General features: G+C 42.3%; 1 protein-coding gene and 1 pseudogene across 3 annotated transcripts; one reads left to right on the top strand and one right to left on the bottom strand.

Moving 5' to 3' along the window:
* Positions 1 to 23,375: 23,375 nt before the first annotated feature.
* Positions 23,376 to 250,173, top strand: DAAM2 (dishevelled associated activator of morphogenesis 2). 3 transcript variants are annotated; one of them, XM_063124181.1, is made up of 26 exons: positions 23,376 to 23,508; positions 105,721 to 105,926; positions 135,899 to 135,988; positions 154,148 to 154,222; positions 157,606 to 157,700; positions 167,565 to 167,898; positions 175,941 to 176,051; positions 176,490 to 176,593; positions 177,466 to 177,532; positions 179,633 to 179,750; positions 182,012 to 182,150; positions 182,293 to 182,351; positions 183,051 to 183,223; positions 184,327 to 184,650; positions 191,528 to 191,635; positions 194,875 to 194,910; positions 196,111 to 196,217; positions 211,830 to 211,914; positions 213,509 to 213,615; positions 214,551 to 214,639; positions 216,222 to 216,390; positions 218,146 to 218,253; positions 221,866 to 221,926; positions 227,908 to 228,039; positions 238,742 to 238,912; positions 245,326 to 250,173. In XM_063124181.1, the coding sequence occupies exons 2-26, from the start codon at positions 105,753 to 105,755 to the stop codon at positions 245,542 to 245,544; spliced, it is 3,255 nt and encodes a 1,084-aa protein (XP_062980251.1). In that variant the 5' UTR covers positions 23,376 to 23,508; positions 105,721 to 105,752; the 3' UTR covers positions 245,545 to 250,173. The 3 variants fall into 3 exon arrangements, with proteins under 3 accessions (XP_062980251.1, XP_062980253.1, XP_062980252.1); XM_063124182.1 differs by lacking the exon at positions 23,376 to 23,508 and adding an exon at positions 39,073 to 39,178; XM_063124183.1 differs by lacking the exon at positions 194,875 to 194,910.
* On the bottom strand, positions 53,998 to 66,332 carry LOC134398153 (uncharacterized; annotated as a pseudogene).
* Positions 250,174 to 262,910: the final 12,737 nt, after the last annotated feature.

The following is a 262,910-nucleotide window of genomic DNA, read 5'->3' as shown; positions in this document are numbered from 1 at the left end:
TTTTCAATGTTTTAAAACTATTTATATCCTGCCTTTATTCCATGTGGGAACTTAAGAATAGTATCAAACATTAGCACTTTGCTAGTACTAATGATGTTGCAGTTACTGAAACCTATGGTGGCACAAATCTTGCCTCCTCTTCCTCTTCCTTTCTCCTCCACCCCAGGAGAAGGCTGCCACCTGCCTCCACCTCAGTCTGAAGAATTCTTCTGTGCTGTCTTAGGGTTGCCACCTCTTTTTTCCTGACAGGCTCCTGGAGAACAGAAGAGTGAGGCCTGGAGAAGAGAAGATTGAGGGGAGACATGATAGCACTCTTCAAATACTTAAAAGGTTGTCACACAGAGGAGGGCCACAATCTCTTCTCGATCCTCCCAGAGTGCAGGACACGGAATAATGGACTCAAGTTAAAGGAAGCAAGATTCCAGCTGGACATCAGGAAAAACTTCCTGACTGTTAGAGCAGTGTGACAATGGAATCAGTTACCTAGGGAGGTTGTGGGCCCTCCCACACTAGAGGCCTTCAAAAGGCAGCTGGACAATCATCTGTCAGGGATGCTTTAGGGTGGATTCCTGCATTGAGCAGGGGGTTGGACTCGATGGCCTTGTAGGCCCCTTCCAACTCTGCTATTCTATGATTCTATCTTTATTAGCTGCATGACAGGCAGGTACAATATGATCCTCTCCATGGTGGAAATACCTGAACCTATTGGATTTGGCCAGTGCAGATGGGTGATAATTTCATTTCCGTTTTGATAATTTACCAAAATTTGCAAATTTCTTCATATTCAGTATAGAAAGAACTTGAGATTTTAAAAATTCAATTGCGGGGGGAAAGCAAAATGGATAAATCTGTCTGTCCCCATCTCACCCTCCTTTGGTTATGCCTGCATGCTGGTACATAGGTTAGCTGGCATGGGAGGTACTTTCACAGGCTCAACCCGTCACTGATAACATCTGTCAAGAGAAACCAGGAAGAGAGTGCAAATTATGTGGTTTCTTCCATCATCAGTGTTACTGGATGCAGAAAAGCCTGGGAAAGAACCATATAATTTTCTCAAATCATCTGTGGCAGGGGACCAAGTGATGCAAAAGCTGCTCCTACATGGTTCCAAATGAATCTGGCCTATTCAATGCTGTCAGAAACTGAAACAAAAGTTCCTCTGAGAGGTATTTATCTTCATTTTGTTACAATATTTATTTCCCATTTCTGATGGTGACCAGCAGCTATCATAATACAGTACTTATAAACCAACGTAAACAACACAAACATAGAAACAACAGCAATAATCAATCTATAAGGAGGTATCACATTCTCAGAGAGTGCTCTAATGAAATATGAGTGTGAACAGTATTGTTTTTATTTGATGGTTTAAAGCACAAAAAGAAGTAAGCCAAATTTCCTGAGGCAGAGAGTTCCAACATCTGGGTGCCACCACCAAAAATCCTCCTAACAGCAGTACCTTGGTAATGGAACCTGGAGCAGGGCCCATTCTAAAGAACAAACTGTGCAGACAGGTTCATATGAGAGGAGGCAGTGCTTTAGATATCCTGATCCAAATCCATTTAGGGCTTTAAATGTCAAAGCAAGCACATTGCCTTGAGGCCAGAAATAAACAGGATTCAGTGAAGGTAAAATATTGAGTGTTGCATGATCAGAGATTGGGGCTCTCATCCACTGCCTAGCAGCTGCATTGTGCATCAATGGAATTTTCAGCATGGTTTTCATAGATCATAGAATCATAGAATAGTAGAGTTGGAAGGGGCCTATAAAGCCATCGAGTCCAACCCCCTGCTTAATGCAGGAATCTACCTTAAAGCATACCTGACAGATGGCTGTCCAGCTGCCTTTTGAATGTCTGTAGTGTGGAAGAGCCCATGACCTCCGTAGGTAATTGGTTCCATTGTCATACTGCTCTTACAGTCAGGAAGTTTTTCCTGATGTCCAGCCGGAATCTAGCTTCCTGTAAGTTGAGCCCATTATTCCGAGTCCTGCACTCTGGGAGGATCGAGAAGAGATCCTGGCCCTCCTCTGAGTGACAACCTTTCAAAGTATTTGAAGAGTGCTATCATGTCTCCCCTCAGCTTTCTCTTCTCCAGGCTAAACATGCCCAGTTCTTTTAGTCTCTCCTCATAGGTCTTTGTTTCCAGACCCCTGATCATCCTCGTTGCCCTCCTCTGAACCCTCTGCAGCTTGTCTGCATCCTTCTTGAAGTGTGGTGCCCAGAACTGGATGCCTTTTAAAGGCAGCTTAATGAAGAGCAAATTACAGTACTCTAATCTGGGTGCAACCAAGGCATGGGTAACTGTCAAGATCTGCCTTCTCCAGGAAAGGTACATTTCATAAGAGTATGTGTGTGGGCAGCCCAGAAAAGCAAGGAAGGTGACAGCCTATTTCTCAATGAGGGTCATTTATTTAACCTGCAAATGGGGATGTCTCACATTTTTAATATTTTTGTTCTGAATTGTAATGACTGAACACTAAGGTTCACCTGAAATGAAATGACCTGCGGGCAATCCAAAAGGTTTAGACTGCAGAGGCCTGGGTTCAACCCACCCACCAGCAGCTATACTCATAAGGCAAGTTACTCTGTCCTTTCTGCATTCCCAGCATTTAAATAGAGGCCTGGTTCACATGATCAGCAGGAGAAACCATGCACCGTAGCTTGTTCCCCCTGCCCCCACATGTGCTGCTCATGTGCCCACAATTTGTTTTTGTGAACCACCCAGGGAGCTTCGGCTATTGGGCGGTATAAAAATGGAATAAAAAAATAAAAAAATAAAATTAATAACCTGCATCATGTCATGGGTTGTTGTGTTGTCCAAACCCAGCACATTGCGTTGCAGGGGTGGCTTTAATTCCTGAAATTAACAACAGCAACAGCAACAACAACAACTCTTATCCATGTACATACTGGGTCTGTTGCTTTTTATTCCCATGTCTTTGTTTTTAGCCCATTCTGTTTCAAATATTCAAGGTGGGTAACCTTTGTTTTGTGTTGCTGCCATTTTCAGCAGTGATGGTTTATGACAGGATGTTAGAATTCCAGACCTTCTAAGCTATAGCTATTTTACTTCAGTTTGCTGCACTTGGGTTCTATTAACACTGTTGCCTGCCTACCTACCTACCTACCTATCTATCTATCTATCTATCTATCTATCTATCTATCTATCTATCTGAGAAACTGGTGGCCTCTTAATGAGTATGATACCATTTGCACTTTTATATGAAAATACATGAGCATTCAGAGTCAGTCAGTGCAGTGCCAACTTTGGTGTCCACTGTTTTTCAGAAAGCAGCATGATAGGACTTCCTAGCAGAGCCAGCCCTACTGTTAGGTAGAATGAGGTGGCTGCTTTGGGCAGCTGATGCCAAAGGTGATGGCTGCCCCTCACCATTCCCCCTGAATCCCCTACATTAGCCTGCTCTGTGACCCCTAATCTACCTTGCTGTCTTCAGGGACCCTGGAAGATGCTGTCCTATCACCAGTGTTGAAGTAAGAAGTGAGATTCAACTGTCAGTCCAGTCAGATTCCATAAGCAGGATTGAGGTGGGAGGAGAGGATGCTTTCAGGCAGCAAAATGTCTTAGGCCTGCCCAGCTTCCTACTGCAGCAGCAAGTGTGCTGGATTCCTGGAGAGGGAACAGAGTTTTCTCCTCTAGTGCAGTTGCTGTTGCCCTTGCTGGTGGGTGTCCATGCTGTCCTGCTGCAGCCACAGTGGCACCCAAAGCAGTGGTGGCAGCAGTGGAGGCCCAAGAACTTTTGGTGCCTGAGGTAAAGGACAAGATGGCACCCCCTCCCATTCCATGTACAACTGGACAGGTAGATGGATCTGTCTTCAACACTGATAATGGGACAGTATCCTCCACTGCCCCAAAGGCTGAAGACAAACTCAGGGGGTGACAAGCATGCCCAAAGACCCACACCTCTCCCCTCCAACACCTTGCTGCTGCCTCCCAGCATCAGCCAGCTGAGGTGCCTGCTTCACTCTGGCTAATGGGCAGCAGGCTATGGGGAAAGAGACTGCTTCTCTCTCTCTCTCTCTCTCTCTCTCTCTCTCTCTCTCTGCACCTCAGTTGTGGGTGTTTCCCTCTGGCAGGATTGTTGGGAAGTGGAACATGAGGGGCTAATAGTTCTTCCAAGAGAGCAGAGAAGAGGGAATGCTGCACCTCTTTAAGGGCCCAATCCTATACCTGTTTCGACAGAAAAAAATCCTACTGCCTGGAGAATGCTAGGAGTTACAAGATATATTTTTCTGTGGAAGTAAACATAGGATTGCTCCCTAAATGAGCTTAGTTGTGAGGTGAACCCTGCATTCATTGCTGACTAGGCTGAAGAATTTGAGAAACATGGCAGCTGTGTTCCTTCAAGGCACATTGTTGATTTCAAAGAGCCTGCAGTGCTGCTAAGAGGAAGGGGTTTAGGGGCAGATTCCAGTTTGGATTTTTCTCTCTTTCCCCCAGTAAAAAAGTTCCACTGAGGCTCCGGTATGAGGATTCCAAATTAATAACGCCGCAAAACTGTTCTATCAGGCCAGGGACAGTTGCTGTTCCATCTCACAGACAAGTTTGCAACCAGCCAGCCAAAGATAAGCATTTATGTTTGTAACTATATTTTAAATGTTTATTACTCTCTTTTTTATATATGATTTTTATTGTACTGAGAGCAGCCAAACACTCCGAGACCCTTCCTGTGATTAAGCATGGGTATTCCCAGACAAGACTTTCATCCTGCAATCACCCTGCTTCAGATGTAGAATTTTAAAGGGGGTCCAAATGACATCTTCCATTTATAACCCTATGTTTTCCCCACTGCTTTTTCCTTCTTCTTTTTTCATGGCCCAGTGGGGACTAGAACCCAGGTCTCCCGATTCCCAGTCCATCACTCTAATCACTCCTCAATGCAGGGTGGATTCCTGCATTGAGCAGGGGGTTGGACTCGATGGCCTTGTAGGCCCCTTCCAACTCTGCTATTCTATGATTCTATGAACCACAAGATCACACTGACTTCTTAGTGCAAACACTCAAATATCATCATGTAGTTATTCTGGCTCTCCCCTCTCCCCTTAATGCTTTTTTTTTTTTTGCCTGTGGGAAATCTGGGGAGGGCAACAAGTGGAAGGCATCATTGTCTGGACCTCCCATAAAATTCCACAAACGAGGCAGTGCAATTGCACAGTAAAAAACACACAAAAAACCCCTCATCTGGAAGCACCCATTAGCTACTTTGAGTTATGAATCGAAGAGTCAGAAAGCTTTGGAGAAGTGCGAGCCCGGTTGTGCATTAGGAGTTCAACACGAGGGGCTGATTCATTCGTTCCTACGTAAGCCTCGTGGGATGTTTGGAGCGGCACCGGGGTATCCCAGCAGCACAGGGTGTGGTGTGCTAAAGAGTTCCCCATTTGTCCAAAGCAACAGCCCCTCTATGAACAGCAGATGTGCACTGCCTGGGGGTGGGGGTGGGGGCACTAAATGCCTATTACTGGTTGGGAGGTGTCAAAGTATTTTCAAGAGGCAGAGCACAGAAAGCAGCAGTGTTTTTTTCATTCAGGCAGTCTGCAACACCCCTGTTTACTGTCTGCCTCTCCCAGAGGCACTGGCCGAGTTCGGACGACACGCTAATCAACTGGGGGGTGGGTCGGTGGGTAATAGGAACAAAACGGGAACCAACCGCTGATTAGCGTGTCGTCCAAACTCAGCCACTGTCTCCCCTTCCGAAGGGCTTTCCCCCAGAACACATGAGAGAAAAACTACATCTCCCAAGGAGCTGAAACCCAAGCCCTACCTAGGGAGTCTTTAGGCTGTTTGAGCCATAAATAAAATATCCCGTGGAGGCTTCCTGACGTCACTGGCTCTCGGAGAGGGGGGCTGGTCTGAAAGTGAAAACAGCAGCAGTGGCTCCGGTCTGAGGACGAGCAGCTCTCTCTCGTGTGCGGACTCTAGGACTGCAGCGGGACGGAGGGACGCCACGGACCAGGGCACTGCGTCTTCCTCGGCGTGGCTGATGCAGCGACTCTGGCTGAAGGGAAGGGAAGGAAAGGAAAAGAAAGGAAAAGGGGGGTAAGCACGGCTTTCTTTCTCCCCCCCCTTTTTTTCTTAAGCAATCCAAGCACCGTCTGGGAAATCAAGGGATTCAGGCTCGGAACTTTGGTGGGTCAGTTTCTCTGAGATGTTTACCGAAACTGACAACAAGAAGACCGCGGTGTTACTGTGTGTGGTTTATGCGCGCATGTATTTGAGAGCGTGGGTGGGTGAGTGGGAGGAATGTGTAAAACTGTAAGGCATAGAGGACGAGGCTAGAGCCACGTTTGAATAAGCATCCAGCCCTGGACACCCATCAGCCCAGAAGAAAAGAAGAGATCACAACGGGATGGCTTGTCTCTTCTCCACACCTTATGGACCATTAACGAACCCTGCAAGGTTTAATTGGAGATTGCAGCCGCATTCCTCGGTGTACAAGTAGCGGCTCAGCCAGATCCGAATTCTAAGGATTTTTCTTAGCTACGCACGGTTTGTTTTCTATCACTTCAGCTGACACCCCCCACAAAGTGCTTTGTGAAGTGAAAGGCAAGTTCCTTGTGGCTTAGCAGCACCATTGGGAAAGTTTCTTTTTTGTCCCATCATGTGTGTGCCAGGCTCCAGAAGGGGAGAGATGCTAAACCGGTTGATGGAGAAAGGGGTCTGTTGTTAGTTCTCTGAGAGGATTGAGAATTATGCTCTCAGGTACTATGAGTGGAGTTCTTGCAGGGCTTCTCTGAAGAAGGCAAGCCAGGAAGAATGAACAGGATTTTTCTTTTTGTGGTGTGTGTGTGTGTTGACACCCTTTGTAATAATAAATATAGGGATTAAGGATTTTCAACTCAGAAGGAAATTCTTAGCCCGCTAAAGTAATTTGCTTCACAGATAAATCACTTCAGTTCAATTCAATTTTATTTTATTTCCATAAGCCGTAACAGAAATGAATAATAATAATAATAATAATAATAATAATAATTCATAATACAATGTGATTAATAACACAGAGCCCATACCTTACAAATGATCACAATGGACATGAAACAACATTAGCTGTTTTACAATGATCATACTAGCAGAACACAGATGAATTAAGAGAGATGCGATAAGTACATGACAAAATAATGTCATTAACATGGGCTGTTAAGGAAGAAAATAGAATCCTGCTGTTTGTCACGTCTCCCTCACACAGCATGGCCACTTAGTCCACTGATAACCCTTTAAATTGGATTAAGCGTAGTTCATGTGACAAGTGAGATTAGAAATGGACCAATAGTATAGGTATTGTAGTCTTAATTTAATTCCTAAAAAAGGGGGATTTGATCATTACATTTTCATTGCAGCATAACTGAGTGAGAAACAAAACAATAGCAGGGCATGTGAGAATACCAATAACTGTTCTGAAAAGCAGGTCTATATAATGATGGAGTAGTTCTCTGTGTTTATCTCCTTTGTTTTGGCTCACATTCAGAGCCAGTCATCTCTTGCTCCCTCCTCTTTCAATTTCTCCCACTGGCGTGGGAAATAAAAAGCTTTTCTTGCATGCACTATGGGCTTGGATTGCATTAGCTTGCTACTTTAAAAACAGCTGTGTTAAGATATAAGAAAGTTTGGTCAATACATTTGTTCCAGCAAAGCCAATACATGAATTGGCATAAAAGATAACAGAGTTGGGAAAGGGATGGACTGGACAACAGGGGTGAATTGCAAGATCTTGGTCATACACAGTGCTTCACGCAGTAGCAACTCCAAAAGAGCTGGTTTCAGGACTGTTTCTGCTTTTCTAATGCTTCACATATTTTTTGGGTGGGGGAGTGTAGACTGCTGCTGCTAAGAGGGGAGAACAGGGTTGGATGGAAGTTGTGCAACCCTGTATCAAAGAACTGGTTTTTTGACTTTATAAGAACTTTATTATGCAGGTTATTGGTGGGAAGTACATGGTGGACTCTCCTAGGGTGACCATATGAAAAGGAGGACAGGGCTCCTGTATCTTTAACAGTTGTATTGAAAAGGGACTTTCAGCAGGTGTCATTTGTATATATGGGGAACCTGGTAAAATTCCCTTTTCATCACTACAGTTAAACCTGCAGGAGCTATACTAGAGTGACCAGATTTAAAAGAGGGCAGGGCACCTGCAGCTTTAACTGTTGTGACGAAGAGGAAATTTCACCAGGTTCTCCATATATACAAATGACACCTGCTGAAATTCCCTTTTCAATGCAACTGTTAACGATACAGGAGCCCTGTCCTCCTTTTCATAATGGTTACCCTAGAGACTCTCCTTCTGTTGTGATACAGGTGGAGTGTAGCGTAATGCCTATGCTGGCTAAAGAAACAAACTAAAGCTTTAATGGGCCGGTGTTCCAGGGCTGATCTAAGATGCCCTGCCTTGAAAGCCTGCATGTACCGAAGGGAAAGAAGTACTGCTGGAAAGGAATATGAATGTGGTGTATGAGTGTGATTGACCTTGTGCACTCTGGCCCAAAGGTTTTGCCTGGCACTGATATAAGTACATCTGGATTCACAAAAGAGTACCGCAGCAGTTATTATTCATTGCTTCTTTCTCAGTGAGGTTTATTTCCAGTAAGTAGGTAGTAGCTTTTCCTAAAAGCACCACTTCATAATGGACTAATTGAGCAAGGCTGGCTCATACCTCAAACTGGACTAACATTGTTAGCTCTCAACTATATTTTCCATAATAAAAAGCTGAAATGTGAGTAGATATTATTTAATTGTTGCATTTATTACTCACCTTTCAGCACTCCTAAAGTGTTTAGCATCACTACCGGGACTGGGGGAGGAACATTTTAATTGAACAGTGGTGTGGAAGCACATTAGTATCTTATTGAACAGTGAATTGGAGGGAGATAAGAGCTGAAGAACAGCAATTCAACTCTAGAAGGTGAGTTGGTACACTAAGGCTGGCCCAAAACATTTTGCTGCCTGAGATAAAAGAGAAGATGGTCCTGTCCCCCCATTCCACTCCATGTTCAGAAGTCATCTTGATGAGCAGTTGAATATTACTTCATCGCTGGCCACAGAATATTGTCCACCACATCTGAGGGGGCAGACAGAGAGGAGAGTGTGTGTTTGTGTGTGTAACTCAGGAGGAATGGCTGAGGAGCTGTCACTGCTGCTCCTGGCATTTGTTGCATGAGGCAATTGCCTCACTTTGCCTAACAGTAGAGTTGACCCCACAATTGATTATATTATATGTGTCTGGATTAGAATGTCTGGTAAGTAGGGAATGTTAGAACTGAGTGAGCGTGGTTTATGATGCAATAGGTAGGAGGGGGAAGAGGTGTATATAAGGAGTGTGTTGGGAGTTTGTGAGGGGAGTGGTTTTTTTAGAGCTTGTTTTCTGGTGCTTTTTATTTGTAAAGTAAGAAGAGTTTAGATTCTAGGGATTTAGGATTGGTGTAAAGAGAGGGAGATGGTTGGTGTGTGGAGAGTTTAGATTAGGCAGAATTGAAAGTATTATATTTTTATTTAAAGTCTTTAAATAACAATAAACTTATTATTATTTTTATTGTTAGCTACCAAATACCACATGTCAGCTTGGCACTATTTACCTGCCTTACAGTTATTAAACACCCACCCCATATTATACCCACAGTATACTCAGAGCAGATCCTGTATTAAACCTGATTCCCTCATAGCTAGGGGAAAGGTTTTATTTAACCCTCCCTCAGTTTTTCAAGTGGTGCTGCTTGGCCTGAGAAGGGTTCATGCGACGACGGGCCTAGTGTAAAGGTTGGTGACATCGCACCTGGCTGTTCCTGTTGCCTGCCTGGATGTAACAGGCACAGCAACACTACCCTTAATTGTACAAATGATGAGCCAAGAGCATATACAGTATTTCAAGGCCAAATTCTGAAGCTTTCACTCAAATTTAACTGCACTGATGGAATGCAGGGAGAATATCTGATGCAAGAATGAGCAGAAAACTGCTTTGTTGGTTCGCAGCTATATTTTAACGGTGGTGAGTTGGGGGAGGGAGGGGAAATCCAAGCTGAATTTGTGTTCTTTTACTACTTTGCCATGTCACGCCTTTGCAATGTTACCATTGGCCACCTCTGTTCCACTGGTTTTCAAAATGAGCACACTGGAAGGAGCTCATAGTGAACATAATGCACAGAAACATTGTTTCAGCTGTTGCTAACTTCACTGTGCTTGGTTGATTCACTGTTTGAATGAAAAATGGGCCACAGTTGGCAGAGTAGCTGTTTTGGCTGCAGCAGAAAGGTGTGCCCCTGCTGCGAGAGATTTTCACTACACACACTGTCTCCACAGTTCCAATTGCCTGGTCTAGTAAGTTATTAATATATGGACATTCAGGGATCCTACAAAGTGATATTTGATCTGACGGGGATCCCTATGGACTATTTTTGACTCTTGCATGACTGGGGCATGTCCATGTGAGTGTGTGTTTCTTGTGGCTTGGATGTGTGGTAAGCCAGCATCTGCTGCTACTATACCATACATGGACACCTGCTAATGTACTATACATGACAGCATTGGGCCTAATAGCTGCAGCGCGGGTGACACAAGACACACAAGGGAGTGTTGTACAAAATGCTACAAAATACGGGACCTCTTTTTCAGGCATACTTCCTTGCAATACTAGTTTAGTGCTATGGCACTTAGGGCTTACTTATTTACTTATAAAACTTTTATACTGCTTTTCTTGATAGTTCAAAGCAATTTACAATAGTACAACTAGCATCAAAGCCACAGTGCATGGGAATAGGTGTGCTTGAGAAGAGGAGCACCTGTGTACAAAGGGCTTTGTTTATCCATGCAGAAATAGGTTTATGGCACTCTTTTGTAACAATTAGTAGTGTCCCGTGGTTATATAGCATATTGATGGAGTTTTTCTACAGATGTAAGTAAATCAGGGGAGTTACAGATCTATCCAACTCATGTTAGTTTTGAAAAACCGGCTGTCCCTTGTGGCTAAGGGCAGAGCCAGCACCTGAACTTCTGAGCCCAGAACTAGAAAAAGACAGTGGAGAATCACAAGGTACTTGCTAACTTAAATAATAATAACAACAACAACAACAACAACAACAACAACAACAACAACAACAACCACCACCCCCCATGTAGAAGCTGCAATCCTGTATGGAGGGTCTTCTATAGTAGCCCTGTATGGAAGGTCTTCTATAATAAGCAAATTGTTATTGGATGTGAGTGTGTGCATGCACATATGCCCATGTGAGGAGAGTCTGAAAGAACTGGGCATATTTAGTCTGGAGAAGAGAAGATTGAGGGGAGACATGATAGCATTCTTCAGTACTTGAAAGGTTGTCACATAGAGGAGGGCCAGGATCTCTTCTCGATCTTCCCAGAGTGCAGGACACGGAATAATGGGCTGAAGTTACAGCAAGCGAACTTCCTGACAGTTAGAGCAGTACAACAGTGGGACCAGTTACCTAGGGAGGTTGTGGGCTCTCCCACATTAGAGGCCTTCAAGAGACAGCTGGTATGTTTTTAAGGTGGATTCCTGCACTGAGCAGGGGTTGGACTCGATGGCTTTATAGGCCCCTTCCAACTCTGCTGTTCTACAGGTGTGTGTGTGTGCATGTGAGATGGTGGTGATAAAAGTGTTCTTATTGCATGGCTGTAGGCTCAAGAACGTTTGAATTTTAGGTGATGAGCACACCTGTTCTCCCCCAATTCTATTTTTGTCCCTATTCTATTTTGGGACAAGTACATTTAAATAACTCCCTGGTGAGTAAAGGACAGGGTTGTATGACTCTGATATTTACATGCTCAGAATGGTTGTGTGTATTGGTTATAAACTTATGATCCCCTCCTGGATCAAAACTTCCCCACAGAAGCAACCACCAGTGCTTATTTCCCTGCTGACATTGATCTAAAATTGAAGATTTGGGTGGCATTTTTTACTGGCAGTGTAGTACTAGTTTGTTTTGTGGGACATTTTGTCCTTAAACAGCATGTACATCTTGGAGTTTTGAAATAGTTTCCTTGTGCGTCACTGGATCCATAAAGCCAGTTAAAACACTTAATACAGCATTTGTATTCTTGTATGCTGGTACCACACCTGCAGACCATTTTGACTGAATTGTTTCTGGAACATGAGTATATACCCATTGGAATTAGGGGTCAGATATTGGGGGAAAATATCTGACCCATGCCAGGGAACATTGAGTGTAGTTGTAGGTTTCTTTTTAATCTACTTTTTATCATTCAAGCAGTTAGTGAGATCCCATTGGATTTCAACAGCTTCACATAGAACATCTTCCAGATGTATCACGACTCAACTGGGCTGCTGACCATGATTACTGGATGACTTCCAGAAGCTCCCAGAGAGTTCCAGAAGAATGTAAAGTCATTTCAGGGCAGCTACATATTCAAATTGTTGTGAAACTGAAGGATACCATTTTCTGGCACAAGGAGTGAGAGGATGACTAGGAAAAGTTGTTCCCAAACAAGGTTTGTTCCCAAACCTTACATTAGTGTGGGTTCACAAACCTGGGTCAGTACTATGGAGGGGTGACCCACCAAGACTATAACAACCTGTTCCCAGACCCAGAAAAACAACAACTTCAAAGCCTCTAATTTTAATCAGTTCTTAAGACCATCGGAAATATGTGTTTTCCGATGGTCTTAGGCGACCCCTGTGAAACGGTCGTTCGACCCCCAAAGGGGTCATGACCCACAGGTTGAGAACTGCTGGCCCAGGGCTTCTTTCCTGCTGGAGCCACCGCTGCCCGCTTGCTCCCTCCCTTGGCTAGAGCTGCTCCCTCCTACAAGCTGCCCCGGCAGACCTCTTGCGATAGTTGCTGCACAAGGCGGGAGTAGCAGCCCTGTGGCGGAGAGGAAGGAGCATGTGGAGGACGGCGGGCAACAGAGCAGATGCCAAGAACAGTGGCCTGCCGGCTGGCTGGTTGGAAAGCAGGACTGCTTGTGCTGCTGCAAGGTATCACCAGGCTCCCTTCCCCCATCAGGAGTTGCAGATTGGGGCCATCTCCCCTCCCGACCCCCCTAAAATCTGGTCTACAACAGGATTGGGAGAGAAAAGAAAAGGGGGAGGGAGAGAGAATTGCAATTCCCCAGGTCCTACCTGGCTAAAGAGGGTTCAGCAGCACCTTTTTCAGAATGCTTGCTGAAACAATTCTTATCTGCCCTTGCTTATTTTAGGGTGTCCAACCCACCTTTTTCAAGAGTTCTTTTGGTATACATGTGTATCTTGTGTCACCATAAAAACAGAGCTGCAGCACAATTCTAAGTATGTCTACTCAGAAATAAGCCCCACTGAGATTAATAGAACTTACTCTGAGGTAAAAGACAGGAGAAAATGAATTGTAGAAATAGAATAGCAAGGTAACTGTGGGATATTTAACCATATTTAAAGACAATAAGTACAGTAAAATTAGTGCCCCTATACTTCAGTCCCAGCCAGGTTTTCCATAGGAAAACTCTGAACCAAGTGGCAAATAATTATTTTAAAATTTTAATTAAAATACATTATCTTTTCCTATAACAAAATGGTGCTTACTCCTAAGTAAGTGTGTTCCACTGAAGAAGGAAATCCTATTTGATTCCTATATTCATGCTAGTGTGACATGATAAGTTAAAGGCAAAATTTTATGCATGTTTAGACCGAAAAAAGTCCTTCAACTCCTAGAATCCCCTCTAAATGGGAAGCACCCGCCCCAGGCTTGCCGAGGGAGGGAGGGAAAAGAGAGCGAACGCCTCTGTTTGCAGCCAGCATGGCAGGGCACACCAATTGGATTTTGAATACAGTATTCAATTAATTGTTACTGTTTTGAATTTTATTGTTATTATCTTCCTTAGTGGGTCGTTGAAAACTGCTATTCTGAATAATGATTTTTATAGTGTAGGGTAGGGGGGCGCTGGGCATGAGTTTGTGGAACCAAGGGAGCAGTTACCTGAAAAAATTTGGGAACCACTGGTTTAGAGTTTCAGGGTTCATTCTGTCTACCTATCTAGCTTTTTCTAGGAGTTTAGGGTAATGTATGTGAGAACTTCCTCATTTCATCTTCACAACAATTCTATGTTGATTGAGGGAGAGTAACCGGCTAAAGGTCACCCAATAACTTTCATGGCTGTGCAGACATTTGAAACTAGGTCTTCCAAGTCCAAATCTCTCTTAATTATGTCACACTGGCTGAAGTTAGGTTACTCCTGGTTTCCAATGCTAGTGGTCTCTGACCTCATGAACTATAATCTTTATTCATTGAGCTTTGGAATATTTATAAATTTATGGTGCCATGTTCTTAAGAACATAAGAAGAGGTTTGCTGGATCACACCAAAGACTTACCTAGTCCAGGAGCTGTTTTCCACAGTGGCCAACCAGTGGCCTCTGGGAAGCTCACAAACAGGACATAATGGCTATAGCCTTCTCTCACTGTTGTTTTCCAGCAGTGCATGGCCATCATTATAAGTAGCCATTGATAGCCTTATCTCCATGACTTTGTCTAATCCCCCTTTGAAGCCATCTAAGGTATTGGCCATCACCACATCTTGTGCTATCAATTCCAAAAGTTAACTCTGCACTGTGTCAAGAATAGATATGAATTTCCTCATAGTTCACCAACTAAAGGTTCAGTCTGTTCTCTCCAGTTATAATAAAAGAAGCAGGAAACAGGAGCTCATATATACCCAAAACACATGTAGGTCACCTCTCCAACTTACTGAAGATTTACATTGATGTTTATAGCAGCAAAATTCCTCTTCCTTCAGTCTTGGAAAACTACAAATGTAAAATTAAGGTAATATATAGCCAATGAGCTGACAAAATGAAAATTGAAGAAAGGGCATAATGGCTGCTTTGCCAATGGAGCGTCATCACTGTACTGAATGCCACCACTGTATGGCATTATGAACTGCCCAGAATGACCTGATGATGCTGCCTCAGTGTGAGTCAGCATACATCAATAACAGCCCCCCTTGCCAGATGTAGCACAGTGGTACCAACAAACAGCTGCACAGTGAAGAATTCAGCAGGATGGGGTGAGACAGGGGCGAGGCTGGGAATGATTCATTTGTGCAGCTCCTTAACGGACACCAGCTATGTAAGTTCCATGGTGGCTGTTGCCTCCTGATTTTGGTGGGGCTGTGATTCCATTCTGGGTTTCAGTCAGAACCAGTCAGAATTCTAAGGGATCTATGCAAGGTGCTGAACCAAATTTAGGGATACGGTTTATCACCTTGAATAGCTCCTTTAGCGTTCAGGCTAGTTCTGACTAAAATCCAAAATGGAATCACTGCCCCCACTGATATCAGAGCCATCATTCTCCACTGGTAAGTGCACACATACACACTAGTGGAGGGCAGTTAGAAGGATGAGTCATACCTGAGGAGATTCCTCCTTGACTCCTGGAGAATCTTGGAGAATCTCCTCCCAGGGATCCTGTCTGGGCTGGTCTACTTCTTCTTCAGGCTTTGAGTCCAATTCAGGATCCATACCAAGGAGATGGGGCCTGATCCTGGCACCTTCCCTTCTGTGATGAACAGATAGAACAAATTGTTTTTAAAAGATTAAACAAAATATTCTTTTAAAAACTAGAAACTTATTTACCAGAATGATCATCTCCCCTAGTACCAATCTGTCCACTCTTTAAGATCTATTGGAGAGGCCTTTCTCCATGTCTCATCTGGTTGGGATAAAAGAGAGAGTCTTCTTGGTTGCAGCACCCAGATTATAAGACATGCTACCGATGAAATTCGTTTGGCCTTCTCTCACACTATTTTTTATAGACTGGTTAAAATTTTTGCGTTTCAGCCAGCATTTGTCTTGCCAGCAGATGATTTTTATGTGGTAGGCCCTCGTTTTATAACTTTTTTATTTTCTGAATCTGTTTTCAGTTTTATGCTGCTATTTAATCTCTTTTATGGGATTGTTTTGCTTTTAATGGTTGTAAGCCGCCCTGAGCAATGCAAATGTATTGGATGGACAGAGTCTAAGCTTTTTAAACAAACTTTTCAGATAATATGTTTAAATGATGATATGTAGGTGGCATGTTTTAGCTAATGTACAACAATTTATACCATCATGATATAGCCACAATAGCTAAAAAAGCACAATTCTCCATAGAGATAGAAAGGGGAAGAGTGAGAATTTGGAAGAACCCAAGCCACAGTTTCATCCCATGAAATAAACCATTTGCCTCTGAACAGAACAGCATGTGAAGAAACAACACACATTTTTATTAGTACCATGGGAGTACTGGATGAAGCAGAAGACCAGAAATGAATGTGTTATAAGGGCATCAACCAACACAAGGCCAAAGAAAAGTTGAATTTTCAGTACAAACATCCTTTTGATACTGTCTTGGATTAATTGTTGACAAGGGAAAAACAACCCAAGGTAAATTTTACCATGCTAGATTTGCATAAGAACATAAGAGTTCCACTAGATTTTACCAAAGAACAATTTAGTTCAGCATTTTCTCCCCAAGCATGGTCAGCCAGATGTGCTTAGGAAGCCCACAGGAAGGGTATGAAGACAATAGTCCATCCCTGTCATCAGACCCCAACACCTTGTATTCAGAAGGACACTGCCTCTAAATGTGTAGGTTCAATTTAGCTTTCAACACTGAAACCCATTGACAACCTATCTTCAATGAATCTATTTTGAATGCACACCTTCATATGGTGAAGTATTTTATATAAGAATGCAGTAGTGTAAGGCTTATTACTAGAGTTCTACTAGACCAATTTTGTTCATTTTTGTTTTAAACTGAAACTTGAGAGGTGTAGATATGAAGACAATTTTGGAATTTTGAAGAAGTTCAAAGCTCAGCTTTCATAACAATTCATTTCCTCCATGCCAAGCAGGCAGGGCAGCCCCTCCACCATCAGTATGTCATGATGGTGGATAAGGGGACAGAAGCTGTCAATCGGGGCATGTGAGGGATGGGGTGGGGCGGGGCCATGCTGTATGAGCCACATTTCCATTATTCATGAGCTGCTCTGTGGTGAGGGGAGTGAGGGGCAAAAAAGTGGGAAAGGAGCAGGACTACTACTGCATGTGGCAACATGGGCTTTACACTAGTAGTATTAATAAAGGACTGCAAACTATTGAAAACTAACTTTTGCCTTGTATTGGTAAATGCCATCTTTCATCACTTGAGTTTGCTTGCCAAATAACCATTTACTGTACAAAACTATCATGGTAAAATTACCACTGGGTAACCCCGCCACAATAAAAACTAATATGAAAATAGATCCTTAATTCTTGAAGCCCCTAAACATATATGGCCTCCTTGAGTTTAATAGTTGAAGGCATTCAATGAGCTTCTGATCCTGCCTTAGAAGATGAGGGATTTAACTGAAACACTGAATGTCTTACAGAGTTCTAGCAACTTTCTCCAAAATTTTCTCCAAAGCATTTCAGGAATTAAAAGTAAGGAACTATGGACAGTTTTCTTCCAGATGACAGGAATGTTCAAAGAGAGGCATGACAGGACTGCAAGGGTGTGTGTGTGTAAACACTGGATTAGTATCTGGGGGTCTATCATGTACTGGCATCAAGAAGGAATCTTTTGTGTACTTACTTACTTTCCATAGTTGCAAGCCTTAAAGCAATAATCCTGCCTGAAGGCAACATTGACTTTGAAGTTGACATTTGTTTTTGCTCAAGATCTTCCTTTTTTTCTTAACTGTGTCCCAAGATGACTTAAAGGCAGATGACATATATCTTAGCCACTGAAGTACCCCCAAGACTATTTGAATCAGGTACTAGTCAAATTTTGAGCCCCAGTATTTCCTATATTATTTTACTGTATTTTATTATGTTATTTTTATAGTAAATTCTCTGTCTCTCTCTGACTCTCTCCCATGTGTGTGTTTCTTCAGTTATGATGCCTGTATCTTCTGTCCCCCCCTCTCCCGTACAAAGGGCTCATCTACACCAAGCAGGATATTCCACTATGAAAGTGGTATATAAAAGGAAGGAGCCACACTACTGCTTTATAGCGGTATTGAAGTGCATTGACAACTGTTGGGGCCCATTGACACATACCATATACCGCTTTCATACTACTTTCATAGTGTTATATCCTGCTTGGTGTACATTTGTCATGGGCCTCAACAGTTGTCAGTGCACTTCAGTACCACTATAAAGCAGTAGTGTAGATCCTACAGTGCACTTTAATACCACTATAAAGCAGTAGTGTGGCTCCTGCCTTTTATATAGTGCTTTCATACCTCTTTCGTAGTGGAATATCCTGTTTGGTGTAGATGAGCCCAAAGTAGTTGGATGATGACTATCTTTATGGCCCATGGGTTTCTGACAGACTAAAATTTACACAAAGCCTAATGAGAAAGCTTTTAGCCTATTGATGCCAGTAGTCAGATATAGTTGCACAAGTAAGACTTGGGCTGAGAGCATGTCCCTGACAAATGTGTATAATAAATTAAATAGATACACAGTTATATTCTTTTTCTCTTCATGAACAATGTGAGGAAACCAAACTGGGGCACCTGAGCATAAGCAAAAGTCTGCATGAAACATAAGCAAACACACAAGGCTGAAATATTTAAGTTATGGATCAGCAATTGGAGGCCTTAGGGCCAAAGCTATCCCCCACTCCCCCCCCCGAGGAGAACCGATTGTGTCAATGGGACTTGCTGACAGTCCATTTTGTGCAGTAGGAGTAGAAGCAAACTAAACATGTTAGTGGCAGGCGTGTGTGTCAAAAGTAGGTCACTGTTGATTTCCTATATAGTTAGGGAGTAAATTTGGGGTGACCAGATGGAAAGGAGGACAGGGGCTCCTGTATCTTTAACAGTTGCATGGAAAAGGGAATTTCAGCAGGTGTCATTTGTATGCATGCAGCGCCTGGTGAAATTCCTTCTTCATCACAACAGTTAAAGCTGCAGGAGTGCTGCCCTCTTTTGTATTTTGTCACTCTAGTATAGCTCCTGCAGCTTTAACTGTTGTGATGAAGAGGGAATTTCACCAGGTGCTGCTGCATGCATACAAATGACACCTGCTGAAATTCCCTTTTCTATACAACAACCTTGCTGCTGCTGCTGCTTCAGCCATTTTCTTCTGGTGGAGCGCTAGGACCAGAAGTAATTCCTTCGCAGGAGAAAATTGCTGGGGGACAAGCAGTTGGGTATTAGAGTTAAGCACTCCCTTGCCTTACTCACGCATACTGTGCTTTAAATTGTTCACCACCACATTAAACAGGAAGTATGACCTACATTCTGACACCCAGGTCCTAATGCCATAACATCCAGTAATCTTTCCATAAAATGTTGAGTTCCAGGGATGTAGATATTCTTGCAGGTCAGCCATTCATGTATATTGATATATATATTTTTTAATGTTCAATGTTTTAATCTTTGTAAACTGCCCAGAGAGCTTTGGCTATGGGACAGTATATAAATGTAATAAATAAATAAATAAATAATTTACACTGAGATGACAGCAAATTTAAAGTGGTAGACAACCCATGCTAGGCTTATCCCCTCCTGGCATGATTCCCATTGCTGGATAACTGCCTGAAGAGGCATCATGGGATGACTGGTAGTAGCTGTTTTATTCAGGCATCATTTCATACGTGAATTATGTAATGTGTAAACTCATCTTTTCAGAAATTCCAGCTGCCACTGGGTAGTGCTCTCTAAATTATAACAGATGTGGAACTGCTTTCTTTCTCCCTGATTCAAAGCTGATGAATCATGGTAGACTATAAATACTTTGCTCAAATTCAGCCAATCCAAGTGCCATGTATTTCGATGGTTCCATAAACATGAACCTTAGAAGGCCATGTACAATTTATGACTCATTGGAATATTCACTCTGGCCTAATCTACACCAAGCAGGATATTGCAGTATGAAAGCGGTATGAAAGTGGTATATAAACGGCAGGAGCCACACCAAGCAGGATGTAGCAGTATGATAGTAGTCTATGGTATGTGTCAATGGGCCCCAACCATTGTCAGTGCACTTCAATACTGCTATAAAACAGTAGTGTGACCCCTGCCGCTTATATACCACTTTCATAGTGCAATATCCTGCTTGGTGTAGATTAGGCCTCAGTTTAGCCTTTCAGCTGGGCCTCAATGTGTCTCCTTGCACAAGCTCATCTCCTTACTTATAAGCCACTGATATTGGTTTGGGCCAGGGGTGCACAACCTCCAGGGGCCACATGTGATGCTGGCCTGCGGGGGCACACATATAGGTGCATGTGCACATGCACACATGCGCCTACACATGCCCCACCCACCTACCCACTCACGAATGACCCTGAGATTGTTCTTTTCCCACTAGTAGCAGTAGTGTGAAAGGAGTGATCTGTATCAAGATCACCAGAGGAGGGGGTGGAGAGAGGCTGGAGTGAAGGCCTCGTGGGACCGCATGCAGTTGTGCACCTCTGGTTTAGGTCCATTGAAACCAGGATGCAAAGTCAAAGATGCTCCTCTAAACACCTAAATAACTACTGGGCTTTTGAACATCCAGTTAAAAGGCTTGGAAGGACACTTTCCTGAACATCCCCTGTAGAAATGGAAGCAATGAGATGATAACAAAGAAAATGCACTTATCTGAACTTCCCAAAGGCGTTTGGTTCTAGTTCAGGCTGAGTTTTGCACCATGCTTCCCATCTGTTTTAGTTTATCTGAGCACCTTCCTCCATCTCAAGAAGTTGTCCGTAACTGTTTGTGTCAACTTCTCTGTGGCCAAACACAGAGTGTGCAGGCCCTATCCTTTAAAATCCTTGGAATTTACATAACCCCCAATTGTATCAATGTGAAATATGGCTCTGGTTACAATAACAAGGGTTTGGGGAATGCAGAGAGAGAGAAAGAGATTTTTAACTGCAAAAGCACAAAAGCAAAACAAAACAAAACTCCGCATACTGTTTTCATTTTCTACAGCCACGTGAGGACTGTCGTCTGGTTTGCAGCTATAAATAAACTACTGCTGTCACAAGAAGATGGAAAACATTTACAAAAGTCCTAGATGCAGGGTTGCACTGGGGCATCTAATTTACCTAGAGCAGTGTTCCCCAACCTGGTGCTTTCCAGTGGTTTGGCTACAACTCCAAGCAGCCCTCTGCTTGGGGATGCTAGAAGTTGCTGTCCAACATATCAGGAGGGTACTAGGCTGGGGAAGGCTCCCTAGAGCCTGTGGGGTTGGGCAAGCAGTTCCAAGCTCCTTTTGGGGGGGGGGGGTATTCCAGGGTTAGGTGGGGTCGAAGTTGGGGTAAAATACAAAAATAACCAGCCTATTGTAGGACAGAATGCCTCTTCTAAAGCTGCGAATAACTAAGTTTTAGAAGAGGCATTCCATCCTTTTAGAATTGGGGGGGGGGGGGTTCTACATAAAAAGCCAGGAGACACCAAACAATTGGTGGCTAAGGCCAGGAGGAGGCATAGCCAGCTGGGATCCCAGGAGGTCCAGATTTGGTCTGAGATCCTCCTTCCCCTCTGTTTTAGAATATGCATTTTCATTGCGATGATATGATGGTAAATCTTTCACTGCCCTGAATACTGCTCCTGAAGTTTTCCGAATGGCTTGCATGGCAGAAAAGAAGGGCTGCATTGACAAGGGGAGCTCAGATGCCTCTCAGCATATGTGGGCAGGGCCAGCCTTAGGGGTGTATTCCCCTTCAGGAACAGGAAACAGCTAAACCGAAGGCTGTGTTTTTGTTTCTTCTGTTTACCAGGTCATTTATTTCAGAAACAAAAACGAAAACAGGTGAGTTAGGAATAGGCTCCTATTCCTATTCAGTGCACTGACACCATATTACTTGAGCAATATGTCTGCTACCATTGATTGGGGAGATATATCCTACTGATGGTTGTGTGGATTACTATGGAGATGTACTGGCGTTTGGGAAACTGAATAGATAATATTGGAACCCAACAAAATATGCCATTCAAATCTAGAAATAAATGCGTGTTGATCACACACTCCCTTCATTTTATGATGTTCTGCCCAAATTATTGGGTGGTAAATTACAAGTGCTGTACACAAGGACAAATATCTAACAATAGGTTTCATGTCAGTAAAAGACCATGTGCATCAATCAGTTATTCTGCTGTTTATTTGTTAATTTATATATTCTAAATTGCATCTCACATAAGAGGACAGTTATTTAGTTAAAAACATAACAAACAATTTCTTTAATAAAGAATATTTTAAAATTCTAAATTAAAAAATAAATTTAAAATGTTAATACACAAGCACATGCACATTGTCTTTAGGTGGTGTCCTGAGCGTGTTATTGATAACAAGGGGAAAGCCATCACAATCCGAAGATGATAGAATTATATTCTATTGGGAGATTTTCACATAGAGTCCATTTACCAATCTAGGATACTAGATCTATGGAAAATCATATTCTCTGGATGTTGCAGTAAATGCTTTCAAAAACATGGTACTTATTTCAGCCTCTCTCAGTCTGGAGCCCCACAAATGTGTTGCACTACAGTTCCCATAATCCTCGGCCAGAATGGCCAATTCAACACATCTGGAGGGCACCAGGTTGGTGAAATCTGTCTTAAAAGGGAGGTTGAGCAGTAATGAAAAGCTGGTACTTTGTTTTATGAAAGCTTCATGAAAAGTTGATTAATTATGGAATGTGAAAATAAATGTCTAAGGGAACAAAGTTCTATCGACTTTCCCCATAGCATATACTAAAAAAACTCTAGATTCAAGGAGGAGGTCACCTTGGTATTTTCTTGCATGACAGTAGTTCAGTTGGGGAATGTCTCAGAGTAGAATGTTTGGGTTTCTTTTCAAAATAAAAATAGCTCACTAGCCGAAAATGATTTGTAGCAGTGATTCTGGGACATTCTGAAGTAAAAGATGTACACAGTCTAGCCAAAATTATAATACCAAAGAGATACAGTTTAGCAGGCCTGCATCAAACTTGTCTTAAGGCAGACTGTCAAGGACAGAACCATAAAGGTAATTGGTGCTAGGGTTTGGGAACTGTTCAACGGAATATTTGCAGAACTGGATCCGGACAAGTGTCAAGGCAAGACTAGGATGAAGCATAATACATTTTAGGGTGGCAGCCTCTTTGCCACCTGAGGTGGGAGGCAAAAGTCCACTCCTCTCCTGTATTGCTTCTCCTATGCTGTCTAGCTCACTTTTAAGTTCCTGCTGCCCCCTGCTCATCACTTCCTCTTTCATTTCATTTCTCTGTTGGCAAAGAAAGAGTGCACCATATTGCACCAGTAAGCAAGGTTCATGTAGGGGTGGCACCATCTTAGTCAAGATGACATTTTAGAGTGCAAGTGTTGGGAATATGTATCAGTGAAGTGAATTTTGCTGCCCCTCAAATGTGCTGCCTGAGGGAAGGGCTATGTACTTTTGTGTAATATGTCTGTTTATTTCCCCAACAGAACATTTCAAGTGCCATGAAAGCGTCATTCAGTCACTCCATGATGGGCTTTGCCTACCTTCACACCATGAAGATCTGAATGTAGACCTAAACAGAGGGAGTGAATAGAGGAAAAACAAGATCTGTTCCAATTACACAGGTACTGAACTCGATCTGTATATGGTGGTGGTGATGGTGGTGTGTGTTTACCTAGTTAACAATTCTTCTATTATGATACTATCTGTACTGGAGATTTCTTATCTCATTGCATATGGAAAAGCCCATCACTTTGGATTTACGACATCACCATTAGAGGCCTTCCTGGTTGTGCCACACCCTGCAGATGTTCATCTGGTGACAACCAGTTGAGGGTCTTTCCTTTGCTTTTGATGATTTGTGATGCCTGACATTTTGATTTTCTGTTTATTTGTTTTCTGATGGCTACCAGTTTTGTTTTAGGTATATTGCATCATTATAGTTTATATTATAGTCTGAATCATATACACCATCTGGATATGTTTTACATGACAGGTGGCATAGAACTACTTTTCAGGGGTGTGGATACACTCCAACATTGGGTTGCAGCTCCCACTTGTATATGAATAGAAAACTCAGCTGGTGGTGAGTGCTATGGGGATTATAGCCAAAAGTAAACCACTGATAGCTTCATCCCATGTACCTGTTTCCCTCGAATTATCCCCTACAGCACTAAGCTGTTGTTATTGTTGTTGTTGTTGTTGCTAGCTAAATCACACCCCGGGCAGCAGCGCTCCTAAGATCCTTTGCATACCAGGAAAAGGGTTTAAAGGGGGAAATGTAAAAAAAAAAATCATAAAAACTCAACGGGTGACCCAATCTGATTCAAATTTGGTATGCTTAAAGCTCTCCTTAATATCTATCATTGTGCCAATTTTGATGTCTTTATCTTTAAAACTTACTCAGATGTAAGCATTTGTTTAATTTGAAGTTTAAGAGTATCAAATCCTGCTCCTGCGCCCCCAGTGGCCAGTTGGAAAACAACAAATGATTCGCTCCAAAACTAGTAGCAAAATAGGTCAGGTCTTTTGGCTTTATAGCACAATTAAAGCAGGATGCATGGGAGTACTTCACAGTAAAAGCAGATTATAAACTGGAAAACTTCAGAGTCCTTTGCACGCAATTCACAGTGATTGCACAGTATAACGCTGGTGTGATAAAGCTCTGAGAAACAAGAGGGAGGTGTCAGCTTGCTCAGGGAAACCCCAAGCTTTGCAGAAGTACCAAAAAAAAAAAAAAAAGTTTAGCAAAAAAACCCAAAGAAACAACCTGAGCCAAAAGAGCCCAATGAGAGCAGAATGCCGAGGGTCTGGTGGGAGGGACAAAATGGATAATGGTTGAGAGAGGGAATGGGATATCCCAGAATTGAGCATGACTGGCTAGGCTCCCTGAACAGGAGCACTCTTGCAGATCTCACATCTATCCTTCTGTGGCATCCTTTTTTAAGCATGAGTGGTACCTGTTCCCAAACATGCTCCATTGACACCCAAAAGCTGTGTGTGCTCTCATGGAATTGCCATTCGTTTCAGGGGAGAATTTCCTGGATGACTGAGCCCAGCCCAAGGTCTGAGCCATTGCTCAGATCTGTGGGTATTATTTATTTATTTATTATTTATTTATTACATTTTTATACCACCCAATAGCCGAAGCTCTCTGGGCGGTTCACAAAAATTAAAACCACAATAAAACAACCAACAGGTTAAAAGCACAATTACAAAATACAGTAAAAAAGCACAACCAGAATAAAACCACGCAGCAGAAATTGATATAAGATTAAAATACAGAGTTAGAACAATAAAATTTAAATTTAAGTTAAAATTAAGTGTTAAAATACCGAGAGAATAAAAAGGTCTTCAGCTGGCGACTAAAGGAGTACAGTGTAGGCGCCAGGTGGTATACATTTAAATGCTCCAATGCAGGCTTAGAGGGGAGGCAGCCGTAGCACCTTCCACTTCAGACTTCCAACAGTCCTATTTCTCTCCCACTTTCGGTGGCCAACAGGAGTTTGGCCTTATAATGCAGTCAAGAGCTGGGCTGGGATGCACATGAGTTGCATCCTGTCTGAATGTCTCAGGGCACAATCCTATGCATGTTTAGAAAGAAAAAAGTCCTACAGCTCCCAGCATTCCCTAAGCAACCATGCTGGCTGGGGAATGCTGGCAGTTGTAGGACTTTTGCCTGTCTAAACATGCAAAGGATTGCACCGTCAGTTATTGCAAAGAGAGAGGCAACCACTTGCAGCAGAACATCTACCAAGACTTTCTAGCTTCAATCAAGAACATCTGTTTTCATGTTATATTTTCATACATCACATGAGCATTTTATTGCATGCTTGCTACTGCCCACTTACGGATGTTCCTGGATCCTGTAGACAATGTTGTCTGCCTCCTGCTCCTTCCACTCATTTTTCCGTCGCAAAATAGACCCCTTTTAATCTGACTTTTTTTTAATAAAACAGAATGTCCTGTCATTTCCTGCTGGGTGCAGGAAAAGCAGCACAATAAAAATGCCCCCTGAATGGGCCATGTGGTCATTGCTGCTTCCTCTTTCCCCATGTAAAGAAATTGTCATTATTGTGGGACAGCAGCAGAAGGCCATCGTGACCGTAGGGAAATGTGAAAATCCACCTGTCTGATTATGCTCCAGGTTTCTTTCATTTGAATTGAGGCACAATTCACAGTCCCAGCAATGTCAGCTGCCTGAGAATTTTGATTGAAGGGCAGGATACAAATTCTTCTAATAGATAATTTATAAATACTCATGTTTCCTAATCACATGTTTGCAATTAATATGATTGGTGTTGGGCAGGATGTTGATTAACCTTTCTAGTGCTTGCCTATTGTCCCTGCAAACCCCGCCTCCCTTGGGTTTTTTCCCAGCATCAGCTTCTTCCAGATTTAGAACTTGATGAGAAAAAAACAATAAACAGTAGGAAAAGAGGATATGAGAGGAGAAGCAGCAGAAGGGGAAGGGCTAAACACCTTACCTGCCTGCTGATTTTCACCTGCAAATCCCCCCTACTTCTGCATTTGGAGTACAAGGGAGACAGAGGAACCCCATATTTCACACACAATTCAGGGTTTTGCCCTCAGTGTTCCTTGATGTAAAAGCAAAGAGCCGTATTTCTTTTGACAACTCTCCAGGAATCTTAAATATAGAGGAATTCCTGTAAGCCAAGCCAAGTCTTCTTCCGGAAATTGTGTGCATCACACTAAGTAGGACATTTTCTCTACCATGGGAATGTAAGTAGTATCCAGGAAAACCAGGGTGGGATATACATAATTTCAGAGCCAAAACACAACAATGGACTGTAAATGGCAAACCATGAATCAAGGGGATGAGTGTGTAGCCTGTAATCAGTGCTATACACACACACACGATTTCTAGGAACAAGAAAAATTAAATCTCCCTAGTACTAGTAGAACATAGGGAGTAGAAATAATAGCAGAACATAGGAAGTTGCCTTACATTGAATCAGACCCTGGGTCCATCTAGCCCAGTCTTGTTGACACTGACTGGCAGCATCTCTCCAGGCTTTCAGGCAAGAGCTTTTCTTGTCCTACATGGAGATGCCTGGGATCAAACCTGGAACAGCTGCATGCAAAGCATGTGATCTACCACTGAGCTATGGTCCCTATTTCTATGGATTTGGGGCCTTATGTAAGGTAAACAAATTGGTAGTTATTTAATTTATCTTTGATAAATTAAATTGTTCCAGGTAGGAGGAGAAATGCTTGTGGGATTTTCTCCCTCAGGTGCCAAAATAACCAAGGGTTACCATATGAAAAGGAGGACAGGGCTCCTGTATCTTTAACAGTTGTATAGAAAGGGGAATTTCAGCAGATGTCTTTTGTATGCATGCAGCACCTGGTGAAATTCCTGCTTCATCACACCAGTCAAAGCTGCAGGAGCCCTGCCCTCTTTTGTAGAGTGACCAGATACAAAAGAGGGCAGGTTTCCTGCAGCTTTAACTTTTTTTTTTTTTATGAAGAGGGAATTTCACCAGATGCTGCAAATACAACTGTTAAAAATACAGGAGCCCTGTCCTCCTTCCCATATTATGGTCACCCTAAACTTGACCAGCCTCGGGTATTATGTACCTTGACTTGTGGGGTTGGGGCATTTGTTGCTCCACATCAGGTAGAAAACTCTCTTGGGGCCCCAAACTGATGTACAAAGTCTACAAATGGTATGGAGGGACAACATTTTCCTCATCCTCACCTGCTGTTATCTGAGATGGTTCCTTTAAGTCTTCTCCTCACTTCAGTTTCAGCTGTCGTCCTAAGAAACTAGGAGATTTGAGAATAACTCACTAAATGAAAACAGATACACTGGAAATGAATGAAAATGAAAATTGATTGGGAAAGAGGAAGCCACACTGAGCCAGGATTGGAAGTGGAATTGCTTGCTCAATCCAGATTTCAATAATAAGGAACATTCTGCTGTGCCGGTATTTTTCTTCTGTAATTTTCTATGGAACTGGAGGATCCTGGAAAACACAACATCCTCCGAATTTTTTATTTTATTTTTAAATCCTGATGGCTTTAATTAGAGAGCAATGGAAACAGAGAAAGCTATCAGGTGTGATCAAGGGTAAGCTAAGCATTCTACCAATAAGACATGTATGTACCTTTATCAACCCACTGTTTAGTGTTTTCCGCCGTTGTGGTGGTAGCTTGGGGTTTGAATGTGTTCCCTACTCTGCCCAGAAGCTGACTGGGTGGCCTTGGCAAACCATAACCTCAGAGCACTGTTATGTGAGGATAAAATGTGTCTAAATGTAAGCTGCTCTGAGTGATTGTTGGTAACACTGGTTATACACTGAATAATAAACCAAACTGTCACATCAATCAGAGTGTAGTAGCTAAGTTAAAATTCTGTAAGAGTCGTAATTTCTCAAACTGTCCAAGTCGCCATCTTTGAACTAATTCATGCCTAGATTGGACTTTTGCAGCCACAACACATATTGGGCATTATAACAGATTCCCCCCCCCCCATAGAAAATAATAGTTGGCTGAAAAGAAATCATTTGAAATGTAATTAAGACTGCTCTAATTATGCTGACTTTAAAAAATGAAACATCTTAAGTAACATGTTATGAACTTCCAGAGAATCTGATGGTTATATGCTACCTCCAGTATCAGAGGCACTATGCCTGTGTACACCAGTTGTTGGGGAACATGGGTGGGTGCTGTTGCACTTGTGACTGGCTTGTGGCTTTACCATCGACAGCAGCTTGGCCACCGTGTGAACAGAATGCTGGACTAGATGGACCTTTGTTCTGATCTAGCAGGGCTCTTCTTATATTTTTTTTTGCATTCTAAAAGGAGAGTTCTAGCTGTGTGTTCTCTCTACCACACATTCGTGGAGGACAAGGATATCAATGGCTACTAGTCCTGACAGTTACGTGCTACCTTCAGTAGCAGAGGCGCTCACGTCCTGCTTGTGGGTTTCCTGTTGGCAGGAATCATGGTGCTTTTATTATATCTGTGGGCCCCAGACAACCAGCACTTATAGGAAGGTATAAGGCTGCAAGCTTTAATTAATTTCGTAGGTTAATCAATTTAGCCCCATTGAACTTTGGGAGCCTTATATCTGAATAGACATGCATTGGAGTGCACTGTAAAGCTTTAGTTTATTAGCCAATTCTAATTGGTGGAACTGCAAGTTAAAGACACAAGCTGTTCTGGTTTTATTGAAACAAGACATGAAACAAAAATATTAAATACTACCTTTTCTTCCAGTAGTGAATAATGGTTTACTGATTTGAAATAAGAGTTACTGGGACATTTTTCTTCGAAAGTTTATTTTATTTTATTTTATTTTTAGGCTGCCTTTCCACCAAAAATGGTGCTCAAGGCAGCTAACCTACAGTAGAACAAGATTCAATTAAAACATATAAAAACAAATGCATTAAAAACAGAATTAGACACAACAATAAAAGAAATAAGCAGCACCCAACCCTTCAGCAGTAGACAGGCTAGGGTGACCATGTGGAAAGGAGGACAGGGCTCCCATATCTTTAACAGTAGTAGAGAAAAGGGAATTTCAGCCGGTATTATTTGTATGCATGCAGCACCTGATGAAATCCCCTCTTCATCACAACAGTTAAAGCTGCAGGAGCCTTGCCCCCTTTTGTATCTGGTCATTTTAGTATAGCTCCTGCAGCTTTAACTGTTGTGATGAAGAGGGGATTTCATCAGGTGCTGCATGCATACAAATGACACCTGCTGCAATTCCCCTTTCAATACTATTATTATTATTATTATTATTATTATTATTATTTATTTATATAGCACCATCAATGTACATGGTGCTGTACAGCTTACACAGTAAATAGCAAGACCTTGCCGCATAGGCTTACAATCTAATAAAGTTGTAGTAAACAATAAGGAGGGAAAGAGAATGCAAACAGGCACAGGGAAGTGTAAACAGGCACTGGGTAGGGTGAAACTAAACAGTATAGAGTCAGAACACAAACTCAATATTTAAAGATACAGAAGCCCTGTCCTCCTTTTCATATGGTCACCCTAATGCTCTTTGTAACCGGCCCCGGTCAACAGTCTGGTTACAGTATTCTGGATAACTAATGTTTCTGAACATTTTTCAAAGGCAGCCCCATATAGAGCCTATTACAGTAGTCCAAATGGGATATAACTAATAAAGCATATGTCACCATGGCCAGATCAGACATTTGCAGGAATGGGTTCACGTGATGCAGTAGCATTAGCTGCACAGGTGTGCTCCTGGTGGCCACCACTGAAACCTGGGCATCCATGTTCAGCACTGAGTCTAGGAGTATACCCAGACTGTGAGCCTGAGTTTTCAGGGGGAGTGTAACCACATCAAGCACAGGTTATGACACTATTCCCTGGTCTGCCTATTGACTAACCAGAAGCACCTCTGTCTTGGCTGGCTCAAGCTTCAATTTGTTCACTGTCATCCAGCCAATTACTGACATAAGACACTGATTTAGAACTGGAACATCTTCCTTGGATTTAGATGGAAAGGGGAGATAGAGTTGGTTATGTTATCAGCATAGTAAACTCCAGAACAACCTCTCCCAGTGATTTCATGTACACATTAAATAGAACAGGGAACAAGATGAAATTCTAAGGACTCTACAGGCCAACAGTCAAGGTGTCCAACAGGAGTCTCCCAGCACCACCTTCTGAAATTGCCCCTCCAAAAAATACCAGTGCCTCTAAGTCCCATCCCAGAGAGAGTCCTCCATGATCAATCCTCATTATAGGAAGCTGCTAGGAAAGATACAAGTTTTCCCATTGTGATCCAACCATCTGATAGTACTTCTATGGTATTTTTTAAAAACACTTTGGAGGTGAAATCATGCTCCTTCTGTATTTTGGAAGCAATCCACTGATGGCGTTTAAAGAACTGAAACAGTAATAGCTTTCATTGGGATTGTCTTGATTGGACCAGGCATAAGGTTCTCTACTTTGCAAATAAGAAACTCTGGACAGATTGCAACAAGTGTGTTGACTCCTTTTACTAAAGTTTAGTACATATTTAGTTGATGCACAATAAAGGAATAAAGACTATTAGACGAATGATTTTAGTTCCATCCCTTACCGACACAGCATGCTGCTATCCCAAGCAAAGTGGTTTTCAGTATATTCCAGCTGTTCCCCCACCCCACCCCTGAATGTATTATCTCTTAACATTATGGATTATGGCAAATCTCACCTTGTACCTTCGCCAGTCTCTTATCAGAATGTTAAAACTACATTCAGTATGGCAGTGTTCAGCAATCTTCAGTCGATTACCTTCTTTTAATCCAAATCTGCAATTTGTGGCTTCTTTTTTCTACTATATGTATATATGTCTTTCTCTGCTACCTGTATGCATATATTTTTTTACTCCTCTCTTTCCCTCTCCCTCCCAACAAATTCTTCCTTCTCTCTTTCTTAAAAAGGAAGAAGAAAGGTGCTGGAGCAACTGAGGGTGGGACTCACTAGTTCAGGATGTGAGTTGGCCTATGGTGTAGTGGTGGATAGAGTTTTAGACTTGGACCAGAGAAACGTGGGTAGAAATCCCTGCTCACCCATGATACTTGCACATGTCAACACCTCTTATCCTAACTTTTCTCACAAAATTGTAAGGATAAAAAGAGGTAAACTCATGTGCATTTCCCTCAGCTACTTGGAAGAAGGGTAAGACAGAAATGTAATAAATACACAGAAATTGTTTAGGGCCTAACTAACAGATTGCTACCAACTAATCTTGTGTGTTTGTCAGGGAAATTACCTCAAAGGGCTCATTACGTATACCCTGCCCACCATCTGAGGATGGAACTCTGAGGCAGGCGGGATTATCCAGAGTACGTGATGCAGTGAGCCTGGGCCAGAAAGCTGTCCTGAGCCTAATCTTTGGTTTACCTCTGGGTTTGCGCAGATCTCTGGAGACTGGGACTATAGCGTAGACTCTGGAACTACACAGCTCTCTCATGAAGGACTTCGTCATTCCTTAGTAAGATCAGATCCAGAATTCACTGGTGTTTGGTGGCTCCCTACTGAAATTCCAGTGCATGTTTCAACCGGAGAAAATGTCAAATCAGCTATTGCTTTAAATTAAATTTGTCAGCAATTCTAGTTTAATACTGCTCTTCCAGATGCGACAAGACTGTTTCTGGCAACCACATTATAGACCGATGAGGCATTTTGAGCCTATCCAGATGTCCATGTTTATGTACTTTCCATATAGTTCAGGGTTATCAATTGTCAAATCTGTTTCTTTTTTTTTCTTTTTTTTAAAATAGACTTTTAAAAAGATAATAGTATATGTTCAGCGCTTTATGAAATGTTTCTCATTCATCCTTCCAATGCCCCCTGGAAAGTAGGTCATTATTCGTCTCAATTTGTAAATGTGGCAACTGAAATAATGACTAAATGGAATCACCGAGTGATCCAATGACCACTGTCAGCCAGGAACCCAGGTGAAAAGCCAACATGCCGGGTCCCAACAATGTCTGTAGGGCATAATTCTAAAGTCTGATTTCTTTGACTTCAGGGAACACAAGAGTTTCCCCCTTGCTTTTTTGAAGCAAGGATTAAGATGGCAGATGTAAGAGACACTTGTGCTTTCTAATAACAATGTTGGTTCTTGCTCACAGTCCAGCCCCCATCCATACAATATGGTGTTTAAACTCTTTGTCAGAAGGAACAAGCAGCCTGGCACAGAAACTCCATATACAATAAGTACCTTTGTCTTCAGCTTAACAATACTCACATTCCTTTGTTTTGACAAGTGATCTAACCAAAGATTTAGATTACCAAAGGCTGATACAGACGCGTTTTGCAGAACACTTGATGCAGAAAACAATTTCCTTTTATGGCATAATCTCGCTTTTTTAAATGTTCTGCTCTTTGGTTTTTTTCACCCCTGTTCTTACAACCAGAGACATGATCAGGGGCCTTTGTGGGACCATATTAACTTCAATCTGAGCATGAATGTATACTTCTCTTTTTGAATAATGAAACCAGGCTTCCAAAGGATTTATTGCAACGTTTTAAAATGCAGTATTTGGGGATTGCTGGAGGAGAGAATCCCAATAAATCTACATAAGAGTCTATAAAATTTTGCTTACATGTATAGCACCATGCTAGAAAGTACTTTAAAACAACTAATCTTGCATTCTTTAATTCTCCTAATGCCTGGTGCTTCAAAGACATATATAAGTACTTAATTCCATGCACTGTGAATGGACCTGCAAGCTTGAGTACAGTTAAGCACCTTTGTAAATATTTCCAAATCAGACCATTAATAGCTGGGGCTTCTTCAAGCATCAGTAGACAAGTAAGTATCTAGAGGAAAGCTAGAGTAACGATATGGAAAGGAGGACAGGACTCCTGTATCTTTAACAGTTGTATGGAAAAAGGGATTTCAGCATGTGTCATTCATATGCATGCAGCACCTGGTGAAATTCCCTCTTGGTCACAACCGTTAAAGCTGCAGGAGCCCTGCCCTCTTTTGTATCTGGTCACTCCAGTGAGTTTTTTGTATTTTAAAATAGTTGATCATGGACAATGGGTGTGTGAAGTATCAGTATATTATAATATAACTTCTGTGATATGATTGGCTGCTATAATGGCCATCTATTCCTTGATGAAAGCCTGGGAGAAGAGATGAAAGAAGATAATGGTTGTTAGAAGGCAGAGGTGGGTCTATCTCTCAGCATAAGAGCAGCAGGCAGTAATAGCAGCAGGTCTATTCATTGTGGAATCAGACACAGAGATTTTGCAAAATAATAATAATAGAAATTATTTGTTTCCTGCTTCTCCCTCTGGATCGAGGCGGTTACAACACAAATAAAAACACCATAAAATACATAAAACTAATTCAAACATTTAAAACAAGTGCATCATTAAAAGCATTATTAAAAAAAATATCATGCAACATATTTTGAAACATTTCCCAGGGCATTTAGAGAAAGTTTTCCCCTACTCCCACTTTCTCTTACACGACATTTTAACTTGGTTTTCATGTAAGCAGGAAATGTTGGGTTACTTAATTAATTAAACCGCAATTTGCCACAGTACGTGTTGAATGTATTCAGTGGTCATTTTGCATATTCAGCCTCTGACTGGAGGTTGCCCCCATAGGTTAATCATGGGTTAAACAAGCTATATTGAACCTACAATGTATAGTTAGAATGGGGCCTTTGTCTTGCTATGCCACATGTGTGCATCATCTAAAACCAAATAAAGTTTGCTTTTGCTTCAGTACTATTGGATTATGCATATGCCACTTTATATGAATCCAATCAATTACTTCATTGATCTTTCAAGAAAAACGTGTGTGAGAAATTGAGTATGATTTCTTTAACCGGCTACCAGCCCTTATGTATAATATATCTCATAGTTCGGAGGGCTTTGCCACTTGGGAATATTCATGCAAGATTCACATACAAGTAATATACGTGCATCCCACGGTTCATGCTCTGTCATTATAGACATGTCTGGAAGCACAGAAATATGATGCTGGGTTACTGTGGTTGTTCAAAAGATCAGTAGTGTAGAAGAACCAAAGTTATATTGTGGTTGGGCAGCCTTGCCACTTGTTTTGCCAAGGTGCCTCTTTCCTGTGGTTTGTTGGGCATCATCTAGCCCAGTGGTTTTTACCCACCGATCCTCAGGCCAGTTCTAGTCTGCTGACTGTTTCCTTTTGGTCTGCAACAAGGGAGGCAACTCTTGCTTCTGAGTGGGAAGATCTGATCTTCCAAGTGCCAACAGTATGTGCTCTGTCTGCTGGGTAGCAAGGGGATGTTCCCTCCCCTTTCTTTCAGCTCTTTGCCTGGTGGGGTTGCAGAAAATGAGAAGAAAATTCTTCCTGCCTAATTAAGCTCAGCTTCCAGGGAGGAGGTTCCCATACATCTGCTGCTGAGTGCTTGTGAGGAAGGAGCATTGAGACCTCTCCCTTCCTGCACTGGTACAGACTGTAGTTGTGAACTGAAGAGCAGGGCAGCATGGAATTTCCCCATAGACCTCCCTTGGCGTCTTCTGGTTGTGTGTTGGAACCTTTTGGGTTGAATCGTTTTTATGGGATGGGGGGAGAAAAGTGGGGATTTTAATATTCTTTTGTTGACTGTGTTTTCAGAATTTATTTTATGGTTTTATTTTCAAAATGCTGTAACCTGATCCAGAGCTGGCTTTTATTGTGCAATTGGCCTGCCTTGTTCACAGAATTTTATCCAAGGGGTGGGGGGAGAGGAAGGGTCCGGACATTGCTGTCTTCCCTTTGTAACCTTCATGTCTTACCCTCTCCATGCTTCCCCATCATTTTTTTCTTTCTAACAAAATAAACCAAACTAAACTACAACAAGGAAGGGAAGGCAGAATAGCTTGAGTACTGCATCCAGTTCTGGGCTTCACACTTCAAGAAGGATGCAGACAAGCTGGATGGGGTTCAGAGGAGGGCAATACAGATGATCAGGGGTCTGGAAACAAAGCCCTATGAGGAGAGACTTAAAGAACTAGGCATGTTTAGCCTGGAGAAGAGAAGGCTGAGGGGAGACATGATAGCACTCTTCAAACACTTGAAAGGTTGTCACACAGAGGAAAGCCAGGATCTCTTCTCGATCCTCCCAAGTGCAGGACACAGGATAATGGACTCAAGTTAAAGGAAGCCAAATTCCGGCTGGTCATCAGGAAAAACTTCCTGACTGTTAGAGCAGCATGACTATGGAACCGGTTACCTAGGGAGGTCATGGGCTCTCCCACACTAGAGGACTTCAAAAGGCAGCTGGACAACCATCTGTCGGGGATGCTTTGAGATTCCTGCATTGAGCAGGAATCTACCTTAAAGGGCCCTTCCAGCTCTACTAATGTGTGATTCTCTGCCGTTTTTTTTTATCAGAGTGCTAGAAAACAGTGGTGCAGTGGAGCCAGGGCTCAGAGAGATGCAGCATCCATACTTTTTATTATCAGGGATGTTGATGTCATCTGCCACCCCCATCTCCCACAGACTTCCCTGTTCCCTCTGAGCTTAGCTGCAATTTTCACAATGGCTGGAGTGAAAATTAATTTCCCAGTACCACTCTATTGTTCCCTGTTGTAATGCAAAGTATTTTTTGGGGGGTGGCCTGGTATTGGTAATTAAGGGTGCAATCCTATGTCTGTTTAGACAGAAAAAACTCCCCAAACTCCCAGCATTCCTCAACCAATTAGGTTGGCTGCTGGGAAATGCTAGGAGTTCTAGGACTCCTTTCTGTCTAAACATTCATAGGGTTGTGCCTTAGGACCCATTAACTCTACAAAAAGACTTCTCCTCATGGAGACAAAATTGCTAGAACTGGTGTATTGACACAGATCGACACAGGGCTTCTCTAAATGCCCTGTTTAGCTCGTGGTGGCTGTAAGTTGGCGCTGCACTGTTTATATGACACACCCGCCAACTTGCAGCCACCACAGGCATTCCCCCGAGACTGCACGTTTTAAAAGTCACCAACTGAACAGTGACTTTTTCCTTTGCTCCAAGGCCACCACCTTCTTTCTTCCACCTGTTGGTGGCGACCTTGCTTTGGGTTGAGGCTGGGGGCAGATAAAGGCCCAGGGTAGGTCACAGAAAGTGTAGGAAGGCCAGGCACAGAGCAGGCTCGACAAGCTAAATGGCTGCTGGCACTGGAGCTTTTTTTGGCCAGAAAATCCACCTTCTCTCCTGCCATGGTGATTTGCCGTTCTCACCCCACAGCTGCAATGCCATGGGCTTTGAGGGAACGAGCAGCCAAAGGGTCGTCAAGACACTCACCTAGCTATCTGAATATTTAGTCTCTCCTTTGAAGTGCTCATCATGACAGTCCTCATAACTGTGGTTATGGGGATTTAGTTATGAAGACTGTCATGATGAGCACTTCAAAATTTACCACTATATCACTGCTAGGAGCCCTCTATCAGAAACCACCATAAGCCTTCAGGATAGGGTGATTAATAATAATAATAATAATAATAATAATAATAATAATAATAATAATAATAGGACAGAACAATTCATAATGACAAAACAATACCTTGCAGCCGACCAAACATAACAATCATAGACAAAAAAGAAAAACACACATACCTCATCCACATAGCAATACCGAATGACAAAATGTTGTTGAAAAGGAAGAGGAAAAGAGAGAAAAATATACACCACTGGCCATGGAAGTCAAAGAACTATGGCAACAAGAAAAGATCACTTTATTCCATTAGTAACATCAGTCACTGGTATCACATCAAAAAACTATACAGAAAACATTCAGAAACTGGGCCTACCAAATTACATCCACACCACCATCCAGAAAGCAGTCATAATTAAAACATGCTCAATTGTCAGGAAATTCCTGAATCTGTAAAAAACAGCATGACTTGGTAATGCCTGTCATGTCTGTCTAGAAAAGCCGTCATGAGTGAGAAAGAGACAATAATAATAATAATAATAATAATAATAATAATAATAATAATAATAATACATTTGAATACAAGAAGCTATCTTGTGCTGGCTTGGGAATGCTGTGAGTTATAGGACATTTTCTTTCTAAACATGCATAGGTTTGCACCCTGAATAATTTCTTTCTAGAAGGAACAAGGTGAGATATGGAGCTCAAGCAAGCACTCCTGTTTCCATTTCACATGTCTATGATGAGAAAATCCTGGCACTTTTACTCAGCCTAGACTACATCATGTACATCATGAACTGACTGTCAGAATTTTCCGACAGGATCAAATATCACAATTTCTGCTTACTCTCTTGGATCTTCCAAATGTAGCTTGGACAATGATATGTCAAATCATGATGTGTGCTCCAGGAAAAAAAACCTACAGAAGTTTTTGCCACATACATGGTGCAATGATCCAGATGTGCAAAGCAAAAGAGAGATTAAGTAAACTGGCTCTTAGGGAACAGGGGTGTCACTTTCATTTTGGGGGAGATCTCATGTGCCTTTAACAGCTAAATGGCAGGCAGAACTTAAATGGGTGAGTCTCACCCCTCAAACAGGCACCATGCCAGGGAGAGCTCTTGTTGTCTTTCTGCCTGTCCCGCAGCTGTTAAAGACACAGGAGAAAATAAGATTGGCAACTCAGGTAGGGCACCTTTATTGTGACTGGGACAGGGTTGTGTGCAAATGGGTTTTTCAAAATTCTCCATCCTATTAGTGGGCAGAGAAATAGGAGGGACTTCACTAACTTTCTCCAGGGAGAAGAGAAATTCTCCAGCAGTTTATCATTTGTAGGGCTCACCACTGGCAGAGTAACCATATGGCAAGGAGGACAGGGGCTACTGTATCGTTAACAGTTACCTAGAAAAGGGAATTCCAGCAGGTGTCATGTGTATGCACGCAGCACCTGGTGACATTCTCTCTTCATCAAAATGGTTAACGCTGCAGGAGCCCTGCCCTCTTTAGTAGCGTGACAAGATACAAATGACATCTGCTGAAATTTCCTATGTATGCAGCACCTGGTGAAATTCCCTCTTCATCACAACCGTTAAAGCTGAAGGAGTATTGCTAGAATGACTAGATACTAAAGAGGGCAGGGCTCCTGCAGCTTTAACGGTTGTGATGAAGAGGGAATTTCACCAGGTGCTGCAGGCATACAAATGACACCTGCTGAAATTAACAGTTAAAGATACAGGAGCCCTGTCCTCCTTTCCATATGGTCGCCCTAACAGCAGCCCTGTTGGCAGCTTGGTCCCCATCCTGCATCCTTCCATAATGCCCATACCGAGCATCCTTTTGTGGGCACTGGTGGGTCGGCGGGCGGGGGAATGGGGCGGGCGAGCCCTGCGCCTCCCACGCCCCATTCCCCCAAGCTTTTTGCTGTCGATTGACCAAACGAGCAGCCCTGCGCCTCCCTCAGCTCTCTTTCCCAACCTGTCCTTACGCCAGGAGTAAACCCTGCTCCTCCTTCGACAGCGGCTGAGCCTGGTCCTTCTATTTCCTGCGTGCCGAGTTGGGGGCTGGTCCCTTTAAGAAAGTAACACAGTAGCGAAGGCGAAGCCCTGCCGCCTAGCTGTGCTTTCGGCGCTTGTAAACCGGTCACTGGCTGGCATTGGACAACAACAGTTCCTGATCTTTATCCGGAGAATACGACGCGGCGGCGGCGGCTCACATCCACCGCCCGCCTCCCAACATCCAGATTTTGCTCGCTCGGTGTGAACATCCCTCGTGGAGATCAGCATTGGGGGGCCGGCGGAGAAGGGGGGCCCGGCTGACATGGGATGGCCGTTCCTCATTACTGAGCTCAGCTGTTGGAAAAAGCCAGTCGGGAGATAAAACCAAAAACCGCTGGATGCGCTTGGTAAGTCAAACGAAAGTCATCTCCTTTCTGGGCTGCTGTCTTCTAGGGCTCTCTCTTTCTCTTTAAATATGCTTTGCAGGCTGCTTTGATTGCAGAGCAGCTGGAAAAACACCGGGGAGAACCGAGATGGGAAGGAGATTTTCTTGAGAATGTGTAGTCCTTCTTGATTTTGTAAAAGGTCCCTTTCCCACGTTAACCCTTCGCGGCAGGAACTAGAAAAGGAAAGTCGGCGAGCAGAGAGCAGCTAAGTAAGGAAAAAACACACAACTCTCTCCCCACCCCCCCGCTTCTGTGCTGAAGATCATATTGAACGGTTTGCCAGCGCGATTTTGTACAGGTCTACTCAGAAGTAAGCCTAGCTGAGCTCAAAGGGGCTTACTCCAGGTATGTGTATAGGATTGTAGCCTAAACATAACTTTCTTCGAGGGTTTTTGTTTTATTTTTAAACGTTGAATTGCACCTCGAGGATTAAAAAAAAAGTAGTTGATTTGTCTGTTTTTAAATGTTGTACTTCGAACATTGGGGTGGGGTGGGGTGGGGAAAGTAGTTGGAAATTCCCTTGGGGAAACAGATAATCTCTTAAATGAAAGCGAAGGTCTTGTTATTTCTGCATACTAATCTTTCCCTGGGACTGGGCAGAATGGAACCAAGGGACAGCGTCCCTGGGTGCTGTTCCCGCGTGTGTCGGACAGGGGGCGGTGTTGCAACGCTTGGTGATAATCCGCTGTAAAATGGCTTAGGAAATTGGGAACTCTCAGTTAAGTGAATAATTCAATGGCGATAAATTGGTAGCAGGGAGTGATTCATCAGGGCAACACCATGGAAAAAGGCAACCCATTCATGATTTTGAGTATATGAGTAATCACGTGGAGTGCTTTCGGAATGAAGCCTTGACTAATAAACCAATCCGAATTTGATCACACAGCATTAAGAATGCTTGCACACCTTCGTGGAGTTTCATCACTGTGATGTTCATTAACGTCATTTGTAAAGGCACTACAGAGCGATACAGGTCTATACTACACATGAGCAATGGAAACGATACATTCCGTTCTGTTGCAGGCAGTGCAGTTGCTGTGTCTGTGGATAGATTGTGGGTCCAGATGCAGAACTCTTGGTACTACAAATTGAAAGGCGTTGTGCACCCATCCCATCTTTTCCTTCTTAATGGACTTTTCTTTTCTTTCTTTCGCTAAGAACAAAGATGGAAAAACTGAAGGGAAAACAGGGGAGAGTTACAAACTGAAGACATCACCCGGACACACACACACACACACACACTGGTAAAAGTCTGTATTTGTGTCATGGCAATTGCAGGATAAAAGTCTAATTTGGAAGCATCCAAGGAAAATACTTTGGGGGGATATTCCAAAACATATACAACTTGCTGGTAGCTGTGGTGGTCTATAAGAGAAACAAAACCTAGAAGTACCATCACAAGGTAATGCTTTTTATATGACCAACTGAAATCTTTCAAAAGTAGTGAGCAATCTTTTGAGTTCCCCCAGGACTGTTGTTTGGACTTAATAGTAAGCCATCAGTAACAAATAGATGAGGTGTGGAGCACCTTGGATAGCTCCTTTAGAGGTTTGTAAGGTCCTGACTGAAACCTGGGGCACTTCCACACGTCGTACTCAGGGTGCTTCCATCCGCCCCCAGTGCACCCTGAAAACAATCGTGTAACTTGCCTGTAAAAGAGACGAGGAAGAGGCGTCCTTGCCGCCGCCGCCGCCCACCTCCCTCCTCGCCAGCTGGCTCGGAGAGCTCGGCAGAAGAAGGCGGGGTGGAGAGCTTCTTCCGCTCTCCACCCCGCCTTCTTCCGCCGAGCTCTCCATCCCGGCCGTCGAGGAGGGAGGTGGGTGCCGGCGGCGGCGGCGGCGGTGCCGGCAAGGACGCCTCTTCCTCATCTCTTTTACGGGCAAGTTACACGATCACTTTGGGGTCGCACTGGGGCCGCATGGAAGTGGCCTGAGTACGACGTGTGGACGTGCCCCTGGAGTGTATCCAATGCTCCACTGACATCGGAGCGACCAGCCTCCACTGCTTCTAACCTGAGGAATGTTGAAGGGAACAGACAAGTTTGTTCACTACTTTGTGACACAAGAAATGCACAACAAAATGGAGTGCTCCTGTTCAGGAGTTCAAGGGCAGTTTTCAATGGTAGTCCTATGTTGAATAGGCCTATTCAATTCAATGGGTCTACTCAATCTACCATTGGATACTGCCACTGGCTGGCCAGCAATACTGTCTTCCAGGTTACCCCTTTTCTAATTTTTCATCCTCTCATTCCACCCCAAAGACTTGCAGTGATGTAGCCAGTGATATCTCCATGGGGCTGTTTTGGTTTTATTTGGGATTCTTTCTTTCTCCCCTCACCTTTTTTTTGGGGGGGGGGGGAAGACTTCTGCAAACCTTGGGTTTTCCCCAAGTTGGCTAATACCTCCTTATTGTGCATAGCCAGTGCTGTTTTGGCTACATAAGGATATGCACTTGGAGAATGAAGTTGCTACTAGTATATAGGATTTTAGTTGGTCCTAATGCAGATATCCTACTGTTACTGTTGGACCTTGGCATGACTTGTTAACCTTTTGACAAATATTTATTTGAATGGCAACTTGAACAGGTATAACGTACTATCTTGTTGAACAAATGGTCCATTTGGCCTGGAATTGTCAAACCTGAGAGCAGTGATCCTTGAATTCCCGTGAGATCATTTCTAGCATATAGAAAAGGGAAAATATAGTGTAGATGAATGAGCATTCTTAAGAGTAGCTACAAATTTGGGCTTCAGACGTGCAAACCACACTTTCTACTCTGCTGTGGTCCTGCCCTGTACCAAATATGGTCAAGTGCAGAAGACAGAGGACTTGGAAGAACAAGCTAATGTTTATGTTCCTTGCTTTTTCACTGATGTTGTAATGTTTAGGCAAGAGTCTTTCTTGTTCCTGCTTACACCCTTTTAAATTAAGCATAGTAATACTTGTGATCAATAGCCCTAGCCCTAAACAGATGTGATTACATGTGGGTCCCACTGAGGGCTGGAATTCATATCTGCATAAAAAATATCCTCCTTAGGGGCATGCATTCATTGGACCCATCAGATGAATGGAACCTTGGAGAATTGTTACTGCAGTTACTCTGTTGGTAGCAGAAAATAGCACCCAAGTTATAGACTTTTAATATAGGTCATCAGCAGTTGACTGTATCCGTAGGAATTGAGATTTCTTTTTTTTATATAGTTTTTATTTATTTTCTACACTATATAAACATACATAAAACATTACAATAGTAATAATAATAACAAAAGAAAAACATTAAACAACTGCTACATACATATTGAATAAATGTTGAGTACATATATGTTGAATAACTATTACCTATAGCTGGGACCAACCCAGCTAGAGTATTGTAGGTGTGTAGTGATTTCCGCCCTCCCTAAACCCTGTAATTTAAAAATTATTAAGCTGGGAGAGGATTTATTGACTCACTACTGACAATATGAGCAGGTTTCTTCTAATTCTTGGAAAGCTGATAAAGCATGTTATGAAATCTGCTCATTCAGATCCTTGGCATTTACAACTCATTGAAGTTTTTCAAGCTAGCTGTTGCTGACTGTGTTATCTAGGCACATGGGAGGGTATAAACACGTAATCTGATAGTTGTGCATTGAAAACATAAGATGTATATATTTTCAGACCTACCCAGACTTTGTAAACATTATAAAGGTGCATGCGTCAGGATTTTTTCTTTTTCATTCCATGTTTGTGTCATAAAAGAGAAGAGAAGGTAACATCAGAAGCATCCTTGAGAAGTTCTGAGAATAGTTGTTTGGAATACTAGCAAGTATGTTAGACTGTGACTTATAGGGCAATAAGGTGATGAAATAAGACTGTATTTCACCTGATCTATTGTGTGGACAAGATAAGTAATTTGAAATGACATCTTCCTCCAGCTGGAATTCTTCTCCTTTTATGGATTTGTTCACATTAGCATGGAAGCATTTTGGGTGTTTGTTATGATGACCGTTCCAGTGAAAAATAAAAATGCACGGAATTTTTAGGATCTAAGTGTAACAACATTTTTCTGCAGCAATGAATTACTCCTAGTTCTGACCTAGGAGAAGTATGATTACTGAGGAAATGTAGTAACAGTAATTTCCCTTTCTTGTTGACAACCACAAAGTTTCTCTGGAATAATTCTAAAGCAGCTCTGTACCTTCATGAAAAATGTAGATTTTTATTACAGTATGCAATGTTAGTGCACCAGAGGACTAATTGACTGGGATGCATTGGAATCCAATGCACTGGGATGCAAGATGAGATCTTTTCTGTAGCGGCACCTAGGTTTTAGAACTCACATATCTGGGAGGCCCAACTGAGCGTATCGTTATAGCCATTTAGACAAGCTGTTTAAAACTATGGTTCTGTTGCTTATTCAGTCATTCCCTCCCCTTCATGCCCCTACCCTATATTGTGAAGCCTTAGTTCTGTTCTCACTTTATTACTTATTTATTTTTGAGTGTGTATTGTAGATTGTTTTAGCTAATGTTGTGAGCTACCTTGATGGCATGTAGACCGAAAATTGGGATAAAAATGTTTTAAAGATATAAAATGTGGGACGAAAGTTTCCAATTACTTAAGTACTCTTGCATTTGTATTGAAGGGTGTGTAGGAGAAATGGTACATGGCCTTCTGAACCAATGATGACATATCAGAAACCTGGTTGGGGCTGGTCAAATTGATACTCCCTTAAGAAGCAATTCTGCTTGGTACCCATGCTTCTTATTGGCTACACCAATAACTGGATTACTAAAGATGCCAAAGCACTTGGTTAAGGTATTCACTGCTATTTGTGAATGAGCAGATGTTTAAATATCCCAAGGAAAGCCTTTCTTTATCTGCTTTAGTACAAACATAACACTGCCTTCTACTTTAGTTTGGGACTTTAAAAAACAATTTCTCGGCCTCTGCCGACTCTTTTCCTCAGTGGCGCACTGCATTTTTTTGACGGTGTGACCCAAACTCTCAGAAATCTTTGAGTGGATATACCTCTTGCTGATAGCGGACTTAGCGAATTCACAGTTCTTCCACTGGAAGGTATGCATAACAAATTGTTTCTTGAGGTTATGTCCTGATAAGGACCTGTTTAAAATGACCTATGTACACCCCAGCACCTGTTTTTCTGCACTTGCCTTCTGGTTAGTATGGAACACATACGTAATTACAATCCAGTTCTTTAAGACTGTTGTACGCTTAGCAAATGCAGTGACTGCAAATTTCTGTTAATGGAATTCCAGGCATGTTAAAAGATTGCAGGTAGTATCAGATGGTCAGAAATTTTTACCTTTTTTGCAGTTAGGCTGAACTATAGGATTGCAGACATGACCATGAGTTTGATTGCTGCAGGGTAGTCTGTTGAGATATGTCATATTTATTTATCTAATAAATTGGACAAGTCACCTTTCACTACCAGGATGGCACAGAATTTTAAAAGCAGATACAATAAAATCATAAAACCAAATCCCCCAGCAACAAAAAAAACCCAGCATCGCCGAAGCAAAACTGCTAAAATCCAGCAAGCTATAAAATACTAAAACCAGCTATAAAACATGCCGGAATGCCTGGCCAAATTTTAAAAAAGGAAAGAAAAGGGTAGGCCTGGTACTGAAAAGGCATATTTGGTGCGCGATGACTGAGAAAGCCCCCTCTCTGGTCATCGATGACTGGGGGACAGCAACTAAACAGAGGGTTTGGGCAAGCTCATGTGGGACATGGCAGCCATTTTTGTATGGCCAGTATTGGAAACTGATGTTGCTTCAATGGCTCGTATCTCTGGCTAAATTCCTTTAATAATACATGCCTCATGATCATGTTTATTTCTCAGAAGATGCTATGAATGTTGGCATTGCAACAATCTCACTTTTGAAATGTCTCTGTATATGTCTGCCATTCAATTAAAGCCAAACCACATGTCCAGAATTCATGTGGTACAATCCTTCAGGGACTTAAAATGCAGTTTGGGGATTGTATCGTTAAGCAGTCTCCAGAATTTCTTGTTTATGGAAATCCAGCATGCCACTGAAAAGAATTCTAGTATAACCATCTCCTAAATTTGTTGGTTTTCTGTTCATGGAGGTGGTTATTTTAGGCAGGGGACAGCCATCCATGAGGACTAGTATCAGGTCTAGGTATTTCAGGACTGTTGGGTAAGACCTCAAAAGGCTCCTTCCCTCCATGAGTCTACTTTTCACCACCATTGTCACTAGCTGCTTGTCCTCATTCTCTTTGTCATCATTGCTACCTCTTGCTTGCTTGACAAGCAGAGAGTCCGTGAGCAAATAGGCAGTGGCATGTCATCAACACCACCGCCAGGGCCAGAGTGAGAGGCAGGGGAACAAGCAGGTTGCAGTGGTGAAGAGAGGGAGTAACTCCAGACGACCCTTGTCCATGGGCTCCTCTTGGGGTGTGGGCTGTTGGCAGGAGCTCTGCCATGCCTACCCTTAACACCAGCCCTGATGATGACTCTAAACTCCTAGAAAATATTTTGTCAACACATTATTGCAACTTTATTTCCCACTGATCCTGGGACTAAGTGAGTTACAGTATAACAAAAGCACACTATCACAGTGAAGGATTGTATTTAGTTCACTAAATAAAAACATACATAAAGGTATGCTTACCTGGGAGTAAGCCCAGTTGAACTCACTGGGACTTTGTTCTGAATTAGACATGCCTTAGGATTATTCTGCATAGCTCTGCCCTCATCAGGTTAGCCTCTGACTTATAAAATAGGCCATTTTTTTCTGACCAATGGGAGCTTGGCCTTGCTGAATTTCCATTACTTGGCAACATTACTGAGTTATGGAGCAGCCAATGAGAATGCAGCTCTAGGTGCAGTGTAGGTACCAATGAAAGGCGGTGTCTCTATTGTCAGTGTGGTGGTGAATCTGCTCCAGATTTCAGTCAAAACTCTGTCCAAGCACCTTGAAGAGCACCTTTAGAGTTCTGAGTGGTTTTTTTGACTGAAACCCAGGGTGGATCACCACCCCACTCACATTGGAGTCACCAGCCTCTGCTGGTAAATGCTGATGTGGCACAAAGGCTGCACAGTTAACAGGGTGTGTTTGGATTGTACAGGGATGGACATCTTCCATATTCCTGGTGCCACTCTGTTTTTCATACGGTTGCGTAGGAGCTGGAAGCGTGTCTTGCTCCAGAACTGGTTTCACCGCTCCTCAGGAATTCTCAAGGCCAGATGCTTGTTTTTAAAATAGCGTGGCATTGTCTTGAAACAGGTTTTATTTGCCGTGTCTGTCTTTATAGGATTGGATCACCAGCCTTAATCTTGCACAAAGAATATTTAAAGACTGCAGATGGGAGTCTGTATTGCTTGTGTGCTAACTACTTCCTTATTAAACACATGGAACTTGGCATATGTCAAAAGTTTATTTACATACGCTGAGAAAAAGATTAAGAAGATTGCTCAGTGCTTTTAAATGTTATATTTAAGTAACAAATAGACTTGGTAATAAATATGAAGGGTGGTGGGGAACGGGATGGGACACTCTTTTCATACACTGTCATAATCCAGCATCCCCCTCCTTCCTAGATACATACATCCCAAAGTATTCAAAGTTTCTACAATGAAGGACCCTGCAGCATGTTAGACATTAATTCAGGGGAAATTCTGAACCAGCAAAGGGAAAGACATGTAAAGAATTCTAAGGTCATTTTCACATGGAGGTTTGTGCAAGTACTAGTTGCACGGAATGATGCACTGAACATCCCAAGCCATACAGAAACGATTGCCTCTCTGCTGATCATCGCTAGTCCAAGCAGCTCAGAAGAATAAATATGGATGGCACAGTCTAATTAGTAACTGTAATTTCTATTCTCTCCCCATTTCCTATGCAATGCAATAGTTAGGTGTGTGTATGAGTTGCCCTCTGAATAAAACTGCAGTGTAGAGTTATAAGGATGAGCTGCAGTGAGCTATTGGGTAGTTTCACACAATAATGGAGGGAATCTTGTGAACCTACCAAATTTTTCCTCTGTGATCTTGTGAACTCAGACTCCATGGTTCCCACTCTAATATTCTGGAGCAGTGTGAAGAACAGATTGGAAGCTTCTCCTTCTAATTGACCACCAACTAGTGTTGTGTCCAAACCCTGAAGTATGGTTAATCTTAACTATGGTTTGTTGGAACAAACCAGGTTCTTCAACAGGTTTGAAGTTGGCTTTTTTCAACAAGCCATAGTTATGATGGACCATAGTTTTTTGGGTTCAGAGACCACAGTAACATGTAGTTAATCTAAAATGGGAGCAAAATTCCTCCTTGCAGTCATATGGGCGGGATGTGCTAACCTGATACTTGTCTAGGTTTATTTTCATATAACATTAAATTATCTAAATCAGCCTGTTGCCTTGCATATTGATTTCATTTTGGGAAAGAATTTGAATGGTGCAATGGGTATGATGCATGTTCTCACTTCTGTGAACTGCTGTCTTGACAAATGTGCATGCTATTGGTGGGCAATAGCCATGTTTGCTTTAGAAAAGGCATAGTATAGCGGGCACTAAGGTTTGGTAGACCGTCTGATCATTGTGGAAGGATGGAATTGCATCAAATGTGGTGATCTGTTTGACCCTGAAGCAAATCCTCTTATTCTGCGCTTCTTCTAAACAACAACAAAATGCCCTTGTGTTTTCTAGCATTACAAAGGCAGGCAACATCTGTTCCAGAAGAAGGGTGATATGGATGCCATTTCTCCTTGCTTATCTCCAGTTGTCTTTGCCACCCTGCCCTAACTCATCCTCTTTGGATTCCAATAGTCCATTTAGGACAGCTCAATTAATGGACCCAGAAGAGGTGTACTTCTTTGGTACCTTATTGGGTGGAGCAGAGTTTCAGCTCAGACTTACCATCCTGCCCTGATGGCTTGTTTATTATTATTTAAGGTGGCTATAGCAGAACTGCTGACTTGTAAAGGGCAGTTTATAGGAAGTGAAATTCATGCCAGAATCATTAATCATGCATCTTTTCCCCGCTTCCTGGCCTTTCCCTCTGGGGTCTCACATTTAGTCTTTGGCAGGCTCGAGAGGTGTAGGTGGTTGAAAGGTTGTCCAATCACTGAATGATCTTGCGTGCTCTAATTATTTGTGCCTAATGCAATATCCACGCACAGGAAGGTGGGCTAAGGACAGGCTGAAAGTAACCCTGCCTGTTTTGACAGTCCTTTCATTGGTGTCAGATGCGTAGCTTGAACCTGGCATTTTGTGGCTTCACAAATATACAATGTGGGTGCCATGTAGCAAAATTCAGCGGGTGTGTCGAAGTGTGTATAGCTCTGTGGCTGGTAACTTTACCTAGATCTGGCTACTATGCAGCATGATCGTATGGCTGTGTTTATTTTGAAATCTGCTGAAAGCACTGTAACTTCAGCTCTTGGAGCAGAATTTTTCCAGCAGTTGATGAAGCTGGAAATGCTCTTGTGTTATCATTTTCAGTTAATTAAAAAAATAAACCTCTGAATCCCTGATAGAGGCAGTTTTACAAATACTGTGTATATTGCTTCAACTGAGTTCTGGCTGCCCTCCCTTGGAGAAAAATCTGCTGCCAGAGCTTTGCAGCAGAACTGAAAGGGAGAGGAAAGTAAGATGTTTCTCCTCCAGGTTTATTAAGCGTGTGTTTAACTAAAGCTTAAATACTGCCCAAAGAGCATGAACTGGAAACTCTTAGCCTGTGAGTGAGCTTTTGATGGAAACATTTAAAAGGATCACGTTTATCTGCTGGTAGAGAAGCAAAACATTTTTGTAGCAACCCGATAATACCAGTAAAATGAGCTTGGATTTAATTGGTTGGACCACATTTTCATTATAAATTGAAAATACAGTTCCCAGTGTAAAGAAAAGGTGAATGAGAAGTGGAAGCAAGGCATTTTTCTTGGTTGTCAAGCGTCACACCCATAAAATTGCACCCCTGTGCTCAGTTCATCTGAAACTGCTTCTGTTCCATAGTTTCATTAGTTAAATCCTAATGAATTTAAAATCTTAAGTTAGGCATGTATTGAAAGGATGGGGAAGAAATAGACTCCCTTGCTACCGATTGTTTTGATTCCAAATGCTACTTCTCCCTATTAACTAAGCATACATTTTGCTCTGTCCCTGATCAGCTGTAGTATTTTGTATTTGATGATATTTCAGAAATGCTGTCCAGCTTTAGAAATGTGCTGAGGTATCCTCCCATTCCCCCCACCCTATGCCGTGAACATATATTCTGGTGAGGAGTGTTAAATTGGGGCCCTAAAATACTCTACCATGCAAATGCCAGTCGACACAGACAAGGAGCAAAGAACCATTTCTGTGATCACGGCTGCGCTTCTCCCAGCAGCCATAACCTTGGAGATGTCTGCCAGTGTCCAGCGCATACCGCTTGGCTCACACTGACCTTTCTCCATGAGGCTGGTGTCCTGTGGAGCATTTGCCCCACTGCAAAAGTGGAAATGTTTTATAGCCTGTGCTGCTAGAAAAGAAGACAGAAGTGATGATAGAATACCCTTTCTCTTTTAAAACTCTGAACTTCTATGCCTGTTAACGTTTTATACTGTTATGAGATCATATCCTTTATCAGACAATGGCTTGATAAATATTGCTGTGGCTATAAGTATGGACACAGATGTAACGGTGCATTGGAACTATGTTATCGGTGAGTACAGATAAATAGAAAGTTATTGTACAAACTTGGCTCATGGAGCCCTTATGCTCCTAGTATCTGAAAATGGTGATTTGTTATGCTGTGGGGTGATCCAGTTCAGTGGAGCAGGTTCTCCAATCTCTTGGGAAAGTTGTCCAAATTTCTGTCTTTGCAGAGGCCATCTGTGGGGGAGGAAGCAGCAGCCAGGTACCTCTCCATCGCGCCTGGGTCCAGCTCCAGCTGAGAGCCCCCTCCCTCCTGCTACCTACTGTCTCTGCAGAGGCCACCAGTGAGGGAGGAAGCAGCAGCCAGGCACCTCTCCACCGTGCCTGGTTCCAGCTCCAGCTGAGAGCCCCCTCCCTCCTGCTATCAACTGTCTCTGCAGAGGCCACCAGTGAGGGAGGAAGCAGCAGCCAGGCACCTCTCCACCGTGCCTGGGTCCAGCTCCAGCTGAGAGCCCCCTCCCTCCTGCTACCAACTGTCTCTGCAGAGGCCACCAGTGAGGGAGGAAGCAGCAGCCAGGCACCTCTCCACCGTGCCTGGGTCCAGCTCCAGCTGAGAGCCCCCTCCCTCCTGCTGCCAACTGTCTCTGGAGAGGCCACCAGTGAGGGAGGAAGCAGCAGCCAGGCACCTCTCCACCGTGCCTGGTTCCAGCTCCAGCTGAGAGCCCCCTCCCTCCTGCTATCAACTGTCTCTGGAGAGGCCACCAGTGAGGGAGGAAGCAGCAGCCAGGCACCTCTCCACCGTGCTTGGGTCCAGCTCCAGCTGAGAGCCCCCTCCCTCCTGCTACCAACTGTCTCTGCAGAGGCCACCAGTGAGGGAGGAAGCAGCAGCCAGGCACCTCTCCACCGTGCCTGGGTCCAGCTCTGGCTGAGAGCCCCCTCCCTCCTCCTACCAACTGTCACTGCTGAACTTTGCAACTAAGAATCTAGTGCCTGAATTTGCTTTTCTTTGTTTTACCCCTCCTCCCTCCCAATCCCCTTTCCTTTTGTGTCATGTTTTTTAGATTGTAGCCTGTGGGCAGGGACTGTCTTAAGAGATACTTTTGTAAGCTGCCTTGAGAGCCTTTTTAGCTAAAGGGCGAGATTAAAATGCTAAAATAAATATTTATTTATTACATATTTTATTTATTTATTACATATTTACAGTATACTGCCCAATAGCCTAAGCTCTCTATGCAGTTTAAATTTAAAACCATAAAATCCAGATTAAAATTTTAACTTTAAAATCACATAAAACCAGAATAAATAATAAAGTGTAATGCAGGCTCATAGTTATCTGATCTGATGGAGGAATGGATACCTTCTGTTTGTGCTATGGAGAGAGATAACAGTGCATATTTGCTGCATGAAAACTGCAGCAAAAGATTACACCTTTCGTCTGACTGTTGTGATGATGTCCTAGATTTCTCAGTGGAAGGTAAAGGGGCTTCTCCCTGATGGTTTCTTCTTTGTGGCACTCTTCCAACCCTGCTTCTTGTTTGTTAATGCTTCTGCATCTGCGTATCTTGCCCATCTCTCTCTTTTTGACTCTGGTTAGAGAGTGATTGAGTCACTGCTATTTCGGTACAATTCCAGGACACCATTAATTCTAAAAGAAGGTTGAGATGTGTAATGCAGCCAGAGCAAGACTTCTTGGGGTTTCCCCCGTATGTCCCCACCCCCCACCATCTTTTGCATCTTTTGAACTTTTCTTAGGTCTAGCTATTCTCTTAAAATGATGGAGTAGGGCAGGATGAAATGTAGCTCATTGGGCAAGTAAGATTTCCTCCCAAAAGAAAAGAAGCCACAGAGCTTATTGTGATTTGGGTGCACTATGGAGCAGTCATGTGACCTCTTAGCTTTTCAAACTCATCGTGCTCCACCTCTCCATGCATACTGCTTGTTGCAAGGTTGTGTGAAGTGATCCAAATCACACTCTGTGTTTTGTGGTCAGGGTAGACATAAGAACATAAGAGCCCTGCTGGATCAGGACAAAGGTCCATCTAGCCCAGTAGTCTGTTTGCACAGTGACCAACCAACTGCCCACAGGAAACCCACAAGCAGGATATGAGCGCAACAGCACCCTCCTGCCCATGTTCCCCGGCAACTGACTCTTGACACTGGAGGAGGCACATAGCCATCGGGATTAGTAGCCACTGACAGTCTTCTCTTCCATGAATTTGTCTAATCCCCTTTTACAGGCATCCAAATTAGTGTCCATCACTAGGCATAGGACTTGGATAAGATGGACATTGTGATGTGTATGTGCATATTTAAAAACAATAGCACATATTTCCTCACTTGTGTGTGATTGATGTCAGCATGCTGAGTGGGAGTTTGCTGAACTTAAATGTGTTGGAAACGGGATTGCATAGATGGATGATTAAGGAATTCCAAAAACTGTGTGGGCAGGAGAGGGCTAATGGCAGGTCTCTGGGGACTTGACAGAAACTTCCTGGATCATGGGTCTTTATTTGAGCTGTTCTGCTGATTCTTTCCATAATACCAAGAAAGTTCTCTCAGTTAAACATCTGTAAGGAACCCTTTGCAGTTCTTTGAAACGTTGCTAGAGAGGATGTAATGGAAACATTGCTAGAGAAGTCTGAGAAAATTACATCTCAATTGACTTCTAGAGGATTGGCGTTACTCAGGCCTTAGCTAGACCTAAGGTTTATCCCGGGATCATCCCGCTTCATGTAAATGACACACAGGATATTCCGGAAGCAGACAGGGACGACCCCAGGATGATCCCGGGATAAACCTTAGGTCTAGCTAAGGCCTCAGTGGCCTAAACTGCTTAGTTTGTCAGTTTTCTCACCATAGGGACCAATTGATCTGTCTGCCAGCCCAATCTGCAGTCAAGGGGCTAACTTTTGATGGGCAACTTCAAGACTCTTGCTCTCCATTTTTATGGTTTTAAACCAGACTTGGATGGCCAACACTTCAAATCGAGGACCTCTTCAAACAGGGGACTGTTCTCTGACAATCCTTCAAATACAGGACTGTCTTCTGTAAAGTCAGACCCATAGCCTCCCAAAGAGAGAGGGACAACTGGTTGAGGGACAAAGCACCATCATAATTATAGAATCGTAGAATAGTAGAGTTGGAAGGGGCCTATAAGGCCATCGAGTCCAACAACCTGCTCAATGCAGGAATCCACCTTAAAACCTACCTGACAGATGGCTGTCTAGTTGTCTCTTGAATGCCTCTAGTGTGGCTGTCTAGCTGCCTCTTGAATGCCTCTATGACCTCTGTAGGTAATTGGTTCCATTGTCGTACTGTTCTAACAGTCAGGAAGTTTTTCTTGATGTCCAGCCGAAATCTGGCTTCCTGTAACTTTAGCTGTTACAAACAATATATCAAATTTAAGTATAACTATACTTATTACAATAAAATCATATTAGTAGAAAATATTTTAATCTTAAAGTAAATACAAACATTTAAAATTTAAACAGAATAGTCCGCATACATCAAACTTCAAACAAAAATCCCCAAACACATTTCAACCATACAGGTCTTTATCAGTGGGAAAAGGATATATGTTTTTTTTTTTTTTTTTTAATTATACAAGTATTAAAAACAACTTTTTATGCCCCAGATATAGGGAATTTCTATCAGACCTGAAAAGCAGAACAAAGAAAAAATAATTGCCAAATGCCTATTGGTGCTCTACCCCCTTTCTTTTGAGCCCTTGGGGCATATCTGGGGCATAAAAAGTTGTTTTTAATATTTGTATTTTTTTTTTTAAAAAAAAACCTACATATCCTTTTCCCACTGATGAAGACCTGTATGGTTGAAATGCGTTTGGGGATTTTTGTTTGAAGTTTGATGTATGTGGACTATTCTGTTTAAATTATATATATATATGTATTTACTCTAAGATAATAAGATTAAAATATTTTCTACTAATATGATTTTATTATAATAAGTATAGTTATACCTAAATTTGATATATTGTTTGTATCAGTTTTCTTAAACTTACTTTGTTTTCAGATTTGGTTTTAGTTTAAGATAGCACTTTTTCACATTTCTGTTGGTTTTCCTGTAACTTCAGCCCATTATTCCATGTCCTGCGCTCTGGGAGGATTGAGAAGAGATCCTGGCCCTCCTCTGTGTGACCATCTTTCAAGTATTTGAAGAGTGCATTTGGTTTCTTTTTCCTAGGTGTAGAACTTGGCATTTATCCCTATTAAATTTCATTCTGTTGTTTTCAGCCCAGCACTCCAGCCTATCAAGATCACTTTGAAGTTTGTTTCTGTCTTCCAGGGTATTAGCTATCCTACCCAATTTTGTGGCATCTGCAAATTTGATAAGTATTCCCTGCATCATCTCATCCAACTGGGCCCAGGACTGAGCCTTGTGGTACCCTGCTCAATACCTTCTTCCAGTTTGAGAAGATACTATTGATTAGCACTCTTTGAGTCTGATTCTGTAGGTAGCCAACTGTGGATCCACCTAATAGTTGTTCCATCTAGCCCCCTTTTAGTTATTGTTAATCAGGATGTCATGGGGCACTTTGTTAGTCAAGATATATTATGTTGACTAAATTTCCACAGTCCACAAGGCAGGTTACCCAATCAAAAAATGAGATCAGATTAGTCTGACAGGATTTGTTCTTGACAAATCCATGCCAGCTTCTAGTAATCACTGCATTGTTTTCAAGGTGCTTACAGATTGACTTCTTTATAATCTGCTCCAAAAATTTCCCAGGGATAGATGTCAGACTAACTGGTTTGTAGTTCCCAGGTTCCTCTTTTTGAAGGTAGGAACAACATTAGCCCTCCTCCAGTCATCTGGCACTTCACCTGTCTTCCATGATTTAACAAAGATAATAAACAGTGGTTATGAGAGTTCTTCTGCTAGCTCCTTTATTACTCTAGGATGCAGTTCATCGGACCCTAGAGATTTGAAATCGTTCAAAGAAATTAGGTGTTCATTGATCATTTGTTTATCAATCTCAAACTGCAATCCTGCCCCTTCAGCATGTACTTCACTTTTTCCAGGGTGGGTGGGTCATAGACTCACTTTTGGGAGACGACTGACCCAAAGTAGGAATTGAGCACTTCAACCTTTTCTTTGTCATCTGTTATCAATTTGCCATCCTCATTAAGCAGTTGAACCACCATTACTTTCCTCTGTCTTTTACTATTCATGTATCTGAAGAAAGCCTGTTTATTGCTTTTAGCATCCCTCGCCAGTCTCAGCTCATTCTGAGCTTTAGCCTTCCTGATGCCTTTCTGGCACTTCTATGCTACCTGTCTGTACTCTACGTGTCTGTACTGCCTGGCCTTCCTTCCACTTCCTATATGTATCCTTTTTTGTTTTCAGGTCATCTCTAAGCTTTTTGTGGAGCCACATTGGTTTCTTTTTTCATTTTTGGACTTGTTTGTAATTGTGCTTTTAAAATTTCCTTTTTAAAAAAATTCCCACCCATCATGGATTCCTTTTCTCATTAGCGTCACTTGCCATGGGAACTTACTTATCATAGTTCTGAGTGTATTAAAATCAGCTTTCCTGAAACCCAGGGCATGCATATGGCTACACCCAGAGACAGCGGGATCTAGTGCTACCGGTAGGATTTACAGGCCCAAAATATTTGAGTAAATGTCTAGTGCGCACGCGCGCGCACACACACACACACACACACACACACTATAGCCATGTCTACCTATAAATATAAAGCCAGAAATGTAAGGAAATCAAACAAAAGGAACCAAAAGAAGGGAAGACTCCAGTTTTTCAAAACAGACAAAACCTTTGCGCAGTCTAGATCAGGCAAGCCACCAATTAGAGAAGTAAATGGACAACACAAGATGAAAATGAATTCAATGTAGAGACTGCATTGGTAGCAGCCAATGATAAAGAAAAGCTGCCAGATGCATTGTGTGACTCTGATATAAGGTTTTCAAATTTATGCATAGTGTGGAAAATATGGATTGGGAGACATTTTTCTCCTTGTCTCGTAATATTAGAATCTGAGGTCGTCCCATGATTGGTGGGAGATTCAGGACAGATAAAAGGAAATACTTCTTCACACAGCATGTAGTTAAACTATGGAATTCCCTCCCACAAAATGTGGTAATGGCCACGAATTTGGATAGCTTTGCAAGGGGGTTAGAGAAATTTCTGGAGGAGAAGGCTACCAATGGCTATTATTCCTGACAGCTATATGCTATCTCCAGTATGCCTATGTACATCAGTTGCTGGGGAACATGGGTAGGAAGGGGTTCTGCTTGTGGGTTTCCCATGGGCAGCATGTTGGTCACTGTGTGAACAGAATGCAGGACTGGATGGTGCCTTGGTCGGATCCTGCATGGTTCTTCTTACTTTTTAAAAAGACAATCTGCATCCTTGAAGTGACCATTAGGGCTGGGATAGGGAATGTTTGCCATGCAATTTAAAAACCACATCTCTCCTCCTCACATTGATCTCTCCCACTGTAAAACAATAGTGTGCTCAGGTACAGGGCTGAGCTCTTTAAGACCACAATATAATGTAGTAAGGGAAGGTTGGAAAGGATAGAGGAGACTAGCTGTGTCTTATGCAATCTGCAGACAGTACAGCAAAGCTCCTGGGTGCTAGGAAGTAGTCACTGTTTAGGAATTGCTACGAGCAAGTAACAGGGACATAGGAAGTTACTGAAATCAGACTATTCGTCCACCGAGTTCAGTACCGTGTACATGGACTTGGAACAGCTGCCTAGGGTTTGGGGCAATGGTCTTTCCCAGCTGTACCTGGAGTGGCCAGTGACTGAGCCTGGAATGTTTTGCATGCCAAGTGTGTGCCTTATCACTGAGCGAAACCACGTGGGCATTTGGCCGGCTGCCTGTAATCCTCTATTAATAAAGACAAGGCCTAGTTGCTGACGGTTAATCTGAATCTATAAGCCCAAGAGAGGCCAAAGTGTTCCTTTCGGCACGTGTTTGTTTGATCCTTGTGTGATTGCTTTTGGCAATGCTCATTCAACCTACCTGTGAATTTAATTGAAGGCAGATCCTGACATTTAAAAGTACTTTAAAGATAAACAATGCTGCTTTCCCAGGATCTGCTCCCTCTTTATTAAGATGAAGGAACATGCAAGCTATTAAATTGCAATTAAATGACACGTTAATGGCATTTTAAGGTTGGCCTTCTTGTTTCTGTCACTGAATACTAAAACAAGAAACACACCTTCTCAAATATTGGGTAATTTTGCCCAGTTGCTGTTATCTCTTCTTCAGAGGTGATAAAGTGTATAGCGGTTGAGCTCATTATATCCAGCCCATGATTTCTCTGCTGGTCCTCTTTAGCTTTTATGGAAGGTTCGTGCGTATTTTAAAATGCCCTGATCAACTCAAATGCTGCTATTGATTCAAAATTGTTACCTCTTTGGTGAGAGGAGAATGAAACAGCTACTGAGCATCTTCATATTCTTGCTTGTTTAAAATTCGCCCATTGACAAGCACTGAGGCTGAATTAAAAAAAATGCCAGGTGGCAATCCTATATGGGCTGGGTTGGATGATTAACAAGCCACCCTGCAGAAAATGTCCTGGGTTCAAACAACAGGCTAAGTCACAGTTCCAACAGACAATCGATGATTCAAAAACAGCCCACACTCGACCTCTGATCTACACTTGGTGTCAAATCGTTACGAATGTGGAATAAAAAGCAGGATATAATATTATGAAAGTGGTAAATGGAATGTGGATTGTGCCCCAACAGTTATCAGTGCACTTCAGTACTGCTATAAAGCAGTAGTGTAGATCTAGCCAGAGTGAAAACAATAGACACCTACGCTATTGACCAAGGGGTGTTCTCATGTCCATCCTTCTTGGACCTGGTGTCTCAGGGCCAAAACAAACACTGACCGGGTTCAGATTTATTTATTTATTACATTTTATTTATTTATTACATTTTTATACCTCCCAATAGCTGAAGCTCCCTGGGCGGTTCACAAAAATTAAAACCATAATAAAACAACCAACAGGTTAAAAACACAAATACATAATACAGTATAAAAAGCACAACCAGATGACACAGGCTTGTTAACAACCCTTGCATAACCCTTAAAGAGACCAAGTAGGGGTGCATATTCAAAATGCATGAGCCTCCGCGTACATTAAATAACTCTCAGTGGGCTGTCGTGTCATGCAAACATCTCCAATTACATTCAGTCCATATCTAGCAGTTACACCCCTCCCCTCACTTTTTACTCTAGAATAGCATAGGCTCTGCAATCCAGATTGGAACTCTTACATAGTGGTAAGGGGGCTTTAAAATCAGGATTGGGGCGCCTTGCACCAATTCTGTGGTAAATAAAAAAAGTCATAGCTGCTAGATATGAGTATAAAGTAACATCTGTTTTGGCTTTCAGGCTACACTGTGAAAGAAATTCGACCGTAAATCGATGACAACTTTCCAGTCTTGGCGTTCCCTTTCTCCAGCAACCTGGCAAAAGCCGTCCTTCCTCAATCTGGTGCCCTCCAGAGAAGTTGGGCTGCAATTCGCATCATTCCCAACCAACGTAGCATAGCTCCTGGGAATGATGGGAGTTGAAGTCCAACATCCAGAGGACACCAGGTTGGGGAAGGTTTGTCTAAGCATTCTCAGGACGCAATTGTTAAACTTCTCATTCTGATGAGCATTTAGTGGTTTTAAAAGATAATGCGCATTTGTTTCAATATGATTTGTTATCGACTTTCGGGTTCTTTCAGAGAGGGTCTAAATAAATCATGGGAGCATAGTATGCTGGCTTACACTGCATCATGCCATTGATCCATCTAGCTTAGTATTGTGAATGACTAACAATGGCTCTCTAGGGTTACAGATGGGGATTTCTTTTCCAGTCCTACCTGGAGCTGCTGGGGGTTGAGCTTCTGCAGGCAAAGCATGAGCACTACGACAGAGCTACGGCCCTTTCCCTGGAATCCAGTGGAAGCAGCGTTGCACAGACTCTTATGCATTGTACAGGGTTGTCTCAAGGGATTGTTTATGATATGATAAAATTGACTACATGGAAAAGGGATTCCATGGGGTTTAATCCACCCTTTTCCCCTCTTTGGCTTTTCCCAGGGATGTTCACATCCATGCCCATAGAACTGTGATGGTTAACTAGTGGAAGGAAGGATCAGGGCCTTTTCCTTTGTAGCCCTGAGACTTTTTGTTGTTCTTGTATTTTATTGATTTGTAAATTGCCTCAAGCATAGGAAGGCTTGGATAAAATAATATAAATAAAAAAACAAATCAATCCAGCTATTGTTTTTGTGATTGATTATTCTGGGATGGAAAAGTGGCACGTCAAGAGCATCTCATCTTGCTGGAGGTTTTTTGTTTACTAGTTTCAACCTGGTTCATCCCTTGGATGTTTAAATAAGTCAGGAGATGGAGTGAGACCACGGGACGTTGCCCAAGGAGAGCTGAATAGTGCCAGAGTTGAGCATGGATAGAGGTCTCCTGTGAATTTGCTACATTCCACTAACACTATCTAGGGGGCTGTCTTCATGGTGCTGCGCTTCCCCTAATCCCCACTTTTTCATTTACATTTATCAAGTAATCCCTATGCCAAGGAGGGAGCGTGGGGTTTCCGGCGGTCATCTGGGTACTGGAGCCACCTGCCTGCCCTCTTCCTGATTTCTGGTGACCAATTGCTGGTCATCATTCTTCAGGAACAGCCCCTGGATCGGCCACAGAGTGAGGTCAGACAGCGGAAGAGCTGGGGTGACCTTGCTACCACTGAAGAAGTCGGGGTAAGTCCCTGACTTTTTTGCTGTGCAGCTTTGCGGAAAAGCCCTGTAGCGGCTGCAGATTTGCAGCTGTCATATAACTAACACAGCGCAGATTTGCAGCCATTTGAGTGCATATAAACAGCCCTTAGGAGCTGTGTGCGAACTTCTCCATGGTGTTTTCCACATTGCACTTCAGCCTGAATTGTGTTGCTGTAGTGTCAAAGGTTGTTTATGAAAGGAACCTAGGATACAGCGGACAGAATCCAAGCTTTTCTTATTTCTTGAGCGGCTACCAGTAAGGACCATATCTTAATGAATGTGCACACACACACACCCTGGACCAAATTATGCTTTTCTCCAGATTTTTTCTCTCTTTGAGCTCTGGGAAATCAAGGTGCTTTAATTCATCCTGGGGGTAAATGGAGTTTTCCTATTGCAGGTAAATCCATGCAAAGCTTTCAAATTTACAAGAACTATCTGAAATCATGAAAAAGTCCAGAGAAGGGAGCAGCATTTTAAATTAGCCAGAGTCAAATGAACTTCTGTGCATTTTCCTTTCTCTGGAATATCTTTATTCCTATGTAGCTTTTGGCTTCTTGCCTCCTATGGCTTGGGGCTTTCTTTTCTTCATGGTCTGAAACAGAAGGAGTAGGGTAAACTTGAACTTCAAGAAATTCAGTGAGGCTTCCCCCCACCCTTTAAGCCTGACTTTGCCTGGTATGATCCTTCCTTTCATTAAATTATGTGCTCACTCAGATCTGACTGTGCCAGAAATAAAACAAAATATATTTTAACAGAATCCCAGGCAAGTGGAAACCTTTTGCCCCATAATTTATGTCCCAGTGGGTAATGCAATACATAACAAAAGCTTGGAGAGAAGGAAATTCTGTTCCTCTGTCAGTTTGGATGAAGCACAGCAGGGCTCACTGAGAGCTAGGGGGTCAGCCATCGAGCCTGAGAGTTTGCAAATGTTCTCCAAAATCTGAAAATGTATAATGAAGGACAGTAGCATCTTGCATGAACTACAAATTTAGGTGGCTCTTTGGAGCAGATTATTGTTATAATCTGATCATAGCTATGGGTGACTGTGAGAAGATATGTATTTCACTGGAAAGGATGTAAGATTTTCTTGTTTTCCAGTCTCTTGCTGCAGTTCAAAACAGATTTCCAATTATGGCAAATGTCGGAGAATTAAGGATGCATAATAAGGCTTTACAATCCAGCCAGGGTTGGCTCCAGAGGGTGGCAAGCAAGGGCATTTACCTGGGCCTCAAGACTAGCACAGGGCTAGCATTTCCATTTTGCACAGAATATCCAAGAAAATCAGATGCAGCGTAGCTTGCATGTCCCGCCTCTTCCAGCTTAAGGGGAGGCTCTGAGGGTGGCATGGCTGGGAGTCCTCCAAATCCTGGAGCTATCCCAACGTCTCTCTTCCCCCATCTGCCATCACCCCAACTCCCAAAGCATCCCGTTCTTCTCGTTTGAGCTGAGCGCAAGCCCATCTGTTCTTAACCACACCATTGCTTTCAGCTCGGAAGGGAAAGTTGTTCTGTCTAGACGTGATGAGGGAAAATGGCAGAGCTGATTTTCATTAGCATATTGATGTTTTCAAAATGTGTTGAAGGATGGGGCGGGGTGGGGGGTAATGATTCCCTGGGTTTCACTATATGAATGTTTTTGAGTGACAAAAATAACTCGTATTCTTGCGTTCTGTTGACACTATGTAGGGAATCAGGACATGTAGAATGAGGAGGAGGAAGTGGGGCAATAAATACTTCAGAAAAAAGAAAAAAAGAAAACTCATTAAAAAGAAACATACTTTTAAAAACAAGGCACTATGTGCTCAAAATGGCTTCCAGTTCTTTGAGGCTTTGCAAATTACTGCAACAACAGTCCTCTAGGCAGTGTTTATAGAAGAACTTGATTTAACAGGGAAATCCAATGGTCTTGCTGTGCTGGGAAGCTGCGTTGCCACAGCGAACATTGGTGTAATGTGGTTGAATCCTATGGAATTTCCTACTTACGTGCTCCTAGCTCCCTAGGCATGGAGGTCCCCACGGCACTGTAATTCTGTAGTGCTGGTTGTAGAGGATTTAAAGATCTCTAATTACAAATTCTCAGCACTTTCTTAAGCTACAATTTACAGGAAGCCCTAAAAGTTAGTGAGATAACAACCCAATATAAATTTGTAATGCAAGTCTGTGATAGGGGAGAAAGAAGGTCCTCCCCATCCCATGCTGATAACGTGACAGGAGAGAGCTGGACTGTACAGCAAGAGTGCTAACTCTAGGTCATGAAAAAACAGGCGAGGACGAAGATCTACCATGTTGCTCATTGATAAAACCAGCTTGGCTTTCACACTTTATTCAACATTCCTAATTAAACACATGGAGGTTGATGCTACCAGATTCTAAAAGCACAGTCCATCTGTAAAGCTTGGAGTTGGCATTCCAAGTAGATCAGTACCATTTGCAGTCATATCTATCTCTCTATATGATAGGAGTATGACTCTGTGGTATTGGTCTTCTGTCCCAAGGAGAGGATTCTTTAGGGAGCTCTCTGACCACGGACTGAATCTCTTTAGTTTATTTATCACCATGGGGCTTTACTTACTGGTGTTTCTTTCCAGTTTTTGAGCATAATTTCTGATAGGCCAGCTCTTTTAAGTGGCATAAGACTCAGAGTTTTTTGGTCTGTTATTTTCCTCTAATTCCTATAGTACTGGCTATTAATCAGAATGCCTTATGACAGTCGCTATTACATCAGAACACTAGCTAATACAGAATATGAGACTCTGTGGTCTTCATAAATTGAAACAGGCAATTATCCACCCGTGTGGCTTTCTTTCTCTCTCTCTCTCTCTCTCTCTCTCTCTCTCTCTCTGTTTTTGAAACTAGTCCAGGGTTGTGATCCACTGTAGAAAAGTTATAGGACTGATGGGAAAAGCTGTGCTTAAAAATAGCATTGCCCATGGTTAATTCCCCCTCCCTCCTCCTCTGGGCTCAAACATTGCCTGCATTCCTTGCAGTCCATAGGGTTCAGAAGAATTGGAAAGCCTCTTCTAATTGAACCCTAGATGGAAAATCGGAATGACTGCCTACTGAAGTGATGATCTGAAAGATATGGATCTTTCGATGGATGATGATGAAATAGAGCACTTGGAACAGCTTACAATTAAAACAAAATAATAACAGTTGTAGAGATATTTAGGGATCAATTTTAAAGGCAGCATGAAATGAAACATTTAACACCGGTTGAAATAAGGACTTTTTAAGTTTCTGCTTTAATTTTAGTTAGTTTATGAGCAGCAAGGACTAGAATCATAGAATTGTTGAGTTGGAAGGAACCACGAGGATCATAGTCCAAGCCTCTGCAATGTGCAGAAATACCAATTAAACCATCCATGAGAGGTGGCTGTTCAACCTCTTCTTAAAAACCTCCAGAGATGGAGAACCCACAGTCTCCATAGGTAGACTGTTCCACAGATCTTACCATCAGCAAGTTTTTATATTTATATTTAATTGGAATCTAGGTAGCTGTAACTTATACTCATTATTTCAGGTCCTAATTTCTGTGGCAATTGATAATAGTTCTTGACAATCTTCCATGCGGCATCTTTTTATGTACCTGAACACTGGTAACATGTCTCCTCTCAGTCCTCTTTTCTCCAGACTTAACATCCCAAGTTCTTTCAGCCTGTCTTCATAGGGCATGTACTCAAGTCCCTGTATCATCTTTGTTGCCCTCCTCTGAACCTGTTCTAACCTGTTTATGACCTTCTGGAAATGTGGTGCCCAGAATTCTACACAATACTCCAGGTGTGGTCTCACTAGTGCCGAGTAGAGAGGAATAAGGACTTCACATGTCTTTGATGCAATGTTTCTTCTAATGCAGCCCAGAACTGCGTTAGGCCTTCTAGCGTCAATCTCGCATGCTGACTCATGTTCAGTTTGCTGTCAGCAACCACACCCAAATCCTTCTCCAATGTAGTGCTTCCGAGCCATGAATCTCCCATCTTGTATTGTGTATCCTACATCTTTCCTCTCTAAATGTAATAACTTGCATTTCTCCCCATTAAAGGACAGCTTTTTCCTCTCAACCCAGTTTTCCAACCTGTCCAAATCAGATTTCAGCCTCATTCTGTCAAAACAGGTGTTGGCCAGACGTCCCAGTTTTGTGTCATCCACAAATTTGATAAGCCCATCAATCCTGTCATGCAGGTCATTAATAAAAGTATTGAATAGTACTAGACCCAAGACAGAGCCCTGTGGGTAAGTTAATTTCCTGCTGAACAAATGTGAGATATTGGCTGGTAACAAATGCTTAGTTGCAACAAGGCATTTCCAGCTAGAAACAGAGTGGGTTGTTTAATTCATGCTTCTGAGTGTTTTCTGAGTTAACTTACCATCTCTGAGGCATCTATTTCATAAGTGTATGTACATTCTAGTGATGTACACATATTATTCCACCTTTATTTTAAGATACTTGATTGGAAGTGCACTTTAACCAGCAGTGGGTTTATGGCTGGAGTTGCTAAGTCTTCATTTTAATAAACGGCCTCTACAGCCTTAATTTTATGAGAAGCCTGCAGAAAATAATTCATGCCAGTGAAAGAAGAGTTGTCACAGGAAAAGCCCTGTGCTCAGTTCCAGCCTTTGCAGCCAGTAGCAGAAGAACACAGGGGAACCATCCAAGACCCACAGCATTGCTTCAAAGCTGCAGTTAATACTGTCATATACAATGAAATGTGCATAATCCCCTTCTGTTTTTATCAGAAAACGACTGGCTTGCATTATGAATTTCAAAAGTCCCAGGTTATTAATACAGCAGAAGCAAACGGCCCGCCAAAGACTGTCTTCTTCTTCCACAGTTAACAAATGACCTCATTGTGGTTTTGATATGTTGGAGTTCATGAGACCATGGATTTCCAAGATTTCTCTTGGAGGATGTTCACCCCACGATTAGGCATTTATGTTCCTCTCCCGGTGCCTGGCTTTTATGGTATAAGCATATTTTGGTGCCTTGCCACTGTAGAAAGTGTGTCGAGAGCCCTGTTCTGGAACGTGCTATGACTGCATGCCTGTGCAGTGTGCCAATATTTGTGTAAAATGAAATAGCTGAAGGGGAAATGGCTTACAAAACTCTGGAGCCATGCTCCTTGGTAGGCCACTGAGCTTCCCTAGTTCTCATTGCATCAACTTCTATACTTTCTCTGTTGCTTGTGTCAGTTGTCAGTGTTCTGATCTTGGCTGCTATGTTTTCTTACAATATTGTGTATCTCTCTGGTTCAGTTCAGGCAACACATTAGTCAATGGTAGACTATTTAATCAACCATTGCTTAAATAATCCATCGTTGACTATTGTGTTGTCTGTCGGGCGAAAACCATGCCACGGTTGATTATTTCCAAGAGATAACCAATGGTTTGCAGAGTTGTTTTTCTGCACAACCATTGGTTAATGTGTTGTGTGGCGGGCTCCATGGATTATTTCCCCTGCTGACTAGAGTCGTGAGGCAAGAGCAGCAGAAACCACGTCCGCTCTAGCCCAGTGGGTCTCCATCGGCAGGGGAAATAATCCCGTGCTGGCAAGTGTTTGGGGAGACTCAATCATTTATTTATTTATTGCATTTTTATACTGCTCAATAGGTGAAGCTCTCTGGGTGGTTCACAAAAATTAAAATCATGAAGAGCATAAAAACAACCAGCATGTCCCTTGGTGGGGAGGCGTGATCCTTGGATCTCCATGTGCTTCCCAGCATGGGCACATGCTATCCCTGAGTGGGGTGCTGCCAATCACAGCACCCCACATGTTCCCAGGGATGTCCATGTCCCTTGCCCCCTATCCATCTGGAGATAAGCTCAAGGGGATAGAAGGAGCCCCTTCCATCCTCTCAAGCCGGGGCAGGGGGCAAAGGATGTCTCCTGTGGCTGGACATGCAACGTCCAACCACAGGCAGTGCCATCTTAACACATGGGCCCACTGGGCAGTTGCCCGGGGGCCCCAGGAGCATAGGGACCCCATGCTAACCTATGCACAGACCAGAATTTAACACTAATTTTTGTTTTTCAAGTTCAAGTCTCATGTTGTATTGTCCAAACGTTTGTACTGATAAATCTTTGCTGTACAGCATGTTTTTTTTAATGTCAAAACACTGATTTTGTTGGCGGTACCAATAAATATAAGTTTATTTTATCGATAATTTACATTTTTATTCCTGTGAGTGGTTGTGTAGGCAGGCCCAGTGCACTGCTTTGCCCGGGGGCCTATAATGCTGTTAAGATGGCCCTGACCACAGGAGAAATCCATCTGCCAACATTGGGGCAGGGGTGCATGCAGAAGGAGCCGAGCGGCTGCTGTGATGAGCAGGATGGATTCTTCTGCATCCCGTCCCAATTCACGAGACAAGAAGGGGAATCCTTTCTCACCACATACCCGCCACACAAGGAGGAAGCTCCAGAGTGGTCTCCTTGCATGTCACACGATGAGAAGCTTCTGCTGGCAAAGGAGGCATTGCCACTCATGGTGCCCCCCGTCACCTGTTCCTCCATGCCCGGTGCAGTGAGACCAGGTGGGCACGTTGCCTCTAAAGACAGGGAAGGCGGTGCACCTGTTGCTGAGTGAATCCCAGCTCCTGTCAAGAGGAGAGATGGCTCTACTGGGGCTTCTTTCTCTGGCAATGGCCACTGTGAAACATGTGCTGTGGACGTTGCTGGAGGAAGAAACCCTCGTGGAGCCATCTCTTTTCTTGCCAGGAACCAGGATTCATCTGCCGCCATGTCTATCACTCGGCAACGGGCGTGCCGCTTCTCCATGCAGTGTATCTCTCCTCCCCCTCCACTCCTCCCCACGGAATGGTGGCGCCTCAATAAGGTAAGCAGTAACCAGCGCCACCGTTCGGGGGGGGGGAAGATGACAACTCAACGGAGTGGAAATAGCCCACTCCCCAGAGCAGCATGTCCATGTCGCCCAAGTGTACCATGCAAATTGCCATCTGTGCAGTGGACTGTTTCCACTCCATGGACTAAAGTGTCATCCGAATGCACCCTCTGTGTGTTTGTGTCTGTGGAGAGATTATGTGTACACCATAGCCACTGTTGCTGGTAGATACATAGGTTAGGAGCTTTTGTTCTTGAGATGTAAGGTCTGAGAATGAGTTGGCCTCCTGCACAATTTTAGCTGACTTTGGACATTATGCTAAACCATAGTTTAGTATTACAAAAATGAGCCTGGGCAGGTCTCAGGTTTGCACGCTCCCCATCTCCTCTGCTCATCTGGTGCAGTTGCAAGGAGGAAATTGGAAATGCTCACCTTTAAGGTAATTGCAGTTTGTCACTACAACTGACAAAGACAAGTCATGCTTAATTTAAGCTATGGTTTGTTGAAACAAGCAAAGACCAATCTGTGGTTTCTGAGCCTGCCTTGTTTCAATACACTGTAGTTGAAACTAACCACAGTTCCCAGTTCAGAGGTAATAAGCTGTGGCTAGTTTAAACCAGGAAATGGATGTTTCCATTCTCCTCCCCGTTGCATGCCAAAGGAAGGAAAGGAAGTGGGGAATGCTTGAGCCCAAGACTTGACAAGGCTTGTTTCTGTCATGCTAAACTACAGTTTAGAAATGTATCCAAACTGGGCCTTTGAGCAATGCTGCTCTAAGAGTGTCACTTTAGATACAGAAATAGTTAACAACATGTTAGTAAATATTGCATCCAGGACTTAACTTACTGAAATACTGACAAACATTTTCTTGTCTTCGAACACATTTAGGGACTCAAGCATGGACGTTTCCATAGCTGGCTTAATATACATAGACACACTTTTCTAACTGGTGATTTACAGACTCATGACAAATAAATCCCTGTCTGACATACTTTTGTAAATATCACAGCCAAACCTAATGGAACGTATTCTGATTATATGTTTCTTCTCCATCCCACATCAGCCATTCCAATCTGCTGTGAAATGTGGCTGCAACGGTTGAGTTGTATAGGTGTCCCCTGCAAAGGTGCTTATGAGATTTGGCCATTTGTTTTGGATGTGTACAGTACACAGTGTGCATGTGAGCAGGCGATTTAGAACAGGGCCACCAGGATCTGCATTCTTTATGATAGGCAATGCGGGGGTACTTAAGTGCTTTTTAAAAATGAGGTAGATAGGGTGATAAACTTTGCTGCTTGTTCTGGTTCTTAAAAATGTTGCTTAGTGTGTTTAGTTCTTGCATGTAGCTTCCTGGGAAGGAGTTCTGGTGCTGTGCACGCCGGGGAACATTCAGTGCATGTGATGGAAAAAAAATACTTGTGTGTGAGCAGAGCATTTATGTCCTAGAAAAGAACGGGATGTCCCTGAGTCCATATTTATGTTTGTTGAGCCCTTAAGAAGGGGTGTGCTGGAGCATCTGAGCATGTGTGATCTTAGGTTCTTGTGGCCCATAGTCATAGCAGACCCTTACCCCCATCTGTTACTTTATTTTAAGGCAAATGGAGTTTGGGGTACACAGCCACGTGGAGCTTAAGTATCTTCCATCAGGCTTAATGTCCAGCTGCTCTTTGATTGATTGCCCTCCTCAATTTGTGGAGATTCTTCTGTTCCATAACCCCGCTTTTCTATTTCTCTTCTTGTAGTTGTTCAAATACCCAGTCAGTCTCGGCTATAAGGTGCAGGGCAGGGCTAGCCTTTGAGCAATCTCTTTCATCCTAGGGTAGATGCCCCTAACCTTTTGGGAGCCCTGGGCACATTTGGAAATCTACTCAGTGCATCCCTGCTTTGCTGTCTACCTGTCTATGGGTCTTAGGCTGTGAGTTATTCACTGAAAACATTTGTTTCATGTCTGTTGGACACCGAATGTCTCTTTGATAAGGGACTGTCTAATATGGCTAATTGTTGGAAGTGCAATGCAGCCAACGCTTCTTCTAAGCATATGTTTCGGCAATGTCCAGTAATTGCTTATTTACCTTTGTGTGAGTGTGGACGGCCCCAATTTGGATGAGGACAATGGCAATTTGGGAGTGGGGCATTTAGTCTCCCCCTCCTGTTTTCATGCCAAAAATCTCCCCACCCTCGCCCCATGTGTGGAGGTATTAAAAAGGGGAAGAGTCTCCATTGCTTACATAGAGATAAGTAAGTCTAGTAGCTGTTTGTAATTTGCCCAAGAACATGTTAGTGGGAGGATTAGAAATGTAATAAATAAAATAATAAAAATAATAGTTTGGCTCTTAGCAAGGCTTCTCTAAAAAGAAGAAGGGTGTAGGAATTCAAGCCTGCGACCACATGTTCAGGCCTGGGGTTCAAGTCTGGTTTACACAGGTGGTGAAAGAGTGGACTGTACAATTCAAGCTGCCTTTTTGGAATGCTGTTCCGTGTACAAAGCTTTCTGCAAGTCAACAACAACAACAACCCAAACCTAGCATCTTGGGTAGAAAGGTTCACACACCCAGGTTTCGACTTACAAGTTTTCTTCTACAAGGATTTAAACAAATGCAACAGAGGATTCAAAAATGTGATCTTTCACATAGAGGCTGCAGTGGTACAATCCATTTTACCACTCTAGGACTTCAACTGTAACACTCCAGGTTACAGTTACTCAGTGGTGAGGGCAGCACACCTCACATGCTCAGAGGCAGTCTACTCTTCTTTATTATTGCAGATGCTCAGCATAGGTTGTAGGGTAGTACTTTGGCTCCAAAGTACCAGCCTATAACTTTGTTTCTCAGTAACTTACACATAGCTTGATGGGAATTATTTGGTGTTGCTGCTTCTTGTTAGAAATGCAGTTAGCAGAGAAAAAGCAAAAAGCAGAATAGAATGATGGAGGACAGTCAGAGAGAGATAGGGGGTGGGGGAGGAAAAGGAGGAGCAGAATACCACACTGTAGGCTATAGGAATCCTAAGGTTAGCTATGCCCCAAATCCCTATGCATTGACTAGCTAACTGCAACACTGCCCCCTTCCTGTAGCCTGCAGGTGAGGTTCTAATATTCCCAACATAACTAAGATGTAACTGGCCTTGTGAGTAAAGGGTGAGTGAATATGGGCCACTTAAGCCCATCAGTTCCTTTAAGGCTGATGGGAAACAAATCCTCAATTAAGAAAAATGCATCTGAAGATGCAGGCTTTTTCATTGATCCTCCAGCATAGCTAGGTGATACAAGCAGTGTGCAATGCAACCCCGTCTCCTTTGATTGAGTATGTATACATAGAAAGAAACTTGCACCAACTGGCTGGACCACTGAAAGGAACCCGACTGTAAACTTTGAGGACATGGCCTAGAGTTTATTGGTTCCATCCGATAGTTCACATTCCAAAGAGCTTCTGTCATTCTTCTTCAAACAGTGGCTGAGGGGGGAAATGAGATTTTTCACTTGCTAAATGTCCACATTTCAATCTGTCTGATTTACTGCAAGGCATATCATTTTCTGTTGGGTTTTGTGATGGGGTTAGCTGCTTGTGGAGCGGGAAAGTGTTGTAAGCTGCCTTGTGAGGGCCTCTGCTCTAAAAGGTGGTCAAGAAATGTTATAAATAAATAAATAAATAAATAAATGTGAGGTTAATGCTCAGATGCCACTGCAATGGTCAACATCTTTGAACACTAAAAACACTGAGACCTGTCAGAACATCCCGTGTTCTGTGTTTTTACATTCCCTTTCTGTGTCACCTGGAGGCCTTCTCTGGTTTCCCAGCATTAATGGTGTTGCGATTCCCACTTGCTGTTGGTGCCCTCTGTTATGAGAGAGTTAGTATTTCCATTTTGTAGTAATTGGGCACCTAAGGGGATTTATGCAGAAGGTGTGAGTAAAGAGACGCTTCTAAGCCTAGGTAAGTACAGCTTGGGAACATAGTTGCAGGGAGTGCAATAGAATAATTTTGCAACCTGCCATTAAGGCTCATTCATAATAACCTTACCTGCAACTTCACACAGCTTGATGCCTAGGTCCATCATTGTGTCATGTACATCTCAAATATTTTTTTAATGTACAGCTACAAATATGTAACATGTAGATGTGGCAGACATGGTTTGTAGACATGACTATCATCCAGAAACTTGCCCAGGAGTTGTGTTTTGACTGTTCCACCTGGTGGACTGGACACTCAACACACCTTGCCTCTGTGCAATCGCTTTGCATCACATATTTTGCAGGGCAGAGCTGTAGCTGGGGCTGATTTGATGCACTTTTTGCTGAAGGTGTTGAATTCTTCTTACCTCTGTTCCATTTGAGACTTTGTGGGTAGGGTGAGAACAATATTTATGATTGCTGTCTTAAAATCTTGAATCTCTCCTGCTGCCATTTTTACTGGAAGCATCTTGAAGTTTGATGCATTAAATCCAAAGCTTTTAACAAATTAGTTGTGTGTGTGTGTGTGTGTGTGTGTGTGTGTGTGTGTGTGTGTGTTGTCTTGTTAGCTCTCTGCTTTTCTTTTTTCTTGTTTTGTCAGTTTTATAAAGTGAAGTCATGCAAATGTATATAATTAAATGCCTGGCTGGATGAGCAATTCACTTTGACTTTATATGGTTACAAAGAACAGCATTTCCCCAACATTTTCACTAAGTTAATAATGCAGAAACTGTAAAGCTCTCATTCTTTAGCAGTACCCTGTTTTCCTCATTGTCAAGCTTTATTACTATGGGTAATCCGGAACATTTTTTGTGAGGCAGTATTCACTTGTTATTTGTACAGCCAAGTACAATGTTCTTACCTGTGGTTTCTTTAACCCCTCTCTGGTTTCCATTTGTATTTTCCTTCCTTTCTTTCTGTGGTCGGACCTGGCATTGCTGTATGTCTGGGGGCAATTTAAACAGAAATCCTTGCAAAAACCAGTTCCAGAAACAAGGAGCCAAGCTATAGAGGCACAGTTCGAGTAACACAGGCACTGCCGGAGTGATGAAAGGACCAACGGGCCTGTCTTAGAAGAACCCAATGCCAGATTTCTAAAAAAAAGAAAAGTTTCCAAGGAGAACCACAGTGTTACTGACACTTCACTTATTGGTGCAGTTGCTACTGTTCCTGCAATCTTAATGTTTGGCACCCAGCAGGTGCTGTGCAGAAAACAGTAGTGATGTTATCCTCAACCCAGAGGGTTCGTAATATCGAGATGCTTTTTTTAAGATCACTTAATGCAGATCAACTGTCCCTTAACACGCTTCCATGTTCATAGAGGGACAAAAGGCTTTTTCTGATCTTTCAGTGCATGCATATGGGTGAAGTTAGGTCTTCTGGTTTATTGATCCATGGCATATTAGCTCTTCTAGACTGATGAATGTGGCATGAGAGGGTTATGTGGAGATGATGGAAGGAGGGCCAGAAGAAGGAAAAGAGAAGGATACTTTTACATTACATTCGTCTTGAGTCAGAAAAAATGGAAAAGTTCTATCTAGCTCAAAATCTTGCATCCCACCACAGTAAAATACCAGGATACTAAAAATTCTTTCTTTGTTAGTGTTTGGTAAATACTCCCTTTTGGTGTCATATATGCACAGACCTTACATCCTTAGGCAAACAGCATGAAGCAAATACTTTCCCCTGTACTTTAGAAAGGACTCATGCCCAATATATTTGAACAATGTAACCTCAGCATGACAGTAGACTAGCTTCCCCTTCTCATTCTTCTCCATCCCCCAGCAAAGTTTTACCTCCCCATTCATTTGTCATTGTTGGGTTACTTTGCTGTAGAGCTAATCAAATTCAATAAAATCCAGAGAGAGTTATCTCTCCTCCACCATTACTATCTGCAACAGTTCACAAGAATCATCCAATACAGCCAATCTCACTGGCTAGAATTTGACAACAGAGATGTGTTGAAATCCCATGAGAAAGCTTCTTGAACTGTTCAGGTGACATTGTTCCTGAAGGAGGATGGGGGGAGAAACTAAAACTGCATTTGACACCTGTGACATGGAGATTTCAGCTTTAAAGCCACAAAACAGAAGTGTGTAAGTATGATACATTACGGACCCTTTAGACCTGATGTCTACTATATGGGAAATACATGCCATTGGCTTACTAAGTGGGCCGACAACAGAAACGAAAATGCAGGAGACCAATTTGTACATTACTCCTAGGTAGTCTAGGTGCCACTGAAAAGCTGCTTTCCATAGTGTCCAGTTCCACACTGACTCAGTTTGGAAGCTCTGATCGTATCGGAAGCCCTTGCTAGACAACTTCCCCTGCCCTGATGACACAGTGTCTCCCCTCCTTTTTTTGGTGGGGATTGGGAAATTAAGACATTATTAAGGCGTCTCATGTATTCGGAGCTACCCAACACATTACCAAGATTATTTAGAACCAAACCACAGAGAAGCAGCCTTTTGTGCTTCCATGTTGTCTTGGTAATGCATGAACTTGACCCAAGGCAGTGGCATCAGCAATCTACAGCAGCAGAGAAGTCACTTTGCTTAAGGAATTTTTAAATGGTAAGAGGGGGAATCTTCATTCTGCCTGTCCCCAGGAAGTGAGCTTTTCATTAACCACCATCAGCCTCAACTTGGCAAGATCTACACTATTGCTTTAAAACAGGTTGTAACAGTATTGACAACTGTTGGGGCCTGTGACACACTCCATATACAGTTTTCAAACTGTGCTATCCTCCTTGGTGTAGAACTGGCCCTTGTCTGCACTTTCACCCATAAATCCTTTACTACAATTTTTATAAAAAACTTGAAAGTGAGACCGGGAGCCCACCTGAGATTAAGGTTTCTGCCGGTGGGCTAATATAATGTAATCATTAAGCATTTCAAAATATTTGCAATTTTATACCAGTCTCTTTTAAGTCTCATTTATATGAGAGTGTGAGGATCCCAGCACATGTGGGTGCTCTTCAAAATGTTCTATGTGCTGTTTTGTTACAAAGGAATCAATAGGGTTGGAGAACATACAAATAAAGGATGTGCGTCTGGAGAAATTGGAAAGAAAACAGGCTTGTATAACAATAGGGCAGAAGAAAAATAATAAATGGCTTATTGAAAATACCTCAATTGCATTAAAAGGCTGCACTCCTGGCTTTCAGAAACATCTCATTTTAGTGGTGTGCTCAGAATGTTGTGACATGGAGTGGTCACCTGGTAAATAGTTAATTTGACCTGCAGCGCAAAACAAGTTTAAAAATGATTTCTTTTAAAAAAAATAATCATATGAGAAATCCTCCTTAAAAACCTTGTGGAAAGCTTTTTCCGAATTTTGTGGTGTGTGTGTTTTAAAGAGGAAGTCTTCATTTTTCTCTGTTAACTGTTCAACAAGCATCCCCTGAGAATCGGACAGATGGGTAAGTGTCTGGGGAAAGTACAGCCTGTCTTTTCGGAACCCGTTTCAGCAGTAAATAGATATAACACATTTTCCTGAAGCTGGATGCCTTCCACTACTTAAATTTCAGAGCTGGATTCCTGGAGATGAGGTTATCATTGGGGTGTGTGTGTGTGTGTGTGTGTGTGTGTGTGTGACTACAATATTTTTAATGCCAATATTGCAACATTACCACCATAGAAACTGAGCTGTCTTGGGTAATAAATTGCCTATAACTGACATAGATTTGTCTGCCCACATGCCAACATGCGTACGGAGTAATCTCAATATGGCATCACCTTGAGTGGCTCATGTTTGGGGTGTTTCAGGAAAGTGTTGCTATGGTAATGCGATCACAATGGGTGAGGTTGGGTTCAAAGTCAAATTAATCCTTCAGAGCCAAGCAACTGCTGTAACTGAGCACCACAGAAAGCACGAGAGAGTATATTTAGGGTCAATGTACATCTGATATGCTGTCCAAGCGCCATTTCTTAGTAGAAGAATGTGATTGTGCAGAGGTACTTTTATTGTTGGCTGTCAGGCTCTGACTAGTTGGTTGATTATTACAATACAAGGGATGATACAGTTGCTGCTTGTGGACAAACCTTTTGCAAACGTGTTCAGTAGGGTGACCAATAGCCAGACTTTTCCACATATGGACAAATACCAGCTCTGTCCCCAGCCATTAGACATTCCTGTAGTTGTACAAGCTAATGCCAAATTAAGCACGAATAGTTTGAAACTGGAATGTCTGCCTTGGGTATGGCATGCAAACAGGAGAATTCGTGTTAGCCATTGCAATGTATAGCTGTGCTTGGTAAAATAGGCTGATGGCTTTGTACTGGTGTTTCCTTACTTGAAAGTATATTTCTCTGCTCACTAGAGATGGTGATGCATCAAGCTTAAATGCTTTGGATTAGAGTAAAATGCAGTAAAAAGATCTAAAAATTTATTTTCACATTGCTTGAAGGAAGCACTGTGTGTCAGTGAATGAAGATACAAAAGTTGTTCTCAGTGTCTGTCATCTGGGCACTGGGCATACTTTTTAGCTACCTTCTGTCATTGTGTACATCTCACAGCAGAGCAGTGCTAAATAAACCTTTTGTTTGTGGTTATGGAATGCCCTCCTCAAAGAGGTTCACCTGGCCGCCCACATTGGCATAATTTTGGCACCAGTCACATACACCAGTCTTTTTCTCCAGGCATTTTAGAGACCTAGGCCAGATCTACATCTTGGGTCAAATCATTATGAATGTGGAATAAGAAGCAAGATAGAACACTATGAAAGCAGTACATGGAATGTTTGTGCCGCATCAGTTATCAGTGCACTTCAATACCACTATAAAGCAGTAGCGTGGATCTAGCTGTTTTTCTAGATTTTTGTGGTAGTTTTGGGACAAATGTACATAGACTTTGGTGCAAAGCTTTCTCCACCCACCCAACTTTGTAGCAGGTGTCTTTCCACCAGCAAGTGGACTTGATGCCAGATGTTTAGGCCCAATGGAGAACACATTTTGGGTTTCATTTACCCACACATTTATTATCATGGCTACTACTGAAAAGCCAGAAATCTGTGCAGCAGGAGGTGACATTTAAGTGCTTCTATTCTGTGAGTTGGTCTAAACACATGCAGCTCTGCAGCATCTGACACCAGATGTGTAAAATTTGGCTCTGATGATAGGGCTTTTGAGATAGGATGTCTTTATTAGGGATAAGAGTTGGATGGGTCTGTTTCATTTGTGTGAAGGTAGTATTCAACCACAGCTGCTGGGGGCCCTATAAAATGGAGCTGTCAGACTGCCTCATTTTGGAATATTGTTTTTGTGTTGATGATGAGTCTTGAAGAGCATGTGTGTTTGGGATGAGAGGAACTAGAAGCCCCAGATAATGATGCTGATCTGTTGCAGCTAAGTAGGGCTAGCTCTGTAAATTGACCAGATCGGAGAGTGCCTGGGAACTCACTCTGAGCAATGTGGAGGAAGACTGCAGTGTAGGTTTAAATAAATAAATGGCACAGGAGGAAAGATAGAAGTATTTGTGTATGTTGAGCTAACAGAAAATAATATTTGCACCATGTCAGGGAGGTATTGACATAGTGACAAGTTTTGATTATTTAAAAGGATGTCTGGAAAGAAAACCATTTTGTATCTGCAGAGGCTGGGAAAAGCAAAGGGTTTAAATTATGGGCAAGCTGAATTAGAGTAAATTTAGGAAGCACTTCTCAGACTATAAGAAAAGGGAGAATGCACCTGCTGGGCGTGATTCTAGAAACCATTTCCTTGGAGGCTCTCAAGAAAAAAGGGACTTGGAACCTGGCTGGCAGCAATGAATTCGGACAGATATTTAGACTGAACTTGTGAGTAGGCATGTGTTTTGATTTATCCATGAACTGCATTTAGAATACCTTTTTGGGCACTCTTACACATACTAAATGATGATGATTTCAAAATGTTTCTGGTTAGTTGGTGAGCCTTGTTTTGAGGAAACAACTAACTAAATAAAATGCATCGCCCCATGCCCCGAATCCATATCCCTCCATTCCCGTGTCTCTCTTCTCTTGAATTCTAGTAAACAATGGAGCAGGGTTTTCGTTGGAGCTATTGCACTCATGTCTTGCATGTGGGCTTCCGATAGGCATCTAATTGGCCACTTTCCAAAATGGCGTGCTACACTAGAAGGGCATTTGGGCTGATCCAGGAGGGCTACTCTTATGTTCTTAGGACTTGTCCTCCTTATATTCTATAAAATGTCACATACGCTAGTGGCTGTATATTATTGTTGTTGTTGTTGTTGTTGTTAATCTTATATGCAAATTCTTATATTGAAGACCAAACAGTCAGGTTTATTTTTTAGTTTAATGAAAAACAGCTTTGGAAAAGGAAAGATGATTAACAACTGGGCATTGACTATTCACCCACTCCCCCCACAAGGACCTCTCTCATGTCTATTTCCAACCACTCTGAGTCTTCCAACTGTGTCCCTAGAACAAGCTGATCTGTGTTCATGGAAATGCAATCATAGATTCCTCCCCACACATGAAATAGTGGCTATTTGGTAAGATTCTTCTTATTGTACATATATGACTTTTTGCTGACGTGGTTCCAAGTCTGTGCAATATAAATAAGAAAATTACCCTGCATTTGTTTATATTTTGTAGTTAGCTGTGTGAGTGCCATGTTAATATTGCTGTTCATCTGGGACTGTGCTACTGATTTCTCCCTGCAATCAATCTAGCAGTAAAACAAGGGAAAGAATGCTAATAATAGACACTGCTGTGAGAAATGCTTCCATTCTGCACAGGATAAACCAGGGCTTTTCCAGAATTTGCTGAGACAAAATCCATATGCTGTGAAGAATTATATTATACTTTGTGTCTTCCTGACAAAAGGGGAATCTTAAGGCAGGATTTACATCTTGAATCCATGTTGTTTTGTCTTAAATGCTATATTTCAATCCTAGTGGCTTTTATCCAGAAACCACCCAAAACCTAGTACAACTGGAGCTATTCTGCCAGCGTCACTGATGCATAGTATTCCATTTCTAGCTTTGCCAATTCGAGTTATTTTAATAGTCCATAGGAATGATAGTAATTGATTGATTTTCTGATTAATGCAACTTGCTAGGTTAACGGAGAAGAATGAAATTGTATCCTCAAACATCTCAAGGAAAGGGTTTGCTTCCCCTGCAGAATTCCTGCCCTTTGCATATTATTCTAGGCCTATCTTCTTAACAATCCACAGTCCAGTTTCCTTATCTATTTGTGTGACATTCCTGGGAATTTGCAGGGTTCCCTGGGAAATGAATTCCATTGCGCCATTAGAATTCTTGTGGCCAATGATGACTCGCATGGAGCTAGGGTTTGATTGCACTCTTAAAGTTGCCACTGAGTGGCCATCTCAATGTCTCCTCTTCCGACATGTCCCCTTTTGAGTGCCTTGGCCCTATTAATACTGCAGCTTTCTGCATTGATATAGTTGTGTGGAACTCTCCCAGCTAGTCCTCTTCTGCTGAATGCAGTCATTCAGTTTGGTCATAACTCAGTGGTAGAATATATGCTTTGCCTGAAGAAGCCCTCCGGCTGAGATTCTGTATAATAATTCTACTATGGCGACTCACTTAATAGTATAGCCTATTCATAGACCCATTAAGAACTATTTAAAGTGTGTGTGTGTGTGTGTGTGTGTATGTGTATGGGAGAGAGAGAGAATTTCAGACAAGCCTGTTTATTGTGCAATCACCCTGCCTTCTTAATTTAATTTTATGGGAGATCTATACGTCATCCTCCTCCATTTGTAACACTCCTGTGTCTTCCCATTGCTTTGCCTTTTTTTCTGACTAAAAAAAAAAAAACTGTTGAGGGAAAGATTGAATAGGTGTACAATGTTTTTGAATTAGTAGTTCTAGGAGCCATCTGTGGAAACACCCAGAGAGTGAGGATTACATTTAAATTTCAGCCTGATGCTAATGAGTTCTCAGCTCAAACTAGGGCCTAATCTACCACCAAACAAGATATTTATATACCGCTTTCATATTGCAATATCCTGCTTGGTGTAGATGAGGCCTGAGTGTGACAAGGAGTGAACTGCTTTTCTTCTTCTTCTTCTTCTTCTTCTTCTTCTTCTTCTTCTTCTTCTTCTTCTTCTTCTTCTTCTTCTTCTTCTTCTTCTCCTTCTCCTCCTCCTCCTCCTCCTCCTCCTCCTCCTCCTCCTCCTCCTCCTCCTCTTCCTCTTCACTGAAAGCTGCCTCTGAAGCTCAATGCTACTTTTTTTCCTATTTGGTTACTCAGGATCTGCCCTCCTCTGCCTTCCCATACACTGGGGAAGATATGAGGATTACATTTCCTAGGATGACCATATGAAAAGGAGGACAGGGCTCCTGTATCTTTAACAGTTGCATTGAAAAGGGAATTTCAGCAGGTGTCATTTGTATATATGGAGAACCTGGTGAAATTTCCTCTTCGTCACAACAGTTAAAGCTGCAGGTGCCCTGCCCTCTTTTAAATTTGGTCACTCTAGTATAGCTCCTGCAGCTTTAACTGTGGTGATGGAGAGGGAATTTCACCAGGTTCTCCATATATACAAATGACACCTGCTGAAATTCCCTTTTCTATGCAACTGTTAAAGAAACAGTTTTCATATGGTCCTCCTTTTCATTATGGTCACCCTACATTTCCATTTCCCCCACGGTGAGAAAAACAGCTTGGGGGAGGGCAATTTTGAGGAGACAAACTGTGGGAGGGAAACATGTTACGCAACCATTTTCCTGCCTTCTTAGCTCATACTGGCAGAGGCTACTTTACTGTTCTTTATTTCTCTTTCTCTCATTTTTAAAGAAGAGCAAAGTAACATGGGAAGTCCCTGTAATGTCTAGCTTGGGCATCAGCTATCTAGTCTTGAGTCTCGGATGCCACTCCTTGTTTGCAGTTGTGTGGATTTGTTGAAGTGAATTTGCACATCTATCAAATCTTTCTGAAAACAGTATTTTGTGTGTTTGGGCCTTTTGCTAAGTCTATGACATTTCTGGGGTAGAATTGCTCAGTTGTGCTCTCATAGGGAGGAAGGCTTGTTTGCCTAGAAATTGCCTGCACATTTGCTCTAAATTAGCGTGTTGCCACACCCACCTCTTTAGAACTTGCATCATAATGACCTTTTCTGCTCTCTTTCTTTAGAATGTCACAAACAGATGTAATGATTATTATTTTCATTTATTAGCCATGTATTGCATGCTCAGATGCAAAAACTGGATTTGTTGCTTCTGCCCTATGAAAGAATGTTCCATCTTAAAATCTATTTTGATCCTTAAATGGCAAAATGCTGCAAGACAAATTTAAACACAGATTGCTTTCAGTTATGACAACTCTTTGGAGTTGGACTGAGTTCTGAAATTACCGTTTCGAATCTTCTCCGATCTGGCATGTTTAATTAAATGTAAAAACATAAACTGGTTACAGTCTGTTCAGATTTTCACAGTCTTCCTCCAAACCAGGCTTGGTTCTTGGGCAAGACACCCTCAATGGGTCCCCTTCCTTCCTTCCGTCCATCCGTCAACCTTCTTACTGCCACTGTCAACAGCTGCTACTGCTCTTCATCCTCTTCCTCATTATCACTTGATTGATAGGCAGAGAGCCAGTGAGCAAGTAGGCAACCATGCCATCCCTTGAGGCTGGCCCTGTTTCTGGGGGAATCATTTGGCTGATGGAGTATCTGGATGTTTTGAAGACCACCACCAGCAGCAGCAGTTGTTCTTGCCATCTCAGTGCAAATATCAGCCTAGCAATTAGACATGTAAACGTAAAGAGCGGTCAGGACCTAGGTGAATTAGGACATGGTGGGTCTTTCAGAATTTGTTTCAGAGGTTGATAACTGTCTTCTTCACTGTTGCACTATGATCTGGTTCACATGATCACTGCAGCCCACTGTGGTTTATTACCTATGGTGGGTTGTAGCTCTCACAGGTGCCATATTGCCGATCTAAGTCCCCTGCACCATGGCTTCTTGTTACATGTGATCTCTGTGAAGGCGTGTTGTTTGGGTGGTTGACAAGCCACCCAGAATCCATGGGCTTGTCAAGCACCCCAACAACTCACCTTCGCTGGGTTTGCATGTAGCAAGAAGCTATGGCGCGCTCCTGCTAGACCCCCAATAGTCAAAATGGTGTCTGGCCTCGCGACAACAAGCCCCAGGGGAAATTCATCCATGGTGGCTTCTTGTTATGTGCATACCAGGCCTATGTGTTGAGTGCTGTGCTGAGAGATACTGCACTTAGTATGGAAACACCAAGAAACTGTCTCGATCCTGGAATGTTGAGGGCCAAAATAGGTCTCCATTTGGCATCTAAGGGAGGGTTATTTAATCTGTTCTGTACCCACTAATTCTCATCTGTAAATTCCTCCCTGGCTGTTCTCTCCCAGCTGAGCTCACTTCTGATATCAAAGTCTGATGGTGGTAGGGAGAGAGAGGCTGATGGGCAGCATTTACAACCTTGCATGGAGAATTAGCAGTTAGGGAAGGGTTAAGAACCGCCCACCCTACTAGGAATGGACAAACCTGTTTCATTTTCTCCTTTGTTCAAATGTTTAAAATTGCACATTCCTTCCATTCCATTTAGGAAGACATTTGAGAATTCGGGTAAATTCTAATAAAAAACGAACTGAATGAAACACTCTCTCAGCTGTTCTGGCCCAATTGAATAGGTATGGCAGTTCCCAGCTTGGAGAGGACTACAGTATATAGTGCTGTCTGCCATATAGCAGTTAAAGATGAGGAGCCTGTCAGAGAAAAGAAATGGCAACCCTCATTCAACACAGCGAACGTGGCTAAATTCACAGGGATTCAAAGCTCTCTTCCTGGATGGAGGTATCTGTCTGTTTCGGTTTCTCTCACATTCATTTTTTTTTAAAAAAATCAAGTTCTTGGTCTTCCGTTTACAAAGACCTACGTAAATTTTGGTAAGTGCTTATCCAAAAAGGAAACAAATGAAATTCTCACCAGCCCTAACTCTCACCTGCCTATTCTTCTTACAGTGCCCCTTACAGTTCTTCTTGCAAGAGAAACAAGGGGACGGGAACCCACTTTCTTAGATAGTAGGAGCCATCACCTTGTGGTCAAAGGAGATACTTTATTCTGCCTAATGTCATGCTGGGTGTCTAAACCAGGATGCAAATGAAGCTTCCTATCACCATCTCTAGCATTCTCCTTTACTTCACAGGCTGGCTTTTTTAAAAAATTAAAAAATAAACAAAACTGGGCCACTGTTCTTAGATATGTGTGTTTATCTTTTGGTTTTGTTTATGAAATACTTACTAATCCAGGAAAGTCAAACATTTCAATACTGGTTTTTATGATGCCTCCCTCATCACAAAGTTACAGAGAAGCTCTCTTCGTTTCGTTATTTCAACCCTGTCTCACTGGGAATCTTTTTTTTTTTTTTTGCTTTTCTCTTTCGACCTTTAAAGCACAGGCGGTACGAACTTCTCCCCTGGCATCAGCACGGCAGTTATTTTAAGTGCTCCTGACACAAGGCAACGAGTGCTCTGCAACAGTTTCTCCAAAGGACCCTGTGTGTCCATGTGTGCGTGGGTTGTGTGCATATAGGGAGTGGCGTGAGGAGATCTGCCGAAATTTCAGTAGCTCCAGAATGAACGCTGATGTATTTGGAGCCTCAATGCTGTGCATCTGCTGGATCAGTTGAGGCCTGTTTTCTCTTCACCCCCTCCTTACTTCCTTTAGGAAAGCTAGATGAAAAACAGAAGCCATTGGTTAAATAGGAAAAATGTGTAGCAGAGGAAACTCTTGTGATTAGGGAGCTGTTAACTAGTTATTTCATGTCCGGTTTTCTGCTTATTTATAAAAATGATGCTCGTTAGTTGCATGTATTACTATAAATGGTGACTGAACTGGCAGTTTTCCCAAATAAGAGCTCTCCCTTCATTTTTTTTTTAAAAAACGTGTAGCTATTAATAGGAATTAATTGAGTATTTGCAAATAGCTCCAAGTGCTAGGGCGGTGGGAGAGTCTGGACAGGGGCTGTCCGCAGTATTGTCACAGATGTTTCCTTGACAACACCTTGCTATAATCATATGATTGAAGGCTCAGTTTATACTGAGTTACCCTGCCTTCTCCAGCCTCCAGATGTTTTGGGTGACAGTTTCCAGCATTCCTAACCATTGGCCATGCTGGAGGAGTTGAAGTCCAAGACATCTGGAGGGCACCCGGTTGGGGAAGGCTGGATTTAATCATCATGGCTTCTTCCAGGGAATCCTTGTAACAGTAGATCTTACAGTTGGTCAGGGATTTCCAACAGAATTCTCGGCCACTCCACTTTCAATCTGTGTTTCCCAGTGTTCCTTGGGTAGGAGGCTTGATGTTTAAACTCAGAGCGAATGCATTCTCATTTTCCATGTCCATTCTCTTCGTGGGCATTCTGTTAAAGCATCTGACAGATGTTGATTATTGCCGGCTGTAGAACAAATCACAATGGGGATTGTGAGACTTGAAATCCATGCTTTGCATTGATCATAAACATCTGTGGCATGACAGCAGGCACTTATGAAGCATCCTTCCAGGTACTGAAGTGTTGCACATGGTTTAGGTCAAGTGGATGTGACATTTTCCCATAGAAAGAGAGCTTTTGCATTGCAGTATCTTTTACTTCGAACACAGTACGTGCTGTTAAATGACATGCTGTTAAATGACAGAGGTGGAGAAAATCCAGCCCCCAGGCAACATGCCAGAGATTCCTCTCTTGCCATTCAGTGCAAAGACTCGAAGGAACATGAGTATTGCATCTAATTTTACTTGTGGATGTGCCTGTCATGATCACTTGTATATCTGATGGAGGCAAATTCCAGTTCTCCTGAGGCTCTCCCAGAGCACATGTTGTAGGTGTGTGGCAGCATGGTGGCAATCCCACCATTGTTGTTTGAGAATAGTAAGCAGAAGTAGCCTGCTATATGCTGGCACTGCACAACATCATGAAGCCAAGAGCCCCCCTGAGAAGTGTAGCTTCTCCCATGATTGTTGCGCAAGAATGAAGGAAGCCTCATCTCTTACGTTTTTCCTGTTCACACAGATCATATGAATTTATACATTCCATTTATTTTGATTCATAGCCTATCAAAGTCCAGAACCTCAGGCTAAGTAACCATATCTAGCAGTCAAAACCCTCACTATATCTGAAGCAAAGTCAAGGCTTATACATGACTTCTTCAGAAAGATTATGTTATATTAAAAATATAGGAGATCTCAACACTTTTTTATTCACCATGTGGTTACTTCTGCATCCCTGATTTCAACATAAATCATATTAACGTTGTTAAAATTACAATTCCCATCATCCTGCAAGTAAGCCTGTATACACTCGTTGTTGGGGAACATCAGTGGGAGGGTGCTGTTGCACAGTGTTCTGCTTGTGGGTCCCTGGTGGACAGCTGGTTAGCCACTGTGTGAACAGAATGCTGGACTAGATGGGCCTTTGGTCTGATCCAGCATGGCTCTTTTATGTTCTTATGGGTCACTCAGTAGTACATTAAGAGTGGAAAAAAGTATTTTGCCAAATATTTTGTAGTAACATCATCCTGAGATACAGAATGATGAATGAAGATCTATTAGGCCTTTCCACAAAACAGTCTGGGCATAGATGGAGGACAATATTGAGGAATGCAGGAAGTGGCATCATACATCTTGGGGAAATTTTGGCATACTATAATGGACATCGCCAGCACTTGCCTAATTCTGACACAAATCAGCCAGTATTTGACACTGGAGAGCCATGAATTTCTGAGCTGTACCACTTCTCAACATATTTCAAGAATGGGAGAATAGGTCTTGAGGTATTGTCTTGCAATAGGAGAAAGTTTATCCTGAAGGCTTTGGGATTAAAGAATGCAAGATTGCTGCTGTTAGTATTGTTTGCTATTGGGATAAAGATCTTGAGGAGGGAGGAAAAACAAAACAAAGCTCTCTGAATACTAACCTTTAAAAATGCAGTTGGAAAAAGTATGACAAAAGCAGATTTAGGCTGCAATCCTAGGGAGATAGTCCCATTGAACACAGTGGGACATTTCCAAGTAGCCATGTACTGGATTATGCCCAGCAGTGATTAAAGAGACACGAAAGGTCCAGAAACCTCTAAATTCAGTAGGTTTATATTCACAAAAGACTCTTCCAGGTTAGGCTAGCTAAATATTTTGAAAATGGTACCTTCAAAGATTAAACCTCACAATTCTTATTCAGGTTTTTTTTTTTAATGTCTGTGGTATAATCAATGCATAGAGCGGGATTGGAATCAGGATCGTGACAGCAGGTCCTGCTCTGGATCTCAGTAGTCTGATGGTTCCCTTTGTGCACAGAGCCAGTTCATAGAAGCAGTAAGAGCATTGGCACTCTGCACGCGAAATACAGAGTACAAGATTGCACATACAGAGCCTCTCCAGGTAGAGCTTTACAATCGCGTAGACTCTGTGCAAAGGAATGATCAATGGGTGGAGGTTGGGGTTAGAGTGATCCCACCCCTTCCCCCAAAATGTTCTTTGTAGTAACCACATTAATAAAAACGGAACTGTTGGTGACTGTTGGTAACCCATGGCTTAAAAAAAAACACCACTCTTAAGACTGGTCTACAGATTAACTGTGCTGTGTGCAAAATGTTTTACATAGAAGTCATTCTGCTGGTCAGTTTCTGAAATAACTGAAAAGGAAAGGTTTTGGTGATATGGAGAGTCTAACCTCATCTGCTCAGTGAGCTACTGCATGCAAATGGCTTACCATGTGCACAAATTACAATGTGGAGCAATTTAAAGGTTTTCCCAAGGAAGGTCTAACATGTAGACAGGTCATTTGTTTTTTGTTTCACAATATTTATTTACTTATTTACAATAGCCGAAGCTCTCTATTGAGCCACTAGGTCTTCCTAGAGATGGCTGATCCTAAAGGTAGGGTGGTGGTGATAGTAAAATTACAAATGCAAGTGCAATTAGACTGACCTTATGAGGATAGAAAAGTTATTGTGATTTCTTTTATGGCAGCACTTTGTGCTAGGATGTGGGATTTCTTCACACCTGGAACTGAAGAAGTCAAAAAATAAGATCAGGCAGTTTCTTCATGTAGAACTTCAGCAGAATGATACTGATAAGATGCTATAAAAAACTTGCAAAAGTGGTAATGCAAAGAAGAAAACTGGAAGGGAAAAAAATCTTGGAGTTCATTCAGTATCCTCTATTTGGGTCCTGCTGATGGAACATCCAGGGTTCACAATGTTTATTTCAACCATATCACTACAATATAAACAGGACATCTTTTAGATGCTAATTCTGAAGCACAGGAAGTGGTTAGGAATTCTGAACATTTGTGCTATTGGTAAGACGCAAGATATTAGTCAGTAAGAGGACTTGTGATAAAGCCTTCTACAGATGTGTCAGAATATCTCTGAAGTGGCAGTTGAGAAGTATGGCATCATAGAAGGAGCCCTTGTGATCCGCTGTGGTCTGTTAAGCACCCACTCCACCACAGCTCTGGTTATGAGTGGTAAGGAAGGCCTTGAGTATACCTAAAAAGCAGTGGTGTCAAGCACTGATACAGTGAGATATATATATATTGTGTGTGTGTGTGGATTGCTCTGTCATCAGTTCCCTGAGATACTGAGCTTCTCAGTGGAGAGAAAAATGCATCTTGCACATGCTGTGATTAAATGCACTATTTTTATTGGTCTTCTGTTCCAGGGATAGCCCTGGCACTAAAAGCGGCTTCAACGGCTGAGCCCCTGAGAGCCCTGGGTCAAGTTAAGCTCTGCTAATTTGAGTAATTACTAAACCAGAGTCAATGTGTTAAGGAGAGTGGAAAGTGTGTTTCTGTCCTTCTGCTACTCTAAAAATACCTATAGCACTCACATCATTTGTTAGGATTTTAATAGATTCTCTAGCCTGGATTGGAGCAGAGGATGCTTTATACTGGGGATGGTCTTTAGGAGATCTTTAGGAGATAACTTCAGCCTCTTCCAGAAATAGAGGAAAATCTGAGAATGGGAAAGTCAGTTTACTAGAGCTTTACAGTTTCCTTTGTGTAGTATTTCTGTTGGACAAACCTGCCTTACATAAACTGTTAAATATTTAGGAAGTGAAATGCCACTAAGCAGGAAATCACTTCTGTTCCTTGTGTTTCATACCGCAAGCTCATGAAGATCTCTGCCAAATGCAGTGTTCTTGGACGTCAGGGTTTGCAGGGTGGGTACCTTCCTTGTGGCTGTCATTGGGTGTTGCACATCAACACTGGATACATCTGGTTCCCAAGTACAGGACCTGAAAAGTGTTTTGAGGTCACAGGCTGTGAGTCACTTTAACAGCTTATTTGAGGCAATCCAGTGTCCTTTTCATCTTCAACTATTTTCCTTTTAGATTCAGATGACCAGATTGAGGTGAGCTTGGATTAGATGTTGAAAAACTGGAAATAGGCCACATTCTGAAATAGGCTGCACCTGTAATCATTTGCCAATTGATTGCGATGTAGGTTTTTCTGATTTTAGGCAGCCAAGTATTTCCCACTATTAATAGAAAAAAAGAAAACATTAATGGTGGGTTCCCCCCGCCCCCATCTCCACAATGCTTGAGGAATGTCTACAGCATTCAACTGATTCAATGCATTGTTGCGTCCAATGTCTGTCATAATGTCCACTTTTTCCCCCTTTTATATTAGACATGTTTTCTATAGATGCCTAGTTATAATGGACAAAATGTAGTGTCTATAGTGGACAAAAAGTAGTGACAATAAAAGATGCTACTGACGATTTTGCTGACCATAACTTACATTAAAAAAAAGAGAGTTTGCTTAATGCTATTTTAAGGCCGGATTCTGATGGTCATGTTTAGCATGCTAAAGTCACCAGAGACATATTACTCCATCCTTTTTATGAAGCACAGTTTGTGTCCCTATAGTGAGACCTGATATTTATCACATCCTGGAGGAGATGATGATGGTGATAAATGACATCACACCATTCAGAGTTTATTCAGAAGAAATGTTTACTGCACTGAGGCTGCAATCCTATACACATTTACCTGGGAGTAAGCGCCATAATCTCAGTGGGACTTACTTCTGCCAGACACACTGAGGATTGTGCCATGGAATTATTATGGGGTAAGCAGCTTTGTAATTACTTGAAGCCATCAATGTGAACATCTGTCTAGAATGTCTAATATAAGCAAAGAGTGCTGGCTGACAAGCTTATGGTTAGAATCCAGCAGGGTACTTACACACCCACCAATACTTTTGCGCCCCGCCAATTCTGTTGCGCAGGTGGTGGGTCCTGCTGATTCCATTGCACCTCCCAGGGAAATCCCTGGAATGAGTAGAAATGCTAGTTTCTCAATTGGGACAGTTCGGCAGAACTCCCTTAAGAGAGCTCTGCCAACCTGCCCCATTTCAGAAATGAATGCTTTCCCTCATTTCTGGTTGCCCCAGAAGTGCTCAGTATTTGTTCTGCAATCGGTGGGCACTGTTTGCAGATGGGAATTGGCCAGCATAAGAGAATTGGCGGAGTCAGTGACCCATTGGATTCTGACCCATGACTTTGAAAATGTACTGTGCCTTGAAGGATCAGACCAAAAATCTATCTAGAAAAATATTGACTTGATTCCAGCTTGTAGTGAGGGTACAGTGTTTGCATATTAAAGTCTGTAGAGCCATGGCTGTGTAGTATCTAGTCTGATGTTTTCTGCCATGTCCTATGAGGAAAGGCTGAAGGACTTGGATTTGTTTGCCCTGGAGAAAGATGATATGATAGACATCTTAAAATATTTGAAGAATGTTCACAGTGGCATCTTAAAATATTTGAAGGGTGGTCTCGTAGACAATGGAACAAATTTGTTTTTTGGTCACTCTGGAGGGTAGGACCTGAACCAACTGGTTCAAATTACATGAAAGGGTATTTTGACTATAATTAGGAGGAACATCCTGATAGTATGAGCTGATTGACAGCTCTTCGTAGGTGGTGAACTCTCTTTTGTTAGAAGTATTTAAGCAGCTCAATGGCTTCTTATGAGGGATTCTGTAGTAATAGATTTCCTGCATCGGCAGGGGGTTTGACTAGATGAGTTCTAATTCTATGATTCTGTGCTGCTGCTTGCATCATATTCTGTCTTCAAATCCTCCAGTGCTCCACTTCCTTGCTAAATCTGTGGATCCTCCCATCTTTCATTCTGACTCCGCTTCTGCTGACCTCCCAGTAGTTATAACTGTCTGGACTTCCTATACTGAATATCTGCTGATTTAATGATTGGCTCTTGAATTGATGCACTCACTGAACTTTATACAGTTACTTGACCTGATGACAGCCTTGGATATTCCTCAGCTACAAAGCCGCTGGAGCAGAGCCTGTAGCTTCTAATTTGTCTCAGGTGACCCCTCTTGCTTACAGTGCCTCATTGCTCATGTTTCAAAACACCTTGGCTAAATTTGCCCCTAATGTTATGGGAAGTCATTGAAGGAATGCATCTATCTGATCTTGTCTCTCCCTTGATGGAAACTTCTTATGAAGCTTCTTTGGACCTGGACATTTTGTGAATCTTTTCTTTGGAAAACTCACATGGAATGGACACACTTTTCCATGGAAGGGGAAGAATGACGCACATGAAGATAGCAAAAAAGAAAGGCAGCCCCAAAAAGCATTTGGTGTTATAACTTGCTGAAGTAATGTGGACACATAAAATCCTTCTGTCACACTAGATAAGGGCACATTGTATGTAGTTCTGGACGGGAAATGCCCAGCTACTGATGCTAAAGTACTGAATGGTGAGCAGAAGGAATTCCAGAGTGTGTATGTCTACCCTTAATAAGTGCACATAGTTACACATTATTATAATCTTGTTGTAGTTTCTTTAATATATTATTGCAGGAACATGAGCATACATTTTAATATATGTCTAATGCAAGAGAGCCTGTGTATGCTGTGTTTTAGTTGCTGATTTAATGGAACAGCAAACAAATGCAGTTCCATTTAGAGTGCATTGCAGAAATCCAAGTGTGTCGTTCCCAGCACATGGATCACAGTGCACGTCTGTGACAACTCAAAGGAGTAGCATATTGGTGCTGCATTTCTGTTTGGTCTAAAAATAACTTGCATTGCTCTTGCCCATTTCTATTACTTCTACCAACCTTCAAAAGATTCTACAGTATATGCAACTTGTAGTAGACTCTCCAGGCCCATTGTACATAAAGCTAGGCCAATGTTCAGCAAATTTGGGAACAGAAAGAGTAATTTCTATTGGATACACACCACAAGCTTTGATTATACATTATCTGCAATCCAAAGACTTGGGGGGGGGCATTTCCTCATTCCGCATTAATGCAAAGGTCTCTTGTTCACTGATAAAACGGAGAACATTCTCTTTGAGGCCTCCTTAGTCTAAATATTTGAAGATTTTTTTTCATAGGCATGAGTTCATTCCCTGGCTTGTACCACAAACTAGTTGACCCATTGGTTTTCCACCAGGGAGGGACAACCAGGGAGGGACAACAAGAAGCCAGAAAACTGATCTTCCATCATTACCCTCCACTCCATCCTCCATGATAAATGGCTTCCCTGGGTGTAAATGTTTAGTAACTTGAGCTCAACCTCAACCTCATGATACATGTTCTGATTTGGACAAATTGCAGTCTTTGGGTAGGAACAATTACTTACAGAGTTGGAGACTCATCACTGCCAAGTGTCGCCAAGATTGGATTCCCTGCTGTTGAAGAAAGTGTCAAGACTCCTTGACTTAGGAGGGTCCACAGCAACTGTAGGGCTCCTTCATCCGAGGCTTTCCTATACTTTGTAACACAACAAGTTTTTGGATAAAATTTGTAGAGAATCACATTCAAAAGCAAATGTTGTTGAAAATGCTTTGAGGCTTAAAGTGAATATTGAGTTGGAAAATGGTTGGAAGCCCCACGTTCTGTCTTACTCTTAAGAAGTACTCCTAGCAGCCGGCAGTGAGCAGAAACTGTTTCTGACTTAAGTAATGCCTACATTTTGAGAACTAGTTAGGAGACAAGTAACTACTAGTTTCCACTAAATTAGTGGCAGTCTATTCAACTGTACAATAATGACTTCTCCTTTTGATTAATATATACTTTCACTGGTAATCTTTTTAAATGGATCTCAAACCTCCTTTATCTAATGATTTAAAATAACTTTTTATTTTCAAAAATATATTTTTTTAAAATCACATTAAAATACAATAACAGAGCAACAAAGCGGATGGAAGAGAATTCCTTGAAGGTTCTTGTTCTGCCCCAACTGAGCTTTCTGTTATTCATTATATTGCCCCTTAGGTTTTGCAGTTAGAGGTGCTATAATTTTGCTTGTATAGGTCTGTCAGCAACTGATCAGGTCCTAATTTCTGTGATCAAGCACTGATTGGTTTTTCCTTTGAAGAATTTCTGCTCCTCTTTAGGCCAGTTCTTCCTCAATGTAAATAAAGGCTTCCTCTGGTCCAGTTCTCTGGTGTTATCCTGAGTGGCAACCTGGAAGGCCTGGCCTTGCATTGTCTCGTCACCTCATCTATGTCAATTTCTTTTATCTCAACCTGCTTCAGTCCTGCTGCTGCTAGGTATTTGATCTTCTGAGTGTATTCATTTCCTGTTCAAGCTGTGTTTCAATAAAACTGAAGATTGATTTGCATAAAAGTGTGGATTCGATGTTACAGTCCAACCTAGTACAGAACAGTACTAATGGATTAGGAGCCCCACCCAGGGCTCAGCCTGAGCTCATTATGGGCCCTCTCGCAAAGGTCCTACTCATAAGGAGAGCCTTGCTCCCAAAGCAGCCTTTTCTGCAACCAGGCACTCTTTCACCTGGCCATGGACTGAGCTTGTATCTTTAGGCACTGGTGTTCTCAGGTGCTTTGTGGTGACTCATCCCTAACCCCCTCTGAGTAGAAAGTACAGCATTCCAACTTTTGAGGGGGAGATCTGAGCCCTCTCTCCAGAGGACCCAGGACCTTCTTGGTCAGCCCAAGGATCCCCTGAAGCATCTTGTTCTAGCTCAGGAGGCTCCAGATCGTCCTCTGAAGAGGATTTCTCCAGCATGGGTTGGGGATGAAAACATGCAGCTCAAATCTGTGCGTGTTTGCTTGGAACTAAGACTGACAGAATTCAATAGGATTCGCTCCTAAGTAGAAACAATTGCAGCTATAATGTGTTGCCCAGCAAATTAACTTGCTCAGCAGAACAGTAAAGCATTTTTGCTGGACAGTACTTAAAAAATAACGCATACAAAGCAAGCCCAAATCTATTGGGCAGGACTCCCACCAGCTAGCAATTCTTCACCAAGACTATTTAGGTTAAAAGTTCAATATTTACACCAAGTTGCTGGCTCAAAGTCCAAACTTGCTTGCGTAATACAGAGGTTTCAGGGTCACTGAACCCAGATTATTCCTTCTCCAGAATGCTGAATGAAAATAAAAACAGTGCAATGAAATACTTGCGTAACCTTTTTAAAACAGTTTAATCGACAAAGGGAATGCAAAACTGGTCACAGTTTGGCAGCCCTGGAAGTTCCCTAGTTGTTAAGTTGTACTTGGTGGTGCATGGAGTCCTGGCATGTTGTTTCTGCATAACAAGGGGAAAGAAACATCTGGGATTTTCTGGAGAAAACACTTCTGGATTGCCCATTTCCCCCTCATTTTTTCTGCTTTAACTGAAAAAAAGAAGTTGCAGTCTTGTTCAAGCTGATGGGTTTTGTAGCATGAGTGACAGAACTGACAGCCGCCAATGCTTAAATTGTGAATGACTACCAGGTTTACCTGCCTAGTCTGTGGTGTGTCTCTGTAACAGACGGTGAATAAGGACACAACTGCTTTCCCATCAAAACCCTGTAGGTTATTAGTTCTCCTTAAACAGAAGGGACTCAAAATGAAAACACTCACACGAAGCCGAACACATCTTTTGCTTTAAGTCAGCCTTTCCCATCTGAGTGCCCTCCAACCCCAATATCCCCAGCCACCATGGGCAGCATTGGGGATGGCTGCTTTAAATTCTGTCTTGACATTTTAAAAAAACTATTGAAGTAAGTGGAGCTGGAAGCAGCACTTTGTGGTGGTGTGTCACTCCCAGTTGAAGAATTGAGAGAAATGTGTTAGTTCAGAGTAAGCTAATACTCTGAAGTCTACATCTGGAAGGGACTCAACTCCTATGATGATGGTCCTGTAGCCACATTTAAACATTTATGTGCTAATTGTCTGGGAAAGGAGGGTAAGGGGAGACCAGATAGAGGTGTAGAAAATTACGCATGACATTGAGAATGTGGACAGGGAGACATTTTTCTCCTTCTCTCATTATACTAGAACTTGGATCATCTCATGAAGCTGATTGGTGGGAAATTCAGGACAGATAAAAGTAAGGATGTCTTCACACAGTGCATAGTTAAACTATGGAATTCACTACCACAAGATGTAGTGATGGCCACCAATTTGGATGGCTGTAAAAGGGTGGTTGGTTATATTCCTGAAGGAGAACGCTATCAATGGCTACTAGTCCTGATGGCTATATGCTATCTCCAGTATCAGAGGCAATAAGTCTATGTACATCAGTTGCTGGGGAACATGGGTGGGCGGGTACTGTTGTACCCATGTCCTGCTTGTGGGTATTTATTTATTTATTTATTTATTTATTACATTTCTATACCGCCCAATAGCCGGAGCTCTCTGGGCGGTTCACAAAAATTAAAACCATTCAAAGTATAAAACAACAGTATAAAACCATAATATAAAATACAATATAAAAGTACCTGGTCGATAGCTGGTTGGCCACTGTGTGAATGGAGTGCTGGATTAGATAGAGCCTTGGTCTGATCCAACATGGCTTTTTTATGTTCCTATGTTCTAAAGGGAATATGGAATAGATGTGGATCATGTTAGGTTAAAACGATTTGAATTTTTTGTTTGTTTGGGGCAAGGGGGATATATAAGCGAAACAGACAAAACTCTGTTTCCAAGAGCAAAACAGTACAGGAGATTGGTCTTACAATACAGATGAAAGACTTGCCCAATCTTCCTTGATAGTATACCCCTTCTTTCTGGAGCAAGGCTTCAAAACAAAACTCTGGCAGCATCAGATATATCTAGTAGATGCAAATCAGGACAGGAGAACTATCCAGTCCTCAATTTTTTAAAAAATGTGCCAGAAATCCATCTCCCTACCTTCAGATCCTGACATTTCTTCCTTGAGACAAGCCTTTACTGAGTTACACTTTCAGACTATGGCCACTGCCTATTTAGATGGATGGTCTGCCAAGCTGCCAATTGCAAAGTGACTAATGTATTTGTGGAGCCTTACAAATAGAGAACATTGTTCATTACATGTTGCTTTGTGAGTTGTATTCATCTCCAAGAAAGAAATGTATTGCTCCGCTAGTAAAAACAATGTTTGGTACAATTTTATTCGAGAAAATACTAGTTCTGTTATCAGAAAATCAACCCTATGTTATCAAATGGGTGGTCCTGTTTGCAATTGCAACTAAGAAAATTAGGGTAAAGTTCTTAAATTCCATTTCTGTCAATGACCTGCTGAAACTGTTTGTAATAACCTATGGTTTATACAAATAAACTTGACAAGTGAAACTGGCCAAGTTTTTTACAAGCTGAAGTGGTGGTGGTGGGAAAGTAATTTTGTGATGTTTCGTGTTCGGTAATGGTGTCTTACCTTGATCCCTTGAAACACCATCACCATACAATTAATTGCCTCCCACCTCTCTTTGCAATGGGATGGCATTAACATTGTCCCATCAAAATTGTATATATTATGTACACTTATGGATCAATAAATGGCCTCATGGGCCCTTTATCCAAGGCTGTGGCAGTAACAGTAGCAGACAACTGATCAGTGGCCCTATATGTAAAATCTCTGACAATTTGTTTTTTTGTCACCAAGTTGCTTGCTCTAAGCCAAAAACTATTTGACTCTCTGGAGAGTGTTAGCAGTGACTTGACTTCTCAGACTGATTGTCCTAGGTTTGGGTTAGCTGTTGGGCAACATCTGTAGAATATGCAGGGGGTTCCTCACCTTTATTTATTTTTTTGTTCTTGGTGTTTCCTTAATCATGGAGGCCCTGCAGGGAGAACAGGAGCCACATGCAAGGGACACCTGCTCTCTGAATTAATGCTTCTGCATATGTGGCCATGAAAACCCTCACATGAATTCCTTTTCTTCACAAAGCATGAAACTATCCATTTCCAACCATTATGCAAACTGACTTTGTATTGAATGTATGGAGGAGGATGCTAATCTCTTACAATCACGTCATTGTAGGGGGTGTAAGTCCAAGTGACCTGGCTGAGTTTCAATCTGGGTGATTGGCTTGCCTACTGGTTTTTAAAAACATTTTTATTGTTGTTGTTGTGTTGGACCACACATCAATGTAGCATGGATGACTAATTAAGAAAGCTAAGATAATATAGTAGAGATCCTTCCTTCGATTTGTGTCCTGAGGGTTTACGCTACAATAAAAACTTATGCTACAGTAACTCTTTTAGGGCACAATACTATGGGGTTGCTACCCATTAGATGGAAGCCTTAGTCTTTAATGCATTGCAACACTTTGATGCTTTCCCTCCAGATTGTGATTGTGACTGGGTTCACACAATATGCTAACCCATACTGAGTGGTTGAGTGTGGGTGGTTGTTGAATCATGGGCTGTTCTTGAAATGTGAGTTAGTGTGTTGTCTGAACACAGGACATTTCCCACAGGGTGGCTTGTTAACCATGCAGTGTGGCTTATTTTTCTTAAACAAGCCACCTTGAGAACCCATGGTTTGTTGTTGGTTTGTTCAGGGTGGTTAACCCTGACATCCTGGGGAAAATGGGGTTCAGGCAACACGTTAACCCACAGTTCATGGTTCAACAGTTAACCACTGTGTGTGGGTTAGCATGTTGTGTCAACAGCCCCAGCTGCCAAAACATACTGAGTTTTGGAATAAGTGTGATTTCAGAATTATTCCAAAAAGATCCTTAAGCCTTACAGGTGGCTTAATATTTTAGTCCTAAGGAAGGATGTACAAAACCTGCCTGAGAAATTGCACCTTGCCCTATTGGAACTAATTCTGCTTTTCTTGAAATTTTTGAGATGTTGCTCCCAAAAAGAACCTCTGGCTAAAACTTTTCATGAAATTTGGTGGCAATTAGACACCCTGTTATATTGTATTCATGTGTGAGCAACAGCCTTGAATGATGTTGGGAGTTCATTAAGGCTGCCATCACAGATACTCACATACACACACATATGACGAAGTCCCCCTTGAACTCAGAAGGACTTCTGAGTAGACATGCAGAAACTTGTGCTGTAAGATTTTAAATATAGAACAAGCAACTTGTTGCTTTTGAACTCTTTGGGCAGTGTGCAAGTGTAAGGAAGAGAACTAAGAGCATGTGCATCTATTACAGTGTTTACAAAGGACGGGACCCCTGCTGCCCTCCCTCATTCCACCTAGGTATTCCTCACATGAGTCAAAAAGAGCAATCAGGGTTGGTTTAAGAAGTGATGTCCAGTCTGGAAGCACCCTATGAAATCAATATAAAAATAGCTCTCTTCTGCTTTCTTTCTGCACTTCTTTACAGACACTGAAAAGGGACACACATGTGTCGGACACAAAAGCATTTGTAGTGTCACTTGAAGTCATCCTAAGCCACTGCAATGTTTGGTTAGAGAACCCCTGGTTCCTCTTTATTTTTTTATATTACAATTAGATCATTTTTCAGTTCTCTTCACATGTCTTGTACGAGTTTAGTCTCAACATCGTTTCTGAATGTGTTATGGGTGCTGATAATGAAGTCTACCACAAAACAAATGGCTCCCTTTGCTTTGCTTAGTGGCTTAAGAGTGTGACTTTAAGCATCTTCTTTCAGAAGTGGCCTCTTGCAATCTTTTCATAGCTCATGAGCCAGCCTTAAGTGGCGCTAAGAGGCTGGTTTCAAATATGGCTTTTTTGTATCTTTGAAGAATGAATTTTAAAGGGTTTAATAGCCACTTAGGAGGATGGTGTCCAGTTTTCACCCTGAGATCTACAGATCTTTAGCAATCCTTGGGCATTTTCCCCCACCATGAGAAGAGCAAACCCCATTCAGACAGTGATCTATTCATGAGAAGAGAATGGGCAAGTAAAGTCTAATTTTGGGGGAACTCTGACTTGAGTCCCTATCAGTCCCATACCACTTTAACTGGAGTGACTTGTCCCAAAGAATTCTGGGAATGGTATTTTGGTGAGATGCTGTGCTGATAACTCTGATGGAGGTACATAGCACCTCCCTCTCCTGAATGAAGGCTCCTAAGATTCCCTGGGAAGATGGAATGAATGTTAATCCAGTTTTAAATCTATAGTCTGGATTGATCAGATTACCAGAGACTGCTGTTAGTAGAGGCAGGGAAGCCTAGGCACATAGACCTCTTCCTGGTCCTGGAATTCTGCACACACAGAGTTCTACGTGCATAGGTTTCCCCACCTCAGGCATCCATGCTAATGTGTGCCTGATGGAAGTGGATCCGGGGGTAAGGGTAGCGGCATGTTGTCAGGGGTAGAGCCAGAGGCTCAGTGCTACAGGCCTTTTAATGATGTGAGAAACCCATGAAGGGAGCTCTGGCAATGAGCATCCTTCACATGAGGGTTGTTGCAATAGCTCAAATGTTGTGACTTGTGAGACGATTTGGCAGATTACCCCTAGTGTCTGAATTGTTATTCTGAGAAAGATAACATGACTTTATTTTCTGGCTGTACTTCTCTACCCCTGCAAATGAAACTAAGCGTGTAGAAGCACTGTTAGGGAAGGAGGGGGACCCCGTCTGTGTGAGCAGTTGGAGCAGATCTCCTCACATGTGGCTAAACCATCTGATAAGACTCGGGGACACTGTATTAAGTTAGCTGTGTTTGGTCACTGGGCCAAGTGGATTAGAAATGAACACGTACTCCCTGTCAGAGGAAGAGGACGTTGTTATAATTAGATCTCCGGCAGAGATCCAGGCCTCAGCGCCTGATGTGGCCCAGCCCATTGCCTGGCAGAGTGGGAAATAACAGGCTGAGGAAGGGTGGAAATGTGAGTTCAAGACAGTGCAGAGAGCTGTTGTGTGTTTGTAGAAAACGCCAAGGCTGCAAAGCCAAGAACAGTTCAGAAGACGCTAATGTTTATGGTAAACAAACGTCTCTAAAGGGAATTCCCATTGATAATCTTGCTACACAGTTTCCTAGCAGTAAAAGGTGTTCAGTGTTTTACTCCTATTATCTCTGAATGGACCCACTTGAATGATATTTACTAAATTACAGATTTTGTGTGTGTGTCTGTGGGTGGACATTTGTTATGTGTGGAAAACTTCGTCAAACTTTTAATTTATAGGAATTATGCATTTTTTAAAAAAATGCTTGAGTATATTACAGTATTTAAAAACAATATAAAATACACCACACAAGCAAATATATCATTATTTGATCACAATATTATCTTGTCCTGGAATGTATGCAGGTATCCCTAGAGTAACAGAAATTGGAATCATTACTGCCCTTCTTTGGTGCACTGACCTTCTGTTCTAGGTAGCATGGTTTTAAATAGGATGTTGCAAACCCAGGTGAACCTAGGTGATGGCATACTGTTTCCCTTTGAAAACTTTCTGCTGTCAATGAAAATTCATTTGGAATAGTGGATATTTGGTGAGGAGCATCTAGAAGATGTCATCTTCCATTAGTAACCTTCCCGTGTTTCCCCACCACTTCTTCCCTCTTTTTTTCTTAACCCACAAAAACATTCAGTTGAGGGAAAGACTGAATAGCTGCACAGTGCCTGTTTGATAATGCCAGCACCCTGACACTTCATGAGCATGTTCAGAAAAGTCACGTCTTTCCCCACCCCCTTGTTTCTTTCCCCCCTTTTTTTCTTTTTTGCCAATTTCAAGGTTATAGATGTGGGAAATTGCTCACTTGATGTTTCCTCAACTCAGAAGTTCTGTGCCTGGACATAATTTAGCTTTTTCATTGAAGTTAAGAGGGTCCCACTGTTAAAAGTGGCTTGGAAATAATTTTAGATACAGTTCCTTCTCTGCAGAGCATTTTTGTTTTTAATGAGCAAGGACATTCAAAGACATCATGCTCTCACCTGCTTCGTGTAGTAATAACAGCCCTATTGATACTGTCTTCTACTAGGGACCCTTATGTTTCTTCATTCCATATCTCTAGTGCATATTGAGTAATGAGCTTAAGAAGAGATCTGCTGGATCAGTTTAAGGACCTATCTAGTCTAGCATCCTGCTTCCCACAGTGGCCAACCAGATGCCTTTTGGGAAGCCCACAAGCAGGATATGATAGCCCTCTGCTGTTGTTGCCCAGCAACTGGTAATTCAGAGGCCTTCTTCCTCTGAAGTTTGGGGTAGCATACAGCCATCATGACTGTAGCCACTGATAGCTTTACCCTCTATGAATTTGTCTAATCCCCTTTAAAAGCCATCTAAGCGAGTGGACTTCACCACAACTTGTGGCAAGGACTATGCATTGAGACCATGCATTCCTGCTAGCTAGCTAGCTCAGACATGTTGACAGGGTGCAGCTTCTTCACTGGCTGGAGTTTGGCAATGGAAAAGGCACAGGACTATAAAACCGCAAGAGTTGTATATCCCATAGCAATGCTGGAGTTCTTGCCACTTCTGCTTTGCCTCGGTGAACCTAGGAGCGATTCTCATAGAAGCTGTAAGAGGTACCATCTGCATGATATTTAGGCTGAAGATTGTATAAGTGGTGGATGCATTTTGGTAGTGCTATTGCTGCCACAACACAAGCCTGTATAACAATTTCTTTGTCTGTGGGCTCAGTAGATTCCTCAGGTCGAATCAGAGGAAACCGAATTCCTCCTTGCAGAAGGGACAAGAAGGGCAGATTGGCTGGTGATGTGGCAACATACCTTCTTATTTCGAAGTTGTTGATTTTTAATTTTTTTTACAGTGGGGCAAACAGTCTATTTCCCCACACAAGCCACCCTTCTCTCTCCCTCAAAAATAATCATTTATCTTATCTTTATTGTGTTTGCTGACTGTCCTTGCTTCAAATTGAGATCATTTAACAGCATCCCCTGTCCCTTGCAATCCTGCTGACGGGGGGGGGGGGATCCACACTACGGCTTTTAAAGCGCTTTAAAGCAATAGTGTAGATCCCCCCCAGGTGGGCTGCAGGGGGAAGTGGGTGGGGTCCCCATTGCTCCATGTGCTGCACCAGGAGTGGCAAGTTGGTCACTCCTGAGCTGCAGTAATAGTATGGAAATTGCTCAGTAATGGAAATCACTCCAAAAACACGACACTCCATTCATGATTTGCCATAGGGATAGCAAGTTATCTCTCTTGGTGGTTTAGATATCTGAACACATTCAGGTTTGTCAGCAATTATTTTTCTCCAGTACAAACATCTTAGTAGAATTGGAAGTCATTCAAAGTCTTGCCCTGCAAAATCACAAGTATTTATAAGATATAGTAAGCTTGTTTCTTCTAATTTAAATGTTTAAGATACACAACTGTGTTGCCTTCCACTCCACCCTACCGTGTTGCACACTCTCTCTCCATCATACACACACACCCTTACCTGTAAATATAACTGTTTTCTTGGTTTTTATCCCAACTTGCCACTTTTTATATTTTTGGGAACTATATATTATGAGCTCTGCAACACTACACAATCTGTCTGAGTTTATAAATTTTCAGTAATGTACTCCATCCTGTGATTCCTCCAATGGTTTGTATTTTAAAACCTCCAGACACACTTATGTGCCTACACTTTACAACAGTCAAGAGGTTAGAGTTTTCCCTTCATAGTGAATGCTGAGTCCAAGCATGGTGGTGGGCTGGGTGCTGGAAAATGTTAGTGTTTCTAAATATAGATTATGTAACTGAGAAGGGATGCTGTAAAGCTTTACTGTTTTGCTTTTGGGTTAATGCCGCTACTTGTGTGAGCTCTGTAGATTTTCTCCAACAACTGGCTATAAAAGCCTTGAAGGCTAAGCTGATTTGCTGCAGGAATTCCCAATAGTTTCTATGTCTCCTTTATTTAGGCATGAAAGTCATTGGGAAACCCTGCAAATAGGTATCATGCAGCTATCTGGAAAGACATGGATCGATCCACCAAATTTTATTTATTTATTTATTTATTTATTTATTTATTTATTACATTTCTATACCACCCAATAGCCGGAACTCTCTGGGTGGTTCACAAAAATTAAAAAACATGCAAAGTATAAAGCAACAGTATAAAACCATAATATAAAATACAATATAAAAGCTCAACCAGATAAAAACAGCAGCAAAATCGGGACTAGAGGCCAAAGTCTAGATTTGGGCTTTGATCTACCTGTTGCCCTTCCTTGGAGTAGAGGATTGGGAATGACCAGCTGGCCTGAGAATGGGGGACAAACAGATTATCTGTGCTGGAATTGCCAGGGCCCCACTACTACCAGGTTGCCAAGAGAGGAGTGGGCAACCATAGCTTTATTTTGTGATTGCTTGGTCAGCATTCCACACCAGTGGCCGTCCTGGCTCAGGGTGATGGGAATTCAAATCCAAAACATCTGAAGAAAGGCTGCACTAGATCATAACTCTGGACGCCTGGCCACAGCACAGCATGATTGGTCTAATATCAGCCTATGCACAGAACCAAACTATGATTTATATGTAGGACTTGTCAGTGTGATCAGTATACTACTGAGCTGGTTAATTCAGGTGCCAAGGGAGAAGTTCCTCTCGTCAACAAACCGGAAAACCTTGAAAGTTCAATATTCTTGTTTTCTGCCTAGGGTATTTACTATTCATCTGCTCATCTGGGGTACTGACCATGGTACTGCTTGCACATTTGGTTAGAGAAGTATCTGCTGTTAACATCCTCCAAACTTATTTCTTTCCATTAATCACCTAAGCAAACTAGAGTATCAAAGTAAGAAGGGGTTACAGTTATCTCAGGAAGACAGAAGTAGTCAAACTGTTTATGCCATAGGTGGGTATTATTGCAGTGAAGCAAACTCATATTTACATAGGAACAGAGAATTTGAACACATTAGCAGGTGCCTTTCTTGAAGATATCTTACTAATATAAAAGAGTACCCTCTTCTTTTTTGAGAATGTCCAGTGAAAACTTAGAAGGGTACAAAACTAATTATCAGCTGCAGTTGGAAAGGAATGGCATTCTCATTCCCTTCTTGCTCTCCAACTGCACACACAATTATTATTGCATAATAATAACAGAGGCATTATGGCTTGCTTCTGTGTGGGCTGCTTGGAGACGCACGATCCCACACAAAAGCTGGCTTTTGACCTTTTGCACTGTAATTCCTACATTCGTAAGAATGTGCCTTAAAAGCCGCTGCTAATTCGTTGAACACTAACTCGGCTTTGATGCAAATATCCAGGACAGCTTGGTTGCCCTTTGGTTTTTGTTTCTTTCCTGCTAATTTAGTCAGGGGGGAAAAGGGAGCACCAAACAGATTTGGTCTAGGTTATAGGGAAGGGTCAAAGGGAAATAGCACCAAAGGACGACACACCCACGTTCTGGTTGTTAAAGAGCTGGCATACTTGGACATCGATAGGATGCAGTTGACCCACTGTGGTATCTTAGTCCTGCTGCCGCCACTGCGAAGCTAATTTTTCTGGCTCATGTGATTGGCCTCTGCGAGAGCACAAGACACCCTTGTTCAGGCAAATAAACAAGACAGTGTGTCCCAGGGCAGGTTAGGGTGAACCCGTTGCGGCTCCCTGCCTGACAAAACTCAGCTGTGTTGCTCTTGATGCAGCATCGAGTGATTCTGCTCACCTGCCATCTCCTGCCTTTCCTCCCTTGCGCCCAGAGGAGCCAGACTTTTGAAAGAGCACTTTAATTATTTACTCTCAAAATATGGTTTATTCTGCAGATTAAATGAAAAAGATGAAGCACTTTGGGGTGGGGGGAATAACACAAATAAACCTCCAAGCTGTCAAACAACAAGTCCCTTAAAAGGGCAAAATATGCGGCTTTGTGTGGACTGCACAGATCCTTCCTTTCAAACTCCTGGCAGGAGACTTCCTGTTTGGATGTACGGCTCACAGTCAATGTTGTGTGCAAAGATCCAAAGACTTCCTTCTTTTCGCCCCTCCTCGCCTTTCTGTCAGCAACCCATACTCTTCACCTTTGAGTCCTTTCGAGCATAGAGTTACCACTAAAATGTAAATTGCAAATCATGTATTAGATCAGGGGTGGATTGAAGGTAAATCTCCAGTTGTTTTGGACTTCAACTCCCATAAACTCCTGCTAGCATGATGGTTGGTCAGGAATGCTCAGAGCTGACATCCTAAATGTCTGGAGTTCTACTTTCTGCCCACCCCTGAGTTAGATGGCAAAGACCTCTGCAAGGATCAGCTCTTTTACTTGTACAATGGGCTCCAGGTTTTGTGTAGACTCAACAATGCTGAAGGAACTTGATTAGTTGGTGTCCACTTCACATATTCAAATGTAGCTTAAGCAGAACCTTGTCTAATGTCTGGTCTCTAGGGCTGCAAGCAGAGGCCCAGGGTTACCGATACTATGTGAGCCAGCAAGATGAAGCATGGTATGATGGAAATTGGTGGCATAGTAGGAATAGTCATGTGTTACAAGTTCTTTGGAGGTGTGGGGACCGCAAATTTCCCAGGTGGTTCATCAGCCATGAGCTCTGAGGATCAGAGCATGGGAAAGAACTGGTTGCTAGGTGTCATAGATCTAGAATGAGCTGAGATAGACAGTCATTGAGCTTCTGCAGAGGCCACCTGGGCAGCTTGGTAATCATTGACCCCAGTTGCTGTTCGTGTCACCCCAGTGCAATCGGTTCAGCTGGGAAATAGGGCTCACCAGGAGAGTCATCCCTGTGTACCTGGTTTCCCAGCAGAATTGAGCTCCCGCTAATCTGACAAACGGTTTTCTTTTGGGAAACAGAACACGTAAGTAGTGACATCTCTGTGTGCCTTCTTAGGCTCTCCCTCCTCCCAGTGATCATTATCAGGAGGTCTGGGAAAAGATAAGGCTTCAGCCTTGCACTCATCTCAGCAACCTGGATCAAGTTTGCTGGGAGGAGAGCAAGGTTAAAACCTCTCCCTCCCCCAAGCAATCTGGATCAGTGTGGCAGGAAGGGAAGTGTATGTCTGTGTGTACACGTGAAGCCTCTGGCTGCCCACCCAACACCACATGCAGCCCATGGGGCCATACAAACTGCCCATTCCTGGCTTAAGGGAATGTGGGCTTTATTTTTAGAAGATACAAAGTAACTTACAGGTAGCATTGATTCACTTGGAAACACTTGGAAATGAATGAACTTGGGTCAATGGTAGCTATAGGAGAAGATGGTCCAGGTTCCCCACTTGTGTTGTTGGAATCCCTAGACGTAGGTGTATGCCAGGTGCTGGCTCCGCTTCTTTGTCTAAACCATGAACGTTGTTCCTTTCCATATTCTATTAATGTTGTAAGAAACCATAGATCTTGGCCAGTAGTGACTCTCACTGATGAATGAGCTCTCTGCCTTGGAATTGCAACTTGAAAGCTGAGTGTGGGATTTGTTTTTGAACTATATAACATGGCTGCTTTTAAGCATTTATACCGGAGCTTCCCAAATACTGCTCATTTGAGCTGGAGTTCTCCTGGTCTGATGGGGAGCAAACTACCCCCCTTCCAATCTGATTTGGAATTGGGTTCAGCCAACTAAGCTGTTTCCTTCCCATCCCCAAAGATAACTAGCTCAGTTGATTTCCCATGCAATTCTAAGCCTAATCTAAACCCTGTGCAATACAACATCTAAATCCTTGTTCCCAAGTCCCTTTACTTGCTTCAGCAACTGTTGGAATAATTGCTAAGTGAATAAGTCAATGGAACGTCTTTGCTGGCTTAAATTCAATTAAGCTGGAGAAGAACGCTTGGTGTGTGTGTGTGTGAAAGAGAGAGAGAGAGAGAGAGAAAGGGGAAAGAGGAATGGCCTTGTTTGTTATAAGGGTGCAGTTTATGAGTGCACCACATCTGTGTAATTATGGAATTTTGCAGCATCACTAATGTGATGCCCCTGCATAGGATTACACTCTCTTGTTTTCTATGCCATTAAGGAACTGCTACTCTCCCAGTTCCTTCCACTCCAAAGTGGGCTCAAATTACCACTGCATCCATAAAAAAGCATGGAAGGATAGAAAGAGTTGACTCACCACCTTGACAGTGAGTGCAACCGGGTGGTTAAAGAGCTGAGCCCACATTCGCTCTACTAGTGCTCAAAATCAATACACAGTGCCATTTTATATATGTTTATTTAGAAGTAAGCCCCATTGAATTACATGGAATATACTTCGATGAAAGTATATGTGGTCTTAAGTTGCAATCCTGTGCTCATTTCCTAGGCTAGGGGTAGATAACCTGGTGTCCTGACTAGGTGAGAGGCTCAAGGGAAGCGGACTGCAACATGACCCTCACTGTTCTGGGTCATGTCAGACAAGGCAAGAGTCATATCAGAACCACATCAATAATATACTGCAGGAAGTCCTGGCTAGAGTATTTTCTCATAGGGACCTGGTGTTCCAACAAAGGCCTGCAGTCAACAGAGATGTTAAGAAGGCTGGCAGAGGCTGGGCTTCACCCATGTTGGATACCGATTGTGTTCTTAAGGGCTGGTGTCAGTTACTACAGCCCTTAATTGAAACCAGAAGTTCAAGCTTCCAACCTTCTTCCAGTTGCTTCGGAGGGGAGGGGAGGTGGGAGCCCGCAAGCCCAAGGTTTGTGCATGTAACAATAAACCATTTTATTGTTACATGCACAATAACAGACCATATAGTATCATCTGTGGGGCTCTCACCCTACTTAAAACATCCTAAAGGCCTCAAACAGTCATGCAACATGACTGCTGCACATTTTCTCTCTCCCCAGTTCTTTTTGTAAGACATGGTAACTTCCATAGGATGTCTAACCTATGACAGTTATTAATTTGTCCATTCTTGCACATGCGTTGCACCTGTTCTCTTGGCTTGCCTTGCTCTGTTTTTGCCGAATGTTCAAAAGAATGCAAAAGATTGCACATGGGCTTCCTTCCTTGAAGTAGTTGTTATTTCTCTGAAACAAGATGATTAAAATTGTACGGCTTTAAAGGGAAGAGAATTTACCAAAAGGTCTAAGAGATGTTGAGCAGCTCCCCCTGTCTTATAGCTCAAATAAACATTTAAAAATTTCTCCTGGAAGAAAGGAGTTAATAGCCATTCAGCACAATAAATTTTAACATCCTCCGTATTTATTTCACCCTACTTTTTAAAAAAGTTTGCTCAATCATCATCATCATCATCATCATCATCATCATCATCATCATCATCATCATGCCACTTACAGCAAACTTTGTTTGGGTTCTTGGTTGTCTTTCAATGATTCGTTTTCCTGCTTCCTTTGCAGATCATGATTGTTAGATAGCGCCCCACATCGCGATGACTATGGCTCCCCGAAAAAGGAATCGTCATGCCTTGGGGTTTCTTTGCTGCTTTGGGGGCAGTGACCTGCCTGAAATCAACCTCAAGGACAATAACCCCCTGCAGTTCTTGGAGTTCTCCGTGCCAATCCCACCAGCGGAGGAGCTCAATGCAAGGTTCTCTGAGCTTGTGGTAAGTTTTTGCCTTGACGCTTTTGCTTTATGGGAGGAGGTGGCTGAAAACTCTGCAAGGGGCTGGGGATTCTTAAGGGCTCCCATTGCCCTGCTAAAACATGATGGAGCCTCCAGCTTTTAGTATTCTGCAGATCTTTCACAAGCAAAGCCTTCACTGCCATGTTCTTTCTGTTTGAGATCAAGCCAGATTGTTGCAGGCTCTTTAATGTATGGATGCCTAAGGAAGTTGAACATTGTGTGGATCAGAACTTAGCTAGCCACTAGATTTTGGACTCAAGAGCAAACCCTAGGTTACAACTATGGCTTGTCAGGGAATAAATAAGCCACAGTTCCTGGACTGGAGAGCTCCTGGCTTGTGCAACCATTTTTGCTGGCAGGAGGAGCTAAGTGGGTGCGATTGTGATGCATGTACTAAGTGGGTGCGATTGTGATGCATGCACTAGCACGCTGGCTCGCTCATGGTAGCCCAGAATTTTTTTAAAATAAACAAAACTGGGATGCTGTGATATCCAAATGTGACCTTTGATGTGGCACAGCTCTTGCTTTAAATCTGCATTGAAATACATATTTTGAAATAAAATATACATATATTTGTAAGCATGTTTTTTAAAAAAGAAAATTGCAGATGAATGTAGAAATGGATCAGAATACAACTATGGGTAAAAATATGTGAATGTGACCTGGACTGGAAATAGACAGGGTTGAAAATCCTCCAGTCCTAATTTCATATCAAATATGATATGAATGTGGCACATCGTTAGGCATTCAGATCCGCATACTACAGACGCATGTAGTTACTTTCTGACCCACACGTTTGTGGAAAAATCAACACTTTTGCCCCACTACTCAGTTGATGCTGTACATGTTTTGTTTTCCCTGTACTGTTTTTGTTTTTCGTCCACGTAGGGAAAAGCAATCCCTGGATAGTATTGTAATCTGGGCTGTATCCAAATGGAAAAAAGCCGTGAGTGTTTACGGCAGTGGCAGTTTGGAATGGAAACTAGGCTTGTAGGTGGCAGAATTTGCCTCCTGGGCCTGGCTTGACCACAGCAGAGGCCTTGGCTTTGTACAGCAGGCTGCATTTGTATTGATTGGCTGGGCTGAGATTTTAATTGAATTAGAAAGGTTCGGTCTGTAAGCAGGCCAGTGTAAATCAACGACCTGGAAATGTTTGCGAAAGCCGTGTGTGTGTTGTATACTAGCAACTCCACTGCTATTGTGCGAGTGTACATTACAAAACCATTATATACAGAAGAGCCTTTTCAGCCGCAGAACAAGAATCCCTAGTGAGTCAAATATTTTGCTGAACCTCTTGAAGTAAGCCCAAAGGCTACAGCTTGGCTTTTGATATTTGCCATCTGCTTGTGTAAAAAGCACAATAAAACACTGCTGCATTTGACTGCATTTGTATTTGTAAAAGCCATGAGCGTATCATTGCGCTAAGCATTAAAATGTGGGTCAGTGCCCCCTGCTTTTCTTTTTCTTCTTTTTTCTTTTCTTTTCAAACTACTACAGCCACAAAAGCCAGACTTTGCTGTACATGAGGAGGCAGGCATTCTTGTGATCAGTCCAGTAAATATTCATTACCCTTGGACGTTTTACCTGCTTTTCTGGAAAACATCTCAGCTACTCCTGTGGCGGGATGTTTAGGCCAATATCGTATCTCCCCCACTCCTGTTGATTTTTATCATTTTAATTCTCTCCAAATTTCTGGCGTGGACTTTGAAAGCACCACTGTATGTAATGGAAGATGCAATCGTAGTGAGATTTGTTCCTTTTCTGCAGCCTGGAAAAAAGCACATATGCCATTCCTTATCGACATCTCAGGCAGGAACCGGGATGCCCTCCTTTGTATTTGGCTAAGACTAAAGGCTGGCCTCCCCTAAGAGGACTTACAATCTGGAAACCAGCATCTTTAGTTACAGGACAGGTGCCCCAACCTTCTGTACAACGACTCCTTCATTTAGGCTTCCCTGGACTATATAGAATGGTTTCCTGCCTTTTTGTCAGCCTGCACATATTGGCAACCCAGAGGCAGAAAATCATATGATGGAAAAATAAGCAATGGGAGACTTTTGTGCAGATGTTTGGCTTTCTCCTGTCTGTCTTGTTTTCCTTGCTTGCCATCTGGCCCTTTGAGAATGTTTCTCTTGTCATCTTGTTCTTTGATTTGCCCATCTCTCCTGTTACACTTTGTTTTGCCTCCCTTGCTATTGACCCTTTGCTCGATGTCTGGCCCCTTACATGCCCTAAAGAGAGATCAAAATTTAATCACCTAGCTAACTATAGCCTTGGCTAAAATATTTGCCCCTTCCCCAATAGCCCTCTTCGACTAGTTTCTGACAACTCCATTTATGCATGGTAGGAAAAACTTCTGTACAGTATGTTTTCTTGAGTTCTGGGGTTTATCTTCTAAGCATTCTGAACATTTTGTGCAAGATGTAATCAGAGTCTGCTTTAGGACTTCCTGTTTGTGTACGTATGTGTGTTGTCATTTACAAGGTTTCTCTTTAGGAGACAGCAAAGCAAGCAGTCTTTGGGAACTTTATGAATCTCTGAATGCTTTGTTAGTTAATCAGTCTCTGCCCAGGAAAGTAGACCTAGGGTTCATCTACACCAAGCAGATATTCCATGATGAAGATGGCATGAAAGCAGTATATAAAATGCAGGAGTGCTTTATAGGAGTGCTTTATAGTGGTATTGAAGTGCACTGACAACTGTTGGGGGCCATGACATATACCATATGCTGCTTTCATATCACTTTCATAGTGTTATATCCTGCTTGGTGTAGATGTGTCATGGGCCCCAACAGTTGTCTGTGCACTTCGGTACCACTATAAAGCAGTAGTTTGGCTCCTGCCTTTTATATACCACTTTCATACTGCTTTCATAGTGGAATATCCTGCTTGGTGTAGATGAGCCCCTAGTTGCTACCTGCGGCTACCCTATCAGATGGAAATGAGTTTCTGGGATTAGTCCTCTCTGTCTCTGTCTCTGTCTATCTGTCTGTCTGTCTCTCTCTTTCTCTGAATTCATGGAACAAAGGAGGAAGGCTTCCTTGTACTTTTCAAAGATGCTGGTATGGTAGATCTGCACCCCATCAATGGTGAACTTGGCCCCAGGCCATCATTCCAGTCTGCCTTGGCTAGTTCCCCATTTTTCTCTTCCCATCTGGCACCATGCTCACTGCTTGTAATGAAGTGTCGCTGCAGTTGGTGGTCTATGCAACATGTGCCAAGCTGGTTGTGTGCCTGCTGGCAACATGGGCTCTTGTAAGAGCATATGTTTTTCTTTGCACAGATTTATTGACTCAACAGGAAACAGAGGAGAATCTGGAAGAACTCTTAACTTCAGCCAGAAAGCGGAGAGAATCGCTCCCCAAATTCCCTGTCCCTTATGGCTATAAGAGGCCGTAATTAGATGGGTTTCTGATTTGTATATGTATATGTGGCAACCGTTTGCTTTTCGACAGCCTTTGATTCTGTAGGTTTCACAAATTGAGCAGATGATTTATTCCCGTGGACGTTACCTGCAAATGCTGCAGATTGAGCTGTTCAATGACAAGCATCATAAGCCAGTAGCCAACTTAGAAATGCAACATGAGCCTTCTGTGGAGAGGGTGGATGTCAAGAGAATAGCAATTTTTACATATTAAAATTAATAGGGATTAAGGTCTTGTAGTTTGGGGCCTTCTGGCATTATAGCTCTCTTCTATTCAGAGCTTTGGACTTCCTTTTTTATTTGAAGAGAGGAAATAAAAAAATTAAATTTGTGATGTTGGTAGCAGAAGTATAGGAAGATTCTTTCATAAGCAACGGGTGGGGCAACAGCCAATCATAATAATTTTATCAGGGATTCTAAATTTCCCCCTTATTTTTTGTGGTCTACTTCGTTGGGCATGATATTAATTGACATGGGCATAGCGTTTTTCAGTACTGGACCCATCTCTGTGCTTGAGCCACCCTTGTGTAGCCTTATACCACCTTATTTGCTAAAAGGCCCTTGCAATCCTACTATCCACTGATTATTTGTTACCCATGGTGCAATCCTATGCAAGTTTAGACAGAAAAAGTCCCACAATTCCTAGAGTGCAAGGATGCTAAATGTTGTAGGACCTTTTTTTTTTTTTTTGTCTAAACATGCATAGGATGGCACCCCTACTATTTTAACTTAGGTTGTGTACAGTGATTGGTTAATAGATTAAAACAGAAGATTCACAATTTTATTTCTTTATCACACTGTATAATCCATCCTTGGGAAACTCAGAGTAACCTACATGGGACTTTCAGGAAGTTTCCCTTTCTTGACTTTAGCATCTATTTGGATATAGCAAAAAAGAAGATCTTACAAAGGAGTTACAGCAGTAAGTCATAGAATAGGAGGGAAAAAATGTCCAATGGAGCCAGCCACAAAATGACCACATCTTGGAGGTAGAAATCAAGTACATCAGGAAAGCTATGGGGCATCTTCTTTTAGATTAGTGCTAGATGAGCCTTGGAGCTCCTTCTCTCTATCTTGATCCCATGAAATAATCTGAGGTCAGACACTCAAGTATCCACTTATCATATAAACCACTTGACTACCCTGAGATAACCCTACAACAGCCCATGGGTTATATAAGTGTTGTTTATCCCACCAACAACTCATGTCATCTGGGTTTGGACAACACAATAAGCTGCGGTCAGGCAGTGATTATGAAAATCGCACACACCCAGTATGTGCCATGTGGCTCTTAACAAGCCACTGTGGCTTATTTAACCTACGGTGGCGTGTTTGATTGTGCAAATTGGATCATATTCTAGTTTGTCCGACGTCCTAACCTAGGGTAGCCTCTACTTTGAAAATACTGGAGTTACCATCCTAGAGAAGAACCTACACCAGGTTTCAATAACTGACAGACCTTGTACTGAATCTGGCCTCCTGAATGGTGCTGTCAAGCTTCTTAGTTAACAACTGTGCAAGAAAGAAAGAAAGAAAGAAGAATGTAGTACATTTAAATTGTGGGGTTGTTAACTATTTTAAATAGAAGTGTTTAACACAAAACTGCTAGTAGGACTTGCCATCTTAGGCACCAGATGCTGCTAGTATAATTTCTACTCGTGTGAGTTCTATGGGGCTTAATTAGAATAAACTTTCAAAAAATATAACTTGAACAAAATATGACTTTAGTAAACATCAGTTTACATAAACATGCCACAATTAGCCCGTCTATGTCCAAACAAAAAATATGGATCGCTTGCTTGTAGCTCAGTCCCACGTGGTTTTGTGTATCCAGATGCTGAGTATTTGGGAAGTCCCCTTTGTAGATTTTCTTAACTTTCATTCACAGGGCAATCCCCAATTTGTAACTCAACATTGTTGTTCAAAGTATTAGCCCTTATACAAGGTGATAAGAGCCCATAATTTATACAGTAATCCTCCAACATTCAGCTTTTATTAGAACAAACTGACTTTTTTTTTTAGTTCTTTCTTCTCCTAGCCCTCCCTCTGAGTGAGGACTCCACCCAAGGGACAGAACCATCTATTCCATAGGGGTTACACTAGCATGAATGGCTGACGTCATCAGTCAGCCACTGAGAGCCTTAGTAGAGCCCACCCTGACGCATAAGGAGTAGCTGCCACCCTGTAAGGATTGGGCCCTCCCCTTCCCTCTGATAGTCTCCCCCAGTGGCAATGGCTCCTCCCCCTCCCTGTCAACCACCAACCACTCAGAGGGGCCGGTTCATATGACACAGGAGTCATTATAAAGCCATGGTGGCTTATTAACCATTCTGCATGTGTCGGTTGCGCACAGGTCGGATTTACCTAATTAACCCTTACCAGCACGGCTTGTGATGGACAAACTTGGCAAGAGTGGGTTGTTAACAAACCACCCAGAACCATGGCCTGGTCTAGTGTTGCTGGGTGTTTGTTTTGGGTTTTTTTAATCATCCCAATCACCCACACTTACAGGGTTTGGACATCACACAACAAGCCATGCTGACAGTAAATTGGGGTGGCATGCAATCGGCACATGCAGGGTGTCTGATAAACCATCCTCGGGTCAGGCAAATGAAGTCAACTTTGCATGCCATTTTAATCCTGGAGCTGGCCTCTCTTAGAAAAGGCAGGAGGGATTCCTTCCTTGAAGATGGTGCTTACTTTGCGAATTGTCTAGCAACAGGGAGTGAATGTTTCTTCTCCAGAACGATTGCTTCATTTGGATGCAAATTTAGCCAGACTCTATTAACTGGTTTATTATAGTGCATATGATAAGGTGTTGCTGTTGTTTTGTTCTGGATGATAGCCTTGCTTTATAGCTAGGGTATGCGTTATGAAGATTCTTCTGCTCTTGCCCATTTTTTAGAAGTTGAATGCTTTGGGCTCCAGCACACTACACACTAATTTTTTAAAATGTGTTTTTCTTTCCCCTGGAGCATGTACGTGCCAGTTTAGTTGTAAGGGCTGAAAGGGTGCGCTTAATGGCTGAAGAATCTATGAGAACATGACAGCTTTTCGACCCTGCCCAAGCCACACACATAACAGACTTGTGAAAGCAGCTTAAAAATGAAGCCAGGCAGCCTCCATAGTGACTTTACTGCTAGTTGAATTCCTTTTTGATCTGCTACTGTCCTCTCATGCTGTTCAAGGGGACACTTTTCTTCTAAGGTCGCTCTGCTATTGCTTTATTCTCTTCATTCCTCTGCTTCTTCCATTTTCTCCACTAAATACTACTACTAGTAGTGCTAGTAGTACTTCTTCTTCTTCTTGTTGTTGTTGTTATTATTATTATTATTGTTGTTGTTGTTGTTGTTGTTATTATTATTATTATTATTATTATTATTTTATAATCCACCTTCTGGACCAGCCAAGGCACTGAACAAAATAATAATGAAAGTGCAAATAACATTGTATTTTTTAAAACGCTTTAAATTCAAATATTGCATAACGATTCTGGCTCCTTTAATTATAGGACTTTGTTTTAACACACAGTTGGGGGCAGAGGATAGAGTTCCTAACAGTTTTGAAGTGGTTGAGAGGTAATAGAAAATATTTCCCTTGGGGCATTCCCTTTAAGGCATCCTTCCCCAACCTGGTGCCCTCCAGATGTTTTGGACTACATCTTCCATTGGCCCCAGGCAGCATGGCCCATGGTATGGATGATGGGAGTTGTCATACAAAATATCTGGAGGCACCAGATTGAAGAAGTCCACTTTAAGGGGATGTCCTTGGGAAGTTATTATTATTATTATTATTATTATTATTATTATTATTATTATTTATTTATATAGCACCATCAATGTACATGGTGCTGTACAGATAACACAGTAAATAGCAAGACCCTGCCGCATAGGCTTACAATCTAATAAGTTGTAGTAAACAATAAAGAGGGAAGGAGAATGCAAACAGGCACAGGGAAGTGTAAACAGGCACCGGGTAGGGTGAAGCTAACAGTATAGAGTCAGAACAAACTCAATATTTGAAGGCTATAGGGAAAAGAAAAGTTTTTAGCTGAGTTTTAAAAGCAGTGATTGAGTTTGTAGTTCTCAAGTGTTCTGGAAGAGCGTTCCAGGCGTAAGGGGCAGCAGAAGAAAAAGGACGAAGCCGAGTAAGGGAAGTGGAGGTCCTTGGGCAGGCGAGAAGCATGGCATCAGAGGAGCGGAGAGCACGAGCGGGGCGATAGTGTGAGATGAGAGAGGAGAGATAGGCAGGAGCTAGACCGTGAAGAGCTTTGAAGGTCAGCAGGAGAAGTTTATATTGGATTCTGGAGTGAATTGGAAGCCAATGAAGAGATTTCAGAAGTGGAGTGACATGGTCAGAGCGGCGGGCCAGGAAGTCTTTTGTGTTACCACTTGAGCACTTCAAAAGTGTTAGGAACTCCACCCCCTGACCCCAGTTGTGTGTCAGAACAAAGTCCTATAATTTAACAACAACAACAACAACCAAACAACAAGTATATCGCATGCAAGACAGGAGTATTGACTAAAATAGTAAATAAATTAAAGGTGTAATCCTATGCATGTTTAAACAGAAAAACTTTTTTCTGGGTAAACATGCATAAGATTTGAGCCTTAAAATGTTTTAAATTAGAAATGTCAAGGTTTTCCCAAGTCAGGCCTGGAAAGGATTTTTTTTGTGGGGAGGGTATTAAAGCCTGAGTCAAATGAGAGGCAAGCTTTACAAGAACTTGAATACTGCTGCAGCTCTGATTGGAATCCAAGCCAGAGAAGAGTTGCTGGCTTCCTTGACCTTTCAGTTTCTCCTGTTAAATATAATGGAGTGATGTCACCCCATTATATTTGATAGGGGGAAATATAAGAGTCATAGGGGCAATATCTGTGTTGTATCTCCAAGCCCTCCCTCCACTATGCGAGACAATAAAGAGGTCTGCCAAGTAATCCACAAAGCTTTATTCAGCCAATAAACATCTCTTCGCACCTGAAGAGATGTTAAACACTAGGATGGCCATATAGGCCCCTTCCTATGAAGTTTCTTCTACGCTAAACTTGGCTAACCAAGAGAGACAATTGTGCTTTCAACAAAAGGGAAGGTCTTTTCCCTGAGTCCCTTGCACTTCAAGGAGGATTCCTTCAAAGAAGCCTTTGGTGAGACTCTAGCTGAGCTGATAGCCTCTTGCCTACTTTTAGCTCCACCCATTTGAACCTGCGGAGGAATCTGGGATCGGCCAACTCTGAAGTCCCTTCCCCCTCTGAGGTTCCTGAATTCCCACAGACTCTGAGTTGTTAATGTTTTCACTGATAAGGTCTGATGAAGATTTATCCCTGGCAAGTGAAGAGCCTGGGAGAATCACCTACCCCACTTCCTGTGTAAGCTGGGATGTTTCTAGTCCTGTTGCTTCAGCTTCAGAAGCTGATTCTGATTGATAGCCTGAAACTCCTTCCCCTACACCAAGGGGAACAGGCCTGATCCTGACAATCTGCCTGCTTGTGTGAGGGAAGCCCAAGTGCTGTGAAGGACCTAGTCCATGGGATAAGGAGACAAGTGAGTGCTCAGATTGATTTGAGAATATTGCCCAAGAACTTCTGCTACCCCCACCCCTGGGAAAATCATGGATAAGTTCCAAGTTAATCCAAGGTAGACTTGAAAGACTTCAGCTATCTGTAATTTAAATTTCCCTGTTAGCACCTTCTTTCACTTAGTTTGTTGGTTTGAAACCTCCAGAAGAGGACTTTTGCAATAAACCAGAGCAGGGAGTACAGGCAACCAAGATGGTTTTCTGAGATGCATTTCCATCAATTTGATGACATAAATGGTCAGGTGAAGATGGAGAACAGCCAAACGGATGTGATGGGCTACTACTGTTGGGGTCTCCAGTGTGGTGCCTATGGGCACCATTGACATGTTTACTCATTCAAGCTCTGTCCCAAATCAGTTTTCAGTACCAAGATTGAGTCCTAAAATAAGTGAAATTGTAATTATATGCCTCCGAGCAGAATGCTTTTTCCTTTGCTACTGAGTAACCAACACTGCCTGCCCTTCAAACTTATGATTAAGAAGCAGAGACTCCAGGGAAGGTGGCATAGCAGAGTTGAGCCCTGGGACCATTCCTTTTAGGAAATAAACATGCTAAAGGGTTGTATGACATGCTTCTTTCCTATTTTGTTTTGTGTTGCCTTTATAGAATGGATTGAGGCTAGCAGTCGCCACCAAGAACAGTGTGCCAAAACCGAAAACCATAGAAGTCTAGACCTGTGAAATCACTATTGAGTCTTAAGCCTGTTAAGTTATATTCCAGGCAGGTCACTTCAACCCAGGGGGGAATCCGCACGTCGTTCTCAGGGCGCTTCCATCCGCCCCCAGTGCACCCCGAAAACGATCGTGTAACTTGCCTGTAAAAGAGACGAGGAAGAAGCGTCCTTGCTGGCGCCGCCGCCACCACCCAACTCCCTCCTCGCCAGCCGGCTCGGAGAGCTCGGGGGAAGAAGGCGGGGTGGAGAGCTTCTTCCGCTCTCCACTCCACCTTCTTCAGCCGAGCTCTCCTCGCCTCGCCGGCGAGGAGGTCTGTGGGTGGCGGCGACGGCAAGGACGCCTCTTCCTCGGCTCTTCTCCAGGCAAGGTACATGATCGCTTTGGGGCAGCACTGGGGTCGCTTAGAAGCGGTCTCGGTACGATGTGCAGATTCCTCCCAGGCTGAATTGAGACACCTGTGTTAAATGGATGGCCACTAGGTTTCATTCTCTTTGTTTTAAGAGTGATTATTCCACTAGCATTAGAAAATGCTTCGAAAATGTTCAACATGGTAATGTCCATAAAAGCGGGTAGCAATGCATGAATCTATACTCAGGTGCACGTCACCACAGGCGTGTTTGCACACATGATTATGCTGAAACAGACAATCAAGCAGTGTGCCTAGGGAGGAAAGGATATTCAGGTTAATGCCCATTAATTTATTTATCCCATAAATACTCAGGGCTCATCTACACCAAGCTGGATATTCCACTATGAAAGCGGTATGAAAGCGGTATATAAAAGGCAGGAGCCACACTACTGCTTTATAGAGGTATTGAAGTGCCCTGCAGGATCGACAGTACTGCTTTAAAGTGGTTCTGAAGTGTACTGAGAACTGGTGAGGCCCATGACACATCTACACCCAGCAGGATGAAAGCGGTATATGGGCTGTGTCAATGGGCCCCAACGGTTGTCAGTGCACTTCAATACCACTATAAAACAGTAGTGTGGCTCCTGCCTTTTATATACCACTTTCATAGTGCTGTATTCTGCTTGGTGTAGATGAGCCCTCATCAGAATCAGGATTTCTAAGGGACGCAGCTCATCCAGAATAAGAAGCAACAAAAGGAATCCAAAAGCTGCACAAAAAAGTACGGGGAAAAAGCAGCAGTCCTGCCAGCTAATAAGGAAAATATCTTTAATTCCTAATGGCTGGCTTGAGAAGACTTTGAGAAAAAGATGCATGACTGAAGAATGGATTTGTGAAGCATTTTCACCATGAGCAAGAATGGGATTTGATGCACATTGCAAATGAAATGCAATTTCTTTGTCTATGCAGCTGGTACATGTGCTTTCCCCATTCCTTTAATGCAGACTTGTGGGTTTTGAACTGTGGATGCGAATTACGCTGTAGGCTGTGAGTGATGAATGCTGGGGTTATTTATTCTAAAGTAGACGTGATCGTGGTCAATGGCTCGTCTTTTCTGTGTGGTGTTGAGCAATTGGGGGGAGGGGTACTGATGCTATCCACTTAATAATGGTGCGAAGAGGCTTTTCAACATTATGTAACAGTTAACTAGCAAGGAAGCTAAACAATAAGCTTTCCTAGCTGAAATTGCCAAGGGATTTTTGTGTAGTCAGGGAAGAACAATCTAATTTGGAATTTAGCCAGTAGATTTTCCTGAGTCATAAAGCTCCAGTGGGATCCAGTTATTAATGGCCTGATGTTGTGAGGACTTAAAAAGGGATCAAACCATTAATGTGCTTGTTAGTCCACATGGAATCCTTTTATCACTTTATTTAAACCGATTGTAGGGAGGGGGGAACTCGCACATGCACATTCATTTCCAGTGTCCGCAGTATCAAGCAGTGACATTGTATCATGAGTGAAATGGCCATCACCGCTCAACGACCCTGTCATACAAGCTATATTTCTCCATCGCATGCTTAGTGGTGTGTTGGCAAGTAACAGAGTTATCAATAGATGAGATACTAAATACTGTAGATGCATGTGTGAATCGGGCTCCACAGTGAGCTTTGCATTTCAAAGGTATAATAAAAGTCACAGTGTACATTAATTTTGATTACATTGACTATGAGTATACACAAGGACTTGTAGCCAGATTTGACCTGTTCTCTGTCAATGGCTTTCTTTACATTGTTAAAATATTCCTGGCTTTTGTGAAATCTGAATGAGCAGTATCTAGTTATCTAGAGCTCCAGTTATCAGGATATTTATTTAGCATTTTTCATCCTATCCCAGAATCCAGTGAGGAAGTAGCATGTGAGTAGTTGATGGTATGTGTGTGTGCATGTATATATGAGAGAGAGAAGGGTGTGTGTTTTCCTTAAGTTACCTCCATTTAATCAATTAATCACTTTGTTTGCTACTGAACAATGAGCCTACTTCCTCTAATTGTTGAGCAAATTGTAATGTGAAACCAACACAAATCTGGCAGAGTGTTAGTAAGTCATTACCTAAAGCAGAGCTCCAGAGTGTGAATTATTGTCCCACCCAATTGCATAACTGCTCTCTGGCTATATCCCAGGCAACCCCTTTGCAGAATCACAAACTGCCTCTGAGCCTCTCCCTAACATCAAGCTGAATTTTGGTGGAATTTTGTGGGGCATGGAAGCATCTCTGACTCTCTGATTCTGGCCTCTCTGAATTGTAGGTATATCTATAGCTGGATGGGTACCAGTTATCTATGAGTGAATCCCACAGAGCCTGGGCCTGCATCTGAATGACTTAATTGGATGGGGCTGATTTCATGGCTCTTTCCACTGTGCAGTGGTGGTGGGGATGTGGCCAGGGTGGAGTTGGGATGGGAGAAGCCTGTGAAATTTGACCCAGGTTTTCAGTGGCAGTCAATGAATGGCAATTCATTAAATGGTAGGCTGAATTGGTTGCCCCCTCTTTCCCCTGCTCATGTCACTGTTTTTGGCAGGCTCCGACAGTGTTTGCATACAGAGGGGAGCTTCCACCTAACCAGATTATTATTCAAGGAAGGGGACAAGGTCGGCAGGTGGGCAGCCACTTAGCTTTCAACACATCCCTTAACTACTTCACTCAGAAATGAAATCCTGCTGATTTCAATGAGTCTTACTTTCAAGTATGTTATGCTGAGGAGTATGACATGCTTTAAACATTGCAGGAACACTGAGAGGCTGGAGCATATCTTGACTTCTGTTTTCGTTTGGGTTTTCAAGGCAATGTATTTTCCCCCATTCAATTACTTGGAAGTATAGCATCGGGAATGACAATTCTGAGCAAAACCGGAGCATCTGGCCTCACGTTGATAATTTGGCAACGCTGGTGCCGCAAGGGCAGATTGCAGTGTGTTGGTCGGCCGTCTTAATTCACTTTCAACAGTGCCCATTAGTGGGCCTCTCATTCTTCCGAATGCACTTTTACACAATACTGTGGGAGAGTATTAAAGGTTAGCCAAGGCTGTGTCCTGTGGTCAGAGTTTTGTTCAGCAACGTCAGTCTGGCAAGTCGGACGCATGCGAGGGGAGAGAGTTGCTGAGGAAGCGGGAGGGTGACACCAACGCCCTGCCCTGGAAATGCAGCCTGCTTCTGGCAGGGGGCCCTAGCCTGGGTGCAGCAATTGTCTTCTCTCCCCGAGCCTTTCCTGCCCTCCACATTCAGTGGCTTGAGACGGCCGACTTTTGTTTTGAGCAGGAAGCGATCAGAGAGGTGTGTGCTGACGTGCTTTGGCTGGAGCTGAAGTGCAAATTGCCTGCCTCTCTCTCCTGGGCTCATTAATGTTAGAGAGCCGAACAGAAAAAAAGGGGGGTGCTGTCAAAAGGGGATAGGCAGGGAAGCCGGAAAAGTAGCAACTATTTCCTAATAACCTTTCCCACACCTAGCTTCCCTGATAGAGGGCTCATCTGAAGGGCTCTGGCATTAGAAAACAAAGGCCGAGAAGGGGAGGGGGTTGGAAAATGAGGGGAGGAAAAGGTGGGGGGGAGAAGGGAAATATGGAGCAGGGATGGCAGATTTCTGCTGAACCAGCAGAGGTTGTTTGGCTGTAATATTGTCCAGAGGTTTCTGTTGGGTCAAGTGGATGAGGCTGGATTCCATATTGCCAAAATTCAGAAGTAGTAGATTCTGCTTGATAGAGCTTCCGAGCTATACTTCCATATTCCTGAAAGCTGGGTGTGCGTCTGTCTGCAAAGGATGGAGCCTGAAAAGTTTATGGGAGATGCTAAGAAACGTTGAGAGTTGGATTTTCCTCAATTTGGAGCTGGTTTGGCTATTCTGGGGGCTGAATGGGGGCTGCTGCGGGCCTAGCTCTGCTTGTGGGCTTGCTGTTGCAACTCCACAGTCTGTTCAACCTGTAGAGAAAGGCACTGTTTCTCCAGTGCAGTCTTCCTCCAATGGAAATTATTCTTGATAATAAATAATTTGTTGTTGTTTTATCCTGCTTTTTGGCCCCCTCAGGCCTCCAAAGCACCATATAAGAATTACAAAAAATATAGAAAAGAGGACAAATACAATTCCTACAAATTATAGCAAAAAGCATTGGTATATACTAATGGCATCCCAATGAACAGTAACAAGACCCCACAAAACCATAAATCATAACAGTATAAAGCAGCATAAAGAGGAGGGCTTTTGGGGCAGACAGAAGAATGGCTTTGATATAGGCTTGAATTCTAGCTTGGGTAGGAAAATTACAAATGTGGGAAAACTTCTGTTCTAATGTCTCTTTAATATAACGAAGCCAAAGGCCTCCTCCCTTGGTGTTTAAAGTTTCTAATATGAATTGTAGTGATCACATACAATATGTTCCTATTTATTAAAAAGCATGTTTTAAGATGACACCCGCCTGTAAGTTCTTAAAGAACACCAATGTGACATTGCTGCTCTTCTAACAAAAATATGTAAGTTGTCCTTGTCTGACCCATCAGAGGTCTTATTATGTTCCTATTTCCCTTCCTTCTCCCCTCCCAGTCTTCTAAGTTTCTATGGGCTGTCTCTGTTAGACTTTTCCAACCTTGTGACTTCTACATGTCTTGGCCCAGAACTCCTATAATCCTCCAGCCAGATGTGTTGGGCTACAGCCAATGGTGTAGTGGTCAATTTGGAAGCGCGAGCGCTCATCATGACAGTCCGCATAGCCACACACCCAAGGAGAGTCCAAAAATGCAGGCTACCGTTTTCATCTCCATCAGGAGGAAGACTTTTGTAAAGCTGATGGGTCTCAATTGCCCCTTCAAGACCAAAGCCACCCCCAAATGCTTTGCATTACACCAGGAACAATATGTTGTTGATGGTATAATTCATTACCCTCTGGCTACTGCAAGCATTTCAGCTAAGCTCAGAGGAAATAGGGGATTCTGAGGGGTGGTACTGGCAGATGACATTAGTTCGCTGCTAATAACTACACCACTGACTAAAGTTGGGAATTGTAGGCCAACACATCTAGAAGGCACCAGGTTGAGGAAGGCTGGTCTAGGACAACCTCTTTTTCTGAAAGACATAACACTTTCTAGCTGAGAATGGACACAGCTTTTCTCTGCCCACAGACCCACCCTACTACTCAATCTAGCTTCTCACCTTACAGGTGCATCTCCCCGCACCCTCTTGAGCAGAGATGTTGAGGTGGTGGTGGTGATAGTGGTGGATCTTCGCTGGCCTGGCTGCTTGGAAGACAGGGGTGAAGACTTCATGGGCAGGGGAGGAGATCTGTCTCCAAGCAGCATGGCCAGAGAGAGTCAACTGCCCCCTTCTCCCAGGCTCAGAGAATCTGGCAATCCTTCGTTTATGCCATTGAAGGGAAGAGAAAACAGATGAAACTGATATTTTTTAAAAGCCACAGTATAGTGATCCGAGCAGCAACTGCACAGATGGGGTCTGCTTATTATCTCAAGAATTCTCTCTTGTTATGACGGCACTAAAGCTGTTTATGACAGCAGGTGCATCCAAAATGTGCTCTCCTTTGCTGTGCGTGGAGGAATGCGCCCTCACTGGCACCATCATGGTGATGATTATGTGAGCATACAGCCAATGCCCTATTACATACAGAATAAGTAAATGGAATCTGGGGGTGAGGACAGGTGAACATTTTCAAGTGTCTGGCAAGTGGTTTGAACTCACATTCACTGTTTTGGGAGTTATTTGTTTTCATGGCAAAAAACACATGTTCAGAACCTGACTTGTACTACTCTTGAAATGTCTCTCTTCAGTGTTTGCTGCAGCGAGGGGTTCTCTTATATGCTATTCCAAAGCAAAACAATTTTCTCCCAAGCATGAGTTCAGGTGTTCTTTGTTTTTTTGTTGTTGACCTATTCAAATTTGCATTTAAAGTGTTCCCATCATGCCATACACATTACCTCAGTACTTCTTACAGCAGTCCTATAAGAGAGTGTTATCCCTATATTGGTGATGGGGTGCAAGGGTTGGTGGCGGTGTATGAGGCTGAAAGCATAACAGTTTGCTGAATTCTGCCTTGTGACTTTATGGCTGACCCAGTGACTAAGACTGTGAGCTGAAAAGTCCCAGAGTTCAAATGTCAACTCGGTCATGAACACCAAATGCAATATAATACATAAAATTAGTTAAAAGAGCATATAAAACCAATACAATATTAAAATAGCAACCAGAGGATCTTAAAATTCTCAGGTTTAAAATTTATCTTGGTAGGCCTGCCAGAAGAGACTAGTCTTTACGGCTGTCTTAAACTCAGAGAGAGCTTTAATTTGATGAATCTCCTCCGGCAGGCCATTCCACAGTCTGGGGGCAGCAGAAGAAAAGGTCCTATGGATAACAGTTGCCAGCCTAGTTGCGGCTGACTGGAGTAAACCCTTTCCATAGGACCTGAGTGTGCAAGGGGGGTTGTATGGGAGAAGGTGATCCCGCAGGTAACCTGGACCCAAACCATGTAGGGCTTTAAAGGTAATAACCAACACTTTATACTTCGCCTGGAAACTAATTGGCAGCCAGTGAAGTGATTTTAAAGTTGGTGTAATATGGTCACGCCTAGGAGTACTGGTGACCAACCTGGCTGTCATATTTTGAACTAGTTGAAGTTTCCAGGCTAGGCACAAAGGTAGAGCGCATTGCAAAAGTCGAGCCTCGAAGTTACCAGCACATGCACCACTCTAGGGAGGGGCACAGCTGATGTATCAGCAGAAGCTGATAGTAGGCACTCCTGGCTGTCACATCTGTCTGGACTGTCATTTGGAGTGACGGATCCAGAAGCACCCCCAAGCTTTGAATGCAGTCTTTCAGGGGGAGTGTAACCCCATCCAGAACACACCTCCAAACCCAGGTTGCGGCCTTTGACAATAAACACCTATGTCTTGTCTGGATTCAGCTTCAGTTTGTTTTTCCTCATCCAGCCCGTTACCGCCTCTAAGCATTCATTCGGAGGAGACACACTATCTTTAGCTGACGCTGTTGTCGAAGGCATAGAGAAATATATTTGGGTGTCATCAGCATACTGATAGCACCCTACCCCATACCTCTGGATGTTCTCTCCCAGTGGTTTCATGTAGATGTTGAACAGCATTGGGGATAGGATGGTGCCTTGTGGTATGCCATACAACAGCTCCTTCTTTGAGAAGCAGCTATCCTCAAGCATCATGCTATGCTCTCAGCCTCATGCACCCATTAGCTATGAATAGAAAAACAGGGGTTCATGTATCGTGATTGGATTAAATCCTGGATTCATAACATAGTACACCAAGGTTAAACTTCATGGGAAACAGAGGTTGAAACAAACCATGACTGAAGCCTGCATGCAAGGGGAGTGAGGGAGGTAAATGGTATAGGACAAGCGCATAGGTCCTCACACTAATTCTTGGCTGAACAAACCAAGTTTTATTAAGCAGAGTTTGTTACAGCAGAACCTTCCATGATTCTTCAAGCAAAAAGGTCAGGAGTCAGTCTCCAGCCAATTATATAGTACTCTGATAAAGTGCATCAGTGTCTAGCAAGTAGTAGTTGCATATGACTTCCCTACAACTCTCCTATTTCACTGGGGCTTGAAGCTCACAGAGGAAGCAGAATCAGTCAAGGTGAATTTCCATGCAGCAGATCAAGTCAGTCCAGGCACGCAAGGTTACATGTCTCTAGGCAGAAATCAGGACTGGCTGGAGCTCCCAACTGCCCCATTACAATTATGGAAGGATGTTGTCTCAGGGGTGAGCAGAAGGTATATTTAGGCTTATGAGGCCTGTGCTCCTTGAAGGAGCTGGCTATACTTCTTTATGGGGGCCTTGCCTGGTTCTTTATCTGTTGGCTTCTGCAAGTTCAGGGAGATAGAGAAGATGTTGGGTTCTCATCATCTGAATCCAAGGATGAAGATGAGACCACATTCTTTTGTTGGGAGGTCATGGGAGTAGTTACTAAAGATTCTTCCCTGAGTGGAGCAGCCTGTACCTTATCCTCCTCTGAGTTTTCCTCAGGGTATTACAGGTCTCCATGGTTGGGTTCAGGACAGTAACAAAATATTGAGGTCTCCTAAGTTCAGTATGAGTTGAGTGGGTTGGCTTAGAAGTGGCTGAGAACATTCTCTAAGATATTAATGAAAACGTATTCAAGAGACTTGTTAACATGCCATGTTTAGACCAATCCCCATTGATTTGTCTAGCCAGGCTGGGGGAAAGAAAAAATAAGCACACCTGTTACTGGATAGAACACTTATCTTTATAGTCTGTGGCCCTGATTCACAGTGCTTCATTCACTTATGCCAAAGATGCTGGAACTCTTGTCACAAAATAAACTCTCCAATTCATTTATTGAAGATGGGCTGGTGATATGAAGTGTAAAAGACTGTTTAAAGGAATATTCCTAGGCCTGTTACTAATACAATGCATATGCTAGGCAACATAAATAGTTCATTTGCCATGTGGTCTTACTCAGTTTGCTTGTTAACACCATAACAGTTATGCTGGATTGGATCCTATTTTGGAAAGGGTCACAATGCAAGGTTGGTAATCCTCTTCTTCAAGGTGTCCCTCTCTTTCTAATTTCTTCTCAAGGCCAAAGATGTCAAGGCTTGGTTTAGTCTGCATTCACTAACCCCAAGGCTGCCCATAAAGGACAAGGCTGAAAACTTGTTCAGGACTCGTGTTTGTGGTTATACTGGTGGTGGGGAGGAAGGCCTTGGAAGGTGTATTCTGGAAGTGCTGAAAAATTCAGGGCAGTCTCTAGAAGAGACCAACACTTTGTTGTCCCACTTGGGAGTTTGTTAGGAACCCAAATATATCTAATGAGAAATATGTTTGCAATTTGGGTTTCATGTGGCCATGAAATTCGAAACTTAGTTCTAAGCATATGGCTTAAGTATTGACACTAACCATCCTTTAAGGCCAGTATTCTGTTAGAGTACAGAATGGGCTGCACATGTAAAGTTTTGTGTTGTTTCCTCCACCTCCTGCCGTTGAAATACTTGATAACTGGGACCCTGCTTTTTAATATTTTAAATGGGCAGAGCCTGAATTTTAACGCTTAAACCTATTTGCTGTAAGTTGAAAGGAATGGGGGGGGGCAGGATACAGTAGGAGCATAAGAACAGAAGACAGTGAGGTGTCATCAGATGAGTGTTTATAGCATGCTCCTTACTGGCCACTCACTGATTTTCGTGGGTCCTTTTCACGATGCTGTCTGCCTCCCATGCTTCTCCCACTCCTTCTGCTCATTTTTCCGTCCCCCCCAAAAAGACCTGGAAAATCAGGGTGGTTTTTTTTGGCTGTAATGAAACTTTCTGCCATTTCCTGCTGTGTGCAGGTGAAGTAGCATGATAAAAGCGCCCACTGAATGGGCCATGTGGTAGTTGCTTGCTTCCCCGTGTGAAGAAAGAGGAAGCTGTTTGTCCCTATTGTGGGACAGAACCAGGAGGCAAAGAGATGGTATGGAAACATGATTCCCTCCACCCCATCTGATGCTCCTCAGTGAAAAAATTCTTTGGCATATTTAATAGATGAGAAGTGTTAGCAGATTTTAAGACAGAGAAGACTTTAAAGAAAGAGAGAAGAAAGATAAAGACCTCACAGAGCATAAGCCTATATAGCCCACTGCTTGGTGGTTCTTACTCTCCTATTCAATAAATATGTTCAAAGGACCAGAGTATTTCTGGAGTGATCCCAGCATTTCCTGCAGTTCACTCCAAGAAGGAAGGTTATGTGTTTAAGGTATACAAAGGAGCAGTGTCTGAATAAAAGATAAGTCAACATTTGTTTGCCATGAAGGTGGAGTGGATACAGTTGTATAAATAGGGGGGAAAGTCTTTACACAAAGAAGCCTTAACCCTCAGCATACATCACCAGCATATCAGGAAGCTGATGGTGTTCTCTGCCATTGGCTCCCTCTTGCCCTTTATGGGTGTGCCTGAAATCTCTCCCTTCTGTGGCTGCTTCTGTGAAGGAACAAATCTGTATGGGAGGAAGGCAGGGAGATAAAGGAAATACCAGTTCTGCGGGTGGACTTAGCTGTGCCCATGGCCCACCTACATTATTATAATGCGTGATGTAATGGTAGCAATGAAAACTTAAGCATGATAGAACCTTCACTAACACAGTCTCTAGAAATCTGTACAAATTCTGCTCAAATCTTTGGAAAGGAGTTGCAACAAAATAATAGTAGTTGTGTTGTTTATTTTGAGATTACTCGCATCTTAGGACATATCTACACCTTGTGTCAACTTATTATGAATGTGGAATAAAACCCAGGAAACAGCACTATGAAAGCGGCATATAGAATGTGTCTTGTAGCCCCAACAGTTATATCAGTGCACTTCAATACCGCTGTAAAGCAGTAGTGTAGATATAGCCTTAGAATTGGCTCACACAACTGTCTCACACTGTGGGAACGGTGGAGTTCTAGTCATCCAGTGCTGCTTTCAGGACCATGTCTTGACTGCTGATGAGCATATGCAGATGAACACTGCATTCACCAGTTTTTAGCACTCTGTCACAACTACCCCTGCTAGCCCCCAAAGTTGCTATATCCAAATTATTCCCAGAGTGGAAGCAGTGAGGATGGCCCCAGTGTGTTCCTATATTTTCTCATTGAGGCTCTCTCTGTGTATGCTCCTTTTTGGTTTGGCAAAACCGCTGGGTCAGGCTTGGCTGTGCCTATGTTTTTGTGCACGTTCTCTCACAGGATGAACGCTTGTACTTGTCATGGCAGAATTTCTTGGAGGAAGAAGGAAACCCAAATGCAGCAAACTACGTAATTCAGTAGAGTTTCCCGGAAACTGAACAACCTTTCCCTGGATAATTCACACTACAGACAAAATGACTGCAACACTGGTTTGGGATTGGGCCTTTTAAAAAACGAAGAAGCAAAACCAGGAGATCTGCATGCTGCAACCATGTCAGTACAGAAACCTCTGTGGAAAGCACCACCTAGACTCCAGAAAATGACCATCCAGTTATAAAAACTATGCATTAAAAGTAGAATAACTGGTCCTGGAAGTGCCTTCTTATAGCAAGAGCTCTGTCAAAACCACCTATAAATAGTAAAACCTATGTGCAAGCAGGAACACCCAATTGACTTAAATACAGCATGGGTTGCTATTCCCAAAATGAAATGAAAAACATTCACATGAGAGAAACTCCCTCCTCCCCCACCAATGACCCCACCTGTCATTGAGGAGACATGATAGCACTCTTCAAATACTTAAAAGGTTGTCACACAGAGGAGGGCCAGGATCTCTTCTCGATCCTCCCACAGTACAGGACACAGAATAATGGACTCAAGTTAAAGGAAGCCAGATTCCAGCTGGACATCAGGAAAAACTTCCTGACTGTTAGAGCAGTGCGACAATGGAATCAGTTACCTAGGGAGGTTGTGGGCTCTCCCACACTAGAGGCCTTCAAGAGGCAGCTGGACAAGCATCTGTCAGGGATGCTTTAGGGTGGATTCCTGCATTGAGCAGGGGGTTGGACTCGATGGCCTTGTAGACCCCTTCCAACTCTGCTATTCTATGATTCTATGAAGTGTTCAGGGAGTTGAAAAAGAACTACAGCTATGGTTGATGGTGGTGAGGGGAGAAATATAGAAGCACAAAAATGTAGCTAAAATTAGAATATTGGGTGTGTTAGGATTCTGAACACAGGTCATAGCATCATAATTGTAAAAAAAGAAGGGGTAAAACTATAAGAAGCACAATCAACATTAGAAGGTGTTTGTAAAAAGCCAAAGGCAACAAGCCAGTGGAAAATTCTCCTGCACAACCCCCTTTGAAACTAATAGCAGCTGCAGAAGGACACTGCTGCAGAATTCGTATTCATTTCAAAGAGGGCTTGCACAGGACAACCTCCCACTAGATTGTGCCCATGATGCTCAAGTTGGCAGTGAGTTGTTGTAAGATGCTTCATCTGTCACAGACATAGATTTTAAAGCTAGCTCTTGGATGCATACAACTGATCGTGAAACCAATAGTTGGCTATTGGCAATGTGGGTCAGGTTGAGGCAGTGGTATGCAGTCTGGTACTCTACAGATGTTTTGGACTATAAAACCCCTAATCCCTGACCATTAGCCATGCTGGCTTGAGCTACTGGGAGCTTTAGTCTCAAACATCTGCATGGCACCAAGTGTTCAATCTCTGGATTAAGGTATAGATCAGGGACCAAGGAACTAAAGAAATAGCACCGTATGTATTGATCTGGACTTGGAACAAATACTACAGGAAAGAACGGAGGCAGCTCCTGCCACACAACATGATCATCCACCATGGGTTATTTAACCCATCATGGATTATCACGTTGTCTCAACCCAGTACCACTTCCAGGCATTTCTAACCTGAGAGATGTGGGTGTGCAATCCTGAATATTTTCTCACACTTCCGTTTGGCTGCCTTTAGCGTCCTCTGCAAAGTGAAAAAGGTGGCACTGCAGAGGTGTTGAACCTTTTGCTAGTGCTCTGGCAATAATAAAGATTGCACAAATCAATTTCTGCTGCATAGGAAACATCCTTAACTTTTATCCAAGGACAGTTAGAGATGTAAAAGGGTGTCCATTGATGTCTGTCTCTTGTTGGATTCCTAGTGAAGAGTGCAATTCAGGTTAATTGATACCTAAGGAGAATTTTTAATAATGACTGAAGTGGGTGTGTGAAATGTATGCTTTAATTGTATGCATCTCTTTAATATTTGTTTGTTTGTTACATTTACACACTGCCCCATAGCCGAAGCTCTCTGGGTATAATATAATTTCTATGTCACACCCAGTGAAAAAGTTGGTGATCGTTTTGGATTTTATGAATTTGGTTTTGTTTAAATGGGGAAAAACAATGTGCCTAGTGAGCCAACCAAAATAATGGTTGTTCCTAGTGAGTCACCTTTAATACTATTAAGAATAGCTTGGAATATATTAGAGCTATGTAGTACCATATTTCTTCGATTGTAAGATGCCATCGATTGTAAGATGCACACTAATTTCAGTACCACCAACAGAAAAAAAAACCCTAAGACACACCTGCGATTCTAAGACGCACCCCATTTTTAGAGATGTTTATACAGGGAAAAAAGTGTGTCTTAGAATCGAAGAAATAGGGTATGTTACACAGCAGCAAACTCAGTTCTGGTTCATTGGTAAGTGGACCTATATGAAGTGTGTGTTTTCAAGCACCTTAAAAAATTTCATCCAAACAACATGCCCCCACAGCAAATGTACATGTACAACTAAAAACTGTAACGTGCCAAGACACCCAGCTCAGAGAATATTGCAATTTGGTTTGTAGTTTTGTTTTCTTAGGACCTGGAAAAGCTGCATCCTAGATGGAAGGATATGGGGGGGGGGGGTGTCACTTGTGATGAGTGTGCACACAACACTTTCTTCCCCAGACTGCTGAATTTGATCATTTCTTAGCATATTGTGACCCCAGACATGATTTTAATGAATGTTTTAATGCTGTGAACTGTTTCAAGGTGTTTTTTTAAAAAAAGTAAGCAGCATAAACAAAACAAAACAAAACACGCCTGTTCAATATAAAAATAGGGAGTTCTTATTTTCTCATGATATATCTCCCCCCACCCAATATATATTGTGTTTAATATTTTTATGTAAGTACCCCTAAGCAAAAAGTTTGGGCAAGGTTCTTTTTTCTTCTGTAGAGTTCAAAAACAATTAACACATTCTTATTGAGAAACCCATGCTATAGAGAGTCCCAATTCCAGCTTTTACACTTACTATCCCCCAAAGCACAAGGGAAAAATGCAACTTTAAGTCTCACCAAATATCTTTTTATGCTTCCTGTCCACTGATTTGATTTCCTCCTTTCATTTTCATGAGTTTCAGTCATTTCAAATCTAGTCCACTTTGCCATTCTGGATTGGAAATGTTTTTCCACTGACCATGTCCTCTCCTCAGTAACCAAGATAAAATAGAATAAGGAAATTGAAAATGTTAGGAAATTAACTGGAGGACCTTCCTTTTTAAACTTCTCCCTGAGGCTATCCTGGCAAATGTCTTTTTAATCAGCTCTTTACTGTAGTATTTACATCTTGAAGTGCTTTCTTGCAAGCCAAGCAACTGATTCCAGTGTGCAGGAGGCTTCATATTGGCACGAACCTCTGGATTGAAGTCATCTATCCAAGAAGTGGAAGAAGAGTTAATGCATTCTTGGAAAATTGCCAAAGCAGATGGGGCAGGAGTTGTTTGTGTGTGTGTCATTTGATGTATGGAGAAGAACATATTTTGGAAACCATCATGCTTGTTGGACCAGTCATATTTTTGGTGTCTTGTCTGGCTTCAGCCGTGACCTGAGCTCTAAATGAAGACTTGACTCATTTGTTAATTCATCTTTAGCATCGAATGTTGCTGTAATGAAACATCTTAAACAGGTAACCACAGTCCTATTGCAGTATCCGGGGCCCATTCCAGGATCAAAGGCCTATATACACCTGTTGCTGAGGAACATGGGTGGGAGGGTGCTGTTGCACCTGTGCCCTGCTTGTGGATTCCTGGTCAACAGCTGGTTGGCCACTGTGTGAGCAGAGTGCTGGACTAGATGGACCCTTGGTCTGATCCAGCAGGGCTCTTTTATGTTCTTATGTGTGTATATTACAAAATATATTCTCTCTGTTAGGACTTAACGGCATGAATAGGGTGACAATATGAAGAGCAGGACAGGGCTCCTGTATTTTTAACAGTTGTATTGAAAATGGAATTTCAGCAGGCCTCATTTGTATACATGTAGCACTTGGCGAAATTTCCTCTTCATCACAACAGTTAAAGCTGCAGGAGCCCTGCCCTCTTTTGTATTTGTTCACTCTAGTATAGCTTCTGCAGCTTTAACTCTTGTGATGAAGAGGGTATTTCACCAGGTGTTGCATGCATATAAATGATACCTGCTGAAGTTCCCTTTTCAATACAACTGTTAAAAATACAGGATCCCTGTCCTCCTTTCCACATGGTCACCCTGAGCATAAAGAGCAAGCTCTGTACATTTATTCTTTAGGAATTATATGCTGGAAGAAGGCCCAGACTCACTTTTGCCTTTTTGTGGTCAGCCCAGAACTCATACCCATGGGAGAGTGGCCAGCGGAGAACAAAGAGAGACATTCAGAGGGAATAATGTGAAATAGCTAGAAACTGGAGCACATAGTCCCTGGATCTGGATGCCTAATAGATACTCAAAGATGGAGGCTCAATAATTTCTCATGCTTTTCTCCTCAGCCCCCATGGGGAAGTGGAGACTATAGTGACTGTATAGCTCCCTTTTGGGGGCTGTAATAAAGCATCTGGGCTGTGATCCTGCAAAGCAAAAGTGCTCTTTAGTGTTTGGCCTGCAGCCACAATGTTTGGAGTGCAGAGTCTGGGCTTTGCCATCAGAGGGTTTACCTTCTTGTGGAGATGACTACCTCCCCTTTGTGTGTGGAGGTTGTTGGAGTGAAATGGAGTTTGGTGTTGGGTGCTTGTAGTCCCTAAGCGAAGTACTGGTTAGTTTTCTAAGCAGAAAAGTATTAGCAACATGCTTAAATCCCCACGTCCTTTGCACTTTGGGTAAAGTGCTCTTTTTGTGTGTGCAAAAAGCGCCCTCTTTCATCAACAATGTCCCCTTGTAAACCCTGTGTGTAACGTGGGGGCAGAGAGGGAGAGGGAGAACGCACCATGCTGTGTACTCTGTCATCTGAGTTATGATATCCGTGTGTGGGATTTATATCCTTGTGGTGTGCTGTGATGGGGTGCAGTGCTGTGGCAGCATGGGCAGGATGATTGTTGACGTGAGGGCAGCTATTTTTAATCCCCCCAATTGAAATTGCACTGTCAATGGGGGTGTGGTCATGAACTGAAGGGACATAAATTAAATCAATTATGTGTATACGGTCTACAGACCCATTACACAAAGTCTACAAAGTTGACCAGAATAACATACATACTTGAGATAATTTGCTATTGAGTCAGGGTGATTTATATATATTCTGCTGGCAATCTGTTATATGTATTAATAGTGGCAGCCAACATTTAGTTGTTTTTTCTGTAACCTAAATCCTGGTATCTGCTAATAGAAAATTAACATAGAAGCCAAAAGACATTCCCGGATAAGGTTTAAGCAGTAGGGGAAAATGTAAAAAAAGCTTTTGCCCTCTCCTTCCCATGACTCTGCCGTTTCAGATTGAATGGTTCCTGTGTATATCTGGAGTGTTTGCTAGCGTATCTGCCATGGTGTTGATGTTTCTTTTATAAGCAATTTCCCCTATTATAATGCATTATTGTATATTATTTTCACGAATTATACACATTTTTGTGTGCACTTCACCCTACTATCTGTATTTTGGGACACGACATTCAGAGAAATGTGAATACCAAAGAAAAACCATGTTTCTGTTTGTGTGTTAGTTCGAGAATTGCAGATTAGGTAGGCTTGCATTAAAATGTGAACCAAACAAATTTCTTCTCCATCCCTAGCACAAAGTGGTGGCACTAACTCTGCTGTTTGTGGATATTCCCTTGAGCTCTCCACTTCTAAGGGTTTATTAATTAATTATTTAAAATATTTATATCCTGCTTTTTCAGTATTCGCTCCCAAAGTTGCTTACAACAGAAATTAAAAGGCTACATCATAAAATACGGCCACAACACTGGTTCCAATTACTGAAATAGCAGCACCAGCTAAATATTAGATCTATCATATTAAAGGCTGTTAGATGACCTTGCCACGTTGTTAGCTTTTCCTCACTTTCCCAAAAAGATGAGAAGGGGGAAAGATGGATATTCGTTTTCCATTTCAGTGTCTACCCAAATTATCTCCTTGCTTATGCAGGAAACTCAGTATTATAGTTCTCAAATGTGTTATAATTAGATGACCAAAGGCTATTTTCATTTAAAGGAGTGAGTAAACTCAGCTTAGCATGTATCATCTAGAGAATTGTCTTGGAAGTGGTCAGGTAACAGTTGGGCTGGTACTTAAGCTTTGACTTGTGATTGGCTAGGTTTGCAGCCATTCAAATTCCCTCAACCCATTGCAGAATGGATTGGGTGCTTCTCAAAGCTCTCAACTTGCTCTTGACAATAGAATTAAGCTTTGTCTAGTTTGAATAGCTGTCTGCCAGTTTCTTAGATGTTTTTATGATATGGGGAATAAAATCCGGTTAGTTTCTTGCTTTTGCCAAATAAACAGTAAATTGGTTTGGCATTTACCTCAAGCAGTGGTGCCTTTTCTAAATAAGTTTTTGCTGAGACAGCCAGCTCACTGCTTCTGTGGAGTCCATTTGGGACCTTTGCCAGGCCTAATATCCACAAGTATAAGTGACCCTGTATCCTCTGCACACATTTGACCTCTTGCTGTGTTCTCTGTCCTTCAGATCCGACATGCAGTTTCTCTCTCCCTCTTTCCATCCCCCCAAGAATGTGTTCCTGGCCCGAGTTTTTCTAATTTTGTATTGCAAGGATAAAACCTCCTTGCCTTGCTTGGCTGCCTTCTTGTTTGGAAACTCACTCTAAACATTTCCACATGGCTTTGCACTCTTCACGCACAGTTATATGTATTTTTAAAAACCTTCCTCTCCACCGTCCCCTGGCTTTCTCCTACCTTGGGCTGTTGGCAATGACCTAGCCTTGTTACTGTTTGTGTTTCTTTTGTACCTTTCTGTGGCTGAAATCTCTGTGGGCCTTTAAATCTGTCAGCAGCTGCTACCAAGCTCAGTATGCAGTTTTAGCTCACTGTTTTCACAAGTTTCTGGATCCAGAAACTTTTCCAAATGAGCCATTGTGGGACTGTCTTAAAGAGGTATTCTCCCTGTTTTAGGGTAGGGTTTTATTTCAATACCTCAGAAGTCCTCACAATGTCACCTCAATAGCGGGTTTCCTCTCCACTTTCAAGGTTTCCTCTTGTTCGACATCTCCCCCATTCCCTCCACCCCAAATCCTCCTGATTTCTGTGGAGTGAAAAAGTGGGACAATTGACGAAATGGAAGATTTTTCTGCAACACGAGTTCTATTTACAATACAGCTGTCTATATATACAGTAACACAGTGAAGCATTTAACAAATGCTATTTTAAAAAAAAAAACCAATGAAAGCTGCTATGTAATTTGTCTGGAGTGTATTTGAGCTTATTTTTCTTCTTCGAGGAAACTATTGAAAGGAAATTGGAAAATTAAAGGATTGGTCTGGGCCACTTTTGTTTTCAAAAATATTTTTATAACATGTCCTAGGTGACGCATAATGCAAAACTGTGCATTGGACAGGCACCAGTGCAGTTCGTATACTGCACATGTTCCCCCACTTTTCTCTCTAGCATTCGTCGAAAGAAAGGGCACAGTGAAACTGCATAATGGCTCAGGGATGGGTCACCGTGTCATTAGTGGGCTTGGCCATGCATGGGGCAAGATCTCCTGCCACTGTTGAGTGGAGGAGCACAAGTCGCCACCACTGGGAAGGGGGGTGTGAGCCTCTGTCACTGGGGGCCAGGGGAGAAGCCCAAGTCATTGTCACCACCACTACTGTGGAGGGAAGAGCTCCCACCACCAGAGTCGCTGTACCCTTCCATCATCACCTTCCCCTCAATACCTTGGCTCAGAGCTACCCTTCCTGGGAGAGAGGCATTGGGTGGAAGGTGACCCTGGAGGCTGTCTGTGCCACTGCAGTCCCTGAGGAATGACATCTTCAGAGTGAGGCAACGGTTCCGGAAAGGCTCTGTGGAGGGCTGGGGGGAGGAGAGAACCTGTCTGTCTGGTTCCTTGCTCTAGGGGATCCTCAGAGCAACGCATTGGGTTGGAGATGCTCCAGGGATTGCATTGGGTGCTCTCTTGCTGTGCCCTTTCCTGTAGCAGGGGAGCAGCCAGTGTGGCTTTTCAGAGCAGCTGCGCACCGATACCTTATTCAGAGTAACGTATAGAGCAGGTGGCGGCTGCTGGTCCGGAGAGCTGCAATGGTTGTTTTCCGGCTGCAGCATGTGGCAGGAGAGTGGCCAGCCCAGCAGGGCTCTCCAGAGTAGCCACCCACCCTATGCTTCACTTTGAGAGGGATAGGACAGGGGCTGTAGTGGGACGTATAGCCCTCCCATGGTGGGGCACACAGGATCCAATGCTCTTCTCGACCCACTGCCTGAGGTGGGTGATTTACCCTGCCTCATGGGAAGGCTAGCCCTGGTCATGCCCATTGATGTAATTCAGTTCGTGGAGATTCTATGGAATCCTCCCACTCACTCTTGTACAGTTCTGTACCCTTGCTCTATAGAGGTTACATGATGTACACACCTCTGAAAAAAAGTTGGCTCTGAAGTTGTGGCAATTCGTTACCAGGCAAGATTTAAGGCTCTTGTACTAGTGTACAAAGCCCTAAATAACTTGGGACCAGGATACTTGAGAGAGTGCCTGCTCCCCTATCAATCTGCCCGGTCACTGAGGTCACTGCATGCTCCTGGTGGTTCCACATTGACCTATGGTCCAATTGGAGTCCACCAGGAGAGGAGCTTTCAGTGTGCTGGCCCCCTTCATATGGAATTCCCTGCCTCTGGAGGTCAGGCAGGCACCAACTTTGTATTCCTTCTGGCACCTCTTGAAAACGTTGTTGTTCCAGGAAGCCTTCCATTAATGACCAGCTGTGGTTTTATTAGTTTCTTTTTAAAATGTATTTTAATGTGTTTTTATTATTCTTTTATTCTATTTGTCCACCGGTCAGAAATTATTGAATGGGGCAGTGCACAGTTGATTCACTGTGCTTAAATACAGCACAGAGGTTTTGGATATGTTGCAAGGGCAAAGGTTTGAGTGTTTTAAGGGTCTCAATTTATTTAACTGGGAGTCTGGAGATAAAGATGGCCCTGAAAATCCTTGGTGAAAATGACTACTATTGCCATTGTTTTATACATGTGTGTGTTTTTCTTGTCATCTCCAGGATGAATTGGATCTTACAGATAAGAACAGGGAGGCAATGTTTGCACTCCCTCCAGAGAAGAAATGGCAGATTTACTGCAGCAAGAAGAAGGTACTCTCTTTAATTGAATTACATAATAAACTCTGCATATATGTATGGTTTGAATTGTATGACCATGTGCTTTTATTACTGATAGACTCCAGTTCCTCCAATTAATGAGGGCATCTTTGATTAACTTCAAGGGTGCTCAGCCTATATAGGGCCACATTTGTTCACAGTGCAGGTGGAAGTGCTTTGGCTGCTGGGAAGATTCATCCACCACTTACCTCTTAGATGGTCTTAAGGTTAGGATTTCCCTTTGAATATCTAGTGCTGTGTTAAAAAGTGAAAGATCAAAGGGCAGGCCCACAACCTCCCAGCTCCCCAATTTATTTTTGTGCTTCAAACACTTCCACATACAGCCACAACATTTAAACTCTTTCCGGCAGACCCCCAAACAGCTGATGATTGTGGGGTGCCTGCCACCACCTTGCTTTCTGATGCTCAGATGGAATGACATCTCTGAACTCCTGGCCAAACAGTCATTGGTAGGGCGGCCTTGTCCAATGTGATACCTTGCAGATGTTTTGGTCAATGGTCTGGGATGTTGGGGGTTGTAGTCTAAAATACCTGGAGGGCATCAAATTCAGGAAGGGCAGATGGTTTGGACTACAACTCCCATCAGCTCTAGCCAATAAGGCCAGTGGCCATCTGGGCCATTGTAGTCCAGAACATTGCAGAAGGCTTTTATAGGTTCTTAGAAAGCTCTTTCCTCTTCTATTCTAGTTGTGCAAGGATATCCGCTTGGCTTTCTTTGTTAGAGGTCTCCTCCTAACTGCACCAACCCCTGAATATCCAAAGGGCATCCATGATTTATGCACAGCATCAACATTCCCTTGAGATCACACACTTATAATGCTATGCCTAAGAACCCCTTAAAACCAAAACAACACTACAAACAGGTAGTTCATGGTTATTTCTCTCTCAGTTCTCACGTCTCCAAACTGAGCTGTTTCCTAAGCATCCCATGGTGTTCATGTACTAGCCATAAACATTATATATGAAAAAGCTTCCAGCCTGTAAAGTTTTATACAAGATTATAACTTTGCCAGAGCTTGTCACACACCAAAAACTGGGCACTATTATGAGTAAGAACAACTTACTTTAACATTGTTTTTGAAGTTGCTTTTTTTTTAGTTTTCAAATTGTTGCAAGTTTTAACTGTACATTGCCACGAGGGCCCTCACTGGCTGAAAGGCAACTCATACATTTATGAATAAATAAGTAAAAATAAAAGGTTCTGCTCTGAATTTCTGCAAACCTTCACTATTCATGGGCTTCTTATTGCTCTTCATGTTAGCGCATAGGTTCTGCATGAGAGAGAAAAGGTGTATGCACATTATTTATTTATTTATTACATTTCTATACCGCCCAATAGCCGGAGCTCTCTGGGCAGTTCACAAAAATTAAAACCATTCAAAGTATAAAAAAACAGTATAAGACCATAATATAAAATACAATATAAAAGCTCAACCAGATAAAAACAGCAGCAATGCAAAATTACAAATTTAAAACACCAAGTTAAAATGTATTTATAGATTGTTAAAATGCTGGGAGAATAAAAAGGTCTTCACCTGGCATCTAAAAGCATATAATGTAGGTGCCAAGCGAACCTCCTTAGGGAGCTCATTCCACAGCCGGGGTGCCACAGCAGAGAAGGCCCTCCTCCTGGTAGCCACCTGCCTCACTTCCTTTGGCAGGGGCTCGCTGAGAAGGACCCCTGAGGATGACCTTAGTGTCCGGGCAGATACATATGGGAGGAGGCGTTCCTTCAGATAACCTGGCCCCAAGCCGTTTAGGGCTTTAAATGTTAATACCAGCACTTTGAATTGGGCCTGGACCTGGACTGGCAGCCAATGAAGCTGGAAAAGGACTGGCGTAATGTGGTCTCGTCGGCCAGTCCCTGTTAGTAAGCGTGCTGCCCTGTTTTGTACCAGTTGAAGTTTCCGGACCGTTTTCAAAGGCAGCCCCACGTATAACGCATTGCAGTAATCCGAATGAGAGGTTATCAGAGCATGGATAACTGTAGCTAGGCTATCTCTGTCCAGATAAGGGCGCAGCTGGTATATCAGCCTAAGCTGATAAAAGGTGCTCTTTGCCACTGAGTTCACCTGTGCCTCAAGTGACAGTTCTGGATCCAAGAGCACCCCCAAACTATGGACCCGATCCTTTAGCAGGAGTGCAACCCCGTCCAGGACAGGGCAAACATCACCTCGCCGGACAGATGAACCACCCGCTAACAGTACCTCCGTCTTGTCTGGATTGAGTTTCAGTTTATTAGCCCTCATCCAGTCCATTACCGTGCCCAGGCACTGGTTCAGAACAGCCACTGCCTCACCTGGGCTGCCGGTGGCATTTTCAAGGGCTGCCGGTGGCATTTTCTGGGCCTGGTTATGCTATTTGTATTTAGACCAGAAGGTGTGATTCCCTGGCTTTGCAACAGCTCTGCCCTTTCCCTGAAATGGTTTCACCTGTACACTCCTCTCAATGGGAATGGCTGCATACATATTTGTTGGCAGGCTCAGCTAGCTTTTTTAGCTCTAATGGGGGAGGATCTGTTTATAGCCATCTTGTAGAATGCTGCATTCCTTCCGCCGGCCAGCCAGGTTTGACAGGAAGCAGCCGTCTTATTTAATCAGTCTCTTGGATTTGCTGTATAACCCTCCCAATTCTTTTTAAAGGGAGTAGAAGTAGATCAGAATTCTTATATCTAAAGATGACCTGAAGAGCAAAGGACTGATAACTGTTCAGCTGCACTTAGAGACTTGAAGGTCAAATGATTGATCAATCATTCTAGGTTAATGAGTTTGGTAGGGGAGTTTTGCTTCCTGTTCAGCCACTTGCAAGCAGGTACCTCATACATCAACGTGAGGAGGAAACCAAAGGTCAAATACTACATTATGAAGTAGTACCTTGCTATATTATGAAACAGGTTATAGACAGCACACATTGGCCCCATTCAGAAGACACCTTAAACCATGGCTTTAACCATGGTGAATAAAGCAAAACAGCTTATTTGCTGTGCTTAAAGCCATGGCTTAAGGTGTCTTCTGAATGGGCCCAGTCCTAACTTAAACCTACTTGCCCAATTCTTGCTTAGTTTGTACAATCTTTGGAGCAAACGGTGCTGCAAATTCGTCTAAGTATACAACTTTTCCCAAGCATGTCAGCCCATTGGAATTCACATCTCTTTTACCGTCTGCATATTATTATGATTAGTCACCACAGAAGAGACGGTGGTGGTAGTAACAGTAGTAGTATGTTATTATTATTGTGCGGTTATTAGTCAGAGTAGTGATAGTAATAATAGCAGTATTGTATGACTGTTTATACAGTGACAAAGTGTGTTAGGATCTTAACATCATTAAAAAGTGTAGGATATTTCATTGCAGGCCATTTTTACATGCCACTTGTTTAGAACCAGGAACACTGGAATAACTGGCCTAATGAGACTGAAGGGCCCATTGTTGAAACACCTTATCCTGCGTGTGGCTCACATGGTTTGGAGTTGATTTGTGTCAACTTTCAGCTGATGTGCGCAATTTGGCGCTTCTCAGGCACTGTGCTCAAAAAAGCTATTTTAAAAAGCTCTTCTTGTACTGCTGCTCAGAAAGGCAATTCATACTGAAATTGGTACCTGGTCTCAGCATTCACACAGTCGTATGTGGGCATGTCTCCATCAGTTGAAAGTCAACACAGATTGAAAATTGCTAGGACATGGGTGTCATAACCAAGAGCCCCGAGTGGTGTAAAACAGTTATGTCTGGTGTGTGTGTGTGTTCTTCTCCGGTTTCACTCTGACAAGCTATTTATCTATATGTAGGGAATGTTCCTCCCCGCCCCACAACATGGGAGAGCATTCAAACATGCAAACCCTTCCCCGTGGCCTGAAGCAGTAGACTAGAGCCCAGAAAATGTTTCTGCTGACTGTATAAAGTGGCCCTGTTTTTGAGCAACCCTGCTCTTCCATTGGCCCAGGAATTTAAAAAGTTTCACTGCCTTGCATTGGCACACAGCTCAGCAAAGGAGAGCCTAACAAGGTAGGTCCTCCCCCAGGTGCCTTTTCTGAGGGAAGCTTGGAAGACAGTAACAAGGGTGAGGGCCTTCTCAGTGATGACACCTCAATTATGGAATGCTCTCCCCGATGAGGCTGGCCTGGTGCCAACATTGTTATCTTTTTGGTGCCATATCAAGACTTTTCTCTTTTCCCAGGCATTTAGAAGCATAGGTTGAGTTTTTAATTGAGACGAGATCTATTAGGTTTGGCTGACAGCTCAAAGTTGTTTTTAGATGTGTGTTGTCTTTGTGCTTACTCTTTGTTTTATGTTTGTATAGTTTTAAATTTTGTATATCAATGTTAATTTTTTAATGTTTTATAAACTGCCCAAAGAGCTCTGACTATGGGGCAGTATAGAAATGTAAATAATAATAATAATAATAATAATAATAATATAATACACTACTCGCTATGGAAGTTAAAGAACTATGGCAACACGAAAAAGTAAAATTCCGCTAGTCACATCAGTCATTAGCATCACATCAAAAAACTATACAGAAAACCTTCAGAAACTGGGCCTACCAAAATACATCCACACCAACACCCAGAAAGCAGTCATGCTTAAAACATGCTCAATAGTCAGGAAATTCCTGAATCAATAAACGACAGCATGACTTCACAAAGCCCATCATGACAGTCTAGAAAAGCTGCCATAAGCAAGGAAAGAGATATAATAATAACAATGTAATATTTATTCATTTATTTATTTGAAACATTTGTATCCCGCCCTATATCACTAGGATCTCAGAGCAGCGTACAGATAAAATCATACAATATAAAACAATAAATATACACAGCTGAAAGCAAATTAAAGCATGAATCAAGTTAAAGGGAAAGGAAAGGAACCTCTTGTGCAAGCACTGAGTCATTACTGACTCTTGGAGGGACGCCAGCTTTTGCTGAAACCAGTATATAATTTAAAAGCAATAAAAACAATTAAAACAGTTAAAACAATGTGCAATTTAACCATTAAAGGCTTTGTTAAAAAGCCATGTTTTTACTTGATGCCGCAATAAAATCAGCGTTGGCACCAGTCAGGCTTCCAAGGGGAGGGCATTTCACAGTCGGGGTGCCACAACAGAGAAAGCCTTCTCCCATGTCCCACCATAGCGTATGTGTTGCGCTGGTGGGTTGCGGAGAAGGGTTCCTCCAACAGATCTCAAGTCTCGGGCAGACATACATAAGGAGAGGCGCTTCCTCAAGTATTTATTTATTTAAAACATTTATATCCCACCCTATATCAATAAGATTTCAGGGCGGCGAGGTCCCAAGCTGTTTAGGGCTTTAAATGTCATTACCAACACAATCATTTCCCCTTTCAGTCCACCTTCCTTTCTCCTTTGAAGCTAACAGGTGAGTGTAAGATGTGTGGCCCAGATTGTGGCTTCTCTATTTTGACTCTTGAGCTCAGCCTTTCAGTGGAGATTGATTAATGTGCCAGGGATAGTGCCTTGGGGATCCTACAGAGTACCTTTGGATCTCTGCCAGCATTCTGATTGCATGAGAAGCTTCATACCTAAGCACCGGTGATATCTTGGATCTTTTTCTGCCTCGCTAAGATTGGTGGTATTACTGATACTTGAGGCAAAGTTCGGAACATTGTTGATTCTGGTGATTTAGGTGTTAGCAATTGCTACACCACTGTCTCTCTGAGGGGTAACCTAAAACCCAATGTTCACTCTTCAAATCCCTTCTTAAAACACCTCTCCCATGGAGATTTCCAAAGTAAACCTCCCATGAATTGTCATCTGGTCTCATTTAAAGACATAATGCACCAGATGAAGTCACATCATCTGTTCTCTCAGTATGTGTGGAGTGGGTGGGGGTGGGGTGGGGTGTCCAAAACTTCTTAATACATTTTCTGTTTTTGATTGTGCCCCTTTTGCGAAAGGAACCATGTCTTTTACTATGTTCACACAATGTTCAGCAAAATGTGGATATACAATAAATTAAGACACTGTGTTATTCGGTTTTAACCTCTGTTGCTTTAAAAAGTACTTACACAGCATCAATTAGGGACTTTGCATGCTAAACAGTTTTTCCTTGGTGATTCATTTGGTCTGCGTATTCTCAACCAGTTTTTTTGAGGGATCTTTCTTTTCTGGGAGTAGATGCTCCATATCCTGTGTTCTCAGACAACAAATTATTGGCTGCTGCTATTTCGTAACTTTCTGTTGCATTCATGGAATCCATCTTACTATGCACTGCTGCCAAATTCCATAAGAATCCAGTGGCCATCATGAGATTGCTAAAATATTCTCTTATGTGGCTTCCCCCTGCCCTCCGAGTGACAGAGTAGATAGTTGTTAACTTTTAACCTCCTGTAAAATTAATTGATTTGAGAAAAAATAATTTACTCTTATTAAAATAACTGGATAACTCCAAGCCCTCTGCAAGCCACCTCAGTTCGCCCTTGTCACAAATCTTTTTATTTGGTCATCTCTTCAGGCCTAGTAGGCTTGTAGCAGTGGCAAGTATCTTTCTGAGCCACTTCCAGGGCAATTTGCAAAGAGACTACCACTACTGCAGCATGGCTACTCAGCCCAGGAAATCCTCTAGAGTGGATTTGCAGCTAAGGCTGGGGGCCTTGTTCCTCCAAGGAGAATGTGGGTACAGGGATCAAAGGGGCATTGCTTAGGTTGTTGGGTGGAAGCAGGTGGTGGCAACAACAACAACAACAACAATAATAATAATAATAATAATAATATAATATTTATTAAAACAGTTGTATCCCACCCCATATCATTGGGATTTCAGAGCCAATGCCTCTGAATACAGAGCAATGAGACAGGAGATAGTATTATTGCTATTATTCTTATTACACTTTTTAAAGGTCTGGTACAAAATTAAAAAAAATAAAAACAAAACCCAGTTTTAACATATGACCTAGAGGCCAAAGCTCCTTCAGTTTCACGTTGGTGATTCCCTAGCTGCTATTTTGTAAATCACAGTTGTAATCATGTGTACATCTCCCATTATTATAGAGAAACAGAAGCTCTATTTTCCTGTCCACCCATTATACCCAGGTACAAGGTGACAAGGCCCTGGTAAAGGCCTTCATCAGTTTTTCGCTCTGTACTTGCTGACATCAAGAGAGAAGTGATTTGAACTCTTTCTCAGGATTCCATAAGAGTGCTGACATTTCATTGGAGAATATCCACTCTTAGATAAAACTCTGAAATGTCAACCATATTCTGGGGAACAGCAAAAGGAATGAGAGTTCTGTTTTTTCTCTTGCACTCTCTAACTTTCTCAGATTAACTCACAGTTTCCGTTATGTAATGCTGGTTCATTTGTTTATCTTAAGAATGGAGGTCACTGAGGGTCAGGCCCTTGAAATTATATATTTATTTTTTAAATCTGAAGAATTTCTTTTTTTACCATGGGAAAAGCAGAGAAGTCCTGTAGTTTCTTCAATTTTCCCTTAAAGAAAAAAAAAGGCTTATAGATGTCTGAAAATTTGTAGTCAGGAATAATGTCTCTTAGCAATTTGGAGCGGGCTTCTGAAAGAATAGGCCCAAACTGTGAACATAGCAGGTCAGAATTACTTGATGCCCCCTGCCCGCCGCGATACTATAGTTGGAGTGCCCCACATAGTTCTCCTTAAAGTCAAACTAACAGCTACTTGATGTTACCAGGATCTGCTGCTCCCGCACCACTTGTAGAAATGGTTACTTCCTATATTAGCATTGCTGGTCCCTATGGGGTGCCAGTGTCATGGGAAGTAACCATGTTTTGATCCCCTTCCATGACACCCTTCCTTCAGATGCTACTGGGAGCAGCCACCCTAGAATGGCTTCCATTGGCACCTTTGGCAATGTATGAATGGGCTCGAATGACCAAGTCACACAACCATTTAGTTATCCAGGATAAAGTAGTGACAATTGTTTCATACTGTCAAGCCGTCACTAAGGAGATGTAGTTATCTCCTGGCAAACATGCCCAAGTGAAGTGGCTAATAATAATAATAATAATAATAATAATAATAATAATAATAATAGTCACAATTATTCCATTAGTCACATCAGTCTCCGGCATCACATCAAAAAACTATACAGAAAACCTTCAGAAATTGGGCCCACCAAAATACACCCACACCAGCATCCAGAAAGCAGTCATAATAAAACGTGCTCAATTGTCAGGAAATTCTGTAAAAGACAGCATGACTTGTCAAAGCCCGTCATGTTAATCTAGAAAAACCACCATGAGTGAGAAAGAGGAGATGATGATGATGATGATGATGAGGAGGAGGAGGAGGATAATAATAATAATAATAATAATAATAATAATAATAATAATAATATTCTTTCTTACCCCTCTGGAACTAGGCGGGGAACAACATGAAATACAAAGATACTGTAAAATACATAAAACTGATTAAAACATATAAAATTAAATACATTATTAAAATAACAGCCAGACATCTTAAGGTTCGACTGGGTAGGCCTGCCAGAAGAGATCAGTGTTTATAGCTTTTTTAAATTCAGAAATACTCATAAGTTGGCGAATCTCTCCTGGCAGGCTATTCCACAGTCTGGGAGTGGCAGAAGAGAAGGTCCTCTGGGTAATGGTTATCAGTATAGTTTTGGCAGGCAGAAGTTAATTCTCCCCAGAGGACCTAAGTGTGTGGTGCGGATTGTACGGGAGAAGGCGATCCCACAGGTAACCTGGACCCAAACCTTATAGGGCTTTTAAAGGTAATAACCAACACTTTATACTTCGCCCGAAAACTAATTGCCAGCCAGTGAAGTGATTTTAATTTAGTTGTAAACGCTGTATATTTTAGGTATTGAAACTTCTTGCTTAACCTAGTGGCATTGGCAGCAGATGACAAGAGGGAAAGTGGCTCACCTCTAGATTTATTCTTTGCTTTCTTCCTCACGATGGTCAGGAGAAGGTGTTTCCTGGCTTCTAATGCCTGATATGTCAAACCAATTTGACTAACCAAACTACCTGTTTGTGGGAATTTGGGAATTATTTACTTAGGGAGGCTTGTCTGTTCAAACCTCTTATAAGTACTTAAAAGACCAAAGAGAAAGCAAGGTGAATTTTGGATTGGTCAGAGAAGCAAACATGAGAATTATACTCAGTGGCTGAGTATAATATATAATACATAACCAAAGCACAAACCAGGATTTTAACAGTAGGGGTGGACTGTGGTGTGCAAATTAACTTAATTTACATTGGAAAAAAATTCCCATTCAAAATCTTCTAGAAAACCTGTATCACTGGGTGTTGAAAAGAAAAAGTGTGCATGCCCAAGGATATAGATGGAATGGGATTTATGATGACACTGATGGTGATGATGGTGATGATGATGATGATGATAATAATAATAATAATAGCAGCAAGAGAAATTGCAGGATGAAAGGGGGAAATTAAAGAGTGGTTTTGGACACATTGAATTTAAGGTGTTGGTGACCCATCTAGATTGGAAATGTTAGAGAGGAACTTGAAGATGTGGGATTCAATTAAGGGGAAAATCTTGATGTCACCAACACAGCGGAGGGCCAGGATCTCTTCTTGATCATCCCATAGTGCAGGACACGGAATAACGGGCTGAAGTTACAGGAAGTCAGATTCCGACTGGACATCAGAAAAAACTTCCTGACTGTTAGAGCAGTACGACAATGGAACCAGTTACCTAGGGAGGTGGTGGGCTCTCCCACACTAGAGGCATTCAGGAGGCAGCTGGACAGCCATCTGTCAGGGATGCTTTAGGGTGGATTCCTGCACTGAGCAGGGGGTTGGACTCGATGGCCTTATAGGCCCATTCCAACTCTACTATTCTATGATTCTATGTTGTACTGGACTAGGAGGGAGAATAAGGAAGGGCCAAAAACAGAGCCCTGAAGACTTCTAGCAGAGAAAGGGATTGTAAAAGAGAGTGTTTGTTGCTGTCAGTGAGGATGAATGAAACAAAAGTTTAATATGTATAAAATATAATTGGCAAGATTGTTGGGAGCAATCCAAACAGGGTTAAGCACTTTTAAGAGCTGAAGCTCACGATCAGTGAGCTCACTTGGTATATCTGGGGCTAGACTGTGCAAAACGGCTTAATATTCCTCCACATGAAAAAGTCCCTGCATGTTCAAAACTAGAACAGTGGGGAGAGGGGGTCTAGACCAGACTTCTCCTCAGTACACCCGAAGGTTAATCTGGAACGCTACTCTCCAAGTTTTGAATGAATAGCAGAAGAAATTATCTTTGTCTTCTAAAATGACATGTTTGTAAGCTGTGTACATGTAAAGAATAAAAAAAGTCAGTAATGAAAGGTGAGTTGCAAGAATGAGAAGAAATCTTATTAACTCCATTTCCATCTTTGCTCTCACATTCTGGAGGCATTTCTAATTCTCTATCTCTCTATTTATAACAGTTTTTTTTTAAAAAAAATCCTATTTAAAAATGCATGCCTGTAGTCGAAATATTCCTGTATCTGTAGCTTAAACTCATGCTTAAATAAAAAAAAATGTTATATTACTTCTAGAAAACTTCCATGGTTTTCCATGGTCAGAATCCCAATGGGTCAGTTCTAGAGATATTAAGCAGCTCCTAATAGCTATTCTCTCTGCCTTTACTGTTCTTATCTAATGTATGAAGGCCACTATCAAGGGAGGATCCTGCTGGTTAGCATGGGCACACAGAAGAAAGGTAGTCTGCAAGGGCAGCTCACAGGTCCACAGGATTGTTGTGTCTACTTCTGTGGTATTTTTTTTCGCACAGCAAACGCATCAAGTGTGAACAGGACATCTACATATTTAAATACATGTACCCTGAAATCCTGAATGAGCCACAGTTCTCAGAGACATATATGCAGCTGGGGTGAAAAAAACACACACATTTGTGCTATCCACAGAAAACAGCAGCATAATGTACCATGCGATAATCATGTTTGCTGCATGGTACATTATGCAGCGTTGAACTGCCCTAAGGTATGCTGTCAGTTAAGGCATTCTTGTGTAGGGTTTGAGGGTGTGATTATCAACTCCTTGCTCTGGAATGTAAAGGAGCATTTAAATTTTAAAATGTATAGCCTAGTCTTGCAAGAGCTTAAACTTTCCCCAAATGGGATTTTATCCAGAAACCTACGGAAGGGCCTGCACCAGATACAGTTATTGTAAAGTTTAAGCTTGTTTTAAACACTGCAATTACACAGTTTATTTAAATCAGAGTCTGAGGTCTCTGAAAATGCTTGGGTTTAAGAAAATATGACCCTGGTCTTCAAATTTCACATAATGCACCCAGACATTAGCTCCATCCAGATCTGGAATGCTGGACCATTTCTGAGGAATGATCGGTAGTCCTGGTTGAAAAACAAAATAAAAAAGGGTTTAGACTCTTCTCTTGTACACTAATTTATTTGAAAGAGAATTATGAGTCTTTAAGTAAAGCAAGGATTTGGCTCACTCTGTGTGTGCGTGCGTGCGTGCATGCATGTACATGTATATATGTGCATAATGTTAAAAGAATGCATAACCCTTTCAACCCACATGCTCTGGAAAGTGTGATGAGAAGAATTTTGAGGACTTCTCATGAGTAATTGAGATAACTGTGGGTTACATTTTATATATTGCCACTGTATTTTGGGGAAAGCTGATCTCCTAGAAAGGGACCTGATGGAATTTTTCCTCTGACTAGTCTCTCCATTTCTGTGCTCTGTGGGAAGGCTCCATAACAGGCAAACTAATACGCCGCCTCCCCCCGCCCCACCACCACATTTTTGCATTCAGAAATACCCCAGTGGCACTCATTGGAGATAGGCTTGTTTCTGCCTTTTGTAAGACTATGTCAAAAAAGGTGGATGCCATTTTCACATCTAATTCAGATCGACTATATAGCCTCCCAGGGAACTACTTGTCATGTAGATCTCGACAGTTAAGAGTATGGATGTCCCACAGCCCTTTTTTCTACGTTCTTGGTGACTGCTGTAAGGGACACAGAGGGCATGGCTAGACCAGGGGGTTGGAGGGGGATGATCTCACGAGATGATGATTGTGAGATCCTCCCCCTCAGTCTACACGTGGTGCGCGATGTCCCGGGAGGACGGAGGATATCGCACCCACCATTTTTAAACATTGGAACTGAGCACAGGAGCGCTCCAGCGAAGAAGGTATTTGTTTGTTTTTTTAAAAACCTCCTGCTCTGCTCCCCCTACCCCCGATGGGCATGGAGCTCCTGAGGAACTCTGTGCCCTGTGCCTAATTCCCAGCTCCTTGCGGTTACTCGCAAGGAGCTGGGAAAACGGGGATGGCTTTTGACACGTCCTACAGCCTCAGGAGGAGCCTGAGACCATGGGAAAAGTCAGGATTAAAGGGTATGCCAATATCCCAGGGAAAGGGAGGGATCACACACTCGATCATACATCGAGGTCATACACTCGATCTTATCTTTGGGCTAGGGTTGGTCGTTGGGGATTGTCATCTAACCCCTCTGTCATGGACAGACCATTACCTCTTGCAATGTGTGTTTAAGACACCTTTTCCCCCCGAAGAGGTGATGGCCCACAAGTCTGGGTCCGCCCAAGAAGGGTCCATCCTGCTGTTATTGGACCTTTCAGCGGCCTTCGACACAGTGGATCATGAATTGTTGATTAGACGGTTGAAGACCCAGGTGGGCCTGGAGGGCCTGGCTCTCGCCTGGTTCCAGTCCTACTTGGATGGAAGGGCTCAGGTGGTTACCATGGGCACCTGTACATCTACTCCCACAGCCCTCCCCTGTGGAGTTCCACAGGGTTCCATCCTCTCACTTTTCATGTTCAATGTATATGTGAGGCCACTAGCAGAGTTAATTAGAGCCCATGGGCTGAGGTACCATATATATGCTGATGATACCCAGCTTTACGTCTCGGTGGGGTCTGACCTCGGCGAGGCAGTTGCTACTCTGTCTTGGTGCCTGGCTGAGATCTGTAACTGGATGTCTAATAGTAAACTAAAGCTTAACCCGGAGAAGACTGAGCTGATGGTGATTGGCCGAGGTCAGCGGCTGGCAGATTTGAGGCAGGAGCTCATAGATCTGCCTATTTCAGGAATCCGACAAAGGATTGTGACTGAGGCGCGGGACCTGGGTGTTATTCTTGACCAGTCCCTAACTATGGGGGCTGTGGTTCGGAGTTGCTTTTATCAACTCCATGTGCTCTGCCAAGTTCGCCCCTTTCTGTCAGAGGCTGATCTTACCACCACAGTCCAGGCACTGGTTCTTTCCAGACTGGACTATTGCAACTTGTTGTATACAGGGCTTCCCTTGAAGCAAATCCAACGCCTACAGGCTGTACAAAATGCAGCAGCCAGGTTGGTCAAGGGGCTCCCGAAGTGGTCTTCTATCACTTTGGTGCTTCAAGAGCTCCATTGGCTGCCGGTGGCTGCTAGGGTGCGCTACAAGGTTTTGTTGACCATGTATAAAGCCCTGCATTGCTTGGGTCCTGGATACCTGAGCACTCGCCTTTCTCCTGTGTCTCACCATTGGCAGACTCGCTCTCAGGGGCAGGGTGCCCTGATGGTTCCCCGCTACAAATTGCAATGTGCCGGGGCCAGGGCTTTTTCAGTGGCTGGCCCCCGGTTATGGAACAATGTGCCACTGGAGATTTGACAGGCTCCCACTTTTAATTGCTTCAAACGCCTTTGTAAGGCTTTTTTATTTTCACAAGAGTCTGGGGAGGGGGTGGTTTAAATTGGGGTTGAGGGCTTTTAATGGTTTGAGGGTGAGGGTTTCAATGGAATTGTTGTAATGTGGGTTGAGGGTTTTAATGGAATTGTTTTATGTGTTATTGTAAAGCGCCTCGATGCCAGAAATGGTGAGGCGGCGCTATAAAAATGCTTTAATTAATAAAATAATAAAATCATCCCTCCCGCCCCCGGGATCCCCTGTGTGTCACGTGGATGCACAGGGATGATCCTGGGGGCAATCCTCGGGATAGCACCCCATCTAGCCATGACCAGATATTCACAGTGCGGTTGCAGGGCTACTGAGCAGTTTTGGCTGGGAGATCACTTGTTATGATTATGCTGAATTTGATACACTCACTCCCAGAGAGTATCAGAATTGTAACCAGGACGGTGGGCTGTCATAGTAATCTTAAAAAAGTATTGTTGAGTATCACGAAATATATTTTGAGGTTTTGAAGATCAAATAACTTCCCTGAGCTGCTGTGTTTCTCCAGTTCCCGCTTACTTCGGTAACAATTGTATATCTCTCTTCAAGTCACAATATTGCATGCAGTGTAGGCTTTTCAACCCACACTAGTAAATACAAATATGAAAACTCTTGTTTCCTGGCACCATTTGATTTTCTAAAAGGCCAGGAGTGGGCAACCCACAGCCTGCAGGCCACATGTGGGCCTTGGAGGCCACCTGTAAAACTCACTCTGGGTTCCCAAGTTGCCCCCAATTCCCCCCACTCCATGCTGAGGCAGCACATTTGTGTTAGGGAAGAGGACATGCGGAGATGACTTTAAGACTTTCTTCTCCTGCTCAAATACAGAAATGTATGAAAGTGAGCCAGAAAATTAAGGCCACATTATAAAGACGTGCTTCTCCCTTTTACCTACAGAAGAAGGCTAATAAGTGATACAGTGCTGCCTAAAATGCGTTGCAAGTCCTTATTGCTTACTTCTAGAAATCAGTAATATATCAATGGATGTTTGTTTTGTTACACCAAGTGACTTAGTAGAAACTCAGAGAAAAGTTCACACAAGTCCCCTCTCTATTTTTGGAAGGAATGAATATTTGTTGTTTTCCCATTGGGTGCATGTTCCCCCTTAGAAACCTTGAGAATGCATATCTTATTTCACAAGAGCCTAACAATACTTTGGAAGTGCTAATCATGCATTATGGAAAGCAGCAACCACATCTGCCTACTGAGTAACTTGGTCCTTGTGGTCTGTCCTGCTTCAAAATTGAAACCTCTTGTGGCCAGACTACCTTGGGGGTTGGGTGTGTGTGCGTGAGTAGCCTGAAAATATTGAATTTGTTTCAGCTCGAGTCATAAATGTAGATCATGTCCTATGGGGGGGGGGGCTGTACATATTTTGCTCATTACTCAGAGAAGCTAACAGAAGTGCAATCAATCGCAGTACAAGGTGACCATCCCTTTTTCTGTCTTTCTTTCTTTTTTCTTTTTTGAAGAATGTTCTGTATTTTTGTGGATTTGAGGTTTTTAAGAGGGCTAAATCAAACCTTGCAGAACAGGGCCAAGCAATGCAATTTTTGATTAAGTGTTGTTTTCATTGTAGAATTCAGCTTAATGAAATATGGTTTTCGAACCAACAGCAACCTCAAAACATTACAACTCCCTCCCCGACCTCCACCCTGACAGTCTGGACTGGTCTGGTCCGAGGACATGTTTAATGCCCTGTTTCAAAATGAATAGAACACATTCCTTCTGTTCCTGCCTTCAATTGATCTCCCAGGGTTCCTGATTGCCTTTTGTGCCTAGTTTGCTGTTATGATTGTGATATTGACAGTTACGTAATCAATAATGATCTTGCATTTGATTAAAAAAACAGTTTTGATTCTTGAATGAATTCGTGAGTGCTGGGTGTTCAGTAGGCAGACTGTTTTTTCTTTTCTTTCCCCCCTTCTTTTTTATATTTAGGGTCTCTGTTAAATCTCAATTTCTAAGTGAAGCAATTTAGCAGTTTCCATGCTGGAATGGGGCCTGTTGAAGACAGCTTCCATACTTCCACTACATATTGACTACACTGCAGTTGTATGGAATTGGAACATGGTTCTCATAGTGGTTATAGAGTTGTTGGTCTGAAGAATGAGACAGCTGCTTATAAAATACCACAGATTGACATCTGTTTTTAGATTTAATATTTACACTATTCACTGGGAGTTTAAAGTGGGCTTTTCTCTAATATATTCCTTCGTACATGGTCTGCTCATTCAGTTCAGTTGGGTAATTGTTTCCATATATTCACGCCTATGTGGCTTTGGAGAGTAGGACCCATGCGTTCCTTCTGGATCTCTTGGAGCATGAAAGTATTTTTTCACCCATATTAAGTTGTCTTGCAGCCATCTGACATAAGATTTTCCTTGCTGATCAAGGTTCTGAAAGCTGTATTAAAAATGCTCAATTTTGTATTTGAATGGAAACAGTTCTGTTTCCCTAGAGAACAGTAATTTGTGGGCCTCTCCAGAAAAATTCTGATGCTTTGAAATTCTTCAAACAATTGGCTAAGAGGAAAGACGGGATGAGCCATCCTCAAATGGTAGATATGGATAGTTGAATGTCAAATAAATCCAAGATCTAATGTCTTTAGAATAACTCCAGTGGGCATAAAAAGGGTTTTATTCTGTTTAGTGTAGAAAAAAGCCCATCTGAAAGTTGAAGAAACTAGTAAATACTCAACCTATTTTTCATGCACAGATAAATTTACCTGAATAAAGGCTGAACTGGTAGAAAGTGATTTCAGCTTCTTGTGTTTAGTTTTTACGGAAGTCTAAGAGTATATATATGGAGAAATGGATGTGAAATATCAACATCTTTGGAGGAAAGTAAGTCAGATCCTCCTAATCTCAGTTAAAAAAATAATAACAGAGAAATGTCCTGAAGTAACTCAATCATCTTTACCACCCCACATCTTTGGCTAGGCCAGTCTTTTCCAACCTGATACTTTGGACCAACTTTCATCAGACTGAGGCAGTGTAGTCATGAGAAATCCTGAGTGTTGTAGTCCAAAATATCTGGAGGGTACCAGTTTTGGGGTTGTTTAGGCTAGACTTGGAATATAATCCATATACGTAGCAATTGGTAAAAGAAGAATTGGATATGAAAGGATGAAATTAAAATCCAGGTTTTACTAGATGAGAGTACGTCAGAGACGAAAGCCTCCAGTCAGTAGTGCTGAGGACATATGATGGTCCTGAGGACATATGATGTAGCCACATTGCTGAAGCTAAGCAGGTATGAGTCTGGTGAGTGCCTGGATGGAAGACCTCCTGGGAACCCCATGTATGATTCTTAGAGGTCCATGATGGAAGAAAGGCCAGTTGTAAATATACTAAAGAACCCCACCCCAATATTTTGAATTGATCATAATGTTTCTTCTGTTGCACTGTTAATTGCTCTCTCTTGGTTTCTGCTGATATTGCAAACAGTTTCACAAAGCTGTTAACCTAACTCATCATTTTACACAGTTTCTATGCAATTTCGGATCTTATTGAGAAGTGATCTTATATGTCTATTATCCACCTAGAATCGTAGGCCTGTGGTGGGATATTAATTGTTTAAATAAATAATTAATTAAATAATTGCAATCAAATACAGCCCTTAATAGTTGTAGAGCTATACCTGTCTGGTGGTAGTAAGAGAGAATATCCATGAATCTTTAAAATGGTTATTAACATTTGTTGGTGATCGGGTGAAGGTTTAACTGTATGTCCATGAAATTACAGATCAGGATATTCTTTGGTTGGGTTTACCACGCAGGGTTTCTGCAATTCACTGAGAAGCAGTCATTTTGTCTATTCCCAGACACATTGATTTAATTTTATTTTGTGGTACATATTGCCTAAACCACTACAAACTGATGTGGACTCTATAAAAATTAGATGACTGTGACTCAGCTACAGCTGCACCATTTTGCTTCAGAGCTTTTATCAGCATGTTTCAGAGCAGAGATTTATTAATTGGGCATTAAAGAGCAACTTTGTCTTGATCAACCATGTCCTTAAAGTGGAGTTTTTGTTTCAGAAAGGTGACTCTTTGGCATCAGGATGATAGCTGGGATATGCAGTCTTCTGTGGCCATTTGTTTTAAATGCCATTTAGTTTGTGAATGTGTAGAGGGATGAATATAGAAACCCAAAGAGCAGCAAACTGCTTCAAAATGTGGAATATAGGAGAGCAAGTAAGGCAGGAATTGATATCTGAACGGTGCAGCAAGCCATTTTAAAGTGTCAGCCCTAACGAGGTGGTGCTGCATTTTGTGCACCACTTCAGATAGCCGGCACTGCCAATATTTTAAGGTAGTTTCCTGTATTGAGCAAGGGGTTGGACTTGATGGCCTTATAGGCCCCTTCCAACTCTACTATTCTGTGATTCTAAGTCCAGTCAAATGGAATGTGCTCTTCCTTAAACGTTTTTCATATGACTTTGCTTGATTTTCTGTTTCAGGAGCAGGAAGACCCTAATAAACTTGCTACGAGTTGGCCGGATTATTACATTGACCGCATCAACTCCATGGCTGCAGTAAGTAACCCGTGTGGCACGCCAGAAAAGTTGCTTTCTCGGAGAAATGATAGGGATAGTGTTGGCTTGAGCACTCTTAAGTATAGTTGGTTCTGTGAAGGCTCTGCCTTTTCACGTCCTCCACTCCCCGATTGTGATAGGTCCTGACTTATCCACACCATTTTATTTCCACACCAGTTTACTTTTGGAGAGACAAGAGAACAAATCTGCAGGCTGTATTCTACTCAGTGCTTCACTAAGAAGTATAAACATGTTTCTGCCTTCCAGAGTTGTTGTCAATGAGTGCAAAGGCACTGAGTGTATTCAGACAACACACCAAGCCATGGTTAGGCCACTAACCCTTTTGCAGCAAATGGTTAATGAGCATATTTAAACCATGGTTATGTAGCCACCAAGATTAGGAATGGTTCACACGAAACGCTAAGCCATAAACGCTTAACCACCATGACTTAGCATGTCACCTGAAAAGGGTAACTGTGATAGTATCAATATTGGTATTGCTCAGTTTTTCATGTTTTCAAAGTTAAAATTGTTTCATTCCATTTCTATGTCAGTTTGTGTGTGGGTGTGTTTAAAAAAATCATCACGTAATTGTTTATGTATTTGCATGCTCTTTTGTTATAATACATTTTTTTGTAAGCACTTTCCCCTAAGAGCTTCAGCTATTGGGCAGTATAAAATGCAGTAAATAAATAAATAAAATACACTTTTTAAAAATAAATAAATAAAATCGAGGACTGCATTACAAAATTCAGGGAAGTATAGATATTCAGTTCACCTTTTGGTTCAGGAAGTGTGAATTCATTAAGTTCGCATTAAACAGTGGACTGAACTTATTTCGTCCCTGTGCCTACTCTCTGCCTGGCCACCCCAACAGAATGGATCATGGCATCTCTGAATTCTTATAAACATATGACAATCATTACCCTTTCTTTTGCCCCCTTTCAGAAACATAAGGCCGTGAATGGTTCAGGCATTCTTCTTTCTGTATTCGGCCGTCTAAGCTTAACAACTCAAATAAACCCATCCTCTGCTTTACTGGGGAACAGAAAAGTTACTTTTACACTACCATGTTACTTTTGGAAACTTGTCAATATTTGCACTCCAATATATCTCTGCACTATAGAAGGATTTGAAACTGAATGATTGAAGCAGCTCTTTAGAACTACAGCAATCCTGAATGTATGACATGGTGGGTGGGTCAAAGGTCATCAATACAGCTGTTACACATTTATTTTTCATGGTTTGGAAATAATTTACTTGGAGCACAACCGCTTTATAGAGCAGAAAAGAAAATACATCTTTCAGCACATCCCGCAGATGGATGCTAATTCTGCTTGGGTGACTTTCACTTCTCCACGCCCCTATAAACAATAGGGATAAAGGACAAACTAAATTAAGGTACAAGGAGATTTTTTTAAAAAATGGAGAAAGGTCCAAACGATGGGTCTGCTATGTGCTCTAAGGGCTAAAAAGAAAATAAATAAAGAAAAAGTGGACAATTTTGCAGCAAATGGTTAGTGAGCTTCTTTAAACTGTGGTTATGTAGCCACCATAGTTAGAAATGGTTCACACAGCATGCTAAGTCATGGCTCACACAACACACTAAGCCATAATGTTTAGCACAAAGTGCTTAATCACCATGGCTTAGTGGTTCATCTGAACAGGGTCTGTAAGTTTAGCAGCTTTTATATGGAGGCTATTTTCAACAAATGGTTCTTCGTGTAATACTGAGGTGGTAAAGTTACTACATGAGGACTGTGTTACCGCCTTATGACGTACGAACGGGTATGAGTCAGAAAAAGTATCAGTCCTCGTGAGTTCCTTGAAAGATGGGTGGGTACAAGGGTAATAAATACATTTCTAAGATGCTGCCATTGTTTAACATGACTGTTGTAAGCAATAAATGGATTTTAAAAGAGAACTTCTCGGATTATGAGAGGAGTCTCCTGGAGAAGTATGAAATCTTTCCTGACAGCTCTCCTGCCCAATGTTTGTTGACCAAGTGAAGATAGGGAAGTTGTGTGGACTACGCTCCTGCCATTCTTTCTGATAGACTCTTTTTAGCAATTTCTACAAAGGTGATGTCAGATCAGCACTCACCCACATGAAGCTGAGATGACAACATCACAGTGTGAGGACTTTTACTTCCTTCTGGATATGCAAATACAAATTAGCTCTTAAGTTATTTGAAAATGTGGACACATGACTTGTCTGTCATTGGGGGTAAACTGCAGAGGCCAAGACTGTGTAGGACTGAGAAGGAGTCTTTGTTGGCAGCCATGCTTGGAGAGTGGTTGCTTGAAATCAACCTCTCTGGTTTTGCTTCCTTTGGTTATAGGCGTCCTCCAGCTCCAACAAAAATCTCCAGCTATCCAAGCATTGCTCTCAAAGAGTAGCTCTATGGAGAATATAACTGAGTTTTGCAAAAGGGGCATCTGTGGGTCAACCCAAAAAAGGGCTGCTGACCCTCTGCAGAAGGACACAGAGTTTTGAGTTGCACATGACATTTTGAGGAACCCGTCATTGAGAGTGCCAAAAGGAAAATCTGTTTCTTCAGGGCTTCTATAAAGAGTCATATGACCTGGCTTGAGTGCTAAAATTTATGTTTCTGGCTGTTGGGGGATGCTGGCACAAGATAAAACGTAATTTCCATGTTTTCTATCAGTTGCTCTCTTTACTAGCGGAGAAAGTAACTTGCTCCATTTAACTGAATGAATTTGACTTCAGCGTGGATCACTCCGGGCCTCCCCACCCCCACCCCCAGAGCTAAATCCAGCTCTCTGTGCCAGCTACTTAGCGTATAACAGTCGCATTGCTTCACCAACTGACCACCCTGAAGATTTGACATGTCTTGGCACGGCATGAATTGCAAATACAAAGTGACTTGTGGGGAAGGGGGAGCGGGGTAAAAAGGCGCTCCACTGAAAGAGAGATTTTATCTGATTTGCACTGAACATTGTATAAAAGCCTTTGCTGTTTGTAAGATGTTGTTCTAAGTACCTTGGAATGACAGAGCATAGGTATTTCTTCAAGGTTGTCTTGGCTTTCATCACAGGCCCTTCAAAATGGGCCTAAAATGAAAAGCAATCTTAAGCATATCTACTCGCAAGTAAATTATTATTTCTTACATTCAGTGCTCAGTGAGGCCTCCTACTTATTAACTGTGCTGCGGATTTCAGTCTTGGTGAGACTGAATGTCAATTCTACCCAGCTTTTTTACTGGAGATTTTGCTTCCCTCATGCTCAGCCAGGCAGTATCTCCAATTAAGTTTGGCAAATGGGGCTTGTTGATGCATCCTGAGTTGCTCAGAAGCCTCAGATTTCTCTGATCTTTCATCCAGTGTTGGATTTGTAACTATTCCTTTGCTGCGTCCAAACAGATGCAGACATTGTATGCTTTTGATGAAGAAGAAACGGAAATGAGGAATAAAATAGTTGAAGACTTGAAGACAGCCCTGCGGACTCAGCCCATGAGGTAATTATCCATCCCACATCATACACTTCTTGGGTCAGGAGCTGAAAGCAGCTGGTATGGAGAATAATAATGTAAAGGCTATTTCCTTAATTTGTTCTCAAAAATCACAGAGGGAATATAGTTGTCATGACTGTGGATACATTTTTTCCTCCCTTACATAACCAGCATGAAGGTGTGGAAGGGAACCTCAGGGATCATGTAAAGGTACATCTCTACTTCCCTTGCTCGGCTTCGTCCATTTTCTTCTGCTGCCCCTTATGCCTGGAACGCCCTACCAGAACATTTGAGAACTACAAGTTCAACCGCAGCTTTTAAAGCTCAGCTAAAAACTTTTCTTTTTCCTAAAGCTTTTAAAACTTGATTTTGTTCTGACTTTATACTGTTAGTTTTACACTACCCAGTGCTTGTTTACCCTACCCTGTGCCTGTTTGCTTTCTCTTCCCCTCCTTATTATTTTATTATGGTTTTATTAGAATGTAAGCCTATGCAGCAGGGTCTTGCTATTTACTGTTTTACTCTGTACAGCACCATGTACATTGATGGTGCTATATAAATAAATAAATAATAATAATAATAATCCAAACCTGCCACCTTTCCTCAGGACCTACACTATATGCCAGTGTTTCTCAAACCTTATGTCATTATAAACTTACCTTTTTCTAAACCTACTAGATCTTCCATGTCCATCTTCCATCAAAACCCTACTGAGTAAATCCACCTACGTCCTACATTTCCTGCAACTCTTTCCCTCCCTGTCAAGTTTCTAGATCCTCCCAGTTCTTTAGCTGTTTTGGTAAACTCCTTTATCACTTCTCCCCTTAGCTCCTTTGAATCTTCTTTCCTCATATTGCTTAATCTCCAGCCCAAGGCACATTGGCCAATAGCAGTCAGGGGCTCCTGACTGCACTTCTCTTTTTCAGCATATCAGTAGTCTGGAAATCACACTTTGTGAAACACTGAGCCTAGTGTTTCACAAATAGACTATTACCACCAAAAATGGCTTGCGCACCTCTGTTGGTTGGTCCTCCCTGGCCTAAGAAATTGAATCATGAGCATATTCCCTTTATTTGGTGATCAATGGGTGCACTCTGTGTGTTTCTCAATCAAGTTCAAGTTTATTCATATTTGATGGAATTGTAAAGTGATAAAAACCCTGTCTAATTCAAACTGATTACTGAAGGTCCTTCCAGACAGGCAGACAGCTCCTAATCCTACCAGTCAAAAGTCATTGTGGTGCTATTCCATCTTTTCATCCTTGACAGATTTTTAGCAGAAAGAAAAGAAAAAAATTCCAGAAGACCTAGTGGGAAAACATGGGAGGGTGAGAAATGAAAGACAATGTTGTCTTCACCCATTCACTTAAAATTCCATGAATGAGACAGGGTGATTGCATAATGGAAGTCTCATTTGGAATTACTGGGCCTAAGATATTAGATCAGGGGTGGCAGACTTTAGGCTTACAGCATCTGCCTCATTTTACATAAGAATCCCAAGGTCCACCCAGGTGCAAAATAGTGGCTCAAGAAGGTGGACACAGAATTGCAGAACAAGATGACTCAGAGCATATGTTCAGCTCAGGAATTTGCTTTTAGAACTGGAGCTTGTGCAGAAATCTACTCCTATTTTCCCCAAGCTTTCTTCATTTTAGCTGCCTAATTTAGGAGGCAAAGAAGCCTTCAGCGTTGGAAACCTTTGCTTATCTACTACAAAATCCCCTGTAGATCTACTGTAGATCTACCAGTAGATCCCGATCTACCTTATTCTTGCCCCTGTGTTAGACAATCTGTAATGTTGCCAGATTACATTCAAGCCATGGTGTAACCTGAGTATTGTAAACGATTTTATTTATTTATTAATAATACTTAATAGACCGCTTAATATTTAAAAAGTAATAATCTCTAGGCGGTTCACATATAAATATTGAAAATCACTTTAAATACACTATTAAAAACACAGCTAGTGAGTAACTAATACAGTGCTGCTAAAATTAGTTCAGGAAGGACCTGGTAGATATTCCTAATGTGGTGTGAAGGAGGAAAAAAATCATTAGTATAATAGGCTTGATGTAAACAAAACAATATTATTGTAGCTTTCAGTAAAAAGAAAGAAAGAAAAGGGGACCTTCGTCTTGCTGCAATGGATTCATTAATCAGTTTCTGTTCCAATCAGCTAACCCAAGAGTTAAGAAAAATACCTCCCTTTTGCATACTGAAATCCCCTGGTCATTATAATAAACATGTGGCCAGTACACCTCCAGAGCCTTCCAGCATCCTATTCCATCATGCCGGGAAAGGCTTTTCTAACGAGACAGACGCCCCTTGTGAAGTCAGTGGGAGTGGGATATGGGAAATCTCCACTCAAGGGCAGGTTCCCCCCCTCCGGCCCCAAACAAGCCCTGTATTACTTTGGCTAGATACCACTGACAGCAGGCATTTATTTCCTCTGTTTATAACAGCCGTAATGAGTGTCAGCACCAGCATCCACAAACTGTCACATAAAGTCTTTGCTCTTAAATTGCTGGCTGCAGCCCTAAGGACTCTCTTTCTTTCTTAGCTATAGCCAAGCCAAATTTTGAGTTAAGTCCCCATGTCTCAACTAATTTCCAGTGACTCAATTTGTAAGTTGCCAAGTGGGCCACATGCCAATGCCTGATGAGTGAGCCAATTCCCTCTTTAATGGAAAGGCCTGCAATGGGGGGGTGGGGGCATGGCTATATCATATCCCTTTCGTGAGCAGCATCATACAGAAGTCTTCAAAATACTACTCTTGGAGCCAAAGAAGAAGGCTCACTGTTCAGTGTCCCCCTCATCCGTTCATGATAATGTCAGTTTAGAAGCTCATAAACTTACCCAGAGGACAGAATCTGGGGCATCACCAGCAACGCCTAGATGCTCATGTTTGCATAATATCTGTTCCTAAGCGAATCTATGCATGGCTGTGTACAGCATGTTCGCCTATAAATCCCACAGTAATAGTTACCCACTTAGTCTAGAGTTTGTGTAGCTTGCTGACTTTATGATGAGTGGGATGGTGCATCCCCCAAAGCCAAACTTTGCATTGAGTCCTGGGAATAACTACAAGAAATCAAGCACATCTGCAGAACCTGTTCTGCTTCCAAGATCACACTTTTCAAAGGTTGAAGGCTGTAGGAGCAAAAGTTAAGGTGGATGGAAAGAGAACAAGGATTTGGGCGTTGGAGGATACATAGGGATATGAAGGTCTGAAGCAGGGGTGCAGAACTCTTTCAGCCTGGAGGCTGAATTCCATTTGGGAGAAGTTCTTAGGGACCACATTCCAGTGGTGACCACCTGGGCCCAAAAAAATGCGAGCATATTTTACCTCAAAGCTCTTATCGTCTATAAACCGCCCAGAAAGCTTTGGCTATGGGGCGCTATATAAATTAAATAAATAAATAAATAAATAAAGCTAAGCCTTAGGAGAGGCAGTTCAACCTTTTGGACTGGGGGGAAAAATAGTAAAAACAAACCTGAGACATTACCCCACAATTGGTGGTAGGGGAAAAGGTGGTGGGGCCAGGGAAGAGGGCATGGACTTCTGGGGAGCCCCAGGGGCTAGATTTTGCTCCCAGGCTTGAGGTTCCACACACCTGCCCTGAAGCATAGAAAGGGGGATGAATCCCTATGGTGTTTAGTGCTCCATTCAACATTTTAAACCATAGTCTCTCTTTTTCTCTTTCTCCTCTCTGGAATTTGAGCCTTTACCAAATGTTGTCAAGCTGTTCTCTACATCCAGCACTTGAGTTGTTTCTGATCTGTCTCCTGTTACTTCAGTATGGGCTTCTTCACTTGTTATTTTCCGGAGGAAAGCCTTAACTAGGATTAATCTTGGGCATGCAGGTAGCTGACCTCTTCAGCACATGGGCAAAGGCAAAAATGAACCGAGCTGTGTCATATTTATCTGATGTGGGGTATTCCCTGACTACCCACTGAAACCCTCTGTTCTTTCTGAAGGCAGACTGGGTGGTCAGAGAGAAGCCCTTTTCATGGTTCCACTTGGTTCAATTGTTGTTTGTTCTCTTCATGTTAAGAGGACAGGGTGTGTGAGAGCTCAAGGTTCGAACTGGGCTATGATTTCTCCCTAGATAGTCAACAGGCCCTTTGGGATGAAAGTGTTATAATAAAATTGACATTTGAGAGCAACACCTCTGTGCATCCCTCAATTAGGAACAACCTTGTCCTATAACAGAAGCCACTGCAGGCGTGTTTCAAGAATTAGGCACAATTCAACAATAACAGGCTGGGCAATTATCACATTGCTTAGGGACAAACCCACAATAAAATGAAGGAAATGAATGGGAGTAAGTTAAATTTTCCTTTTGAGTTTTAACCTTAAACAACTGTGACTGTAAAATAAAAATAAAAATACCAGGCTAGAAACATATGGGAAAGTTATCCTGCTGCTCCTGTTGGTCATCGGTTGATTTTTGGAAAGCCAAAGTACTGTGAAAAATAAAAATTAAAAGTTCTAGGAAGAACAAGAAGAACTTTGGGAAGGGTTCCATAACCTGGTGCCCTCCAGGTGTTTTGGACTACAACTCCCAGAATTCCTGACAATTTGCCATGCTTGTTGGGGCCCATGGGAATTGCAGTGGGAGAAGGCTGACTTAGAGGGATGCCAGCAGTGCTCTTTTTTTTAAGCTTTAAGAAAATGTAAAGGCATCAAGAGGCATTCCCACCAACTAGCCCACCTGACCCCCTTTTTTTTAAAGGACAGGGAAGTGTATACTTTATTTTGCCTTCTCGCACTTCTGATAAGCTCTGATCTATCTTGTAGATGGATCCTATTCTGCTGCATATTTCAGGTGGGGCAAAAGCCCCATAATTTTTCAGTGATGCACATGACTTCTGATCCAAAGATCTTGTCTTCAGCTAGCCTGGGAAACTTTCCTTTGATTGTGGACTGGGTGGGAATATCCTGCTTTCCATATTCTCTATCCTTTACTAGCTGTGTCACTTTCTCAGCATAGTCTATGCACAAATGAATCAGAAGGTGAAAGAGATGTGAAGAAACTGCAGCCAGTTAGTTTTGCAGTGTGTACAGGGCAGTGGTGGTCTGCCTTTCTCCCAGACTGTGCCATCAGTCAAATCCAAAGTACTGCTGTGCTCCTCTAAGGCCTATATCACGCAAAGAGCAGATGAGGTGATTAACCCTGTTTCTGGGCTACATAATTTCAGACTACAGGTGGTGGTGATGTTCAGGTCTTTTGTAACTTAATGCTTCAGCACACCAAACAGTTCCCTGCACAAAGAAAACTCGAATGTTAGGGAGAAGTCTAGACTAGAAACCCTTTCCCTGACATGTTAGTTTTCTGTGTGCAAGATTTTAATTTTCTGTATGAAGGAACATTCAAATCACGGAAGCCTCCACTTACGATCTCAAGTGATATAGACCCAAAACACTATTACCCTATTTATCTTTTGCTTGAGAGAACTAGGCTTAAGACTACTGAGCTGGAGATGAAGCAGCAGCATAGAACTAGAGTGACAGGTGAATATTCTGGCTTTACTCTGTGTCAGACTTCACCAATCTGGTGTCTTCAAACATTTTAGACTTTGACTCCCAATGGTGCCAGCCAGCATGGAGAATGTAGTCCAAAACAACTTCTTGTAACCCCTATGTCGCAGTTTGGCCACACGCAGGTTAGGGCATATAGACTAGTTACAATATATAGAAACATTCATGCCACACATTGCAATGAATCAAACATTGAACTTGTGTTTCTATTTTGCATCTAGAAATATGCATAACCACACATCCAAATAGACCAGCCTTCCCTCAACCTTGTTTTTTCCAGATTTTTTGGACTTCAACTCCCATTGGTCCCAGACAGCCTGGCGAACGGTCAGGAATTCTGGGGGTTGTAGTCCAAAACATCTGGAGGGCACCAAGTTGGGGAAGGTGGATACAGACACAGGTGAACCCCAACTTCAAAATGTAAAGAAGAAACTGTCACTAACATGCACACATTTCATTTGATTCCTACACGTTGTACACAAAGCAACTGTCACGTGTGTGTTTTTTCCTGGAGATGGGAAATGGACTGTAATACTAAGAATGGAAGGCCAAAAGAATAAAATCTTAATGTTCCTCTTGTTGCTTATGTCAGCTAAGTTTGGAAAAGAATCCTATTATTCTCTACAGCGATTAACATGTCACTGCCATTTAACACATTTCTGTCTAACCATTTGTGGTGTTTGTGTGTTTACTCTCAAGGCTTGCACGCATGGACCAGTTTTAAAATTCAGGCTTGAACAGGCACCAAACCTCATACTGAACCTCCTGTTGCTTTATAAAGATTTGGGTTTTGCCTGGTTTCTGGACAAAACCAACTGGATGAAGTTACTAAAGGGAGCGGCGATAAGCCATGTAGTGAATCTGGCCCAACTTCTACATAGGCTCTTAAATTCCCTTTTTGGAATGAAGAATACATACCCCTGATCCACCCACCATATTACTGACACATGTTTTATAATATACAATATAGAAGCAAAAACAAGGCTTATAAATAGTGTTATTTATATATAACAAAGAGGTAATCCAGAACAATGGGATGTTGGGAGCTTTGTGACTTGCTTCTGCCAAATCCCCAAACTACAGATTTGTGAATTAGACATATTGCAACCCTATACAGATGCAGCAACCATGCCAGAACCAGTTGTTCTGCTGAAATTATGTTGGCTCCATCCCGTGCTTGAACAGCTTCATTCTGCTGGTTGCCATTTGGAATGTACCTATCCATGACTTATAGTTTCTTTCTGATTTCCATTATTCGTTTTATTTATTACAAGATGAAAGATATAAATGCTTCCCTATCTTACTTCTTAATGGGTTTGTCCTCAGTTGTTGCCAAACACCAATGGGTTCTCAGCTACATGTATGTAACAAGGTACATCTGCTTGGTCAGGGTGTTTGTAATCAATGACACATACGTCTTCCATCGGAACATTCTGCTACAGGCTGAACGAGGCTATACAAACAGTATGTAGTAAAACTGTTCCTGGATGATGCATTGCTTCAAAGTGCAGGCTCAATAATGGGCTCAAGTGCGTGGATGAACGCTTTCTGAAATTAAACAACTCCCAGCTCATAGACAACTGCATGTGAGGGGAAAGGATTATATCCTAACCTGTTTCCTGACCTACCAGCTTTCTATGAGCAGGTTTTTCTCCCCTGTGGAGGAGTATTCAGACAAAGCCGTATGTGGAGAGACTGAAAGAACTGGGCATGTTTAACCTTGAGAAGAGAAGACTGAGGAGAGACATAATAGCACTCTTCAAGTACTTAAAGGTTGTCACACAGAGGAGGGCCAGGATCTCTTCTCGATCCTCCCAGAGTGCAGGACACGGAATAATGGGCTCAAGTTATAGGAAGTCAGATTCCGACTGGACACCAGGAAAAAATCCTCACTGTTAGAGCAGTATGACAATGGAACCAATTACCTAGGGAAGTTGTGGGCTCTCCCACACTAGAGGCATTCAAGATGCATCTGGATAGACATCTTGCAGGTATGCTTTAATGTGGATTCCTGCATTGAGCAGAGGGTTGAACTCGATGGCCTTATAGGCCCCTTCCAACTCTACTCTTCTATAAATCTATGATTCTATGTGGCTCCCTCACTTGCCATTGGAAACTGAAGTGGTACTACTGAGGAGCAATTTGACTTTTTTAAAGAATAAATAAAGGTGACACAAAGGATGACATACATGATAAAGAATTAAAGTAAACCATGAATTATAATTCTTAGTCTATCACCTGTATGTTTTTGGAATGTTTACATTAAAATAGCCTAAGTAGGAGATCACTATCTAATGAAAGAATGAAAATGCAAGTTATACCATACTCTCTCTCTCTCTCTCTCTCTCTCTCTCTCTCTCTCTGTGTGTGTGTGTGTGTGTGTATTAGACAGAAAAAATGTAGAGAACTTTACTTGGTTGGAATCTGATCAAAAGTATGAAGGGCTTTTCAACATAGGAAATAAATGGAAAGCCTGGTGCCATAATTTTTTAAAATTAAAATTAGGATTCCTTTCTTGCTGCACTTGCTGAGTAAGTTTATACATAGTCATAGTCTCCCAGATTATGTCAACCCACTGCTGTTCAGTTGGTTGCTATGGAGACTTCCAATTCTGTGCTTTATGTGACTTTGCAGCTGTATACAGTACAATTGCTTTATGCAGAAATCCAGGGTCATTAGGTTCAACTAGATGATGAAGCATAGCTTTAGTAGCCTATCATGGAAAAATTCCTGACAGTGATCAGCAACCATGTTCCCAAACTCCTGCACTGTTGAACATTCCTACCAAAGATAAAAGTGTGAACCAATCTGACCACATCCCTTTCAGTTCCAACAATATTGACTATAGTTTGGATGTATTATGTGAAGACTTGCAGGAGTAAGGCACCACATATTCAGAACTTTGTATTGTGCTTGCTTTATATTAGTGCTGATTGATAAAGATGCACATTATGCCAAAAGATGGAGATTCTATCTATGACTTGAACACATGCTTTTAACTGAGTTACCACTGAGAACTAGGTAGCCTAAAAGAGAATCTTGGGTCCAAATCTTCCTTTGGCCTTGGTACCTTGGGGATGTAATCATTCATTGTTGTTGTTGTTTTAATTTTTAAAATAGCTCTAGAATGTGTGATTCAGCCAAAGGCAACTTCAGAAGTTTAATATGCTAGCAACTGGAAGAAATTCAATGTTTTGCTGATGATTAGGTGGACAAGTGGTTTTTTGCTTAAATATTTCTGTAGATCACGGGTGGAGAACTTTTTCAGCTTGAGGGACAAATTCAATTTCAGAGAAGCTCTCGAGGGATGCATTCCAGTGGTGGGCAGGGCCGAAAGCGAAAGGAGGGTGTGTGTGTGTGCCAAAAATACAACAACAGCCCCCCTCCCATCATATCAAAGCTTAAAGCTCTTACTTCCAGGAATTAAGCTGTAGGAGAGGCATTTCAACCATTTAGGATGAGGAAAGAACTGCATAAAAGCTGGGTTGGAGAAAAGGGGTGTGGCCAAGCGAAGACTGCATGGTCATCTGGGGACCCGGACCGCAGACTGGATTTGATCCCTGGGCCTGAGGTGGATGATTTGCAGGGCATCTTTTAACCATGGCCAGATCTACACCAAGCAGGATATAACACTTTGAGAATGATTTGAAAGCTATATATGGGGTGTGTCCTGGGCCCCAACAGTTGTCAATACTGTTATGAACCGTTTTAAAGCAGTAGTGTAGATCTTGCCCATGACACTTAAAAAAAATGCCTCCATTTTCTGCCAACAAAAATTAAAAACTATATGGAAGGCATGCTGGGAATTCCATGCCTTTCATGAAAGCTTAGCGTCAACAGAAACAGAGCCTCTGAAGGGCTGCAATTTCCATCTCATACTTCCATCAGGGATTAATGTTTTAACCAAACAGCTTATTGATCACAGCAGTGGTGGAGTATGATGGTTGTTTACTGGCACTGAAGGAGTCTACTTGGATGTCTATGATACATGTGAAAATGTTGTGGGAATTGTTTTGAATAGCTCAGGTAGCTAGTGGTTCTTCAGATCCCATTTTATATCACCTTTGTAAGTAGAGGCATGAAAATGTGATTCTACACATCCACCACTGGCAGAGAGAACATGAAGATGAGCAAACCTCATTTCAAAAGAATGTGTGTGTTATATACCTCTGATAAAATGTTTCCACAGATCCTCAGCTACCCGCATGGCTCCATAGAGTTCCCCCAGGTTTTTCAATGTAATGTGAGAAAGCAGTTGTTTGTACAATTAACCTGATGGCTCTTAGACAAGGTGTCTTGACCTTATTTTCCTCTCTTGCCTCGATTCAGGTTTGTGACAAGATTTATTGAGCTGGATGGCCTGACCTGCTTGCTGAACTTCCTGAAGAGTATGGACTATGAGACCTCAGAGAGCCGCATACACACATCCGTTATAGGATGCATCAAGGCTCTGATGAACAACTCCCAGGGACGGGCACATGTCCTGGCCCACCCGGAAAGCATCAATATCATTTCTCAGAGTTTACGGACTGAGAACATAAAAACCAAGATTGCAGTGCTAGAGATCCTGGGGGCCGTTTGCTTAGTGCCAGGAGGCCACAAAAAGGTCCTGCAGGCCATGCTTCACTACCAGGTCTATGCGGCGGAGAGGACAAGATTCCAGGTAAAACCAACGAGTTGAGCAACTGCTGCTGATGTAGCATTACCTTTAGAGCAGTGGAGTCTGGTGGCTTAAGTGTCAGTGGGGCAGTGAATCTGCTCTGGGTTTCAGTCAGAACCAGACAGAATTCTAAAGGTGCTCTTCGGCTTGGATAGCTCCTTTAGAGTTCTGACTGGAACTTGGAGCGGACATCGGCGCCACCAGCCTCTACTGCTTTAGAATTTCTCCTTGGTCCTTATTTCCTCTGTGCATAAGATTCAATGAGCAATGCTAATTTTCTGCTCAACTCAAACAGGATATGCCTACATTGTTGCATTCATTCCATGCTGTACCCTACATAAAGACGGGCATTGTGGCTACATAAATATTACTGTCTCTTACTACTGGTCAAGCATGAAAATGGTGTCAAAGTATAATTACATATAATGAAGATAAACCTGAGGTCTGTACAACCTCCTTAGGTAGGTTCGGAGGCATGTCACGTTTCATATTTTTGTATTCTTGCACTCTGGATCACACTTTTAATACATCAGGGGGCTATTTCACACACTAAGCAATTAAACCTTGGTTTGTTACCAAACCAAACCAACCTTGGCTTCCTGTAGTGCTGCTGCTACTATTATGACTATGAAATCAATGTTCATGATGCTTTACCCAGTAGGGTTGGAGTGTGGTTGATGTGGCAGTAAGCAGGCCAAATGTATCACTCCCCCAAATCATCAAAATGGGGTTTCCTGTAGGCATTTATTTTAATCACATTAATAGGTTATGTCTGGATACACATTAACACATACATCCGGCTACAGACAGTTCCAGTAAGCCCCACCCCACAGGAAAGGACCTGGTCCGTGTGGTTTGCCACCTGCTTTATAGGTTGAATAGCACAGCTGCTGAGCCAAGAACATACTGCATTTTATAACATATAGTGACGGAAAGTACTGCAATAAATTAATATATGACAAATGTAAAGAAAAGGTGTCATGGACAAGTTAACAAAATACAAAGCATGAGATACAAATATGACATGTAAGTTACCAAAAAAAAATAGAGCCCAGTTATAGAATATTGTTAGTGATGGTGGTGACTCCTTGCTGGGAGAGACTCCATCCTTCTCCCTTTATTCCTTAATATACCTTTACCTAAATGCCAATGCTGATTATGATGTTTGCTTCAGTTACTGATTGCTCACTACATCTGTTTCATCCTGCCTTTATCTAGCTTTCCATACCTCCCCCATCTTCACATTAATTATCTTTCAGTAACCATTGCCCTTTACCCCACCACTTGTCTCCTACACTCTTATTATGGGCTTGTACTTTTTGTTCTGACCACAAGATTCACACACAGGATGGTGTGTCTTCCTAAATTCCCCTTTTTTAACTTTCCAGCAGCACATATGCCAACTTCACTTATTGTTAGCTAACCCAAACTCCATTATTGATATGCTGCTGGTGGTCAGTGTGGTGTTGCTTCCAGTGTGGTGTAGTGGCTAAAGTGTTGGACTGGGAGTCAGGAGACCTGGGTTCTAGTCCCCACTTGGCCATGGAAACCCACTGGGTGACTTTGGGCCAGTCACATACTCTCAGCCCAACCTACCTCACAGGGTTGTTGTGAGGATAAAAAATGGAGAGGAGGAGAATTATGTATGCTACCTTGGGTTCCTTAGAGGGAAAAAAGGTGGGATATAAATAAAATAAATAAATATATTTACAGGCCTTCCTAACATATGACCCATGCTTCATATCTATACTTGTTCTAACCCAATGTTATCAGTATATGATTGATATACATGGCAATGTGTATTTGTATACATGTGGAAAACACAAGCAAGAAAAGATGAAAAGCTTAGATCAAAGGGAATACAAACAGTATCTAAGCCATCTATTCCAGAATATAACAATAACCTAACATTTCCAATTCCTTCCACATAGTTTGTACAGAAATCATTTAAACAGAATGGAACAGGATCTCCCGTGTTTAGTGCAAGGAATATCCAGGAATTACATATTATTTCAGCTGCAGGTGTTGGTAGCCTTTATGCCTTTAGCTGCTTTAAATTTCTGAGTATCAAACAGGGATTGAGAAGTATGAAAATTCATTCAATACATAGCTGACTGGGTGATGGACCCTGAACACCACATACTTTTGTTATTTTCTTCTTGATGACACTGGTATGGCATCACACTCAGAAAATTGAGGCTTAACTTGCTGGACAAAATTAAAAATACATTCTATGATATTTCTATGCAGTTTCATAAAACTTTATACCAAAGCCAGGTCAAATACTGACCTTTTACTAAATAAACATGCATATACACACACAGCCATATGAGTGTGCACCTAGAATATCTCATGAATAAGGAGTTCAGTTCTGGCTGTGGTTTATAGTAGGGCTGTGTACCGCCTTGGGCCTAATTCCTGAATCTGATGTGATACCAGGTCAGCCTGAGCTGTCCCAAGGCTGAAGCAGATTCGTTCTGAAGCCTTGGCCTACCTTGGCCAATTCGGGGCAGTGCTCAGCCACTCCCACCCACCTGCTCGCCCACCCGGAAAAGCCGGCACAAGGCTGGCCATGAGTCCATTGGACTCACTGGACCCTTCTCCCTGTCCCTCCCTGCCCTCCTCAGTTACCTCCCACTGCCCCTACCCTCGCAACCAGGACTTACCTTGTAATTGCATCCTCCTCCCTGAGAGCCTTTCTGAAGCTTGTCTTTGTTTATATTGGAGGTGGCTCAGGTTGACCTTGTGTACTTGACAGGGATTTTTGGTAGTGCATGGCCCTGACAACATTCAATCAGATTTTAATCCTTTGTCCCAACTTGACCGGGTTGCTATGTGGAATAAGCCCATATGTTGTGAGCCTAAATTTGCTTAACTGCATTCTCTCTGTGTTTGTTTGTTTTTAAAGAGTCTAAAATCGAATGAAAATACAGGGGCATTTCTTAACGAATGTAATATAGCACAACTCATGCAGCATACAGCTGGGTCTCGCTGTTAATAGTTTGCAGAAGTTTTTATGACCCTCTAGGGAATTAACTTACTATCTCATCTATGAATGTGTGGAATGCACAAATACTTACCCCTGTCAAATATTTTTGGACAGCGGATAAGGAATTAAAAGATGGCTCTTTGCCTCCTTGTTTTCTTAAGAGCAACAAGGACATGCTCCTGTTTTGGTTTGTTTTTTCTTTTTTGATATTTGTGTCTTGATTCCAGAATTGTGTTTTCCACAATGTTCTTTCCAATGAAGCTAAAGTTAAACTCATCCAAGTAACATAGATGCCTTCAGCTCCTCTTCCTCTCTTTGACTGTTGGCATCAGAAGTGCTGATGTTAGACATAACAGATGTCAGGATTCAAATCTGGCTGTTCAAATCTGGGCTGCTTCCGTCATCATGAATGTTTATGTGCTGGTAGTACTTGTTAGGTTTGGGGTCTAAAGCAAGGATGGGGAAATTTAGCCCTTTTAGGCCTCATGGGAGTTGCAGTTCACCAACATCTGGTGGGTCAGATGTCTTTAGATTCCTAGTCTAAAGCCTAACCATTACAGCAAATAGACTCCCTCCCCACCCCAAATATAATGAGGGGATAGAATGTTTTTGAGGCAAGGGTTCACTTCTTAGCCAGGGTATAGTTTTGCTTCCCACAAACCAGTGTGGTTTTTGATCTTTTACTCAGGTACTTTTGAAACATGTGATCCTGGAAAGGTAACGAACAACCCGTCAGCATTTAGAGTTATGTGCAAATGGCCTCTGGAATAACTCCACTCTATTTGTGTTCAGTAACAATGAGAGGTGGCAAGCGAGGGGGGGATTTCACTGGATTTCTCCAGGGGGAGGAGAATTCCACCCCCAAAATGCTCAGGCACGAGGCTCACCATTATTAGTGCTAGTACTACCTTTTTCTTCTAAAGCACAGCAGCAACTGCGTTGGCAGCCTACCCACTGTTTTGTATTCTCCACAGTGTCTCAGACCTGACATCATTCTGGGACATTGTGGGGGAGAAATGGCAAGCAACCCCAGAAATTGATGGAGAAAATTCTGGAAAATGGCCACCTTTTTCTAGTGAGGTGGGTGAGAAAAAGAAAAATCTCAGGAAAAAAATGTCTTCTGATCAATTTTGGCTAAGCTCTAGCAATCATTCCTGTGTACAATCCAGAGACAGGATACATTTTAAGGAGGAGGTTCTTAGCCTTAGTTTTTTGACCTGGTGGTTCTAACTGAGGCTATGCAAATACTTAGGAAATCCTTTAACTCCCAGTTTTCTGAGAGGAAGTACCTCCTGTCAACTTAACAATATCATTTATATTCACCCAGAGAATGGAGTATTCTACAGGGTTAAAAACATGCAGATTTAAGCTAATTCCAATCATCGTCCATGTTGCCCCACCCCCACCCCACTGGGTATTATCTCTCAGCCTCAGACATCAGCTCAGGATTTCTCCAAATGGGTATTTGGCATTGATGGCAAAAATGTTATTAAAATTCTTTCTGAGTAGCAAAAAGGAATAGTAGTAGTAGTAACAACAACAACAACAATAATACTGTCAGCAGAACTAACAGAGAAATGAAGACACTGAATAGAAGTAGATTCTTTGGGTTTCATTGGTCTGCATGACTGAAGATGAAATTATGAGTTGGTTTCATGGAGGGAACATTTGGCCCTCTGCCTTCCAAGATGAATAGAGTGAACGTGACAAGGAGAATATAATGTGTTTTGGAAGCCAACATGGGGTCAAAGCTTATTTCATTCTGTCCACTGGAAGACAAACAACATGGGCCCACAAAAAATGGAAAGTGAGATTCAGTCCACCAGTAATCCCTATCAACTCAATGCTTTTTCATAGTAAGGAATTTAATTCCTAACCAAAGCAATCCCAAGCCTGCTCTTACTTGCATGTGTCCTGATCAGTAATAAAATTACTTACTAAGGCTTCTTCACAAGAGGTTGTAATTACTGTCTGAATTTCCTACATCCACGTGATGACACACCCATGCATACGATCACATTAATTTCCACGTTCCTAATTGCTGTCTCCATTCTCAGTCTTCTTTTTTTTAAAAGAAGATTTATTTTTATGAAGATTCAATTTCTATGAGAGTAATGAATTTATGTAAGGCTTCATCTGTCTGGAAGAAAGGAAGAACTCATGTCCTTCCAATAATTTCAATAAAAGAAGAGGTGTGAAAGACATCTGAGCCCTCGTCTCCTTACTCACATAATTTCAGAGGGTGGGATCTGTGACGTAACAAACCCTTACACTAGGCCCGTCACATAAACCCTTCTCAGGACAAGCACCACCACTTGAAAACCTGAGGGAGTGTTAATTAAAACCTTTCCCCTAGCTATGAGGGAATCAGTTTTAATACAGGATCTGCTCTGAATATACTGTGGGTATAATATGGGGTGGGTGTTTAATAACTGTAAGGCAGGTAAATAATAATGCCAAGCTGACACATGATATTTGGTAGCTAAAAAAACAATGTGTGGTGTAGTGGCTAGAGTGTTGGACTGGGAGTCGGGAGATCCAGGTTCTAGTCCCCACTTGGTCATGGAAACCCACTGGGTGACTTTGGGCCAGTCACAGACTCTCAGCCCAACCTACTTCACAGGGTTATTGTTGTGAGGATAAAATGGAGAGGAGGATGTTTATGTATGCCACCTTGAGTTCCTTGGAGGAAAAAAGGCGAGATATAAATGCAATAATAAATAAATAAATAAATTTTAAAACTTTAAATAAAAATATAATACTTTCAATCCTGCTTAATCTATACTCTCCACATACCAACCACCTCCCTCTCTTTACACCAATCCTAAATTTCTAGAATCTAAACTCTTCTTACTTTACAAATAGAAAGCACCAGAAAACAAGCTCTAAAAAACCCACTCCCCTCACAAACTCCCAACATAATTCTTATATACTCCTCTTCCCCCCTCCTACCTATTACATCATAAACCACGCCCACTCAGTTCTAACATTCCCTACTTAACAGACATACTAATTCAGACATATACAATATAATCAATTGTGGGGTAACGCCACAGTGTCCACTTAAGTTCTCCTGGTGCTGGAATGGCTTCTGTCAGTGGATTAGAGAGGCATTCCCTGCTTTTCCCTGTAACCCACCATGCATGGGTTAGAGGGACACCTCAGGGTAGCTTTTCAGGAGATGGCAGCAGGGAGGAGAACGTTTCTGCTCGCATGGTGTTTGATTTAACCCAGAGAGACAGATGTATTTTGCATTTGCGTGTTTTGAAAATGTCTACCAAGTCAACAGGAACAGAACTGCCATTTGGACTCCCTCTCTCTCTCTTGCTTTTTCTACAGCTTGTTGAATTAGTTGTTTTTATTTGAATTGCTGTGTTTGAAGTGCTTTCTCCTTTAATGCAAAAAAGGAGGGGTAAAGGAATGACAACTTGAAGAAATGGTTGTAGCAAATGGGAAAATATTGAATTTGGTTGAAGACCAAATAGCTTGGGTCAGAGGCAATTTCAGACGGCAGTGAACACAAAGCCCAGGCTTGTTCTTGGTTGTCTACTGAGGAATATAGAAGTAATATTCACAGTTCATGGAACAGGCTTAGAGGTGAAAACCTGCAGTAATGTCGAGGTGAAATGAACTGTGTTTCAACTGAAGTCAATGAGTCCCAGAAAAGCATAAAACTGTGCAATAAAGTTGTCCTAAAAAGACTAGTCCAGTGGTACACAATTAAATAATTCGGAGGTGGGTTACTCTTACCCCACTGGCCTGCCACATAAGGGTATCATTTGTTGTGTACACCTGCTCCTTCCAGTAACGTCTGTGAGAGATTAATCTTAAATTATTGCATCCACTTCTTCTTCCTGGATTTTAGAATTCCAAATGTGGTTGTGTTTACAGTGTAAAGCTGTTTGAATTTTCATTCCCAGATTTTGTACACAGCTCTGTGCAGAAGCATGGTTTGCTACAGTTTTCGGTTCTTTCAGTTCATTTGTGCCTTTTTGCCTCTGCTGTATTATAGTTGTGTATGTGTGCATTGAAAAATCCCTGTAAGAAAAAGAAATTTGATGTGATTGTACAAATGGTTGTATTAATCATCTTTGTATGCAATGCTTTTTCAATATGTGGAGTACTTGCTTTCCCCCCTGTGTTTTATCAATGCACACATGCACATCAGTAATCTAGGGGGCGGGAGATTAAAATGAACTGAAGTTCTGACACATACTCCAATTCCAGAATTAGTTTTATAAACTCTCTACATTCAACCAGAACAAAGGAATGGTGTGCAGTGCAGAGCAGAGCAAACTTCCAAAAGAATAAAGAAATGGGAAGAGAGAAATCTCCTCATCCGTAGCCACTAGTTCCTATGTCCCAAGTCCCAGGTGTCTGCCAGAGTTGAATGAAAAATGTCTACCATCACATTTGGTATTGTATTTAAGAAAATGGGATGTAAATTGGAAGTCTCTGATTCAAATAACAGCGCAGGTATAAATTCACTGGCCTTGTTCAAATGAATACTAAACTGTGGTTTAGCATCATATGGAATTTTCTCTCTTCTCCTGCTCCTCTTGTTTTTATTGTTTTTCTACTAACCACAATTTAGTGTTACATCCAAAAGCTAAACTGAGATAAATCCTAACAATGGTTTATAGGCTGCATTCTTGTAACACTAAATTATAGTTTAGCATTACATCCAAACCATCCCAGTGAAAAAATACAGTTTCATAAACTATTGTTTGAAGTTGCCTTGTTTCAGTAAATCATAGTTAATGCCAATCTCAGTTTATCCAGGTTTGGACATAAAGCTAAACTGTGGTTAGTTATAAACTGAAGCAAAAGCTTCCAGTTTCCTTGAGGTGATGCTGTGGAAGGACCAGGGCGAGGAATGATCCCAAGTCTCATTTGTGTAATACTAAAGCATAGTTTATCATTATATCTGAGTAATTCTGTTCTAAGTTTTTGAGGCTGTTATTTCATGTGTGTGTTACAAGAAAGGATCTTTAGAGAAGAGGATCTATAGAGATGAGATAGCATGCATTACTTTCTCACTCCTGTTGCTTTACAGTCATTGCTCAATGAACTCGACCGAAGCCTGGGGCGATATCGAGATGAAGTGAATCTCAAAACTGCCATCATGTCCTTTATTAATGCCGTTTTGAATGCAGGTACTGGTGAGGTAAGTCTCTAAGAGAATTATTGCTGGCTCTTTTTCCTCTCTTCCCTCTTATGCAGGAAATTGCTATGAGAAATCCCTAATGTAATGAATTCTGTAGTGGTTTAACTTATTTTACCTTACAGTGTGCTAAATTACATATTGTCCTCTCACTGCAACAACTTCATCTAAGGTAGCTCAGTTATATCTGTGCTAAGAATATCAGGAGTTGCCTACGCTTTGAAGGTCTGTCTAGCACAGTCTAGTTTATTCAAGCTTGCAACAGTTCTTCAAGGTTTCTAGTAGTGTTTTATTATGACTCCTGCTATCTGACTTCCTGAGTGGAGTCAATTGAACCTCAGCATGTGCTTTACCTCTCAGCTATGTCCCCTCCTTCGTTTCTTCTCAAGTGGTGCACAGCTCTTGAAACCCGATGGCTTGATCAATTTTTCATTCCTCTAGGACAATTTGGAATTTCGATTGCACCTACGATATGAATTTCTAATGCTGGGTATCCAACCTGTTATTGACAAGCTCAGAGGACATGAAAATGCAACATTGGATAGGTGAGCCGTATCTGTTGGGAAGATATTTCTTGCATGAGAATGCTGCACATGGATAGTTAGAGATGGGCAGCTTCATTTGAAATTAGGTTAATGATATTTTTGGGGAGCAATTTTATATTCCAATCCAAGTAATATATGCATTTTGGAACCATCGCTATTGATATCAACTTCTTGGATTATATGGACACAAAACCTGCCGATATGGTATACAGATGGGAGGAGAGGGGATCAACAGACTCTTTCCTGTATGTGATCCCAGCAAACACATTCCTCATGCACATGTACTTTAAATTATCTACAACTACTTCCTTAATTTATCATCTTTTGATGCCAACTGCTGTCTTTTCTAATGGTTTCTCAGAAGGTCCAACTCTCTAGTTGAAATGAAAATATCATACTCTCAGTACATCATCTACTTTGAATTTAAAGCTCAACAAGCACAGAGATCCGTTTTTGGTAGGAAGACTTACGTTAACCCTATTCAGACGACACACTAAGCCATGATGAATAAGCATTTTGAGCTAAATATTATGGCTTAGCTTGTCATGTGAACCATGATTTAGTGTGTTGTGTGAACCATTCCTAACTATGGTGGCTACATAACCACGGTTTAAACACACTCACTAACCATTTGCTGCAAAGGGGTCAGCGGCATAACCATGGCTTAGTGTGTTGTCTGAACAGGTTCATTGTGAAAGTCATACCTTAACATAGGCTCACCAACCCAAGTTGGATTAAGGAGAAGGTATCAACTGACCTCATTTTATCCCATTGTTCTGTGGAGAAGAGACTGTCTCCAACTTGTCATTCAATTTGCACATTGCTAGCAAGAGATGGATTATGAACATGGGTTTATTTTCTCTGTCTTCTAGGCACTTGGATTTCTTTGAGATGGTCAGAAATGAAGATGACTTGGAACTTGCAAAGAGGTTTGATGTGGTGAGTGTTCCTTTAAAAAGGCTTCTATTGCTAAGAAAAACCTGTTTCCTTTGCCTATTTAATAATCTATATGATTTTTCTGGACCAGGTTTTTTCACAACTAAAGAGAAATGAGATGCTCTGTTTCTTTTTTACATAATAGAGATTAAAAAGAGGCCAGCAATGAGTATGTTAATTGGTGACATTGGGTGAATTCAGACAATGTCAGTATTCACTTTTAGAACTGGAACTTTGCAACACTGATGACTTCAAAGCGTTCCAGTCTAGTTTCTAAATTACTTTGCAGCTTAGTTGGCTGTTCAGAGTATTAAACAAGCCTCCTATGCTTGGAACTCTTGGACTGTTGAGGCTACTGTTTTGGCCCATCAGATTGGTTCTTTTCCATCTATTGTTACTGCTCACTGTTTACCTGTAACTTAGAACCACAGCCTGTTTATATTACGGAGTTCTGTTTCCCTCTTTGCTCATGGACTTTGCCCACCTAGAGTTTGAAGACTGTCTTTTACAGTATGGATAAAATGGGTGCACCTACAAGCTAGGGGTTAGCACTGTTGTTGTTCCAGTCTCACACTGGCTTGATTCAATAGTACAAGCGTCTGTTGTTTAACCTGCAAGAGGCTTTGAGGCTGCTGCTGCTGGATTCAGCACCATCAGTTCTAGGGTCCCAGTGGACAGCTCCTGCTCTTTGAGACAAGAACCTGCCCCCAATTAGCTCTTAGATCTTCAGTGAAGCCCTTTTTAAGAGGAGTCCTGTGAACCAGTGCAGCAGAGCTGTTCATATGAATGCACCCATTGCCACTTTCTAGGTAGGTGCACTGACTAATGTTGGGGAGAGATAATGCCAAGGTCAACGAGCTTTTAGGATCTCTGGCTTTTTAAGCTTTTTCAAATCTACAAGACTTGTAGTCTAAGTGATTAAAAAATAACACCAACTGGTGATGTGAAATGTAATGGATTAGAGAGGCTTAAGTAAAGTAAAACAAGGTGATTCAAGATAATGTTGTGGAAACTACTTCCCCCTAGTGTGATGCTGCCAGGCTGCTTTATTTATTTATATGAAGATTTATATCCCACTCTTCTAGTATATGTGCACCATTCAGAGTAGTTAATAACAGTTATTAACCAACTATAAAATGTGATAACATTCCATAAAATAACAATATAATAAACCAGGGACAGATTTAGCAGATAGAAGTATCAGTTTGAAACTACTGAATTAGCTATCTGGTAAGACAAAAAAAACCCCGCCATCTGGCAAAATGCAGTGCTCAAGAGGGAGCCAATTAAGCCTCAGTGTATAAAGAAGTTATGTGGGCAGGCCAATGTTGTGGTTCCTTCCCACATGAGCGTCACCTGTTTTGGGGAGAGGAAAGGAAGGAAGGCATGACCTTAGGTTCTGATGTTTATTGACATCAGAGTAATACATCTCATAAGAACATAAGAAGAGCCATGCTAGATCAGACCAAGGGTTCATCTAGTCCAGCATTCTATTCACACAGGGGCCAATCAGCTGCCCATGGGAAACTCACAAACAGGACATGAGTGCAATAGCATCCTCCCACTCATGTTCCCTGCAACTAGTGCATTTAGGCAGACAGCAAATAGCTATCAGGCCTAATAGCTACTGATAGCCACTTCTTCCATGAATTTGCCTAATCCCCTTTTAAAGCCTTCCAAATCGGTGGCCGTCACTACACCTTGTGGTTTTGAATTCCATACTTTGATTATGTGCTGTATGAAGAAGTTATTTTATCTGTCCTGAATCTCTCCATCAGTCAGCTTCATGGGATGACCCTGGGTTCTAATATTATGAGAGAGGGACAAAAATGTCTCCCTGTTCACTTTCTCCACACCATGCATAATTTTGTACACCTCTATCCTGTTTTCCCTTGCTTGCTAAACAGTGTGACCTTTCCTCATAGGGGAATTGCTCCAGCCCCAGGATAATTTTAGTTGCCCACCAACCCCCTTTCCCCTTTTTTCAGTCCAAAGCTTATCTTCACAAATGGTGATGTGTGAGATTTGGTTGTAAGATTTGGATCATGTCTCAATATTTTATTCTGTGCTTTTTCTCACTTCTCACTTTTCATTTTGCTGTAGGCACATATTGACACAAAGAGTGCTTCACAGATGTTTGAGATGGTCAAGAAGAGGTTGAAGCACACAGATGCTTATCCATATTTATTGTCCGTACTCCAGCACTGCTTGCAAATGCCTTGTGAGTATATTACTTCTTCCAAGGCCCGATGGTACTGGGGAATTATTTGAGTATGGCTGTTGATTAGGTACCATTCTGGAGTTTTAGAGATCTGGGCTTTTCCACAGTACAACTCTGGTCAATTCACTTAGTTGACCTCACTCTTCCTATCTTATTTATTTATTTATTTATTACATTTTTATACCGCCCAATAGCCGAAGCTCTCTGGGCGGTTCACAAAAATTAAAACCATCATAAAACAACCAACAAGTTAAAAATACAAATACAAAATACAATATAAAAAGCACAACCAGGATAAAACCACGCAGCAAAATTGATATAAGGTTAAAATACAGAGTTAAAACAGTATAATTTAAATTTAAGTTAAAATTAAGTGTTAAAATACTGAGTGAATAAAAAGGTCTTCAGCTATCCTTTGCATTATTTAGGAATAATAGCCAGGTCTATTTGTATTCTATACAGTTCTGCTCAAATGCAGAAAATGTACAGATTTTAGTACTTGGCACAGAAATCTCAGAATCCTTAGTTGTTCTTTTGAAAGCAAATCTTTGTCTCTTATGACTGTGCCAATATTCTTGAACATGTGTGTCCCATGGCTGGTGGTACAAGCCAGAGGAGTTGCTGAGGAGTTCCCAGGGACAAAGCCTCAGTGTTTTGTACAGAGCAGCCATTCATATGTATTGGAGTCTGACTCCTACCATTCCAGTCAGCATCTCCTCAGTAGGTATTTAGACTAGTCTTACATTTGATTGGTCCAAGAGAAATTTTCAGATACTGATGTTGGTTAGCGATTTGAAGGTAGATTCTGGACCCATCTAGTGGATCTGAGAAAGCATGCAAACAGATCTGAGAAACCATGGAAACTTGCCAATTATCAGTGCTTAAAAAGAAATTCATGTGGCAGTTCTAACCACCTGGGGAGCTGGTAACCTTCACACTCTGACCATGCGGTGAGAGTTACCATGAGAGTCACCGTCTTCCCACAACCACAAGGAAGCTGGGAGTGTGCTAATGCTGAGCTCACCACATATTTCCCATAACATGTTTTTCTGTTTTCACTTAAGGTCCCCAAACATGAAGCGGCCACTTCTTGCTTAGCTAGCAATAAAAAGAGCATAGTTGGATGCTGTCCATCTGGAAACAAAGTCCTCCTTGATTTAATTATTAGTTTTCAAAGAGAGAGAGAAAAAAGAACACTTGTGCTCAGGGCCTGAGAAACAGGTGCCACCGCTAATTGACACAGAATAAGGATTAAACACACACCCCCATCAAATGAAAACTTGGTTATCGTTGAGGAGGAATTTCACAAAAAGCACTTAATTTTGCTGGTACCCCATGAGGAAGAGTAAGTAGGAATTTCTCAAGCCTTAACTGGAAAATGAAATTAGCAGTTACTCTTCAAGGCATATGATACAAACTTGGGAAATTTAAACCATTTGATGTAATAATCTAGTAACAGGTAGAGATCATTTGCATCCATGGTAAGCATGGGCTTGCTATAGGATCATTCCTGGACAGAAATATTTGACCATATTTTCCACTGAAGGCAGAATTAGGCTTTTGCAGCAGACCCACAACTCTCAACTTACTGTACCTCCCTCCATAAGGTATGCTTGCATTCAACCTTTGGAGAAAGAATGAGACTGGATCCTGACGAGACAGAGGCTCTATGGGTGGGTGGTTCCCAGATACAGGAATTGGGGTGCTTGCTTGTTCTAGATGGGGTTGCACTCCCTCAGAAAGAGCAGGTATGTATTTCATCATTGTCATTGGAGACCTGAGTGGCTTCTAATGTGAGGAGCGCCTATTACCGACTCAGGTTGGTATGTCAGCTGGCCACGGTAGTCCATGCGTTGGTAATCTCACATTTACATTACTGTAATGCCCTATATAGCCTTGTGCTTGGTCCAGAAGCTGCAGCTGGTGCAGAATGCTGCAGATAGGTTGGTGAGTGGAATGTTTGGCCATGGACATGTCACACTCGTATTGACGCAACTACACTGGCTACCTATTAGATACCAAGCCAAGTATAAGGATTTGAACAGCTTGGGATGAGGTTAAATAAATGAGGATAAAGAAATCTGAAACTTCAGAAAGCAAGAAGAACTTAAGAAATAACCACAGTAGGAACTATATTGTCAAATGGCCACAATCATAACATTCAAGGAAAACATTCAAGGAATAGATAGTGCTATTCAGTAAAACTGTGATCAAAACCATTTGTCTACATGCTATTTCCTCACTGGCATTTGTCATTGCAGATAAACGAAATGGGGGAACCTTTCAACAATGGCAGTTGTTAGACAGGATACTGCAGCAAATAGTTCTTCAGGATGAGCGAGGGGATGATCCTGATATAGCTCCTTTGGAGAACTTCAATGTCAAGAACATCATCAAGATGTAAGAAGCGTGATAGCTGCCTAAAGACTTCAGTTACACGATATGTTAAACTTCAGGACCACTTTGTATATAAACTTTCATCTGCAATGTGTTTAATTAGTCTGGCATGGTTCTCACGTGATCTGGCTTTGTCTCCATTCAGGTTGGTAAATGAGAATGAAGTGAAACAGTGGAGAGATCAGGCAGAGAAATTCCGAAAAGGTATGTGGCTGCCCTGGGCTCTGGAGTAATAGAGAGGGAGCCTGATTTAACCATGTATCTCCACACAGTGAAAATGACAATGATTCATGGATCACTATTGTTCCCTCTTTATAGGTGAACTGTGGTTTTGGGATAGAGATTTGACCTAGTTACCCACTGAGTCTCTGGGTGAGCTAGAATCTGTACTGATTCCAAATTTTTGATAAAGCTTCCAGGTTTATCATCATCAGCTGATCCTCACTCTAAATTGTTCTTACACTCTCTACTGGAAGTGCACAGTGTAAGGATGGCACACATGGGTTGTGTGGCTCCCTTGCTCCTCCTACTTCCACTGCTGAATTCCACTCCCCTCTATGTATTGCTGCTTCCGTGTTGCTAATGTCAGCATGGAAACAGTGATACTGGTCAGAGCCATTGGGAGCTGGAGGAGGCTAAAGCTGGAGGAAAAATTCCAACCCCAGGTATTTTCTGCAGGACTGCTGGGGGTGAAGTTAAAGCCTACTCCCCACCCTAGTGACAGTGAACAGGTTGCACAGCGCTGATCTATACTAACCCACCATTCCTAGTTTTAATGTAACCCTTTCCCCCATAAGTTTACAACATTTTGAGGTTTGGCTAGTCCCTTCTGGTGACAGTCCATGTCTAGATTGCCTGAAATCATCCATCTCACGTCAGTCTTCGCTCCACTCCTGTTTGCAGAACATGCTGAGCTGATGAGTAGGCTAGAGAAGAAAGAAAGGGAATGTGACATAAAGACCCAGGAGAAAGAGGAAATGATGAAGACCTTGAATAAAATGAAGGACAAGCTGCAGAAAGAATCTCTGGAACTACGCCAAACTCGGGACCTTGTAGTTCAACTCAACGAGTTCTCGGTAGGATGTGGGGCCTTTTCTACTCCTTTTATCATCCATATGGAGGTGCACTGAGGCTGTAGTTCTGTACACCCATTTTTCTGTAGGTAGGTATAGGCTAGCTGAAAAAACCATGAAATCTCTTCCATGGTCTACAGAATTAGTAGCTACATGGCCAGTGCTTTCCATTCTTTCTCACTGCTTCCATTTTATTTCATGTGTTGTAAGATTGTATCTTCATTATGCTGTACCATAAGGTAAGAAACCACACCTCTCTCTCTCTCCACCTGTTGGGTAGAAAATTATGTGTCTGGGCTTATGTCCAGTCTACTCTATGGGCAAGTAGAGACAGAGGGCAACTAAGCCAAAGTAAAGCTAATTTACACAGGGAAGTCAGATTAGAAATATAATGTTTCCTGTTCAACCATCCCTCATCAAATGGCAGAGAGAAGGAAAGCAAAACTCCGTTATCTTAAAAGCCAGAATAATAGCTGTATCAGGGGGTTTTTTTGTAGAAAAGCAAACAGCCTTCACAAGGCACATAGATGAACATATTTATGATGACATTTAGTTCTTTAAAACATTTCTAAACTGCCTTTTAGCAAAAGCTACTAAGGCAACTTGCAAAGTGATGTTGAATATTGTGGGTGCGTATGTGTTTTAAACAAAGATGACAATAAATAACAAAACTGAATTTAAATAACATCAAGAAATAAAACAGAAGCTCCAAACAGAAGCTTTTGTGGATAAGGCCTATTTCATCAGATGCATGAAGAAAATACTCGTGGGTTATTAAGAAGTTTATGAAAACACACACACACACACACACACACACACCACTTCTTTGCCACAGTGGTAGCACTCCTCTAAACAGCCTGGCAGTCATGTCTTCCCTGCAGCATCTCCCTGGATGGTGCTATGTCATGATGTAGCATCATTTGGGGGCACTGTTGTGGGAGGGGGGCGGTATAAGGTGGCCTGAACATTCTGTGATTTTTCTCCAGCAAAACATTCCCATCTACTTTCATGGCTTGTGAATGGACCTAGGGAAAAGGGAGAGCACTTTTGGCACAACGTTAGTTGGAACCAGTATTAGAATGTTCTCTTCTTCTTCTTCTTTTCAGCAAGGTGGCAACATTCCCTTCCCGCCCCCACCTCAGCTGCCTCCCGGTGGCCCATTTGCTTTGTCTTCTTCTCTACCATCATCGGATATCTTGCCACCCCCTCCACCCCCTCTACCATTCTCTAGTTGCCCCCCTCCACCAGCTCCACCACCTCCTCCAGGAGGACCCCCACCCCCACCTGGGGCACCACCATTCTTCAGCATGGGTATGCCTCCACTTTCCACCACCACTACCTTCAGCAGCAGCAGTAGCAGCCTAAAGAAGAAATCAATCCCACAGCCATCTCATCCACTGAAGTCTTTCAACTGGGCCAAACTGACTGAGGTAAGGAGCAGGAATGCTATATTTTTGTGCATTTTGCACTGTTGATTAGGATGTTGGAATTAGTGATGATTGCTATTAAAATGGTTATTCAACAAGAATCTGCTGGCCGAATAGCCCATTTATTTATTTATTTATTACATTTATATACCGCCCCACAGCCGAAGCTCTCTGGGTGGTTTACAACAGTTAAAAATGGTAAACATTTGGTAAATGGCACAAATATCGTGAGTGAGCAGAGACAAGTCCCCAGTCAACCCCACAAGTCTGCACTCTGGCTTGAAGCCCAATGGGTGACATTGGGCCAGTTCACGCAACATGAGGGCAGTTAATAAACCACGGTGGCTTGTTCTTTACTCCCATGCATACTGGTTGCATGCCGCTCGATTCACCTAATTATCCTCGCCGGGCGCAACTTGTGACATCCAAACCCAGTGAAGATAGGGGTCCAGGATGGTTAACAAACCACCCAGCAACTCTAGAACAGGCCATGGGTTCTGCGAGGTTTGATACATCCCCTGGGACTGCTGGACCAGGTGTACAACTTCATGATTTGAGAAAATGCAGTGACATGTATTTTTGCTAACATCCATGGAAAGAGGCTTTTAGCACTGCTGCTTCCATGAGTGGTCAACTGAAATGAAAAAGTCTGAGCCAGCCCTCAGGCTAGAATAGTTGAAGAGACCATTTCTAAGAGAGATACAACATTGACAACAGTTTAGTCATTGCGTAACCATGTATGAATACAATCGCCCTCTTTTTTCTCCTACTTTAAATCCTCATTCTACAACCCTTCTGGAGGAGTATCCAGACTGATTTGTTCATAGCACGTTTGTTCTTTCTCAACTCTGCAACCTCTCCCACCCCTATATTTCTTACCACCCCTATATTTCTTTTGGTCGTATATATATATATATATATATATATATATATATATATATATATATGTCAGATAGAATAGTGTCTGTGTTGAATTTGGGTGGCTGCCTAGAAATCCACGCTCTTTTTTCGGCTCCAAGTCACTCAGGGCTCAACTCAGGCATTTGGAATGAGTGTCCCGGGACTTCGGGAATGCCACAAGAATTCTTGCTCTTGCTCTCTCCTTTTCTTTTAAAATAAGATGAAGTGAAATATTTGCTGCTCCGCCTGAGCTTGTCTGTCAGAGCCATGTGGGGCTATGGGAGAGACTGTAAGAGAGGGATTGATTTTCATTTTCAGAACATGGGACTTAGTGCTTCGAAGAAGAAAAATACGACAACTACACACTCACACACACACACACACACACACACACATACATACACATGTATATTGGGGGAAAGCAAAGCAAAGAGAGACACAGGTGTTTCTGTTTAGTGTCCAACAACCACAGACTTCTGCTTTCCTCTGGTTAAGAGTGGGAGCAGCTGTGCTAATAAATGGGGGCTTGGGAGGTGAATAAAATGCTATTTTGGGGCATGCAGGGATAGTTTCAGGGTTTGAGAGGAAGGATATGGTGGAATTTGCCATTATTAATATTTCTGGCCAATGAATGCTTTGTAGTTTCCTGAGGTAGTTCTTTAGCTAAAAGTTAGCCAAGTCTGTTGTCTGGGGTATATTTTGTGCAGCCTGCATTCTGTGGGCTTTTTGATTTTGGAGGAAGGGATTTCTGTCATGCTGATGGCACCCCACGTTTCCCTCTATGAACCCTATGGCGGCTGGGGAAGTCTTGAACAGGTGTCTGGAGGCAGTTCTGGGTTAACAAATTGACTTAATCCAGATAAAATGGAAGTGCTGCAGGTAGGGAAAACTGCTATTGGGTAAAAGGTTGTGACCAATGTTGGATGGGGTTGCCCTCTCCCTGAAGAAAGCACAGCTTGAGGGTTCTTCTGGACTCACCACTAATGATGGAAGACTAGGTGGCATCAGTGGCCAGGAGAGCCTTTTAACAGCTTTGGCTGATTCACCAGCTGTGTCCCTATCTGGAGAGAGGAGACTTTGCCACAGTTATCCATCAATGAGATATACCCAGGCTGGACTACTCCAAGGTACTCTACTTGGGTTGCCCTTTGTAGACAGTTTGGAAGTTTCAGCTGGTACAGAATGCAGCTGCTTGGTTGCTAGGCAACAGGAGCATATATAGCAATTTTGTACCACTACCTGCCAGTCTGCTCTTGGGCCTAATTCAAAATGGTGGTCAGTACCTTTAAAAGCCTAAACGGCTTAGAGTTAGGTTGTTTGAAGGTCCACCTGCATCCATATGAGCCTACTGGGCCATTAAGATTGGTCACTGAGACCCTTCTCTCTGGCCCACTGGTGAGGTCCATGAGGCACAACAGGTGGGGCCTTTTCAGTGGTGGTTCCATCACTGTGGAACTCTCTGCAACTGGAAATTCTCTTGGGCCCATTTTTTCTCTGTTAAATAGGGTATAAAGCCCTGGCTGTTTGCATCCACTTTTATTCATCAATTTAAAACTGGCTCAGGTTTTCTTTTCTTTTTTTCTTTTTTGAATGATAAGCTTTTGCTTTACTGTTTGTTTTAGATGGTGCTTTTTGTGGTTTTAAATTGATTTTGTATGTTACAATGATAAGTTTATATGATTTTATTCTAATTATGTTGTGTGAATTGGCTTAAAAAGGATGTAAAGGGACTTAAAGGTTGTATATAAATATTTAAAATAAATAAATAAATCTGAGGTGCTGCTGTCCATCAGGAAGTCAGTCACATGCTATGGTTCTTCAAGTCACTTGGCTCATGCTTTCCTTAAATGTGGTGGCTTTGATTCTAGTTTAAAAATCCCAAGTCACTTGATTGCTCCCTACTGACATTCACTACTGCTGGTTATTAACTCTTGACACCCTATTACCACAGAGCAAAACATGTTATGCGGGAGATCTGTGATTAGTATATTGCAAGTCTGAGCCTGTTCACACATAACGGTGAGCCACTATGGCTAGCTTTGGGAAGCAAACCACGGTGGCTTAGCATGTCATATGAGGGGAGAAAAACATGACAGTGATAGCTAATAAACATCCTAGGGTAACACCCCCCCCATGCAGAAGTGTTAATGCCTACGGCCATAGTACCTTGAACACGCCCAATCTCGTCTGATCTCAGAAGCTAAGCAGGGTCAGGCCCGGTTAGTACCTGGATGGGAGACCGTCTGTCATGACCTCCGGTGGCCATTTTGCAAAATCCCTACTGTGACTATAGAGTCTTCCTGCTTCATGCAGCCAGAATGCTTGTGACAGGGCTATCCCCACCCCAGATCTAGGTGAATAACATTTCAGGGGGAAAAGCTCTTTGAAATGGATGGTCACAATGAGAGACAGAAGGAGCTAATGAATTAAAATTGTGTTTGTGGAAAGCTGTGGGACTTTGTGCACAGTGGATATCTCTGATGAACTGGAAGTTCAGAGGAATGCAGAAATAAGCCATTTAGATGGCCATAAGAAGCATGGGCTTGCCTATCTAAGGAAACACGAGCGCCCCCATTTCACAACAAGCAACAGCCACTCCCCTAAAAAGTGTGTAATAGGTTGCAATGTGTGAGGGTATGTGGACTCTTCTTGGGAAAATGGGCATCCTTTTGAAGAGGAGTTCTAGGGTCTTGGCTGGGGAGAAGCGACTACTTATATTGTGAAGAGGTAAGAACTAAGCACGGAGTTTCATCCATTGACTCTTCAGGCTGAAATGAAATGGAGTTAATAAACAACATTCCTTGTCACGATGGGTCTATATCTCCTTGTTTAAAATTCAGTCAGAAATTTGTAAGTTTTTCCTTAATCTCTTTTTCACAACAATAGAACTGTTCTTATATTTAGTCATTCAACAGCCTGTTTAGGTTTTGGTTTGCGATACAGTTTGGTAAGAAGAAAGCATAGAAACAAACTGCTTGAGGAAAACAATCCTGTTGATTTCTATTCTTTGTACTCCACCTATCTCGGATTTCTCTTTCAGTGGACTATACTTCCATTTCAAGTATGTAAGTGCAAAGTGACACAATTGCGGTGGGATTGTACAATGCATTGAGGAACCAAATCCTCTCTGAAGAGCCAGTTCCTTATAAAGACATACTCAGGCTAATTGTGTGTGCTCCAAATACTTTTTCCTTTATGACTTAAGCAATCTCTGGGGAGTCCTGGGAAATATTGTTCACAGGTCTGATTTCTCATAATGGACTAAAACATTTGCATGGCAAAGAAACCAGATAACTAACTCCAGAAGATTAACTTGGAGCAAAAATTTCTCATTAAGAAAAAATAAATAAATGATACGCAGATGAAGTAACTTCAAAAATAAAAGAAAATGAAAGAACAAGACTTGGTTTTATTTTTATATTGTTCATTAGGGACCATAAATATGTTTATGGAGCAAAGGGAATAATTTATCTTAGCAAATACACTAGGTGAATCTTTGTTTCTTTCTGAATGCTCAGTCTTTCTGGCTGATGACAAGCAGCTATGAGTTTGCTAATCCATAGCTGAGCAGTGAGAGTGCAGCTGAGGAAATTGTCTGGCAGAGGCATGCAATTTTTCCATGGGTAAGAAGGGTCAGCACAGGAATGGGATTCTCTCCTCCATCGGAGGCAAGTCACATATGTGTGCGTGTGCATGCATAGGCATGTATATGTTGCAGATTGTTCCATTCACTGCTTGGGTAAAAGAGCTCTTTTACCCAAAGGCTGCGTACATTTAGCAACATATACATAAGCTTCCCCATGGCTAGGAAGATGGCTTTAGTAGCTTTTACTTTAAATTCCCCTTAAATGCAGCTTATTGTTGCATCTAAACTGGGATTGTGGTTTAACACTAACTGTGACCAGTTTCAACACAAGCCAACTTCAAGCCATGGTTTCTGAAGCTGGCTTGTTTACTGTAGTAGAGTTTACTGTAAGCTGCAGTCTCCAGTTCAGATGCAACAATAAACCACATTTAAAGGAAATTAAAAGCTTACCAAGGCCACAGCTAGACCTAAGGTTTATCCTGGGATCATCCAGGGTTCACCCCTGCCTGAGCACTGGATCCCCTGTGTGTCACCTAGATGAACAGATTTGACCCCTGGACGATCCAGGGATAAACCTTAGGTCTAGTTATGGCCCAAGTCCTCTTCCTGGCCATGTCAGAGGAGAGGAAGCACATGAGCCTAAGGCTTGTTGCTGTTCATGCATGTTGTGCTAAATCTTGGTTAAGTTTGACGTCCACACTGGGTCAGTGTTTGTGACAATGTTTGTATATTGGTTCTGTTTTAGCTTAAATAAAAATTTCAGTCCTGCAACTCATACTTTGGGGAAAGTATTCACATTCTTTGGGACCTTTCAAGAAGGCCTAGCTCATTAGTTATTAAAATTATTCCCATTTCCCCTGAAAATAATTCCTTGAACATACAAATTTAGCTTATGAAACAGATGGTTAGGCTTCTCCCTGGCATGCCAAATTTCTATGTGTAGGACAGTGTCATTGTTAAAATGGAGGGAGCTTTCACTCATATGATCTCCAGCCTACAGTACAAAGTGGTACTATTCAGGAATTGAATTGCCCCATGATCTGCTGATTGTGGCATAAATTTCTTCAAATGTAGGTATAAATCTCCTTAATTGAGCACAGGATTGAAAGGCTAGTTGGGTTAAGACAAGCATTTAGTCTCTAAGGTAGAGAAAAATAGCACAAGAATGAAATTTGGCTATGGAAACAGTGGCCTCTCAGGAGAATGGAGAAAAAGGAAGGAAGACCATGAGCATTGATCTCATAGGAAAATGAGTTCTGCAAGTTTCCACCTTTGATGGCTTCATGAAGAAAATGCTTAAGATTCTCCCAGAAACTTGGGGTACTTCTAGATAGCTCCATTAGTGGGGCTTGATATATTGGTAACCCTAGTCTAGTCTATCAGGATGCTTCAATCAGCTATGGTTCCCACAAGTCTACACTTTTGATAGGGACTGTAATTAGTTCTGCTGTATGGGCAGCCCGCTTCCCTTGCTCCTCACAAAGATGTCCAGAACAAAAAGGCCTTCCCAAGGAAATGTTTCGTATTCTGGTTGTATATGCTACAGGAAGCTATTGTCCTGCTGTGCCTAAACAGCTCTGGGTGAATTTACTGAAATAGGAGCAAAGCTGAAGCACAGCACTGTATGCCAAGAAGCCACTTCAAGAGCACCCAAAGATGCTGGTTTTTTTTTTTTTTTTAAAAAAAATCCTTTCTGTCATGGCTTTCTTCAGAATGTTTTTCTTTCCTTCCTTCCTTCAATCTTTTTCTCCTCCCTTTAAGCGCTGCTTTCTGCTCCAACCATCGAGTTCTTCCTGACTGTTTTAGTTTTCCAACATAACACATTACTTGTGCTTTTAATGAGTGTGAGTGGGAAATGGGAGCTGTTTCTAATTAGTTCGATAATGAAGTGTTAATGCACTTTGCTGCATGAGTGCATTTCAGGAACGTCAGCCCAGGAGCTTTTGAGAGATCTCTTTGCAGCCACTGGGTAATCCTTTCTTCTGGACCACAAGACACCACATGCTGTGAAAAGCTTCATCATTGTCGCCAATGTGATTCCCTCCATTTCCCCCCCTCAAACATTACTATGTGCCTTTTAATATTTTCAAGTTTCTGCTTCTTTTCCATTAAATGAACAACACAAATAATTGTGTGTGTGTGTGTGTGTGTTGTTCATTGATGTTTGAAATGCTTTAAATAAAATAAATACATTGCAATGCAATAAATGAAATGTATTTAAAAGCACAGCGTATGAAAAGGGAAAGTGAAGGACACAATGTTCTAGGTCTAGGAGTGTCCTTTAAGTACAGGTAGAACATTGGCAAATAGCGTAAGCGTGCGATTTCAATGTAGTGACTTTCACATGACAGCAGAATTGTAACTCTGACTATGTGTGCTATCTTTGGACTATAGGAGAAGATTCATGGCACAATTTGGCACGAAATTGACGATTTAAAGGCTTTCAAGATGTTGGATTTGGAGGATTTTGAAAAAATGTTCTCAGCTTATCAAAGACACCAGGTAAAGAATTTCCCTTTTGTCCCTGTCTCTATAAACCCCAGGTGCCCTGTGTTTTTCTTCAGAAATAGTTTCATTGGCTGGTGCAACAATGGAGAGGAGCAAACAGAGGGAGTTGCATCCCCACCCCTGCAGCCATATATATGGTGTTTTGAAGGGAAACAGGACTGGCTCCAGGTTTGAGGGGCCCTGGGTAAAGTTTCTTCTGGATGGGCTAGAGTGACCATATGAAAAGAAGGACAGGGCTCCTGTATTTTTAACAGTTGTATTGAAAAAGGAATTTCAGCAGGTGTCATTTGTATGCATGCAGCAGCAGGAGCTTTGCCCTCTTTTGTCTCTGCTCAGTCTTGTATAGCTCCTGCAGCTTTAACTGTTGTGATGAAGAGGGCATTGCACCAGGTGCTGCATGCATATAAAGGACACCTGCTGAAATTCCCTTTTTGATACAACGATTAAAGATAAAGAAGCCCTGTCCTCCTTTCCATATGGTCACCATAGGACGGCCCCCTCTTCGGTTGGTGAGCCTTGGGTTGAAGTAATGATGGTGGAAGCCAGCAGTGCTCTAAGAAGTGCTAGGCATCTGTGTCTAGCCACAGTTTTAATTCTCAAGAATACCACTGACTTTGTCTGGGGTGCTGTAAGAAATTAAAATGGTGGCTGGCTGGACCATTTTAGGAGTGGGGGATGTTAAGGCAGGCATCAGTGTGTGTGGTAGTGGGGTGTGTGTCCTGATAGGGCCTTGGCAGCTGCCTGACAATGCCCAATGCTGACACCAAGCCAGAAAGTAAAGAAAGGAGCACAATAAAGGAACCACATTATCATTACCTTGATTTAAAGTCTGTTCTGCCATTGTGGCTGTCCTCCTTAGTACAAAAATGTAGTTCTTGGAACCTGTAGCTAATACTCCAGCCTGGTTTGGGGTTCTAGTTATTATAAAACTCCTGGCCTCTGTTGTATCTAGTGTTGCTAATTTTATTTTATTTTGTTTTCCTGTCCTTGCAACCCTACTCCTCCTGAATGAAACATTATTAGCCATGAAAGCGTTTTGAGTAGTGAGATTACCTTAGCTCTGCTTTTTGTTTGTTTCACTTTGCTTTCTTTTTCTTTCCTTTTTTGTTCCAACAAATGAGCTCCAGATTATAACACTAGCAACATAGTTTAACAGCAGCTATTTATTAGTATTTTCTCTCTACATTTTCTTGGAAAGCAAATCACCTGCATTCTCTCTGCCTCTGATGAATGAGATTCAGCTGGAAGGGAGCTCTGAGGTCGTACCCTCTTTCTTCCCCTTTTCAAATCCTTTCCTAACTATTGGTCTCCAGTTGTCTTGAAGCAGCCTGCTGTTGTTCAGCTGACAGTCCAAAGCTGCTTCAGAACCTAAACATCTCTTATCCAATAACATAAAACTGTGAAACCAAATGAGAGCACCATGTCACATCCTCTGTTTTTCCTTCTAGTGCGTTAGGGTGGATTCCTGCATTGAGCAGGGGATTGGACTCTATGGCCTTATAGGCCCCTTCCAACTCTACTATTCTATGATTTTATATTACAAGCAGATTACAAGAAGAGCTTCTTCTAGTTTTATATCCTCTGACATCTTGTCCTATCTGAACTATTGCTGCATGGAGCCAACAAAAGCTTTTAGCACATGAATCCATGAACTAACCTGACTACAACACCTTTTACTTCCCATTGAAATTTTGCCACTTTATTTGTGTGATCCTGGCAAGGCTCAAATACACTTTCTAGAGTATAAAAAAGCACATCTAGGTTTGGCTGGTCAGTTCTGAATGAACATATGAACTTCAATTCCCATTCTGCCTGAGGGCATCCTGGTTTTCAAGTCCCCCCAGTTCCTGCCTCTCAGCATTTCTTACCAGCCAGAAAACTATGGTTACTAGGTTTGGAAGAGGCCAGGATCTTAAACCAGCTTCAAACTGTGGTTTAAGAGCCTGGTTCTGAACCTAGTAACCATAGTTTCAGGGTTTGGATAGTAACAGGGAACTATAGTTAATTGGAGACTTCTTGGCTCATGGCAGCAAGCCAGGAAAAGGAGGTGTAAACACAGAGAGAGAGAGAGAGAGCTTGAGTGTATCTGTGCTTATTAAACTGAGATATGATCATTTGAACTGGTGCAACTAGTGCAAATAGTTCAACTGGTGGAACTATTGCCTATCCTGAATTGGTGACTTTAACTTTCAGTGCAACACATCTGATTCCATATGACAAACTGAATTCCAGTAGTTTGTCCTTGAACAGGGAGGGTGGGCAAGAGGACGAGAGCATGAATGGGACTTTTCTTTCTCCTGCTGCAATTAATATGAAATTAATATGTTTTGTTCCCCAGTTTCTTCATTTTTAAACTGCTGCTTCTTTCTTTGAAAAGACAAAAGGTCTCTTCTCCCCTCCATAGCAATTCATCTACTGTTGGTCATACAAGGGTGAAGCAATGTTATGCAATGACTTAAGTAGGAATTGAATTTACTGCAAACTCCCTTACTGATTCTTGTTAAAATGTTCAAAACACTAGGTGTTTTTTTTAAAATAAATAAATAAATAGATTGGTTATATAATTATACAGCAAGGTACTGTGAGACTTAGAGCTCCATCCAACGAGCATTTTACTGCACGCTCATTACTGGGCACTCGTGGATTTCTCAGAGGTCCCTCACATGACGTCGTCTGCCTCTGTCTCACGCTCTTTCCGCCCCTTCTGGCCTTGCGCTGTATGAAAAGACAGAAAAAGTCTGGTTGCTGCTCTCTCCTGCTGGGTGTGGGAGCAGCAGCGTGATTACACTGCCCAACTGAATGGGCCTCGTGCTCCTTGTTTACTTCCTGTTTTCAAACTGAACGACAACGGAGAAGCGACGGTAGCCAGCATTTCTTCCAAGGTGTGATGGAGCTTTTAGACCACATTCCTTCAACTCGGTAGGACTTACTTCTGAGTTGACATGTGAAAGATTGCACTGTTAATTATTGTTTGTGGAATCTTCACATAAAAGGTGCAAATTCAATAGTATAACACCGTTGGCAGTATTAATTTCTTATGAGCATGGAGAGGAGAACAGACCTTGATGTGTTTCCTCTTTGGTTCTTTTAATAAAGGGCTATGTTAACTGGCATAGTGTTTAATTGCTTAGAAAACCAAATACTGTTGCTTTGGTAAACTCTGTACCTTTTATTGCTGTGGCTAACTGTTGGCATGTTTCCTTCTCTGTTCTCTTCGACTGCTGCCTGAGTAGGACCTGCTAACTAACCCTTCTTCCTCCTGTAAGCAGGTGAGTACTACTGACTGTCCCCATCTGACTTGCAGAGTTCTTTTCCAATGTTTACATTAAGAGACCCAGCAGCAGCAACATGACCCAAACTGTTTACTGCATGAGTAAAGCCTTCATTTTTATCTGAGCTTCATGGGCTGGTGAAGAGGAGATAGCAAGAATTCTCCTGCTTGGATTTTAAGGGGGCTTTGGAAATCTCTGTCCTTTTACTGTCTTAATCAATGGGGAGCAGAGAGAGATGCCAAAGATGCTGCTGTATCTTTTCCTCATGGGACAGAAGGGGAGAGTATGAATTCTATGATTCTTTGCTTTAAGGTGGATTCCTGCATTGAGCAGGGGGTTGGACTTGATGGCCTTATAGGACCCTTCCAACTCTATTCTATGATTCTAGTATCCTGAGTTTTCTCCCACTGGTGTACTCGTCTGCCCATGGTCATTTCTGCCAGCAGAATGGATAGGAGGTGATTTTCACCATTTCCCTCCTGAAACCTCGATGAGGGGGCTTTTGAATAGTGGGAGGGAGAGATTATCAAAATTTACCTCCCCTGCTTCTGCCAGCAGGATCCTCCACTGGATTTCTGTCCCATCTGTGAACAGAAGAGCTTTTTCCCTTCATAGATGCGAAGTTAGGATCTAAGCCATTGACTTCACAAATGGTACTTCTTCACAGAACGGTTTGCTTTTTGTACACAATGTGTTTCTTGGGATACAAGGGAATGTGTGAGATTTTTTTCAAAAAAATATTTTGTTAGGTTTTATGTTGTGCTATATACTTACATTAATTATGAAATGCGTAAAGCTCAATTCAGCTAGCACAGGCAATCCTGTTTACAGTGGTGGAAATAACATGAGGACCAGACCTTGTATATGCAGACATACAAATACACACACTCATATACTACCCATCAGCCTGTGTATATGCAATTGTAGCATTGTCTGCAAGGAAAAATGTCATTGGTTTTAACTGGTGAACCAGGAGAGAGAAATGTATCAGACACATTTTTAATCTTCCTTTAAGTTTTGGTTTTGTAGCATTGCAATCCTGCAATCTTGGATGGATTTCCTCACAAATTCAACACTTTGGACTCAGAGCACAGCGTATCTAGTTGACCTTCTCTGTATTTCATGGACAGAAAAGAAAAGGAGGAGAAGAGGGGAAAATACTTGGGCACTGATTTTCATTTTTTTAACTATTTGTAGAAGGAAATGGGATCAACTGAAGATTTGTACCTGTCCAGTCGAAAGGTCAAAGAGCTTTCTGTGATTGATGGCCGGAGAGCTCAAAATTGCGTCATCCTTCTTTCCAAGTAAGTGTGTTTAACCTGAACTTGCTTGGAATTTGGTGTCTGGTTATACAGGAATGATGCAAGGAAAATTCCCATTCAGCTGCTGCCAACTCACAGATTTTCCGACAGGAAGCTCTCTGGAGTGTTCTTGAGAATTGAAGGATGCTCATGTTTATCTCCAGTTATATTCTTAATTCTTTCTTCTGAATGTAAAGCAGTAGCCTGGGACTGAACCTAATTTCAGTTATAAAACCCTAGGTGTAAACAACATAACTTGGAATTTGGCATTGGAAGTTCTAATTTTGGAGTCTGAATTTCAACAAGGAAACCAGACACTTGGGTTTCAAACCAGGAGCAAATTTTGGTCACAAAGTTAGATGTTGAGAACAAAATGTACCTTTGGGATAGTGACAGGAAATTAAAATTCTGTAGATCTCTGGATTAATAATTGGGGAGACTTGTCAAACATCTGGTAAGGTTTTGCTGAACTTTTGTTTCAATTCTACAGGAGAAGGGGGAGATTTCAGATCCTGCTTTAAAAAGAAATAAATTATTGCTCCCTTGATTTTTTTATTGTAAACTGCCTTGGGAATATATGTGAAGGGTGAGACACAGATTCCTATAATAAAGTATGGGTGCAGTCCTATGGGTTGTGCCCCTCGATGATCATAAGCCCCCAAACTCAGAGGTTTAGTATCATGCAATGCAGGGCAGGCGGAGCAGCAGAAGTGATCTTCACTGCCCTGTCCTCTTGCCCTGCATTTATCATGAGATTTTTTTTTCTGCCCATCTATCTTAAGCACTTTGGAGTGGGAGGGAAGGGTGCTACAGAGCATATATCCTGGCCTCTCCAGTCTCCTCCTCTCTCCACCCACCAAAACTCCTCCTCCCCTTCTCTGAGGTCAGATTCCTGACCTTGGAGAGCAGCTGGCATAGTTTTTTCCATGCCAACCGTGAGGGGTAGGGGGGTTGGAGCTTCGATCCCCCCCCTCCAAGGTCAGAGATCGCACTCTGGCCTCAGACTGGGGAATCTGAAATATCTTCTGGCCCCTCAGATGCCATCTAGGGGCCAAAGGATTGCTCCCTCTAGAAAGGAAGGAAGGAATGTTGCATCCAGTGTGCGCCCGCTGTAAAGAAGGCAAACACCATGTTAGGCATTATAAGAAAAGGAAAAGAGAATAAAACTGCTAGAATCATACTACCTTCATACAAATCTATGGTGTGACCACACTTAGAATACTGTGTACAGTTCTGGTCACCACACCTAAAAGAGGATATTATAGAGCTGGAAAAGGTGCAGAAAAGGGCAACTAAAATTATTACAGGGCTGGAGCATCTCCCCTATGAGAGAAGGTTACAGCTGGGATTGTTTAGCTTGGAAAAAGGGAGGCAAAGGGGAGACCTGATAGAGGTATACAAAATCATGCATGGTGTGGGGAATGTGGATAGGGAGACATTTTCCTCCCTCTCTCAAAATACTAGAACGTGGGGTCATTGCATGAAGCTCATTGGTGGGAGGTTCAGGACAAGTAAAAGGAAGTACTTCTTCACACAGCGCATAGTTAAATTATGAAACTCACTACCACAAGATGTAGTGATAGCCACCAATTTGGATGGGTTTAAAAGGGAGTTGGGTGAATCCCTGGAGCAGAAGGCTATCAATGGCTACTAGCCCTGATGATTGTGTGCTACTCCAGTATTGGAGGCAATAAGCCTGTGTGCACCAGTTGCTGGGGAACATGGGTGGGAGGGTGCTGTTGTACCATGACCTACTTTGTTGGTCCTTGGCCAACAGCTGGTTGGCCACTGTGTGACAGAGTGCTGGACTAGATGGACCCTTGGTCTGATCGAGCAGGGCTCTTATTATGTTCTTAACTTTAGGTTCTAAGAGTTATTTTTACTTCTATTGCTTATATTTTATATCGATGCATGTCCTACGATGCTATGAGTTGTTTGCAAAATCTGCTTTTTAAGCAAATACTTCCTAGAGTGTCACGGGCATAAAGAAAACAAACCCTCTTTCTTATAGTTTTTTGAATTATGTGCTTGTTTCACTGTCCTTTGTTTGCTTATTTATCAACAGATGTTTCAACCATTAAGATAATTTCTTTAGCCCTTCCACATTATTTTTGCTGCAATGGACAGTAATAATCATATGCAAATGCATTATTTGCACATGAACTCTGTAGTGTGCAAACAGATAGTTCATTGGCATTCTTGGCATGTGTTTGGAAATAGCTGTCCTCTTGCTGCTTGACAGTAGCAGAGAGGCCAAGGAATGAATTGCTGGTGGAGACTATACTGCCTGTTCTATTTTTAGAAAGCTTTCGACTAATTAGTAGAGAAGTAGTAAGTGCAAAAAGGATGAAACAAAGCAAAATCACCGGTATAAAAAAATAACGTATTTGTTAAATGTTAAAAATCCAACATGTGTACTTTCAAGCCTCATGCTTCTTCAGGGATACTTGTGTAAATAAAAGAAACATATGAGCCTAAGAGAAATGGCATTAAATATTGCCAATTGAGCACTAGTTCAGTAATTACGTTCTGTATGAGATAGATCAAAGATTTCACATTAATAGCAAGATTTGTTGAAAGGTGATTTGTTAATATTTTTGTATAAATCGCTTCATAGGGACAATGTTCCTGTTATACTAAAACACACAATAAATTCATGCTAGTGCCTCTTGTAATGCCACATCAGTTTTAATATCCTGCGCTTAGGGTGGGGAAGAATGCTGTTCTTTCCAGACATTGCAAAGGAATTTATCTTTCAATATTTAGTGATCCTCTTTTATGAATAACTCAAAGTTGCGACCCATAATCTTTGTAACAAATAACCCAGTCAATAACTGGGTTTCATGTAAGACTGCTTATTTCCTGTCCTGAGAAATTATATGTTTAAGAACTCTTACGTGATAACTCACATTGGTTTTGGGATGGAATAATTGGTTGACTTTTCAGATAGTTTTCACAAAAATTAGGATGGATGCTTCAGTAGTCTGAAAATTCTTTCTGTAGTTAAAAGATTGTATTTAAACAGTAAACATATTTAATATTGCATTTAAATACAACAGTTTTAGAAATCCCAGTATACTCAGGGTATTGCCATATATATTAATCCTCAACTCATTCTCCTGAGTGCCTATGCTTATGTAACTCAAACACTGCCATCCACACCCAAGAGTGGAAATATTGGCATGATTTGAAAATATTTAAAAACAAAACCTTAAAATGGAGGGTAAAGCTCAGACCAGCCCAATAAGGATTGAGCATGCTTGGCAGATATGTTTTGAAACAGAAATCCCTTTTCTGAAGGCATCTCTTCCATATTGTTATTTAACACCCACCCACCCACACTCACCCACACACTCACCCACACCCACACCCACACAACAAAGGGCTGCTAAACCCATTGTGTGCAAGGTACTACTCAAAATCCTAATCAAAGAATTTATTTAATGGGACATAATTAGAAGATATCTTGGTAAAACCTTCAACACAACTGATACATAAACTGAAGCCTTGAATCATCTGGGTTGTCATTGAATCTGGGCCAAGAGCTCATTTTTGGTGGTGGGCATCTGTTGCACCACATCCTGAACCTCACTGGCTTGATCCATAGGCAAAGGCAGTTTAAATATGTTTAAGATGGGATGCAGACAATCATGTAAAGGGATTTAATCATTCTGCTCTTGGTTGTTCCTGCTTCTTCCTTGTCTCCTTCAGTTGGTCAGTGAGATCTCTGAACCAGAGCCAGGGGAAGGATGGCATTTACACCTGCTATTTCCCCAAGGCCCCTTTGAAACACGCTTTGTATGATGACCACACTATTGAACATTACAAAAATGCAAATGTGTAAATTGAGAGCACCACATGAAATCCTGAGCATCACGCCCTGCTTTCTGGTTGCCCCCCACTCTCTTTCAACAGCTGTTTCCAATTGTCTGTAACTTTGCATATATCCTTGTAGTTTATTCCCCCTCTGTTTACACTATGCTGTCATGGCCTTTAAAGTAAAATGGCTGTACAGAGGGTTTTTTTCTCCACTACTTCAAATGTTTTTGTTTTACTAACACTGTCTTACCAAGGGTCAGGCGGGGCTCGTATTTCATAGGGTTGAAGAAGCCAAAAGCTAGCTGGAGCGGGAAATAACCATCTCTCTTTCTCTCTGCCTTTCCTTTAACAAGACTGTGGGAGAAGGAATTAACCAGAGCAGATGAAAATTGGATTACTTGCTTGCCTGTGTTGATGCAGAGATGAATTTGTAGCTTTCCTTCAGAGTGACTTTTCTCTTTCCCAACACTCCACTTTTTCCAATAGTTGAAAAGTAATGCATTACTGAATGTCATGTATTTTGTCCTCAAGTGTGTGTTTCTAATCTCAAACGTATAGTGAAACTATTTTTCATGTGTGCACATGCAATCATCCACAAGCTTTGCATATGATGTTCCAGTGTCTATTAATAGTTGCTGGGGAACATGGGGAACAGTTGCTGGGGAAAATGGGTAGGAGGGTGCTGTTACACCATGTCCTGCTTGTTCATCCCTGGCCGATGGCTGGTTAAGTGCTGGACTAGATGGACCCTTGGTCTGATCCAGCATGGCACATCTTATGTTCTCAATATGATGAATTGTGTTCCCATTCGTATCCAGAGTGACATGTGAAACAGTTGCTCTTACCATCTAGACATGTATGGTTAACTATTCTTCCTAGCATTTCCTTGTCCATACTGGGGTGGGGTGGGGGGACCCTCTGCAGTTTTAATATTATATGTATAAATAGAGAGCCTCTCAAAGAAAAAGCACATCCATGCATTGTATTTCAAGGCATCAAACTAATTGAAACTTGGGATGGGGATAGGAGAATCTGTAAGTTTTGCATTCTCCTGCATTTGAATTTTTTAAATCTCAATTTTTTTCTCTCCTGAATATGAAGACCATTGCAAATTTTGATAAATTCTTATCAAAAGTGAACTGGAATGAAATTCTCACCCATCTGTACCATCCAAATTCAATACTCCCAGCATGGAGAGGACCATGAGGCACCTGCCTGCCGTGTAGCTATTCAAGATGAGGCACCTATCAGAAAAAAAGATGTGACAACCCTAATTCAGCACCAAAAGTGTGATTGAATAGACATGGATTCAAACCCAGACTTTTAAAAGAAAAGAATTCAAAGCTCTGAGCCTTGATAGACAAATTTGTCTGTTTTATTTTCTTCCACATTCATTTTTTTTTAAAAAAAATAAAAATAAAAATCCCAAGTTCTTTATCCCCCAAATAGAGAACTTTGTGAATTTTGGTAACTTAAAAAAAAAAAAAAAAAAGTCAAAATTTTCACCCATCACTCCCTTGGGACAGAGCACAAGGCAATGTTTTAAAACAAGCTTACTGGTTTCTTTTTGTTGTTTTCTTAGATCAAAAGCTCCCTCACACAGGGGGTTAACACGCTCCCTACCTTCGCTTCTCTGCCTGTGTTTTTGATCCTCAAAAGAGGAAGTACACAATGAGCACGAGGCCCATTGAGTCTGTTGTTCCAATGGCACGGCTTCTTCTGCACACAGCAGGAGACAGCAGCGATTCTGAGTTTTAAAAAAATCGGACTTAATGAGGGTTTCTTTTGTCACGCGAGGAAGGCCAGAAGGGGCGGATGGCATGCAGGAGGCAGACAACATCATGTGAGGGACCTGAGCAAACTCCGTGAGTGCCCAGTAATGAGCGTGCAGTAAAACGCTCGTCGGATGGAGCTCTAAACCTTACACTGCCCATAAGGCTTTAGACATGATCCATTGTGATGCTACTCATTTGGAGGATAGTTCCATCTTTCCCTTATGTGTTTGATTTAAAAAATATATTAATCTACTAATTAAAGAATGAATACACAAATGCTTTGCAAAGGATACCTATCTAGTTACTGGTCATTTATTGATCACCATCTTGGTTACTAAAAGAGACAAATGCAAGAGTACTGTGATGCCAACCCAGGAGCATGCGGAGTGACACCAGGAGTGTAGATTTTGCATTCTGGACTAGTCTGGCAATCGTGCATATCCCATGCATGGTGGATTGTGAAGATGAGCCGTACTACGCTGTTCATTCTCTCATCCCAGTTTTCCTTCAAGGAACTCCGTGTATGTGGACCATTTCCCCCATCTAAGCTGTGGCCGGTTCCTGCCCTCCTTAGCTTCAGCAATGTAATGGCATTAAGTGCCTCCTTCAGAACATTCTCTGGACCAGATGAGCATGGTAGAATGGGGAGGGTGGGCATCAGGCAGCTCATGGCCGGGCTGCATCTGCCCCCCCCCAGCATCCCCCTCTCAAAATCATAAAAAAGGCATCTGGGCAGGATCTAAGCTACTGCTTTATAATGGTTTATAATGGTATTGACAACTGTTGGGACCCAGGATATATTCCACATACCGTTTTCAAAGTGTTATATCCTGCTTGGGGTATATTTGGCCCTAGAATGGTCATTTTGACCCCCTTTTAGTACTCTGTACTAAATGATTGAGCACTAAATGTGTCAAAAATAGCTTGCTGACAAATGATGACCCTTTTGGTGCTCCGGATGCCATATTTTTTTTCAGCACCATGGAGGGAGGGAATTGCTGTGATCTGTGTGGGGGAGTTTGGTGGATGAAAATGCCCCCAAACCTCCCAAGGAATTTCAGGATGTGACAATGTCAGATGATGTGGGGTACATAGGCTGGGGCATAACTTGGTGAGCTACCATGGATAGGCCTCACAACCCCAAAATAAGGGTTGTCATGCATATTCCTCATCCCCACCCCTTTTTTTTATGAAACAAAAAAGAAAGGCTTTGGTAAAACTTTTTCTCATTCTACATATCTTCTACTGACATCTTTGACCATCTAACCTCCCACATTGCAGCAAATGTTGGTATGAAATATGAGAGCAGGCAAAACCAGATATGTTGTGATAATGCCACAGCTTTGAAAGGAACGGCTGCCCTGACTTGGAAGTAAGTCAGATTATTATATCCTACAGGACTGTATTTCCCTCATCCAGATATCTGATTGTATGCTAGCTGCAAGGGTCCATTTTTAGCAGTCGGTCCACTAGATCATATTAATTTAATACAAAATGTGCAGTATGCAGCACAAACACAGAAGTGATGCAGGCGTGGCCTAGACAGCCTATGGTTCAGACTGAAAAAGAGAGAGATCAGAGTTTGACAAATGAGTGATCGGGAAATGGGAGAGTCAGGTAACAGTTGGAGGAACAGGCAAGGGAAGCTACCTTGGTTTAGGAAATTATTTACCTAAGGATCTTGGTTGGTGAGGCTGGAATCCTTTGAGACAGGGTGACCACTTTCACATCACCTAGAAAGAGGAAATGGATCATCAAACAAGGAGGACACCAATTTATATTACTAGCTGAAAATTTAGAAATAATTACTGTAAGTATTTTCAACCAAGGGGGGAAGACTGTACCCACATGGCCCGTTTGCCTGCTGTCCAGGGGCTAATTGTCGCTGGGCATCTTCAAGGTCCCTGCTCTCCTTTCTTATGGGTCTTCATTTTGAGAGCGGATTTGGATTAGACATTCTTTCAAACAGAGGAAACCTTCAAATAGAGGACGGTCCTCTGTACACTAGGACATATTACTGCCCTGCTTGGAGAAGATGCTGCTAGTCAAAGTAGACAACATTTTGGGCTAGATGGATGACTGATCTGACTCGGTACAAGATGGGTTCATATGTTCATGTGATTTCTAGGGGAAGGAAGGGAACAAGGGGGATGAGGTGAGCTTTTGCAGTCCCAAGAAAGCAATATGAAGTGTACATGAAGACAAGGACACCAGTCACATTATTTCTCAGAAACTTTTGAATGCTGCCCGGCCTTGTAGAGTGGAGTTGTAAATAATGTCTTTGGCCTGATACAGGGAATAGACTTCTGAAGCCAGCCAGCCTGTCCCACTTAGCTTTGAGCCTCCTGCAGGAGCAGCTTTTCTCTTTACTTCAGACACCCTTTTACTTCCTTCAATCTCTTTACAACAATGTAGGCTATCAAACAAACCTCTCGTCACAGGGGAAGAGCTGATGAAAGTCGGCACAGCGCATGTGAAGTGCGTTGACTGGAAATCACTGGGCCATGAACTCTGTTCCTTGAGGGAGCAGGCGTCTGGGAAGAGATTTTTTTTTTTTAAAAAAAAATTACAAGTCTTTGATGGATGGCCTTACCTTTGGTCCAGTGTGCAATAAGCTCCCTAGTTAAATCAAGCATGCCATGTGGAGCTATCCTGTCTTAAATCTCTATCAGCAGTCTGTGTGCTCAGCTTAACTCTCCATATATCACAAAGCCATGTTTTTTAGCAGCAGGAGACATAATGGGAGCCAAAGGATAGAAGGCAAAACTAGGCAAGATGAATTAAAAATATATAAATAAGGCACCACCTTGTAATGACTAGTCATGAAGCAAGGTCACCAAAGAAAGCAATGCACCCCGTACCATCTGCAAGACCGCAGATCAATAGCAGGCATGTACCAAAAATGTACTCTAGCTAAGGGCAAGTTAATGGACAATAATATCCTCCAAAAAGTGTCCTGTCATTAGTCGTCATCCCCTGCATTTCCTAAGTTTGAAATCTTGACAGTCCTATATTTCCGGAATTATTTCAGAGTTTTTCTGTTTGTCTCATGGCTGTATTTGCATTCTTACACTAAAGAACTGCATTTGAGCAGGACTCAAATATTCAAGTATTTAGGCTCTTTGGATAATATTCTACAGCTTATCCAAAGAGCCTAAATATGAGGGATGGGAAAGAGAACTTGAATGTTGCCTGTTCTTTGCAGAACCAGGGCTTGGGAAGGGAGAGAGGAAGGAGCAGATAAAGAGTGTGTCTAGTTTTTAGAAAATTCTTTTTTCTTGTTAAATTATGAACATTGGACTATCTCTTATTACTGGATAGGGCAGCTTTTCCAATCTTGGTGCCCTGCAGATACTTAAGATTAAAACTCCCAGCATTCTTGACCATCGGCCGTGCTTGCTGGAGCTGAAGGGAGAAGTCCAAAACAGCTTGAAGGCACCAGGCCAGAGAGTGCTGGAATGGGCTGTAGACAAATAAATAAAAATTAATTTACATTGATATTTTGTTTTCAAGAGATAAGTCCTGGCCAGTCCAGAAAACATGAGCGGTTTCTTCTAAATATTCGAAATCATGGTTGAAATAATGAGATTCATATATTTTCCATGTGGTTTCATATACGTTTCTTCTGGTTTCCAGGTATTAACCTTGGGCACTAGATTTTTGTTTAAAATAAACCATCTTGAGAGCTGAATGAATCCTGTAGACTGTACGTAGCTCACAGTTTTACATACATTCCGGAAATAGGGCTCCTAATCTGCCCACCTCTGCAGCTTACGCTTTTCACTGAAATGCTGAGCTCCAGGGTTTTTCTGTTATCTGCAAAGTAAAGTGTCGGGGCCTTTTCTCTTCCCAAACATCTCTTCCAGGCACAAAGCCAACATTGCAAAGACCAGGTATTAAGCCTCAATGACATGTTGTCCCTTTTCTCAACCCCGATATTCTTGTCTCCCTGACCCTCTGCTTAGTCATTCTTAAGTGGTCTGAAACAAGGAAGTGTTTAACAGAAGGAGATAGTGAAGTTTTTGTTGAATAACTATGATGTGATTCATATAATACTTGCCCCATGGACACTTGAGTCCCCTTTCTGCAATCTGTCAAATTTTGGCTACAAGCCTGCTCTTCTATGTAAGACGAACTGAGCTGTATCAAATTGGGAACTTCAAGAATGCATTAAATTGGCAATTTAGAGCCCTTTGTTTCTTTACTCAGCTCTCCTAAGCAGTTTTCAGCTGCCCAGACCCTACAGTAAGCAAACTGGCGTGTGTCATATGGTTATATTGTGCATGATTATTGCAAATAAAGAATCTGACGGCAAAGGAAAGAAAGAATGCAGGTGAGAAAACAAGATAGAAAGAAACGGTAGGAAAAGATATAAGATGACTGTGTTCCCTTCTCTTCGAAAATAGCCCCTCTTTTTTAGCCATGAGTGTTCTTCATTTTATCTGTTTTTACCTTTTATATTACCTTCAGGATTCAGTGGTAAAATATCCCATTCTCCTGTCCTTAATCATGAAGGCTGGAGCTTAGAACCAAGGCATACTCTGTTTCTTTTTCTTTCTTTTTTTTGGGCCAGATCTCCCATGTCGATTTGCCAGCATTCTGGTTCTTACCTGTATTTAGATGTGGATACCTGAGAACAAAATGTGCAGGCTTCTCATCAGATCTGAAGGGCATGTGCGTGCAGAATTCAGAGTGTGTCCTTTAAAATCTTTGGAAGTGGGGATCTGCCTGATTTTTTCTCCAAATCCCTTCACATAGCAAAGTAGTGTGTATATGCCAAGGTGGAGACTAGGCTATAATACTTCTCTATGACATTATGCTTTTTTAAAAAAAATAATAATAATGCAGGGATGTTTTTGTAGCTGGGGGAGCATTCAAAAATGTGGTCCCCTCCACCACAGATTCAAGAACTACAGTCCCAGGAAAGCTGCACCTTGAACAATTATTATTATTTTGCTATCCCAAGACTCATGAAGCTGTCTTATTGATAATGATCAAAGAGTGAATGGATCATGAAGATGAAGTTTTCTTCTCTCACTTCAGAGGTCATGATCATGGTCCTGTTCACATACCGAGTCCGATGAGTGCACAGCTTCACCCTTTTCCCCTTCTAAGAAAAATATAATGCTCTTGTGTTTCCCTATCATGCCAGGGGACGCAGGTAAAAAGCCTTTCCACATGCAAGATTTCATTTATGCATCAAAGTCTCCCTGCCCCACCTCAAGCCACCAATCCTTGGGCTTCCTATCCTGCACAGATATTGGCATTTAATTCCATGCAATTAATTTTGATTGTCTCACTTAAGTTGGTAAGGCAAATTTGTTTGATTTCAAATGGAGAAAACATTCCTTTTTCTTCCAAGAGTAACCTGATTGTTTTTGAAAACTGCTGTGGTGTTGGAATAAATGTCCCTGCAGGCATTTGTAGTGGTGCTTATTCTATGAGAGATGAGTAAACTTTAAAGATGGAGCAGAAGAGTATGTTGCTTCTCCTCTCTCAGGACAGATAGTTGATAAATGGTGAGCTTTTACTGTGCTAGACTTAACTTAAAACGAATCCACCCCAAAACCGAGTCCACAGTATTATCCCAGGCATATGTGTAATAAGTCTCCCCCCTCCTCCCTCTATTTCTGTTATATGGCCAAACAATAAGCCACTTGATGTCTGCTGGCATTAAATCAGCTGAGGTGTCCTGAGGAGAATAGTGACGAATGAGTCTGTAGTGTCAATGGGGATCATTTATGTGTCCTAAGGGGATTTAGGGATGGGGCGGGGGGCAAGCCTAACTGTCATATAATTTGATAATTGTGTAGCTTCTGGCAGGCTTAGAGATTTGTATCTCTTCACTCTTGCACAACTTATTGTGATGGTGAAAAGGAATAAGAAGCCCCCTACCCCCAGCTCTATGATCTTCAGGAACCTACCTGATCAAGGGTAGACCTTAAAAAGTGGTGAATAAAATTAATGTTTTACCCATAAAAGCCCTCTGTGGGATCCCAGTGAAGAGAGGGAAAGGAATTGTTGGCACTGGAATGAAGGCAAGTCCCAGCAGAATGGGACCAGAAAGATGCTGTTGCAGATCTTGCAGGACAGCTAGGCAACTCTCTCCCTCCCCCGCCCCTTCCTCAGTCTACTGGTATCCATCTTTGTTTTGAGAAGAGTCAGTCTAGCACCGTGTTACACTATGACTTGTACAGTTATCACATGTATTGCTTTGTACCCATCCTTTCTATGAAGTAAATAGCATTTAAGGAGGCTTACAATCATAAATAAAACTGGATCACATTTTAGGTCTAGTTGTGTGAAAATTCTGCAATGAAAAATATCTGGGGTAAAATTTACCTCATGTTGTAAACAATGTTTAATGTATGTATGTATTATTGCATTATATCTCACCTTTTTTCCTCCAAGGAACCCAAGACGGCGTACATAATCCTTCTCTTCTCCATTTTATCCTCACAACAACAACCCTGTGAGGTGGGTTGGGCTGAGAGTCTGTGACTGGCTCAAAGTCACCCAATGGGTTTCCATGGCTGAGTGGGGACTAGAACCCAGATCTTCCGACTCCCAGTCCGACACTTTAGCCACTACACCACACTGGCTCTCATTAATCCCATTGCCTTAACTATACAGGCACTCTTACACAGGTGGCAACAACAACATTAAAGTGCCTGTTAGTTAAGGCAAAGGGATCAAACAGTGTTCTAACCTTCTGAAGCTTTAACAGTATAATTATTATAAAATTAAAATGTTTTACCCCAGTGACAAACAACAACAACACTTATAAAGCACTTACATTTTTCTAAGAGCTATACAGAGATAAAAAGTCAATGCAGCCCCTGCCTGTAGGATCACAGCACTTCTTTAAATTAAGGGGAAATAGCATTGCCTTACCAGGGCTTTGCTTCTGCTTCTCTTGCACAGTTGTAATGGGCTGCATTACACAGGTGGAAAGGGGTGACCACGTGGTTTATAATTGAAAATGTTCCCTCTGAGAGCTCATGGCCTTGAGTAGGACAACACATTCTATTGAGTGCTTTGTAGTGCAACTTCAGCTGCTTATGGAAGGAAATCCCACGATATTTCAGAAGTATCAGGATATCCAGTTTGGTTTTTTTTTAGAACTGAATAACTGGGAGAAGGCACTGGAGATGTGCAGGAGGTTGATGTCATCATCAAAAGAATCTGCAAACTTCCTAGAGTGGCCAGTCACAAGCGTGCTTTATTTCGCTCATGTGAAGAGCCCCACAATCCAATAGCCACAATACAAAAGGAAAGGGGATGGAAGAGGAATGCAAGCAAATATAAGTACCAGTTCTTGACGTTACCTAAGTCCTATTCATGGATTAGGTCTACTCATGTAGAAAGAACATGTGGAGGGGTAACGAGGTCTTGTATACCATCCCCAATATCTGTGCCCCTGCTAGCTTCACTCCTGACCTTAACAGATGTAGGGCAAAAATCTGAAGAGAGATTCTAAGCTCATTTGACTGAATCCCCTTTCAGACTTTCGCATTGAAAACACTATATTCAGGAGCAGAGCCAGTGGGGAAGGGGATATTGGGAGTGGGGCTGGTGCACATGGTCCCTCTCCATGTGTTCCTTGAACAGAAGTAGAGCTAACATCCAAATAAGGTTATATTCACAGTAGTAGCATCTGATCTCTTCTCAATCCTCCCAGAATGCAGGACACGGAATAATGAGCTCAAGTTACAGGAAGCCAGATTCTGTCTGGACATCAGGAAAAACTTCCTGATTGTTAGAGCAGTACGACAATGGAACCAATGACCTAGGGAGGTCGTAGGCTTTCCCACACTAGAGGCATTCAAGAAGCAGCAGGACGGCCATCTGTCAAGAATGCTTTAATGTGGATTCCTGCATTGAGCAGGGGTTGGACTCGATGGCCCCTTCCAACTCTACTATTCTGTGATTCTATGATTCTATCTGGACTGCTGGGCTCACCTGACTTTAAGCACCTTTTAGTTTCAGGAGCATTGTTTGCCCTGCCAAAAGCTATTGTTTGCACTAGAAATGTGTCCATCCATTCCAGTCCTGCTTAGTACCGTTCCGTTTTTGTATGTTGTCAGCAGAAATGCTGGACTTGGTTATGATTCCATAGTCTTTGTTTTTTTGTAAACAAATATGAAACAGAGATGATGGAGCTTGAATTATGCATGCAGTCTGGAGTCTGTCAGTTTTTATGCCAGTGGGAGAAATCTATATTTGGCTCTTATAAGACCAGTAGGAAAATCACTGATGATACATATCCAGCAATGAGATATGACTTATTTAGTACGTCTCTTTTGGCCATAATCACATTTTAATGTGGTGTCTGCATTACAACCAGCACCCCCCCCCCCCCCTTCAAGTAGTCGTCTTCCTTCAGTCCTCAATGGAAAGATTTTCAGGATCTGCTTTAGCTTTCTGTTCAGCCAGTTCACCTGCTTTTACTTAAAAAGCAACACATCTGCTTTATGTTACTGTTGGCTATTTTAAGATCCACTGCATGGTTAGTCAAAAGCTTTGAAACACACACACACACACACACACACTGAGAATACTTGATTAACAACCCTTTGGTCCAGTTCTCATCTAGTTTCTCTAGCGGTGTGTGAATTGGTGGTGGTGTGAGTTACAAGCCGTTATTTGGGCTATTCCTGTGACTGTTGAGCGAGTCTGTGCTGGTCTAGCACAGACTGCAATTTAATAAGATATACAGTGATCTTTGAAGCACACCTGTGGGGTTCATGTATTCCCCTGTAGACTTACAATGTGACATGGCTCCCTGAATCTTACAGGAGGCCCTGCAATTCCCCGTGAGAGGAGGACATGTCCCTCAAGGCTGATGTTTCCGTACTAGTTGCTGTACACACCTACACAAACATTTCAGTTTCTTGGATTTGACTGCTTTCCCTTTGAGCGTTCTAAATCGTGCTTCAAGATAACCGATCCCGTAGAAAGGTGCCAAATGGTCAGACTTGGATGCTGAAAACTTGGTGAGGTCACAGAACCAATGACCATAGCTAGGAGGGGGTGCAGATTTCTCCCAAGGGTCTTGCTTAATGGGCCTGAAATTTGAGTTGGCCGGAACGTCTCTTGAGATGTAAGAGGGTAATTCGTTCTCCACGGCCTCTTCAGCTTTTGGCTTCTCTGCTGAAACTGATGCCAGTTGGAAGGATGCATGTTACGTTTTTCCATACACAAACAGGAACCATAATCCATTTAATACGCATTGTGTGAATTTATATTTAGATGAAGGGGGATGACAAAATGAGGGGACTAGTGGGCATCTGTCTGAGAGCTCTGATCCTGTGCTTCGGTGTGCAGCTATGACAAAGCATAGACTGATCTACTGCTAGGTTCCCAGTTTGGACACAAGGCTATGCTTTGTCTCCTAGATCCATTCTTTTCATTTGGGCAGCACTCAGCCGACATTGGTTGAACGCACACATTCATTCTTATATTTTTGGATAGCTCGAAGGAGCAGAGCCTAAGTTAAGAGGGTTATTTTTAACAAAAACTTCCATGTTTTAATTGCCAGCTGGTGATTATACTGGGCAGTGTTAAATATCTCAGACTTAGTACTGTTTCCTGTCTGGAAAGGATTGCCATTTGTTTATTCACCATTCCAAAACGATGATGCCATACAGAAGGCAACAGAAAGTATGAACTACTTCAGTTCTCTTGGCCTGTTTCATCAACCAGTGTTGTGTTTCTTTTGTGTTTGTTTTTCCTGTAAAGTTCTATAAATTCGGCTTTGAAAGTACCCATCATTGTATCACAGTATCCATGTTTAGCCATTTCTGCTTCAGCCCTGTATGGTGAGTGCTGTGAGTTATTGTTGCTAATGTACCCATTATCAATCATCTTGCCTTCCAAGGGAGAAATATTGCTTGTAAGCTTCCACTAGTGCTCTATAGATCGAAGAGGGGTCTTGCAACAAAAGATTGACTTGAACTATCAGAACTGTCAAAGTTAGTTGTACAAGCAAAGTAATGGAGCAATGTTGATGTTGTTAAAGGTTGAAACTATCCAATGAAGAAATACGACAGGCAATCTTGAAAATGGACGAAGAAGAAGATCTGGCAAAAGATATGCTGGAGCAGGTGAGGGCTACTTAAAATGCTGACTTTGATGGTGAATAGAGAGCACATTTTTCTCTCTTCGGTCATGGCACCCTATACATTAGCTAAAACAAAACAAAAAAGTAGCCTTTATTTTTGGTAGGGTGAATTTGGTTTTGAAATGTAATGGCATGAACAACAGCATTTTTCCAGCCTGACATTCACATCATGGCTATTCCACTCCTTTTCTCTGAAGTTTCTCCAACGCTATTGGGTTAATGCTGCTGCTGCTGAAGACGTCAAGTAGACCAGGCTTGGGGAGAAGGTGGCCTTAGCAGTAATCAATCAATGCATTCCCTAGCCACCTTCCATGGTAGCTTAGAAATACACTTAATAAATTAATTAGTTAATTATTTAAAATATTGTGACAGAATAGGGGATTGATCCAGGGACAGAAAATCAGAAGGGAGCAAGGCGATGTGATGGAAACCAATACATCATTTCATAAGGAACTTTGTGAAGGGTGTTGTGAACTGCAGTGTGCATTTTGCAACACCCTCCCTTCTGCCCACCCCATGTTGGGTATTTTTCTCCTGTTCCTCCGCTGCCTACAGGGGGATGTCAGTGGTGGAACTCAACTGTGCCATTCTTTTGCTGTTTCAGTTATCTTAAATGCTAAAATTAGATTAGGCTCTACCACTGCAAAGTTCTTTGAGTTCCTACTGAGCTGCCCTGAGGAAAGTAGAAGAGCAGCATATAAATCTACTTTAAATAAATAAATAAATATTCCAAAAGCTCTAAATGAAGAAGATGGTGCACAGTTTGCACATGATGTTAATGTTCAGTGTATTCACAAAGATCTTTGCATTTACCTATGCCTTGACTTTCAATTTTCTTTGGCAAATTATGACTCCCTCTGCTACCATGTTGTCGATAGATCAGCATTTAAAGTGCTCCTTAGGATAAAAGAGGGGAATGCTGAAAAGCAGATCCTTTGTCTGGTGTTCCTTACAGGCAGTTTGTTCCAGCGACTGTGTCACTTGGGTGTGTGCAGACGGCCAGGCCAAAGCATTACTCCCACCAGATATGTAAAAAATCTGTCAACGTACGAGCTTTTAAGTTCAGCACATGAATAGGAGCCTGTATTGAGTGTCTATCCAGTCGCACAGATATTGTCCATTGTCTCTCTGAAACAGAACCCTTTAAAAAAGGAGGAGGGTGGGTAGTCACAGCTTTGTGTGGAAGGATGAGCCGGAATGGCACTTTTAGTGCTTTGCTTACACCAGCACGCTCCAGAGTGCCTCTGGCCGTCAAGGAAATTCTTTATTGAATGTCAACAATGTACACAGCAAAGAGTTACTAGAAATGGGAAATCCTATATGGAATTTAAAAGTATGTAATGAGGTCACAGAGAGGAGAATAAGGACAGGGAAGCAACCAGATGTTTCATAAAGGTCACTTTTATAACCACAGCTGCATTGCTTTGAAATTATGATCACATGGGGAATTTAGAGGAGCATTTCCTTACAGTAGCAACTCTGTTAGTTCACTCTCATGCTATCTGCTTCCTTACTCTTGTTGGTGCCCTCATGCTGTGAATGTTTTGTTTCTGTTTTTTTCGCACCTGTGGTTCCAGCTACTAAAGTTTGTTCCAGAGAAGAGCGATATTGACCTGCTGGAAGAGCATAAGCATGAAATTGACCGCATGGCTCGGGCGGATCGTTTTCTTTATGAAATGAGCAGGTGTGTGCGCGTAACAGAGGGAATGAGGCAGGACGGGGGGAGGAAGAGAATGAATATAAAACAATGACATGTCATACAGACAATAGGGATGTATGAGAATTTCAGTTCAAATTATCAAAAATGCCCTGTTCACAACCCCAAATGCAAACAGGAGTGCAATTTCTCTGAAAATGTTTGCAAATTCCCAAACTGGCCTTAGTGTCAACAAAATGCACAACTTTTGGAAAATGTGCATTTTTCCTGTTTGAATGAGCCAAAAAAAAAAAAAAAAAAAGGTTGCAAATGAGAAGCGGAGCAAACCAAACCAAGTGAGCTTGAGCATTGTTGGTTCTCACATCCTTAATTCAGAGGCTTTTTTTATTTCTCTCTTAAGCTGAGAGAGAAAGCAAAAATTATTCACCCATTGCTCATTCATTCATTCATTCATGGATTTTTAAACTGCCTTTCAAGAAGAATTATAGTAATCCTTTTATCAAGGTACTACTGGTCCATCCCTGCATGAGCTGTTCTGTTTTACAAAGATTTGGAAGCCAGAGACTTGGGTTTCTTGTACTTAAGAGTCCATCTGAATAAAATATTAAAAATGCATTGGGTTAATAAATATATTACTATGCACCTGGAAGCTTTCTCCCCATTTTTCCCTATATTTGGTGCCTCCCATTCTTCATCTGTCTTCTTTCTTATATACCACATAGCAATTTTCTTAATTAAAATGATGGTTGCTAATGCTGACCCTTCACAGTTTCCTGTAAGGGGCCCTTGTGCTCAAAGCTAAGTGGCTGGGTGAAGTTTCTTTTCCTTCCTGGACTACTTCATAGATTCCATTCACTGAGGAATAAATGCAACCTCTAGTTATATTAGGCTTTGTATAAGAATGGACTGAGCCCATGGTTGTTCTGTCTTTCTGATGCTCTCATTGAAATGTAATTCTTCAGGATTGACCACTACCAGCAGCGACTTCAAGCACTATTCTTTAAGAAGAAGTTTCCAGAGAGGCTTGCAGAAGCCAAGCCAAAAGTGGAAGGTAAGGCTAAGGCCTTTGCAGAGCACATCGTATCACCTGTGTCAGACTTCCAAAAATATACTCTGCAGTGAAACACTCGGTGCAAGGAAAGAACCATGTGTTAGGCAGAAGAACATTTGGGACAATGTGGTTTATACTGCAAAGTAACCTGTGACTGTCATTAGCTAAAACAGCATCTTTTATGAGATAAATAGGAAAGTGCTTGGTAGCTCCTCCTCACTTGACAGTAAGTACTGAAATATTTCCACTTGCCACAACTTCTGGCTGGTTCAAGCCAGGGCTGATTTCATAAACCCATGCGTAGCCCAGCTTTAGGGCTGTGTAGCAAATTTGGCACTGCCACAAAATGGTGCCCATAGGAGGCATGGCAAACAATGAGTAACCTGTTGAATACAAGACCCTTGGCTAGGGTCTGAGCCACAACATCAGACCATAAGAAGAACCATGCTGGATCAGACCAAGGGTCCATCTAGTCCAGCACTCTGTTCATACAGTGGCCATCCAGCTGTCAACCAGGGACCTACAAGCAGACAATGGTGCAACACTACCCTCCCACCCATGTTCCCCAGCAAATGGTGTAAATAGGCTCTCTGCATGAATAGGTGTCCATTTCACAGAAATCCCATCTGCTGGTAAGAAAATGAGTTGTTTTTAAAGTGGGAGCAGTAGAGCACCTTGATGGGCACCATGAAAGGTGCTCAGGGGCGCATTGGTGCCCATGGGCACCACGTTGCCTACCACTGTCTGTAGTATAGAGTTTATGGCTCAGTTCAGACAACACATTTCTCAATGGTGGTTTTAGAATTCCATGGTGGAGTTTTTACACCACAATTAAGAAATGTGTTGTCTGGCTGGAAAACTCCATGTACCAGTGGAAGGTTGTTGTTTTTTTTAAAAAAACAGTCCACACAGAATATCCACACTGTGCAGAGGAGAGTTCCTGCACAACCATTGTGTTGTATGGTGTGTGGCAGGCTCTGTGGAATTTTCTGTTGCATTGAGTTTACTTTTCCCACTGGCTACAGAGTTCCCTGGCAAAAGCAGTGAAAGGAGAAAGTGCTGCTTCTAGGAGAACCACCGGATTTGGTTGTTGTTGTTGTTGTTGTTGTTGTTGTTTTTGCAGCAATGGCTGATGGGATACCATCGGGAGGACTGGGGGAGGAGAGCGAGTGGAGGAACTGTCAATCAAACATCACGATGGATTTTACTCAACTCCACAGTAGCCCACAGTCACACAACGGTGGAGTTAGAACATGTTGTGTGGGGAGTACCCCCTAAAATCTAAACCGTAGAGTGGAGTTTTTACACTGCATTGGCTAATGTGTTGTCTGAATGGACCCTATATAGTAGGATCTTCATTATAAGGGAAAAGCCCTTTGGTGCTGCTGCTTCATCTTGTAGGAACTTCTTTCCAGATCTGGGACTAAACAAATAAGTACACTCAGTCTGGTGTTTTCATACACATTTTCAGTGTCTCAGGTTATTCATGCGAAAGGGGCTATTTGCTTTGAGACTTGTGATTTGCTGACTGAAATGACACTACTGTATGTTAATCTAAGGGTAATTTCTGTCTCTCTTTCAGCTCTTCTCTTGGCCTCCAAAGAGCTTACCCGGAGTAAGCGCCTGAAGCAGCTCCTAGAGGTTGTTTTAGCCTTCGGCAATTACATGAACAAAGGCCAAAGAGGAAATGCATACGGCTTTAAGGTCTCCAGCCTGAACAAAATAGCAGATACCAAATCTAGCATCGATAAGTAGGTTTATTTATTTATTTACTTATTATAAATATTTATACTTCCTTCAATTGAAAAAAAAAAGTCAACAAGACCGTTTACATGAAAGAACACACAAAAGCAATTAAAATACAATTTCTTTTATGGCACAGAATTTTTAATTGGTGTTCATTTTTAATCTATCGACACCCAACATTTTGTATCAAGAGAAACTGCATTCTGCAGTGAATATCTGCATAATTTACTCTGCTTAAAGCTAGAAGCAGAACGCAATTAAGTCCCACCCCCAGAAATGCAACTCAGATAACAAATATTGAAAATAGCAACAATCATAACAGACATAAGAAACTATGGTCTTAAAAGCCCGAGGACACCAATCAAAAGTTCTAAAATTATTAGAGCTGGGTCAAAAGTTCAGAATGGGAATTTTCCAGCACATTCATAGGGGTGAAGCTTCTCCCCACCCCCATCTTTGGGGGTCTGGTGAAATCTTGAGGGGCAGGATACTGACATTTGTAATAGCCAGCAGTGGAAGCTTCTCTTTCTTTTCTTTTTAACTGTTTTTGGTGGCAGTGCTCTACCCACCCATATATCCCTAGAAGTAAGCAGAGGTACTGTGAGGCTAAATAGCAAAGAGGTAATTTTAAGAAGGATTGGCAAAAATATATAGAATATATGAAGGAAGAAAAGAATAGAACAACTTTGGCAGAAGCATATAGGACTCTCTGGGACTCCTGAAGAAGAAGTAGGGCTAAAAAAAACCCAATATAAAATAACACAAAATAAAATGGAAGAGATAAAGAAAAATGATATACCATCCTAGAAAGAAAAATAGGGGAATTCTATGTGAGATGGGTAGGGGTGCGGGAGGGAACAGGGTAAAGGAATAAAAGGTGAAGCTTGGAAAGAAAGTAATTTTGTTAAAATTTCTGGTAAACTATATATAAATAGCCCTGGACATCACCAGGACTGCTGCCACCACTTTCCTATAGCATTTTCCTATAGTTTTAAAATGAAAAAAGAAAAAGAGCTGGCTATTACAATGTAAGCCCCCCATCCCTGAAATCTGTACAAATTTTCTTAGAACCATAGAATAAGTTGAGTTGGAAGGCGCCTATAAAGCCATTGATTCCAACACACTGCTCAATGCAGGAATCCACATTAAAGCATACCTGCAAGATGTCTATCCAGCTGCCTCTTGAATGCCTCTAGTGTGGGAGAGCCCACCACCTCCCTAGGTCTATGGTTCCATTGTTATATTGCTCTAACAGTCAGGCCATGTTTGCCAAAGTGTAGGTTGTGCCTCTCCAACGTTGCATCCTGGGAAGGTGGGATCTTCTATCTCAGCATGAAAAAGTATGACTAAATGGATGAGGGATGGGGTGGGAGAACCCCTTTGCTTGGCACCAAAAGGACAACAAAGAAGATCATAAGTGGACCTCTCTAACCTGCATAGTAGGTTTGAAATGTACCTCTTTTAATTTGGAGGGTACTTTGCAGGCAGATTTTTGTATTCATTGCAGGATTCCACCTGCTATTGGGTCATTCAGAGATAAATAGGCATTCAACCATTAGAGGAAAAACTGGTCTATGAAATTTGTTATCAAGAGAAATGTTTGCTTCTCATTTGCAGTGCTTTTATTTCAGAAACATAAATACTGATACATATTTGAACTTTAGCTGGTGAGCCTGATTTCAGTCCGAGCTCTCTGTCTAAGGCATGGCAGTCATCCTCACCATCTTATTTTCTCCCTCATCCATATCTCTTTGCCCTAGGAACATTACGCTGTTACACTACTTAATTATGATCTTCGAAAAGAATTACCTAGATATCCTAGACATGCAGTCTGAATTGCAGCATCTTCCAGAAGCAGCAAAAGTCAAGTAAGTTGGAGAAAATTGGGGAGTAATTTGGGGACTCAATGATACATGGGTATTAGATAATTATGTGGAGATTGCTCATAGTGTGTAGATTGGTGTCCTGAATAGAGGACACCAGGTGTGTTACATGGCATGTTAACCTAGGGATTACTGTTAACGTGCTATGTAGAATGGAATATGATCTCTACAATATAATCTGCTAGGTGCTGTAGATGTACAAGATGCTGTGCTATACTGAGTCAGAGAATTGGTCCACCTTAGCCCAGTATTGTCATTTCTAATGTGCAGCATCTTTCCAAGGACTCGAGCAAAGGTCTTCCCCCGCCCCCCCGCTACCTGAGATTCTTTAACTGCAGTCAATGCCAGGGAATGCATTTAGCATCATATATATATATATATATATATATATATATATATATATATGCAAAACATGTGTTCTACTATTGAGCTATAGGGATACAAGAACTCCCTCCTGGATCTCCACAAACAGGCTCCCAGTCCATCACTTTTCTTTTGACAGTGGCCAGCCAGGCACCTCTGTGAATCAGCTTATAAACAAGGCATAAAGGCAACAGCAGCCTCCCCACTGTTGTTTATCCCAGGCATATTCTGTATTGGATTTTTCACTTTAGGAGAAAAAGCAAGTTATTTGCACTTCTGGTTGTATGCAAAAACTTGAACATATTTATATGGAGTAGAAATGGTCAAGTTCAACAGTAACATGGTAGAACCAGAGTGAGCAACTTGTAATTCTCCAGATATTTTTGCCTACAACTCCCATCAGCCCTAGCCAACATAGCCAATGGTGAAGGATCATGGGAGTTGTAGGCCAAAACATCTGGAGGATTCCAGGTTGCCCATCTTTGTGGTAGGAGGTACTTATCCATAGTCCCATCTCCCAACCTTCACTCATTTGCCTTTGCCTCTGTGCATTCGTTGTCGCCTCATTTTAAATAACCCACCCTTCTTTTTCCAATTGGCAACAAAACATGTAATGCTCAGTAGGGTGAAATTGCAGAAGTTTGCATGGCTTGTTTGGGTTGTCTTGGCACAACATTTGGGGATTTTTATTACCAAGTTCCAGATCCCTTGCGTAATAAAGGTGGTCCCTAGATGAAATGATTAAGCTGAGCAAAGTAATACCGTTCTGAAATTTATTCAAGGAGAAAGGGTAAATAGAAAGCTGCCTTATACCATGGCAGATCATTGGTCATTCTAGCTCAGTAGACAGTACTAGATCGACCAATGGTCAGACTTGTAATAAAGCACCTTCCTTTGTTTCTATGCCTACACAGACTGGCAGCGGTTCTCCGGGATTTCAGGCAGGAGTCTTTCCCAGGCTTTCTTGGAGATGCAAGGAATTGAACTTGCAGCCCTCTGCATGGAAAAAATGTGCTCTATCTCTGAGCTGTGGTCTAAGAGAAACGTTTTATCATTTCACATAATAATCCGGTTAGACAGCCCCCAAAGAAATTAATGCAAGTAGTTGGAATTAGCTACCAGGAGTTTTGATGGTTAACAGCCAATAATATAACTATTTTTTTAAAAAAAAATGCTAGATATTGAAGATAGCAAAGAGCAGTGAATCTTTTCACCAAAGTGGTTAGTGCAGATGTTATCTTGCAACAAGAGTCTTCATCTTTTAAGAAGTCAGTGTCTGGAATACTGCTTCATAATATTTATTTCTCGCCACTAAGAAGCCCAGATGATTGGACTAGATGGCCAATTTATTTAATCCAGGGCATCTGCTGTTACATTATTTTTCTGTATGATGCCCAGCTTATTAACAAGGATACGCAGAGTAAGGCACCAGTGTTGACACAAGCAGGCTCCAAATGTGGCCGGAAGCCATTTTTATTGATTGTACATTTGTATACCAAGTTTTGTTTGGTGTAAACATGCCTCTGCCCCTTGAACGTTCTGCTGCTATGCCACTTTGTTAACTAGCGCTAGCGGCCATAGACTCTTGAATGTTGTAACACTGGATGAAAGGCCGACAATCACTTATTACTCAGTATTAACTTTGTAACAGTTTTCTTTCCAGTAACTTTTATTCATAGTAACTCTTTATTCAAGCCCTTAATTCATTAGAAGGGTTAGTTTACTCATGCTGCAATTGTACACCTGTTTACCTGGGTGCATTGAAAGTGGGAATTATTTCTGAGGAGACATGCAGTTAAATGTGCTGCAAGTTTGTACATTGCTTTGCTTTTGAGTGACTAGCTGATTCGAATGAAAGCTACGCATGGATGAACTAAACATCATGCACAGTGTGTTGCATAGTACATAGCATGTGCATGGAACGTGGGTATCTGATGTGAAATGTGATATTCTAGGAAGCCTGATTTCATTTTAAAAAGCAGATTTCCAGCCCATCTGCCTATGGAAAATGATTGAATGAATTCTTATGAAGCAGTAAAATTAGTGATAGCTTACCATAAGAATAAAGGTAGATCCCTGGTTAATGGATTCCTTCATTTATTTAAATATTATATGCCACCATATAACCATGTTCTCTAGGCAGCTTACAACAAACTTAATGAGAAATTACAAATACATAAATAAATCAATAGAACAGAGAAGAGCAACATAAAAAGCTACAGCCCAGATAAAACATATTTAAACCAGGAACAGATTAAAAGGCCTGAAAAACACAAAAAGTCTTCAACTGTCAGTAAAATGGCATCAAGGTAGGCATTAGGTACACCTGCAGGAGAGCTTCGAAAAAGACCTTAAGATTCAAGTAGGTGCCTATCCTTACATACCCTGGTCCGAAGCCATGAAGGTGACTTTGAACTCGGCCTCCTGGGAACAAATTGGGAGCCAGTCAGCAAAACACCAGCATCATATGTTTATACTGCCAGGTCCAAGGATTCTTGAATATGATTGTCATTAAAAGATCTAGAAGGAGAGATTAGAAGTTTCTTTATAAATTATGACAAGCTTTACTAAAACTAGGATCTTACCTTTTTTGGTGGGAGAAGGATGAAATTGTGTCTTATGGGGAGGAAGAGGTGATCTGATTGAGATGGATATTCAGTTTTTGATTTCTTACTTGTGGGTTGAGCTGTTATTTTATTAATACATTAATTAAATATCAATCCTGCCTTTCTGCATTAGGAGCCCAAGGTGGCTGATAACAATGGAACATAACCATTTAAAAATATATTCAAAAAGAACAGGTAACACTATTGGCACATAGCAGGCAAACAATCAGTCCATCAGGCCAAAGGCTTGTCTAAAGTGGAAGCTCTTGGATTTATTTAAAGCTAGCTGTGTGGCTAGGACATCATGCGAAAGAGCGGAGTGGTGCTCCCTGGCCTCATAGCTTGCCTCCGCATTGCAGATATCCTGAGGCCAAAATGCTGACTCTCTTCTGAATACTGTGGGCTCTTTAATGTGAAAACAAGCAGCTGAGGGTCTGAAATGTCCTATTAAAAGCCAGTGCAAAGCTGAATGGGCTTTTCCTCTGTTCTCTGAGCATCTGGTGTGGGGCTGGTGCTGGAGGCAGGATACTAGACTTGATGGACCAGCAATCTTTTCTGCTTCAGCAGTTCCTGTATTCCCATGTAACACTGTCCTTTTTGTTTTCAACCACTGTGTGTCTCCTTGCAGCCTGGTGGAGCTGGAGAAGGAAGTTAACAACATAAAGACTGGATTGAAAGCTGTTGAAGCTGTAAGTATGCCGTAGTTTCCAAATACTCCACTTTAAAAATGCCCCCCTTGGGATCTGGGGCACTGTGTCTTTGGTGAGAGAAGAAGGAGCTTTTCTTCCTTTGTCAAGCAGAGCCTGTTTCCCTAAGACAGAATCGTGTTTTTTTTTTTTTTTAAATGTCTCCTGTGAAATCTGGACTGACAATATTAACAGATGTACCCCTTAACAAGAAGCTTGCTTGATCTACTACTGAGAGTCAAGAGATGAGAGTTAGGCAACTGGCATTTAGCAAAATGTTGAGCACTTTTTGTTTGCTCCTGTCGGAGGCATTTGGTCTTTGAGCAGGTGTTTGACGTGGCCTCTGTGAACAGGCTTACACAGGTGGGGTATAGCCTATGTATTAAGGCATTTATTACTTGCCAAAATGGCTGTCAAGAAGGAGGGAGGAAGGCAGGAAGGCATGAAATAGATGTCCATAACTCTGCATAGCATTAAACCAGCTGCGTTACATCAGGCACTAGCACTACTGCTCACAGAGCTCTAAAGACCTTTTTTTACATCTTATATTATTTGTGACACATAAGCCACTCCCAAGCCTAAACAATTCCTGGCTCCTTCTAAGTCAAAAGACACGTGGGCAGCCCACGCCTGAATGTTTGCCATGTTTGCCTTGCCTTTTCCAGTGCTGAGAATGTGGACGAATGTTTTGTGGCATTTTTAGACCTGTGAATGAGATACCCGTTTTGGAGAGGTCCCTGTAAGCCACACTCTGCTAAGAGTGGACATGCGTGGAGCTTCTTGAAGCAGCCTCACACTGGTGTAACTCTCCTCGTGTCAAACACTCCTGTCAGCTTCTTCAACCCTTGTTGTTCATATGCAACACAGTGTCACAGGGGGCATAGTTTGGGGAAGGGTTGTAGCACAGTGATAGAGCACCTGCTTGGCATGAAGACGGTCCCAGCTTCAATCCCCAGCATCTCCAGGAAGGGCTAGGAAAGGATCCTACCTGAAACCCTGGTCATCCAGTGCCAGTTAGTGGCCCTGTTCAGAAGACACCTTAAACCATGGCTTTAACCATGGTGGTTAAGCCAGGCTGTGCTCAGAAGACACCTTAAACCACAGCTTTAACCATGGTGAATAAAGCAAAAAGCCTTATTCACCGTGGTTAAAGCCATGGGTGTCTTCTGAACATGGCCTGGCTTTCTGGCTTAACTACCATGGTTAAAGCCATGGTTTAAGGTGTCTTCTGAATGGGCCCAATGTTGATAATTCTGGGCTAGATGGATCCATGGTCTGAATCAGTATAAGGCAGCTACCTTGCATGTAACATAGCAAGCTGCCTTACAACTGTTCTGACTATTCGTGAATCTAGCCCAGAATTATCTACTATGATTGACAGCATCTCTCCAAGGTCCCAGGCAAATATAAAGTGATGCACTTTGGTGCAAAATAATAAAAAAAAATACATACTTCAAATATAATCTGATGGGATCTGAGATAATGGTGACTGGCCAAGAAAGACATCTTGAGGTTGCGGTAGAGTGCTTGATGAAAACGTTGACCCAGTGTGCGGCAGTGGAAAAAAAGGCAAATTCCATGTTAGGCGTAATTAGGAAAAGAATTGAAAATTAAACTGCCAATATCATCCTGCCCTTATACAAATCTATGCTACAACCACACTTACAATACTGCGTACAGCTCTTCTCACTGCACCTAAAAAGGATATTGTAGAGTTGGAAAAAGTGCAGAAAAGGGCAACTAAAATGATCAAGGGGCTGGAGCAAGCGTCCTATAAGGAAAGGTTGCAGCAACTGGGACCAGATCTACACCAAGCAGGATATGACACTTTGCAAACACTTTGCAAACTGTATATGGAGTGTGTCCTGGGCCCCAACAGTTTTCAAAGCTGTTATAAACCATTTTAAAGCAGTGGTGTAGTTCCTACCTGGGATTGTATAGCTTAGAAAAAATGTGAGTAAGGGAAGACATGATAGACAGAGGTGTACAAAATTATGCATGGTGTAGAGAAAGTAGATAGGGAGACATTTCTCTCTCTCTCTCTTTCATTATACTGGATCTTGGGGTCATCCCATGAAGCTAATTGGTGGAAGATTTAGGATAGATAAAAGAAGGACTTCTTCACACAATTTATTTATTTATTTGCAATATTTATGCACCGCTCCCTGTCCACAGATTTCAGAGCGGTGAACAAATAGAATAAAAGAATAAAAACGGAATAAAAGCATCATTAAAATTACATTTTTAAAAGAACAAAGTTCAGATAAAACCACGGTTATTCATTCGTTGAACCACAATGTCGAGCAACAACGACGAACAACAACGTTTTCAGGAGGCACCAAAAGCAATACAATGTTGGCGCCTGCCTGACCTCCAAAGGCAAGGAATTCCATAGGAAGGGGGTCACCACACTGAAGGCTCTACTCCTGGTGGACTCCAATTGGACCGTAGGTCCATGTGGAGCCACCAGTAACATGCCCTCAGATGACCTCAGTGACTGGGCAGGTTGGTAAGGAAGAAGACACTCTCTCAGGGATCCTGGTCCCAAGTCTTTTTTTCAGGGATTTTGTACATGAGTACCAGAACCTTAAACCTGGCCCAGTAGCAGATAGGCAGCCAGTGCAGTTCCCTCAGCAAAGGACTTGCATGCTGAAAAGGGGCAGCTCCTAACAATGCCTGGGTACCCCAGTTGCTGAGGTGTACGGCTGGAGGGTTCTGCTGCCCTCATGTCCTGTTGCTGGGTTTCCCATGGGCAGCCTGTTGGTCTAGATGGTCCTTGGTGTGGTCCAGCACAACTCTTAATGTCTCTGTGTTTTTAAAGGACTTTTGCATGTGCTTTACCAGTGAGCTGTGATCCTCCCTGCCCCCTCATGAGTCCTAGACCAGACCAGGTCAAGCTTAGCCACCCTAATGATCCTGCCAGACATGCCCAGTCTAAAGCTTCTTTGTATATGTTTGGAATGGATTCTGTAATACATTCCAAATTTCACCACCCACCGAAGGGGCTTGGCGGAGTCAAGTCCAGCTTAAGGAAAACCCCTTTGCTCGGTTACTGCAGTCGGTATGGCAGACTAGAATCACCACTTCACCCATTATGCCTGCTGGGAAAGGGAGTGAATGGGGGAATTCATCCTTCATGCATTTTAACTGTGAATATGGCAAGATGTTTAAAAAGGCACTGAACAGCAGTTCCACTATATTAAATGCTGCTCAGTGTGCATTTTTAAATCCAGCTTTCATGTGGACTCAAGCAGTGGCCAATGTGCACAATAACGCGCGGATAATAGTGAGGATTTCCCGGGCTGTAACTTTATCTCTTGACCATTCACCCCACCTGGCCTTCTGTGTAAGGCACAGTTTTTCACATGATAAGAAAGCTCTAACATGTCCTAGTTTCTCCATGCCAGCTATTTCATGCAACCAAGGAATTCCAAGATAGTTGCAGCTGTCGAGTGATAAACCATTGATTTGGTTTGCTTTCAGCTTGCGGGTTGCTTGCCCAGTGTCCTTGCAGTACCTTCGCCTGCCTCTTCTTGGGCATGATCTCTTTTCCATTCATACACAATTTCCCCTCCTCCCACCCACCTCATTTTATAATTTTATTATTTTCTTTTTTAAAAAAAAATAGCCTCAGCAGCCAGCACCTCCCAATCTTGCTCATTCATTTCACATTTTTTGGCATGTCGAACTGCAGCACTGTAGCAACAATGAAAGATCATTGTTGGGAAGGGATGATGGGGTGGGGGGAGAAAGGGGGGAGAAAGGTGCAAGCCTTGACTCTGTTCCAGCGTGTTCTCGCCACAGCCCTGGCTCTGACTGCTGAAAGGGTTCTTCAAGGCCCCTTATTACAAACACAAGACTAAAAATAGGTCCGCAGTCAGCTGCTCACAGAGGCACTTTGTAATCTTTTGCTTCCCAGGGCTGGCAGCACTGTTCAAAAATGAGATGCGAGTTCAGCTTTGAGAAACTTCACAGAGTAAAGGCGGCATCACAGCATAGATCAAAATGCAAAACTATAAACACTTGCTGCTCTTTGCCAGGGCATCCACCTTGCTGCCAACAACATTGGTAGCATTTGTGGCTACGCCCCAGTTTTTGAACAATCCTTCAGGCCAACTCTGGAAGAGAGGGCTTTTTGAACACATTCCGAACTTTGGCTCAACCCATTTGAATTAAATGTGAGCTTCTAATTTTAATTCAGGTTTAAAGGGAAAATAAGTAATGTCCCAAGCAATCTCAATGCAACTTAGTGTTTTCTCAGTTAAAACTGGGAGTATAAGTAATCCCTTAACAGAAAAAAATAATAATCCATCACTGTGCATGGAAGGTTATGGCAGAACAGAAGCAAAGGACAGGTTCCCTACTCAGAGGATCTCACCATCCAAATGTAGTCAGGAAGAAGACGTGAAAGAGAGTGGAGGTGGAGACGGGGAGGGAGGCAAGGGTAATGAACTCTACTCAAGTGTTCAAAATTCAGTCTGAACTTGCTGAATTGTCAAATCCGGTTCCCTTGACTCACAGTATTGTTCTAGTCAAATAAGTCCATTTGGCAGGCAACTTGTGCACAGACCGTGAAAATGAGTATTAGTAGCAGTTTTTGCAATCTCAGAATAAGCAGAAGATTAACCGAAATCTTATGAATGATTATTTTCATTTGGTTTGAGGAAAATCAAACTATGTTAGTAATTGTATAAACGCAGCAGAGGAACATCTAGAGGTTAGAGAAAATATTAAGCTGATGCAGTGTGGGTGATCAGAGCCTGCTATGGAAGCAACAGTTACGAAAGGAAATGGGAGGTAAAGAACACTTGATATTGTCCTTGACTGACCTCCTGAGGTCATTCAAAGCACTGACAAGTTTCTTAAGAATGAAACATTCAAGAGCTCTAGTTCATGTTGAAATCTGAAATAAAAGTGAAAATAATGTACTTTAGACTGGATGTTAATGTACTTTCAGTTCTGACATATTGGAATTACCCCAAATGTACCCAAAGTGAAGCAGACATATTTTTTGGGGGGGGGAAACATTGTTTAATGGGTGGAGGGAGAGGATCATGGGTAAGTTCTACCTCTTCATGTTGTCTCTTGTGAAGGTTGGCCCTGTCTGCATTGTCCCCATTTCCTGGTTATTTAATGTGCTCTTTGCTTTAGTGTGTTACCAGGACTTCCCTTAGGGTCAAATCAGATATTATTTGAAATCCGTACCAACAGTTACATCAGGCCTATTCAGGCAACACACTAAACCATGGTTAGGCTGCTAACCCTTTTGCAGGAAATAGTTAATGAGTGTGTTTAACCCATGGTTATGTAGCCACCACAGTTAGGAATGTTTCACATGACACACTAAGCCATAATGTTTAGCTCAAAATGCTTAAACACCGTGGCTTAGCATGTCATCTGAACAGGGTCATTTTTTTCTTTAAAATTTGGGCTCTAGAACATGGGCAGGGACCCTGGCCCAGATCAACACCTTAGGGGTAGGCTGACCATATGAAAAGGAGGACAGGGCTCCTGTATCTTTAACACTTGTATAGAAAAAGGAATTTCAGCAGATGTCATTTGTATCTGGTCAAGAGGGCAGGGCTCCTGCAACTTTAACTTGGTGTTGAGCAATCAGGCAGAATACGGCCTGCATATATCCTCTTATATCTGTACAAGTAAAAGGCCTAGAATTATTATTTTTTTACAAAATGAAAGTTTCACTGAATATTCAAGGGGAGAAGCCAGGCAGGCTTTCCTTGGGATATGGTCATGGGAATTAACATAAATTTGATTCAATCATCGTGTATATTGCTGTGTACTGTCACCCTGAATGCATAAGAATTGCCTTTTTTTCTGTGTCCCAAGTCTTGCTATTTCCAAACCTGCTCAGCAGACAAATAGTTACTTGAGTTTAGCAATGTGGCTGCACCAGTTATGATACTCTCACAAAAGATCCTGTTGCTAGCTGCCAGTCAGTTCTTCTGATCTTTCTCTTTTTTTAGGAGCTAGACTACCAGAAGAGACGTATGCGGGAAGCGGGTGATAGGTTTGTCCCCGTCATGAGTGACTTTATCACTGTAGCCAGTTTTAGCTTTTCAGAGCTGGAAGACCTTCTGAACGATGCGAGGGATAAGGTAGGATATCACTTCTTAAACGACTATTTTCTGATACATTATCTCATGGTCCTGTGAACCCAATACCTCTGTTTTGCTTACTGTGATGTTCACATTTTTTCACACAAAAGTTTGTTGTGTTCCATTTCTGAATCAGTGGTCTTTTTTAAAAATTCCACTCAAAAATCCATACATGTTTGTGTGCATTTTTGTACTCACTTAAATGTATATGCAGTTTCTCCTGATATATACATTTTTGCAAGCAATTTCCACAAATGCATGTATTTTTGTACATAGTTTGACTTGGAGATCTGTATCGCAGAATTTGGAGAAATGAGAAAACTGAAAGATAATTAGATTGATTCATTTATCCACAATCCTTTCCCATAGCCCAGGGCAATATCTGTCAAGTAACTATTCTCTTCTTTTTTTTTTAATATGGGCTGTTCCATATAGCACATATATCCGTTCTTCACTGGGAATGGAATCTATTCTTCAGAAATGAATGGCAAATATTTTCTTTGGGACAATGGGCAGTCCTTTTAAGATCTGAAGTCTTGGTGTAGAGAGGAGTCTTGGACACAATGCTAAAAGTTTGGAGGATAAGTTTGTATGTGGCAGTGAGAAAAACCTTGTTACAACATTTGGATCAAAACCTCATGGATAACCATCATTTTCTTGTTCAGAATGTACTCTACCAGTTTGGCTACAGTACACACCCAGACATTGATAAAGAAAATGGGCAGTGTGGTGGAAATACAGTCGAGCTTGCTAAACCACAGAGGCTAATAGAATGTCATCTCTGAGCTGGAGCATCCATAGAATGTAGAAATGAAGACAATGATTTCTCCAAGTGAAGACATGGATTAGGTGTTTTAGGTTGCAAAGGACCTAGAGCAGGGGTAGTCAACGGGATACCCTCCATATGTTTTGGACTACATCTCCTGTTATCCTGGATCATTAGCCATGATGGCTGGGGCTGATGGAAGTTGGAGTTTGAAACATTTGGAGGGCACCAGGTTGCCTATCGTTCATCTAGAGGAACCTGGACAGAGACTGTACACTGGCCCCTCAGCAGACTTACTTTGTCCTCAGTACCACCGTATGGCATTGTGGGACCCTCACCCAAACTAGGAAGTGTTACATTTAAAACAAATGAAAGGGAATCTTCCAAGATGCATATTAGGACAATATTTTTATAGGCAACCCAAAAGACACAAAATATTGTGCAAGCTTTTGAGTTCTCCAGAACTTTTCATCAGGATGGATGGATGGAGGGACAGACAGACAGACAGGACGAGGGAGGGGGAAAAGACTGGCTGGTGTTGAAAGCATGGAATGAGGGAGGAGGTTGGAGACATTCAAATCAGGTTCCAGTGGGTGCTGTGATGGTTTCTGGTTGCACGTAGGATTACTGGGATGAATGAACAGTGGTTGATCACCTACTTTTGAAAATATAAAATCCAGCTGTTACCCAGACACACAGGGTGGAAAACAGAAGTAGAGAAAAAATATAGAGTTTTTATATTAACAAAGCTGGAGATAATTTTTGATAGTCAATTAGGTTTTTTAAAAAGTAGAAACCAAATTGGGTAGCTTTGCCTAGTAGTAATGAAGGATGCACCCCTGAGACTAAAGGTACTGAGCGTTACTGGATATCACATGACAAAGAAATAGTTGATTGTGTTGGTAATTAACAGTCGCATGGCACACTTTGCCCAGACTGTGGTAATTTAACAAACCTGTTTTGATAATCAAAAATTCCTAAAACCTGGTAATCTTCATGCATCCCCCAGTTACAATCAGATTGGTGTTTGTTCGTTTTTTCATTTCCTGGTCGAACATCCCTAAGTATACAATGTTTATGCTAACCAACATGAGCTCAGTGGGCCCAAATGTACCATTTGTAGGGTTCTTCTGGTAACTAAATAAGGTATTAAAGAACAAAACTGTAGAGATCTTTAAATTACTGATGTGATCCATTCCAATAAGTGGAGCAAGTAGCTCTTTTGTTCCAGGGTAAATATGTTCGAAAGGTGGGACAGGTATCAGCTTCGCAGCATATTACCTAGAGCAAAACGTTTTTGTGACCTGATGGCTAACACTAGTGTTGGGGGCGGGGGAAGCATGTATTGTACACCCTGTGCCAAAAGGTAACCTCTAAAGCAGACTGAAGGGTAGGCTTTCCATTTATTTGCTCCTGACTAAACGTTGGCATGAAGCCCTCATTCTGCAGGGTGGGGAAGGAATCTATAAGAAAAGGGTTATAAAGCCATGAGAAAGTTTAATCGGGAACAAGTCATAAGGCAAACAGAGTGTAACAATGGTAAACCTGTCTTGCTTTGCTAGTTTGATCAAGGCAGGTAATAGTACCAACCTAGTAATTTAGAGGAGTACATTTAGTAGCCTAAATCCATTTTCTTTATGGCGGTAGCTGGAAAGCAGATGGGGCTGCTCTGGCATTATGCTGGAGCCCTGCCTGGTTTGCTTCACCTGCAGGCCAATTCACCTGTTACAGGAGAAACTCAGGACCTGCTGTTTCCACTGCAGGTTGATTTGCATCACATCACACTCTTGGATACTTCATTCACTTATATCTAGTGTAATATGTGAAGTGTCCCTTCTTTGGCAGGTAGAAGTAATACAGGACACCTGTGCTCCATCATACACTGGAGGCTTCCAGTTCTCCAACTCATACGTTGCATGATTCCGTTGCACTGCAACAATAGTTGTTATGGACATGGAGAACAGGACAAGTTTTCTTTCTCCTGCTCATCTTGTTCTGAAATATTGAATGGAGGGGGCCCTGTGGTCCTTCCATTTGGCCTATTGCCAATTTATTTCATATTTTCACTGCAAACAACTGGGAACATGGCTACTACCCTCATGCCATGCAGGGCCGGCGCTACCATTAGGCCAACTAGGCAAGCGCCTAGGGCGCAGACCTCAGAGGGATGCAGTACTGCCCTTTAAGGGTTACAGTTTTCTACAAATTAGCTGTTTTAAGAAAAAAACATAATAAAAGGAAAATATAGTTCAGAAACTCTTCTTGAATAGCTGAATCAAAGTTGGCAATTTTGGGGTGGGTGGGTGGTGCAAGTAGCTTGCCTTGCCTAGGGCACAAAACAGTCTGGCACTGACCCTCCTGCCATGAGATACAGAAAGAAAGTCTTCTGTAGAGATGGGCAAAGAGATGATTGCCAAGGCTCTCCGAACGCCATCTTAAAGTCCTGATCATCTCGCTCCTGTGTTTGATTGCAAGCTGTTTTTGTTCCGTTCAAACAGGAAAAGTGCACATTTTGAACATGAAAAGTACATGTTTTTTTAAGAAGTGCACACCCAAATATGCACTTCCCCCTCCAAAGACTAAGCCATGAAAATGCATGTTTTAGTTTGAAAAATTCACATTGTTTAAAAGTGCATATTTTTTTAACTTGAAGGCAAGTTCAGGATAATGCGAACAGGACAAATTTGAGTGAAAAGCAAACCAAAACCAAATTCTCAGAATCCCTTCTCTTCTGAGCTGTGGGTAATTTTAAAGGAAGTCTGCAGGAAAGCTCTGTTGTCCACCCAGTGGTACTTTCAGATAATGACACTACTTCATGGACTTATCCAGTTGCTTAATTTGTCCCTGCTATCTTGTATCATGATACAGCAGCACTCTTTGTCTTACGTTGTTTCAAAAAGTTGTGGCACAAGTCTGCTCTGACTTTTGAAGTTATAGCCGTCTCTTCTCCAAAACTGTCTGTTTTTCGTGGCTAAACTGGTGCGCCTTGCAGCGCTGTAACTAATGCAAGGTCATGCAAAGGCAAAAGGCAATTTTAATTTTAAAAACGGGGAAATGGAAACGTTATAAAAATGAAATACACATAGTGTTTTATCTGGCCTTGCTCAAAATTAATGCCTTTTTATCTTAAAACAACAAGCCTGTTATTTCAAGCTGTCAGATGTCTCTTGAAACCCTGGGCTAATATAGTATTGGCTAGGATACTGGTGGTACATAGTACTTTGCTTCTCAGACCCTTCACTTCTTGTTTGGTTTCTCTTCATTAACAGGACCTTTGTTCTGGGGTTGTTTTCTTGCTCCTATTTCTGTCTGGCCCCAGTGGCCTGAGAGAATAAAATGTATAACCAACAAGCAAAAGGAAGAGTGCAGGAAGTTAGCCAAAATTTACAATCCCCTGAAAAGGCCTGATTTTAGTGGAAATCGACTGAGCTCAGTTTCTAGGGTAACTAGGAAAAAAATATATTGTACCTAATATAAAAATTTCTATAACCAGATTAAAAGCACTTGGGGCCATGAGTTGACCCATTATCTGAGGCCATGTGGGACCCAGATTATTTTCTACTTGTAGTTATACCTGAAATCTACATCAGCACGATGTGGATGTTGAACCCCTCATGCTTGAGTGGCTCCTTGTATTTAACACTTTTTCATACCTGGCTACACCTCTGTTGTTGTGTGACACAGTAATTGCCACTAATTTTAATATTCCCTAGTGAAGAAAATCACTTCTGCTCCCTTGATATACCAGAGAACTCCTAGATTGTGTCCCCATGGTAGAGGCTTTACAGTGGCTGAGACACTGATCTATATCTTAACCATAATGGTTAATCTAGCCTCATGGTGGGGAACCTTTGGCTCTCCAGATGTTGTTGAATTCCATCAGTCCTAGCCTGCATGGTCAATGGTCAGGAATACTAGGAATTGTAGTCCAGTAACATGTAGGGTCATAAGACACCTTATATGGAGTCAGATATTGGTCCATCTAAGTCACTATTGCCAACATTGACTGGCAGCATCTCCCCAGGGTTTCAGGTAGGAGTTTTTCTTACCCTATCTAGAGTTGACCAGGATTGAACCTGGGACCTTCTGCATGCAAGGCATGTGCTCTACCACTGAGCTGCAGCACCTATGACTAACCTGCTAAATCCTACCATAACTAAGCCCAACTATATACCACTGATCTTATCGAGAGGGACACTGGTTCATCTGGAGGGGCACAAGTTCTCCACCCTGATCTAGCCCAACAAATGGGAGTTTTCTACTTATCTGTGCTAGTGCAGCAGAGGGCAACCTCTTCCATTACCTTAGCCTTTCCAACACATGGCGTAATTTGTTTCTGAAGTTGGATGGATTGAGAATTGATGGGTTTTCATCCCAAGTAGGATTTAATCATACTTGGGAGAAGGAAAATCATCTTACTGTTTCTTCTAGGCTAACTGAGGAGTCTCTCCACAGTGAAGCCAATTATCTCTGGAAGTGGTTGCATATACATTTGCCAACATAATGCTCTCAACAAAATGTGTTTAATTCTAATTACTATAACAGGCCCCATCAATCTTCTACTTCCTATTGTCGTCTTCTCATAATGTACACAGACACCTACTGTTCTTGTTCCTTTTCACCTTCTATTGGAGGAGCTTGCCACTTTCACTCCTCATCAAGCCCTGAGATGTCTTTGGAACCAGTAATTGGAATTTTTGGTACTTAACAAAACTTCTCAAGCTCACTTTAATTTCCCTCCTTTTCTCTCTCTCTCTTCCCCTCCACACAACAACAGATGTATAGCCATGTGTGAGTAGAGTTTCCCTGAGTGAGAGCAGGGATCTCTTGAGAATAGGTACAGTTACATCTTGTTGCTTACCCACCCTGAGGTTGGGGGCTTCATGTGTTAGAACTGCTTCATCTGCCCAGGGTGGGAGACTGTGGTTGTTGAAGTAGGGGTTTCCTCTGGATGAGAGACAGGGGCAGAAGTGTGGCCACACTCCAGGTGGAAAACAGAATGCGCAGGTACTAAGGGAAGGAGAATGAATGGAAATATGCACTTTATTGCTTAGTTGGTAGTAGGCCTCATGTCTGAATGTTATTATTATTATTATTATTATTATTATTATTATTATTTATTTATATAGCACCATCGATGTACATGGTGCTGTACAGATAACACAGTAAATAGCAAGACCCTGCCGCATAGGCTTACAATGTGACCAGCATCTGGATACCACAAGCGAGAACAAGAGAGAAATTTTCACTATATTTTTATTATTATTATTATTATTATTATTATTATTATTATTATTATTATTACAAATAAATGTGCTTCCCAGGGCCTGAAACTGCTCTGTGTGTGTGCGCTCAACACTCCCCATATAAGTTTTAGTCCTTGTGTGGTTAATAAAGCTATTAAGTTTGAAAAATTTGCTCTGTCCAATGGAAAACTAATGCACTTGATGAAGTCATTGCAATTAGAACATTGGTTGTATAGGTCTGTGAAGAGCAGCTGTATGGTTTTTCTTCATTAGGCAACCTTGTTGCATTTTAGGTTGCATTTAACATGCAATTCTTCAGTTCACTCTTGGCTAGGGATGTCTGTCACTGGGAAATCTGGCCCTTTTGGGACCCACAGCATCCCCAGCTCAGCTTGCATTAGCAAGTTGAGCCATGGGTTTTTCTAGAGACTGGGGGACTTTTAGTGTGTGTGTATTTTTTTTAAAAAATTATGGAAATAGAAATTTGCATGAATTGCGGCCATAATCTGCCTAATTTATGGAAATTTCAGCCACAAGCTGCACCAGTTTCTATTTCTGAAAATTAAAAAGAAAAATGGAAAAACCGCAAGCTGGCCCAACTCCCAGGAAAACGAGCTGAAGTCTGAGGCGCCAAGCAGATGAAAGATCAGCAAGCTCTACCCACCAGATGGATTCCTCTGACATCCCTACTCTTAGCATGGCAGCTTGGTCTGATATAGTAAATGGGCATTGACTCCTGAGCTGCACATGCACAGAAGTGAGCACGTAGCTGCTTCAGCACCCCTTCATCATAGAAACTGATCTGCTGCCTTCCATGAGTTCCTTCCTCTGACATTGGGCCTGTTCAGAAGACATCTTAGACCTTGCTGGTTAAGGCTTTTGGTTAAGCAGCAGGGTTTAAGGTGTCTTGTGCAATGTATTTTGCTAAACCCTGCTCACTCACTAACCACAGCTGGACCATCTGCAGCAGGGTTAGCGGCTCTAACCATGACTTAAAGTGTTGTGTGCAACAGCATGGCTTGTGGTTAGTGCTAACCCCAGAGTTTCGTCTGAACAGGCCCACTGAACCACTAGTCCATCTTGTCCAGTATTGTTGACACTGATGACAGGCTAGGATTCTTTTCTAATGAGCCCTGTAGATGCTGGGAAACGAACCTGGGATCTTCTGCCTGCAAATAGTATGCTTTAACACAGAATGGTGCTGACCACACTGGGAACAGGTACATGAACAGTTACCTGAGCCATTTGAGGTGACTTAACAAACTCACAGTCAGGCTTAAGGGTTTCCTGAGCATCTGTGCTGCTTGCTTCTTTCATCTGGTTGACAGCTTGGGCAGGAAAGAGGATTGTCTATGCCTTGTTTCCTCTTCTCCCTCTCAGCCACAGAACCTCCCAGGAAAACGGCTCCCTTGTTGCAAGGTAGATGTCTTGCCTCCTCCTTGCACCCAGCCATCTTTCTCTACTCTGCAGGTCTTGCTATAGTGGGGAGAGGCAGTGGAGGCTGGTGGCTCCAATGCCAGTGAGGCGGTGAATCTGCGCCAGGTTTCAGTCAGGACCAGTCATAACTCTAAAAGACTGAACTGAAACCCGACTGAAACCTGGAGCAGATTCACAGCCCCACTGTCATCGGAGCCACCAGCCTTCACTGACGAGGGGCCCTAAAGAGAAGCAACCATAGTCATGTACCGAGAAACACTGAGTTTGCGTAGACAGGCTGGAGTATGTCATTCTTTTTCTTTCCCACCTCATCTAACAGCTCAGTCTTGTGGGGCTGTTTCCATCATTGCTCTTTCCTTCTAGTTAGACCCCCCCCTCCCCCAACCCTCTGGCCTCATGGAGTCTCAGCAGCCACGTAATTTCACTGGCGGGGCTAGCTGTGATTGTGTGCTGCTGTTCCACTTTCCATCGTCTCGTTGAGACAACTTTACAAAATAAACAACTGTCTAAACTATTTGCTTTGGCTGAAGGAGGAATTCGGTGGAAAGCTTGATGGTGCGAGGGGTGCCGGCAACTGAACGCTACAGGACTAATATATCACAAGATGAAGGAGGGATAGCTTGGGGGAAAATCATTTATTTTAACAAAAACAAAACAAATACATTTACCTCTCCCGTATTACAAAGTACAAGGAGGATGTGTTCCATGTTGCTGTGCTGTATACTCAGCCGTAGGGTCAGGGTGTAAAGTCAGGCTCAGACTTTCCCCTGGGTGAGGGAAGCATCTTAATGGATTCTGGGGTGCTGGAGTGAGTGAACCAGACAGGCAAGAAGGCAGGGCAACAGCAGGGATTGATGACAGGAATACGAACCAAGAGCCATGAATGCAACGAGAATCTGCTGTTAAGTCAAGAGCTTGAAATTGACCTTAGGTAGCTAGCATTAACGGGAGCCAATGAACCAAGGAAGAGGTTATTATTATTATTATTATTTATTTATATAGCACCATCAATGTACATGGTGCTGTACAGAGTAAAACAGTAAATAGCAAGACCCTGCCATGCAGGACAGTGCAGCGGTAAGAGAGATGGTCACCAATCCCAGCGGTACCAGCACAAACCAGTGAGTCCTAACATCGTAGTCACTTGAAGGACCTAATCAAATTTATGGGATAAACGTTCTCATCCCTATTCTCACCAGGAGATCATCAACCACATCACCCCTGTAGCGTCCATGTCAGAGACTGGTCATAATCCAAACTGTATGAACATTAAAAAAATAAATCACCCATTTGATTGTCTTCCTACCAAACAGGAACAGCTCAACATACTGTATGAGTAAGTGGCCAAGTAAAGTAAACAATGCTTAGGATGGATTTTCATTTTTAAACATTGGTGGAATGATCACAGATTTTAAATAGCTGTACATCCCATGCTTCGTTAAGGGGAATATTAAAAATCCTAACCACCAAAAATCCTAACTTCTTTTGGTCAATCATTATGGGTATAACAGTACTATTTGTAGCCCATCTCTTGAAATCTATTAAACCCGAGTGGGTCCCCCACCCCCATCTAGTGCCTGTCAGATGAAATACAACTCTTGCCATTCCTGGTCATTGGCGATGCTGGGAGTTGTGGCTGATGGGAGTTGCAGTCCAAAACAGCTAGAGAGCACCAGTTTGGGGAAGGCTGGAACAGACCAGTGCATGAAGAAAAGCAGAACAAGACTGAGCTCTCAAAGCTGTAGCAAGAATTATGCTGTAGGTTAGCAATTTGATCACATGGATCAATGTGATGTCAGGGTAGGGCTGGAAGCATGAGATGTTAATATGGATAATGTGTGAAGGGGGTTGGAAACTCTGAAGACTACCTGCTGGTCTGCTCTTGGCCTGAGCAAAAAGATTGGTCCAATGGCCTTGGTAAGAATCTCGCTGTAGCACAGATTAGAACTGGAAGAGTGAAAACTCAAATGACCTTAATACTCTTCTATTATGAGCCTTACTTGAGTTTTGTATAAATTGTTGCCCCCATTAAATAAATCTTATTACTTCCATTTTGTTATAATTTATATAAATGAAAAAATGTGTGTGAGAGAGAGACTCTTGGCTTATCATTCATAAGAAGCATGTCAGTGCTTGCTGCCTGGCACCTTCCACCAGCCAAACAACGGGGACCGGCAAAACCGTTCAGGAATTCACCAGCAAGAATAAGCCTGTGTCTGATCACGTGACAAATTGCAAACCATTTGTTCTGGTTTAGGATTCCTGGTTCATTTGGAAGCAACAAGCCCAGAGAGCTTTGGCTATTGGGCGGTATAGAATTGCAATAAATAAATAAATAAATGAGCTAGGAGTTGGATTCAGACATATTATTATTATTATTATTATTATTATTATTATTATTTATTTATTTATATAGCACCATCAGTGTACATGGTGCTGTACAGAGTAAAACAGTAAATAGCAAGACCCTGCCGCATAGGCTTACAATCTAATAAAATCATAGTAAAACAATAAGGAGGGGAAGAGAATGCCAACAGGCACAGGGTAGGAAGGAGCCAGGCAGGACTGGCCACATCATTGCCTCATGGGCTAGGACGAGAGAAATGGGGGTGGCCAGGCATGACTAGTGGGAGGAGCCAAGCAGGATGGACTGGACAGCATGCTGTTTGTGAGTGAGAAGCCAGGATTCTCTGGAATTTTGGTTTATCGTTTTGTGTGAATGTGTCCAAACAGAGAGAAAAAATGAATAAGATTGCTCAAACTTCATGACTGACAACCTCAGGATTATATTTTTTAGGTTCAAGTAAAAGCCCATACCAAATGCCTTCCCCCATTTCTCCTGTCCTAGCCCATGAGGAAATGATGTGGCCACCAGTTCTGGCTTCCTTGTTTAGTATACTAAGCTAGCTACACAGCATAGCCTCTGGCAGACTGATCCCTCTGCCCTACTGTGGTAGAATTGCTTCAAGACACCTCAGTATGGCCACATCACTTAAGGATTTCAGCCTTGACCACTTGACTCTTATGTTTTGACCTACTCTAACTTTGTTTCGCTCAGCTCTCCAGATTTTGAAAGAGCTTCTCAAGAGAGACAATGAGAATGACATATAAAAAATGCCTTGGTCTGCAGGGTACCTACACCATTTTTTCACCAGCAATAACATGAACATTCTACCTGATATGCATTGTACCTTTTCTTTCTGGTTCTAATTGTCAGTGTGTCTTTGCTTCTTTCATTTCTTTTCTCTAACAGTACACCAAGGCGCTGAAGCATTTTGGAGAGAATGAGGGTAGGATGCAACCAGATGAATTTTTTGGCATCTTTGACACCTTCCTGCAGTCATTCACAGAAGCCAAGCAAGATCTGGAGAATATGAGAAAGAAGAAAGAAGAGGAGGAGCGCAGGGCACGAATGGAAGCTATGGTGAGGACTCAAGAGTTGGAGTAAAAAAGAGGGGGGCAGAGGGAGGGAGAGAGAAAGGATGGCTGGAAAGTGACTTCTTTCAATATCTTGGGAAAGTAAAGGCTGTCTGTGCCAAGGGACGCTTCTTCCCGCTGTCCTCCACCTTTGCCTGCCCTGAGTCTGCCTGAAGTCCTTTTGGCCTTTCCTTCAATACTGCATGTTCCTCAAACATAAGTTTGGTCCCAAGTGCTGTGTGATTATGTACATCCCACCTTTCAATACTGTGAGAGAAGTAATGCCTGCCCACCATGACTATCATGCAGATAACAGGGGGAAATACACTGGCTCTTTCCAAGGAGTTTATAAGTTTGTAGAGGAGAAGTTAATTCTAGGAAGGCTCTTATATCCCTATAATAGGAAGCAGGGGGAGTAAATAAAGAACCAAACCAAGCAATTAATAATTCCCATTGAATAAGATGCCCAAAGATGCTACTACAATTAATGACATCCTACTTATTTATTTATTTATTGCATTTCTATACCGCCCAATAGCTGAAGCTCTCTGGGCGGTTCACAAAAATTAAAACCATAATAAAACAACCAACAGGTTAAAAGCACAAATACAAAACACAGTATAAAAAGCACAACCAGGATAAAACCACGCAGCAAAATTGATATAAGATTAAAATACAGAGTTAAACCAGTAAAATTTAAATTTAAGTTAAAATTAACTGTTAAAATACTGAGTGAATAAAAAGGTCTTCAGCTGGCGATGAAAGGAGTACAGTGTAGGCGCCAGGCGGACCTCTCTGGGGAGCTCATTCCACAACCGGGGTGCCACAGCGGAGAAAGCCCTCCTCCTAGTAGCCACCTGCCTCACTTCCTTTGGCAGGGGCTCACGGAGAAGGGCCCCTGAAGATGACCTTAAGGTCTGGGCAGGTACATATGGGAGGAGGCGTTCCTTCAAATAACCTGGCCCCAAACCATTTAGGGCTTTAAATGTCAATACCAGCACTTTGAATCGGGCCCGGACCTGGACTGGCAGCCAATGAAGTTGTAAAAGGACTGGCATAATGTGAGTTAGTAAACGGGCTGCCCTGTTTTGTACCAGTTGAAGTTTCCGGACCGTTTTCAAAGGCAGCCCCACGTATAACGCATTGCAGTAATCCAAACGAGAGGTTATCAGAGCATGGATAACTGTAGCTAGGCTATCTCTGTCCAGATAAGGAACTCTCCTGCGCCCTGATCTTTAGCCTTTGACACCAAGAATAAAGTCTGGTCCATAAAACTAGCTGATATATTTTTGATAGAGATTTGCATCTCTTGACTATGGATTATTCTAATCTAGTTTGGCTTTACTGTCTATGCTGTATGTTGCTTGTTCAAGCCATTTCCCCATCAAAATTGTATGTGCAATATTTATGCTATTTATTTCATTTGCAGCCTGACTTTATTATTATTATTATTATTATTTATTTATATAGCACCATCAATGTACATGGTGCTGTACAGAGTAAAACAGTAAATAGCAAGACTCTGCCGCATAGGCTTACAATCTAATAAAATCATAGTAAAACAATAAGGAGGGGAAGAGAATGCCAACAGGTACAGGGAAGGGTAAGCAGGCACAGGGTAGGGAAAAACTAACAGTAGAAAGTAACAGTAGAAGTCTGCACAACATCAAGTTTTAAAAGCTTTAGGAAAAAGAAAAGTTTTTAGTTGAGCTTTAAAAGCTGTGGTTGAACTTGTAGTTCTCAAATGTTCTGGAAGAGCGTTCCAGGCGTAAGGGGCAGCAGACGAAAATGGACGAAGCCGAGCAAGGGAAGTAGAGGCCCTTGGGCAGGCGAGAAACATGGCATCAGAGGAGCGAAGAGCACGAGCGGGGCAATAGTGTGAGATGAGAGAGGAGAGATAGGAAGGAGCTAGACCGTGAAAAGCTTTGAAGGTTAACAGGAGAAGTTTATATTGGATTCTGAAGTGAATTGGAAGCCAATGAAGAGATTTCAGAAGCGGAGTAACATGGTCGGAGCGGCGTGCTAAGAAGATGATCTTTGCGGCAGAGTGGTGAACAGAAACCAACGGGCTGATGTGAGAAGAAGGAAGGCCAGAGAGAAGAAGGTTGCAGTAGTCCAACCGTGAAATAACCAGTGCATGAACAAGCGTCTTGGCAGAAGAGACAGACAAAAATGATCGAATCCTGGCAATATTATACAGGAAAAATCGACAAGATTTAGCTACTGCCTCAATATGAGGAATAAAGGAGAGCGAGGAGTCGAAGATAAAGCCAAGGCTACGAGCTTCCTTGACCGGAGTAAGCGTAACATCATTGACAGTAAGAGAGAATGAGAGATGAGGACTTTCCTCCATGGATCAGAACATGGTGCACACAGTTCTCCAGCCTCCCCATTTTACCTTTGCAATAACCCTGCAAGATAGTTTAAGATGAGAGATTGAGACTAGCTTGTAGTCACCTAGTGAGCTTCATGGCTATGGGGGTGGTATATAAGCGTAATAAATAATAATTTGAACCCAATCCTAGCCTGACACTACATCACATTCTTGTTTGTAAAAAGGGCATCAGAATAGCCTACCTCACAGGGGTTGTTTAAGAATAAGCAAGAGAATTGTAAAGCATTTTGCATGCTGCTAATATTACACAGGCAATGCATCATCATCACCTATATCAGCCTTCCCCAATGTGGTGTCCTCCAAATGCTGGGACTACAACTCCTAACCTTACCTCATGCTGGCTGGGCCTGGTGATCTCCAAAATATCCAGAGGGCAGCATAATGGGGATGGTTGAGCTACATAGAATCATAAACTAGTAGAGTTGGAAGGGGTCTACAAGGCCATCAAGTCCAACCCCCTGCTCAATGCAGGAATCCACCCTAAAGCATCCCTGACAGATGGTATGCTTTAGGTTGACATCATTTACAAAACAAAGTGATGTGCCTTTGGTCCCAATCCAGATCAACTTTCCCCCACTCCAAATTCCTATTGGCCAAGATGTAAAGGTATGGGCGATCCAATTGCAGATCTCCATCTGCACAGCTGGGACAGACTATTCTGTTACCTTCTGTGTGAGGATACCTGCCATGTGGCTCATCGAGAGCTTTTCTTCACAGTCGTCTTGAATAGCCAGGCCATAGTATGCTGCCTTTTGGCCCTGTTGGGCTGATTCTTCTTTCAGCTCTGTCGAACCACTTCATTCCCCATGCCGATTCTGCTGCCAGAGCTCTGCTGCCTGGCTCCCCGGGGATTCATGTGAACTAACCTCTCTCTCTAACCTTATGCTTTTCCAAGCCTGAGAACAGCTCGTCAGCATTCCATGGGCTCTTTTCATGCTGCCACTGCTTTAACCCTAACAGCTATGGTAACTGCAGCCTTCCTAAGAATGAGGGCTGCTTTTCTGAGTCCCGTGTTTCCAAAACATCTGTTTGCCTCAGCTTAGAATCCGAAAAATGGGATTGGGGGGGTGGGGGGAGAAGTTCATTTCCAGGAAATTCCACATGTCATATATTTCTTTGTCTTTCTTTCTTTCACAATGAATTTGCTTACGGTTGTGCATGTTTTAAAATGTCAAGACTTGGCTTCAGCTTGTTAAGCGCACAAGAATAATGAATGGTTTTACAGACACTGAAAAGCAGAAGAAATGCTAACACAACCAGAATGGGAGGAGGGGGCACAAAACCTCTTGCTTGAGAGTGAGAAGTCTTTGCAAGGCTCTGTATTGGGAACAGAGGAGGGGTTCGCTATGGGTGAGAGGCAGAAGAAAAACGTTTTTGGCCAGGGCAAAAAGAAAGAGAGAGGGAGAGAGAGCGAGAGAGCAAAGGATATAGTCCTGACTCCAATCAAGTTCCTGAGATTTTATAGTTATTGAATTCAATATAATCAGGGTCACACGCCTTCACTCACTTCCTGTGTGGGTGGGAAGAGGAATGTGTTCTTTCTCCCACTGACTTCCAAATATTTAATTTCATGGGGACAGCATGGATATGAGGCTTAGGACCTGGTTATCTAAGGGACCGCCTGTCTCATTGTGAACTTGCCCAGTTATTAGAATATGCATGAAGAGCCCCTTTCTGAGGGCAACATTACCTGCAGAGTCCTATTTGTCAGGCACATGTGAAAGGGCTTTCTCCTGTGTCACTCCCAAGTTGTGGAACGTGCACCTTCAAGAACTACGATCGACGCCCCTGCCCATTCTCTTGGTGTTTAGAAAAGGTTTTTAATTGTGCCTTCTAAATTAGCCTTGGTTGTTTTTAATGTTTTCTTGTTTTGGGTGTTCTTGTTTTTTATATTGTTTTAAGGTGCCGTTGTTCTTAATAAAGTGGAAAATCGATGTTAACAACAATCAGGCCTGCTTCTCTCTGTTTGTCTTTTCATCACTGAGAGACATTTTTAAAAATAGAATTACATTTCTATCCCATCCTTTTTGAAGGGTGATTAGAGTGGCTAACAAGATTCTCCCTCCACCCATTTTATCCTCACAACAGCCCTGTGGGATAACAATGTACTGTAAGAACGTAAGAAGGGCCATGCTGGATCAGACCAAGGGTCCATTCAGTCCAGTACTCTGTTCAGACAGTGGCCAACCAGCCATCAGCCAGGGATGAACAAGCAGGACATGGTGCAACAGGACCCTGCCACCCATGTTCCCCAGCAACTGGTGCAGGTTAAGGGAGGGAGGGAGGGGGGGAGAGAGAGAGAGAGACTGACTGACTGTTCCAAGGTCATCCAGTGAGCATCAAGTCTGACCAGAGATTTCAACTGGAATATTCCTGGTCTTAGGGCATGCCTAAACCAGGTATTTATCCCGGGATTGTCCCAGGATCATCCCTGTGCATGCAAATGACACAGAGGGGATTCCAGGACCAGGCAGGGACCATCCCTCCATTTTCCTGGGATAATCCTTAGGTGTAGAAAGAGCCTTGGTCTGGCACGTTAACCACTTCACCACACCAGCTCTATTTAAGCAACTTCAGCTATAATTCACTTGTTTATTCAAGAGTTGTCCTGCTTGGCTTTAATGAAGTTGCTCAGAAAGGGCCCTCTATGAAGTAAAGGGCATTTGGGCAGGTTCATATGGGAAAAGGTGGCTCTTGACATCCCCCCTCCCTGTTGTAAGCAATCAAACTTTGGCTTATTCATATCTCAGAAGTTCAAAACTCATTTGTCAGACACCACCTACTCTTACCTACCACCACCCCCTCCAGGCAAGGCCTCCTTTCAAAACCTAATGAGGCTAGATTGAATATCATGAGGTAACTACTGACAGAGTTTAATATTTTTGGTGTGATGGACTAAGAGTCTTCTGGCATTTTAAGACTTATTGTAGCATGGAGTCACTTCATCAGAAGCATAAAGTGTTAGCATTAAGTTGGCAGGAATTTGGGGGGGTTGTATATGTGCACAAGTAAATGCACACAGAGGTCTAGGAAAAAGAGGGGAAATGGGGCAGTATATGGTGAGTAAAGCTTAAAATAAGGTGAGTAAAAGCTTAAAATAAGCAAAGTGACCAATGGCAGCAGCAGTAATGGGTGATCACACAACCATCCCAATTTTCCTATGAAAATTAGCCTTTGAACTGGGACAGGGAATGTCTCTATTCAGTTCCAAACATGTAGAATCAAACTTACTGATTAGTTTTAATCCAGCTATTCCTGAGCCATCTATTCTATAGTTAAGAACGTGATGAATGGACTTTTATCTTTTTGAACAGAAGTAGGACACCCAAGTTCAGAAATAGTATACCTCTCTCTCTTACCTTGAATATGATATTCAAAGATCAGCATATGGTAATCATAAGATGATAACCCTCTATTCAGCACTGGTTAGGCCTCATCTTAAGTATTGCGTCCAGTTCTGGGCTCCACACTTCAAGAAGGGTGCAATCAAGCTGGACTGTGTTCAAGGGAGGGCAATGAGAATGATCAGGGGTCTGGAAACATAGCCCTATGAGGAGAGACTGAAACAACTGGGCATGTTTAGTCTGGAGAAGAGAAGATTGAGGGGACACATGATAGCACTCTTCAAATACTTGAAAGGTTGTAGCACAAATGAGAGCGAGGATCTCTTCTCGCTAATCCCAGAGTGCAGGACACAGAATAATGGGCTCAAGTTACAGGAAGCCAGATTCCAGCTGGACATCAGGAAAAAAATCCTGTTAGAGCAGTACAACAGTGGAACTATTTACCTAGGGAGGTTGTGGGCTCTCCCACACTGGAGGCATTCAAGAGGCAGCTGGACAGCCATCTGTCAGGTATGCTTTAGATTCCTGCAATGACCAGGGGGTTGGACTCGATGGCCTTGTAAGCTCCTTCCAACTCTACTATTCTATGATTCTATGATTCTATACATATCAGCCTTCAGTGCCTTCAACATGACAACTTTTGTCAAGTTTAAATCCCTGTATATTTATTCTTATCAACAGCTAAAGGAACAGAGAGAAAAAGAGCGACGACAGAAGAAAGCAAAGGCTGGCAGCATCTCCGAGGAAGGAGGAGGAGAATTCGATGATCTTGTGTCAGCACTGAGGTCAGGCGAGGTCTTCGACAAGGACTTATCCAAGCTCAAGCGCAACCGGAAGCGTTCAGGAAACCAAAATCTGGAGACAAGCCGGGAACGGGCAGTGACAAAGCTCAATTATTAAAAGAGGAGGATGCACAAACAATAGAAAACAACAAAACAAAGACTATCACCACAACAAAGGGACAAACAAGCTGATGGAGACTGGCTGGTGTCTTTCCCTTGGAAGATTTGTCTAGCCCATGGCTTAGTTTACTGTTTCCAGGATGAACATCTTGACCTCTTCCATATTTGTATAATCTGGAATGGTTGTAAAAGTGCCTCTCTAGGGCCTGGAGGATTTGTCACCATGACGTTGCTTTGGGTCGATGGGTTTCTTCCTTGACTTTTTCCTTGAAAGTTCGGTTAGGCCCTGGTGGCGGAAAAAGATGCCATTGGGCCCCCTGCATCTATTAGCTACAGGGTGAGGGAGGAATGAAGGATGTGGTTTACTCTGTGCCAAAATGTACACACGAAAAGAAGTTCTCCATCTTGCTGAGAAAATGCAAGACCGTCTCAGGCTGGTTCTGAAACCTCTGGCCCCCGACTTCATGGCTTGGCTTGGCCTTCAGGAGTTTCCCAGGGAGTGGTTCTACAGTGTTGCAGTTCTGTACCTCCACTGGATTTACAAAAGGCCATTGATTAATTGAAGCCGGAGAATTTTATTTTTTCACCTCAAGGACAGTTACTTAGTGGCCTACAATAAGCAAAGCAAGTGATGCTGCGTCAGAGGAAGTAGATAGAGCTGCTCAGCTTGAGAGATGGACAAACTGTTTGCGAAACTCATGTTTTCGTCTGTCGAGGAATCATTTGAGTCTTCGGGGATGTGCCAAGTCTTCAGGGATGTGCCAGTCATGAGAAAATGGGAAAGAATGAACCACAATGTAAGAGTGGTCCAAGCCAGATCATTTGTCATTGCTGAGCAATGTGTTAGGGAAAGGTTGGGTTATAAAAATAATCCCACATGCAAATCTGCATAATCCTTGATAGCACAATAAAATGGTTATTGGGACTGATAGAGATAAGATTTTTTTAAAAGGACAAATAGAGTTTGTCTGGTGGTTGGAAATGAGAATCCATTCATTTGTTGGCAGCCATAACTCTACTGGAATGAACTGGAGCTTACATTTAATCAGGCTGGCCTTCTCAGAAGCCCCACCATTCCCAGCAAGTGCTGCACAACAGTATTAAAAATGATAATATACTACATCAGTAGGTAGCAGGTATTCAAGCACTTTTCCATCTGGAAGGAAGGGACAGAGAGGGCTACAAAGAAGAGTTAAATATAAGGTGGACCCAACGATGGATTACCCCAGTGGATCTTAAAAAGAGCTCTGAAAATTACAGATAATTAATTCAAAAATAGTTTGTTGTTACACGATGATACTACCTATCATGCACAGACAACACACATACACGCAGAGCCTACTAATATCTTCCTGTTTCACTGCGTTTTTATGGTTGTACAGCAATAGAAGTATATGGCGTAAGGTTTTTTTTAGTCTTTCCAAAGTGAACAGTTGGTTATCTTCCCTTAGCTGAACACAGGAAAAAATATGGGGGTAGGCTTGGATATAAAGCACAGAGATAGAAATTTAATCCCATTTCTGGAAAAAATTAAGCGGGATATGGGGAATCCAGAAGAAGCTCAAATTGTCACGTTAATCGCTTGCTTTTGTTGGTCTCTCAACATATGATTTAATTTTGGACTTAACCTTGAGTCTGTAGAACAGCAGATGTCTGAAGCACAAGCACTGTCCAATCAATAGTCTATGCAAACAACGTTAGAAAATTGTAGGGGGGTGGTTGTTGGGCAGATTAGGAAGAGTAAACAAAGTGCTCAAAACTCTGGAGATAAGCAAACAAACAAAAACAACCTGTCCAGGTTTTATCTCCTGCGTTCCAGTTCTAAATATTCTGTTCATGACATTCATGATTTATACTCACAGTGAAGGGCTGGTTACTTTCCAATAGCTGGATGTCTTGTTCTCCATTATGGTGGCTTCTTTGTATGCGCCGCAAACCAACCCAAGTGATTTCTTTATTATTATTATTATTATTATTATTATTATTATTATTATTATTAGAGCATTTGTTTTCTGAAACATTTTGGAAGGCCATACAAGCTCAAATTTCAGGGGCTATGTTTGCCTCCAAGATGATAAAATACACATTTTAAAGAAAATATAAATGCTATTCCAATCTCCTTGCTACTCTCTGTACTTAGGAGAGGTAGAATTACACCATGGGTGTTGTGTTGTGGAAGCCATTTGAGATAAAAGTAATACATGCCATAGCGGGAGGCAAGTGGATTTAGTTTGCTGTAAACCCGCAAATCCCACGATTACTCTCATTTCAGAGTGTAAACTTTAGGTTTTCTTTCTTCTGTGAAATGTCTTTCATTTCTCCTTTGCGTCGCTCCCAGCAACCTGGCCTGTGGAGATATTACTTACAAAGGATAAATCCCAACTCAGAGGCTCAGGCTCGTCTGTAACCCTTCCTGCACTGTGGAGAAAAATATAGAATTGGATCCAAGTTTATGTGAATGTGCTGTTATCTCTTGCTAATGCTCTTACCATGAAGCCCATTCTTTCTAGGTATGGATCAAGGGATAGGAATACAGGATATTCTCCAGGCTTGAGGGGACCGTCAGCATCAGACAGCAGCAGTGGTAGATGGCAGGCAGCCACCATTACAAAAAAAACCTCACAGTGTCATAGCAGGCTTTCCAGGGCATTGTGGGAATTTTTAATGGCGGCTTCAAACCACCCACTACTCATCCCAGGGAGCCGGAGGAGGGTGACCCATGCTGATGCACCTGGGACAGAGTGGGGAGATGTTTTGTTCAAATAAGACACTTTTCCATGAGAGGGAAAAGGGGGCAAGAAGAAAGCATATAAACGCTGCAGACTGCTACATCTGTCCCCCTCCCCTGCCAAGTAATGTCAGACAGACTTATTTTTACTGTCAGTCACATGTAAAACATACAGTCCTCGAGTATTTTTTCACATAGGGTTGGATCTAGGATCTGCCTACCTCAAGAGAGAGGGACCTTATGCAAGAGGAAGGGATCCCTGTGCCCCATTTTGGGGGATCCCCCCTACCCCATCCCAGCCCGCCCACCCAGCAGGGTTTCCTGACTCCCTGCATAGCATTTTCAATGAGCTAGAAGGGCAGCCATTGGGAAGGAGTGGGACGGAAGTCCACTTTTGTCAGCACAGTTGATCCAGCTTAAATCTGGATCCAGCCCATACTCTACACTATCCACAGACATCTAGGTGAAGTTTCCTAGGCTACAGTCAAGATCTAAAGGTGTATTTAATGAGTCTAAGAGAGCCTTTAAAAAAAAAGCCGTTCTATGGTTTCTATTCTATTAATTTTTAAGCTACAACTCAAGTTGTTCATTTTTCTGCATTATGCTGCAACCTATAGGTTCTCTAGTGTAAGCATGAAATTGTACTAAAAGGGAATTAAACTTACAATAGGATTCATTCCTTTTGTAACAAAGCTTCATCACATTTGAGTCACTCATTCAGTTGGGAAATGTCAATTTTCAGGAACAACTTGGGGAATTTAGTTGCAGCTTTCCATGACCTATAATGGATAATCCAGATTGTCAGAGATCGTAGAAGCCAATTTTCATGATCCAGAAAGCATGAACTCTCATTAGAGAAAAATCACTCTAGTTCTAACCACATTCACTCAGAAGTAAGTCACAGTGATTTTAATAGAATTTGCTTACAAGGAAATATAGTTAGGATTGCAGCCTATTACCTCCTCAGTGAAGACCATGAGCACTGCCAAACTGGCTCTGGTATTTTGAGATGCTCATGGGTTTTCCTGAGGGAAATGTCTTTTAATACTGCACCCATTATGCTGTGGATGTGTTGTTGACATATGAGAATTGCTTATAGTAGCTGCCTTGGGGGTGCCTGTGGACTGAAAGAACAGGGTTGAAGTACTGAAAAAAAATGAATGAAATAAAAATAAATGGAGCAGACCTGAATCAGCTTAAATCCAAATATCCATTTTTTTTCCCCTCTGTGGACTAGCGGGTAAGTTCTTCAGCCAGGTTATGTAGTGCCCTTCTCTCTGGAGAGCTTCCATTTTAACCAAGTTCTCTCCAGAGCATCATTTTATCCATATGATTGTTCTGAGAAGTCATTGATACTCGGCTCTACTCCCCCACCCCCAGCATCTGAACTTACCCTTTGTAGTGGGTCATTTCCTAGCCAGAAGCTTCTTTCACTGGCCGCATGATGCCCCCCCTTTCTTTTATCCCTACGTGTAATTGCACTGTCTGTGATTCCATGAGCAGCAGGAAGGCTGTATCACATGCTTGTTCTGAACATGTAGATTGCCCCTTTAGACGTTCAGCATGGCTGCTGTCTAGGAGTGCATTCTCACAACCCTGTCTGCAAAACTGTGGTTAATTTCTGACTTAATCTATTCTTTTCTGGCCACGCTTGTCACTTTTTGAGCCACCATTGTGGAAGGCATCAGTATTCTTCTGTGGGTGTGCTAAGCTCCATTTGAACTGCAGTTTGAAGTGCATCCATGCACCACATGCAATTTAGAGCAGAGAAGCTGCTTCTCTGTGCCAACTTTCCACCTCCCGCCCCTGGCCAGAAGTCAAACAGAGAACTGGTCCATCACTTCGGCTTCAATGCAGATCACAGCTGTAAGATTTTATGCTCACTTTGCTCTCCCTCTCTCTCAAGAAAGAGGATAGGAAGCTTTCCCTCTGCAGAATTTCAGCACAGAGTAGAGAGTGATCAATTCCTACATCAGGAAGTCCAGAGCAGGCAGAGACGCAACAGCCCTGCTTGGGCCTAAAGGAGACGATATTCCATTGGGCAAATGCCGATTGTGTTCTCATGCAATGAAAAGCCAACAAGAACTCATTGCCCGTGGCACCTGACGGCGGCAACTTCCCTTGCATGGCGGCAGCCGTGGGTCCCCATCTTAACAAAGCAACCAAAGGGAGAGCAAAGACTCAGACTGATGCTTGAAAAGTGAAGGTGTATTTAGCTTGATTCGAGTTAACTGATACGATGTAGTAAGAGGAATGGAGACCTTTTGCCCGAAAGGCAAATTATGCTTGATATGCATTAGGCCATCTTCAGGTAACAATAAATGGTCATTTCCAGACACCAGTCTCAGGCTTTGCGTCCTTGGCCACGCTACCACTTTTGTACCTTTTAAGGTGTTGTCTCTTCTTTCATTGTGCCCTTTCTCTTGGGTTTGTGTCCAAGCCTCAAGGGTCATCATGAACAATCATGTTTTCTTTGTATTCATGATGGTCCTTGGTGCTTTCTATGAAGTCTTTGTGATGACCAAGAAAGTGTTTAAAACTACACCCAACCCAAAGAGTATTTTAATGGCAGCAGCAAGGCCTCATATCTTTCCACATCTCACACTCCAACTTTTCCTTCCACTCATGCATCCCTACCACTGTTGGAAACAAGGGCCAAATACATTTTTGTTTAAGTAATGAAGTTGTAGCTTTTCAAAGTGTGCAGTCTAGGAAAATAATTACTGGAAGACGTGCTCCGAACACAGGTGGGTGCTTCTGCGTGCATCTCCGATTAACAGTGAGAGCAATATGCTTCCAGTTCAGGCTAATGGGTCACTTTTGTTAGATCTCAACGGGTCACCTCTTTCCATCCCATGGAGTACTTCCGGAGAGAAAAGCACCCATCAGAAAAAGCACTCCCAAGTTCTGCAAGAAAAAGTCAAAGTTTAAGTCGACTGGACTCCTCCCTTCCAATGCTGGAACAGTGTAACAAATCCTTAATGAGATATTTCTCATTAGGAAGATTATATTTTCATGTTCTTCAGAAGTACTCTGGTCCTGTGTTCAATGTGTGAGGCAGAGGGCAAAGGAGAGGGACGTGTTCCTCTAGGGAAGAGGTGTGGATTTCCATTCCAGTCCACAGCTTTCAGTAGACCTTTTTTTCCTTCCGTTTCCAACTTGTAGCCCAATTGCAGCCGAAAGAGGTTTATGTCTTATGAGTTTCCATGAAGGGGAAAGGAGATCAGTTGTACAGTTCTGTTATGTACATGATGTATGCAGTTCTGTTTTTTAAAAAATGTTTTAATAATTAAAAAAATATACAGTTTTAGGAATGTTTTTAGGGGAAACCTGTAAATGCCACACCTCTATTTATTTTGCCTTATTTTAGTTTGCTATTTTTTTCTGTATACACCGCATTACAGCCATGACTATTGAGACTGCACCAGGGCATTATGAGCAAGCAGAGTGATGTACTTGGCGGTACTAAGAGAGGCTCGGCAAAGATTGGGCACATTCCCTTTTATTCTTTTTACACCATGAGTGTGCCAATGTGCCATGCTTCCACCAAAGGGCAGGGTATCCTGCTTAGAAGGGCTTTATTCCCCACCCCACCCCACTAATGTATTGTACTAATGGTGGCCAATATTTTGGCAAGTGTGCCACAAATCAAGTCCGAAGTGCGAGACAGCCAATCCAGCATGCATTATAGGACATATGCAACTTCTCAGTGCCTTGGTGTGATTTTTTGCCCCGAAGTTGAGTTGGGGTGTTATTAGCAGAGTTAAAGAAGAGACACAGGTGCACACTACACCAGACATGTCCAAAAGACAGTGTCTTTAGTTCCTCCGGTATGATGGAAGATTTGCATTCTCTCTCCCTCTGCCCCCCCCCCTTTCTGCCATATTCTGTGCAAGAATGTAATGTTGGAACTGGCCCTTCAGGTGCATGCACATGGCCAAGTTTTTCTTCCAACTAAATTATTCTGGCTTCACTAACATCTCACGTTCAAAATCAGTAACATAGGTTACCATCACTACTCCATGCATGAGTACACATGTATACATGGAAGAATCCTACCCTTTTAAGAGGTAACTAATTTGCCTTAAGCAATCTTGTATATGAGTCTGCCCACAACTACTAAGACAAACCCAGTTTAGGGGGTGGTGGTGGATGCGTCTTGCTCCTCTAATGCTTTGGTGTCTCCTCATTTGTTGGTCAATTTAAGACTATAAATGAATTAAATGTACAAAACCTGTAGCATCCTTTTTATCTGCACCTTTTTTATAAGAATATAATGTTATACTAAAAAAAAAATTAAAGATATATTGCCCCTATTTATTCTAGTGTGCTATTTTGTTTGGGGAGCAAACATATATAAACAACAATTCTAATATACACTAATATATTATTTTATGCTTCATTTAACAATAACTCTACACTTAGGGTGGATTGACACATTCTTTACATGCACTAAGTCTGTGAGACTGAAAGAGCTGTGTATGTTTATAGCCTGGGGAAGAGAAGATTGAGGGGAGACATAATAGCACTCTTCAAATACTTGAAAGGTTGTCACACAGAGGACAGCCAGGATCTCTTCTTGATCATCCCAGAGTGCAGGACATGGAATAATGGGCTCAAGTTGCAGGAAGCCAGATTCCGGCTGGACATCAGGAAAACAATGGAACCAATTACCTAGGGAGGTAGTGGGCTCTACCACATTAGAGGCATTGAAGAAGCAGCTGGACAGCCATCTGTCAGGTATGCTTTAAGGTGGATTCCTACATTGAAGAGGGGCTTCCAACTCTATGATTCTAAGATTCTAGATGGATCTAGATTTAATCATACTTCGAGTAAAGCCATTGATATCAATTGGGTTTAAGCTAGTTATGACTAACTTAAAATCCATTGATTTTAATGGGTCTGCTCTAACTGTGACTAAATCGGGATCCAACCCAATGTTATCAATGCATCAAACTCCAAGGGGATAAGTGGGAAGATACCTTCTTTAGAGTCAGTATCCATTGCAAAACTAGCACTAATGTAAATTATCTTATGCTAGTATAAGATATTTAAATAATGTGATTGTATAATCCTGTTGTACCACCTAATACTATTGGTGTTGCACTTGAGGTTCCTTACACTAGCACAGTGTAACTTAAGTCAGTGGCCAAATGAAGTGAAACGTGAAAAAGCAATATGAGGGCAGCATAATCCAACAATGGCACCTTTTCATAACTTCAGCACTGAAACTATTATTTTATTTATACCCTGCCTTTTACAAGGTGGCTGACAACATTCAAAAGTTATAAGTATAACTTATAATCAGTAGAAAAAATAAAATCATAACGTAACAAAATAATAGAAAACGGCATCACTAAAAATCCATTTAAAAGTCATGCCAGCACAGCCAAAGTAAACCTAGTCATAGAAGGCCTAGTATAGTATTTTTCATTTGTGGTTGAAGGTTTTCCAACTTCCTGCCCCCCACCTCCCAGGGTTCACAGCATTCATGTATGGGGAAAGCAGAACAACGGCTGTTAATAACCATACTGTGGGGCGAGAAGCAATAAGCTTAATCACAGGAAATTCTTTAGACCACTTCCCTAATCCAGAAACCATGAATTGGGCACTGGGCAATGCCAAAGGTTGCTGACAGAGAAATGGTTTCCTTGATAGTAAGAGGAGCATTTGGCAATATTGTCTGATAATATACAACTACTTCCATCATCCCATACAATCTGCTTGGGGTGGCACAAGTGTACTTAGGAATCTACTCTGAAGCAGCAACACTCATACAACCCAAAGAAATGCCATAAATGTTGATTCTTTATTTCTTACAACACAAGTGTGTTATTTATTTATTTATTATTGCATTTGTATCCTGCCTTTTTTCATCCAAGGAACCCAAAGCAGCGTACATAATCCTCCTCCTTCACTCCATTTTATCCTCACGACAACAACCCTGTGAGGTAGGTTGCACTGAGAGTCTGTGACTGGCCCAAAGTCACCCAGTGAGCTTCCATGGCCAAGTGGGGACTAGAACCCGAAGCTCCTGATTCCCAGTCCAACACTTTAGTCACTACACCACACTGGCTCTCTCACACACAGCACACACACACACACATTCCTCACCCCAATTCAAGGTGTGTAGTACCCCTGGCCAGTGAGGCAGAAAATCCCACAAGTGCTTTCACCCTTCCAGGCGGCAGTAGCAGCAACCACAGCAATTAAAATAACAGTTTGCCGCCCAGTCATGTCACTTAAAATCAGCTGCCTCCAGCAACTGCCTCACTCTGCCTTATAACAAGGCCAGCCTTCCAGACAGGGTCACTAAACCACAGGTAGGTAGATCTATAATCCAACTGGGGATGGTTTGAAAGTCCTTCAATAAGCCTATTTTTTTTAATGTGATCAATAGAATTTGCATTGAATTTATTGTTAACTTCTTTGGTGGTAAAGTTACTGGGCAGTATCAAATGTTGTAAAAACAAACGTGTATAAACCTTCCTAGAAATCAGCTCCTATTCTTCACCCAGAGACATGCACAGCACTGAAAACCCTCAATCATCTAGGTTGGGGTTCATTTTCCTTAAAGGGTTGGTGTTAGCTGATAACTAGATTCAGCAAAATGAACCAGGTTGGCCTATGCGTAATCTCTTTGTCTCTATCCCTGCCCATGCTCCTTTCCCAGTAGTACAATAACCACAGCTGCCTTGGGGCAGGACACAAACTTCATGCAGTACAAACACAGAGAAATCAGGTTCCCAGCAGACTGGAACAGTAATCTCATTCCATATCAGCTTTCCAGCTCTTTCGAGATCACATCTCAAGTCCTAGCAACATTGTGTGATCCTCCCACCCCCATCCCTCCCAAGCAACATGCACACACTGTTGGTCACCTTCTCAACAGAAAAGAGAATGAAACCTCTCTAGTTAGCCTCAATAGGCACCAGTTCACCACAAGTGCCGCTCTCCAAATGTAGCTGTCTGGGGTTTCAACCACAGCTGACTGCGTTCCCCTTGGCAAGTCCAATCCATTTATGCCAACAGCCAAGTCTCGGTAGTGAGAGTCAGACAATGCGCAGCACAGACTTGCTGCAGGGCTGAAAGGAGAAACTCCAAACCTGCAATCTTAATCTCATTCATAAACAAGTTTCTTTTTTGGCATGGATGCTGCCAGCTCCTATCTGTTCTCCATTAATCCCCCCTCCCGCCACCCCCCAACGGGTTTGAATAGGGAGTATAGGAGAAGCTGAAGAACGGAATTAGGAGCTGCAGCTATTTAAGCTGTCTAGGTTTCAACCCAAACCAGAAACGCCTGGATCCAAATTGCGCAAAGAGAACTGAAAGCCAGAAAATGAATCAAATACATTTCTCAGTGTAAAAGTAAAATGGGCCTTTTAGAAGAAATTCCAGATGAAACATGTATAGTGAACATTAATTCCAGCACTATTGGAGCCCAAGGAAGATCCTTCTCTCTCTCTCTCTCTCTCTCTCTCTCTCTCTCTCTCTCTCTCTCTCTCGTGTCTAAATCACAAATTGATAAGCCTGAATGGAATTTGACAGTGATCTCATCCAAACCTCTTCCCTTCATAACAAATATTCCTTTTGAACTAGCCCATCATCACACAATCTATGGTGCATCAGAAAAAATGAGACAGAGTAATCCAGATGCATCACAGCAGATGTTCCATCAGGACAAAGAAAAGTTCTGAAGGAAACCAAAGAATTGATTTTGCTGCCGAATATCCATCTGCTCCTTCCCAAGGAAAGCTGGAGCTGTTGTAGGACCACCAACTTCATTACAAACTCCTGCTCCTGTGATTTTGACAGCAGTTGAATTCCCAGCTACAGAGATAATATTCCTCCCTGCTGGTAAAAACTTCATCTGCTCATTTCTGCAAACAAAGCTGCTGTGAAAAGATTAGAAAAGCAATCTGGCCGCATTTCTGGTCAGCTGGTAACCCACGAAGAGCCCCATGCTGCTAGGTTCTCCACCCCACCCCATCCTCTCTCTCTCTGTCTCTCTCTCTCTCTCTTGCTCCCCCCCCACCTTAAGAGAACAAAAGCATGGAGGAGCAGAACATAAGAAGACCCATGCTGAATCAGACCAAGGGTCCATCTAGTCTTCACACAGTGGCCAACCAGCTGTTGATGGGGGACCCACAAGCAGGACATGGTGCAACAGCACCCTTCCACCCATGTTTCTCAGCAACTGGTGTATATAGGTTTACTGTCTCTGATACTGGAAGACTCCCCTTCTTGGCAGATTGTTCCTCACAGGATTGGAGCTGACATGAGGAAAAAGTGAGCACAGCACCCTCCCCCATCCCACTACACACACACACACATATACACACTGATTGAACCTGCAGAGGGGAAGGCTCAATATTCACCAGAGACCAATGCAAATATTTTAAGATGATCTGATCCCTATGGTCAGAGCCCATCAGGAGCCTTGATGCTACATTTTGCACAAGTTGAAGTTTCCAAACATTTTTCACAGCAGCTACATGTAGACCTCAATTCAATACTCAAGCATAACCATGTGTCACAGTGGAGCTAGCTCCATGCTCTACTGAAACAGTCTTGGCTTGAGGACAAATAGTAGCTGGATAAAATGGAGCTTCTGGTCATACCCACCATCAGACATGGGTCCAGGAATACGGCCAGGTTGCAAATCCACACCCCTAATTTGAAGAGGCTGAATGCCTAAAACCAGATAATGACACCCACTACCAACATTTCTGTCATATCTGGGTTGAACTTCTGTTGGACAGCCGCCTTCACACTTTCCATACACTTGTACCTCACTGAGGGCCAAAGGGAGAGAGATGTGATTGGTATGTGTATGACACTCAGTGAGATCTAGTACTCAAACCACTACTGGCCTCTCTCACTGGCCTCTTCATGTATGAATTAATTTTAACCTTGCCTTCCCTCCAAGTAGCTCAGGGTGCCATTGAGACCTCATCTGCTGACAGATGGCACACACTAAAATTCATGTCTGAGTAGAATTTCAACCTAGTCTGGCATTTTAACTCCAGATGTTTTGATCTACAACTCTCAAGATCCCTCAGCATTATCTATGCTGGGCCTAGTGGGAGTTTTAGGCAAAACATCTGCATGGACACTAATTATCCAGGCCTGCTTTAACTAGTCCACCAACTGTCTCCCATACAGATGTGTTCCATGCATTTCTCACTAATATAGCAACCAAAACAGAATATTCCCATGAAGCAAAGTTGCCCACCTTTGCATTATTTTCTCCAATACAGATTTGCGTTTCCTTAGGGCAGATTGTGGATCCTCCCCTCTTTTGGACACATAAAGTGAGTCTTGGAAACAATTCCTTGAGGGGAAGAGAGGAAGCCTGGAGGCATTAGTGTGCTGTTTTTATTTCGTTGTGGAGATAAATCTTCAGTCATACGAGATGCCAATCTAGTCTTTGTCTATTAAGCAGAGGGATTAAAGCATAGTGGCAAAGAATATAGATGCAAAGCGGAGAGAGTACATGGTTTAATCCCTAGCATTTCTGGGTGAAAAAGATCATCTCAAGTTGAAGAGCAGAGACCGTACAGAGCTGCTGCTAGGCTAGACCTTCACTGCAGATGAATAGTATAAGGGCCAGGGATACAAAGCCGATTTACAAAAGGGAGGATTCTACTAGCAAATTTGGAGCAGAGGCATTTTTCAGAGGCAACAGCATTTTGCAGAACTCCACACTCCTTGTCAGCTGCATTTAATTTTAGCAATACTACTATCTCGGAACATCTCTCCCCACACACCACGGACTGCAAGCTCTAAAGTAAATAACTAGCAGCTTCTTGATGCAAAACGACTGCCCAAAACCACACTGCACAACGCGCGGCAGCCAGTTGGGTAGTTCCATGGGGACCTACTTTCTATACATGCAGTAGCTCTGCAACATTGTGGCTTCCTTCTGTTCCTAGCTTCTGCTAGCTCTTGGCCCCACCTTTTCCAGATCCTTTAATTCAGCTTCCCTCAAGCTGGTGTCCTCTAATGTGTTGGAGTACAACTCCCATCATGCCGAGGCAGGAGGCCTGAAAGGAAGATGATATATTCAAAAGTTCGTTTGTCTATAGAAAAAGATATTGTAGAGCTAGAAAAAGTGCAGAAAAGGGCAACTCAAATGAACAAAAGAATGGAGCATCTCCCCTCTGAGGGAAGGTTACAACAGCTGGGATTGTTTTTCTTGGAAAAAAGGAGGCTAAGGGGAGACAAAATAGAGGTGTCCCAAATAATGTGCAGATGTTTAGAATGTGGAACAGATGAAAGGAAGTACTTCTTCACATAGCATATAGTTATACTAAGGAATTCACTACCACATGATGTAGTGATGGAAACCAATTTGGATGGCTTTAAAAGGGGGTTGGATAAATTCCTGGAGGAGAAGGCTATCAATGTCTACTAGACGTGATGACTAAGTGCTACTTAGAGGCATCATTCCTATGTATACCAGTTGCTGGGGAGCACAAACAGTGCCATTGTGCTCATGTCCTGCTTGTGGGCCTCCCTTAAGCACCTGGTTTGCCACTGTGGGAACAGAATGCTTGACTAGATAGGCCTTTGGTCTGATCCAGCATGGCTCTTCTTATGTTCTTAAGTCTAACTTGCATTGTTTGTTTGTTTATTACATTTTTATACTGCCCAATAGCCGAAGCTCTCTGGATGGTTCACAAAAATTAAAACCATGAAAAGCATAAAAACAACCAACAATTTAAAAACATGAATACAAAAGCCTATATACACCACGTGATGGGGAACATGGGTGGAAGGGTGCTGTTGCAGTGTCCTGCTTGTGGGTCCCTGGTCAACAGCTGGTTCGTGTGATGTTTTGTTGTTTTATGCCTGTTCCAGTTGTAACTATGTGTAATGTTTTTAAAAATGTTTATTGTTTAAAGATGCACTTACTGGAGCCAGGCTGGTAAGAGGAAATGCTAGAGGGAGGGGGAGTGAGTGACCAGGATGTGAGGTGAGTGCTGATTGGCTGGTGTGTTGAAGGTCTGATTGGCTGCTGGCAAGAGTGTGGGAGGAGTTAGATGAGTGGGTCTGTGTATGAAATGCTGTGTGAGAGAGAGTTTGGTTTTGGGTCGGTCAGAGATAGGAAGGGTCTAGGATAGTGTGCGATCTACGCGGTTTGGGAGAGTAGGTAGAGGGAGGAGTGATAGGGTGGCCTAGAGGGTTGAGCAGGCAGGGTTGAAACTGAAGCATTTTTGAAACCATTTAAAGAAACTGTACTGAACCCATTATGCTTTGTGCCTGAGGAAACCATTACGCTTTTACAACTTCAATACCTTACTACTTGTTAATAAATCTTCCTTTGTTTCACTCTAGTGTGGTTTGTGAAGTACCTAAGGTGAACTACGAGTATTTAATGGTGGCAGAGGAAGGGAAGGTGAGAGGACAGGGTGCTGAACTGAGCTGTTGAGTGGCCAGACAAGGGCAGTGAGTCACAGTCAGAGTGCAGCATTCTGAGGAACCACCCCAGAGTTGGGATCCTTTGATTTATAGGAAAAATAAAGGAGTCTCAAGGGGGTAGACCTCACAGTTTGCCACTGTGTGAACAGAATGCTGGAATAGATGCGCCCTTGGCCTGATCCAGCATGGCTCCTTATGTCTCTCACCCCTCAAAAACAATAAATGTCAAGGCTATTTCCCCCTCCAAAGTGCCTCAGGAGCAGGGCTGCAGAAACTCAGCCATAGGGCCAAATGCGGCCCTCTGCAAGTCTCAATCTGGGCCTCTCAGGTCCCCCTGAAGGTCACACACCTTTTCCCCTCAACCACCAATTATTTGATGGTTTCCCAGTTTTTGTGCAGTGTTTTCCCCATTCTAAAGCATTGAAATGCCTCTATTCAGGTTTAGTTCAAAGTGCTGGTATTGACATTTAAAGGCCTAAACGGTTTGGGGCCAGGTTATTTGAAGGAACGCCTCCTCCCATATGTACCTACCCGGACCTTAAGATCATCTACAGGGGCCCTTCTCCGTGAGCCCCTGCCAAAGGAAGTAAGGCAGGTGGCTACTAGGAGGAAGGCTTTCTCCGCTGTGGCACCCCGGTTGTGGAACGAGCTCCCCAGAGAGGTCCGCCTGGCGCCTACACTGTACTGCTTTCGTCGCCAGCTGAAGACCTTTTTATTCACTCAGTATTTTAACACTTAATTTTAACTCAAATTTAAATTATACTGTTTTAACTCTGTATTTTAACCTTATATCAATTGTGCTGCGTGGTTTTATCCTGGTTTTGCTTTTTATATTGTATTTTGTATTTGTATTTTTAACTTGTTGGTTGTTTTATGATGGTTTTAATTTTTGTGAACCGCCCAGAGAGCTTCGGCTATTGGGCGGTATAAAAATGTAATAAATAAATAAATAAATAAATAATAAATAGTTACTGGCAGTAAGAGCTTTAAGCTAAAGTAGGCTGGTATTCTTAATATTTCGGCCCCGACCCATCTTGCCTTCAGCCCCGCCCACCACTGGAATGAGGTCTTTGAGAGCTTCTTGGAAATGAACTTGGCCCTGAGGCTCAAAGGGGTCCTGCACCTCTGCTCTGGAGCAACCTGACTCTGGTCCCATTTCAACCCAGCAGCTGAAGACTAAGGATGTCAGAGAAATCCACAATGGAATCAAATGAGTTTGGATTTCTATGAATTTGACCTGCAGATTCTCCAGCAGAACGGCTTTTCCCCGAGTCACATCGATTCTACAGATTTGCAGAGCTTTTTTTTTTTTTTTTAAAAAAAAAACTTTCCAGAATTTTATGCAAATTTAATCACAGAAAAATATGTAATTTTTTTTTAAAAAAAATAACACCAACCAAAAATGCATACTTCCCCCATAGGCTAAAACGTGAACATTTTTAGTGGGGGAGGGTTTTTGTGTGAATTTATACCAATATAAATTGGCACAAATTTGAGAAATGGAAAATATGCAATTCCATCGATAAATGGATGATGGAACAAAAGGCACATGACAATCCGTGAAATGCAGATGAAACAGATTTTACAAAATCCGTACAAATTCCAACTGATGATAAAGCAGCGTAGGTCAGATTGCTTGTCCCTCAGACAAAGTTATAGCTCCACAGACAATAAATGACAGCTCTTATTTGAACCATAGTCCCATATACTCACCATTCTTCTTGCCTGCGCAGGGTAAATGTAGTTCAGCTGTGGATCTTTGGGGCATGCTGGAGAGCTCAATGAAAATGTCAACCCAGTATGTAGCAGCTGCGGAAAAGGTGAATTCCGTCTTATGGATCATTAGGAAAGGTACTGAAATGATAGGCTGTGTGTATACTGTGTTTAGTTCTGGGCCCTGCATCTCAAACAGCATACAGTAGAGCTGGAAAGGAAGCAGAAATGACCAGAGAAAAGATTACAATGTTCGGGGCTGTTTAGTTTAGGGGGGAAAAGGGGGGAGTAAGAGGAGACCATGATAGAGATGTAAAAAATTAGGCATGGTGTGGAAAAGTGGACAGAGAATTTTATTTTCTCCTGCTCTCATCATAAGACTAGAAGCCAGGGTCATCCTATTAAGCTGGATGAAAGGATTCAGGACAGACAAAAGGAAGTACGCCTTCCCACAGTTCAGAATTAGAATTTCTTTCCACAAGGTGCGGTGATGGACATCAGTTTAGCTTTAGAAGAGGATTAGACCAGTTCAGAGAGGATAAGGTCATCAATGGCTTCTAGTCACGGCATCTGATTCTTGCCTCCAGGATCAGAGGCACCAGGACTCTGAATACCAGTTGCTGGGAAACATAAGCAAGAGAGGGCTGTTGCTTGTGGTCTTCCTATGGGTATCTGACTGGCCTTTTTGGGAAACAGGAGGTTGGAGCAGATAGGCCATTGGTCTGATCCAGCAGGACTCTTTCTTATGTCTATAGGGTACAAGAAATCACCTCACAGTGGATCGGTGGAATATGCATGGGGGAAGGGTTAGTTAGTGGTGCTCTCTGCCTTCCATTCATTGGGGTGGAGAGGTTATTCATGTGTCCCATTACCATGAGAGTATGAGATATTCCGATGCATATGAAGAATATTTCTGAACCACTGCAAGGTTTGTCAAGCTCTTGCCTGCCCTGCCAATAGGACTAATCGAGCGTTGATTGAATTCTCCATGAACCCATAAGAATGGAGACTCTGGCAGCATTTTGCCTTTTCCATTCACCACAGTGGGGACTATATTTGGGCAGAATGAAGTCCCTCAAATTGGCAGCCACAACAGGAGACAGACTTTGTGGGTAGCAAGTTATCACCTCTCCTCAGCTATTATTACTTAGACTCCATGAAGGATGCCCTCCCCTTTCCCTTCCAGTGGTGTTCTGTGCCAGCAGCGAATGCCACACACAGTTTTAATGTCTAACGTTTCTTTTCATACCCTGACTTGGCTGCAGAGGCACCGATTATTGACGTTTAAATCTTGAGGGGAAAGAGGGAGGTATTAGCTTTCCTAAAGTAAAGGACATTAGCCTGGGGTTCTGTAAAAAAGAAACTAAGGAGCTCTATCCAACATATTAACAAAAACACCACATATTTTCAGGTTTTAAAAGGTGGCTCCCATGTAAAATACTCAAAGAAGCATCTGGCTGTTCACCTAGTCTGGTTTGAGTAGTTCCACAGAGCTCCGT

Source organism: Elgaria multicarinata, chromosome 4 (genome assembly GCF_023053635.1).
Source record: "Elgaria multicarinata webbii isolate HBS135686 ecotype San Diego chromosome 4, rElgMul1.1.pri, whole genome shotgun sequence".
NCBI classification, from domain to species: domain Eukaryota; kingdom Metazoa; phylum Chordata; class Lepidosauria; order Squamata; family Anguidae; genus Elgaria; species Elgaria multicarinata.
This window is presented reverse-complemented; position numbering and strand designations above follow the sequence as displayed.

Bases quoted from the DNA above. Each gene is read 5' to 3' on its own strand.
- DAAM2 (XM_063124181.1), top strand. From the start codon at position 105,753: ATGACTATGGCTCCCCGAAAAAGGAATCGTCATGCCTTGGGGTTTCTT. The intron at 183,224-184,326 runs GTAGGATGTGGG...TCTTCTTTTCAG, and splicing joins TTCAACTCAACGAGTTCTCG to CAAGGTGGCAACATTCCCTT. The intron at 218,254-221,865 runs GTAAGTTGGAGA...GTCTCCTTGCAG, and splicing joins CCAGAAGCAGCAAAAGTCAA to CCTGGTGGAGCTGGAGAAGG.